Source organism: Aquarana catesbeiana, linkage group LG06 (assembly GCF_042186555.1).
Source record: "Aquarana catesbeiana isolate 2022-GZ linkage group LG06, ASM4218655v1, whole genome shotgun sequence".
In the NCBI taxonomy this organism is placed as follows: Eukaryota; Metazoa; Chordata; class Amphibia; order Anura; family Ranidae; genus Aquarana; species Aquarana catesbeiana.
In genome coordinates, this window is record NC_133329.1 from 21,827,181 (window position 1) to 22,071,287 (window position 244,107).

A 244,107-nucleotide genomic window follows, 5' to 3' on the forward strand; every position below is an offset into this window, starting at 1 on the left:
CCGTGACCAGTGGTTGTGGGGGTCTCCGGGTGGGGGGCTTATCGAAATCTGGAAGCCCCCTTTAACAAGGGGCCCCCAGATCACACCATGTGAATGGGTATGGGTACATCATACCCATACCCATTCACCAAACAAGTGTAAAAAATAAAATAAAAAAAACACAGAGACAGTTTTTGACAAATCCTTTATTAAAGAACAAAAAATAAAAAACTGTGTCCCCCGATGTAGATCCGTCATCAATCACAATGCCTGCTGCACCCGAAGAATAAAAAAAATGTTCTCTTCCGAAACAGAGGCTCTATGCCTAATGTAGGCTCCTCCGTTTGACATTTCTTTTATATGAAATGGGCGGGGCACCTGTCAACACCACCTGGTGGCACCGCCCCCTTCTGACATCACAAACCCAGCATGCACAGATGACGTAGACAGGTGGCCCCGCCCTTCCCTAAAAAGGAAATGTCAAATGGAGGAGCCTGCATTAGACAGAGAGCCTCCGTGTCAGCAAAAGTGATTTAAAAAATTTTTTTTTTTCAGGTGTGGCAGGCGGCGTGATTGACGACTGATCTACTGTTTTTTATTTATTAATAAAGGATTTGTCAAATACAGTTTTTTGTGGGGGTGCGAGATCTGGGGCCCCTTTGTTAAAGAAGGATTCCAGATTCTGATAAGCCCCCTGCCCACGGACCCCGACAACCACAGCCCAGGGTTGCCGGGAAGAAATCCTTGTCCCCATCAACATGGGCACAAGGTGCTTTGAGGCGAGGGGGCAGAGCCCCCATCCCAAAGCACCCACACCCCCATGTTGAGGACATGTGGCCTGGTATGGTTCAGAAAGGGGGTACTCGCTCGTCCCCTCCCTTTCCTGACCTGCCAGCCTGCATGCTCGGATAAGGGTCTGGTATGGACCTTGGGGGGACCCCATGCTGTTTTTTTTTACATTTTTCTATTGCCCGCATTCTTTCCCCAAAGGAAAAACTTCCTGTTGCCACCATCCCAGTATCGTCTGCTCTTTCCGCTGTATATAGCAATTTATGGGATGTGTCCTACAATAGTTGGACTGATACACTCTCTAGGTCATGTGGCACTCTGGATGAGGAGCCCACCTATGAACATGAGCCGATCATTTACTCCAGTTTGCATAACCACTTACTTTTGCCTGTCCCTAAACTCCCTTGGACGCACACCCAGGTTAACTCGTCCACCAGTTCCACAGTCGCTACGCCCTGCGATGCGATTGTGGTAGTCACTGGTGTTGCTATTCAGTCGGCCTCTGCACCAGTTATGCCAGTCCAGCCTATGCCCAGTGAGCTTCCTGCTTCTTCTTATTCTGGACCTTTTGTAACCTGGCCTCACCTTACTACTATTACTTCCATTCAAACCTGTTTAAGAGGCTCAATCCATCCTTTGGATAGACTGCCTCGTTCGGCCAGGTGGGGTTTTCAATCTTTCTTTCTGGGCGCTCTGCATTCTGCTTGTGTTTCAGCTATCCAGCTTGACTCTTGTGACACATCACCTTCTAATCAACCTGGCCTCAGGGATCCACTGACCTCTGCCCAGTCTGATGGTCTGATCAGACTGGGCAGAGCCCCCATCCCAAAGCACCCCCACCCCCATGTTGAGGACATGTGGCCTGGTATGGTTCAGGAGGGTGGCACTTGCTCATCCCCTCCCTTTTCTGACCTGCCAGCCTGCATGCTCGGATAAAGGTCTGGTATGGATCTTGGGGGGGACCCCATGCCGTTTTTTTTTTACATTTTCTATTGTCCGCATACTTTTCTTTACAGCCCTTTTTTGGCTACTCCGAATTCCAATCGTTCTGAAAAGTTGGAATTTGTTAGAAAACGAATAAGTGAAACAAATTTTGTCAGATTATAATGAAATTCATTAACTATTTGTTACTATTTTATTTGGGGATTTGGATGCATCCGAATCTCCGAATAACCAAAAATTTGTTCGAATTTGTATTCGGGCCGAAACAAATTGCACATGTCTAGTATATGCACAGTGACAATATATTAGGAACACCCTTCTGGTACCTGTACTTTATCTGTAACCATACCCAAGCTTGCTGTGATACTTAAGCAACACTCGGATGGTATTGAGGCTTGATGTGCACCAAGAATCCATTCCCTGTGTGTTTATATTGAATTTTGTCTAACATCTGTAAATCTATATAAAATCTACATTTCATTTCATATCTAGAAGACATGCTGAAACATGATTTTTTTGTCATTTTAGCCATTGGTTGTGTAAAATGCATACATCTCCAATCCCATCATCAGCTGCTGTCAAAGACAAAGCAATCTGTGGCAATCATCAACAATTCTGTCCAGCCCTTCCTGCTGTTAACTTAGATGATGGTTGTGGAGAAGAGAGAGACAGAAATCAACGTCCATTCAGCCGTAATGGGTTACTGTAACCGCAACAACTGCTAGCACCCAAAGCAGTTACCCCAACCCCCATCTGGACCATTCCACGGATCTATTCATGACTTTGCTTAAAATATTAGGATAATGTGTAAATTTGCTTACATCAGATGGCTCTATCTCTACTGAGGATGAAAAATCAAAAAATGCAGCCAATGATTGGACAATAGAGGCCTACAGAGGCCAATGGTAAATCAGAAACTGCCACTGGGTGTGGATGACGCCATGATTTGTTGGGGTAAAATGAGACACCAGAAGGAACTTGTATTTGTTGTTATCAGATGGCTACAAGTTCCCCCTTGTGATTCTCTGATTGCTGAACTGTGTGTCCATGTTTAATGCATGAATCTTTTTTTCTTTTCTCATTCTACCTTCTAATATTCAAGATTTCTATATCCTGTAAGAGACTCATTCACAACAAAATTACTTACATATAGAAGCCTAAAGTGTTACTAAACTCAGTAATATGAAAATAGTTCATCCCCCCCCCCACACAGGGCCCACAGCTTATAAAGGTTCTATTTACATTAAAATATTGCCACTGTATACCTTTTAGGCTGATCTGTATACCACGATTACATCATAAACTGCACAGTTTCTCCAGTGCTGAGAGTTCAGGTAGGAGGAGATTTCCCCTTCAGCCTGTATACACGCCCACATGTGTGATGCCAATATCATGTGACCTGGCTATCTCTGAGAACAAATATATGTTCTCTCCAGCATAAAAGACATGACTGAGCATGTGCAGGTCGGCTATTGCCTGCGTGTTAGCTGGCATTCCCAAGATAGACATTACAGGAAGGGGACGATCTGTGCATACAGGATCAAACAGCCTTTTTACACAATGCAGAGGATTAGCCACCTTAAGTTCCACAGTGAGTATAACAACCATGCTATTCTGCATATACAGACTGATTTTACTGTTGTGGGTTTAGTAACACTTTAAACATTCACAACCTGGATACTCAGTCTCAGGGGCCATTGAGCTTCTACCTACTATGTAACTATGTAAAGGAGAGGCAAGTAGTAAACTTGTAATCATTAACTTTGCAGAGCTCAGCAAATGTCCTCATAAATCTGTTTATGTACAGTGCCTTGAAAAAGTATTCATACCCCTTGACATTTTCCACATTTTGTCATGTTACAACCAAAAATGTAAATGTATTTTATGTTAATGGGATTTAATGTGATAGACCAACACAAAGTGGCACAAAATTGTGAAGTGGAAGAAAAAAATGGTTTTCAACATTTTTTACAAATACATATCTGAAAAGTGTGACGTGCATTTGTATTCAACTCCCTTTATCACGCTAGGCGTCTGACAGTTTGTATATCAAGCCTTGGTTAATCTCAGCAAATGTGAATAGATATGATGTTGTTTCCTTTATACCTTCACAAGTTTTTGTATTCAGCTCCCTTTACTCTGATACCCCTAACTAAACTCTAGTGGAACCAACAGTCTTCAGAAGTCACCTAATTAGTAAAAAGAGTCCACCTGTGTCTATTGTAATCTCTGTGTAAATACAGCTGTTCCGTGAAGCCCTCAGAGGTTTGTTAGAGAATCTTAGTGAACAAACAGCATCATGAAGGCCAAGGAACACACCAGACAGGTCAGGGATAACGTTTTGGAGAAGTTTAAAGCAGGGTTAGGTTATAAAAAAATATCCCAAGCTTTGAACATCTCACGGAGCACTGTTCAATCCATCATCTGACAAAAAAAAATCAAAATTATGAACAATGGTCTAGTTATCACCTGACTGAGTTACTTAAGGACTCTCGGGTGTAAGCCATCTGGTCCTGGTGATGTATTTATGTTAAGTTTTTCAAGTCTATTTCTGACCCTGGCTTCTGTTAGCCACTACGGTATATTCTGTGATGTGTCATTAACATTACAGTCTTGGTTACTATATCCCCCCTTTTCCTTTGTGAAAGCTGAGAAGACCTTTTGAAACAAAACTCCCTTCATCATCTCTTATGAGCTCAATAGGCTCTGGACACCCTTTCTTAATGTTGATATATTAAAAACATTTCTTGGGATTTTTTATCTCTCCTCCCCTATTTGTCTTTCGTGGTCTATTTTAGCCTCCCCGATTGCACTCTTACACTTTTTTCCTTTATTGCATTTCTTGTAGTGTTGACAATGACCCCTCAGTCTTATATTTTTTTTAAGGCATTTTCTTTTGCTTTTATATACATTTTTATGTTAGAGTTTAGCCACCCAGTATTAACCTTAGGTCTTTTATATTTATTGGCCATTGGAATGCACTGGCCAAAACCTTTATTTAATTTGCTCTTAAAGCACTCCAATTTTTCCTCAGTGTTTCTTGTTCCTAGGATTTTATTCCATGTAATATCTAGTAGCATAAAGCGCAGTTTAGGGAAGTTGGCTCTTTTGAAATTCAGTGTCCTTGTATTACCCTTGTGGTTCTTATTTCTGGGAGTTATACTGAATGTAATTAACCTGGGATCTCTGTTTCCTAAGTTGCACTTAATTCCACATCCACAATTAGGTCTGTGTTGTTTGTAATGAGTAGGTCTAGTAATGCATTATTTCTTGTTGGTACATTGACAAACTGACCCATGAAATTGTCCTGCAAGATATTTAGGAAATGGCGAGCCTTATGTCGCGTACACACAATCGAACATTCCGACAACAAAATCCTGGATTTATTTCTGACGGATGTTGGCTCAAACTTGTCTTGCATACACGTGTAATGGATGTGATCATGGTGAACTGTCTATTCCAACACATGCTTTATATACCCCACATATATATTTGTTTCAGCTTCTATGCTTATAAGCCTTAAAAACAATATTCATATTTTTCCACAAAGCTCACCCTTTTCCCTCGCTACTGTGGAACTGAAGAGTTAACAAAAAGTTTGTGCCTGCTTCCCAGAATACATTCAGAATATAAGAGGATTACACAGAGAAGCAAGAGAATGCTGCAAAGTGCTGCAAAAACAATTATTCACTTCTGCAAATGTGCACCAGCTTAAAGCCAAAACTTTGTCATGTTCCTTGCACTATATGTGTTTTTGTACTTGTGATTTGTATGTGCTAGTCTATCTGACGTGTCTCAGAACTTTGATGGAATTGTATAAAAATCTTAAGAAACGGAAATATTAAACAGAAGTAACTTTTCCACTGAACTTGTGTCTGTCTCAGTGTGAGCTTACTTGAAGCATGCTTTTACATTCAACAATCTGATCAGGGGTAGATATAATAATATCGGAACTTTTGTTCTGAATCCAAAACATTTTGGCTCTCAATCGTGGGGCTTGAGGCTAGAATCCCAAGGGATAGCCGATCCAGAAGGAACCGGTAAAAGCCAACACGGAGACAAGAGGAGACTGATCACCTCTAAAAACTGTAAGACACTTTTGATATCTTGTATATCTAGTCTACTGTTTATCCTGTACCAGTGGCTGGTCAACTTCTGTGCCCATATCGGCTTCCTGCGGCCCTCAAAGACAGGTATTTATCTTGCCTCGAGTCTGTTGGTCTGTTGATAAATTAAGGAACCTGCAATTATATCTACCGCCTGTTTTGTTCTGTTTTGTTGATCGATCTTGTGTTTTGTGGCAGCTGTTGGGAATGAGGGATTGATTATATAGTCACGGATGAAAATTAGTTGACGTGGTTTAACCACTTCAGCCCCGGAAGGATTTACCACCTTCCCGACCAGAGCACTTTTTACAATTTGGCACTGCGTCGCTTTAACTGCTAATTGCGTGGTCATGCAATGCTGTACCCAAACGAAATTTGCGTCCTTTTATTCCCACAAATAGAGCTTTCTTTTGATGGTAATTGATCACCTCTGCGGTTTTTATTTTTTGCGCTATAAACGGAAAAAGACTGATAATTTTGAAAAAAAAATGATATTTTCTACTTTTTGTTATAAAAAAAAATCCAATATACTCAATTTTAGACATACATTTAGGCCAAAATTTATTCGGCCACATGTCTTTTGTAAAAAAAAAATGTCAATAAGCGTATATTTATTGGTTTGCGCAAAAGTTATAGCGTCTACAAACTAGGGTACATTTTCTGGAATTTACACAGCTTTTAGTTTATGACTGCCTGTCATTTCTTGAGGTGCTAAAATAGCAGGGCAGTAAAACCCCCCCCAAATGACCCCATTTTGGAAAGTAGACACCCCAAGGAAATTGCTGAGAGGCATGTTGAGCCCATTGAATATTAATTTTTTGTCCCAAGTGATTGAATAATGACAAAAAAAAAAAAAAATTACAAAAAGTTGTCACTAAATGATATATTGCTCACACAAGCCATGGGCATATGTGGAATTGCACCCCAAAATACATTCAGCTGCTTCTCCTGAGTACAGGGATACCACATGTGTGGGACTTTTTGGGAGTCTAGCCGCGTACGGGGCCCCGAAAACCAATCACTACCTTCAGGATTTCTAAGGGCGTAAATTTTTGATTTCACTCCTCACTACCTATCACAGTTTCGGAGGCCATGGAATGCCCAGGTGGCACAAACCCCCCTCCCCCAAATGACCCAATTTTGGAAAGTAGACACCCCAAGCTATTTGCTGAGAGGCATGGTGAGTATTTTGCAGTTCTCATTTGTTTCTGAAAATGAAGAAAGACAAGAAAAAAACATTTTTTTTTCTTTTTTCAATTTTCAAAACTTTGTGACAAAAAGTGAGGTCTGCAAAATACTCGTCATACCTCTCAGCAAATAGCTTGGGGTGTCTACTTTCCAAAATAGGGTCATTTTGGGGGGGGGGTTGTGCCACTTGGGCATTCCATGGCCTCCGAAACTGTGATAGGCAGTGGAGAGTGAAATCAAAAATTTAGAAAGCCTGAAGGCGGTGCTTGGGGAGCGCGGCTAGGCTCCCAAAAAGTCTCACACATGTGGTATCCCCATACTCAGGAGAAACAACAGAATGTATTTTGGGGTGTAATTTCACATATTCCCATAGCATGTTTGAGCAATATATCATTTAGTGACAACTTTGTGCAAAAAAAAATTGTCTTTTTCCCCCAACTTGTGTCACAATATAAAATATTCCATAAACTCGACAAGCCTCTCAGCAAATAGCTTGGGGTGTCTACTTTCCAAAATGGGGTCATTTGGGGGGGTTTTGAAAAATTACTTTGAACCCCCAAACATTATATATTTTTTTAAAGCAAATTGCCTACAGATTAAAATGGTGGGTGTTTCATTTTTTTTTTCTCACAGTATTTGCGCAGCGATTTTTCAAACGCATTTTTTTGGGAAAAAACACACTTTTTAAAATTTTAATGCACTAAAACACACTATATTGCCCAAATATTTGATGAAATAAAAAAGATGATCTTAGGCCGAGTATATGGATACCAAACATGACATGCTTTAAAATTGCGCACAAACATGTCGGCAGTGGCGACAAACTAAATACATTTTTAAAAGCCTTTAAAAGCCTTTACAGGTTGCCACTTTAGATTTACAGAGGAGGTCTACTGCTAAAATTACTGCCCTCGATCTGACCTTCGCGGTGATACCTCACACGCATGGTGCAATTGCTGTTTACATTTGACGTCAGACTGACACTTGTGTTCGCCTTAGCGCGAGAGCAGGGGGGGCAGGGGTGCTTTTTTTTTTTTTTTTTTTTTTTAATTTTTTTTTACTTTTTTTTATCTTATTTTTAAACTGTTCCTTTCATTTTTTTTAATCATTTTTATTGTTATCTCAGGGAATGTAAATATCCCCTATGATAGCAATAGGTAGTGACCGGTACTCCTTTTTTGAAAAAATTGGGGTCTATTAGACCCTAGATCTCTCCTCTGCCCTCAAAGCATCTCCCCACACCAAGATCGGTGTGATAAAATGCTTTCCCAATTTCCCAATGGCGCTGTTTACATCCGACGAAATCTAAGTCATGAAATGCTCGTAGCTTCCGGTTTGTTAGGCCATAGAGATGTTTGGAGCCACTCTGGTCTCTGATCAGCTCTATGGTCAGCTGGCTGAATCACCGGCTGCATTCTCAGGTTCCCTGTTGAGACAGGAGAGCCAGAGAAATACACGGAAGACTGTGTGGGGGGGCATTCCCTCCCACTGCTTGTAAAAGCAGTCTAGAGCCTAATTAGCTGCTAGGATTGCTTTTACATGAAAGCCGACCGCTGGCTGAAAAGAATGATACCAAGATGATACCTAAACCTGCAGGCATCATTCTGGTATAACCACTCAAAGTCGTGAATAGTGTACCTAAAGACAAAAAAATGGTTAACAATAAAACACAGTAAACGGTAAAGTATAAAAAATTGCATACCTGAAAAGCAAACATGATAAAATACAATAACAATAAAACATTGCAGAATAGAATACAGTAAAAGTGAAAGTGTGCCTAGTCTGTGCAATGCTGTACCCTATGCTAATACTCAACTAGTGTATGGTAGCGTTCAAAACATACACCAATGCAAAAAACAGGATTGTCAGGACAGGAGGGACAATAATAGCGGGTGTCACGCCTATATCCGCGCTTGCTGCAGACACGACATCTTTTTTGGGGGGGGTGCGTTGGGTAGGGGTACTCGGGAGGACATAAAGAAAATGCCTCTCATGCAGCCGACTGCATTTGGTTGGGGATGTGAATGGGGGAAGTACGGGCGCTGCAGAAGTGGTGGGTTCCCAATTAGGATTGGCGAATGCAGCAGGAAGGGCACTATGGGCACGACGGGCCTGTGTTTGTCTTCTTCTTGGTGGCAGCGGGACACTACTTGTGCTTGCCACCTCACCAGCTTGAACTGCACTTATGGGACTCGCCACGTCACCAAGTGTTACTGCAGTGCTGGTTTGACTACGACCGTGGTGTACTAGGCCGCTGATGATTGCCAGTTCACCAAAACGCTACCAAAAAAACTGTTAGTGATCGCAGGGATCAGGCCTGACTCTGCGAATGCTGCAGTTATGTGTTTAGTGTTTTGTAAGTAACAGTGATCGATCGATACTGCACTTGGGTGGGCTGGGCTGGGCCGGGTGGAGGGGCAAAACGCAGGTGCTAGCAGGTATCTGGGCTGATCCCGCTAACACTGCGTTTTTGGGAACCCTAAACTGCTGGGGACGCTAGTATAGATCTGATCGGATCAGATATTGATCTGTTCAGATACTATACCACTAAGGGAGGTGTATGCTATGTGCATGGGTGTTAGCGCTACTGGCACTAACCTGACGCTGCCTGGGGCGATGCAGACCCTATCTGACCCTAAAACCTAAGTTATATCACTGCCGGGCGATCAGGGGGCTAAACCTTTATTCGGTAATAAACGGCGGGTGCCCTGACACTATAAAAAATGAACTAACTAACCAGCGTCACCCGTAACACTTATACGGTGATCACTGGTGAAAGGGTTAACTAGAGGGCAATCAAGGGGTTAAAACCTTTATTAGGTGGTATATGGGGGTCCATGGCACTATAAAACGCTGACGCTGAACCTATATATTTACCTCCCTAACTAGTGTCACCAGTGACACTAATACAGCGATCAGAAAAATGATGACACTGGCGACGGGGGGTGATCAAGGGGTTAAAACTTTATTAGGGGGGTTAGGGGGGGTACCCTAGACCTAAAGGGGGCTAACACTAACTGCCCTACCACACTAACTGTCACAAACTGACACCAATGCAGTAATCAGAAAAAAAAACTGCTTGGTGTCAGTGTGACGGGGGGGGGTGATTGGGGGGTGATCAGGGGGTAGTCGGGGGGTGATGGGTGGTTACAGTATGCCTGGCGTGTTCTACTGTGTGTGTTGTGTTGTGCAACTTACTCAGATGTCTTCTCTCCTCGGCGCCGGAATGGAAAATACCGATCCGAGGAGAGATGACATAATTTCCTCTGCTGCTGTTTACTATACAGCAGCAGAGAAAGAATCTTTTTGGCTGAGAGCAATCGCGAGGGGGGGCCACGAACGGATGGCCTCCCCCTCACCTCTCATTGCTCCCAGACAGAAGCCGATCGCCTCGGGCACCGGGGGGTGTCCGATCGGACCCCCCATCCGCGGGAGTCAGATCACGTACCAGGTACGTGATTTTGCCTGCCCGTGCCATTCTGCCGCAGTATATCTGCATTAGGCGGTCGGCAAGTGGTTAAACTTCTCCTGTGGAATAGGGACTAGGAGGGGGCTTCAGGACGTGGTTAAACTTCTCCTGGGGTAAATAATTGTGTGGCAAAGCATGGGTGCAAGGAAGTGCACGGGTAGCCTAACCAGGAGGGGGCGTCAGGAATAATACGCCTAGCGGTGGCGTGGGGATCCCGTGAGATCTGAACAATCCTGTATTCCTCTATGGTTGTCACACATTTTTGTTGTTGGTGGTAATGTTGTGTCCTAAGTGTGTTTGTGGTCTGTTATTTGGGATACATGAAGAGGGTTGGGGGTTGATTGAAGTGGTAGAGCCAGGATAAGGTGCCCCTTGCAACCTGAACAACCGGAAGGCTTAGAAGAAAGTGAAAAAGACAGAGTGAGAAGTTTGGGCTTTGAGTTGGAACATGTAAATAACATTTGAAGTGGTACATTATTGAATATTAACTGCTGTACTCCTCTGTTTGATAAGGATCTTGCTGAGAGGTTTCTCTCTCTCTCTTTCTCTGGAACGATGGGGCAAAAGTTAGTGAGGCCCAAAGAGGGCAGTTTGGCCTGTGATTTGGAGTTAGAGCAGGAAGGAGAGGGTGCTGTCAAAAAGGGAAAGAAATTGGCAAAAGTGTGTGGTTGATATGCATGTGGGCGGAGGGCGTACTGTTTTTGAAACTTAAATAAGGTCTGTTGGAAGAAGGGGGTGGACAGAACATGAAATTAATCAAAATAATCAAAATGGTCGTATTGTATTTGTGTATAGAAAACTAGAAAAGAGCAAGCTAACTAGTCAGCCACCGCCCTATAATGGCGTCTGGTCCCCAGGAAGTAGACATTGCCCTTCGTCAACCCCCCCTCTGTTCTAAGTGACACCTCCCCCTGTGGCAACATGCCCTATGCCACCGCCCCCTGAACCGCCCACACCGAAACCCACCCACATGTTTCCAGTGATGGAACATAGTAGCAATCAATGTAATTAAATAAATAATTTATGTATAGGATGTCTTGAATATTTCTTAATATTTCAGTCAGAGTCTGAATTTAGTTGTAATTGCTTACCCTTGCATTATTGAAGATAAAAGGTGTTTCTTTTCTAATAACAGTAAATAAGGGTGGCACAGTGGTGTAGTGGTAGCACTCTCACCTAGCAGTAAGAAGGGTCGCTGGTTCGAATCCCAACCACGACACTACCTGCCTGGAGTTTGCATGTTCTCCCTGTGCCTGCGTGGGTTTCCTCTGGGTACTCCGGTTTCCTCCCACACTCCAAAGACATGCTGGTAGGTTAATTGGATGCTGTCTAAATTGTCACTAGTATGTATGAATGTGAGTTAGGGACCTTAGATTGTGAGCTCCTTGAGGGTAGGGACTGATGTGAATGTACAATGTATATGTAAAGCGCTGCGTAAATTGACAGCGCTATATAAGTACCTGAAATAAATAAATAAAAATAAATGTAGCAAATGTGCTATAATTATACAAATGGTTTTAATTGTGTTTAAGCTGTATTAGCAATAATTGGGGAGTTTAAAATGTTCAATTTCAATATTTAACAGTATTATAAATAAAGAGGAAGTTCATGTATTCTGGGCGTTATAGAGGAAGTGTTTTCCTTGCTTAAATCTATGTGCTAGATTTAGGCCCCATTCACATCTGAGCGTTTTGTATTCTGAAAAAAAAAATATATATATATTATTCTGTATGGAGATGGTTCACATCTCCACTCTAAAATGCCTGAAGCCAATATGTGTACAAGAGGTCACACAAGAAAAGGCGAATCTGTTGAGAAATAGCACAAGAACTTTGGGTTTTAGCATGCTGAACAGAGTGCATAGACACATGTTAGCTGCCGCATTTATTTCAGGTCTTAAAGAGTCAATCCGAAAGGGTCTGAGTATAGAGTAATGGAGCTTGAGACATTGTTATTAGTAGTTATTAGGTCCAGAATCCTCACAGAGCAGTAGAGAGTAGCTCCTCTCATGATGGCTTCTGACACACCCTAACAGCGCCCACCAGTACCAACTCCACGTGTCTGCTACAACTGCGGAAGACCCGGCCACTCCAGAAGGGAATCCTGAAGCCCCCGGAAATTCACCCACAGTCAACAAGGCCCCAACTGTGGTCCACATAAAAAACGCCCAGTACCAGGAACTTGACACCCCACCTCGCCTACCACCTCGCCCACCTCTCCGGATGACATGGACCCCTTCTTCAAGCAAGCCTGTGTCACCTGCCTGCTACACCTGGACTGTTATGCCACAAGGTGCCCAGAACTCCCCCTCCCAATTTGCCAAGGAAATGGCCCTCATTCTGGACACCTGGATGAAGTTACACCCAGACATTGTACTCCTTCAGTATGTAGATGACTTCCTGCTTGTGCAGATACCCTTGGTGATGCCTCAATCTTCTCTGAAAGCCTCCATCACTACCTGGCTGAGCAAGGATGCAAGGCCTTAAAGCAAAAAGTCCAGAGAGATGGTGATTTTCCTAGGCCACTGCATCTCCCAAGGCACCCGACATCTCACTGAAGAAAGAGTTGCTTCAATCAAGGGCATCCCTTTACCTCAAGGTCAAAAGCCCCTTCACGCCTTTCTAGGATTAATCTCCTACTGCCGTTCTTGGATCCCAGTTCCAGAAGCCTCCCTTTCGATGCAATCCCTTCATGATGCCCTGAAATCTGACCCTTTCTTGCTTTCACCAGAAGCTCTGGACAATTTTGAAACTCTGAAGGAGATCCTCTCAACAGCCCTTGGGGCCTCCCAGACTATGAAAAGACTTTCAAACGGTTTGTCTCAGAGAGTACTAAGTACAGCCCAAACACCTGTCCCCAGTAAGACACATCCTCAGACTCCAGTGTGCCTTGCTTCTCCCTGATAACATCACCGTCCTCCCATGTGATACCCTTAACTCATCCACTCTGCATCCTCTTCTCGAGGGGGGAACCTCTTTGGAAAATAATCCTCATCTCACCACTCATGACTGCTTCGAAGTGATGACAGCACTTGAGAATCCTGACTTGAAAATCTTTGTGGAAGGTTCCAGGTATTCACACAGTACTGGACAGTACCACACAGGATATGCAGTCACCACCGAAGATACAGTTCTTCAAGATTCAGCTTTACCCTCCTCCATGTCTGCCCAGGAAGCAGAACTCTAGGCCCTAACTATGGCATGCAAATTGGCAGAAGGAAATTTTGGGATCATCTGGAAAACCAGAGGGTTCCTGACAGCAGCAGGAACACCTGTAAAACACAGTGCAGCTATCAAGGACTTAATGGATGCCCTACTCCTCCCAGCACAAGTGGCTATACTTAAGGTAAAGACGCACGGCAAGCTGGTGTCCCAAGAAGCACAAGACAATCACCTGGCAGATTCCGCTGCGAAACAAACTGCAGATTGTACGCGAGAAGTGATCAGTAGAGTGAATGCACCCTTACTGAATGACCCAATAGACACCCCTGAAGAGACTGTACAAACCACTATGATTCTACAGGAGCAACAGGAGGCAGCTGACAAAGAAGAAAAAGAAGTGTGGACCAAAAAAGGAGCCACAGAAGCTCAAGGAATCATGGAATAAAACAAGAGACCGTGTCTGCCACGTCCCGTCACCAACACGCAAAAACCACAGCTAAAAGACTTTTAACACAAATAGTGTGCAAATATGGTGTCCCAGAGGTCATAGAGAGCTATTAGAGGCCGGCTTTTACGGCCTCAGAGACCAAGGAAATATGGGCAGCTTTGGGGGTCACACTAGCTTTCCACACCCCATACCATCCTCAGAGCAGTGGGAAGGTGGAAAGATTAAATGGCACAATAACACCTAGAATGCTAAAAATGTCTCAGGAAACGGTAATGAGTTGGCCTCAGACAGCCTACCCATTGCCTTATTCAGTGTTAGGTACACTCCAAGGGGAAACCATGGTCTGTCATCCTATGCGATATTGTTTGGTTCAGCCCTCAGACTAGGTTGTTATTTCCCACAACAGTTGCAGCTCCAATCTGATGTATTGACTGATTACAGTATGTGGCTGCTTTATCTCGAGAATTAACCTGTATACATTCGGAAGTGTTTTCTTCCATTCCAGATCCTGAGCTAGATACAGCCACACACAAGCTGGTTCCTAGTGATTGGGTCCTGATAAAGAAGTTTGTGAGAAAACATACTCTTGAACCCAGATATGATGGTCTTTTCCAGGTTCTCCTAACAACTGCCACATCAGTCAAAGTGACCGGGTAGAGGGGGCGCATGCGCGGCGCAGAGGAAGATGGACGCCTGATACAGTAGCTCCGCTACACCCGGGACTCTATAGGCTTCCTGAGGGCCATAAACAGCACAAATTTCATTATTTTCTGTACCCCTCAAGCCACATATGCCTGGTGCATGCCGTCGAAGCGAGGGAAATCTCGGGGCTCCTCTCAGAATACTTTAACCCACTATCTCCTCCGCACGCAGGATCGCTACAGCATGGCCCAAGATGGCGCCGCGGGAAGAGGGAACTCTCCGGCTCCATCCACTCCGCCGCAGCCGGACCTCTCTCCTCACAAACACAGCTCAAGTGAGTACCACCCCACCCTTTCTAAGGCGGACTTGGACAGTAGTCTGGAAGCCATGTACACAAGATTGGCATCCAAATTCCAAACGGAGCTGCATAAAACCTCCCATACTCTGTCCCAAGAGATAGCGGCCCTGGGCTCACGTACTGAGCTGCTCGAAACCAAACACGATGAGCTAGCCCTGACCTCAGTCGCGACCACGAATCTCTATCTCTGGCCCTCAATACAATACAAGCCCAAGTCGAAGATCTCGACAATAGAAATAGACGTAATAACTTGAGGCTCAGAGGCATCCCTGAATCCGAGACAGAACTAATCCCTACGGTGATCCGTTTATTCAAGTCACTTCTCCCTGACCACGAATCCGCAGCCTTCAAGTGCGATCGTATCCATAGGGCTCTCCGTCCTAAACCACCTGATGACAAGCCCCCCAGGGATGTAATCCTCTGTATGAAGGACTTCCTCATCAAAGAAGAAATCCTGAGGGCTGCTCATAACAATCAACGCATCACTCTGGATAATCACACTATTCAGATTTACCCAGATATTTCCCCAGCAACCCTAGACAGACGCAGAGGCCTGAAGGAGATCACTACTGCGCTACAGTCTGCACACATTCGATACAGATGGGGATTCCCGTTCAAACTACTGGTCCCCCATAATGGTACCACGTTCGCCGCTTCCTCTCTCCGTGAGGGCCAAGAAATCCTGGTGAAGCTCGGCCTCCTGGATGCTGCTGTGTTACGTCGCCTTCTATCAACACCCCGTCCGGCTCCCATCTGGCAAACCCCTCCGCCTAGGAGAGACAGAAGGAGGATTCGTTATGAAGCCAGAGAGGGCCTCGCAGAACAACTACGCTAGTGGTTCCCGTGAGATGCTCAGCACCACAATTACTCCTATCCTTAGGATGGTGGCCGTCCCTCGGTGCCGCGATATGTTCTCCCCACCCAGCAAAGTAACTCCTTTTTCTTTTTTTTTATCCTTGTGCCTTGGGCACTGTAAGCCCTGTTGACTACACACTCGGCAACCCCACTTAGGGGAGCTGCAGCCTTGCTGGGTACGAGACCTAGTTGTCTCGCTTGTGAATTATTTGTTTTTTTATCAGGTGAAAAAGGTTTTTTTTTTTTTTTTATAACCTTCACTGATCCGGTTTTGAATGTTTGACTTTATGTCCTTTTATAGTTGCCTGAATCTAGGCCTTTTTTCCTTTCTGATTTTCTATTTTTTTCTAAAATTTTTCCTTTTTCGTTTTTTTGGTCAGTCATTTCAATACCTAATGCTCAGAGTCTCTGTAAATATTGCTGAAGATCCTTATGTATTTAAGATTCACATCTGTATATGCTATGGTTGCAATTTATTGAATATTGAAATGGCGGTACCCCTGCTTGTCTTCTTATACCTTAACTTACAAGCTCAGCTTACCCTCTGTGTAGGCTTTACTACAAACTCTCTCAGCTGTGATAGTTCGACTATGATAAATCATGGTTATCACATGTATTTCCCATAATGTGAAGGGATTCAACTCCCCGATCAAGAGACGCAAAGCTTTTGATCAATATAATCATCTTGGCGCTAAGATTCTCCTAATTCAGGAGACTCATTTCTCACATACCTCACACCCAAAATTCCTTCACAGGAATTTTCCCCAAGCATTTTATTCACTTCATTCAACCAAAAGCAGGGGTGCCGCCATATTATTACATACCTCCTTGCCAATGGAGGTAAAGCATTGTCATAAAGACAAGGATAGCAGGTTCGTCATTATTAAAGGGTTGATCCACAACAAGGAAATAACTATAGCTAGTGTTTACGCCCCTAATGACGCCCCTGCATCTTTTTTCAAATCCTTCTTTGACAGGTTGGTTTCTTTGAACTCACCTCATATGATAATAGGAGGTGACTTCAACTTAGTTGCTAACCCAACACTGGATAGATCCTCCTCCACGATCTCGTCTAAAGCCTTCCCGAGGTCTCTTTCACAAGGTCTGGTTGACCACCAGTTAATAGATACCTGGAGAACGCATAACATGGGACTAAAAGAATACACCTTCTACTCGCATCCACATAATAGTTATGCTAGGTTGGACTATATTTATACTACCCCCATTATCTTAGCCAACTCATCGACTGCCACAATCCATCCTTGTGTCTGGTCAGATCATCATGTCACCTCTTTCTCTACACAATTTATAGGCCTTGCTCCCACCCCACATACCTGGAGATAGAATGAAGCTTTGCTCTCGGATTTAGTGGCTGAATCCAAGACAGCTAAGTCCATTGAGGAGTACTTTTCCTTTAATGATCTCCCAGTCTCTAGTATGGTCTGCCCACAAGGCAGTTATAAGGGGAAAACTTATCAGCATTGCCTCTTCCCATAATAAGATGCATAGACAAAAAATCCTTGACCTCACGACAGAATTGGACCGTTTATATAAAAACACCGCTTTGTTATGCTTGGAATCCACCAGGAAAACTATAGATCAAAAGAGTCTAGAATTAAACTCTCTCCTATCCTCCAAGACTGAGAAAGACTTTAGATGGTCCAAAGCCAAATTTCTGTTGCATAATAATTCCACTACAACTCTTTTCGCTAGGAAACTTAATCAGGCCTCCCGCCCCACACATGTATACAAATTGACCTCTACAGCGGGTCATTCCACCTCTCATCCTAAGGAAGTGCTTCATATTTTTGAACGCTTCTACTCCTCCCTCTTAGCACCAGTTCAAACCCCTCCCACTAATACCGAAGAAACTTGGTTTCAAAATGTCCCCATACCTTCCCTCTCCCCTTCACAAACAGAGAAACTTAACGCCCCCATTACTACTTCAGAAGTGCTTAGAGTAATTAAATCCCTTAAGGTGGGCTCTGCCCCCGGCCCCGATGGCTTTTCGGCCATATACTATAAAAAATTCGCCACACTTCTAACCCCCAGCTTAGTACAGTTATTTAACTGGGTCCTACAAGGGGGTAGTTTCCCAGATGAGATGTTATTGGCAAACATGTCCTTGATCCCCAAACCCAATAAAAATCATTTACTTCCCCAAAATTATAGACCAATTTCGGTCATGAATAATGACTTAAAGATTTTTAGTAGAATTCTAGCGGATAGGTTGGCCTCTATTATTTCCTCCCTTATCTCCCCCTTTCAGTCAGGATTTATACCCCATAGATTTATAACTGATAACATCAGGCTAGCTTCCAACATAATTCAAGATGCAAACCAGACCTCCAGGAGACTCTTCATGCTCAGCCTTGACATACATAAGGCGTTTGATAGCGTCTCCTGGAACTACCTTTCCATCCTTCTGCAGCGTATGGGCTTCTGCAATGAATTTTTGCACGGGTTTCATGCCCTTTATATTAATCCCAAAACTCGTATTAAGATTCCGGGCTGTTACTCTGAATTTTTTTCAGTTGGTCGGGGCACTAGACAGGGGTGTCCACTTTCCCCCCTGATTTTCGCTCTTGCCCTGGAACCCCTAGCCATTGCCATACTCACCAACCAAGATATTTCAGGGTATTCAAAAGGTGCCTCTACATACAAATTTTGTATGTACGCAGATGATGTCCTCATGTTCTTGACCAACCCCCTTATCTCCCTCCCTAATCTCCTTCAGACTCTATCAGATTTTGCTGGAGTCTCTGGTCTTAAGATAAATGTCACAAAATCGGTAGCCCTACCGGTGGGATTTTCTCCAACGGAACTCCAACACCTTAAAGACACCTTTCATTTTATGTGGGCAGATACCCACCTATCCTATCTAGGCATTTGTTTGACAGGAGAGTTCAGCAAACTCTTTGAATTTAACTATCCACCTATGATTTCCAAACTGAAAAAGACTCTGAAAATGTGGTCCCAACTTCACATCTCCTTTATGGGTAGAATTACAGCCCTCAAAATGGTGATCCTCCCCAGGTTACTCTATCTCTTTAGATCCCTCCCAATTAGAGTTTCCAAATCATATCTGCTGAACCTTCAGGCACAACTTAATAAATTTATTTGGCAGGACAAACCCTCCAGATTTGCTAGGGACACCCTCTACTGTTCTGCTGAGAGCAGGGGGATTGGGGGTCCTTCGAATTTGGCTTTATTACCTGGCCAGCAGATATGCTCAGCAAGCCCAATGGAATATTCGCAATTCTAAGGTCCCGTGGGTCAAATTTGAACAAGACTCTATTTTTCCCCTATTTCTCCCTGGGATAATGTGGTCCTCTTTCCCCTCCCTGCCAGATATTTCCACCAAAAATTTGGTAGTGTCTCTGGGGCTAAAACTTTGGAACTCCTACAAACATAGGTTCAGTCTCTCTACCCAGTCCCCTCAGGGAGCCTCCTTTCTCGGTGACCCTAGATTCCCTTCAGCTTACTATCACCCAGAGTCATTCCAAGAATGGACACAACACAACTTAATCACTCTGGGCGATTTCCAGGTTAACTCCAAATTCACCACATTCTCGTCATTAAAAACCAGATTTAATATTCCAGACAAGGAATTTTTTCGCTTCCTTCAAATACGTCACTTTTTTCAACAACACTACCCTGCCCCCTTGGAGGCTGACACGTCCTTATATGAAGATCTGTGCCGTGAGACGCCCCGTCAGCGGGGTCTCATCTCACTGATCTATAAAGTCTTGGTGGCAGCTGTAGATGTCCCGACCCTGAAATATAGGTCTCAATGGGACCAAGAACTAAACCTAGACCAGGACGCTTTGAACTGGGAGAGAGGTTGGTTAAATATACGCAAATGTACCAAATCCCTAGCCGTTAGGGAAACAGCTATAAAACTCACGACAAGATGGTACTATACCCCATCCCGCATTCACAAAATATTCCCACAAACATCCCCTAGATGTTTCAGGGGATGTGCACTTTTAGGTTCATATATGCACATTTTCTGGGATTGTGAAAAACTTCAACCTACTTGGAGAGAGGTCTTTAAACTGGTGGATAGACTGGTGGGTCACCCCATTAGTCTCACTTACCTCCACTGCATCTTTTTCCAAGATATCCCTGAAATTCCAAAACCTCTCCTTAGGTTAATTCACTCAATATGTATAGCTATGATCTGGTGCACAGCTCTTCACTGGAAGTCCACTGCTGTTCCATTTGCGCAAATTATGGCATGTATTGATTGTATGATGATATCCGAGCAAATATTTCACACATTACATGACTCTATTCCTGCATACAATGCCAAATGGAATCCATGGTTCTTATTAAGGCTTCAAGATTGAGCACTACTGACCAAATTATTGTTTCTGGTATGATTTTCCTTTTTTTCTTCTTTCTTTTTAGTTTTATAAGTATTACACACCCAACTCTTAGGGTATAACTTCTTCTTTGTGGTAATTTCTGTAGTTCAGGAGAATATTGAGTTTATTAAATGGTTCTTAATGTGATAGACCACTCTGTACTTTTTTCCTCATGACATATATTGTACCCTGAAAGTATTGAATATCCTCATTCAATGTTTGTGAATGCTTTCTTTTCTTTAATAAAATCTTTTGAAAACAAAAAAGTGACCGGGTAGAACACGTGGACACACGCCTCCCACTGCAAGAAAGTCCCTGTACCTGAGGAAGAGGCCGGGGGGGACCAAATGATTCTGTATATCCTTTTCATAATAATCATTGCCCAGGCGCAAGAGGTAGCCATCAAACAAAAAGATGGTATAACTCATCTAATACACATGTTGCCACTTTTATATGAACAGATAATTCCTATGTACAAGATCCGGTCCTGGGATGAAGCAGTAATACCCATGATTGTGTATGTATGTGTCACTGACACCTATTGGGGTAACAACTGTGATTCCTGGGGAGTAGTGGGTTGGAGCACTGGGGGTACAAACTGGGGTACAAACCTGAAAATGCCCAAAATAGAAAAGACAAAAATGGGAAGTCACTCTTAGATAGAATGACAATCAACAAACACACAGATCAGAATTACACCAGGCTGACCATTGAGAATCCTAGCCCAGAAGGCAGTGGGACCTATGTTCTGGGCCTATGGTGGGGAAGTGGGTATCCCGGTTTTAGAAAGCCTTTCCAACTGAAAGATATGTTCAATAACCCTGAGTGAGGAGTACCCCAATCCACATCTAGCTCAAACCCCCTGAGGCCCCATATACAGACATTGAAGGATATGGTGGCCATAGCAGACCCTACCTTTGAGGATACCATGGCTGCAGAAACCGGATTCTCAGATGTCAACTTGTGGCTCGAGTGGAAGAGGTACAGTGCAGGGAAACACAATAAGACCAATTGCTATGTGTGTGGGGTGGCTAGACCACACTTAGGAATGGTACCCCTAAACATACCAGAACATGAGACATGTTTCCTCAGCCTATTTACCAACACAACCACTGACCACTCCCTGTGTGAACATTGGAAGAAGGAATATCCCATAGTTACCAAGACCCCCAAGCCAGGAGAAGGTATCACCATATATCCTGGCAATTACACATGTTATGGACGTTATCAGGGAGTGGGGAAACCTCTTGGGAATTTCACTAAGGGTTACTGTGGATCTTATAGTGAGGTATCTGCAGATCTAGTGCAAAATCAAGTCCAGTCTTTGGGAGACGTGTACTGGATCTGCAGATGGGTGAAAATTAGAAGCAGATTGACAGGACAGTGGACAGTAGAATGTGCATTGGTCAAAGCCATAATGCCTCTACATATTCTCTCGGAGAACCCAAGGCCAAATACAAACATTACACCCTGACCTAATAGGAGGCGTAGGAGTTCCCCAGCAGGAAGCTTTGCCCCTCATGTATACATATATATCCCAGATAAAACAGGCACAAATGGTAAAGTGACTTTAGCCATCCAGAAACTCGAGGACTTGTCCAAAGAATTAAAGAAGAATTCATGGCTCTCCAACCCCTGGGACCAGTACTTTACCTGGATCAAGGGGGGAGGGCAGGGAGTTTTAACACAGATCGGAATAGCCATTCTTATAGTTCTAGTGACCCTAGCTGTCATGGTCTGCCATGTTCTTCCCTGCTTTAAGAAGTGTGTAGAAAAAGCTGTTGCCCAATCTACTCCCATGTTTGTGAACCAGGAAATACCAGATGAGGATGAGGATTATGTAAGACTTGATGATGATTATGTGTTACACTCCGTTAGAGTCACCTCCTCCCAAGAGGCATAGGATTACAGGGACAGACAGCACCTGATTGCCCCTCCAAGCTGTATCGAGGGGGGTAGTGAGTTAGTAAGTTAGTCACTGCTCTACTCTACATACAGCTGAAAAGAGTTAAAGAGGAGAGGGCCAGAGTAGTGAGTAGGACTTTTAGTATGAGGGACAGTTTGAAATAGACAGCTTCAAGGGGGGACTGTAATGGATGTGATCACGGTGAACTGTCTATTCCAACACATGCTTTATATACCTAACATATATATGTTTCAGCTTCTATGCTTATAAGCCTTAAAAACAATATTCAGATTTTTCTGCAAAGCTCACCCTTTTCCCTCGCTACTCTGGAACTGAAGAGTTAACAAAAAGTTTGTGCCTGCTTCCCAGAATACATTCAGAATATAAGAGCATTACACAGAGAAGCAAGAGAATGCTGCAAAGTGCTGCAAAAAAAATTATTCACTTCTGCAAATGTGCACCAGCTAAAAGCTAAAACGTTGTCATGTTACTTGCACCATATGTATTTTTGTACTTGTGGTTTGTATGTGCTAGTCTATCGTACGTATCTCAGAACTTTGATGGAATTGTATAAAAATCTTAAGAAACGGAAATATTAACCACTTCAGCCCCGGTAGGATTTACCCATTTCCTGACCAGAGCACTTTTTACAATTTGGCACTGCGTCGCTTTAACTGCTAATTGCGCGGTCATGCAATGCTGTACCCAAACGAAATTTGCGTCCTTTTCTTCCCACAAATAGAGCTTTCTTTTGATGGTATTTGATCAGCTCTGCCTTTTTTTTTTTTTTTTGCGCTATAAATGGAAAAAGACCGAAAATTTTGAAAAAAAATAAAGGTTTAGCCCCCTGATCGCCCGGCAGTGATATAACTTAGGTTTTAGGGTCAGATAGGGTCTGCGTTGCCCCAGGCAGCGTCAGGTTAGTGCCAGTAGCGCTAACACCCACGCACGTAGCATACACCTCCCTTAGTGGTATAGTATCTGAACAGATCAATATCTGATCCGATCAGATCTATACTAGCGTCCCCAGCAGTTTAGGGTTCCCAAAAATGCAGTGTTAGCGGGATCAGCCCAGACACCTGCTAGCACCTGCGTTTTGTCCCTCCGCCCGGCCCAGCCCAGCCCAGCCCAGCCTACCCAAGTGCAGTATCGATCGATCACTGTCACTTACAAAACACTAAACACATAACTGCAGCTTTCGCAGAGTCAGGCCTGATCCCTGCGATCGCTAACAGTTTTTTTGGTAGCGTTTTGGTGAACTGGCAAGCACCAGCCCCAGGCAGTGTCAGGTTAGCGCCAGTAGCGCTAACACCCACGCACGCACCGTACACCTCTCTTAGTGGTATAGTATCTGAACGGATCAATATCTAATCCGATCAGATCTATACTAGCGTCCCCAGCAGTTTAGGGTTCCCAAAAACGCAGTGTTAGCAGGATCAGCCCAGATACCTGCTAGCACCTGCGTTTTGCCCCTCCACCCGGCCCAGCCCAGCCCACCCAAGTGCAGTATCGATCGATCACTGTCACTTACAAAACACTAAACACATAACTGAAGCGTTCACAGAGTCAGGCCTGATCCCTGCGATCACTAACAGTTTTTTTGGTAGCGTTTTGGTGAACTGGCAAGCATCAGCGGCCTAGTACACCACGGTCATAGTCAAACCAGCACTGCAGTAACACTTGGTGACGTGGCAAATCCCATAAGTGCAGTTCAAGCTGGTGAGGTGGCAAGCACGAGTAGTGTCCCGCTGCCACCAAGAAGAAGAAAAACATAGGCCCGTTGTGCCCATAGTGCCCTTCCTGCTGCATTTGCCAATCCTAATTGGGAACCCACCACTTCTTCAGCGCCCATACTTCCCTCATTTACATCCCCAACCAAATGCAGTCAGCTGCATGAGAGACATTTTCTTTATGTCCTCCCGAGTACCCCTACCCAGCGAACCCCCCCAAAAAAGATGTTGTGTCTGCAGCAAGCGCGGATATAGGTGTGACACCCGCTATTATTGTCCCTCCTGTCCTGACAATCCTGTTTTTTGCATTGGTGTATGTTTTGAACGCTACCATTCACTAGTTGAGTATTAGCGTAGGGTACAACATTGCACAGACTAGGCACACTTTCACAGGGTCTCCCAAGATGCCATCGCATTTTGAGAGACCCGAACCTGGAACCGGTTACAGTTATAAAAGTTACAGTTACAAAAAAAGTGTAAAAAAAAAAAAAACACAAAAAATATATAAGATAAAAAAATAGTTGTCGTTTTATTGTTCTCTCTCTCTCTCTCTCTCTCTCTCTCTCTATTCTCTCTATTGTTCTGCTCTTTTTTACTGTATTCTATTCTGCAATGTTTTATTGTTATTATACTTTATCATGTTTGCTTTTCAGGTATGCAATTTTTTATACTTTACCGTTTACTGTGTTTTATTGTTAACCATTTTTTTGTCTTTAGGTACACCATTCACGACTTTGAGTGGTTATACCAGAATGATGCCTGCAGGTTTAGGTATCATCTTGGTATCATTCTTTTCAGCCAGCGGTCGGCTTTCATGTAAAAGCAATCCTAGCAGCTAATTAGGCTCTAGACTGCTTTTACAAGCAGTGGGAGGAAATGCCCCCCACACCGTCTTCCGTGTATTTCTCTGGCTCTCCTGTCTCAACAGGGAACCTGAGAATGCAGCCGGTGATTCAGCCAGCTGACCATAGAGCTGATCAGAGACCAGAGTGGCTCCAAACATCTCTATGGCCTAACAAACCGGAAGCTACGAGCATTTCATGACTTAGATTTCGCCGGATGTAAACAGCGCCATTGGGAAACTGGGAAAGCATTTTATCACACCGATCTTGGTGTGGTCAGATGCTTTGAGGGCAGAGGAGAGATCTAGGGTCTAATAGACCCCATTTTTTTCAAAAAAGGAGTACCGGTCACTACCTATTGCTATCATAGGGGATATTTACATTCCCTGAGATAACAATAAAAATGATTAAAAAAAATGAAAGGAACAGTTTAAAAATAAGATAAAAAAAAGCAAAAAAAAAAAAAAAAAAAAAAAAAGCACCCCTGCCCCCCCTGCTCTCGCGCTAAGGCGAACACAAGTGTCGGTCTGGCGTCAAATGTACACAGCAATTGCACCATGCGTGTGAGGTATCACCGCGAAGGTCAGATCGAGGGCATTAATTTTATCAGTAGACCTCCTCTGTAAATCTAAAGTGGCAACCTGTAAAGGCTTTTAAAGGCTTTTAAAAATGTATTTAGTTTGTCGCCACTGCCGACATGTTTGTACGCAATTTTAAAGCATGTCATGTTTGGTATCCATATACTCGGCCTAAGATCATCTTTTTTATTTCATCAAACATTTGGGCAATATAGTGTGTTTTAGTGCATTAAAATTTTAAATAATGTGTTTTTTCCCAAAAAATGCGTTTGAAAAATCGCTGCGCAAATACTGTGAGAAAAAAAAAATGAAACACCCACCATTTTAATCTGTAGGCAATTTGCTTTAAAAAAATATATAATGTTTGGGGGTTCAAAGTAATTTTTCAAAACCCCCCCAAATGAACCCATTTTGGAAAGTAGACACCCCAAACTATTTGCTGAGAGGCTTGTCGAGTTTATGGAATATTTTATATTGTGACACAAGTTGGGGGAAAAAGACAATTTTTTTTTGCACAAAGTTGTCACTAAATGATATATTGCTCAAACATGCTATGGGAATATGTGAAATTACACCCCAAAATACATTCTGTTGTTTCTCCTGAGTATGGGGATACCACATGTGTGAGACTTTTTGGGAGCCTAGCCGCGCTCCCCAAGCACCGCCTTCAGGCTTTCTAAATTTTTGATTTCACTCTCCACTGCCTATCACAGTTTCGGAGGCCATGGAATGCCCAAGTGGCACAACCCCCCCCCAAAATGACCCTATTTTGGAAAGTAGACACCCCAAGCTATTTGCTGAGAGGTATGACGAGTATTTTGCAGACCTCACTTTTTGTCACAAAGTTTTGAAAATTGAAAAAAGAAAAAAAAATGTTTTTTTCTTGTCTTTCTTCATTTTCAGAAACAAATGAGAGCTGCAAAATACTCACCATGCCTCTCAGCAAATAGCTTGGGGTGTCTACTTTCCAAAATTGGGTCATTTGGGGGAGGGGGGTTTGTGCCACCTGGGCATTCCATGGCCTCCGAAACTGTGATAGGTAGTGAGGAGTGAAATCAAAAATTTACGCCCTTAGAAATCCTGAAGGCAGTGATTGGTTTTCGGGGCCCCGTACGCGGCTAGACTCCCAAAAAGTCCCACACATGTGGTATCCCTGTACTCGGGAGAAGCAGCTGAATGTATTTTGGGGTGCAATTCCACATATGCCCATGGCCTGTGTGAGCAATATATCATTTAGTGACAACTTTTTGTAATTTTTTTTTTTTTTTTGTCATTATTCAATCACTTGGGACAAAAAATTAATATTCAATGGGCTCAACATGCCTCTCAGCAATTTCCTTGGGGTGTCTACTTTCCAAAATGGGGTCATTTGGGGGGGGGTTACTGCCCTGCCATTTTAGCACCTCAAGAAATGACATAGGCAGTCATAAACTAAAAGCTGTGTAAATTCCAGAAAATGTACCCTAGTTTGTAGACGCTATAACTTTTGCGCAAACCAATAAATATACACTTATTGACATTTTTTTTTTACAAAAGACATGTGGCCGAATAAATTTTGGCCTAAATGTATGTCTAAAATTGAGTATATTGGATTTTTTTTTATAACAAAAAGTAGAAAATATCATTTTTTTTTCAAAATTATCAGTCTTTTTCCGTTTATAGCGCAAAAAATAAAAACCGCAGAGGTGATCAATTACCATCAAAAGAAAGCTCTATTTGTGGGAATAAAAGGACGCAAATTTCGTTTGGGTACAGCATTGCATGACCACGCAATTAGCAGTTAAAGCGACGCAGTGCCAAATTGTAAAAAGTGCTCTGGTCGGGAAGGTGGTAAATCCTTCCGGGGCTGAAGTGGTTAAACCACGTCAACTAATTTTCATCCGTGACTATATAATCAATCCCTCATTCCCAACAGCTGCCACAAATCACAAGATCGATCAACAAAACAGAACAAAACAGGCGGTAGATATAATTGCAGGTTCCTTAATTTATCAACAGACCAACAGACTCGAGGCAAGATAAATACCTGTCTTTGAGGGCCGCAGGAAGCCGATATGGGCACAGAAGTTGACCAGCCACTGGTACAGGATAAACAGTAGACTAGATATACAAGATATCAAAAGTGTCTTACAGTTTTTAGAGGTGATCAGTCTCCTCTTGTCTCCGTGTTGGCTTTTACCGGTTCCTTCTGGATCGGCTATCCCTTGGGATTCTAGCCTCAAGCCCCACGATTGAGAGCCAAAATGTTTTGGATTCAGAACAAAAGTTCCGATATTATTATATCTACCCCTGATCAGATTGTTGAATGTAAAAGCATGCTTCAAGTAAGCTCACACTGAGACAGACACAAGTTCAGTGGAAAAGTTACTTCTGTTTAATATTTCCGTTTCTTAAGATTTTTATACAATTCCATCAAAGTTCTGAGACACGTCAGATAGACTAGCACATACAAATCACAAGTACAAAAACACATATAGTGCAAGGAACATGACAAAGTTTTGGCTTTAAGCTGGTGCACATTTGCAGAAGTGAATAATTGTTTTTGCAGCACTTTGCAGCATTCTCTTGCTTCTCTGTGTAATCCTCTTATATTCTGAATGTATTCTGGGAAGCAGGCACAAACTTTTTGTTAACTCTTCAGTTCCACAGTAGCGAGGGAAAAGGGTGAGCTTTGTGGAAAAATATGAATATTGTTTTTAAGACTTATAAGCATAGAAGCTGAAACAAATATATATGTGGGGTATATAAAGCATGTGTTGGAATAGACAGATCACCATGATCACATCCATTACACGTGTATGCAAGACAAGTTTGAGCCAACATCCGTCAGAAATAAATCCAGGATTTTGTTGTCGGAATGTTCGATTGTGTGTACGCGACATAAGGCTCGCCATTTCCTAAATATCTTGCAGGACAATTTCATGGGTCAGTTTGTCAATGTACCAACAAGAAATAATGCATTACTAGACCTACTCATTACAAACAACACAGACCTAATTGTGGATGTGGAATTAAGTGCAACTTAGGAAACAGAGATCCCAGGTTAATTACATTCAGTATAACTCCCAGAAATAAGAACCACAAGGGTAATACAAGGACACTGAATTTCAAAAGAGCCAACTTCCCTAAACTGCGCTTTATGCTACTAGATATTACATGGAATAAAATCCTAGGAACAAGAAACACTGAGGAAAAATTGGAGTGCTTTAAGAGCAAATTAAATAAAGGTTTTGGCCAGTGCATTCCAATGGCCAATAAATATAAAAGACCTAAGGTTAATACTGGGTGGCTAAACTCTAACATAAAAATGTATATAAAAGCAAAAGAAAATGCCTTAAAAAAAATATAAGACTGAGGGGTCATTGTCAACACTACAAGAAATGCAATAAAGGAAAAAAGTGTAATGCCGCGTACACACGGTCGGACTTTCCGGCATACTTGGTCCGGCGGACCAGAGTGTGCCGGACAATCCGCCCGTGTGTGGGCGGCGGCGGACTTTTCCGGCGGACTTCTTCCCAAAAGCCCGCCGGACCTAGATTTTAAACATGTTTGAAATCTTTCCGTCGGACTCAGTTTTGGGTGGAAAGTCCGCTCGTGTGTGTGCTGGTCCGACGGAAAGCCCGCTCGTGTGTAGGCTGGTCCGACAGACCAAATACGACACGAGGGGATGGTATTGCATCTCGCGCTCGCTGCAATAGGAAAAACAAATCTTCCTATTGCGGCGAGCGCGGGGCATACCAGGCCCTTAGGTCTGGTATGGATTATAAAGGGGAACCCCGCTACGCCGAAAAAACGGCGTGGGGTCCCCCTAAAATCCATACCAGACCCCGATCCGAGCACGCAGCCTGGCCGGTCAGGAAAGGGGGTGGGGACGAGCGAGCGCCCCCCCCTCCTGAACCGTACCAGGCCGCATGCCCTCAACATGGGGGGTGGGTGCTTTGGGGGAGGGGGGCGCCCTGCGCCCCCCCCCCCAAAGCACCTTGTCCCCATGTTGATGAGGACAAGGGCCTCTTCCCGACAACCCTGGCCGTTGGTTGTCGGGGTCTGCGGGCGGGGGCTTATCGGAATCTGGGAGCCCCCTTTAATAAGGGGGCCCCCAGATCCCGGCCCCCCACCCTATGTAAATGAGTATGGGGTACATGGTACCCCTACCCATTTACCTAGGAAAAAAGTGTAAGTAATAAAACACACTACACAGGTTTTTAAAATATTTTATTAAACAGCTCCGGGGGGGGATCTTCCTCCGGCTTCGGGGGTCTTCTTCCGGCTTCGGGGGTCCCTCCGCTTTATCTTCTCCCGGCGTCCGGTTGGTTCTTCTCCGCTCTCCGGCCTCTTCTCCCGGTGTCGCAGGTCTTCGGCCGGCCCCTCCGCTCTCTTCATGTAGCTCTATTGCGAGCGGAGGTCCGGACTTCTGGGCTTCTGGGCTTCTTGGCTTCTCTTCTCTTCTCTTCCCCCAGATGTTGACACGACGCTCTCTCCGGCTGGACTGGTCTCTGAGGGCTGCGTTGTGACTTATATAGGCGGAGACCCCGCCCCCATATGATGTCACAGTCCTTGGGCATGCTGGGACTGTGACGTTTTAGGGGGCGTGGTCGACCACGCCCCCTAAAACGTCACAGTCCCAGCATGCCCAGGGACTGTGACATCATATGGGGGCGGGGTCTCCGCCTATATAAGTCACAACGCAGCCCTCAGAGACCAGTCCAGCCGGAGAGAGCGTCGTGTCAACATCTGGGGGAAGAGAAGAGAAGAGAAGCCAAGAAGCCAAGAAGCCCAGAAGCCCAGAAGTCCGGACCTCCGCTCGCAATAGAGCTACATGAAGAGAGCGGAGGGGCCGGCCGAAGACCTGCGACACCGGGAGAAGAGGCCGGAGAGCGGAGAAGAACCAACCGGACGCCGGGAGAAGATGAAGCGGAGGGACCCCCGAAGCCGGAAGAAGACCCCCGAAGCCGGAGGAAGATCCCCCCCCGGAGCTGTTTAATAAAATATTTTAAAAACCTGTGTAGTGTGTTTTATTACTTACACTTTTTTCCTAGGTAAATGGGTAGGGGTACCATGTACCCCATACTCATTTACATAGGGTGGGGGGCCGGGATCTGGGGGCCCCCTTATTAAAGGGGGCTCCCAGATTCCGATAAGCCCCCGCCCGCAGACCCCGACAACCAACGGCCAGGGTTGTCGGGAAGAGGCCCTTGTCCTCATCAACATGGGGACAAGGTGCTTTGGGGGGGGGGGGCGCAGGGCGCCCCCCTCCCCCAAAGCACCCACCCCCCATGTTGAGGGCATGCGGCCTGGTACGGTTCAGGAGGGGGGGGGGCGCTCGCTCGTCCCCACCCCCTTTCCTGACCGGCCAGGCTGCGTGCTTGATCGGGGTCTGGTATGGATTTTAGGGGGACCCCACGCCGTTTTTTCGGCGTAGCGGGGTTCCCCTTTATAATCCATACCAGACCTAAGGGCCTGGTATGCCCCGCGACGGGGCTAGCAAGGTGTCAATCTCGCCGATAAAAGCGGCAAGATTGACATCCTTTTCTAGTCCCGTCGCACCTGAGTCACGTTCAAAATGAACGGACTTGTCCGTGTGTGGGCAAGTCCGTTCATTCTGAAAGTCCGCCGGAACTCCGGCGAAAGTCCGTCGGAAAGACGGGCGGACTTAGCCCGCCGGAAAGTCCCGGCGTGTGTGGGCAAGTCCGTCCGTTTTAAAGTCCGGCGCACCTGGCGGACAAAGTCCGTCGGAAAGTGTGCCGGACCAAGTAGGATAGAAAGTCCGCTCGTGTGTACGCGGCATAAGAGTGCAATCGGGGAGGCTAAAATAGACCACGAAAGACAAATAGGGGAGGAGAGATAAAAAATCCCAAGAAATGTTTTTAATATATCAACATTAAGAAAGGGTGTCCAGAGCCTATTGAGCTCATAAGAGATGATGAAGGGAGTTTTGTTTCAAAAGGTCTTCTCAGCTTTCACAAAGGAAAAGGGGGGATATAGTAACCAAGACTGTAATGTTAATGACACATCACAGAATATACCCTAGTGGCTAACAGAAGCCAGGGTCAGAAATAGACTTGAAAAACTTAACATAAATACATCACCAGGACCAGATGGCTTACACCCGAGAGTCCTTAAGTAACTCAGTCAGGTGATAACTAGATCATTGTTCATAATTTTGATTTTTTTTTGTCAGATGATGGATTGAACAGTGCTCCGTGAGATGTTCAAAGCTTGGGATATTTTTTTATAACCTAACCCTGCTTTAAACTTCTCCAAAACGTTATCCCTGACCTGTCTGGTGTGTTCCTTGGCCTTCATGATGCTGTTTGTTCACTAAGATTCTCTAACAAACCTCTGAGGGCTTCACGGAACAGCTGTATTTACACAGAGATTACAATAGACACAGGTGGACTCTTTTTACTAATTAGGTGACTTCTGAAGACTGTTGGTTCCACTAGAGTTTAGTTAGGGGTATCAGAGTAAAGGGAGCTGAATACAAAAACTTGTGAAGGTATAAAGGAAACAACATCATATCTATTCACATTTGCTGAGATTAACCAAGGCTTGATATACAAACTGTCAGACGCCTAGCGTGATAAAGGGAGCTGAATACAAATGCACGTCACACTTTTCAGATATGTATTTGTAAAAAATGTTGAAAACCATTTTTTTCTTCCACTTCACAATTTTGTGCCACTTTGTGTTGGTCTATCACATTAAATCCCAATAACATAAAATACATTTACATTTTTGGTTGGAAAATGACAAAATGTGGAAAATGTCAAGGGGTATGAATACTTTTTCAAGGCACTGTACATAAACAGATTTATGAGGACATTTGCTGAGCTCTGCAAAGTTAATGATTACAAGTTTACTACTTGCCTCTCCTTTACATAGTTACATAGTAGGTAGAAGCTCAATGGCAGTATCCAGGTTGTGAATGTTTAAAGTGTTACTAAACCCACAACAGTAAAATCAGTCTGTATATGCAGAATAGCATGGTTGTTATACTCACTGTGGAACTTAAGGTGGCTAATTCTCTGCATTGTGTAAAAAGGCTGTTTGATCCTGTATGCACAGATCGTCCCCTTCCTGTAATGTCTATCTTGGGAATGCCAGCTAACACGCAGGCAATAGCCGACCTGCACATGCTCAGTCATGTGTTTTATGCTGGAGAGAACATATATTTGTTCTCAGAGATAGCCAGGTCACATGATATTGGCATCACACATGTGGGCGTGTATACAGGCTGAAGGGGAAATCTCCTCCTACCTGAACTCTCAGCACTGGAGAAACTGTGCAGTTTATGATGTAACCGTGGTATACAGATCAGCCTAAAAGGTATACAGTGGCAATATTTTAATGTAAATAGAACCTTTATAAGCTGTGGGCCCTGTGTGGGGGGGGGGGGATGAACTATTTTCATATTACTCAGTTTAGTAACACTTTAGGCTTCTATATGTAAGTAATTTTGTTGTGAATGAGTCTCTTACAGGATATAGAAATCTTGAATATTAGAAGGTAGAATGAGAAAAGAAAAAAAAATTCATGCATTAAACATGGACACACAGTTCAGCAATCAGAGAATCACAAGGGGGAACTTGTAGCCATCTGATAACAACAAATACAAGTTCCTTCTGGTGTCTCATTTTACCCCAACAAATCATGGCGTCATCCACACCCAGTGGCAGTTTCTGATTTACCATTGGTCTCTGTAGGCCTCTATTGTCCAATCATTGGCTGCATTTTTTTGATTTTTCATCCTCAGTAGAGATAGAGCCATCTGATGTAAGCAAATTTACACATTATCCCAATATTTTAAGCAAAGTCATGAATAGATCCGTGGAATGGTCCAGATGGGGGTTGGAGTAACTGCTTTGGGCGCTAGCAGTTGTTGCGGTTACAGTAACCCATTACGGCTGAATGGACGTTGATCTCTGGCTCTCTCTTCTCCACAACCATCATCTAAGTTAACAGCAGGAAGGGCTGGACAGAATTGTTGATGATTGCCACAGATTGCTTTGTCTTTGACAGCAGCTGATGATGCGATTGAAGATGTATGCATTTTACACAACCAATGGCTAAAATGACAAAAAAATCATGTTTCAGCATGTCTTCTAGATATGAAATGAAATGTAGATTTTATATAGACTTACAGATGTTAGACAAAATTCAATATAAACACACAGGGAATGGATTCTTGGTGCACATCAAGCCTCAATACCATCTGAGTGTTGCTTAAGTATCACAGCAAGCTTGGGTATGGTTACAGATAAAGTACAGGTACCAGAAGGGTGTTCCTAATATATTGTCACTGTGCATATACTAGACATGTGCAATTTGTTTCGGCCCGAATACAAATTCGGACACATTTTTGGTTATTCGGAGATTCGGATGCATCCAAATCCCCAAATAAAATAGTAACAAATAGTTAATGAATTTCATTATAATCTGGCAAAATTTGTTTCACTTATTCGTTTTCTAACAAATTCCAACTTTTCAGAACGATTGGAATTCGGAGCAGCCAAAAAAGGGCTGTAAAGAAAAGTATGCGGACAATAGAAAATGTAAAAAAAAACGGCATGGGGTCCCCCCCAAGATCCATACCAGACCTTTATCCGAGCATGCAGGCTGGCAGGTCAGAAAAGGGAGGGGATGAGCAAGTGCCACCCTCCTGAACCATACCAGGCCACATGTCCTCAACATGGGGGTGGGGGTGCTTTGGGATGGGGGCTCTGCCCAGTCTGATCAGACCATCAGACTGGGCAGAGGTCAGTGGATCCCTGAGGCCAGGTTGATTAGAAGGTGACGTGTCACAAGAGTCAAGCTGGATAGCTGAAACACAAGCAGAATGCAGAGCGCCCAGAAAGAAAGATTGAAAACCCCACCTGGCCGAACGAGGCAGTCTATCCAAAGGATGGATTGAGCCTCTTAAACAGGTTTGAATGGAAGTAATAGTAGTAAGGTGAGGCCAGGTTACAAAAGGTCCAGAATAAGAAGAAGCAGGAAGCTCACTGGGCATAGGCTGGACTGGCATAACTGGTGCAGAGGCCGACTGAATAGCATTGCCAGGTGCAGTGACTACCACAATCGCATCGCAGGGCGTAGCGACTGTGGAACTGGTGGATGAGTTAACCTGGGTGTGCGTCCAAGGGAGTTTAGGGACAGGCAAAAGTAAGTGGTAATGCAAACTGGAGTAAATGATCGGCTCATGTTCATAGGTGGGCTCCTCATCCAGAGTGCCACATGACCTAGAGAGTGTATCAGTCCAAATATTGTAGGACACATCCCATAAATTGCTATATACAGCGGAAAGAGCAGACGATACTGGGATGGTGGCAACAGGAAGTTTCTCCTTTGGGGAAAGAATGCGGGCAATAGAAAAATGTAAAAAAAACAGCATGGGGTCCCCCCAAGGTCCATACCAGACCCTTATCCGAGCATGCAGGCTGGCAGGTCAGGAAAGGGAGGGGACGAGCGAGTACCCCCTTTCTGAACCATACCAGGCCACATGTCCTCAACATGGGGGTGTGGGTGCTTTGGGATGGGGGCTCTGCCCCCTCGCCCCAAAGCACCTTGTGCCCATGTTGATGGGGACAAGGATTTCTTCCCGGCAACCCTGGGCTGTGGTTGTCGGGGTCCGTGGGCAGGGGGCTTATCAGAATCTGGAATCCTTCTTTAACAAAGGGGCCCCAGATCTCCCACCCCCAAAAAAACTGTATTTGACAAATCCTTTATTAATAAATAAAAAACAGTAGATCAGTCGTCAATCACGCCGCCTGCCACACCTGAAAAAAAAAAAAAATTTAAATCACTTTTGCTGACACGGAGGCTCTCTGTCTAATGCAGGCTCCTCCATTTGACATTTCCTTTTTAGGGAAGGGCGGGGCCACCTGTCTATGTCATCCGGTGGCACCTGTGCATGCTGGGTTTGTGATGTCAGAAGGGGGCGGTGCCACCAGGTGGTGTTGACAGGTGCCCCGCCCATTTCATATAAAAGAAATGTCAAACGGAGGAGCCTACATTAGGCATAGAGCCTCTGTTTCGGAAGAGAACATTTTTTTTATTCTTCGGGTGCAGCAGGCATTGTGATTGATGACGGATCTACATCGGGGGACACAGTTTTTTATTTTTTGTTCTTTAATAAAGGATTTGTCAAAAACTGTCTCTGTGTTTTTTTTATTTTATTTTTTACACTTGTTTGGTGAATGGGTATGGGTACGATGTACCCATACCCATTCACATGGTGTGATCTGGGGGCCCCTTGTTAAAGGGGGCTTCCAGATTTCGATAAGCCCCCCACCCGGAGACCCCCACAACCACTGGTCACGGTTGTGGGGAAGAGGCCCTTGTTCCCATTTGTTTTTAAATAGCTGGGTGCCAATAACTGCAACCAATTTAAATGTGATTTTACTAATGTTTCTCTTTAGAAATGTTATTTTTGATGCAGCATGTTCTATGTGGTTCAGGTGTGCCACTTTACAAGCAGACTAAGGGGACCCCTATTTTATAAATATATATATATATATATATATATATATATATATATATATATATATATATATATATATATATATATTTAATATACAGTATATATATATATATATACAGTATATAAAAAAAGGAAAAACACGTAGAACGATGAGTGATGCAAAAAGTGTCCTTTTACTGAACATTATTCCATTACATGATTCAAAATACAAGCAAGCCACGGTACAGTTCCGAGCGCAAGTCGCTCTTCGTCAGGCTTTTCTGGCTGTGTGTGAAAAGCCAAACCACACTATGTTCTCTTATCAACACCCAGTCCAGTACACACCTGTGTTCACTTAACTAATTATCCTACACAAACCACCTATACACAATCAGACATTTAACCCTGCTGCATAAATCTAATTCCAGTAAACCATCCTAGATTTCCTAATAAAGAAATATTTACAACAGATTCATCCTATTATGTATCATGTATCATCAGCATATCATTATGAACTGACTAAATTCTCTCATTTAATTAATTAGATCTTTCCAATTATTTATCGCAAATATACATATGTTAATATTCTTGATCATGTCTCAAATTTCTTCATAGACTCCAGCTGATATTCTGCTATCTAGTATTCCCAACGGGAGCTCTTTGTGATCGATCTAAAGAAAATACAATACATTCAAAATATGATCGTAACTTCTTTTCAATCTCGTACCAAAAACTTCTTCACAAATAAGTATAAATCATAATCCTTGTTCATACCATCAGGATGCAAGGACTGTAATTTATTAATCCACCAAACTTCACGTCTTTTCAATTTCAAAATCCTATCACCCCCTCTTTTATCATGAGGAATCTCTTCTAGCACCATAAATCGTCGGTGTCTTTGTGTCCCATTTCTGAAAAATGACGCGATACAGGAAGACCTGATTGGGGATGTCTAATTGTACTGCGATGTTGTGCGATACGGTCTTTAATTTTTTGGGTCGTTTCCCCCACATAAAGGAGATTACAGGGGCATGTGAGAATGTAAATCACATATGATGACTGACAGGTGTAAAAGCCATTAATTATTATCTTATTATTAGTTCTGGGATGACAGAAATTGTTGCCCTTAATCATTAGGTTACATTGGATGCAATTAAGACAGGGATAACAGCCCTTCCTTTTACTACCGAGAAAAGTCATTCTTTTCTCCTCCTGCCTATCAGGTTTAAATTCAGATCGTACCAAAAGATCGCGCAAGGTTTTATTGCGCCGATACGCTTTCACGGGAGTTAATTGAAACTCCTCTATCTGAGGATATGATCGTTTCAGTATCGTCCAATGTTTTCTCAACACATTAAAGATCCTATCACTATAACTATTAAATTGAAAGACAAATGGAATCCTAGGTTTGTCAGATGAATATCTCTTCTTATTGGAGATCTTAATAGGGTTCAAAATTTTATTTAATTCCTGTCTAATTAGACCTTCTGGATAGCCCCGCTCTTTAAATTTACAGCACATTTCGTCTAGTCTCTGATCTCTTATTGTGGCATCACTCACAATCCGCATCACTCTGAGAAGTTGGCTTCTAATGATAGAACTAAAGACGTGGGGGGGATGGTAACTGTCATATCTTAGTAGCTGGTTCCTATCTGTGGGTTTAGTATATATATCAGTTTCAATCCGTCCTTGTTTTGTATATGCCCGTATATCCAGAAAGGGGACAGGCATATACAAAACAAGGGCGGATTGAAACTGATATATATACTAAACCCACAGATAGGAACCAGCTACTAAGATATGACAGTTACCATCCCCCCCATGGCTTTAGTTCTATCATTAGAAGCCAACTTCTCAGAGTGATGCGGATTGTGAGTGATACCACAGTTATGCCCCGTACACACGGTCGGACTTTGTTCGGACATTCCGACAACAAAATCCTAGGATTTTTTCCCACGGATGTTGGCTCAAACTTGTCTTGCATACACACGGTCACACAAAGTTGTCGGAAAATCCGATCGTTTTAAACGCGGTGACGTAAAACATGTACGTCGGGACTATAAACGGGGCAGTGGCCAATAGCTTTCATCTCTTTATTTATTCTGAGCATGCGTGGCACTTTGTCCGTCGGATTTGTGTACACACGATCGGAATTTCCGACAACGGATTTTGTTGTCGGAAAATTTTATCTCCTGCTCTCCAACTTTGTGTGTCGGAAAATCCGATGGAAAATGTCCGATGGAGCCCACACACGGTCGGAATTTCCGACAACACGCTCCGATCGGACATTTTCCATCGGAAAATCCGACCGTGTGTATGGGGCTTAAGAGATCAGAGACTAGACGAAATGTGCTGTAAATTTAAAGAGCGGGGCTATCCAGAAGGTCTAATTAGACAGGAATTAAATAAAATTTTGAACTCTATTAAGATCTCCAATAAGAAGAGATATTCATCTGACAAACCTAGGATTCCATTTGTCTTTCAATTTAATAGTTATAGTGATAGGATCTTTAATGTATTGAGAAAACATTGGACGATACTGAAACGATCATATCCTCAGATAGAGGAGTTTCAATTAACTCCCATGAAAGCGTATCGGCGCAATAAAACCTTGCGCGATCTTTTGGTACGATCTGAATTTAAACCTGATAGGCAGGAGGAGAAAAGAATGACTTTTCTCGGTAGTAAAAGGAAGGGCTGTTATCCCTGTCTTAATTGCATCCAATGTAACCTAATGATTAAGGGCAACAATTTCTGTCATCCCAGAACTAATAATAAGATAATAATTAATGGCTTTTACACCTGTCAGTCATCATATGTGATTTACATTCTCACATGCCCCTGTAATCTCCTTTATGTGGGGGAAACGACCCAAAAAATTAAAGACCGTATCGCACAACATCGCAGTACAATTAGACATCCCCAATCAGGTCTTCCTGTATCGCGTCATTTTTCAGAAATGGGACACAAAGACACCGACTTACGATTTATGGTGCTAGAAGAGATTCCTCATGATAAAAGAGGGGGTGATAGGATTTTGAAATTGAAAAGACGTGAAGTTTGGTGGATTAATAAATTACAGTCGTTGCATCCTGATGGTATGAACAAGGATTATGATTTATACTTATTTGTGAAGAAGTTTTTGGTACGAGATTGAAAAGAAGTTACGATCATATTTTGAATGTATTGTATTTTCTTTAGATCGATCACAAAGAGCTCCCGTTGGGAATACTAGATAGCAGAATATCAGCTGGAGTCTATGAAGAAATTTGAGACATGATCAAGAATATTAACATATGTATATTTGCGATAAATAATTGGAAAGATCTAATTAATTAAATGAGAGAATTTAGTCAGTTCATAATGATATGCTGATGATACATGATACATAATAGGATGAATCTGTTGTAAATATTTCTTTATTAGGAAATCTAGGATGGTTTACTGGAATTAGATTTATGCAGCAGGGTTAAATGTCTGATTGTGTATAGGTGGTTTGTGTAGGATAATTAGTTAAGTGAACACAGGTGTGTACTGGACTGGGTGTTGATAAGAGAACATAGTGTGGTTTGGCTTTTCACACACAGCCAGAAAAGCCTGACGAAGAGCGACTTGCGCTCGGAACTGTACAGTGGCTTGCTTGTATTTTGAATCATGTAATGGAATAATTTTCAGTAAAAGGACACTTTTTGCATCAAGCATCGTTCTACGTGTTTTTCCTATCTTTTATGGTGGAAGTTTGGGAGTCCACCCTGACGGTGCCTTGATTGAACAAGGATATCAAGAGAAGAGGGTAACCCACCTGATGTTTATATATATACAGTATATAGATATATCGATAGATATAGTAATGTATGTACTGCAAATAACATTTTATAATAATTTGTATAAATATTACAATTATTGGATCATTTTTATAGAGATATTTAAAGCACGTTGCATCACGTTGCATCACATGTCACGTGACTTTTTCAAGGGACCCTGGAAAAAGTCACGTGACATGTGACACAACGCGTCGGGAGGAGCCAGTGACGACATCCAGTGCGCATGTCAGTAAGCACTGAAGATGCGGTGAGAGGATATATCACGCTAGGCGTCTGACAGTTTGTATATCAAGCCCTGGTTAATCTCAGCAAATGTGAATAGATACAATGTTGTTTCCTTTATACCTTCACAAGTTTCTGTTCACTGCGCAATGATGTATTTCTCTTGGTTTATGTGAACATCCAATCTCTTGAGGATAAACAAGAGGAGTAGCAGGATAAAGCATCTGATTACCCCTGACGGAATGAAAGCAAGTAGGAGGAGCTGTTTGGGATGAACTGCTAGTGAATCATTGTGGTATCTACACTAAAGTCATTCTCTGGAGTGGTTATCGTCATTTAGACCTATTAGTATTGGTGGTTAATTTTCATTTAATTTTGGGGCTACCAATTGGTCTCCCTAAACTGGTGCTTTTTTTCCGTAAATATTTTTAACACTGGGTTTTCACTGCACCAAGCATTGGTCATTTTGTATTGCACTGAACATTATACATTGAAATTTTAATTTTGTTTTGTGTGCTTATAGAGGGTTGATTGTAGCGCTCCATTATTACACATATTTTGTTACCACGGTGTCAAAGCACTTCAGATTGGTTGCAGCCTAATCATTTAGTTATCATTTATATTTATTTATTCATATTGAATATTCATATCAGCGCTTTAGTATTACATTCATTATCATGTACAGTTATGTCCTCTTTGTTCTGGTCAACTTTTAACCCTCCCTTTGCTTTCTCCTCCATGCATGAGAAATTGGATATCCACCTACTTGACTGTTATAAAGTGAAACCTATCACCAAACTCAGGACCTACCTCGAGATCTGATGCCTATGGACCCATGATGGTAGATCATCTACATCTCATCTCAACTTGATCGTGAGTACGCTACCCATATCACTACACCAACCATACAATGACACTTTAAATTCTCTCACTGAAGGTGAAAGGCCTAAACCACTCCGCAAAACAGGCATCTCTTGGGCAGACGGCACACCAATTGCATTGCGATATTATCTGTGCTCAGGAGACACGAGTTACCGCGTTTAGCCGCATTTAGCTGCGTTTGGCTTCTGAAACGTCGGAAACTTTGACGTCTGAACTCATTTTTTTGTCTTCAAGGAAAAGCCTATAAACGCAACTGCCTTAAAACGTCATTAAACAAACCTGTGTACATGTACACATAAGATAACATTGGATGAGCTCAGGGGCAGTTGAAAAAAGAAGTCAACTGCCTCTGAACGTCCATTTACCAGCAGCACTGTACATGAGGCTTTAAGGTCAATATCATATATGCTTACACATGTTAACTTTTGTACCAAGCATTGTGCTTCTCATAAAACTGTTTGTACCTTATTATTGCACAATAAAAACATTGAAAATAAAAACTTACTGCATCCAATCCTTCTCCGGAACTCTGGTGAGGATGGCGCATGATCTACAGTGTAAAAGGAAGAGTGTTTATTAACAAGACAAACCTTTCAATGGCACTTTCTGTTGTCAGTAAATATATTTAGATGTGTAGAACATGTATGTTGATGCCCAAAACACCAGCACAGATAAAAGGCCTGCTACCATGTCCAGACATATAGTGTATCTAACACATTTCAGCCAACTTCAAGTCAGTTTTCCTGTCTGGATACAGGCTTCTTTCGTCATTGTGATTGTTTGGATACAGAAGGTCCATTGGTCTACCCAAAGCAGTGTTCAAGAGACACTTACAACCTTCCAAGAGCACACTGCCCCACACACCAACGTTCATTCAGCCATTCTCTGCCATGTCAATCAGACATCTAACTAACTCTAATGCCCCAGACACACGGTCAGACATTGATCGGACATTCCGACAACAAAGTCCTAGGATTTTTTCCGATGGATGTTGGCTCAAACTTGTTTTGCATACACACGGTCACACAAAGTTGTCAGAATTTTCGATCGCCAAGAACGCGGTGACGTCAACCACGTACGACGAGACTAGAAAAGGCCATTTCAGAACCAAGCGCGGCACCATTTGGGCTCCTTTTGCTAATCTCGTGTTAGTAAAAGTTTGGTGAGAGACGATTCATGCTTTTTCAGACTCGTGGCTTTCAGAACGTTTTCTGCGGTTCAGTTTGTGCTTGTGGGTTTGTATCTGCTCTTCAGTGCGTGTAATCAAGCTACGCGTGACTTGTCATTGTGTTCTTGTTCGTTCGTTACTGTTTTTCAGGTTGCTCTTCACAGGCCTTGCTGTTCTTCAGTGCGTTCTGTTACTTCGTTCTGAGCAGCCGACCGTTTTCTAGCCATGTTGTGTACACGTACTCCTCGTAGAATTTGTGCTGTGCGGGGGCTTGGTGTTGGGGTCCTGACCTTGACACAAGTCCAGTCCATTAACAGGGTGGGGAGGAGTTCATGGACCAAGAATTGGTTGCTTCAGCGTGACCAGTTCTGTCATATGCCTTTGCTCCGTGAGATCCGTGAGAATAATCCTGATGATTTCAAGAACTTTCCCCGTATTTCACAGTTTGTTGGCTTCGCTGACCCCCTATATCAGCAGGCAGGATACCTGCATGAGGCAAGCCATCACTCCGGAGCAGAGGCTCATCGCCACCCTGCGGTACTTGGCGACGGGGAGAAGTCTGCAGGACTTGAAGTTCTCGACAGGCATCTCCCCCCAGGCTCTGGAGATCATTATCCCAGAGACCTGTTCTGCCATCATCCAGGTCCTGCAGAAGGAGTAAATGAAGGTAAGATTTTATCCTTTAATATCACAGTTTATTGTATATAATCGATAATTGCATAAAGATCTTGTGAGCCACAAATGGATAGATGCCTATAAAGTGAATCCAAATACTTCAATCAGCTGCACACACTATCCACGTTTCATATTGTGTATGTGACAAATTTAAAATAAATAATTGTGTATGCGCTAGGTAAAAATAACGTGATAAAAGTATAGATAACACCTAAAACAATATTGTAGCGAAAAATCTATAAATCACGTTAAAAATAAAACTATTAATATTCAGTGCCATTAATTAATGAAAACCAGTGAATATATATATATAAATTATATATAAATTATCTATAAATCACGTTAAAAGTTTTCAATAATAATCAGTGCCATTCATTTATGAAAAACAGTGAATAAATATATATAAATATAACATGCAACATGCAAAACGTGAAAAAATCCAGGTGATGATGAAAAAATTTTTTTTAAAATGTCCAAAAATTCAATAAAAATAATCAAAAAAATGATGTATAAAGTGCAGGCATTAGTGTCCAAATAAATTATATATAGGCATTCCTCGTGTTCTTCATATATAGTGTGCAAAATACGGCATGCTTTGTTGCCCTCCAGTGACCCCCAATAGCTCATGCGCTCACCTCTGAGCGTGTGACACAGTGATTAAACAGTGTCTATACACGCAGTAGAGCCACTCCTGGGCTCATATGGGATCTGTTGGGAATGATCTGCACCTCTCTCAGATATTCATCAATGGTAACATATGTGGGAAAGAAAGAAACTCCATAGTGTAATACCATCAAAAATTTATTAAAATTAAAACCACTTTCCTCCAGGAGGGTACTCACAAGGTATAGGTGCGTCAGTGCACCATCCTATCCATAGCATAATACACAGGGATACAGGAACAAACGTCTGGTGTGCGGTGTGGTATATAATCCTCTGCTTGTCTGTGTAGCTCCGTCCTGCCCCTCCCCTACGCGTCTTCGGCACAGGGATAGCGTGCCTTCATCTGGGGGATCTATTAGGACGAGCGCTCACTGTATTATATATAGTGTGGCCACCGACACACTATATATAATACAGTGAGCGCTCGTCCTAATAGATCCCCCAGATGAAGGCACGCTATCCCTTTGCCGAAGACGCGTAGGGGAGGGGCAGGACGGAGCTACACAGACAAGCAGAGGATTATATACCACACCGCACGCCAGACGTTTGTTCCTGTATCCCTGTGTATTATGCTATGGATAGGATGGTGCACTGACGCACCTATACCTTGTGAGTACCCTCCTGGAGGGAAGTGGTTTTAATCTTAATACATTTTTGATGGTATTACACTATGGAGTTTCTTTCTTTCCCACATATGTTACCATTGATGATTATCTGAGAGAGGTGCAGATCATTCCCAACAGATCCCATATGAGCCCAGGAGTGGCTCTACTGCGTGTATAGACACTGTTTAATCACTGTGTCACACGCTCAGAGGTGAGCGCATGAGCTATTGGGGGTCACTGGAGGGCACCAAAGCATGCCGTATTTTGCACAACATATATGAAGAACACGAGGAATGCCTATATATAATTTTTTTGGACACTAATGCCTGCACTTTATACATCATTTTTTTGATTATTTTTATTGAATTTTTGGACATTTAAAAAAAAATTGTTTTCATCATCACCTGGATTTTTTCACGTTTTGCATGTTGCATGTTATATTTATATATATTTATTCACTGTTTTTCATAAATGAATGGCACTGATTATTATAGAATATTTTTAACGTGATTTATAGATAATTTATATATAATTTATATATATATATTCACTGGTTTTCATTAATTAATGGCACTGAATATTATTAGTTTTATTTTTAACGTGATTTATAGATTTTTCGCTATGATATTGTTTTAGGTGTTATCTATACTTTTATCACGTTATTTTTACCTAGCGCATACACAATTATTTATTTTATTATTATTATTATTGTATATAATGTTTACTAATATATTGTATTTCTTTCCTCATTCCCTAATTACCATGATTGATGATAATATGCTGTGAATGTCCCCTTTGTTCTCATTCATGCTGGAATTTTATGTAATTTTTTTTTTGTCCTTCATACATATTTGCCTTCACTTACCTCCCCAGCATGCTCTCCTGCCCCTATATTCACCTCATGTAGTCACTTAACAATGAATTTTATCAGCTCCATTGTAGTGCTTTACCCCAAACAACCCCTAAAATGTTTAGAAATGTGATTTGTGCTTTAAATTCAGGCAGAGTGCCAGAGGCTTGTTTTTGTGGTGTCCCCAAATAATTTTTAACCCTCCCTCCCCCCAACTGCTAAGTCAGCTGATACCAATTCTCTATCTATCCTCAATCATCTATCTGCTGACTTTGCCAAACCCATACACACTATACCCATCTCTTTTGTGGTCAGATGTATGGATGAATTCCCCAAAGCATGTAGTGCAAGGGCCTGCCGGTATACTTTCAAATGTTACTGTTTCAAGTTTTTGTATCCTATTATTATCTTGATAGGTAATAGCAGAATGTCCAAATGTGCTCAAATGTGTACAGTGTGTATTTATATCTTTGTATTATGACACTTCTTACCTGTCCAGTGGGCTGCCAATAGTGTAACTAAGGAGGGGCTGTTCCAAGTAATACACATTATTTAGGCATTCATTTCTCAATGAAGTGGAGAGGGTTACCTGTCCAAGAGCTCCCCCCCTATAATGTTAGAAATGGCCCATGAGAGGGGGGGGAGGGGGAACATGATAGGTGTACCTTATACTTTGGTGTTGTAAAATTCCCCTTAATAAATGTTATCTGGATGTTGGCCAAAAATGTTTGTGTCTAATCTGCTTTCCATGTTTATGTGCAAAAATACTATTTTTTTTTCTTTTCCTCAACAGTTTCCTTCCACGCCACAGGAATGGCAGACTGTGGCCTCCCACTTTGCCCAGCAGTGGGACTTTCCTAACTGCGGAGGGGCAATTGATGGGAAACATGTCCACATCATCCCACCACCCAACTCGGGGTCGTACTCTTATAATTACAAGGGGTTCAATAGTATTGTGATGTTGGCGGTGGTGTCGGCTAATTACGAGTTCCTGTATGTGGACGTGGGGAAGAATGGCCGGATGTCCAATGGTGGAGTCATCGCCCAGACGGAGTTTTACAGGCGTCTCCAGAATGGCAGCTTGGACTTGCCACCTCCAGAAGAGAATGTGGAAGGACTCCCATTCATCTTCGTTGCGGATGAAGCATTTGCGCTGGGGGACCATCTTATGCGGCCATTCCCAATGAGGACCCTCACCCCGGAACAGAGGGTTTTTAATTACCGGCTGGCCAGAGCCAGAAGAGTGGTGGAGAACACATTTGGAATCATGGCCAGCCAGTTCTGCCTATTTCTTACACCCATCCATATGGCGGAGTATAAACTGAATCATATAATCCTGGCGTGCTGTGTTCTACATAACTTTTTATGGCAACATTCGGCCAACTATGCTGGCTCAGTTGGGCCTGAGGCCAGAATTATAAATGAAACAACCCTGACGGTGCTTGAAAGTGGCCATCCTGGCTTGCCCTCCCTGAGTGCCCGTGATGTCCGGTTAAGATACCATGAGTTCTTTGCGGGTAGGGGGGCCATCAATATGCCAGACAATTTGTGAAACCTTGATCCAATAAAAAAAATACGCAAATCTTTGGTGACATTTACTGCTTGTGTTTGTTTTAGATGACCCTGACAGAAATGTGGTGAGTCCAGAAAATGGCATGATTGTGTAACCTTATACAAAGCACTGTTGGATGTTATTTACTAAAGGCAAAGACACTTTGCACTACAAGTGCACTTGAAACTGCACTTGTAGTGCAAAGAGGATTTGCCCTTAGGAAATAACCCCCATTTTCACAGAAAGCAGCAATTACATCACCACAAAAGTGTTGTAGCGTTGAGACAATAATGCACACATTCTTGATTAACAATCTTTTTAATACCTGCACAATCACATGTGCATTTAGAAAAGGTTTTTAAAACAAACCAACATGTTTGTTGTATAACAATTTTTGGGGTGGCATTATCAAAAATATAAATGTCCATTTAAGATAAAACAGGCATGTTTCAAACCAACAAGAAAGACACAAATCTTGAACTTACAAAGTTCACATTAGGTAGAACTTGAAGGCAATATCATACATGAGTATTTAGAAACTGTGTTTGATATTGCGTTCAGATGGGGTGACGTCACCCCAGGAAAAGCCAAATTTGGAAGATGCACACCAATTTAAGAAGTTCAACATGTGCGACCTGCCATTACGGGGGATCAAGGGACGTGTTTTGGGGGAGAAACCCCTTCCTTTCAGCTACTTTATTATTGAGGAAGGGGTTGCACCCCCAAAATGCGTCCATTGATCTCCCATGATGGAAGATAGCACATGTTGATACACTGTGTGCATCCTTCAAATTTGGCTTTTCTAAAAATCGCTAAAACATTTTGAACATTGTAGCACACAAAAAAACAAAGTGATTTGGAGGGGTTTTAAACTCTACCCAAAACATCAATGATGTTTTTATTTTTTTGAATAACATCATTGATGTTTTTCTTGAGGTTTTCCAATGCTAAATTACACCCCATGATCTTCCCGATCAGGATCTGTGCACTTTCTGATGTGAAAGGATCTGGATCCACAACATCACGATCACCTAAAAAGAGAGAAACCAAACAAAACCAGGTATTAAAAATATGCCAGCATCCATCTCTTACCTGAGCCTGTGGTCGCAGACACTCACCTGTTGTGGTGACTAGTTCCACCACATCTTCTTCCTCCTGCTCTGCGTTGCTTGGGTGCCTTTCCCCTTCTTCCAGAGGGGGGTGGGGCTCTGGTCTCCTCGGATGAGGGGTGTCCTCCGAGTCTTTTATCCCCTATGTAAAACAAAAATGGTATACTTAGCACACAGATATTTGAGGGAAGAACTATAAAGATGAAACATTGCTTGGAAGTGGGGTACAATTGTCTGTTTTGGCAGAGTTCCAAGATGTAGAATTTTATTGTCCTTTGTCAAGCTGCAATACTTTACCTGTCTTGTACAAGCTTCACAGATGGAGACACCCCTATAGTATACACTGGAGCACCTGTGTGGGCCCCCTAATAAAAATGGTGTTCTTGTGTCCCACACTAGTGCTCCAGTGTCCAGATGTGAAAACAGCTGCTCAGTGTCCTCTCCTTACACAGAATCTAGTTTGCATTTCATTCTAGTTACAAACCCATCTACACAACCAAATTAGTTTCATACAAGTAGTCCCTAAAAAATGTGGGCAAATGCATATGGCCAAAACAATGGTGTTTTATAGGCCGAAAGAAAAATGTTTGATATGAACGAATAATGTGCCCATGAACATGAAAGTTGCCATTTTAAAATGTACAACACTTTTAACAAAAGTACATGGAGCAGCACGAACGTAATAAAGACAAAAAGAATAGGAACACAGCACAACTACTTACTTTTTTGCAGCACTCTCCGAATCTTTTTGTACTGCTCATGTTCTCGTAATTTGAGGTCCGACCACCGCTTCCTGAGCTGATCTTTCTATCGATGTACCCCAAAATTCCGGTGCAGACTCTTGACTACTTTCGCCATGATCTTGGCCTTTCTGACATTGGGGTTGGGGTAAGGTCCATACTTCCCATCATAGTCGGCCTTCTTCAGGATGTCGACCAGCTCCAACATCTCCTCAAAGGACATATTTGAGGCCTTAAATCTTCTCCTTCTGAATCGGGACATTTCCGGATCCGGGCTTTCCTCCCCCTCCTCCTCGTTGCTATAATTAGCACGCACCTGCTGTGTCTCCGCCATGTGCTCTTCCCCCACTGCGGCGAATGAAAAGGGGCGGGGAATAGACTAGAAAGAACGCCAGGGGCGGGCGGAGTTACACGCATGCGCAGTGTGTATAAAGCGTAACACGCGTGCGTATTACATACGATCTGTGAGCAGAGGAAGGAGCATCGGAGGCACCGATCGTAATAACGAAGGTAAGAGACAAACTTGGGCCTATACTGCTTCTAGATTGAGGCCTATATTGTAACAAGATTAGGAGAGTTTTGCCTGACATTAGGATTTGTCTTATGTTGTGTCTTGCAGTGCAAATGAATATCTTTAAAGATACCGACTTTATGGCAATCTTCATTGACATGTTCAGGGAGCTGCCTTGTCTGTGGCAGATAAACCACCCACATTATAAGAACTAAACAAAGAGGAAGGCAGCGCTGGATCAATTGCTGGAAATTGTGAAGCAGGTGATCCCCACGGCAGACATGACCTATTTGAAGATCCTAATTGGTGGCCTGGGGAGCACTTATCTAAGGGAGCGCAAGAAAGTCCAGGATTCGCAGAGATCCGGAGCAGCAGATGACATCTATGTCCCCAGGATGTGGTACTATGACAGGCTGCATTTTCTGGCAGGTCAGACTGAACCCAGGTCATCACTCTCCAGTCTTCCTTCCACGCTTCCTTCCCCCCATCTGAGGCCTAACCTGGGCCTTCCAGGCAGCAACATGTGGAGGAGCCCAGCTTGAGCCAGGTATAGCATTCCTCTAAATATTTCAGGTTGTCCAATCAATGATGTTAACTAGATGTTAGTTTGGAGTACTAATTTATGATTGTGATTGATGATGCAAAAAATTAAACCATGTCCCTTTTTCATACACAGGGAAGTCTCAGCCAGGAGGTGGCCGGGCTGAGCAGGCTGCCTGGTATGCAGGTCCCTCCCCTACACCCGCAAAGAGAAAGTGGCAGGAAGAGGGGTACCCTGGAGGAGGCTGCCATAGGTCTCATTTGGAAGGCTACAGAGGCCCTGAGAGGCCCCCACACTGGGGAGGAGGACTTTGCTGGCATAATTGCCTGTAAAATGTAGCAGATGGAGGAGGGCCAACAACTCATGTGTGAGTCATTACATTTGGAAGCTCTCAATAAGGGGCCAAATAACATCTGCTACCCACATTTGTGACCTCACACATGGTCCTCCTCCTCCTCCTCCTCCAGGTCCTCCTCCTCCTCCTCCAGGTCCTACTACTCCTCCTCCTCCTCCAGGTCCTACTCCTCCTCCTGCCACATCTCCAACAGCAGAGCCACAGCCAGGAAGGAAGCATGGAAGGAAGACCAGAGAGTGATGGCCCTGGGTTCAGTCTGGTCTGGCAAAAGATGCAGCCTCTTGTGGTACCACAGCCTGGGGACACAGATATCATCTGCTGCTTTCTGGACCTCTGGAACTTCTGGACCAGACTGCACTCCCTTACATATGGACTCCTCAGGCCACTAATTTTGATGTTAAAGAATTGATGTCTGCCCTGGGGTTCCAAGGCTTCGCTAATTTCTGCTGTTTCTCCAGCGTTGCCTCCCTCTTTGTTTGGTTCTGAGCCCTTAATAAAGGATTTTTGGTTTCAATTATACTCTCCTATGTGTGTTTTCCTTTAAAAAGGACAGTTTGTTTGTGAGGATTCAGGTACATTTCTAAAGTACAATGTGAAATTAGCAAGGGACACCAACACCAAACAATCTCCTTGAGATTAAATAATATAAGATATCAATGGTGTTGTGGTAACTTGACACACAAAACACACACAAAAATATTCTGGAGTAAAACTAAAAATAAAATAAAACAAAGATCAGCCTTGGAAAAAATACAAACCTAAAAAAAAAATTCTGCCTTTAAAAAAAAACAAAAAAAACCCACAGAGATATTTTTGTCAGATGTGACAAATCAAAATATATTAAGGGAATCCCGATAAATAATAAAGAAAGAAGTTTGTGAGAAGTCTATGTGAATATGAGCAGCAAAACTACTTCATTCTTCTCACATTATAAAGAAGAAGAGAGTGCGCTGTATTAAACCATTTTTAACATTGCACCGTGACAAAAGTGTTGTATCCATTGCGAACGCTAAGTTTACCAGACCGAGCTGTTCCGTCTCGGAATATCTTCTGAGCATGCGTAGCACTTTGTGCGTCGGAACAGGCCACACACTGTCGGAATTGACGCGATCGGATTTTGTTGTCGGAAAATTTTATAGCCTGCTCTCAAACTTTGTGTGTCGGAAAATCCGATGGAAAATGTCCGATGGAGCCCACACACGGTTGGAATTTCCGACAACATGCTCCGATCGGACATTTTCCATCGGAAAATCCGACCGTGTGTACGGGGCATAACAGCTAGAGTAAATAGACAAATGGAGAGTGCTATCAGGTGCATAAAGCTGATGTTAGAAATCAGATTAATGTGTATCAGAGATTATCTGTTGCTAGCTGGCTTGTGTCTTGTCTCTTGGCTCTGCATGTAGAGTAATGACTGGGTGTGGATCTGGGCTCAGTAATGTGTGCATGCCCAGGGTGACACCAAACAACCTATTTAAGGGGCATTTTGACAGTGCTGACTCATCTTCAGCAATTTTTCTGAGCTCTCTTATATGCTTCTTCATTATCAAACTGGCTTTCTCCTGACCATTCTATGGATTTAGCTCTGTACCTCTACTTATCAAGTTTAAGACCTCAGCTTCTGGATATGACTCTGGCTATGATTTGGTACTGCACAACCTGCTGCCATTGGCCTGCTCTGCAACTTAGCTACTGCTTCTGGCTCAATCCCACATCACCCTTCATGTACCTACTTCCAAGACAGTTTCTACTGCCTGCATGCCCTCAGCTCAATTCTTAAATAGGAAGAGACCTGGCCTGCATGAATTGAGCTGAGGCTGCTTTTACCACTTAGGCCAGACAAGGTGTGCGGCAGACGGGCTATCTCTTCCTATTTCCGTAGCATGCTTGGATCTAGACAGAACACTCCTCAGTCTGCACCCTTGTTGGTCAGCGGCATCTAACTCATTGGACCGCAAAAGCCTGAACAGGGACCCTTAAAAATGTATTGTGGGTTGCAACGACTGCTTGCTTGATACTTCTGCCTTCACATCCTGCTTTTTCCTCCCGGTTGGTATCACAGGTCCGAAATTTGGCAAGCAACATCCTCAGGCACCACCTGTCTCACTTTCAGGGACACATGGGCTGGAGATAGATAAGAGATTGCCCTCATCATATCAGTCTCCTGTTAGTTAAGTGACAAGTTGTTTCTGAGTTCCATCTAAATTTGTTTTTAAGTGTATGTGACCTGCATTCAACCTCTCATTGACTTAAAGTCAACTCAGCCTCCCTTTGACCTGTAGTTGACTTCCCTCTGACCACTATTTGACATTCCTCTGACCTGCAGTTGACTTGAGCTGACCCCCATTTGACCTGTAGAATAGTTGACCTCCCTTTGCCCTATATTTAACCTCCAGTTGACCTATTTTGACCTGAAGTTGACCTCTTTGTGACAAACATTTGACCTCTTTCTAAGGTGCTTTTGCATTCCTATTCATAATAACTGGAGAAAAGCTTTTTGTTTCAAACAAAAGTCCATACACGTCCTAACATTAACATCACTTACATATGTGGAAGTGTAATAATAATTAAGATATTTTGAATCTATTCATGAAAAGAATAAGCTATCCTAATATCGCGTGTTAACAGTGTACATATTTTCTTTTTACATGCAGTTTTTAAATATACATAGTATGGGGGGGGGTATCTAGTAATCATAGTCTCCTTATGCCACATGACAGGTCTTCCACAACATCACTTATCTGGATGATATATCTATGACAAAAAAGAATACATATATTTGGGGAAACTCACAGTGTTGTAGACCCAGCGTGCCATAGAGCTCTAAAAAGAGAAAGAGAGAGGTCATGAGAATTCATGGCAAGTAAACCACAGCAGGAAACCACTATGGGGGTCATTTACTATAGAGCTGCGGTGCTAATTATTGCTAATTGCCGCTAATTAGTGCTAATTTGCGGAAATTTAGCGCTAATTATTGCTAAAACTGTATTCACGATAGCGCTGGTGAGAAAATACTGACAAAATCGAATTTACTATAGTTCCCTGAAACCAAATAGCGTCCAAACCCTTACTCTGCTAAAACCTGGAGTAGTGCACATGGAAATAATGTTTAAAGCTTTATATAATTGCCTAAATGGTACTGAAATATGCAGTATATTATTTAAAGATAATCTGCTTTTAACCACTTGCTTACTGGGCACTTAAACCCCCCTCCTGCCCAGACCAATTTTCAGCTTTCAGCGTTGATGCACTTTGAATGACAATTGCGCAGTCATACAACACTGTACCTAAATTAATTTTTATCATTTTTTTCCCCACAATTAGAGCTTTCTTTTGGTGGTATTTAATCACAGCTGGGATTTTTATTTTTTGCTAAACAAACAAAAAAAGATGGAAAAAAAAAATCTTGTTTCATAGTTTGTTATAAAATTTTGCAAACAGGTAATTTTTCTCCTTCATTGATATGCGCTGAATGATAAGACAGCACTAGTGGGCACTGATAGGCGGCACTCATGGGCATGGACAGGCACAGTTAAGGCGGCACTGATAGGCACAGTTAAGGTGGCACTGATAGGCACATTTAAGGCGGCACTGATAGGCACAGATAAGGCAGCACTGATGGGGACAGATAAGGCGGTACTGATGGGCACAGATAAGACAGCACTGATGGCCACTGATGGGCGCTGATGGGTGGCACTGATAGGTGGCACTGATGGGCACTGATAGGTACCACTGATGGGGGCACTGATGGGCAGCACTGATGGGAGGCACTGATGGGCAGTGATGGGTGGCACTGATGGGCACTTATGGGCACTGGTAGGTGGCACTGATGGGCACTAATAGGTGGCACTGATGTGCAGCACTGTTGTTGTGGCACTGATTGTGGGCGCTGATGGGTGGCACTGTGGGCGCTGATGGATGGCACTGTGGGCACTGATGAGTGGTACTATGGGCACTGATGAGTGGCACTGTGGGCACTGATGGGTGGCACTGTGGGCACTGATGGGTGACACTGGTGGGCACTGGTAGGCGGCACTGCTGCCTATTGCTAGGTGTCACTGGCAGGGGGCACAGATGATCACAGTGATCGGGACTGATGTCCCTCTCACGGCCGCCAGTGATCGGCTTTTTTTTTCCTCCTCAGGCTGTCAGCGCGAGGAGAAAAAATAGCTGATTACCGGCTCTGTTTACATCACATGATCAGCTGTCATTGACTGACAGCTGATCATGTGGTAAGGGGTCGGGACCGACCCTTACTCCGATCTGTGATCAGGGGAGTCTCATAAACTCGCTGATCACCAACCCCCCCCCCCCATCAGGGGGTGTGCAGGCCGCTCGTGCACGGAACGACGTCAATAGACGTCGTCCCGGCAATGTAGGTCCGCGCTGTTGCCGTCATTTGGCAATAGCGCGGATCTGAAGAGGTTAAACTGTGTGAAAAAGTGATTTCTACACTGAAATATCTTTAAAAGTCTGAGAAGTGAAAAATTCACCGTTTTGGACAACTAGGTGCCAACACAACTGAGCATGCTCAGACCTGAAAATAGCTCACATTTTAGCTCCATTGTCTTTTTTACCCGGCGCTATAGTAAATACCATAATGAGAGCTAATTAGAGAATTTTTTGGAAGTGAAAATCTGCTCTTTTTCTCTGTCACTTTCACTTGTTACTCTCCATCTTTACCCAAACTCACACAGGTGTCTTTACAATCCACAAACAATACCATTGCTAATGCAAATTTAAAATGAGTCACAGTTTTTTGTGCTTTTAATTATTTCCAATTTTCATAATTTGAGCCCAAAAAATGTGATATGTGTACCAACATCAGAAATCAAAATGTAATTCCCAAAAATTTGAGGGTAATATTCTACTCTCACCCACAAAAAACACCAAATATCACAGAATAAATCAAAAAGAATAACTCTTGAGTAATGTAATTCCATCACCTGTATGTCCAAAGAAATGCAGTATTTATGTGTAGTTATGTGTAGGAGGTTCTCATGTGTGGTAGCTCTGTGGCTTGGAGGTTAGAACTTCTGCTTAGTATCATTGAGGGTTTGGGTTCAAATCCCAAACATGCTGCTTCATGCAGAGAAGTTGTCTTATCTCCCAGGTCCTATAACTATGTCTAAATGTAGTATTTATGTTAGGAGGGTTCTACCACCATTGTAAATCTTTTCCAGATACGCTATTTAGCCAAAATTATTGGGACGCCTGCCTTTACACACACATGAACTTTAATGGCAGCCCAGTCTTAGTCCGTAGGGTTTAAATTTGATTTGGCCCACCCTTTGCAGCTAGAACAGCTTCTGGGAAGGCTGTCCACAAGGTTTAGTGTGTTTATGGGAATGTTTGATCATTCTTTCTGAAGTGCATTTGTGAGGCCAGGCACTGATGTTGGATGAGAAGGCCTGGCTCACAGTCTCTGCTCTAATTCATCCAAAGGGTGTTCTATCAGGTTGAGGCCAGGACTCTGTGCAGGCCAGTCAAGTTTCATCACCCCAAACTTGCTCATCCATATCTTTATGAACCTTGCTTTGTGCACTGGTGTGCAGTCATGTTGGAACAGGAAGGGGCTTCCCCCAAACTGTTCCCACAAAGTTTGGAGCAAAAATGTCCAATGTCCAAAATGTCTTGGTATGCTGATGCCTTACGAGTTCCCTTAACTGGAACTAAGAGGCCAAGCCCAACCCCTGAAAAACAAGCCCACCACCAAATCATTTGGACCAGTGCACAAAGCAAGGTCCATAAAGACATGGATGAGTGATTTTGGGGTGGAGGAACTTGTCTGGCCTGGACAGAGTCCTGACCTCAACACAACAGAACGCCTTGGGGATGAATTAGAGAGGAGACTGTAGGTCAAGCCTTTCTGTCCAACATAAGAGCCTGACCTCACAAATGCACTTGGAAGAATGGTCAAACACTCCCATAGACACACTCCTAAACCTTGTGGACAGCCTTCCCAGAAGAGTTGAAGCTGTTATAGCTGCAAAGGGTGGGCCAAATGAATTTTGAACCCAATACTAATACTGGGATGCCATTACAGTTCATGTGCGTTTAAAGGCAGGCATCCCAATGCTTAGGCCAATATATTGTATATTGCTTGTGACACTGAGCATGGCTATGGACTTAGGGCTGGTTCACACCACAGAGATGCAGAGAACACATGTGATGCTGCCTGGTGATTAAGTGGGTAGCAGTTCTGTCTAGCAGCAACTGGGATGTTGGTTCAATTCACCAACATTCTAATACTTGTGTTGAAGTTTATATGTTCTCCCTGTGTGGGTTTCCCACCACAATCCAAAGAGATGCTGGCATTTTTTTGTCTCCTGTCGAAATAGGTTCTAATGTAAGAAAATTACTTTTGGACTTTAGATTGGAAGCTCATTGCAGCCAGTAGGGATGAGCCGAACACCCCCCCGTTCGGTTCGCACCAGAACATGCGAACAGGAAAAAAGTTCGCTCGAACACGCGAACACCGTTAAAGTCTATGGGACACAAACATGTATAATCAAAAGTGCTAATTTTAAAGGCTTATATGCAAGTTATTGTCATAAAAAGTGTTTGGGGACCCGGGTCCTGCCCCAGGGGACATGGATCAATGCAAAAAAAAGTTTTTTCAGGAGGAGTGATTTTAATAATGCTTAAAGTCAAACAATAAAAGTGTAATATCCCTTTAAATTTTGTACCTGGGGGGTGTCTATAGTATGCCTGTAAAGGGGCGCATGTTTCCCGTGTTTAGAACAGTCTGACAGCAAAATGACATTTCAAAGGAAAAATTCCATTTAAAACTACCCACGGCTATTGCATTGCCGACAATACACATAGAAGTTCATTGATAAAAACGGCATGGGAATTCAACACAGGGAAACCCCGAACCAAAATTAAAAAAAAAAAATGACGTGGGAGTCCCCCTAAATTCCATACCAGGCCCTTTAGGTCTGGTATGGATATTAAGGGGAACCCCGGCCAAAATTTAAAAAAAAAATGACGTGGGGTTCCCCCTAAATTCCATACCAGACCCTTCAGGTCTGGTATGGATTTTAAGGGGGAACCCCGCGCCAAAAAAAAAAAACGGCGTGGGGTCCCCCAAAAATCCATACCAGACCCTTATCCGAGCACGCAACCTGGCAGGCCACAGGAAAAGAGGGGGGACGAGAGTGCGGCCCCCCCTCCTGAACCGTACCAGACCACATGCCCTCAACATTGGGAGGGTGCTTTGGGGTAGCCCCCCAAAACACCTTGTCCCAATGTTGATGAGGACAAGGGCCTCATCCCCAGAACCCTGGCTGGTGGTTGTGGGGGTCTGCGGGCGGGGGACTTATCGGAATCTGGAAGCCCCCTTTAACAAGGGGACCCCCAGATCCCGCCCCCCCTGTGTGAAATGGTAAGGGGGTACTTACCCCTACCATTTCACTAAAAAACTGTCACCCCGTGACCCCGCCCCCCTCTGACGCACGGTGACTTGACAGGACTTTCCTGTGACGTCACTGGGAATGCCACAGGGAAGTCCCGTCATGTCCCGTGCATCAGAGGGGGCGGGGTCACCGGGTGGCCCCGCCCCCCGTTATTTAAGAACCGTCAGACAAGGAGACGCCGTCACACAGCGGGAGCCTCCCTCAATGCCAGCATGGATGCGGAGCGGCCCGGAGAAGAAAATGAAGAAGAGAAGAAGAGAAGAAGGAAGAAAAGAAGAGGATGAAGAAGAAGATGAAGAGAAGACCGGGAGCCTCCCCCCATGCCATGGGTGAGGAGCGGCCCGAGGAGAAGAAGATAGAAGACGCCGTGGAGGAGATGCTGGACGAGAACGCCGAAGGAAGAACCAGAAGAGCCAGAAGAACCAGAAGAAGATGAAGGAAGATAGAAGAAAGAAGAAGCATTTAAATAAAGGAATTGTCAAAAACTGTCTCTTGTGATTTTTAACATTTTTGACAGTTTTTTATTGAAATGGTAGGGGTAAGTACCTCCTTACCATTTCACACAGGGGGGGGGGCAGGATCTGGGGGTTCCCTTGTTAAAGGGGGCTTCCAGATTCCGATAAACCCACCGCCTGCAGACCCCCACAACCACCAGCCAGGGTTGTGGGGATGAGGCCCTTGTCCTCATCAACATGGGGACAAGGTGTTTTTGGGGGCTACCCCAAAGCACCCTCCCAATGTTGAGGGCATGTGGTCTGGTACGGTTCAGGAGGGGGCCACACTCTCGTCTCCCCCTCTTTTCCTGCGGCCTGCCTGGTTGCGTGCTCGGATAAGGGTCTGGTATGGATTTTTGGGAGGACCCCCGCGCCGTTTTTTTTTTTTTTTTTTGGCGCGGGGTTCCCCTTAAAATCCATACCAGACCTGAAGGGTCTGGTATGGAATTTAGGGGGAACCCCACGTCATTTGCTATGTGCATAAATTGCATAAAGATCACCAAAAAAATAAATATATATAAGACCTATATGTCTGACCATTTAGAAAGTATATAATAATACAGGTGCATATTATGTGCTTGTAACCCATATAAATATAAGTGTCCACAAGTGTTACATCCAGTAAGAAAAAAAACACAAAACCAAAATAAAAAATATAGTAAAAATTTAAATAATGTCCAGACTCCAAGCATTTGAATGGAAACGTCTGGAAACGTGGATTAGGACAAGAAAAGTGTACAACCTATTGGTCACGTCCCAGTTACCAGGAACTAAAGGAATATGGCTGGAGATCTACAGAGCACATACCCTAGTGGATGGGTGCTTCAGAACACAACAACCATATGCATTACCCCTGTAGGGCTGATGGGATGCGGCGAGTGGGGACCCTTGAGGGAGGTGCACTTAAGTCACCTGGATACCTTTTCTTTCACTCACGGTTAGTGTTTGGCTGAAGCCATTTATCATCACTCAACTGTGTTTACTCTTTTTATATCATAATGGCAACAGAAACTACTCAAATGACCCTAAACAAAAGTTTACATACCCCAGTTCCTAATACAGTGTATTGCCCCCTTTAACATCAATGACAGCTTGAAGTCTTTTGTGGTATTTGTGTATGAGGCTCTTTATCTTCTCAGATGATAAAGCTGCACATTCCTCTTGGCAATCCTGTAAATTCTTGGGCTGTCTTGCATGAACGGCACGTTTGAGATCTCCCCAGAGTGGCTCAATGATATTGAGATCAGGAGACTGAGATGGCCACTCCAGAACCTTCACTTTATTCTGCAGTAGCCAATGACAGGTCGACTTGGCCTTGTGTTTTGGATCATTGTCATGTTGGAATGTCCAAGTACGTCCCATGCGCAGCTTCCTGGCTGATGAATGAAAATGTTCCTCCGGTATTTTTTGATAATATACTGCATTCATCTTGCCATCCATTTTGACCAAATGTCCAGTGCCTTTGCAGCTCACACATCCCCAAAACATTAGGGGTCCACCTCCGTGTTTCACAGTACCTTTCATTGTTGGCCTTGTTGACTCCTCTCCAAATGTTGTGTTTATGGTTGTGGCCAAAAAGCTCAATTTTGGTCTCATCACTCCAAATGACTTTGTGCCAGAAGGTTTGAGGCTTGTCTCTGTGCTGTTTGGCATATTGTAATCGGGATACTTTGTGGCATTTACGTAGTAATGGTTTTCTTCTGGCGACTCGACCATGCAGCCCATTTTTCTTCAAGTGCCTCCTTTTTGTGCATCTTGGAACAGCCACACCACATGTTTTCAGAGAGTCATGTATGTCACCTGAAGTTATTTGTGGGTTTTTCTTTGCATCCCGAACAATTTTCCTGGCAGTTGTGGCTGAAATTTTAGTTGGTCTACCTGACCGTGGTTTGGTTTCAACAGAACCCCTCATTTTCCACTTCTTGATTAGAGTTTGAACACTGCGGATTGGCATTCTCAATTCCTTGGATATCTTTTTATATCCCTTTCCTGTTTTGTACAGTTCAACTACTTTTTCCCGCAGATCCTTTGACAATTATTTTGCTTTCCCCATGACTCTAAATCCAGAAACATCAGTCCAGCACTGTATGAAAGATGCAAGGGTCTGTCAGGAGTCCAGAAACTCATTGACCTTTTATACACACACACACTAATTACAAGCAAACAGATCACAGGTGAGGATGGTTACCTTTAATAGCCATTCCACCCCCCTTGGTGTCAGCTTGTGTGCATGTTATCAGGCCAAAATCACCAGGGTATGTAAACTTTTGATCAGGGTCATTTGGGTAGTTTCTGTTGTCATTATGATTTAAAATGAGTAAACACAGTTGATTGATAATAAATGGCTTCAGCCAAACTCTAACCATGAGTGAACAAAAAAGTTTTTGTGTTATCATTCATATTCTCTGAAAAATGGCCAAGAAATCATAAATTCTGCAAGGGTATGTAAACTTATGAGCACAACTGTACATGTATTCTTCATGGCTTACTTACCAGATAATCACAGTACTGGGTTTGGTTAATGAATTCTGAAAAAAATAAAATAAAATGTAAAACAGCAAGAAATTTAGGCTGGGATTGAAATTTAAACAGTCCTGTGGTCATTGTGGTCAGTGGAACTCAGGGCTATCCCTACTGCAAAGGAACCACAATGCTCAAAATGCACAGAGAAAATAAAAAGATCTGTAAGAGGGGCTTCATGGTTGGTTGAATTTGGTGCCAAGTCCCTATCCCTGCTGCAGTCCTGTTAGAACACTGTCCCTCCTGCTGACACTGAACCCTCCTCCATCTTGTGCCCTGATCCTTGCCGTAGGCCTCGACAGGACATTCTTGGCCATAGACTATTGTAACCCAAAGGAAGGAATATCCTCATAAAAAGTAGTTTTGCTGCACTTTACTGGTGGAAGACAGGAAAATATATTACAGTCATATCACAAACATTTCAAAGTCACTTGACATTACATAGTCAATCACATTTAGTGGATGGTCCACAGTAGGCACAAGTGAAAGCATGTGCAGTACCTCAGAAGCCTTCTCCCTTACAGTCTCTCCTTTGTCCAGGGTCATTAGTGCTCACAAGACTGTGCTCTCTGCAGTCGCCTCCTTGCTGGGTACATATCTCCTGGGAAACCTCCAGGGAACTCATAGGTGGCACTGATATGCACCACTGATAGGTAGCACTGACTGATGGGCACTGATTTGCAGCACTGATGGCTGGCACTGATATGCTGGCACTGATGGCTGGCACTGACTGATGGGCACTGATATGCTGGCCCTGATAGGTGGCATTTATGGGCACTGATAGGTGGCTTTATGCGCACTGATAGGTGGCACTTGTGGGCACTAATATGCTGGCTCTGATCGGTGGCATTTATGGGCACTGATAGGTGCAACTAATGGGCAGGCAGTGGCAATGAAATGATGAGAGAGACAATCCATAACAGTCAAAGTTCAAACTTTCTTGAGTATACAAGTGCTGAGACGCCCATCTTGGTACACTCTTCACTCGGCCTCAGTAAGCCAGCAGTTAGAAGGCAGCAGCGGACATCTTGTACCAAGATGTCTGCTGCCACCTTGTGACTGCTGGCTTACTGAGGCCGAGTGCAGGGTGTGCCAAGATGGGCATCGTGCTGTTCAATCCCCGACAGAGACCGGGGCTGTCACTTCCGTTAAGGAATGTGACGGCCTGGGTCACCGATTCTGACAACTGCAAGTTCGACCCACACCCCCTGCCCCCGGCCAGCTTACCTTTCGCTGCCACCAGCCCAGGACTCGCTCTCCAATGCCAGGACTCGCTCTCCGCTATGCCCACTGATTTCCGGGATCCACCTCTTTATACAAAAAGTATGGGGTCAGGCATCGGGAGCATTTACCCGAGTACAAGTACTCAGGCAAATACTCAGTATCGGCACCGGTGTAACCCTACCTAAAAGCCTTGTGCAATCTTCCCTAGCCTCCACCTCCATAAGGAGCAGACAGATTACAGCAGGATCCTCCTGAGTACAGGTTTACTTCACCCAGTCTCCTGCCCTGTCCAGGACCTATGTGTGCTGGCTACATCTGTACTGATGTTTACGTGTTTTGGCTCTCATGCCCCATTCCCCAGGGCTCCTCCCAAACTGGCCTGTAACTGGGCACTGGCTCACCCATGGCATCACTGCAAGAGGTTTTTAACTAAAAGGGCCTAGCACCTGATGATCTTAATCATGTAACCAGACACTATTCTGGTAAAGAGCCACCTGGTGGCAATGTGTCTAACTGCACCTGCCTCCAGACCATCATAGAGCATACCTCCCAACTTTCTGAGATGGGAATGAGGGACACCTATCAGCAAAAGTCTGCAGGCATAGGACACACCCATTGTCACACCCCCTTAAAGGAGAATTATAAAAAAAAAATAAGATTGGTTAAACACGCAAGTGTTTTTTTACCACTACTATTCCTTTATATTGGCTTTTGGAATCTACAAATGCAACAATTTAGAAATCAAATGAAAGTTTAGCACTGGGAAACACTTTTTGATAGATAAAAAGTGCATTTTATATTCATCTATATAGATCAGACCAAAATGAGGGACAAATGAGGAGGAAAGAGGGACAGAGGGACATTGCTCCAAATCAGAGACAGTCCCTCAAAATCAGGGACAGTTGGGAGGTATGTCATAGAGGGAATGGTTCCATCCTGTGTGGGCTCCATACAAGCATCATGAGACATGAGATATGGAAGTTTGAGGACTTGAGGTGAGAAATGGAAGATGCTACACATTCTGCAGACAGTTCTGGGCATGCTGAATTTTTGTGCATACAACTTTTTTAGAGATCACAGGATTTCCCCTGAAAATGACTTCATCTTTAGTTTTCTGGGGAGACAGCACCATTTTTGTTCAGGCATCATCCAGGGTCACAATCTACTTTCTGGACTCATATGCAGCCTCAAAGATCAGACACACAGTTCTTGGCTGTGTCTACAAATGTCTGCAGCAGATTAGACCCTGCCACAGCCTCTCACCTTTTGACTTGCTATATATTTACAATGTTGCAGTCTGATTACTGAGGGAAAGGAGACAGAAGATAAGGTTCTGCCTGCTCGCAGCAGACTGATGACATCATGACTGTTTAGAGTAAGTCACTGACAGATACTTATGGAAGGCTTTTTGAAGAGAAATGGTGGAGCTTTTCTGGAAAAATAATACTGACTATTGTGCATAGTTGCCAACTGTCCCGGATTTCCCGTGACATTCCCGGGACTTGGACTCCATTCCCGAATTTGTGGTGTCCCGGGAAATGTCCCGAAAAATCCGGTTCTCGATTTTCGAAAACCGCCGCCGCTAGAGGTCAGGACATTGTCTCCGCCGGCCGACATTTTATTGAAGTTCAGGAAGACAGCTGGGGGGGCTAGACGGAGGTTCTGCGTCGCCGCCCACCCTCCGCCCCACCATGCCTTGCCCCGCTCCGCCTCGCCCCGCCTACCCCCCCGCCCCGCTGCCAGTCTGATATGGAAAAGGGCGGGGGTTCTAGCCATGATGCTGTGGACACACTACTAGGACATCTCTGAGGTAGGGGGGGGGGGCGCGCGCACCGCTGTGGGACTCCTGATGTGAGGGGGGGGCACTGGGGACACCTGATGTGAGGGGGGCACTGGGGACACCTGATGTGAGGGGGGGCACTGGGGACACCTGATGTGAGGGGGGGCACCACTGGGGACACCTAATGTGAGGGGGGCTCCACTGGGGACACCTAATGTGAGGGGGGGCTCCACTGGGGACACCTGATGTGAGGGGGGGCTCCACTGGGGACACCTGATGTGAGGGGGAGCTCCGCTGGGGACACCTGATGTGAGGGGTTCTCCGCTTGGGACACCTGATGTGAGGGGGAGCTCCGCCGGAGACTCCTGATGTGAGGGGGGGCTCCGCCGGGGACCCCTGATGTGAGGGGGGCTCCGCCGGGAACTCCTGGTGTGAGGGGGGCTCCACTGGGGACACCTGATGTGAGGGGGAGCTCCACTTGGGACTCCTGATGTGAGGGGGAGCTCCGCTTGGGACACCTGATGTTAGGGGGGGCTCCACTGGGGACAGCTGATGTGAGGGGAGCTCCGCTGGGGACACCTGATGTGAGGGGGAGCTCCGCTGGGGACACCTGATGTGAGGGGGAGCTCTGCTTGGGACTCCTGATGTGAGGGGGAGCTCCGCTTGGGACACCTGATGTGAGGGAGAGCTCCGCCGGGGACACCTGATGTGAGGGGAGCTCCGCTGGGGACACCTGATGTGAGGGGGAGCTCCGCTGGGGACACCTGATGTGAGGGGGAGCTCTGCTTGGGACTCCTGATGTGAGGGGGATCTCCGCTTGGGACACCTGATGTGAGGGGGGCTCCACCGGGGACTTCTGATGTGAGGGGGAGCTCCACTTGGGACACCTGATGTGAGGGGGGGCTCCACTGGGGACACCTAATGTGAGGGAGAGCTCCGCCGGGACACCTGATGTGAGGGGGAGTTCCGCCGGGGACTCCTGGTGTGGGAGGGGCTCCGCCGGGGACTCCTGGTGTGAGGGGGGGCTCTGCTGGGGACTCCTGGTGTGAGGGGGGCTCCGCTGGGGACATCTGATGTAAGGGGGGGCTCCGCTGGGGGCACCTGATGCAAGGACGGACTCTGCTGGGACATCTGACGCAAGGACGGACGGCTGGTGGCAGGCGACGTGGCTAGTGACACGCTCAGGGATCCCACTGATTCTGCATTATGGTGAGTTGAATGATTTCATTTTATATTACAATGTAATAATAGAAATAATGCACTTCAATCATCCTGACACCATAACAACGATGGTGCCGGGATGGTTGAAGTGCTAACACCAGGTGTTTGGAGTATCTTTATCTGCTGATTGTTAAACTTTCTAGAATGCACATATTTTTATTGTTCTGTAGGATCTGGGGCTGCTGTCCCGTCATTTCCCTCTCCCCCCTCTTATCCCTCTCCCCTTCTAATCCCTCTCTCCCTCTAATCCCTCTCCCCCTCTAATCCCTCTCCCCTCTCTCCCTGTCCATCCCTCATTCATCTCAGACTCTAACCACACCCTCTTGAGCCACGCCCATGTAAGCCACGCCCAGTATGTCGCATAAACCACGCCCATGTTTCGCTGCGGTGCGCTTTGAGCGCCGCACTTGTATATTTTTTGCGAAGCCACACCTACAGACGAATGCCCCTAATTATTGGACGGCTCCGCCTACAGCTACAAAAGTGTCCCACATTTTTTTTTTACAATGTTGGCAACTATGATTGTGACATGGAAGGAATTTATATATGCAGACTTGTAAAGTTACTTAAAGGTGCACTTTAAGCACGTTATTTTCATGCTGTGGCTCCTCGCCGTCTTGTCCTACAGCTCCCCCCACTAGAGCCGTTTTCAGACATTGCTAGTCTTGTGCATTTTCACACAGTAAGTCCTAAAGCCAACTTTAGATGGATTTAAATTTGACCGGTTCAGCAGGGACCGGCCAAATTTCAATTCATCTTTGGGTAAGTTGGTTGTACAGAAGTCGATCTCTTCCGTGTAAGTATAAGAATGCTAAGTGCAACCAAACACCATTGATATTTCCAACTCCAAATCAGCACAGCAGGTCATTTACCATCAGACATAAGATCTCCGATCTGTTGGAGTTTTTTGTTAATTCCTTGTTGAGTCGTTTTGTCTTCGCTACTGACAAGTATCAAATCTCGGGCATATTTGGAAATATCTGGCTGGGTGTCCAGAATAAAACACTTCTCCTCATAGCCACTCTTCTCCATGTCATCAACCACGACAATGACATTCTTCCTACCTGCAGAGTTACAGTAGAAAAAAACAACGCTTCAGTTGGGTTGAAAAAGACAGTGAAATGAAATAAAATACTATTCAAAAAGTAGGTTAACATTGGGTACCCGCTCTGGTATGTGCAGCTACCTGTACAGTATGTCTAGTGGATGCCAACCAGGGTGCAGGCTGGGTTAAAAGTCCATCTAGACTACTGTCAGAGTCACAGAATGAAAATGATGTCCTGTACATCAAGCAACCCATTGCATTAAAGAGTTCTCAGCAGCCTCATGACTAAGGCCCAGGTGTGGGTGAAACTTGTTGATGGTGTAGCCAAGACAGAAATAGACTCAGGGTGTTGACATCTCTTGGATGCATGGGGTTTCTTGGTGTGTGGCTTACGGGGCATAATTTTCATTCAAAAAGTAAGTTTAACAGTTTTCCCAGTGTCAATACCATTGCTGGCTATCCTCTGGCAGCCACCATTCAGGTAAACGTGGTGTGCAATGTTCTGGTACTCAGGAACTTAAAGAGCAATTCCAAGCAGCAAGTGAAAGCATTCAGTAAACTACTTTATTCTGAGTTTTCTATATTATCCTACAGCAGCTTTATAACTTCCTCTAAATGATCTGTTTTTGGCTGATGTGTGTGATAGTGCTGGACCAAGTTAAGCTTGTTTCTGGTGGAGCTACTGTAAAGTGAACTTTCCATCAAAGAAGCAGATCCGTGGTTGAGATATCGTATGTGTAGACAGTGTTCTGTTGCTAGGCTGCTACCTTTCTGACAGTGACAAAGGCAGAACTCACCAGACAGTTAAAGTTGAACTCCATCTTTTGATGGAGTCCTTACATAGTTTGTTTGGGCTAAGCTGGCCTAAATGACGTCCCTTACTAATATGTGAGGCCACTGGATATGTGGTATAAACTGTATGTAGCTGAGGCTTTATACAGCATACTGCACCATGTTCTGGGTTTGAGCCAAGACTTCCAGCCTTATACCCGGAACACAGTAGAATCTATCACAGCGGCACTCAGTCATTCAGAGAAAGCAATGTATTCTAGCAATGAATACAAAGCTTCCTCTGATTGGCTGAGTCAGAGGTTGTGACATCATCATCCTACCTCTCTGTGCATATCATTTGAAGGACCTTTTTGAATCATTTAATGGAAACATTCATACAGCAAGTCGCCATCACGACAGGATGCACTAGGGGACATGTGTTAACTGGTTCCCAACCAGCCGCCGCAGTTATACTGCGGCAGGATGGCTCCCCTGGGCGAGCCCTCATAGCTGTACGTCGGCCCTTTAAGACACTGTAAGAGGCACGCGCGTGCGCCAGCAGCGTGTCCTAGGAGCCGATGCAAGTGCCAGGCGGGCGCGATGACCGTCGGGCACCCACGATCACTCAATCGTGGCTAAACACACGTGGGTGAACACACCAAAAAATTCCCCTCCTAGCACACATCCCTTTCCCTCCTCTACCATATCACCTTCTAGCACAAACTCCCCAAATCCCCCCTACTAGCACAAATCATCCCCCCATCCCCCCTCACAACTCAAATCCCCCTAAATCACCACTCCTAGCACACCTCCCCAAATTTCCCCTCCTAGAACAATTATTACGCCCTCCTGCCCCCCAAAATCCCCCCCCAACACAAATACCATCCCCAATCTCCTTGTGGTTTCCCCCACCTCACATGATGCCACAGTGCCCAACGAAGTCGTCCCCCCTGCCCACCCCTTGTCCCAGGCCTGACTGTCATTGATGAGTACAGCAAATGTCTTCCTCAAATTATTTATTCTTCTGGTTGAATTACTATACTTGCCTATACTGTTAAGCTATTTTCTCTATTGGTTGAATTTTCTTTATCTCTACTAGTCAAATCTTCTTAAGGCTATTTTCTCTTACAATCAAATTGGAATCAGGGAATGTTACATTCGCCCTACTAAAAGCACCAAAAAGAAACTGATATTTCACAAATATCACAAACATTACAGCAACTATTCATGACTTTTGTGCAAATGCTAAAACATTCTCACAAGACTTTTTTTATAAATAGACCCCTTAGTGTTACAATCAGCGACGGCCCATCCATTAGGGGCACCCAGGCGCCGCCCCCTCTATCCATGCCACCCCCTATATGAATAATAGGGTGCTCTATCCATGGCCTCCGCGGCCACCCCCCCTTTCAGGACGCTGGGCGCCTGAATTACAGCGGCGTTGGTGTTTTTCTGAAGCACCTGTTAAGAGCCATAGGCTCTAATAGGCTTCAAAATAGGGTGGGCTCGTGGCGCAGAGCATTGCATCATGAGCTCACCCACGTGTAACAACAGTGAATTAATATTGACTGTTGTAACACTGATCCTGAATCCGGCCAATCAGAAGCAGGCCTGAGACCTGTTTTCCGATTGGCCAAAAAGAGAAAGAGAAAAGAGTTCCAATTAACTGCCGAGGAGGCCAACTGTCCCCCCCCCCCCATAAAAAAATGACCACCGGCCGCCACTGGTTACAATCACCTTAGTTTGGGTTTTTATCTACATACCAAATACCAGGAGGGTAGCTTTACATTTTACCTTTACACAAGGATATGTGTTTGATCTCTTCATCATAAAGGGAGTCTGTCACATTGGTGATGTTAATCCGTCCTCGATTCTTCGTGTGATATAAGATGGCAAAATCACACTTCTCAACAGCTTCTCTGTATTTCGACCTGCTATTAATATTATTTGATATGATTGAGGGTAAGGTTTTCTCTACAAAACCTCTAAACATCGGGGATTCCAGGCCCTGTGTGATCCAGAGGTAATCTTCAGGGGAAGAGTAAGAGAAGATCGCAACGACTCGTCTCTGAACACAAGAGATCTGTTTGAATTAAGACAAGAGCTAATTATTCTTACTAGGCTATATTGTACATGGAACTGGAGACATTTACGTTTTCTAAAGCCGGCCATAGATGGAGCCATTTTATTTCCTGCAACCATGGGTGGGGAGAGCCCTTCCCTGCTTGGAGAATGCAGTGTTTATTGCTTGCAGCTATAATAGCTGCTAGCAATAACAGCATCTAAAACCCAGATAAATAAATTATGTGCTGCGCTATCCCCTTAATGATCTGCTGAACCTGCAGCAAAAACCTAAAAAACAAAATTGTTAACAAAAGTGATGTGCCTATAAATCTAACCTGGGGGTCCTAGTAGATGATAGGCTCAGCAATGGCATGCAATGCCAAGCTGCTGCTAATAAAGCAAACAGAATATTGGCATTAAAAAGGGGATCAACTCCAGAGATAAAACGATAATTCTCCCACTCTACAAGACTCTGGTCCGGCTGCACCTGGAGTATGCTGTCCAGTTCTGGGCACCAGTCCTCAGGAGGGACGTACTGGAAGTGGAGCGAGTACAAAGAAGGGCAACAAAGCTAATAAAGGGTCTGGAGGATATTAGTTATGAGGAAAGGTTGCGAGCACTGAACTTATTCTCTCTGGAGAAGAGACACTTGAGAGGGGAAATGATTTCCATATACAAATACCGGACTGGTGACCCCACAATAGGGAGAAAACTTTTCCACAGAAGGGAGTTTGACACGGGCCATTCATTAAAATTAGAAGAAAAGAGGTTTAACCTTAAACTACGTAGAGGGTTCTTTACTGTAAGAGTGGCAAGGATGTGGAATTCCCTTCCACAGGCGGTGGTCTCAGCGGGGAGCATCGATAGTTTCAAAAAACTTTTAGATAAGCACCTGAATGACTGCAACATACAGGGATATACAATGTAATACTGACATATAATCACACACATAGGTTGGACCTAATGGACTTGTGTCTTTTTTCAACCTCAGCTACTATGTAACTATGTAACTTTGTAATCCAAGAATATAATAAAAATATATAAGCGACTAAAGTAATCATACAGCTTACAACATCATATAGCGTGAATATGCACACATTTCATAAACTATAAATATTGATACAAAAGTGATCCATAAAGTGCTCAAGTACATATAAGTCCATGATACTCTGACCACCCAGGATCAGTTTTCAGCGTCCTTAAAGCGGAGTCCCGGCAAATTTTTTTTGTTTTTTATCCTAGCATTTTTGTTAACGAAATTTAAATAAGACTATACAATGATCTTAATAAATTATTTAAAGATATACAATCCTTACTGTAATATTGCAATCGTCCGTTTGTGGCCGTTTCCAATATTAATGTGGGCATGTGAAGCCCGATCGCTTCCTGGAGTATGCATGGAGAGGTGCATGATGGGTAAACAGCATGCACCTCTCGATCTCACGCATGCGCCATTCAATGGCGACTGTAGCGCCGATTGTTTGTAAGGATTTTAGAGCACGGTGCTACCCACAGACTCCTGGGAAATGATGACACATGTGAGGGAGGAAGTCTCGAGGAGCTCCGCGGACCAGAAAGTGGCAGATTACGAGGACTGCATAGCAACAGGGCGTTTAGGGTAAGTATAAAAAACATTTTTTCCTCCAAATGTTTGTTTATACGTTTAAAGGAATCATTTAAAGGAAAAAAAAAATTTAGGGTGGAACTCCGCTTTAACACAGAGATAATAAACGTGACTTGATAGGTGACTGTGAATATAGCGATCTGCAGCAGTGATTACACTCAGGTGTTCCCCACCCCAAGCTAATGGCCGCTCACCTCAGAGCGTGTCACCTCGCAATTAGGTTTGGGAGGGTTATGGCTGCCAACAACGATATTCCTCTTCAAAGTACCGACGTATAACGATGGTGGGCGGTCCGAAAGTGGTTAAAATCAGTTTCTTTTGCTAGAAAATTACTTAGAACCCCCAAACATTATATATATTTTTTTCATTTACCCTGGAGAATAAAATGTCGGCCATTGCAAAAATCTCCATTGGCGACGTTTAAAAACAGGTTGCCAGTTTTAAGTTACAGAGGAGGTCTAGTGCTAGAATTATTGCTCTCGCTCTAACAATCTCGGCGATACCTCACATGTGTGGTTTGAACACCGTTTTCATATGCGGGCGCGACTTACGTATGCGTTCGCTTCCTGTTTTGACTGTGGGACAGGAGATGAAGAGAAATCTCCTCAATGGGACACAGAAGTCAACAAAAGCTGACAGGGGTTATAACCCTCCCATTCACATTTTTCCCTTTAGTTCTACTTTTGAGTAACATGGAAGTTTTAACTCCACCAGCAGAATTGTAGCATTCAGTTTGTATTTCTTTGGAGTGAATTGGGTTTATACACCTACAGCTGAAACATCAATGTTTTCCTGGCATTAGATTTTACTTACCCGAGTGATTGTACTTACCTGAGAACAGACATATTTTATTGTGAATCCCAAAACAGCAAATAGGAAAAAAGCTGCAAACACCTGAGAAGAGAGAAAGAATGAATGGAGGACCATTGTGATCCTACACACTGTCTGTACAGGTAACATTTCCATTGTGTTGTCACAGTTCTAAGGCAGGCCATAGATGGTGCTTTTTTTTTTCATTCAGCCAAAAAAATAATCTGATTCTCCCATCAACACAAAAAACCCAACAGGCTGGTTGTACAGAAATCAATGAATAGATGGATTGAAATTCTGCCGATCCCTGCTAAACTGGCTGATTTTCAATCCATCTATAGCCAGCTTAAAGTGGTTCTAAGGGCAGAAGGTATTTTATCTTAACCACTTGCTTACCGGGTACTTATATTAATTTCCTACCCAGACCAATTTTCAGCTTTCAGCGCCCTCACACTCATGAGGCGGCACTGATGAGGTGGCACTGATGCGTGGAACTGATGGGCACTGATGGGTGGCACTGATGGGCACTGACAGGTGAAACTGATGGGCACTGATAGGCGGCACGGAGAGGTGGAGCTGATAGGTGGTACACTGATAGGTGGCACTGATGGGCACTGATAGGCACTGGTAAGGGGCACTGATGGGCACTGATATGTGGCACTGGTAAGGGGCACTGATGGGCACTGATATGTGGCACTGGTGGGCACTGATGGGCACTGATATGTGGCACTAGTGGGCACTGATGACACTGATTTTCAGCACAGTTGGGACCTTTCTCCCTCTAACAGCACCTGCGGCTTCTTTTACCTTCATGCTGAAAGCTTTTTATCTTTCAAAAAGCAATTCTCAGTGCTAAATCTTTCATCTAATTTCACCATGTTTTCTCTCTGTGACCCATCTGGAGTGGTGCCTGGGTTGGTGGTGTGCCGCCCCAGGGGGCCCCCTCAGCTCCGGAGCGTGACATCATTGGCCTGACTTGCGGGGCCCCGCTGCCTGTGCACAAGTATATGTGTGTAAGTTTGATGGGTTAGGTGTACTATGTGGGGAACATACTCTACATTTACCCACCATTTTTTTACCAAAGTATTTTTCTCTCTTTAAATACGACTGTTTTCCATATCCCTAGCTTACCCTTGGTTTTTGCTCCTGAAGAGTGGCTATTAAGTCCCGAAACGCGTAGAGCTTACATCTACCCATAGGCGTACCTCACCAATAATTACTTATGAGCGTTCCATTTCCACTCATTGTTTCCTTTTTTGTAACCTGTTTATTTGACACTTGAATGTGTCATATATCCTCTACTTGTGATTTTAGCTATTTAACTGTTCATGCAATGTAAATATAAGTCCTTGTTGGAATGTATACTTTGATGAAATATAGAGTAAGAATAGTAGCTATGTACATTTAAAATCATGTGAATATATGACCATTTTGAATATAATAAAACCTGTTTTATACCTGATTTTTTACCTGCCCCCGTGTGCCTCATCTAAAGTCCCGCCCTTTGCTCTTTTTTCTTTGTTATATATATTGAACCGGGATGGAGGAGGGGATTTGAACGCCCCCTATTCAACCTCATTTAAAGTCCCAAATTTTCTGTTCTGTTTTTAAATTAATTAATTACCAGGTTTTAAGTTAGAGAGGAGGTCTAGTGCTAGAATTATTGCTCTCGCTCTAACAATTGTGGTGATACCTCACATGTGTGGTTTGAACACCGTTTTTATATGCGTTCGATTCCTGTTTTGACTATGGGACAGGAGGTGAAGAGATATCTCCTCAATGGGACACAGAAGTCAACAAAAGCTGGCAGGGGTTCTAACCCTCCCATTCAAATTTTTCCCTTTAGTACTACTTTTGAGTAACATGGAAGTTTTAACTCCACCAGCAGAATTGTAGCATCCAGTTTGTATTTCTTTGGAGTGAATTGGGTTTATACACCTACAGCTGAAACATCAATGATTTCCTGTCATTAGACTTTACTTACCTGAGTGATTGTACATATCCGAGAACAGACACATTTTATTATGCATCCCAAAACAGCAATTATTACAAGAGCTGCAATCACCTGAGAAGAGAGAAAGAATGAATGGAGGACCATTGTGATCCTACACACTGTCTGTACAGGTAACATTTCCATTGTGTTGTCACAGTTCTAAGGCAGGCCATAGATGATGCTTTTTTTTTTTTATTCAACCAAAAAAAAATCTGATTCTCCCATCAACACAAAAAACCCAACAGGCTGGTTGTACACAAATCAATGAATAGATGGATTGAAATTCTGCCAATCCCTGCTAAACTGGCTCATTTTCGATCCATCTATAGCCAGCTTAAAGTGGTTCTAAGGGCAGAAGGTTTTTTATCTTAACCTCTTGCTTACCGGGTACTTAAATTCTCTTCCTACCCAGACCAATTTTCAACTTTCAGCGCTTTCACACTGTTGAGGCGGCACTGATGAGGTGGCACTGATGGGTGGCACTGATGGGCACTGATAGGCGGCACGGAGAGGTGGAGCTGATAGGTGGCACACTGATAGGTGGCACTGATGGGCACTGATAGGCACTGGTTAGGGGCACTGATAGGCCGCACTGATGATGAGGCACTGATTGACAGAACTGGTGGGCACTGATAGGTGGCATTGGTGGGCACTGATATGTGGTACTGGTGGGCACTGATGGGCACTGATATGTGGCACTGGTGAGCAAAGATGGCACTGATTTTCAGCACAGTTGGGACCTTTCTCCCTCTAACAGCACCTGCAACTTCTTTTTCCTTCATGCTGATAGCGTGAAGGAAAAAAAACGTTAACCGGCATTTGATTTCTGTAATCAGCTGTTATTGCCTGACAGCTGATCACATGGTAAAGGGCCTGCTGTGATTGGCCCTTTACCCCATCTATGATCAGCCGAGTCTCACCGACTCAGCTATCACAGAGCGCGCCCCCTGGGAGAACGGGAGGACATACATAGATGCCTCCCAGCAATTTAAGCCAAGTGGTTAATGCGTTCTATTAAACCTTCTGTGTGCAGCAGTCCCCCTCAGCCCCCCTAATATTTACCTGAGCCCCATCTCTCCTTCCTGGTTGACAGAGACACAGCAGCGGGCACCATTGGCTCCAGCTGTTGTCAATCACAGTCAGTGAGCCAATGAGGAGAGAGGAGGGGTGGGGCCGAGCCACAGCTCCATGTCTGAATGGACACACAGAACAGTGGCTCGGCTCGGGCCTCCCCATAGCAAGCTGCTTGCTGTAGGACCAGGAGTCCTGGCGAGGGACCCGAGAAGAGGAAGATTGGGGCTGCTCTGTGCAAAACCATTACACAGGGCAGATAAGTATAACATGTTTGCATAGCTCCCAACTATCCCTGATGTGGAAAAAAGTCCCTCTGCCCCTCTTTTCTCCTCATCTGTTCCTCATTTTGGTCTGATCCATATAGCTGTATATAAAATGCAATTTTTATCTTTCAAAAAGTGTTTCTCAGTGCTAAATATTTCACCTGATTTCTAAATTTGTAAATATCAAAAGCCAATAGAAAAGAATAATAATGGTAAAAAAAGGCACTTGTGGGTTTAACTAATCATTTTTTGTGTGTAATTCTCCTTTAAGGGGGTGCAGCAGAGGGTGTGTCCTATTCCTACATACTTTTGCTAATAGGTGTCCCTCATTCCCATCTCAAAAAGTTGGGAGGTATGGGTTTGTTATTTTTAAACAAAAAAAATAAAAACTGACTTTAATATCACTTTAAGAGTATCTCCTTTATAAAGTAAAATTGTCTTACCACCAAGAGAACATCCAGGATGGAATTTGTGTTCTGCTACAAAACAAAAGGAACACATTGAACATTTACTATTATAATGGCAGTACAAATAATAAAAGTTGAATTCTTATTTTTTTTTACTTTACTATTTATTTTATTTACGGTAAATTTTGTACCTTTAATGTTTTTTTTTGTTTTGTTTTTTTTTGGATCAACTTTATTGTTATTACAAGGGACGAACAACATCCCTTGAGATACCATGGGCCATAACAGGTAGACATGTGCACAACAAAAAATTTAGTTTTGTTTAGTTTCTTTACGTTTCCATTGATTTGTAACGATTAGTAATTTCATAAGACGCAAGTTTTCATATTCCGACTCGTTCGTATTTTCGTAACAGTTATATTTTTGTTGATACGGAATATTCGTAATTCCATTAGTCTCATTTACTGTGATTCAAAATTCGTAATTTTGTTAGATATTAGTTTTCATTTTATTCGGTACACTACTCATAATTTAGTTATTGTTACTTTTGTGAGATTGCCTTTTTCGTTAATTCATACTTTTGTAGGAAATAAAGAATAATAATCCTATGCTTCCTTTTCTAATAAGTCCTGTACTTCCTCCAGTCCACTCCCTCATCACCAAACCTGACTCAGTCTTCTCCTCAACTGAATCTAAAAAGATTCAGGAATGCAGTGTGATTTAGACACAAAAGGGATAAGCTGATTGGCTAAAGATATTAAGTAAGATACATTAACCACTTGCCGACCGCCGCACGACTATATACGTCGACAGAGCGGCACGGGCAGGCAAAAGGACGTATATGTACGTCCTTGCCTGCCCGCGGGTGGGGGGTCCGATCGGACCCCCCCCCGGTGCCTGCGGCGGTCGGCAAATCTCCCCCGGCGATCGGAGGTGAGGGGGAGGCCATCCATTCGTGGCCCCCCCCTCGCGATCGCTCTCAGCCAATGGGATCATTTCCCTGCCTCTGTATTGTACACAGAGGCAGAGGAAATGATGTCATCTCTCCTCGGCTCGGTATTTTCCGTTCCGGGCCGAGGAGAGAAGACTGCAATGTAAGTGCACAACACACACACACACAGTAGAACATGCCAGGCACACAAAACACCCCGATCCCCCCCCCCGATCGCCCCCCGATCCCCCCCCAATCACCCCCCCCCCCCCCCTGTCACAAACTGACACCAGCAGGTTTTTGTTTTTTTTTTTTTTTTTCTGATTACTGTATTGGTGTCAGTTTGTGACAGTTACAGTGTCAGGGCAGTGAGTGTTAGGCCCCCTGTAGGTCTAGGGTACCCCCCTAACCCCCCCTAATAAAGTTTTAACCCCTTGATCACCCCCTGTCACCAGTGTCGCTAAGCGATCATTTTTCTGATCGCTGTATTAGTGTCGCTGGTGATGCTAGTTAGGGACGTAAATATTTAGGTTCGCCGTCAGAGTTTTATAGCGACAGGGACCCCCATATACTATCTAATAAATGTTTTAACCCCTTGATTGCCCCCTAGTTAACCCTTTCACCACTGATCACTGTATAACCGTTACGGGTGACGCTGGTTAGTTTGTTTATTTTTTATAGTGTCAGGGAACCCGCCGTTTATTACCGAATAAAGATTTAGCCCCCTGATCGCCCGGCGGTGATATGCGTCGCCCCAGGCAGGGTCAGATTAGCGCCAGTACCGCTAACACCCACGCACGCAGCATACGCCTCCCTTAGTGGTATAGTATCTGATCGCATCAATATCTGATCCGATCAGATCTATACTAGCGTCCCCAGCAGTTTAGGGTTCCCAAAAACACAGTGTTAGCGGGATCAGCCCAGATACCTGCTAGCACCTGCGTTTTGCCCCTCCGCCCAGCTCGGCCCAGCCCACCCAAGTGCAGTATCGATCGATCACTGTCACTTACAAAACACTAAACGCATAACTGCAGCGTTCGCTGAGTCAGGCCTGATCCCTGCGATCGCTAACAGTTTTTTTGGTAGCATTTTGGTGAAATGGCAAGCACCAGCCCCAGGCAGCGTCAGGTTAGTGCCAGTACCGCTAACACCCACGCACCGTACACCTCCCTTAGTGGTATAGTATCTGAACGCATCAATATCTGATCCGATCAGATCTATACTAGCGTCCCCAGCAGTTTAGGGTTCCCACAAACGCAGTGTTAGCGGGATCAGCCCAGATACCTGCTAGCAACTGCGTTTTACCCCTCCGCCCGGCCCAGCCCAGCCCACCCAAGTGCAGTATCGATCGATCACTGTCACTTACAAAACACTAAACGCATAACTGCAGCGTTCGCAGAGTCAGGCCTGATCCCTGCGATCGCTAACAGTTTTTTTTGTAGCGTTTTGGTGAACTGGCAAGCACCAGCCCCAGGCAGCGTCAGGTTAGTGCCAGTAGCGCTAACACCCACGCACGCACTGTACACCTCCCTTAGTGGTATAGTATCTGAACTGATCAATATCTGATCCGATCAGATCTATACTGGCGTCCCCAGCAGTTTAGGGTTCCCAAAAACGCAGTGTTAGCGGGATCAGCCCAGATACCTGCTAGCACCTGTGTTTTGCCCCTCCGCCCGGCCCAGCCCAGCCCACCCAAGTGCAGTATCGATCGATCACTGTCACTTACAAAACACTAAATGCATAACTGCAGCGTTCGCAGAGTCAGGCCTGATCCCTGCGATCGTTAACAGTTTTTTTGGTAGCGTTTTGGTGAACTGGCAAGCGCCAGCGGCCTAGTACACCCCGGTCGTAGTCAAACCAGCACTGCAGTAACACTTGGTGACGTGGCGAGTCCCATAAGTGCAGTTCAAGCTGGTGAGGTGGCAAGCACAAGTAGTGTCCCGCTGCCACCAAAAAGACAAACACAGGCCCGTCGTGCCCATAATGCCCTTCCTGCTGCATTCGCCAATCCTAATTGGGAACCCACCACTTCTGCAGCGCCCGTACTTCCCCCATTCACATCCCCAACCAAATGCAGTCGGCTGCATGAGAGGCATTTTTATGTCCTCCCAAGTACCCCTACCCAGCGAACCCCCCCAAAAAAGATGTGTCTGCAGTAAGCGCGGATATAGGCGTGACACCCGCTATTATTGTCCCTCCTGTCCTGACAATCCTGGTCTTTGCATTGGTGAATGTTTTGAACGCTACCATTCACTAGCTGAGTATTAGCGTAGGGTACAGCATTGCACAGACTAGGACACACTTTCACAGGGTCTCCCAAGATGCCATCGCATTTTGAGAGACCCGAACCTGGAACCGGTTACAGTTATAAAAGTTACAGTTACAAAAAAAGTGAAAAAAAAAAAAAAAAAACACAAACAAAAATATAAAATAAAAAATAATAGTTGTCGTTTTATTGTTCTCTCTCTATTCTCTCTCTCTCTATTCTCTCTATTGTTCTGCTCTTTTTTACTGTATTCTATTCTGCAATGTTTTATTGTTATTATGTTTTATCATGTTTGCTTTTCAGGTCTGCAATTTTTTATACTTTACCGTTTACTGTGCTTTATTGTTAACCATATTTTTGTCTGAGTACAGCATTCACGACTTTGAGTGGTTATACCAGAATGATGCTTGCAGGTTTAGGTATCATCTTGGTATCATTCTTTTCAGCCAGCGGTCGGCTTTCATGTAGAAGCAATCCTAGCGGCTAATTAGCCTCTAGACTGCTTTTACAAGCAGTGGGAGAGAATGCCCCCCCCCCCCCACCGTCTTCCGTGTTTTTCTCTGGCTCTCCTGTCTCAACAGGGAACCTGAGAATGCAGCCGGTGATTCAGCCAGCTGACCATAGACCTGATCAGAGACCAGAGTGGCTCCAAACATCTCTATGGCCTAAGAAACCGGAAGCTACGAGCATTTTATGACTTAGATTTCGCCGGATGTAAATAGCGCCATTGGGAAATTGGGGAAGCATTTTATCACACCGATCTTGGTGTGGTCAGATGCTTTGAGGGCAGAGGAGAAATCTAGGGTCTAATAGACCCCAATTTTTTCAAAAAAGAGTACCTGTCACTACCTATTGCTATCATAGGGGATATTTACATTCCCTGAGATAACAATAAAAATGATTAAAAAAAAAAAAAAATGAAAGGAACAGTTTTAAAATAAGATAAAAAAGCAAAAAAATAATAAAGAAAAAAAAAAAAAAAAAAAAAGCACCCCTGTCCCCCCTGCTCTCGCGCTAAGGCGAACGCAAGCGTCGGTCTGGCGTCAAATGTAAACAGCAATTGCACCATGCATGTGAGGTATCACCGCGACGGTCAGATCGAGGGCAGTAATTTTAGCAGTAGACCTCCTCTGTAAATCTAAAGTGGTAACCTGTAAAGGCTTTTAAAGGCTTTTAAAAATGTATTTATTTTGTTGTCACTGCACGTTTGTGCACAGTTGTAAAGCATGTCATGTTTGGTATCCATGTACTCGGCCTAAGATCATCTTTTTTATTTCATCAAACATTTGGGCAATATAGTGTGTTTTAGTGCATTAAAATGTAAAAAAGTGTGTTTTTTCCCCAAAAAATGCGTTTGAAAAATCGCTGCGCAAATACTGTGTGAAAAAAAAAAATTAAACACCCACCATTTTAATCTGTAGGGCATTTGCTTTAAAAAAATATATAATGTGTGGGGGTTCAAAGTAATTTTCTTGCAAAAAAAAATAATTTTTTCATGTAATCAAAAAGTGTCAGAAAGGGCTTTGTCTTCAAGTGGTTAGAAGAGTGGGTGATGTGTGACATAAGCTTCTAAATGTTGTGCATAAAATGCCAGGACAGTTCAAACCCCCCCAAATGACCCCATTTTGGAAAGTAGACACCCCAAGCTATTTGCTGAGAGGCATGTCGAGTCCATGGAATATTTTATATTGTGACACAAGTTGCGGGAAAGAGACAAATTATTATTATTTTTTTTTTTTTTTGCACAAAGTTGTCACTAAATGATATATTGCTCAAACATGCCATGGGAATATGTGAAATTACACCCCAAAATACATTCTGTTGCTTCTCCTGAGTACGGGGATACCACATGTGTGAGACTTTTTGGGAGCCTAGCCACGTATGGGACCCCGAAAACCAAGCACCGCCTTCAGGCTTTCTAAGGGCGTAAATTTTTGATTTCACTCTTCACTGCCTATCACAGTCTCGGAGGCCATGGAATGCCCAGGTGGCACAAACCCCCCCCCAAATGACCCCATTTTGGAAAGTAGACACCCCAAGCTATTTGCTGAGAGGTATAGTGAGTATTTTGCAGACCTCACTTTTTGTCACAAAGTTTTGAAAATTAAAAAAAGAAAAAAAAAATTTTTTTTTTTGTCTTTCTTCATTTTCAAAAACAAATGAGAGCTGCAAAATACTCACCATGCCTCTCAGCAAATAGCTTGGGGTGTCTACTTTCCAAAATGGGGTCATTTGGGGGGGGTTTGTGCCACCTGGGCATTCCATGGCCTCCGAAACTGTGATAGGCAGTGAAGAGTGAAATCAAAAATGTACACCCTTAGAAATCCTGAAGGCGGTGATTGGTTTTCGGGGTCCCGTACGCGGCTAGGCTCCCAAAAAGTCCCACACATGTGGTATCCCCATACTCAGGAGAAGCAGCTAAATGTATTTTGGGGTCCAATTCCACATATGCCCATGACCTGTGTGAGCAATATATCATTTAGTGACAACTTTGTGCAAAAAAAAAAAAAAAAAAAAATAAATTGTCACTTTCCCGCAACTTGTGTCAAAATATAAAATATTCCATGGACTCAACATGCCTCTCAGCAAATAGCTTGGGGTGTCTACTTTCCAAAATGGGGTCATTTGGGGGGGGTTTGTGCCATCTGGGCATTTTATGGCCTTCAAAACTGTGATAGGTAGTGAGGAGTAAAATCAAAAATGTACGCCCTTAGAAATCCTGAAGGCAGTGATTGGTTTTCGGGGCCCCGTATGCGGCTAGGCTCCCAAAAAGTCCCACACATGTGGTATCCCCATACTCAGGAGAAGCAGCTAAATGTATTTTGGGGTGCAATTCCACATAGGCCCATGGCCTGTGTGAGCAATATATCATTTAGTGACAACTTTTTGTAATTTTGTTTTTTTTTTTTTTTTTTTTCATTATTCAATCACTTGGGACAAAAAAAATGAATATTCAATGGGCTCAACATGCCTCTCAGCAATTTCCTTGGGGTGTCTACTTTCCAAAATGGGGTCATTTGTGGGGGTTTTGTACTGCCCTGTCATTTTAGCACCTCAAGAAATGACATAGGCAGTCATAAATTAAAGACTGTGTAAATTCCAGAAAATGTACCCTAGTTTGTAGGCGCTATAACTTTTGCGCAAACCAATAAATATACACTTATTGACATTTTTTTTACCAAAGACATGTGGCCAAATACATTTTGGCCTAAATGTATGACTAAAATTGAGTTTATTGGATTTTTTTTAGAACAAAAAGTAGAAAATATCATTTTTTTTCAAAATTTTCGGTCTTTTTCCGTGTATAGCGCAAAAAATAAAAACGGCAGAGGTGATCAAATACCATCAAAAGAAAGCTCTATTTGTGGGAAGAAAAGGACGCAAATTTCGTTTGGTTACAGCATTGCATGACCGCGCAATTAGCAGTTAAAGCGACGCAGTGCCAAATTGTAAAAAGTGCTCTGGTCAGGAAGGGGGTAAATCCTTCCGGGGCTGAAGTGGTTAAGTAAGATACATCATATATCCCCAAAAAAACAAAAGTCATAAATGTGCATGAAATCAATAAAAAAAAAATTTGGAGAAAAATTTTTTTTTTTACTTACCTTTTTTTCCCCGTTGCTATGTGGTACCTCGAAATCTGCCTCCTTCAGTGCCAGGGTTCCTGACGTCACTTCCCTCAGCGCCTCAACTCACTACTGCTCCTGGGAGAAGTGTGTCATCATTTCCCAGGAGGCAGAGGGCAGCGCTGAAGGCTAGAATCGCGGTACTTCAAAACCGGAAGTGACGCGATTCTAGAGGGATTTTGGCGCCATTGTTTGTTTACATCCTCTAACAGCAGAGACAGAGCGACCAGCATAGGAGAAGGACGTGCGGTGAGAGGCTTTGTTCTATCGATTGCACCCTGATTGCTCATCACCAGCAATTTTTCAAAAACAAAAGGTACAGTAAGTGATGGCATATTGTATTTTTTTGTATTTTATTTTATTTTTTTTAACATTTAAAACATTTTTTTATATTTATTTTTTTTATTTATTATTTTTTCTAATTTTTTTTGGATTATTGTTTATTTATTTTTAAATACATTTTTTTTGTTTATTTGAAGTTAATATTCCATCCCAGTTATAAGCCTTTGTATTTTTAAATGGTTTTCTATGCCTTTTTTTTTATTTATTGAAATTTAAATTGACTTTCTATTCCCCTATTTATTTTTATGATTTTTTTTGTATTGTTATTATTTTTATATTCATTTTTAATTTTATATTTTAGATTCATTTTGATTTGTATCCTCAGAACGATTGGTTATTTTTGGTAAAATAACAATTTTCATCAATTGCCAGATATTGTTATTGTATTTTTTTTCTTTTGGTTACAGTATATATTTTAGATCTTCTCTCCTCTATTCCACCATTTCTCATTCCCTCCCACCTCCCTGCTCACTCCCTCCCACCTCCCTGCTCACTCCCTCCCACCAGCTTGCTTACTCCCTCCCACCAGCCTGCTCACTCCCTCCCACCTCCCTGCTCACTCCCTCCCACCTCCCTGCTCACTACCTCCCACCAGCCTGCTCACTACCTCCCACTAGCCTGCTCACTACCTCCCACTAGCCTGCTCACTCCCTCCCACCTCCCTGCTCACTCCCTCCCACCTCCCTGCACATCCCCTCCCACCAGCTTGCTCACTGCCTCTCGCTAGCCTGCTCACTCCCTCCCACCTCTCCGGAAAACTCCCTCCCACCTCCCTGCTCACTCCCTCCCACCAGTCTGCTCATTACCTCCCACCAGCCTACTCACTCCTTCCCACTTCCCCGCTCACCTCCCTGCTCACTCCTTTCCTCCAGCCTAACCCCCCCCACCAGCCTGCTCACTCCCTCCCACCTCCCTGCTCACTCCCTCCCACCAGCCTGCTCACTAACTCCCACCAGCCTGCTCACTACCACCCACTAGCCTGCTCACTCCCTCCCACCTCCCTGCTCACTCCCTCCCACCTCCCTGCACATTCCCTCCCACCAGCTTGCTCAGTACCTCTCACTAGCCTGCTCACTTCCTCCCACCTCCCTGCTCACTCCCTCCCACCTCCCTGCTCACTCCCTCCCACCTCCCTGCTCACTCCTTCCCACCAGCTTGCTCACTACCTCTCACTAGCCTGCTCCCTCCCTCCCACCTCCCTGCTCAATCCCTCCCACCTCCCTGCTCACTCTCTCCCACCAGCCTTCTCAGTACCTCCCACCAGCCTGCTCACTCCCTCCAACCTCCCTGCTCACTCCCTCCCACCTCCCTGCTCACTCCCTCTCACCAGCCTGCTCACTCCCTCCCACCAGCCTGCTCACTACCTCCCACCAGCCTGCTCACTCCCTCTCACCTCCCCGCTCACCTCCCTGCTCACTCCTTCCCACCAGCCTGCTCACTAACACCCACCAGCCTGATCATTCCCTCCCACCAGCCTGCTCACTCCCTCCCACCAGCCTTCTCACTACCTCCCACCAGCCTGCTCACTCCCTCACACCTCCCTGCTCACTCCCTCCCACCTCCCTGCTCACTCCCTCCCACCTCCCTGCTCACTTCCTACCACCAGCCTGCTCACTACCTCCCACTAGCCTGCTCACTCCCTCCCACCTCCCTGCTCACTCCCTCCCACCTCCCTGCACATTCCCTCCTACCAGCTTGCTCACTACCTCTCACTAGCCTGCTCACTCCCTCCCACCTCAATGCTCACTCCCTCCCACCTCCCTGTTCAATCCCCCCACCTCCCTGCTCACCTCTCTGCTCACTCTTTCCCACCAGCCTGCTCACTACCACCCACCAGCCTGATCACTCCCCCCCACCAGCCTGCTCACTCCCTCCTACCTCCCTGCTCACTCCCTCCTACCTTCCTGCTCACTCCTTCCCACCAGCTTGCTCATTACCTCTCACTAGCCTGCTCACTCCCTCCCACCTCCCTGTTCAATCCCTCCCACCTCCCTGTTCAATCCCTCCCACCACCTCCTTGTTCAATCCCTCCCACCAGCCTGCTCACTACCTTCCATCTCCCTGCTCACTACCTCCCAACTCCCTGCTCACTCCCTCCCACCTCCTGCTCATACCTCTCACTAACCTGCTCACTTCCTCCCACCTCCCTGCTCACTCCCTCCCACCAGCCTGCTCAGTCCTTCCCACCAGCCTGCTCACTACCACCCACCAGCCATATCACTACCGCACACCAGCCTGCTCACTACCTCTCACAAGCCTGCTCACTCCCTCCCACCTCCCTGCTCACCTCTCTCCCACCTCTCTGCTCACTACCCCCCACAAGCCTGCTCTCTCACCTCCTGAGCAGGCTGGTGGGAGGGAGTGAGCAGGGGGGTGGGAGGGAGTGAGCAGGCTGGTGGGAGGGAGTGAGCATGCTGGTGGGAGGGAGTGATCAGGCTGGTGGGTGATAGTGAGCAGGCTGTTGGGAAGGAGTTATATTGCTCGCTCTTCTCCCTTTTCTTTTTTTCGCTCACTCTTCTCTCTTTCTCTTTTTTTTCATCGGTTGCTCTTTTCTCTTTCACTTTCTTTCTCTCACTGTTCTCTTGCTCGCTCTTCTCTCTTTCTTTATCTCGCTTGCTCTTCTCACTTTCTTTGTCTTCTCTTTTTCTCTGTCTTCTCTAGCTCACTCTTCTTTTCTAAGTTTGTATATTTTTCCAGCTCACTCACTCTCACACTCACTCGCTCTAGCTTTTCTTTTTTACTTTCTTCATCTTGTTTGCTTTTCTCTCTCTTTCTTTATCAAGCTATCTCTTCTCTCGCTCGCTCATCTATTGCTCGCTATTCTTTCTCTCTTTATTTCTCTAGCTAGCTCTTCTCTCTAGCTTTATTGCACTCGCTCTTCTATCGCTTGTTCTTCTCTCTTTCTATTTATTTCTCTCACTCGCTTTTCTGTTGCTCGCTCTTCTGTTTTTCTCATTCTCTCTCAAATGTTTTTTTTAATTATTATAAACCATGATTATTTTACAAAAAATATTATTTTCTTTATTTATTTTTTTAATTTATTATGTATTTTATGTTCTTTCTCTCTCTCTACATATGCTTATTTTAATATAATAATATGTATTTATATATTTTAATTCTTGAAACTTTTGTTTCCTAGAAATGCCGAGCTGCTTTATACAAAATTGCAGCCACGTGAGTGGGAAAATATCTACTCCAGCAAACATAACATTGTACGGTTTCCCAAAGAATTCTGATCAAATCAAAATTTGGTTGGAGCACGCAGTCATTAGTCATTCTATGATTGATAAATTCACGGCGCTGATAATGGCAGACAAATGAGGAGATTCTTTTTGCATATGTTCTGAACATTTCTCTTCTGATTGTTTTATTTTTGAAGGTACAAGAAGAAAATTAAAAACAGGATCGATACCTACAATTTTTAAAGAAATACCAACAATATCAAAAATTTCAGAAAGCAAATTGGAAAGTAGACTAGCAAAAATTGCTCGTAAAGAGTTCATGATGTCTGCCAGTTCAACGGCAGCTTCAATTCCAAACATAGGCTGCAACTGTGACTGTCATAAAAAAAAAAAGAAAAAACTGTGACAAACATTGATGTTGGTATGCAAACAGGCCTGTTTGATTTTCCATCTTTTGAGTCAGAAGAAACCTACTGTAAACTAGCGGACAAACGATTTGTAAATTTAGATCATTCATATTTTGATAATGAATTAATGAGACCACTTCTGGCCTCGACACCGGACATTCATTCCAAAATTAGAAATAGCAGATCTTCAGAATTTGCCGAGATTTCTAATACCGAAGAGGGGGAGCCATTGCTCCCTCTTTCACCTCCAGTATGTGATTTTCCATCACAACCTGGAAATAAAGATAAGACAATCATTGGTAAAAATATAGAGAGTCCAATCATTGTCAAAAAAAGAAAACTGGCATATTATGAAGACCCGAGTTGTCACGAATCTGATTTTGACACCCCTCAAAAAAGTGACTACACCTTAAGTGAAAGTGTAAATGAGATACAAACTGGTGAACTAATTAATTATCGACTTAATTTGGTCACAGAAAAAAAATTATCGTATTTAAAAGCAGTCTAGATTGCTTTTTCAAATGTGATGCCCCGATCAGACATGCATTTCCAAAATAAAAAAAAATTGAAAAGAAAATTATAGGTGCAATGCTGTCAGTATATTCTACCTGTAATGCATCGCATCAAACTTTGGGAAAGCCAGCCGAAGATAAAAAATTACCCAACAGGGAATATCTTACTTGCTGGCGCTATATGTTTGTCAGGTGGAAGCTTTCAAAAGGTAAAACAAATGTTCGATATATGCAGACTTTTGGAAATCGTCATATAACAGAACAAAAAAACAGTGTATTTTTCCTTCAATTGATTATAGTTGGAATTAAAATTGTAAAAAGGGAAAAGAGGAATTGACAGGAACTCCGTTATTCCTCATAGGGGACGGGCAATGTGACAGCCCTGGGTTTTGTGTGAGAAATATACAACTTATACTTTTATGGATATATATTTCAAAAAAATTGTGGATTTTGAATTGGTGCAGGTGTCCCAAACAACATCCTCTGTTGCTATGGAAAAATTGGGCTTTACCAAAACTAGACAGAATAATGGAAAATGAATTTGATGTTCAATTTGTAGGCACTGATACACACGGGAATTTGTAAACTATTGACTCCACCTGAAAAAATTATTTATCAATTCGATATTTGGCATTATGTAAAAAATTTAAAAAGGAAATTGATGCAAATCTCAAAAAAAAAAAAAGCTTTTCGCCCAATTTTACCGTGGATTGGACCCATATTGAACCATTTGTATTGGTGTAGCAGAAATTGTGACAGAAAAGAGGATGTTTTAAAAAACATACGTGGAAAGTTGGAGAAATACAACATCATTGCTTACGTGATGAACTCAGTATTCAATTTCCAAAAGTTCCATTGCTTATAAAAAACACACCGGCATTCGATTCATTATCTGCAATTATAATGGATGCACAAATAGAAAAAGATTTGAAGCATCTTACTTGTTTCTGCCAAACTCGTAGTATTGAAATGTACCACAGCATGATGCTCAAATATAGACCAAAGAGAATTCATTTCAAATATGATTCAATGGAGGCTAGAACCAGATTGGCTGCATTATCACACAATAACAATGTCGGAAGAAAAATTGCAACAATAACAAAAATTGATGATAGTGGGGAGGTATTTAAAGAAGAGCGTAAGAATTTGGAATTTCCAAGAGAATGTAAAAAAATGGATAGTCAGAAACGTGTATGAAAAAATGTCTTATGAACATGCCAAAACAATTTTATCAAACATGATTGAAATTTTAGAAGGAACAATAATTAGCACATGGAAATCCAAAAATGTACTATTTCCTAAAAACATTGCTACTGAGGAAAGGCCTGAAACCAGTGCTGCAATTTCAAAGAACAGAACACGTTTTCCAGTTGTATAAAACTAAAAATATATATTTTTTTATTATATGTTATGCAATGTACATAAATGGTTTGAATATCTTTGAATTTGCTGCTTCTAGTTTGATATATAGGAAATATATATTTTTTTAACTGTATGCACATTGAACTTTGTTATTCATTAAGTCCTTTTTTCTTTTTTTTTCTTTTTAAAATAAATACAATATAATGTATTTTAATACACAAATAGTTTATTCTTATGCAGCGTACACACGATCGAAAATTCGGCCAGCAAAAGACCGATGAGAGCTTTTGGTCGGAAAATACGACTGTGTGTATGCTCCGTCGGACTTTTGCTGGATGAATTTCCGCCAGCAAAAGATTGAGAGCATGTTCTCAATTTTCCAGACGGAAAAAGTTTCTATCGAAAATTCCGTTCCTGTGTATGTAATTCCGACGCGCAAAAAAACACGCATGCTCAGAATCAAGTACGAGACGGAGTCGCTCAGTCTGGTAAAACGACTGTTTGTAATGGAGATAGCACATTCATCACACTGCAAATTTGTAAATCTTTCAATGCAGCACATTCTCTTCTTCTTTAGAATGCTAGAAGAATGAAGTTGTTTTGCTGCTCATATTCACACAGAGTTCTCACAAACTTATTTCCTTATTATTTCTCGTGATCTCCTGAATAATCTTTTTGGTTTTTAAAGCCAGATCTCCCTAATAATGTTTAGAATTATTTTTTTTAGTCATTTTTTTTTTTCATCAAACAGGGTTTTATTAGACAAAGATGATGCATATAAATACATAGTATTACCAATATGTATATATATATACATAAAAAGCGTATTAAACAAGGACAGTATACATTGTTAATATAATCAACATTAGAGGTAGTATATGTTAATGTAGAAATAAATGTATACCACCATGAACTACTATCATCATAATGTGTAATATTATCTCCCTCCCACACCCACCCCCCCCCCCCCCCCGTTGAACGTAATTTGATTTAATTGTATTTTATTTTATTTTAGTACACGTGCTATGTATGTGCATAATGTGACACTGTTATATACCTTTAAGTCTATAGGGGATATATTGTGTTTAGTATAGACATGACCATTTTGGGGGAACAACATGAACCATGGTATCTTTTGGTTTATACTTTCTCTGTATGTATCTGGAATAGAGTTTTAGGTACAGAGATCCGTATGTTGTATTACTGAGCGAGTTTATGGTTAAGTGCAAGTTTCAGGTTCTTGCAACCATCGATCCCAGATTTTGTTGTATTTTGTCGGACATCCTCTGTTAATGTAAATATGTTTTTTGTATGGCAAGGTATTGTTAACTTCTATTTTCCACTCCGTCACACTGGGAGGGGATGGTCTCATCCACTTTCTTGCAATAATTTTTCTGACGGAGAATAGAGTCTCATGTAGGAATACCTTGGTGAATTTGTCAACTGTGTCTGGAAATATCCCTAGGAGACATTGTTTTGGATCTAATGCTATTGGGGAGCCCATGGTGTCGTGTAAGAAAGTTATGACCTGTTTCCATAGTTGTTGTATCTTGGGGCATGTCCATATTAGATGAAAGAACGTACCTGTTTCTTGGTCACACATCGGGCATAGGGTGGACTGATTACGCTTATATCTGGCTACTCGAATTGGGGTGAGGTATGTTCTATGTGTTATGTAAATCTGGGAGAGTCTGTCCGAGAGTTTTGGTGATACTGCTTTGCATGTCTCGAGGGCTTCCTCCCACTCCTCATTTTCCATCAGGCCCACCTCTCTCTCCCATCGAGGCTTCAAATCAAACGCTATTTTTGACGAGGTGGGAGTTAGAAGCATATTATAAAATGTGGATATTAGTCCACGCGGGTCTGTACTTTTAACAATAGCCATAACAGGATGGAGAGCAGGAGGAGCCTCAGCCTGTAAGAATTGTGTTTGGGTTGCATGTCTTACTTGCAGGTATCTGAAAAACATGAAGTGTGGAAGAGAAAATTCCTCTTTGAGTATATCGTAGGTTTTGAGAGTTCCATTGAACAGCAGATGATGTATATAATAAATTCCCCTAGACTCCCACAGCTCCGAGTCCGGTATGTTAATGAATTCTGACATATCTCTATTGTGCCATATCGGTGTATGATCATGCAGTCTTGGTATTTCTAATTTGGTGGAGGCAAGGTCCCAAATACGTCTATAATGGTATAGTAAGGACTTCTTGTCTCCCCCCACCTCAGTATTCCTGGATCCCGCCGATATTGTATACAGAGAGTCACCTGTGAGTTGCACACTTTTGGAGCAAAGAAGGGTCAGGAAGCGTACGTTGTCTGTCTTGTCTATGTGGAATAGTTGTGATAATTGTGATGCAATATAATAGAGGTTCAGATCCGGTAGGGCCATTCCCCCCATGTCTGTCGGGTTTTTAAGCGCTGACCATGCGATTTTATGTCTGCTAGTCCCCCACACAAAGGGTTTGAGTAAAGCTTCAAGAGATTTAAAGTGTTTTAATGGGAGATAGAGTGGGGTGTGCCACAATATGTAGAGGATTTTTGGGAGAAGGACCATTTTTATCAGATTTATGCGACCCCATACTCCTAGTGGTAGGCGGGCCCAAGTACGTATTTTGGTTTTGACTAGTGAAAAGAGGGGTTCAATGTTAAGGGGAATATAATCAGCCGGATCTCTGGAGATATGGATTCCCAGGTATTTGATTGTGTCTGCTCTTTTTAGTGGGGTATCTGTCCATGATTCAGATGGTGGGAAACTGTCTATAGGTAGTATCTGAGACTTTTCCCAGTTCATCTTTAAACCGGAAAACGTTCCAAAATGCTCGATCAACTGTAGTGCTTTTTGAAGGGATGGGCCTGAGTCAGCGAGGTATAATAGGGTATCGTCCGCATATAAACTAATTTTTTCAGTTAAGGTTCCCATTTGTAAACCCACAATCTCGGGGTCCACACGGATCGACACAGCCAGAGGCTCCGCAGCTAAGGCATAGAGAAGTGGGGAAAGAGGGCAGCCCTGTCTCGTGCCTCGACTGAGGTCAAACTCTTGAGACGGCCATCCGTTCGCCACCACTCTAGCTGTGGGGTTTTGATAAAGCAGTTTGATCCACTTAAGGAATCTGGGACCAAAGCCATATCTTCCCAAGCATTGCCATAAGTATCCCCACTCCACGGAGTCGAATGCCTTGGCCGTGTCAAGCGTCACAATCACCCGGGATCCTACATTTTCATGTGTGGCCTGTAAATTTATGAACAATTTTCGTAGGTTGAACGAAGTGTTACGACCAGGCATGAACCCCGCCTGATCCGTATGTATCAGAGAGAGAATGACCTGATTGAGTCGGAGGGAGAGTACCTTGGCTAATATCTTGATATCTACTTGTAATAGGGAGATTGGGCGGTAGGATTCGGGGTATCCTGGATCTTTTCCCGGTTTGGGTATGAGGACTATTGTTGCCTCTCTCATAGAAGCGGGGAGTGTAAATGTCTCGAATAGGTGATTATATAAAGTTAGAAGTTTTGGGATCAAAAAATCACCGAATTGGGAGTAAAATTCTATAGGTAGGCCGTTCGAGCCCGGGGATTTGGACCTGGCAAATCCAGCAATAGCCAACGCTATTTCTTCCTCAGTGAGTGGTGCCTCAAGGAGGTCAACCTGGTCTTTTGTTAACTGGGGGAATGTCGTCTCCTCCAAAAAGGAGTTCATTGGGCCCTTATCCTCAGGACTTTTTGAGGTGTAGAGGTCAATAAAAAAATCCCTGAACATAGAGGTTACTGTGAGGGGATTAGTGATGGATTCACCGCCAGGACCGTGTAAAGATATTACCACAGGGGGTCTATCTTCACTGTGTACCAGGTATGCTAGGAGCTTACCAGCCTTTTCCCCGTGCTCAAACAGCTTTTGTTTAGCAAAGAACATTTTGTGTCTTTCTTTCCCATATTGGAGTTGGGCTACTACTCTGGCCTGGAGTTTAAGTAAGTCTGCATTTGCGGGAGAGGGATCATCTATATAGTTTTGTTCGGATTGAGATAGTACCGCTATCGCTCTATCAAGCTCTCTAGAGGAATCTGTTTTAATTCTGTTAATGTGGGTTGAGAGTATCATGCGAACATGAGATTTAAAAGACTCCCAAATTGTTGTCAGGGAAGCTGAGCGGTCGTTGTTCCTGAAGAACAACTTCCATTCATTCATAAGTTCATCATCCTCAGGGAGTAGTGAGAGCCAGAACGGGTTTAATCGCCAATTCCGCTTTGGTTTGTCAGTGGGCACGCTTAGTGTAATCCAGTATGGGCTATGGTCAGACAACAGCCTGGGAGAAAAAGCCGTCTCTAGTAGTCGGGGTGTAAGACTTTGTGATAACAGTATCATGTCAATTCTAGACATAGAGCCGTGGGAGGAAGAGAAACAAGAGAATAATTGTTTGTGTGGGTATTTGTATCTCCAAGAATCCACAAGATGAAAGGAGGAAATTAGCTTGGCAAATTTGGTTTCTCTGTTGGTTATTGGTTGTGGATTCGAGGGTTGAAGTCTATCTACCGAGGGGTTTAGTGTGGTGTTAAAATCCCCCAGCCAGACCGCCTGGACTGTGGGGTGTTTGGTCATGAATGTGAAGCCCTCTAAGATTATGGGTATGGAGAATGGGGGGGGTACATAGAAAGCCAAAATAAGGAAAGGTTCCCCATACAGCTTGACAGATAAAAAGACATACCGTCCCTGCGGGTCTGTAGAAACCTCTATAAGTTCAAATTGTACCGATTTGGCCACCAAAACTGATACTCCACGTGCGTGTGATGTGTAGGTTGAATGAAATGTCCATCCGACCCATGGTCGGCGAAGAGCCATTTGCAATCTCCCTTCCACATGAGTCTCCACTAAGACTAAGATGTCAGCGTACCATCTGGTTATGACACATATAAATCTGTTCAACGATTGAACTATCCCCCCCACCACCCCCCACCCCGCCTTGCAACCTCCCCAACCGTTGCAGGCATCATCCCCAAACCAACTGAAAATCCCCAACAAGGAAATACAAAACTTTGCATGTTGAAGCCATAAACATGTGAGTAATTGGGGCCACCGCACAAGAGAGTGCTGACGGGTTACACTCCGTATTGGAGGAGCGGTATATAATTGTTCATTGCAGTGGTCCCCAATCCCACTAGCATATTCTCTGATGTCGAGTGGGGTAAAGTCTCGCTGCACTTTGCAATAGAGGGGCAGGACTGTGCCCTCTCCGGGGCTCCGTCTTCCCAAAAAACATATTGAGCCACATCAGATGTCAGGGGAAAACAAATTAAAGTAAAAAATGTGGGTAAGAGAAAAAAATCAGTTTGTTGACTGTTTGGCTAAACTTGACTCTCGTAGTAAGGATACAACTCACAGTTCCTTGGCGGGTCTTCCATCTGGCTCACTAAGCGAGTAAATGGGCTAGTGCAAAGAATATTTAAATCTAGCAGTTTGATCTGTATATGTCCACTTCAGTGCACAGCGCATATCTGTTAATTTCTAATCAGGTCTGCAATAAGTGTCAGGAGTTGTATGCTGTATTGTTTGTGGTAAGTGGTAGCCAAAAAAAAAAAAAAAAGGAGTACTTACAGCGGTATCAGTCTGCTCTCTCCGGTGCCCCCTGGCGTTCCAGCCAGGTTATCACCTCCTCGGGGTCCTCAAAAAAGTGAACTCTGCCATCTTGCTCTACTCGGAGTCGGGCTGGAAATAGCATGGCATATTTAATTTGCTTTGATCTCAGCCTGCGTTTGGCTTCTGTGAACCCTTGTCTGCGGCGCTGTACTTCTGTTGAGAAGTCAGGGAATATGGCGATTTTGCTGTTCCCTAGTTGAATGTTGCCTTTTTCTCGCGCCATTCTCAGGGCCGCATCCCGATCCTTATAATTAAGGAGCTTGGCTATAAAGGTGCGCGGGGGTGCTCCCTGCGGAGGCGGTCTGGCAGGCATTCGGTGGGCCCTTTCCACAGCTAGCATTGGGGAAAAAGCCTCTCTGCCATAGTGTGTGATGAGTAGCTGCTCCAGGAACGTGGTGGGGTCCTTTCCCTCAGCGCCTTCAGGGAGGCCGATTAATCGCAGGTTGCATCTCCTCAGTCTGTTCTCCATTTCGTCTTGCTTGGAGAACAGTTGCTGGATTTGGCGCTGTATACGTTCTGTCCCCTCTTGCAGGGGTGGGATGGCGTCTTCCACATTGCTGATTCGGTTTTCTGTAGTTTTAACCCGGTCCCGGAGTTTATGTAAATCTTGCCGGATCAAAGATATATCTACCTTTACCTCCTCTATCTGGGCTGTTAGTGAAGTTCTGCAGAATGTGATTGCCTCGAGAAGCCGATCCGTATCTCCCGCCGGGCGTTCCTCCTCAGGCTTTTCCGCTGTATCATTTTCCTCCATCTCCTCTCCTTCCTGCCGGCGGTACTGAGCTAGTTTTGCCGCCGTCGCTGCTTTCTGAGCCTTTGTGGGAGACATCTTGATTGGATTCTTCAGCGGTCACAAAAGGAAAACTACTAGGCTTGTTTAGAGGGGTCTGCGGGTATAGGATGAGATAAAGTCAGCAGTAATGGGCAGCTCTTCTCAGGAATGCGTCCTATTCCTCTGTCAGGCCACGTCCTCAGGATAAACCGCCCTTATAGGGGGATAGCAGGGCTGTAGTCTATGTGTACTGCACAGGTATAGGGGGCAGGTGTGCCAAGATGGCCGCCGGTCAACACATGTAGGCCCAGGCCGCCAGCCAGGCCGTTTGTGGGTGTCAGTTTCTCTGGGCCTCAGATGGGTGAGCAGGCTAGGAGGAGGAGGGATGGGCACAGTGCAGCTCCTTCAGGGAGTTATTTGGCCGCCAGGTACCTGCGTTGTGTGGCTGGATCCAAGCAGGGCCGAGATCAGGGTGTACCAAGATGGCCGCGGCCTCCGGTTGTAGGCCGAAGCCGCGGTCTCAATTAGTTGTCCACCCGCCGAGCGGGAGATCGCCGCTCCGTTCGGGCCGCCGTGCGTCCCCCTCTTTCAGGAGTTAGGGCCAGCTGTCCCAGGTGTCCCAGAGAGGCAGTCCAGCCAGTTGGTCAGTGGAAAGGTCCAGGATTACTGATTTTACAGGAGTAGTGGACGGAGCTCAGGGTCCACACGTCCTACTCCATGCAGTGCTAGGCCACGCCCCCAGTCATTTTTTTTTTTTTTAATCAAGATCTTCTGTTCTTTCGTTTTTTTTTAACTTATTATATAGTGATCTCCATTTGTTTTTGTTTTTTTGTATGTCACGTTTCCACAACACCATTATTATTTATAGTATTTGTAAGGACTTTAATAAGGGGGCCCCCAGATGCCGGCCCCCCACCCTATGTGAATGAGTATGGGGTACATCGTATCCCTACCCATTCACCTGGGGGAAAAAAAAGTCAATAAAAAAACACACTACACAGGTTTTTAAAGTAATTTATTAGGCAGCTCCGGGGGTCTTCTTTCGACTTTGGGTGTCTTCTTCCGACTTCTCTGCTCTCTCTGGCCTCTTCTCCCAGTGTCTGTTTCTTCTCCCGCTCTCCGGCCTCTTCTCCCAGTGTACAGTTCTTCTCCCGCTCTCCGGTTCTTCTGCCGGGCTCCTCCGCTATCTTCTGCTCTTTTGCCGCTCTTTTGCTGCTATTTTGCTAGCGGTGGCCCGGTCTTCTCTGACGTCTTGTTCTCTTTTCTCTTCTTCCAATGTTAACATGGCGCTCTCTCCCGCTGTAATGCCATGTGTGAGGTGCGCAACAACTTATATAGGCATAGGGCCGGGATCTGGGGGCCCCTTATTAAAGGGTGCTCTTGGATTCCGATAACCTTCCGCCCACAGACCCTGACAACCAACGGCCAGGGTTTTTGGGAAGAGGTCCTTGTCCTTATTAACATGGGGACAAAGTGCTGTGGGGTGGGGGGGCCCACAGGGCACTGCCCTGCCCCAAAGCGCACACCCCCCATGTTGAGGGCATGTGTCCTGGTACGGTTCAGGAGGGGAGTGCCCGCTCGTCCCCACCCCCTTTCCTGACCGGCTGGGCTGCGTGCTCGGATAAGGGTCTGGTATGGATTTTGGGGGGACCCCCATGCCATTTTTTTGGCGTATGGGGTTCCTCTTAAAATCCATACTAGACCTAAGGGCCTGGTATGCTCCTGGAGGGGAACCCATGCCGTTTTTTTATTTAAAATTTGGCTTGGAGTTCCTCCTCGTGATTCATACCAATGCTTGTTGCTCATCGCGAAAGGAAAAAACACATTTTTTCTTTCCCGATGAGCGAGCCAGCTCGGCGCTGGCTCCTGCGATGGGGCTCGCAGGTGTCAAATCTCACTGAAGCAGAAGTTGACCAAAGGGTGGCAGTAAAGAGCTGAAAAACCACATGATTTGGTGAAAGTTGGATGAAAAAGTCCTGCCGTGTGTATGCTTTTTTTTTTTTTAATTCTTTTTTATTGAGTTTTTTTCACAAAAAAAAAACATAAAACATAAAATAAAAACAGACCCGGTAGGCAACATGCCTCTTGGGTTGGCCACACATAGCCATCAACCAGAACTAACATAGTTTAACTATCCCTTCCCCAATTCCCCCCTCCCCCCCTCACAACCGACCAGTGACCATAGGTAATATACATAGATAGTTAGTATTATGCATCTTAATACTGTTTCATAATCCATTGTACAGTTCTTTGAATAATTAACAGTTTAATCCAGTGAGAGGACATTTTATCCATATCTCATGAAAAGAGTCTCATCCGTTGAGGATTAAGGACTCGCCCAGACTGTTACATTATCTTAGGTCTCCAATGCAAATAAAATTTTTACACCTACAATTAGTTTTTAGTACATTAGCCTACTGTATTCGAAGAGTCAAGCCAAGCTTGCCACACTTTTTTAAATTTCTTTTCACAACCCCTGGACCTATATGTAGCTTTATATAGAGGGATTACCAAATTGATCAGACCTTTCCAAAACAATATAGAGGGTGCAGCTGTTTTTCCCATTTTAGTAGGATAGCCTTCCTACCATAGAACAGCGCAATGTTTAACAGCGTGCGATGTGCCCTGGAAGGAACCACCTCCTCTACCAACCCTATGAGACAGACTCTTGGAGTCGTAGGAACAGGGATACTAAGTAGCTCTGGAAGACAGTTCGTAATTCCAGACCAGAAACTTTGAATATGTGTGCAACTCCAAAATATATGTTCTGAGGCAGCTGGAGAGTGGGAACATCTCCAGCACTGACCTGGGACTGAAGGATAAATACGTGACAATCTAGCAGGGGTAAAATAGATGCGGTGAAGGAACTTAAAATGGATTAGATGGTCCCTTGTAGATACCAAGTATTGAAAAGGATGATCCCACATATTGTCCCAATCCTCCCCCTGTATACTGGTAATTTCTTTCTCCCACCATTCCCTGCATTTTGATATCCCTGGTGGCATCTTTGTAAAGAGAGACTTGTAGACTGTATATAATGGTTTGAGTAACTCCTCTTCAGTCAGAAGGGTCTCCAGTGAAGATGGCAGTAATTCTATTAATTTTCCATCAAACTGCGCCTGAAACGGATGGCGCAGCTGTAAATAATGGAAAAAGAAGGAATTTGGTAAAGTATGTCTGGCTTTTAGCTGATCAAAGGTACACAGCTCCCCCTCTATGGTGATGTCTCCCAACACCTTAACCCCCCCACACACCCACATCATAGGATCTGGGAGAGAATAAAAATGAGGAAGTGTTGAATTCATCCACAGTGGGGCTGATGGCGTAACTCCTAAATAGCTAGGGGACATCAGAATTGTGGTAGTTTCCCACGCCCTGATGGTCGCTTTCATCAAAGTAGTTAATGGCAGCAAGATTTCGGGCCTCTATAAAGTCCCCGTCATCCGCCATCAGCCATCTCCTAGCGACCACCATCTGGCCAGACACATAGTATTTATGCCAGTCTGGTAGAGCCAAACCCCCCTGACCCCATGGTTCCAGCAGTACTTTAATGCTGATACGAGGCACTTGAGGGGACCAGATTAAGGAGCTGATTATGCTATCTAATGCTTTGCACTAGATAGCACTATAAAATATAGTATGACAGAAAGAAACTTCATTTTTATAAGGCTAACCCTCCCAATCAGGGAGAGAGGCAATTTTACCAAGCTTGGATTTTAAGTTTAAGTCTGTTAACCAGGGGGAGGAGATTCAAAGACATATAATCTTGAATACAGGCTGTAATCTTAACTCCTAAATAAGTAATAGAGGAGACCCATTGTAACGGTAGCGCGTCATCTTTGAACGTATTAGCCTCTAGGCCTAATGGGAGAATTGATGACTTGCCCCAGTTTACTCGCAAGCCCGAAAAGGCGGCGAACCTGTCCAAGATTGACAGGGCCGCCTTCAAGGATTGACCTGGGTCCCGGAGGAACAAAAGCAAATTATCTGCGTACAATGCTACACACTCATGAATGTTACCCACCCGAATCGCACCCACCAGCTCAGATTTCCTAAGTGCCCTTGCTATGGGCTCCATCATCAAGGCAAACAGGAAGGGAGAGAGTGGACACCCTTGCCTAGTACCCCTTCCTATTAGGAAGTACTCAGAAACATTAATTCCCAATCGAATTGCTGTTTTGGGCGTGCCATATAGTAGTTTTACGCATCAACGAAATCCTGGACCCACCCCCATGGCCTCCAACACTGTGTGCATGTACTGCCAGTCCACAGAGTCGAAGGCCTTTTCAATGTCAATAGAGACTACAACCTTGGCCGGGGACTCCGCCGTGTCTAACTGTAAGTGTGTGAATAATCTCTGTAAATTTGTGTCCGCTGATTTGCCAGGAATAAAACCTGTCTGATCAATGTCTACCAGGGTATCAATAACCCTGGCTAACTTTGATGCCAGCACCTTAGCAAGAATCTTCAAATCCATATTTAGTAACGCTATCGGCGATACGATGAGCACTCAAGGTGGTCCTTGCCAGGCTTCAGGAGGAGGACCATATAAGCCTCCATCCTGCAGGCCTGCAAGGCCCCCCGCTCCATACAGTGTTTGAGAAGCACATTCAACCTGGGAGCCATTTGTGACATGTAAAGCTTGTAAAAATCAGCGGGGTTTTGTGTGGAGGTAAAGCAAGTATAGCTGATTCAATTTCTAGGACAGAAATATCATCATCCAAAAGAGCAGCATCAGTTTCTGACAGTCTGGGCAATGAGAGACCCTGCAACAAGTCATCCAACTCTTTGACATCATATGTGGGGATAGGAGAGTATAGGGATTTATAAAATTTTACAAATTCCTACAGTACCATTGCAGGGTCAGACACTAACCTTCCATCCCCCGCCCTTATTACTGGAATACTGACTGGGGCCCGTTGATCTGCCACTAAATTGGCCAAAAGTTTACTGTTTTTATCCCCTTCGGCAAAAAAAATTTCCGACCTGTGTTTTGCCTCTGTGTGTGCTAGATCCGAGAAGTGTAGTGCCACCAGTCGCCTGTGTTCCAGTAGGGACACATAGGAGGCCTCCGTAGGAGAGTCTGCATGTACTTTAGCACTCTCCCGTTCTTTGGCCAAAAGAAGCTCAACTTCCTCATTATGATCCCTTTTAGCTGCCTTTATGGCAGATATGCAAACACCCCTTGATACCGCCTTAAAGGCGTCCCATACCAAAGCCGGATCAGCCGAGTCCACATTGGTAACCCAAAAAGTATCTTTTGCTGTTTGAAGATGGGTTGTCACCTGTTCCTCCTGCAACCAACCCGGAGCCAGCCTCCATCCCCCTTCCTCCCGCCGAAAGGGAAGGCGAGGGTGACCAAGAGTGGGTTGTGATCGGAAAGGCCCCCGGCTAAATACTCTGAACTGTGAAGGTATTTTAACATGGAGGCATTCCCAAACGCCAAGTCAATTCTAGCCAAAGATTTATGAGTTAGAGAAAGATGGGAATATGAAGTGGCTTCTGGGTGCCCCCATCTCCAAACCCGTCACATTAGCCCAAGTGGATAATTCAACTGAAGCAGGCCTAGACACATTAGTAGAGTCTAACTCAGGTTCTAGAATGGCATTATAATCACCGATAAAAAGCACCGGAAGATGCAAGTAAGGCGCCAGTGTCACCAACAGGTCATATAACAATTGAACCTGAAAAGGAGGGGGTAAATATATGCTTACCAATAAAATTGTCTGACTATAAATTTCTAAGACAATAGCCACATATCGTCCCCCCCGATCAGTAACCACCTGTTGTACCGTACACGCAATGGCTTTACTAATTAAAATAGAAACTCCCCTTGCGTATGCAGAGTATGTGGAGTGAAATGCCTTCTGAATCCAAGGCTTACGTAAAGATAGAATTTTGCTACCTTCCAGGTGGGTCTCCTGAAGGAGGAAGACATGCGGCTTTACTTGTTTCAGATTTTGAAAAACTTTCGCTCTCTTAAATTTATTATTTAGTCCCCTCACATTCCAAGAGACTATTTGTAAGTTACTAGCCATCATAGTAATGAAAGAAATACCACTTATATCTGAACATGTACCTTCTATGCGACATTGGCACACTATTATGATAAAACCTATGGTCTTGGTCAATCCCTCCCTCCCCTGCTGTTATACCAGAAACTTTGAAAAGACAAAAAACAAAACCAGTCCGGCATGCAGCTTTAGCCCTGAAGCAAAAAAACCCTAAAGAGTTCAACCTGACTCATCGATAGTCCCGCATTGGGTGATGAAAAGAGAAAAAAAACAACCAGTTTCTTTCTGGTGTTCCCTGTTGGAGCTCCAGGCTTAGTCCAACAGCGGGAAAATACAGCCGATCGGCCATATAGCTGAAAGGGGTAGTTCAGGAAAGGTGCCACTTGAGAAGAAATTTAAAAAAAAGTAACGAGCCAAATCAAAAAAATAACACTCAGTTAGTCATAGCATGTATTCCATTATGGGCGACCCCCCACCATATGCATAAGTAGTAGTCAGAGAACTGCAATGGCACGTGGGGAGACAGTGACATGCGTACATGTGGCGGCTTAGATCAAGGCACAAGGGAAAACAAGAGATGCAAGAATCAAAAGAATGTTTCCCATTCCTTAAGAGGTCGACAGCTATTGTGGATTCTGATCCAACCAATCGCAGGAATCTTGCGGGTTGTCGAAGAACTTCATGGTACCCTTAAACTGCACGCGTAGTCGGCTAGGGTACAGCATACTGAATTTCAGCTCTTTGTCCCTCAGCCTTTTCTTCACATCCATGAAGGACCGGTGTCTTCTTTGCATCTCAGCTGAGAAATCAGGGAACAGCATGATACGTGCATTCTCAAATTTAAGCTCCTTATATTTCCGTGCTTCCGCCAACAGCATGTCACGATCCCTGTAATTAAGGAATCTAACCAAGAAGGGTCTGGCTGGCTCTTTCAACGACATATATAGGAGGGAGATCCCCTAACGCCAACAAGGATTTGAAAAATTGTTCTGCAAAGGTCGTGGCAGCGGTCCCCTCAGCCCCCTCAGGCAGCCCAACCACCCGCACATTATTTCTTCTTTGGCGGTCTTCCGCATCATCTGCTCTATGTTGTAAAGATCGCACCATACCTTTAATTTCTTCAAGCTGCGACCCATGAGCATGTGAGACATCCTCAACCTCTGATATTCGATCTTCCGCTGTGTTCAATCTGCCCCTGACCTTATTAAGGTCATTACGGATGAGATTACATTCAGATGCCAGGAGGTCTATGCATCCCATTAGTTCAGATTTAGATGCCGCTATAGCTTCCAGGATGGGGCCTGTGATGGCTGCGGTGTCCAACTCTATCTCCTGTGAAGGATGAGAGGAATCATCCAGGCTCCCTGATACAGGACTGCTCTGCTGCGCCATCTTCACTGCCGAGTGTTTGGCATGCTGGGATGAGGCGACAGGAATGGAGCTGGAGTGGGCGGAGCTAGCAGCCATGCTTCCCTGAGAGCGGAGAGCTCTCTGTTCCAGCGGCGGGTGAGAACGGCTTGGTTGCTGCTTTTTAAAAGATGAAGAAGGCATTCCACGGCACCCGGGTACCTCCGCCAACAGTATGCCACAAATAGGGGCCGAAAGAGCCATTCGATCGGCTGTAATCAGGATGGTTTACAGAGGATAGCAGGAGCTCCAAGGGAACACGTCCCGCTGCAATCACATACACGCCCCCCCTGCCATGTGTATGCTTAATTAGTTTTAGGCTAACGCCCTTTGTATAAGAATACACGGGAAAGTTTGTACAAAGTCCTATCATGTGTATGAGGCTTTACACCAAACCCCACACAGCACAAACTCTATGACGAGCACATCCCCGCAACATGGCTTCAAAACCGTCAGCTGGTCAGAACGAAATAAACAGAACGCACTGAAACAGCAGAACAGCAAGGCCTGTGAAGAGCAGGAGTCTGAAAAGCACGAATCGTCTCTCACCAAACTTCTACTAACACGAGATAAACACAAAATTAGCAGAAGGAGCCCAAAGGGTGGCGCACTGGCTATTGAACTTCCCTTTTCTAATCCCGTTGTACGTGTTGTACGTCACCGTATTCTGGACAGTCAGACTTTGGTGTGACCGTGTGTATGCAAAACAATCTTGAGCAGAATTCCGTCGGAAAAACCATCATAGCTTTTTCCGACAAGAATTCTGATCGTGTGTACGCGGCATTAAACTTTTATTACCAAATTGAATATGTATTTTATTTATCATATTATAATTTAAAACAATAACAACAAGAATATTAACGTTATCATTAAATATATCACTAAGAAATGTTTTTTTTAATATAATTGTATTAAATTTTAATGAGGAAAAAAAACAATAAAAAATAACTTAGACTTAACAATAACATTATAATTTTTTCTTAATAAAAAGCCATTTCTGAAGCATCGTAATCATTTGAATAAAGAAATCCAACATATGATCCTTTGGGATCAGGAAACACTAGTCACACTGCATTGACTGCACAGGAAGGTATCACCCTTCTGTTTCCCTTTCCTAAAATCCCATAAATCCAAGCTATAAATGTTCTATATGCTGTTTTACGTAATCTCCTGGAATAAATAAAAAAGAGATTTAAAATTTTTACATTAAAATTAAGAATAGTCAGTATGTTACTAAAAAAAAAATATTGCCAGATTACTGATTTAGTAAAAATTAGAATTTATATTTAAATAGTAGATCAAAAAGTGAAATATTTGTAATCACCTGTTGTTGTTGGCATCTACAAGCGGGAGATTGTCCATATGAATCGCCATACACGCTATCCTGATGTGTTGATCGTGGATTATTTGAGAAATGAAGGTATCTGCCTGCGTATTACATTGATGTCCCTCTGGTATACAGGCAGCAACCGTGTCGACTTTATGTCAGCAGATAGACTCCACTTGTGAGGGCATTTTTATGCACCTTTGACAGGAACACCACGTAATATATTGCCAATTCTGTCTGTTTCTGTCATTTCGGATTCTAATGTTGAAGATCCATCACTACTAGAGGGCATGGTGGGATTTTCGGGGAAAGCAGGATCATTTTCATGTGACGGATACCTAGCCTATATTTTCTTTATAAGCATTCTTCGATATGAGTACACACAAAAAATATGTATAGTAGATTATTTTTTAAGTGTTTTTAGGTTTCATTTTTTAATAATTAAATTTTTCAAACAGGTATTTTTTCTGCATCATTGATGTACACTGAAGAGGCTGCACTGATGGACACCAATGAGCTGCACTGATGGGCAATGATAGGGCGGAACTGATGGTCACCGATGGACTGCAACGATGGGCACTGATAAGACAGCACTGGTGGGCACTGTTAGGTGCAACCGGTGGGCACTTTGAGGTGGCACTGATGGGTGGCACTGAAGAAAACAGAAAAGTAACCCAGCGCCAGTGGTGGGCCACCCAGAGAGTTTAAAACAAGACATGTAAAATATTTATTTTAACCATGCCGTCTATTAGGACAATGTGGATATCTACATCGCTTAATACATACACAAAAGTGAAAGAGGAAATCATAAAAAATAAAAAATAATAATAATAATAACCCGTGCTGCCAGACAAACTGTAACTGGTGGAAACAGATCATAACGGGAAAAACACATATATAGTCCAGCGCTCAGGATATTATTAGAAAGCAAACTGCAACAAGCATAAACATATTTTTGGTTGTTTTAAAAAACCAGTAAGGAACCAATAATGGATAATGGTCTAAAATAACAGTAACAGTAATAACTGCTAATGAAACCAGGTACAGTAGCCCTGTTGTAGAAAAAAACACATTGTTGCAAAAAAACACACACAATAACACAGTATTAAAATAGTTGGAAACCAAAGTCTCTTGATAATATTAAAATTCAATTGAACATCAATAAGGGGATTGAAGCATTAAACAGCAGGAGGCTAACACCGGAGATCCATCCAATAATGACCTACAGAGACCACTGGGTGAAGTAATGAAAGCAACACTCCGGCAGGTGACAGTGGGCGAGATGTTGGGGGTAAGCCAAAAGTACTCACAGCCAGGTAGAAGAGCTCAAAGTTGCCTCATAAGATGGGAAGGTTAGCATCATGTGAATGGGCTCACTGGCTCAGGTGGATGGTGAGATGGCCACGGTGTGGAAGTGTAACGCTCCGCCGTGCGGAGAGCAGCCTGGCCGGAGCTGCATGTCTGTGAAGGATGACGTCAGCACGGGGGAGCCGCTGGAACGTCAGAGGAAGTAAACAAGCCGCTGGTCAGCCGGAAGGTGTCTCCACAGGAATGATGTCTTTTCAGTGAGACATGGTGACACTACACTGAGGTCGGAACTGACACTGGGAAGCCATACAAAGGGGAAATGGTGGCGGCAGGCTGATGGAGCTCACATCTGCCTGACCAGCCTAGGAAAATAACCAACAGTCATGTGGAAAAATGGATGATAGAAAAAAAAGGATAAAAAATAAATAAAAATAATAAAAATCAAAATTAAAGGGAAAAACTGGTCAAAAGATGTCAAACCCGGATGGGGTGGTGGAGATGGTAAAGTTGAAGGAAACAATTGCTGGTTGGAGGGGTGACTTCACAGGAAAGGTGGATGAATAGATGAGTGGATGAAAGCTCACAGTGAAAGGCTCAAGCTGAGGCCTCTGCCATATGGGGGGGTTGCCTCGACGACACGTTTCGCGCATGAGCACTTTGTCATAGTCAAGGGTATAGGCAACTCGCAGGGTTTAATTCTATTTCATCTATTTAAACCCTGTGAGTTGCCTATACCCTTAATTTTGATTTTTATTATTTTTTATTTATTTTTTATCCTTTTTTTTTTTCTATCATCCATTTTTCCACATGACTGTTGGTTATTTTCCTAGGCTGGTCAGGCAGATGTGAGCTCCATCAGCCTGCCGCCACCATTTCCCCTTTGTATGGCTTCCCAGTGTCAGTTCCGACCTCAATGTAGTGTCACCATGTCTCACTGAAAAGACATCATTCCTGTGGAGACACCTTCCGGCTGAGCAGCGGCTTGTTTACTTCCTCTGACGTTCCAGCGGCTCCCCCGTGCTGACGTCATCCTTCACAGACACGCAGCTCCGGCCAGGCTGCTCTCCGCACGGCGGAGCGTTACACTTCCACACCGCGGCCATCTCACCATCCACCTGAGCCAGTGAGCCCATCCACATGATGCTAACCTTCCCATCTTATGAGGCAACTTTGAGCTCTTCTACCTGGCTGTGAGTACTTTTGGCTTACCCCCAACATCTCGCCCACTGTCACCTGCCTTGAGCCGGAGTGTTGCTTTCATTATTTCACCCAGTGGTCTCTGTAGGTCATTATTGGATGGATCTCCGGTGTTAGCCTCCTGCTGTTTAATGCTTCAGTCCCCTTATTGATGTTCAATTGAATTTTAATATTATCAAGAGACTTTGGTTTCCAACTATTTTAATACTGTGTTATTGTGTGTGTTTTTTTGCAACAATGTGTTTTTTTCTACAACAGGGCTACTGTACCTGGTTTCATTAGCAGTTATTACTGTTACTGTTATTTTAGACCATTATCCATTATTGGTTCCTTACGGGTGGCACTGAAGGGCAATGATATTTGTCACTGCTGGGCAATGAATGAGGGGCATTGATCGGCACTGGTAGGTGACCCTGATAGGCATATATATATATTATAGATTTTTGTGTGTGTGTATGTATATATGGAAAGATACATCCATATAAAACACACAGACATACATACATACATATGTGTGTATAAACAGCATTAACTATAAATTAAATTTACATTTTCATCCTGAGTCAAGGACATCGGATTTTTAATGGTTGATGTTTCTGTCACAGCAGTATTGCCCTAAACAGGTAATAAATAAAAATTAATATTTGATGACTTGTTTCTTTATAATTTAGAAATTTTATTCAAAAGGCAAATTAAAATAACTGTATTATAAAAATGTTACTTACCATGGCAGTCGATTAAAGGAAAGGAACAACAAATATTGCTTTATAATAATGTATAAGTATATAAACTCTGTAAAAAAAAAAAAAAATTATATTGAAAAAATTTGAAAGAAATTTTGATAAACATATACTTTTTTAATATAGATATATCTATATCCATATCACTATATCTATATCCATATCGCTATATCTATATCCATATCGCTATATAGCTATATATATCTATATCTATATATATCTGATGCTTTTACATACATAACACTATTTAAAATAGTCAAAAATAGTCAACCACCTGTTTTGAGAAAAGTCTTTGTCTGCCACTTTGCTAAGGCAACAGCGATAAGCATTTTTTTTACAATAAAAGGTCAAGATAAAATTCTTTTCACAAAAGACAAAAGAAACAGCTGTTAGAAAAAAAAAATATGATTAGGAAAAAACTCCTCTGCCTGAGTGTGTCTATCACACTGAGAAAAAAAAAAAAAAAAAAAAATATATATATATATATATATATATATATATATATATATATATATATATATATATATATATATATATATATATATATATATATATATATATATATATTAATATGATGGGAATGCCGGAAGCATGCATCAATTATAATCTTGAAAATTTATTAGTATTAAATGTAATAAAGTAATAAATGTTGCCAAAATTGCATGCATATACAATAATAAATATACATTTTATTATACTCAAAAATTAGAACAAAAAAAAGTAAATGTGCCCGAAAGACTGTTTTAAAATTTTTGTAAATTAAATAAATATCTATATATGTATACATCTATATCTATATAGATCAATCAGGCAAGATGAGAACGTTCAGGATGAAAATTTATAAGTTGCTTTTTTATAATAAAACGGACATCATGATTTATGTGAAACAACAAACGTGAGTATTACATTTTGATTACATCAGCTTTGTCATTTAGCCAAAAAAAAGAAAAACATTTTATACATTGGAACTCCACTTCAGGCTGGGTTCACACTGCTGCGGTGCGGGAATGCAGCGAATTTACTGCGGGTTCCCGCATCGCACCAACTCGCACGGCAGTTCACACTGCCATATGCGAACTGCTGGGGAGTGTCATACAATATTAATGACACCCCCAGTTCAGCCCGCATATCGCACTGCGAACTGACAATTCGGACATGTATCGGATCGCATAGGTGTGAACACCCATGCGATCCGATTCTGGTCCGAACAAAAAAAAGGGTCCTGTACGAGTTTGGACCGAATGCGGTGCGATATCAGCCATACTATCTGTATGGCTGATATCGCACAGCACAGACATCGCATGTGATGTGAACAGCAGTGCGCTGCGAATCACATACGATGTCTGCCACCGCAGCAGTGTGAACCCAGCCTTAAGCTGTCCAGTCCAGAGGAGCTCTGCCTTCACCTTGGTCACATCAAAATAAACTCCTGCGTTCCTGTTTAAAGACTTGCTTTGCTGACATCCCTTCTGGCTACAGATCCTGCTTACTGTTCCACTGCATTGCTCCCTGACTTCTGGCTTGGCTGACTATTCGTTCCGGTTACTGAACTCTGGCTATGATTTGACTATGTTTGTTCTTTTTACTTTTATTTTTAAACAAGTGTGATTTAACCACTTCAGCCCCGAAAGGATTTACCCCCTTCCTGACCAGAGCACTTTTTACAATTTGGCACTGTGTCGCTTTAACTGCTAATTGCAATGCTGTACCCAAATGGAATTTGCATCTTTTTCTTCCCACAAATAGAGCTTTCTTTTGATGGTATTTGATCACCTCTGCGGTTTTTATTTTTGTGCTATAAATGGAAAAAGACCGAAAATTTAAAAAAAAATGATATTTTCTACTTTTTGTTATAAAAAAATCCAATAAACTCAATTTTAGTCATACATTTAGCTCAAAATGTATTCGGCCACATGTGTTTGGTAAAAAAATGTCAATAAGCGTATATTTATTGGTTTGCGCAAAAGTTATAGCGTCTACAAACTAGGGTACATTTTCTGGAATTTACACAGCTTTTAGTTTATGACTAGAAAATAGTAAAAACCTTTACGCCAGTGGTGTCGATAGCAGATAATATATATGAATTACATATACTGGTGATACATCTAGTAAGAAAACATTCCCAACAATAAAGAAAATTTGTGGAAATATATAAACAATCAGTGTAAGCTGCTCCCCAATTTTTGAATAATCAAAAAAATAGATAATCAAAAAAAGGAATGTAAGGAAGATAGGGGGCGCTAGATACCATAATTTTCAAGTGCTCTAAATAAATATATCTCCTGCATTACCAAAAAAATGGAAATGTAAGAAAGCTAGGGGGCGCTAGATACCATACTAATCAAGTGCTTTAAATAAATAAATCTCCTGCATTACCAAAAAAATGAAAAACATAATAATGACAAATCATAATTAGATTACACATTGAAGTGCCCACAATAGTGAAAAAAATATATAGTGATTGATTGTCCACATAAAAAAGTGATTTGAAGTGGTTGAAGTGATATCTTTCAATATTATCCCAATCTTGTTGCTGTAAACAAAAGGTTTTCCATCACCAAAGGAAAATAAGAAAAGGAAAACACCTCGAAGTAGTAGATATCTGCTTACCAGATACCAATGACTCCTTTAGTTAAAAAGAGAGTCACTAGCGCTTGTGCAGGGTTGTGCCTGCTCACATGGATGGCCGGACTGTGGTTGGTATTATAGGCATGGATCGTTCCCGTCAAGCTCATTCAAGATAGGATAAGGATACATAGGAAACAAAAACAGTCTCCATAGCGTAAAACCATTTATTAAAAAAGTAAACAAATTAAAAAGCCAAATGGCCGCTTACATTGGTGGGTGCCTACCCGGCACTGGGGCTGCTTCCATGTCAGGGTGACTTCGCAGTCAGAAAAAGCCTTTCATGTCTCCTCCACGCTGGCGTGCGTTCCAGCTTACACAGGGGGGCAGACAAAGGATCCGGATGTTGTTGGGTGATAGGACATGTGACCACGTACCGCTCCGACGTACGTTTCGTAGTGAATGTCTTCAGGGAAGCGTTCACTACGAAACGTACGTCGGAGCGGTACGTGGTCACATGTCCTATCACCCAACAACATCCGGATCCTTTGTCTGCCCCCCTGTGTAAGCTGGAACGCACGCCAGCGTGGAGGAGACATGAAAGGCTTTTTCTGACTGCGAAGTCACCCTGACATGGAAGCAGCCCCAGTGCCGGGTAGGCACCCACCAATGTAAGCGGCCATTTGGCTTTTTAATTTGTTTACTTTTTTAATAAATGGTTTTACGCTATGGAGACTGTTTTTGTTTCCTATGTATCCTTATCCTATCTTGAATGAGCTTGACGGGAACGATCCATGCCTATAATACCAACCACAGTCCGGCCATCCATGTGAGCAGGCACAACCCTGCACAAGCGCTAGTGACTCTCTTTTTAACTAAAGGAGTCATTGGTATCTGGTAAGCAGATATCTACTACTTCGAGGTGTTTTCCTTTTCTTATTTTCCTTTGGTGATGGAAAACCTTTTGTTTACAGCAACAAGATTGGGATAATATTGAAAGATATCACTTCAACCACTTCAAATCACTTTTTTATGTGGACAATCAATCACTATATATTTTTTTCACTATTGTGGGCACTTCAATGTGTAATCTAATTATGATTTGTCATTATTATGTTTTTCATTTTTTTGGCAATGCAGGAGATTTATTTATTTAAAGCACTTGATTAGTATGGTATCTAGCGCCCCCTAGCTTTCTTACATTTCCATTTTTTTGGTAATGCAGGAGATATATTTATTTAGAGCACTTAAAAATTATGGTATCTAGCGCCCCCTATCTTCCTTACATTTAGTTTATGACTGCCTATGTCATTTCTTGAGGTGCTAAAATGGCAGGGCAGTAGAAACCCCCCCAAATGACCCCATTTTGGAAAGTAGACACCACAAGGAAATTGCTGAGAGGCATGTTGAGCCCATTGAATATTATTTTTTTGTCCCAAGTGATTGAATAATGACAAAAAAAAAAAATTACAAAAAGTTGTCACTAAATGATATATTGCTAAAACAGGCCATGGGCATATGTGGAATTGCACCCCAAAATACATTAAGCTGCTTCTCCTGAGTACGGGGATACCACATGTGTGGGACTTTTTGGGAGCCTAGCCACGTACGGGGCCCAGAAACCAAGCACCGCCTTCAGGATTTCTAAGGGCTTAAATTTTTTATTTCACTCCTCACTACCTATCACAGTTTTGAAGGCCATAAAATGCCAAGATGGCACAAAACCCCCCAAATGACACCATTTTGGAAAGTAGACAACCCAAGCTATTTGCTGAGAGGCATGTTGAGTCCATGGAATATTTTATATTTTGCCACAAGTTGCAGGAAAATGACAAACTTTTTTTTTTTGCACAAAGTTTTCACTAAATTATATATTGCTCACACAGGCCATGGGCATATGTGGAATTGCACCCCAAAATACATTCTTCTGATTCTCCTGAGTACGGGGATGCCACATGTGTGGGACTTTTTGGGAGCCTAGCCACGTACCGGGCCCCAAAAACCAAGCACCGCCTTCAGGATTTCTAAGGGCGTAAAGTTTTGATTTTACTCCTCACTACCTATCACAGTTTTGAAGGCCATAAAATTCCCAGATGGCACAAACCCCCCACAAATGACCCCATTTTGGAAAGTAGACACCCCAAGATATTTAAAAACAAAAAAAGGATTGCGCTAGGTGCATGTACAATAAAACTAAGTATGTGTTATAAAAATATACCGTGATGGAAGTCCTGCTGCTAAGCACTATAACCCCGATATGAGGGCAAGGAAGCAATATTTATATATGTATAAAGTGCAGCGCTGGACAAATAAATTTGTTATCAAAATGAATTAATAAAGTGCTATTAAAATAGTGATAGAAAAATCAACACTTCATACAATTAAATATTGTTAAAATGCCAAACTAAATTAGTGAAATGGTTCAAAAAATATTGAAAGTCCAGAGAAAAGTGCAAAGATGATTGCATATATGAAGAACGTGTTAAAAAATCCCCATACGATGCTCCAACTTAGTAGTGCTGCCCGTCACCAAGTGAAAGAAAGATGGAGGCTTACCATAACGCCTGCGACCGCCCTTACTCAGGGGGGTCAATACAGGCTTAGTAGCTTAGTAGATCACCACGGGAATCACGGTAGGGTACTAGCTGATGGTCCTCGAATCTCCTTCCTCCTTCCCAAATGTATCCTTAATGGCAGCCGGAAGTAACGCTCAAGAGGATGTAGTGACAGGATACCTTGAAACAGCGGGCACTTTCCAAGAAACCAGTGGAGCTCTCGGTATCTTCTCATTTGTTTTCCAGGCTAATCTTATTTGATCTGCTTGTATTTATGGACTTTTTCCTTGTATGATTTGTTTTTTAAATAAATACTTTTGCTGGAACATACTGCACCATGAAGCCCTCTTGTATTCCTACATTGTGGAGCATCGTATGGGGATTTTTTTACACGTTCTTCATATATGCAATCATCTTTGGACTTTTTCTCTGGACTTTCACTATTTTTTGAACCATTTCACTATTTTAGTTTGGTATTTCAAGAATATTTAATTGTATGAAGTGTTGATTTTTCTATCACTATTTCACTAGCACTTTATTAATTCATTTTGATAACAAATTTATTTGTCCAGCGCTGCACTTCATTTTTGAAAATGAAGAAAGACAAGAAATTTTTTTTTTTTCTTTTTTCAATTTTCAAAACATTGTGAGGTCTGCAAAATACTCACTATACCTCTCAGCAAATAGCTTGGGGTGTCTACTTTCCAAAATAGGGTCATGGGGGGGGTTTGTGCCACCTGGGCATTCCATGGCCTCCGAAACTGTGATAGGCAGTGAAGAGTGAAATCAAAAATTTATGCTCTTAGAAAGCCTGAAGGCGGTGCCTGGTTTTTGGGGTCCCGTACACGGCTAGGCTCCCAAAAAGTCTCACACATGTGGTATCCCCGTATTCAGGAGAAGCAACAGAATCTATTTTGGGGTGTAATTTCACATATTCCCATGGCATGTTTGAGCAATATATCATTTAGTGACAACTTTGTGCAAAATAAAAATTGTCTTTTTCCCGCAACTTGTGTCACAATATAAAATATTCCATTGGCTCGACATGCCTCTCAGCAAATAGCTTGGGGTGTCTACTTTCCAAAATGGGGTCATTTGGGGGGGTTTTGAACTGTCCTGGCATTTTATGCACAACATTTAGAAGCTTATGTAACACGTCACCCACTCTTCTAACCACTTGAATACAAAGCCCTTTCTGACACTTTTTGTTTATATGAAAAAATTATTTTTTTTTGCAAGAAAATTACTTTGAACCTCTAAACATGATATATTTTTTTTAAAGCAAATGCCCTACAGATTAAAATGGTGGGTGTTTCATTTTTTTCACACAGTATTTGCGCAGCGATTTTTCAAACGCATTTTTTGGGAAAAAACACACTTTTTAAAATTGTAATGCACTAAAACACACTAAATTGCCTAAATGTTTGATGAAATAAAAAAGATGATCTTAGGCCGAGTACATGGATACCAAACATGACATGCTTTAAAATTGCGCACAAACGTGCAGTGGCGACAAACTAAATACATTTTAAAAGCCTTTAAAAGCCTTTACAGGTTACCACTTTAGATTTACAGACGAGGTCTACTGCTAAAATTACTGCCCTTGATCTGACCTTTGCGGTGATACCTCACATGCATGGTGCAATTGCTGTTTACATTTGACGCCAGACCGACGCTTGCATTCGCCTTTGCGCGAGAGCAGGGGGGGACAGAGGGGGGTGCTTTTTTTTTTTTTTATTATTTATTTGCTTTTTTATCCCATTTTTAAACTGTTCTTTTATTTTTTTTAAATAATTTTTATTGTTATCTCAGGGAATGTAAATATCCCATATGATAGCAATAGGTAGTGACAGGTACTCTTTTTTAAAGAAATTGGGGTCTAAAAAGGGCCGTACACACGATCAGACTTTTTGACAACAAACATGCAAATTAGCTGTTTTGGAGCAACATCCGACCATGTGTACGCTCCATCGGACAAACTTTTTCAGTTTCCATCGGACTTTTGTTGGCTGTGCGAACGGACAAACTTTTCAGCAACAAAAGTCCGATGGATCAAAGTCCGATCGTGTGTACACAAAGCCATCTGACTTTTGTACAAACTACAGTACGCAGCTGTGAGAATGTTTCCAGCGCAATCGGATCGCGCTGGTTCTAGGCGGCAGGGTACTGTACATCTCGCGCTAGCTGCAATAGGAAAAACACATTTTCCTACTGCGGCGGGCGTGAGAGGGAATTCCCCTCTGGGGAATAACAAGCCCTTCGGTCTGGTATGGATTTTAAGGGGAATGCCCTACGCCCCCTGTGGGCCCCCCCCACCCCAAAGCACCTTGTTCCCATGTTGATGAGGACAAGGGCCTCTTCCCGACAACCCTGACCGTTGGTTGTCGGGGTCTGCGGGCGGGGGGCTTATCGGAATCCGGGAGCCCCTTTAATAAGGGGGCCCCCAGATCCCGGCCCCCACCCTATGTGAATAAGGTGCCATGTTGAGGGCTTGGGGCCTGGTACGGCTCAGGAGGGGGGGCGCTCGCTCGTCCCCACCCCCTTTCCTGACCGGCCAGGCTGCATGCTCGGATAAGGGTCTGGTATGGATTTTGGGGGGACCCCCACGCCGTTTTTTCGGCGTAGGAGGTTCCCCTTAAAATCCACACCAGATCTATGGGCCTGGTATGCCCCTGGAGGGGAACCCATGCCGGTTTTTTATTTAAAATTTGGCGTGGGGAGGAGGAGGAGCTGACGCCCAAGATGGCTGCTCAGTGAAACAGAGTGGCTGACACGCTGACACACTGACAAGCTGTAGAAAGCGAAGACGCTGATCACGGGTATCTTCAGGAGATTGATTCAAGATACAGCTAGTTAAAGCTAGCTGTATCGCAATACATCTGCCTGGATAACAGAAGGGAGACTGTAAAAAAAGCGAAGCAAAATCCTACCTGTGGAGTGCCGGGGGAAGGAGCGAAGGTGGACCTGAGCAAGAGCGCGTGACCGGACGGGTGCCTGGCGGGTCTGCACACGCAGACGGCAGATTCGACAGAGACAGCTCAATGGCAGAAGCGCGCGGCGCGTGTCGGTCGGAAGGTTCAATCCGGCAGGGATGAGGAGGAAGCAAGAGGACCGAGAGGTCTCCCCTTCATACGGCTCAACGGTAAAACCTGTACCAGGCTAGATAGTCACTATCTGGAATCGGTAAGACAAAAAATATCTGTCTACAATCAGCTGTATATATGGACTTGTAAGAAATATGCAAGGTGGTATACAGAAAGAAGATATTTAAGTCTCCTAAATAACCGGGATTGATGCAAACATTTATGTTACCTCACTGTAATGGCATACTAGAAGATGTGTAGACTTGTGAATCTGACAGGCTGGATTAAAGCATAGTGATCAAAGGAAAAGAAACCAAATATAATTACAAAGGACACTATAGATAGGGCTATAGAGTGGACCAGCTATTTTTTTCTCTTCTAAGAAAACAACACTGTAGTGGGGATAGCTATAGAAAAGAGAGACCACACGGTGCATAATTCTGTTACAACACATAGCAGAGGCTATATGTGGGATGTTAACTTTTTGGCCATATAAAATATTCCGCAAAGAAAGAGGAAAAGAAAGGATAAGATAAAGAACAGAAGAGTATAACAACAGGAAAAGTATCTCCTTTAGGATGGCGCCCAAAAAAGGTAACAAAACACCACAACCTCAGAAAAACAAAAAAGATAAAGAGGAAAGTAAAAGTAAAAACCCCACTGGGACACAAACCACACAGACATCAGATATCAAGGAGATATTTCAACAACTTCAGCTACAAGCTCCTCGAGCTTCACAAGGGATACATTCACCACAAGATATTTCAAACATAGCGGAAACATCGGCTACATCCAGATCATCAGGGGAATTGCAACTACAACACCCTAGAAACAGTTCATTATTAGATACAACAGACTCAGCTAGCGATCCAAAAGATATGGAAAAAGAAAACTGGGATATGAGAAAATATATCCAATCCCTCCCAACCAGGGAGGATATGGACCAATATGTGCATCGATTGGAAAATTCATACCAAGTGGAAATACAAGAGCTCAAAGAATCCATTACAACCACACAGGAAAAAACCTCTAGACTAGATACAAAAATCTTGAAAGTAGAACAAGAATCAAAGAAGTTAAAGGTAAGCGTGCATAAACAATAGACAACCTCGACGAGCAAGAGAATAGAAGTAGGAGATCTAATATTAGAATCAGAGGATTAAAGGAAGAGGTGGGCGGTAAAGAGTTAATAACCGCACTACAAAAGATCTTTCAAGACCTGACTCAGGAGATAGAAATGAAAGACTTATTAATAGATCGGGCCCATAGAACAGCAGGAAGTAGAAGACTGGATCCCAATAGGCCGAGAGACATTATCTGTAGGATGCATTATGCCCATATAAAGGACAAGATCATGCAAGCTGCACATCAAAATAATGGTATTCAGTATGAAGGGCCTCCATTACAACTGTTCCAAGACTTATCCAAATTTACACTGGACCGCAGAAGAGCGCTAAAACCCCTAGTGGAGCAGCTGAGGAAAAATAATCTACAGTATAGATGGAAGTTTCCATTCCAATTACAGACACAAAAAGAGGGACTCAATATAGTTTTCAGGGAGCTGGAAGATTTACCGCAGTTTGTGTCAGCTCTTAATCTACCAGAAATAGAACTACCGAACTGGCCCGTTTCATTTATGCAGATGTTTAAATAATCCTACTGGGTTAGACACAATAAATGGGAGTAGGGGATAGAGGGCTCTGGGTATGATGGGGAGGAGGGGGGAGGGTATTGTTGATGAATTTTTTTTTTTTTTTTTCGTAGCAACATGTATGCATTTAATAGATGATGAGACACAAAGGGGGGGGGGTTGAAGAGGGGAATAGATGTTATTGGGCATGTGGGCACACCTATAATTAGGGGCAATTGGGTATATTTTATATCATATAGTTAAAACGCATAGAACTAGATAGGGGGCGGAGTTTTTTCTCCCCCCCCCCCTTTTTTTTTTTTCATACATACACATACACTGGATGCGAATAGGATGTCTGGTTCAGTATATTACACTTTTTCCTTTTATCACCATAGCGGGTTTTGTGCATAAATTCTACAACTATTGTACACATTTTCAATACACTAATTATTGCATATAAGATATTCTTCCCCTCCCGGATCCCCTCTGGATCTGGGGCTTGGTGGGGTTTGGTTTTTTTTTTTTTTCTCTTCATTTTTTCTTTTTCACAGATAATGGTACTTTACACATATAGTGGACACTTAAATGGAGTTTTCTATGGATTTTCTGTATAATTTTTTGTATTATGGCAGTTTGTGAATATATAGAAATGTTGTTATATCCTCTGAGTTGTGAGAGACACAAGACTCTGGTCTGGAACAATGGATGTTTATTTCAGTACACACTGTACACTGCAACATGCATCTCAGGACAGGTACATCTTATATGCTTCCTTACATGTGCTCTAAGATGGCTACTATACCCCTTGACCCTTGTCATCACTCCTGGGTGGAGCCAGCCTTAAAGTAACAGTACATGTGGAACCTTTCAGGTATAACACCTTCCATCCATCCCTAAAAAAAAAAAAAAAAATTACAACAAAACGAGAAAAGGCACAAAACATTAACTAATAACTGTCCAATAACAGTCCTCCAAACACAGGAGATGCGCCAGATATTTCCTGCATCCAGATGTGAGACCAAGCTTCCAGGGACAGTTGCGGGGATACAATGTCATCGGATCACTTTCGGCGGCCCCGTCGAAAGTCTCGTAACCGGTCTGGAAGCTGAAACCGATCAGGAGGGCGACAGTGTCGTTGATGTCGGGCACCCAGCGACTCGGGACTGGAGGAAACAGGGCTGGCCGGAATGGGCACCGGCGGGGCCAAGAAGGGATCCACCAGCTCAGCGGTTGAACAGACCTCCGGACCAGGGTTGGAGGGCTCTGTTGGAGCTGAGTTCAAAAGTTCAGAGTCCCCCCAATCATCAGTCCCCATGCATTCTGATCCGCTGGGAGCAGATCCTTGCGACACTGGTGGTTCAGCTGGCGTCAGGGATTCGGGCAATTGAAAACGAGGTCTGCATGCCGTCTGCAAATGGAACCATCTTCCAGGCAGACCCTATACATCTTGGGTCCCAAAGTCTCTGCAATGACAGCAGGAAGCCACCGGGCGTTGGAAGCCCCATAAGATCGGGCCCATGCCTTTTGTTGGGCTGTGAATCGAGGGAGCTCACCATGTTTGACCATCTTGTCTTGCGACTGCAGTACATGTTCCTGGACTGTTTGAGGACGGAGCATGTCCAAAACAGTCCATGGCTGCCGACCCAGAAGGAGTTCTGCTGGAGTTTTCCCGGTGGTTGCATGTGGTGTGTTTCTGTAAGCAGAAAGGAAGGAGTCCAGCTGCTGGGGTGACAGGGACTGTTGTTTACTTGCAGCCACTGTAGCTTTGAAATAGCGTTTAAAAGTCTGCACAAACCGTTCTGCTTGACCATTAGTAGCCGGGTGGTAAGGTGCAGTCAACTTGTGCTTGATGTTGTGGGCAGTCAGGAAACGCTGAAACTCCTGACTGGTGAATTGTGCACCATTGTCAGTGACGATCTCTCTGGGGTATCCAAACATAGCAGCGAGATGTAACAGTATGGAAACCGTTGCCTTAGTCGTTGGCTGAGTAACAGGAATTACCTCAGGCCACTTTGAATGGGCGTCCACTATGATCAAGAAGGTGTGTCCTCTGATCGGGCCTGCAAAGTCCAAGTGTAGGCGAAACCAAGGAACCGTGGGCCAAGTCCAGGGCTGGACACACCCTCGAGGAGGGTCTATTGCAGTTTGTGCACATCCAGCACAAGCATTTACATATGTTGTGATATCTGAGTCTAGGTTTGGCCACCACACATAGCCTCTGGCTTTTTGTTTCATACGTGTTCCCCCGGGATGACCAGTATGTAGCAAGCCCAGAATGTGTCTCCGGAGGGTCTGTGGAATGATCACTCGGTCTCCCCATAAAACACAGTTGCCAGCCACAGTTAATTCCATACGCCTACGAAAATAAGGTTCATAATCCTGTGTGACGGTTGCAGGCCAACCGGACCGTACCCAGGAGAGTATTGTTTTCAGAAAGGTATCCTTGGCTGTATGGGCTGCTATCTCCCCAGAAGACAAGAAGGACAGGCTGGTGTAACGACAACTCTTGACCGGTGGAGAAGAGTCCATCGACTTCCCTGTCAGTCGGGACATTGCGTCCGCATTCGCATTGGCATCATGACCGCGATACTGGATTTTGTAGCTGTATGCACCCAAGAATAGGGCATAGCGTTGGAGGCGGGCCGCAGTAGTCTGAGAGATGCCTTTGTCAGGGCTAAAGATCTGAAGGAGTGGTTTATGGTCTGTCAGTATGGTGAATTCCCTACCATACAGGTAAAGATGAAACTTCTTAATTGCCCATATCAGCGCTAGAGCCTCTTTGTCAATGTGTGAGTAATTGTTTTCTGCTTTTGTCAAAGACCTGGAGGCAAATGCCACTGGTTTTTCTGACCCATCTGGTAAGATGTGAGATAGTACAGCACCCAGACCATAGGGTGAGGCATCACAAGCCAAGGTGAGAGGCTTCTGGAGGTCATAGTGCACGAGCATGCGTGACGCCAACAGCTTCCGCTTAGAGACTTCAAAAGCCCGTTGGCATGAAGCTGACCAGTCCCATCTTGAATGTTTTTCCAAAAGCTTGTTCAGCGGAAACAAGGTGTGTGCCAGATCTGGCAGGAATTTGTGGTAATAGTTCAGCAAGCCAAGGTATGATCGCAACTGCTGGACGTTGGTTGGGGCTGGAGCTTTGACTAAAGCATCAACCTTGCCTTCCGTGGTGTGTATACCCTCTGCATCCACAAGGTGGCCACAAAACTCCAATTTAGGCACCATGAATTGGCATTTTGCTATGTTCACTTTTAGACCCTGTTCTTGGAGTCTCGCCAACACAAGCTCCACGTTCCGCTTGTGTTCCTGCTCTGTCCGTCCTGTGATGAGCATGTCATCTAGAAGGCACTGTGTGAAAGGAATGCCCGCCAAAATCTCGTCCATTTTTTGTTGCCAAATGGCTGGGGCGGAGGCTACACCAAACACCATCCGATTGTATTCATACAGTCCCTTGTGGGTGTTGATGGTTAGAAACTTGCGGGAAGAAGGATGGACCTCAAACTGTAAATATGCTTGTCTGAGATCAAGCTTGGTGAACTTTTGGCCCCCTGCAAGAGAGGCAAAAATGTCATCTACTCTGGGTAGAGGATACTGGTCTATCTCCAGTTGGGAGTTCAGTGCCATGCGGAAATCGCCACAAATGCGTAAGTCCCCATTCGCTTTCTTTACTGGTACAACTGGTGATGCCCACTCGCTGTGCTCTACCTTGGAGATGACACCTTGTTCCTCCAGCCGACTTAGTTCTGCTTCCACTCCTGCTCGCAGTGCGAAAGGTACTGTCCGAGCTTTGAAGAACTTAGGCTGAGCGTTGGGTTTCAGCTTGAGTCTTACACAGTCGTGCTTTCCCCAACTGGTCATCAAAGACCTTTGGGAAACGCTGCTTCAGGGACACCACCCATCCCTCATTATCTCCTAATGGAATTGTAACAGTGTTACAGGGATTTATGGTGATGTCTGGCATACCAAAGTGAGCAATCCAGTCCCTCCCAAAGAGAGGGGGTCCCCCATTTTCTAGGATGTATAATGGCAGTCTCTTTGTCTGACCCTTGTACAATACCTGTACTTTCGCATAACCCAGTGGGTGGAGTATCTGCTTTGAATATGTCTGCAGTTTGATTGGTGTTGGGCAGACAGTTGTTTGGGTCCGAAGTTGTCTCAATTGTTTCTGGGTGATAACTGAAACTGCTGCTCCTGTGTCTACATCCATCTTGAGTTTCTTTCCCTCCACAGTTACCTCTACAGTCATTGCAGAGGGTGCTGAAAGCATATGATGTATGTCTAATCTGTGGAGCACTTCCTCATCCTCTGACTCAGATAATGTATATCTTCCCACCATATATGTCTTTGTCTTGGGGTTCAGAGGTTGTTTATCTCGCACCTTCTTGCTACGGCAAACTCGTTTAAGATGGCCTGTCCTACCACAATTATGACAGGTCTGATCCTTAAACCGGCAGACTTTGTGGTCATGGTCTGTATTTCCACAACGGTAGCAGGCTGACTCCCGGCTTGGTGGGGGTCTGTATTTCCAGTTTGCGGCAGTTGGCTTGACTGCTGTTCTGAAAACTTCCTGTTTCACCTCTTCTTTTCTGCCCTGGGGGTTCAATTCCTCTGTATCTTTCACAGCCATTTCCATCATTGAAGCTATTTCAATTGGAGGGAGGGATACAGATGATATTTATAGTTATTGTTTGTATGTTTATCAGTACTGCACCAAAGATCACACATACAAATTCAGAGATGGGGATGGTATTTTTTTTTTTTTTCCCCTATTCCATTCACCCCCTCTACGGTAGGGAGGGGGAGGAGGTTTTTTTTTTTTTTTTTTTGGATACACAGCCTTATATAGACTATTAAGTAAGCATTATTATTATGGTAGGGTGTGTCACATATTTTACAGATACTGTAGGATGGTTATAATGTAGAGATGGGGGGTGGGGTGCGTTTTTTTTTTCTCTCCTCCTCCCTCCCATGCCTCGAGGTCCTCTTTCTCCCCCTCTCCTCCCCTCTCCTTTCTGCCTGCCTCTTCGCCTGGTGTTTGGCGTCGGGTTTGGGGGATGGGGTGGGGGGGGAGGGGGGCTATAAGACAGAAGCTCCCTTTAGTTGGAGCGGTTCCCCCTAGATCCCAATACTCAGAGGGATGGTGTATAATATAAAGCAATACATAAGATTGTAATGTATAATGTCAGCGTGTGGCCACCGACTGGGCGGCAGTAATTGGACGTTAGGCTCCAATCTCCCTAAGTTGAGGGAACTTACGTAAAAGTAAGATAGACTGTTTTTTAGTCAATAGAGTACGAATCGGGGTGTGTGTGTGAGTGGATTGTATTGAATTTTTTTCTTGTCCCCCCCCCCCTTTTCCTTTTTTTTTTTTTCTTTTTTTTTTTTTTTTTGGTGTAGTTGTTGTTTTGTCACCTTGGAAATATAATGAATATATGCTCATATAATATTAGGGGTCTCAACTCGGCATCAAAAAGATCTTAGGTTTTATATTCTCTCCATAAACAGAAGGTTGGGATAGTTCTCTTTCAGGAGACTCATTTCCGGACAGACCACATGCCTAACCTACGAAACAAATACTATACTACGTGGTTCCATGATTCCTATGGATACTCGAAGGCGAGAGGGGTATCTATTGCAATTCATAGAACAATCCCTTATCAAATACTGGAAGAATGGCGTAACAGGGATGGCAGAGCAATTTTACTTAAGCTCAATATATATGGTAAAAAGTATACGCTTATAAATCTATATTTACCCAATCAAAATCAGATTAAAACAGGATTACAACTGATTAGTCAACTTATGGAAAAAGCGGAAGGTATAATCATAATTGGGGGTGACTTCAATTTTGTTATGGATAAAAATATAGATACTACAGCACCAAAGACAGTACAGGTTAGTAAGGATAAGAAGAAATTTAAAGAAATTATGCTAAAGTGCCAGCTGGTGGATATTTGGCGTCTTTTGCATCCATCAGAGAAAAATTTTACTTTCTATTCTAAAGTCCATGGATCATATCATCGATTAGATTTTTTTTTAATAAATCAGAGAGGGGTAAATGCTATATTGGCCGCGGAGATTAGTACAATATGGTCTGATCATACGCCCGTTTTTGTGAAAATAGATACATATATGTGCGAGAATAATAGGGGAAATTGGAGACTTAATGATAATTTATTGTATGATAATAAGAAATAAGAAATAAGAAAAGCAATAACGGATTTTGTAAATGATCACATTGGAGACAATACATCCCTGCCAATACAGTGGGAAGCATTAAAGTGTGTGATTCGAGGCCTATTTATAAAGCACGGGGCTAGGCTGAAAAAAATGAAAAATAGTAGAATAACTCAATTATTCAAAGAAATATCCTCTGGGGAAGCCCAACATAAATTAAATCTAACACGAGAAATATTAATAGAAGTAACGAAATTAAAAGCAGAATTACAAACACCGCTAAATGAAAAAACACTTAATATCAGGGATAATAATCGTTCCCTATATTACCAACAACGGATTAAACCAGGCAAATTGTTAGCCAGAACCCTAAAAAATAGAGGTAAAACAACACCTATCATAAAGATAAAAACAGAGTCGGGCGAGGTGAAATATAACCCAAAAGGGATCTTAAATGAGTTCCAGGTATTCTATACGAAATTATATAACATACCTAATTATAGGGCTGACAAAAATCCTGATAAATTTCAACAAGATATACGGCAATATATAAAGGAAACTGCAATACCGGCCTTAACTTCCATAGGAACAACGCAGTTAGAGCAAGATTTCTCTATAGTAGAAATACAAAGAGTGATCGACTCACTAATACTCGGGAAAAGTCCAGGCCCAGATGGGTATACCCCACGTTTTTACAAAACATTTAAAACAGAGCTTATGCCTATAATGAAACAAACCTTTAATGCAGTATCCATAACAATGCCTTTTGGATCACAAAGTATGCAGGCTTACATTACGCTCGTACCTAAACCAGATAAGGATCATACCTTATGTGGAAATTACAGACCAATATCTTTAACGAACATCGATCTCAGAATATACTCAAAAGTTATCGCCAATAGACTTACCCCTATAATACCTGACCATATACACCTGGACCAGGTGGGTTTTGTAAAAGGTAGAGAGGCTAGAGATAATACCTGAAAACTCTTACATTAATGGAATATGCAAGGGAGGGCTCCATCCCATCCTGTCTGCTTTCAATAGATGCTGAAAAGGCATTTGACAGGGTGGGATGGAGCTTCCTTAAAGAGACACTTATACAATGGGGAATAGGACCTGTATTAATAGATAAAATAATGGCCTTATACCATCACCCTACCGCAAAGATCCAGGCGAACAGCGGATTGTCGGGAGAAATACATATAGCAAATGGAACTAGACAAGGCTGTCCATTATCCCCAATATTATACATACTCGTCATGGAGCATCTATTAGGGGGGTTCGGGCGAATAAAGATATACAAGGGGTAAAAGTGGGAGATATAGAGTACAAAATGTCCGTATATGCAGATGATATTTTGCTCTATGTTACAAACCCACTAATAACATTACCAAACCTGATAGCTGAATTTGATCGATTTGGCACCTTAATAACTTCAAAGTCAACTTTAATAAATCTGAGGCATTGAACATCAATATGACAAGAACTATGATAGAATTGCTTAAAAAGGATTTTTCCTTTAGATGGCAAGAAAAGTCTTTCAAATACCTTGGTACATATATCCCCACAGATCTGAAAAAATTGGAGGAATATAATTATGTCCCAATGGTGCAAAAAATAACGAAAACACTCCAGCAATATGAAAAGGGCATTTTCTCATGGATAGGTAGGATAAATATTGTAAAAATTGACATATTGCCCAAAGTATTATATATCCTACAAACGATCCCTATATATCCTGCTACGGGCATTGTGAAAAAACTGACCAGAGCAATTGGACACCTAGAATAAATAGAAAGATACTAAATAAGTCTAAAAAAGACGGCGGCCTTGCCCTCCCGGACATAGCAACTTATCTAAGTGCAATAATGATTACCAGAATCGTGGACTGGTTCCAAAATAGGAACAATAAACAGTGGGTGAAATTGGAGGAGGAGATCACAGGATTAAAACTGAAATCCCTACCTTGGATTCAAAGAGAACAAAGATCGACAGATGGCGTTATACCCTCTTTAGTAGTTTCAACAATGAAAGCTTGGGATAATATGATCAAAAAGGGGATGGGTTCTACTTTTAGAGGGCCTATGACCCCATTATTTGATAACCCTGAATTTCCACTTGCACTAAGAGCAAAGACTTTTCTTAAATGGAAAAGACATGAAGATACAAGGATAATAGAAACCTTGGTGGGGAACAATGTGCTCCCATTGGCGATGATGGGAGAGGATCATAAAAATGAATGGATGCAACATGGTCTACTCCAAAGATATGTGGCATCCCTGGTAAAAGAAGTAGCAATGGATAGGCCCTTAAGAGCCTTAGAAAAAATTTTTACTCAAGAAGAGAGACCTTTACATGTACTATCTAAGGTATATAAAATCTTGAATGACGAAAGCCAAAGCCAGGTGATATCATATATTAAGAAATGGGAGGAGGAACTGGGGATAGAGATCCCTAGGAAAAAATGGGAAAAAGCTATTGCAGTAACCCATAAACTTTCCGTATCTATTAAGCATCAGGAAAGAAATTATAAGATATTAGCTAGATGGTATAAGTGCCCGAAAGATCTTCATAGGATGAACCCAAAAATAAAGAAGAATGTTGGAGATGTCAAGAAACATCAGGTACCATGTCTCATATGTGGTATTATTGTCCCAAAATCCTACCATTTTGGCAAAAGATATTTGAAATCTACAGGGCTATGACAGGGAACGAAATATACCCAGATATACTAACAACAGTACTATCTATGATACCTGGTTCAATAAAAAATATAAAAAGAGACCCATTAAAATATTTCTTAACTGCTGCACGTACTTGTATAGCGAGAAAATGGAAAAATGGAAATACGCCCTCCATGATGGAATGGGAATGTGAAATGGCAGAAATGCGGACCCTAGAGGAGAGAAAAGTGCTAGAGGAGGGTTCAAATAAACAGATAAAACAAATACAAGCCCAATGGGCTAGATGGGTAGATTATAGTGCCTCCTCACAACTGCTATGTGATGGATAGAAACATGTGGATTTTTGGTGACAGGAGATTTTGTGTTTCCGGGTGGATTTTTTTTTTTTTCCTTCCCCTGTATGATTGGAAGGCCAGAGTGAATGGGTGAATGGGGGGTGCTACAGGTGTTTTTATGTGTTTAATTTAAATTAGTTAGTTAGTAAGGGAGTGGATGTAGACTTGAATCACACTGAAGATATACTACTTTTGATGTGAATGTGTTTGGAATGTTATGTCATAAAATGTAAAATGTTTTGGATAAATAAAGATATTTAAAAAAAAAATTGGCGTGGAGTTCCCCCTCAAGATTCATACCAAACGCAGTGCCTGGTATTGGCGGCGATCCAAGTCGGATCCCCGCACCAGTGTGAACCCGGCTCGCAAGGTGTCAATCTCACCAATAAAAGTGGCGAGATTGACACAATATCAGACAACAATAAAGAAGTTGACCAAAGAGTTGTGGTAAAGAGCTGAAAAACCTGTCGTCTGTATGCAAGACAAACTTTTGGGCAACGCCCTTTGTACAAAAATCCAAGGGAAAGTTTGTACAAAGTCCTATCATGTGTATGGGGCTTTAGACCCTAGATCTCTCCTCTGCCCTCAAAGCATCTGACCACACCAAGATAGGTGTGATAAAATGCTTTCCCAATTTCCCAATGGCACTGTTTACTTCCGGCGAAATCTAAGTCATGAAATGCTCAGAGCTTCCGGTTTCTTAGGCCATAGAGATGTTTGGAGCCATTCTGTTCTCTGATCAGCTCTATGGTCATCTGGCTGAATCACCAGCTGCATTTTCAGGTTCCCTGTTGGGACAGGAAAGCCAGAGAAAAACATGGAAGATGGTGGGGGGGGGGCATTCCCTCTAACTGCTTGTAAAAGCAGTCTAGAGGCTAGTTAGCTGCTAGGATTGCTTTTACATGAAAGCCGACCGCTGGCTGAAAAGAATGATACCAAGATGATACCTAAACCTGCAGGCATGATTCTAATATAACCACTCAAAGTCCAGCAACATACCAGTACGTTGCTGGTCCTTGTTGGGCATATATTGTAAACTTTTTTTTCATGCAGCCTGTGGGCTGAATGAAAAAAGATATTGATCGGTGGGTATGCCCACCATTAGAATACCTCCCTTCATCCACCCACTTCTAATGATGGGCATACATGCACCGTTTATATATGCTGAAGCATGGGGCCATCCTCCCGCAAAAGGTAGGAGCAAATCGCTCCTCCACCCACTGCTACCCCCGCGCTTTGGCATATATGCTGAAGTATGTAACTGTGGTGGTGAAATCACCTCCGACAGCGCTGGAGTCACGGCTTTATATATCGTGGGAGCAAACGCTGCTGCTGTCAAGATGAATAAATCCGCGCTGCAACTGAATGGCGTACCTGCTAAGCAAATGATGGTTAACAATAAAACAAAGTAACATTACAGTATATCAGTAATGCCCCGTACACACGGTCGGATTTTCCGATGGAAAATGTGTGATAGGACCTTGTTGTCGGAAATTCCGACCGTGTGTAGGCTCCATCACACATTTTCCATCAGATTTTCCGACACACAAAGTTTGAGAGCAGGATATAAAATTTTCTGACAACAAAATCCGTTGTTGGAAATTCCGATCGTGTGTACACAAATCCGACGGACAAAGTGCCACGCATGCTCAGAATAAATAAAGAGATGAAAGCTATTGGCCACTGCCCCGTTTATAGTCCTGACGTACGTGTTTTACGTCACCGCGTTCAGAATGATCGGATTTTCCGACAACTTTGTGTGATCGTGTGTATGCAAGACAAGTTTGAGCCAACATTCATAGGAAAAAATCCTAGGATTTTGTTGTCGGAATGTCCGAACAAAGTCCGACCGTGTGTACGGGGCATAAGATTTACCATACCTGCAAAGCAAATACAAAAAAAATTAGTAAAAAATAAAACATTTAACGCAACCTGTGCCTAAAATATATATATATGCCGAAGCATGGGGGCATCCTCCCGCAAAAGGTAGGAGCAAATCGCTCCTCCACCCACTGCTGCCCCCACGCTTCGGCATATATGCTGAAGTATGTAACTGTGGTGGTGAAATCACCTCTGACAGAGCTGGAGTCACGGCTTTATGTATCGTGGGAGCAAACGCTGTTGCTGTCAAGATAAATAAATCCGCTCTGCAGCTGAATGGCGTACCTGAAAACAAAAAAAATGGTTACCAATAAAACACAGTAAACAGTAAAGTATAAAAAAATTGCATACCTATAAAGCAAACATGATAAAAACATAATAACAATAAAAAATTGCAGAATAGAATACAGTAAAAAAGAGCAGAACAATAGAGAGAGAATAGAGAGAAAACAATAAAACTACAACTATTTTTTTTTTTTTTTTATATATTTTTTTTATTTTTTTTACACTTTTTTTTGTAACTTTTGTAACTGGTACCAGTGTTGGGTCTCTCAAAATGCGATGGCATCTTGGGAGACCCTGTGAAAATGTGTGCTAGTCTGTGCAGTGCTGTACCCTACGCTAATACTCAACTAGTGTATGGTAGCGTTCAAAACATTCACCAATGCAAAGACCAGCATTGTCAGGACAGGAGGGACAATAATACCGGGTGTCACGCCTATATCTGCGCTTGCTGCAGACATGACATCTTTTTTGGTGGGCTTGTTGGGTAGGGGTACTCGGGAGGACATAAGGAAAATGCCTCTTATGCAGCCAGCTTACTGCATTTGGTTGGGGAAGGTGAGGTGGAGCACCGTCTGGATACAGAAGGGCTCTGACGATCTCTTCCTGGAATTTAAGGAAGGATCCAGTCTGTCCTGAAGCTCTGTATAGCACATAAGCATTCAGCAAAGCCAATTGAAATACAGTACCTGACCGCGAGATTGTGTTTCCAGCGCGATACCATCGCGCTGGTTCTCGGCGACAGGGTACTGTGAATGTCGCGCTGGCTCGCTCATCGGGAAAGGAAAACTTTGTTTTCCTTCCGCGATGAGTGACAGGCAGCGCTGACAGCTGTCTGGTATGAATCCTGAGGCGGGAACACCGCGCCAAATTTTCAATGAAAAAACCGGCGTGGGTTCCCCCCTCGGAGGCATACCAGGCCCTTAGGTCTGGCATGGATTGTAAGGGGAACCCCCTATGCCGAAAAATCGGCGTGGGGGTCCCCCCCAAATCCATACCAGACCCTTATCCGAGCATGCAGCCCGGCCGGCCAGGAAAGGGGGTGGGGACGGGCGAGCGGCCCCCCCCCTCCTGAGCCGTACCAGGCCGCATGCCCTCAACATGGGGGGGTGGGTGCCTTGGGGGAGGGGGGCGCCCTGCGGCCCCCCCACCCCAAAGCACCTTGTCCCCATGTTGATGAGGACAAGGGCCTCTTCCCGACAACCCTGGCCGTTGGTTGTCGGGGTCTGCGGGCGGGGGGCTTATCGGAATCCGGGAGCCCCCCTTAATAAGGGGGCCCCCAGATCCCGGCCCCCCACCCTGTGTGAATGAGTTTGGGGTACATGGTACCCCTACCCATTCACCTAGGGAAAAGTGTCAATGTAAAAAAAAACACACTACACAGGTTTTAAGAATAATTTATTAGTCAGCTCCGGGGGTCTTCTTCCGACTTCGGGGGGTCCCCTTCCGACTTCTCCCGGTGTTCGGCCTCTTCTCCCGGTGTTCGGCCTCTTCTCCCGGGCCCCACCGCTATCTTCTTCCAGCTCTATTGCCAGCGAGAGGCCCGGTCTGCTGCCGCTGTCTTGTCGCCGCTGTCTCGCCGCCGCTGTCTCGCCGCCGCTGTCTTGCCGCTTCTTCTCTTCTTTTCTTCTTCCCCGATGTTGACACGACGCTCTCTCCGACTCGAATGCTGTGTGCGAGCTGCGGAGCCATTTATATAGGCGGTAACCCCGCCCCCTTACGACGTCATGGTCCCAGCATGCGCAGGGACTCTGGCGTCATAAGGGGGCGTGACCCCAGAGTCCCTGCGCATGCTGGGACCATGACGTCGTAAGGGGGCGGGGTTACCGCCTATATAAATGGCTCCGCAGCTCGCACACAGCATTCGAGTCGGAGAGAGCGTCGTGTCAACATCAGGGAAGAAGAAAAGAAGAGAAGAAGCGGCAAGACAGCGGCGGCGAGACAGCGGCGGCGAGACAGCGGCGACAAGACAGCGGCAGCAGACCGGGCCCCTCGCTGGCAATAGAGCTGGAAGAAGATAGCGGTGGGGCCCGGGAGAAGAGGCCGAACACCGGGAGAAGAGGCCGAACACCGGGAGAAGTCGGAAGGGGACCCCCCGAAGTCGGAAGAAGACCCCCGGAGCTGACTAATAAATTATTCTTAAAACCTGTGTAGTGTGTTTTTTTTTACATTGACACTTTTCCCTAGGTGAATGGGTAGGGGTACCATGTACCCCAAACTCATTCACACAGGGTGGGGGGCCGGGATCTGGGGGCCCCCTTATTAAGGGGGGCTCCCGGATTCCGATAAGCCCCCCGCCCGCAGACCCCGACAACCAACGGCCAGGGTTGTCGGGAAGAGGCCCTTGTCCTCATCAACATGGGGACAAGGTGCTTTGGGGTGGGGGGGCCGCAGGGCGCCCCCCTCCCCCAAGGCACCCACCCCCCCATGTTGAGGGCATGCGGCCTGGTACGGCTCAGGAGGGGGGGGGCCGCTCGCTCGTCCCCACCCCCTTTCCTGGCCGGCCGGGCTGCATGCTCGGATAAGGGTCTGGTATGGATTTGGGGGGGACCCCCACGCCGATTTTTCGGCATAGGGGGTTCCCCTTACAATCCATGCCAGACCTAAGGGCCTGGTATGCCTCCGAGGGGGGAACCCACGCCGGTTTTTTCATTGAAAATTTGGCGCGGTGTTCCCGCCTCAGGATTCATACCAGACAGCTGTCAGCACTGCCTGTCACTCATCGCGGAAGGAAAACAAAGTTTTCCTTTCCCGATGAGTGAGCCATCTCGGCGCTGGCCCCTGCGACGGGGCTCGTAGGTGTCAAATCTCGCCGAGAAGTGCAGCGAGATTGACACAATATCGCGGTCACCTACTGTAAATAAACACACTCTTTTTTGGACCAGCGTCTGGCCTTACGGGCAACTAGGTATGGCGCCAACAACTGGTCGTTGAGGTCCACCCCTCCCATATTTTGGTTATATTCGTGGACACAGAGGGGTTTCTCCACAACAGCAGTCGCCGTAGTAATTTGGACCGTCGTATCTGCATGAAGGGAGGTAAGAACGAAAACATTCTTATTATCCCTCCACTTTATAGCGAGCAAATTATTACACTGCAAGCAGGCTCTCTCCCCCAGCCTAAGACGGGAATCTACAAGCCGCTGGGGAAAGCCCCAGGGATTAGGTCGCACAGTGCCACATGCTCCAATCTGATGATCAAAAAGGTGACTAAAAAGAGGCACGCTCATGTAATAATTGTCCACGTACAAGTGGTACCCCTTTTCCGAATAAGGGTGACACCAAGTCCCACACTATCTTGCCAGCGCTTCCTATGTAGTCAGGGCAATTTGTCGGCTCTTCGTGACTATCATTGCCCTCGTAAACCATAAAACTACATGTATAGCCTGTGGCCCTGTCACAGAGCTTATACATCTTGACCCAGTATCTGGCACGCTTGCTGGGAAGGTACTTTTTGAATGACAAGCAGCTAGAAAACGTAATCAGGGACTCATCAATGCAGACAACTTGATGGGGAGTAAACAAGTCTGCAAAACGTTGGTTGAAGTGGTTTACGAGGGGCCAAATTTTGTAGAACCGATCGTATTCAGGGTCTCCACGAGGACGACAGAGTTCATTGTTGTTGAAGTGCATGAACCGCAAAATCTGCTCGTATCGTGCCCTGGCCATGGAGGCAGAGAACACGGGCATATGGTAAATTGGGTCAGTGGACCAATATGACCGCAACTCACTCTTTTTATTTATGCCCATGTTGAGGAAAAGGCCCAGAAAGATCTTAAATTCGGAAACCGTAATTGGTTTCCAATCTCTGGCAAGGGAGGACTGGGGATTAGTGGCGATGTGTTGACCAGCATACAAATTGCTTTGGTCCACAATAGATCTATAGAGAATATCGGTGAAAAACAGCGAATAAAAATCCAGTGACATAAAATCAACAGTATGGGTGCTGCAGAAGTGGTGGTTTCCCAATTCTGATTGGTGAATGCAGCAGGAAGGGCACTATAGGCAAGACGGGCCTGTGTTCGTCTTCTTGGTGGCAGCGGGACACTACTTGTGCTTGCCACCTCACCAGCTTGAACTGCACTTATGGGATTTGCCACGTCACCACGTGTTACTGCAGTGCTGGATGCACGACCAGGGTGTACTAGGTCGGTGTACTAGGCGGCTGGTGCTTGCCAGTTCACCAGAAGGAATAGCGGCACTAGTACTTTTCTGCTCCATATGAGGGGCCTGCGGTTCTTGCACATCAAGGACAGAAGAAGAACTTCGGGGTCTGGTACGCCTGACCTTGGCAGGGACCACAACTCCATCGTCAGAGCTATCTGTCATGGAGCCGCTGTCCTCTACAGGACCGTATTCTGAGCCTGAATCTGACAGATGAGTGACTTCCTCTTCACTATCTGTCATGCTCAGAAACGTGTAGGCCTCTTCACTAGTGTATCTTCGATTTGCCATTTTGGGCTCTAAATTTAGTGGTACACTAGTGAGACTCACAGGCAAAAAAGCTCCTGACTGTTAGCGACTGTATCAAAATGCTACCAACAAAAACTTTAGCGATGGCAGGGATCAGGCCTGATGCTGCAGTTATGTGTGCTTAGTGTTTTGTAAGTGACAGTGATCAATCGATACTCCACTTGGGTGGGCTGGGCTGGGCTGGGCCGAGGGGCAAAACGCAGGTGCTAGCAGGTATCTGGGCTGATCCCGCTAACACTGCATTTTTGGGAACCCTAAACTGCTGGGGACGCCAGTATAGATCTGATCGGATCAGATATTGATCTGTTCAGATACTATAGCACTAAGGGAGGTGTATGCTGCGTGCGTGGGTGTTAGCGGTATTGGCGCTAACCTGACGCTGCCTGGGGTGACGCAGACCCTATCTGACCCTAAAACTTAACTTATATCACCTCCGGGCGATTAGGGGGTTAAACTTTTATAAGGTAATAAACAACGGGTGCCCTCAAACTATAATAAACAAACTAACTAACCAGCGTCACCCATAACAGTTATATGGTGATCACTGGTGAAAGGATTAACTAGGGTCAATCAGGGGGTTAAAACCTTTATTAGGTGGTATATGGGGGTCCCTGTCGCTATAAAACGGTGACGGCGAACCTATATACTTACCTCCCTAACTAGCGTCACCTGTGTCACTAATACAGCGATCAGAAAAACGATTGCTTAGTGACACTGGCAACAGGGGGTGATCAAGGGGTTAAAACTTTATTGGGGGGGTTAGGGGGTACCCTAGACCTAAAGGGGGGTACCCCAGACCTAAAGGGGGCTAACCCTAACTGCCCTACCACTTATAACTGTCACAAACTGACACCAATGCAAAAAAAAAACTGCTATTGGTGCCCCTGTGACAGGGGGTACAGGGGGGTGATCGGGAGGTGATCGGGGGGTGATGGGGGTTGAAAAGTGTGCCTGCGTGTTCTACTGTAAGTGTAGTGTTGGTGCAACTCACATTTATGTCTTCTCTCCTCGGCGCCGGAACGAAAAGACCGGCTCGAGGAGAGATGACATCACTTCCTCTGCCACTATTTACATTACAGCAGCAGAGGAAGATTTTAATTCGTGGGGAGCGATCGCGAGGGGGTGGCCATGAATGAGTGGCCTCCCCCTCAGCCTGTATCGCTTCCCTAACGAAGCCGACCTCCTCGGGCATGGGGGCGGGCGCAATGTGCCCCCCGCCCGCAGAAGACAGATCACGTACCAGGTATGTGATTTTGCCTGCCCGTGCCATTCTGCCACAGTATATCTGCGTTAGGCGGTCGGCAAGTGGTTAACTGTACTTCTGCCTTGGTCTGATTTCATGGTTTCTGACACTATCCAGAGGTCCATTACAAGGATCACCCCTCATTTCCTGTATTGCTGAAAACAGTTTCACCAAACAGGAGGTGAGGGGATCTCTCCAACAGCAACACAGACAGAAATAAAAATTAAAAATTAAAAAAGTAAAAATTGAGTACGAGTGCATATGCTGCTGAATTTATCTTGGACACTTTAATCACACCAATTTCATATCAATTTAATTAACTTGATTGGGTCCTTTCAAATATACAATTAACATCCAAGCCCTAATAAAGGGAGATTGTTCAAACCCCAGAAACACATTGATTATTGTATATTTTTTTGAACCATTTTGGGCTGACGATCTTTGTGCAACTTCTTATTTTCTGGATTATCACTCTAGGGACACCAGGGTCACCAGTCAGGGCCTCACCAAGGCCACTGTGCATTAAGAAATTGAATGGGATTAACCATTGAGAATTAAAAAATAACAGATATTGATATTTTTACATACATTGCTCCAGATTGGATGATTATAACTACACTATATTATCAAAAGTATAGGGATGCCTGTCTTTATACACACATGGCATCTCAGTCTTAGTCTGTAGGGTTCAATATTTAGTTGGCCCACCCTTTGCAGCTATAGCAGCTTCACCTCTTCTGGGAAGGTTGTCCACAAGGTTTAGGAGTGTGTTTGTGAGGTCAGGTACTGATGTTGGATGAGAAGGCTCACCCTTGCCTTTATGGACCTTGCTTTGTGCACTGGTGCTCAGTCATGTTGGAACAGGAAGGGGCCATCCCCAAACTGCTCCCACAAAGTTGGGAAAGTTGCCAAAGGTGTTCTAATAGGTTGGGGTCAGGACTCTGTTCAGGCCAGTCAAGTTCCTCCTCCCCAAACGTGCTCATCCATGTCTTTATGGACCTTGCTTTGTGCACTGGTCCAAATCATTTGGTGGAGGGGGGATTATGGTGTGGGGTTGTTTTTCAGGGGTTGGGCTTGGCCCCTTAGTTCCAGTAAAGGGAACTCTTAGGGCGTCAGTATACCAAAACATTTTGGACAATTTCATGCTCCCAAATTTGTGGGATCAGTTTGGGGACGGCCCCTTCCTGTTCCAAAATGACTGCACACCAGTGCACAAAGCAAGGTCAAATACTTTTGACAATATAGTGTATTTATGTACCATACTTATTTAATCCCTCTAAAACACGTGTCAAACACAAGGCCTGCGGGGCAAATCCGACTCTCCAGACCATTTCATGTGACCCTCACATCTCTCCTGCAACACCCCCCACGTCTCCACCCCTACCTTGTCTCAGCAGTCTTGACAAGGTCAGAACTCCTCCACCAGATCCTGGGCTTCTTCCTGCAGCCATGGAGAGGCTCGTCTTGGCCCCCTCCCCTTCTCAGCAGTCAGCAGCAGAGAGGAGGGCAGAACTCCTCCTACAGATCCTGGGCCTCTCTGTGCAGCCGAAGCACACTCTCGTCTCTACCACCCCTAATCTCCGCATTCAGCATACTCCGGAAGCTGACTCCAGCCCTCCTCTGGTCCTCCTCCAGACCCTCCACTTTCTGCTTCCCAGCATTGCAGTAGCACAATGTAAGTGGGGTGCACTGTGATGTAAGGGAGGGTGGGGGACTCTTGACTTTTCTGATGGTCGGGGGTTCTTGACATCTTAAGTGGGGGGTGGGGTGCTCTGCAAATCTAGTTCTACAGATATAACTGGACCCTTGAGGGCAACCATAATGCTAATAGGGCCCGTGATGAAATTGAGTTTGACACCCCTGCTCTAAAATAAAGAAATCACTGTAATAGGCACCACTACAATCTCCACTAGCTTATGGGTTCCATGCTGAGTGGTTGCCCTGCTGCATTGTGAACATACAAGTTTGGATGCTCAGCATGGGCGCCAATTAGAGAATATCACAATGAATGCAAAGTGCTCTGATTGGAGGAGGTGGGGATTGTGATGTCATCGCCCCTCCTTTCCCCCTTTGCAATCAAAGAACAGGATAATAAGCAACATATTCAGTAGCCACTTCATCAGGAAAGGTGAACAGTATACTTTAGTGAACAGGATCTGTTCTCATTTCCTTTGCCCTGGGTATACGGGGCAGATCCCCCCCGTTAAAGTGTACACTTTTCCCTGACACTAAAGAGCCAAAAATGTATTGTTGGTTTGTTTTACATGTTCTAATGATGACTAAATATTCACCTTCCTAAAGAACCTATTTGAGGGCACCTTTTTATTTAATGGCATCTTTGTTGACACATTGGTTCCATTCAGGGGCCTCATTTCTTCTACCATTATTCTCCGGAACCTGATCACAGCCTTGCTCAGCGCAGGATTCTCCTGAAAACCCGAAGTAGCATCAAGTATGCCCTCCTCTTGTTCTGAGTGGGGACAGATACTCTTCACTGGGCATGAGCTTCAAGTTCAAGTCGAACATGAGTTAGACTCTAACATCGGCTTTTCGATCGTTCAACGAAGATCAAACATTATAGGGGGCGTTCGCGCAAAATTGAGCGGCGCATCATGCCCCATGATGCACTGCGTCATCACAGTGCATTGCTGGCTGATGATTGGCCAAGCATGCGCTATGACCCGCATGCTTTGGCCAATCACAGCACCGTAAGCAAAGAGAGCCATAATTGGCCAAAGGCAGGGTGCCTTTGGCCAATTATGGCTCAGGGGGTTAAGCCCACGCCCCACAATATATAAGGCTGTTTGCACGTCACCCTTGTGTAGTGTGTTGCTGGCGGAGAGAGAGAGAGAGAGTGTAATCTCATTTACTTTGAGCAGGCAGTTTATTCAGTTAGCTAGATCTCACTGCAGACCGTTCCTGCTGCACTGTTTCTAACTTACTTCAGGAAGGCAGTTAATTCCGTTAGCTGCAGTGTATTTTGTATATATGTACATCCCGGCTTTGTATATATATATATATATATATATATATATATATATATATATATATATATATATATATATATACACTGTATCCAGTTTAGCTAGATCTCACTGCAGACTGTTCCTGCTGTACTGTTTCTAATCTACTTCAGACAGGCAGTTGATTCAGTTAGCTGCAGTGTATTTTGTATATATATATATATATATATATATATATATATATATATATATATATATATCACTAACTCACGGTGGAGCTGCTGGTTTAAGCGGGTCTGTTACCTTCACTTTGCTTCCCTCTGTTTCACCGGCACCGGGTCTATGGTTCCGTTGAGTTTACTTCTGGACGACACACGCACCAACACTGGAGTATGTTTTCAATGCTTTATTAAACAGACAAACTTTAGGAAGTAGCAGGAAAGAGGCGGAAAAGGAAACTTTCAGGAGAAACTCAAATATTTTCTTGTAGAATCTTAGCAGCAAATATCCTGGTAGAATTCAGATAATTATGTGGAATGCGCTCCCCTTGTGGGACACACTCCTTGCTCATCTGGATAGGCCTCTCTCACCGGTCTAGCAGCCAGCACGCAGAACGAATCAAAAGTCTCTGCCCCAGACTTGTTTGGGGGGTAAATCCGTATGATCCTCTGCCACAGGATGTATCAGATTTCTCTGCAGTGAAAGTCAGTCACAGTGCCTGAACCTTTAAGCCAACCCGGCAACACTATGTTGTATACTTTCGGATACGTCCTTCAACCGAGTCACCAGGCCCCTCTATAGACCAGCTCACCGCGTGATCTCTCCAAGACGGGTCCTCCCCTGGGATCTCCTCGGCTGTCCAGCTTCGTCACACAGGACCGACAGCTTAGGACCATTCCTCGGCCCCGGTGGTAGGCCCCAGACAAGCCTCTGGACCCACCCCTGCGCCATTGTATCGTGGGCCTCCCGATTGGAGGACCACGAGGTAGCTCCTTAACGCATACCTGTCGGCCAGGAGGGCCAGCAGGTGGCTGTAAAATGAACCCTAGAACATGGTGTCTGTCCCATAAATACCCTCTTCCCAGAATGCAACTCGGAGGACCACCTCCACCAAGCTTGTCTCCGAAAGAGGAGCATCTATACACTTCGACACGCTGCCTTTCCAACACTGACCAGTGGCAACAGCGACACCCACCATAACAAAGGCGAACCTTCCTAACACACAATTTACTAAATTTAACTTGGGTAGATTGTAAATCTACCAGCGCTACATACTACCCCCACTACAATAGACGTTGTCCCCAACGTCTGTCCCAACACAGTAACAGTAAATTTCAAGCCTGAGAGTAAGCATTTGAGTTTCTTATAACTTTAGATAGGCAAAGAGAGTGAGAAAGGACAGTTTAAAGACATTATGAGACTTATATCTTTTAAAACATTATGTGCACAGCCGCGAACAAAACCACAATATAATTGTACACAACCTCACTAACTAACTAGCTGAAAAGCCTCCCAGCTATACATATGATCCGATGATCCCTGAAAAGGAAACATAGTTACGCACACATATATACATATCCTATACAACAGTAGGAGCAAAGCCTCATTAAAAAATGAAACTCTCTTCCCACAATCTATACTACAAAACTTTTGTAGTCCATCCCTGCATAAGAACTCTTCTTTTTTTTTATAAAAGAAATCCAGAACACAGAACAAGATCCATAGATCTTGACCACACAGATCTCCTCACCCTGTCGCTATCTAACTAGGTAACTTCAAAGTGGTAGTGTCCATAATTACCAGTAAAACCGAGGATCTGGCAAAGTCACATATTTTCCTTCTTTATTCACAGTGGTAATAAAATATACAGCATTGTCCTTTCCCGGTCTGCAGATTACCACCTTATCAGCATAGATGTGCCGACCATAGTTCCAATGTACAAAGCATCCGTTGAAACGTTCATCCATCCGGACAGAACATTCAGTCTTTCTAAAGGGCTTAGGCACAGACAAGTAGTCCCAAATAGCTTCACTGTACCAAAGCTCCCAATTAGCTTCAATCTCCCGCATGACATCCTTCGGCACATAGGGAAACTCCAAACCATACTCTGTGGCCACATGCTTGTTTAACATCCTTTGCAAGCGAGCAAGTTTTGGCAAAGATCTGTCTCTCCCCATACCAGGCGGTACACAGGAATCTAATGACTTTTTCACCATAGACCCAGCCGGTGTCTGTAGCGAACCAATAACTTTTAACAAAGTCCCAGCAACAGCACTGTGCGTCTCCACACAGGGTGATGTCTTCCTAGAACTCATGGCAGTCCATTCAGGAAGGGTCATTGTGGAGGCAACATCCTCGCCTTGTGACCACAATAGCTCTTGCGACATGGTTTCAAATAAGTCATCATCCCCGGAAAGATCCGACATGGATTCTATTTCCGAGTCTCTCTATTCTTCCGCTGGCAAATACTTATTTACAGTCCCCAACAGTGGCTTACCCGTCCCAGGCGTAGACTCTGGTAGTTCTGGCTCAGGTAACCTCTGGGTTAGGCCTCGACCACGGCCATGGGAAGCCTTCACATAGCCCACCTTCTTCTGAGTAGGCACCATAGGAGTAGGTGTAGTGGACTCAGAAACCAAAGTAATGTCTCCTGATGAGACAGCAGCAGCAGCGTCTCTTTCTGAAACATTGTCAGTATCAACAGGCAAAGTGGCGGCCCATCGCTCTCTCTCTGTAGCGGTAGCAGCTTCCACTGTAGCGATACCTGTCACCCAATCCATCCGATAGGCACAGGGCGGCATGGTAGGTGGCTCCACCACAAACAAGTACTCTCTACACTGCGGACATCGGCCGAATGGACGAAGATGTACGGCCAATCCTCCACATCGATGACAGGTCATGCCCAGTCCCTCAACATCTCCCGAGGTATACAGGACAAACCTCCCCTGCAGCTTCATTCGATCTCCAGTATCCATGAGCAGAGTTCCAGATTGCACAGTATTCATCACGGTGCTTGCAGGGAACACTCTGGGTCCCACAACCGATTGCAACGCCGAAAAAAACATGGCCACACTCTGATCTTTTCAGCATGATCACGAGGCCTCTCCTCTCCTCTGGCGTCAAGCACGCTACATGAGTCCCACGCGGTAGCAAGTAGGGTAACTCCTCCCACTTGTTCTTTCAGTCACGTAGCTCCTGGGCCTTTTCTGGCACCCAGCGTGTACGCACTCAAAAGCAAAGTCCTGCAGTTTAAACTTTCCTCTTCCTGAAAATTTTTTTCTCTCAAAGTTCAGCTCTCTCTGTAAACTCCCGGTAAAACACTCCACTGTGTTGCAATAATTGAGGGTCAACAAATCCTGGATGACGCACCCACATTTAGCACTAACTCACGGTGGAGCTGCTGGTTTAAGCGGGTCTGTTACCTTCACTTTGCTTCCCTCTGTTTCACGGGCACTGGGTCTAGGGTTCCGTTGAGTTTACTTCTGGACGACACACGCACCAACACTGGAGTACATTTTCAATGCTTTATTAAACAGACAAACTTTAGGAAGTAGCAGGAAAGAGGCGGAAAAGGAAACTTTCAGGAGAAACTCAAATATTTTCTTGTAGAATCTTAGCAGCAAATATCCTGGTAGAATTCAGATAATTATGTGGAATGCGCTCCCCTTGTGGGACACACTCCTTGCTTGTCTGGATAGGCCTCTCTCACCGGTCTAGCAGCCAGCACGCAGCACAAATCAAAAGTCTCTGCCCCAGACTTGTTTGGGGGGTAAATCCGTACGATCCTCTGCCACAGGATGTATCAGATTTCTCTGCAGTGAAAGTCAGTCACAGTGCCTGAACCTTTAAGCCGAACCGGCAACACTATGCTGTAAAGTTACTTCTTTTAGATACGTCCTTCAACCGAGTCACCAGGCCCCTCTATAGACCAGCTCACCGCGTGATTTCTCCAAGACGGGTCCTTCCCTGGGATCTCCTCGGCTGTCCAGCTTCGTCACACAGGACTGACAGCTTAGGACCATTCCTCGGCCCCGGTGGTAGGCCCCAGACAAGCCTCTGGACCCACCCCTGTGCCATTGTATCATGGGCCTCCCGATCGGAGGACCATGAGGTAGCTCCTCAACGCATACCTGTCGGCCAGGAGGGCCAGCAGGTGGCTGTAAAACGAACCCTAAAACATGGCGTCTGTCCTATAAATACCCTCTTCCCAGAATGCAACTCTGAGGACCACCTCCACCGAGCTTGTCTCAGAGACAGAGGAGCATCTATACACTTTAACACGTTTCCTTTCCAACACTGACCAGTGGCAAAAGCGACACCCACCGGTCAGCACAGAAACACACACAACGTCAGCCAAGCTGGAATACAGGCGAACCTTTAACCTTCCTAACACACAATTTACTAAATTTACCTAACCTGCGGTAGATTGTGAATCTACCAGCGCTACATTTTTTTCCTCATTAATGTACACACAGCACCCCATATTGACAGAAAAACACAGAATTGTTGACATTTTTGCAGATTTATTAAAAAAGAAAAACTGAAATATCACATGGTCCTAAGTATTCAGACCCTTTGCTGTGACACTCATATATTTAACTCAGGTACTGTCCATTTCTTCTGATCATCCTTGAGATGGTTCTACACCTTAATTTTAGTCCAGCTGTGTTTGATTATACTGATTGGACTTGATTAGGAAAGCCGCACACCTGTGTATATAAGACCTTACAGCTCACAGTGCATGTCAGAGCAAATGAGAATCATGAGGTCAAAGGAACTGCCTGAAGAGCTCAGAGACAGAATTGTGGCAAGGCACAGATCTGGCTAACGTTACAAAAAAATTTCTGCTGCACTTAAGGTTCCTAAGAGCACAGTGGCCTCCATAATCCTTAAATGGAAGACGTTTGGGATGACCAGAACCCTTCCGATAGCTGGCCGTCCGGCCAAACTGAGCTATCGGGGGAGAAGAGCCTTGATGAGAGAGGTAAAGAAGAACCCAAAGATCACTGTGGCTGAGCTCCAGAGATGCAGTCGGGAGATGGGAGAAAGTTGTAGAAAGTCAACCATCACTGCAACCCTCCACCAGTCGGGTCTTTATGGCAGAGTGGCCCGACGGAAGCCTCTCCTCAGCTGAAGGTTTACCTTTCAACAAGACAATGACCCTAAAATAATAACTAATAATAAGCTAAAATAAGCTAAAATAACGAAGAAGTGGCTTCACAACAACTCCGTGACTGTTCTTGAATGTCCCAGCCAGAGCCCTGACTTAAACCCAATTGAGCATCTCTGGAGAGACCTAAAAATGGCTGTTCACCAACGTTTACCATCCAACCTGACAGAACTGGAGAGGATCTGCAAGGAGGAATGGCAGAGGATCCCCAAATCCAGGTGTGAAAAACTTGTTGCATCTTTCCCAAAAAGACTCATGGCTGTATTACATCAAAAGGAGCTTCTACTAAATACTGAGCAAAGGGTCTGAATACTTAGGACCATGTGATATTTCAGTTTTTCTTTTTTAATAAATCTGCAAAAATGTCAACAATTCTGTGTTTTTCTGTCAATATGGGGTGCTGTATTTACATTAACCCCTTCCCGACCGGCGCACGCCGATGCACGTTGGCAGAATGGCACGGCTGGGCAAATGGACTTACAGGTACGTCCATTTGAATTCCCCACCGTGCCATTGCGTGCGCGTGGGAGCTCCGTGAGTCCGGTCATGGGTCCCACAAACTCTATCGCCGCGGGGATACCCGCGATCTCCCCCTTCTGCCTAGTGACAAGTGTCACTGATCACAGCTCCCTGGCAGTGATCAGCGTAGTGACACACAAAGCCCATCCACAATACAGTTAGAATCACTCCCCTAGGACATACTTAACCCCTCCCCGCCCCCTAGTGGTTAACCCCTTCACTGCCAGTGTCATTTACACAGTAATCAATGCATTTTTAATCGCACTGATCGCTGTATAAATGACAATGGTCCCAAAAATGTGTCAAAAGTGTCCGCCATGTCCGCCATAATGTTGCAGTCACAATAAAAATCGCTGATTGCCGCCATTACTAGTAAAAAAAAAAACTATTAATAAAAATGCCATAAAACTATCCCCTATTTTGTAAACGCTATAACTTTTGCGCAAACCAATCAATAAACGCTTATTGTGATTTTTTTTTACCAAAAATATGTAGAAGAATACATATCGGCCTAAACTGAGTGAAAAAAAATATGTTTTTTTATATGTTTTTGGGGATATTTATTATAGCAAAATGTAAAAAATAATGCGTTTTTTTCAAAATGGTCGCTCTTATTTTGTTTATAGCGCAAAAAATAAAAATCGCAGAGGTGATCAAATACCACCAAAAGAAAGCTCTATTTGTGGGAAAAAAAGGACGTCAATTTTGTTTGAGAGCCACGTCGCACGACCGCGCAATTGTCAGTTAAAGGGATGCAGTGCCGAATCGCAAAAAGTGGTCTGGTCAAGAAGGGGGTAAAATCTTCCGGAGCTGAAGCGGTTAATGAGGAAAAAAATTAACTTAAATGAATTTAGCAAATGGCTGCAATATAACAAAGAGTGAAAAATTTAAGGGGGTCTGAATACTTTCCGTCCCCACTGTATATATATATATATATATATATATATATATATATATATATATATACTGTATCCAGTTTAGCTAGATCTCACTGCAGACCGTTCCTGGTGTACTGTTTTTAATATACGTCAGGCAGGCAGTCGATTCAGACTGTATCCTGGGTAGCTAGGTCTTACTGCAGGCCATTCCTGGTGTACGTATTCAAATACACTTTCAGGCAGGCAGGCCGGGCAGGTTATTCAGTGATCTGCGGTGCTTAAAATATATATACTGTCTCCTACGTATATATTCACTGCATTCTAGTCTAGCCAAGCCTATATCTGATTGCAGGCCATGGCTGGTGTACATTCTCAAATACACTTTCAGGCAGGCAAGAGATTCAGTGATCTGGAGTGCATTAAATATATATACAGTCTCCAACATATATATATGCACTGTATTCTAATCTAGCTAAGCCTATTTTTGACTGCAGGTAGTTCCTGGTGTACGTTTTCAAATACACTTTTAGGCAGGCAGGCAGGTGATTCAGTGATCTGCAGTGCATAAAATATATATACAGTTTCCTAAATATATATCCACTGAATTCTAGTCTAGCCAAGCCTATACCTGACTACAGGCCATTGCTGGTGTACATTTTCAAATACACTTTCAGGCAGGCAGGCAGGCAGGCCAGGCAGGTGATTAAGTGATCTGCAGTGCATAAATTATATATACTGTCTCCTACATATATATCCAATGCATCCTAGTCTAGCCAAGCCTATATCTGACTGCAGATAGTTCCTGGTGTATGTTTTCAATTACACTTTCAGGCAGGCAGGCAGGTGATTCAGTGATCTGCAGTGCATAAAATATATATACAGTCTCCTACAGATATATATATATATATATATATATATATATATATATATATATATATCCACTGCATTCTAGTCTAGCCAAGCCTATATCTGACTGCAGGTAGTTCCTGGTGTATGTTTTCAAATACACTTTCAGGAAGGCAGGTGATTCAGTGATCTGCAGTGCATAAAATATATATATATACAGTCTCCTACATATATATCCACTGCATTCTAGTCTAGCCAAGCCTATACCTGACTACAGGCCATTCCTGGTGTGCGTTTTCAACGACACTTTCAGGCAGGCAGGCCAGGCAGGCCAGGCAGGTGATTAAGTGATCTGCAGTGCATAAATTATATATACTGTCTCCTACATATATATCCAATGCATCCTAGTCTAGCCAAGCCTATACCTGACTACAGGCCATTCCTGGTGTGCGTTTTCAACAACACATTCAGTCAGGCAGGCAAGGCAGGTGACTAAGTGATCTGCAGTGCATAAAATATATATACTGTCTCCTACACATATATCCAATGCATCCTAGTCTAGCCAAGCCTATACCTGACTACAGGCCATTCCTGGTGTACGTTTTCAATGACACTTTCAGGCAGGCAGGCAGGTGATTAAGTGATCTGCAGTGCATAAAATATATATACTGTCTCCTACATATATATCCAATGCATCCTAGTCTAGCCAAGCCTATACCTGACTACAGGCCATTCCTGGTGTGCGTTTTCAACGACACTTTCAGGCAGGCAGGCCAGGCAGGTGATTAAGTGATCTGCAGTGCATAAAATATATATACTGTCTCCTACATATATATCCAATGCATCCTAGTCTAGCCAAGCCTATACCTGACTACAGGCCATTCCTGGTGTACGTTTTCAATGACACTTTCAGGCAGGCAGGCCAGGCAGGTGATTAAGTGATCTGCAGTGCATAAAATATATATACTGTCTCCTAAATATATATCCACTGCATTCTGGTCTAGCCAAGCCAATACCTGACTGCAGGCCATTCCTGGTGTAATTTTTCTAGTAAACTTCAGGCAGTATTTTACTAATCCAATTTTACAGCATGTCTGGAAGGCCACCAAGGAAAGGCAGATGCTCACAGGCCACTAAAAGAGGGCAAGCAGGCTCTGTGTCTACAGCCAATAGTGCTGGTCATGGACCCGGTGCATCCTCAGCACGTGGCCGTGGGGCACGCTTGTCCTTTTTTTCGGCACCTGGCCGCGTTGAGCCACAACATGCAGAGTTAGTAGAGTGGATGACAAAGCCATCCTCATCCTCCTCATCCTCTCTCACCCAGGCTAAGACAAGTTTGGCTGCCAACACAGCTGCCAAAGCGGCCTATTCCATCGGCTCAATGGCATCAGTCACTCCTTCCCTAGCCCCACCATCATGTCCTGAGGAGTCCCCCGAACTGTTCGAACTCAGTGTTGGGTACATACTGCAGGAGGATGCACAGCATTTTGAAGGCTCTGATGATGGTACCCAGGTTGAGGATGAAGGCAGTAACATGAGCCGAGAGAGAGGGGGTGCCCAAGAAGGACAAGAAACTGGCAGTCATGTTCCCCCAGCTGCAGCATACTGCCAGGTTTGCTCCAGTGGCGAGGAGGGAGGGGATGATAAGGTCACTGACTACGTGGGTGCCTGATAGAAGAGAGGAGGAGGAGAAGGCACATCTCCAACGAGGTAGGATGCCCACAAGGGGCCAGCTTAAGGACAGCCAACCGACTGCATCACACTGCAGAGCTACGCATGTGCAGGGCGCTGCTGACGTTTTTTCAAAAGTTCTTTGTTGTGGGCCTTTTTTGAGATGTGCGCAGCAGATCGCACCATTGCTGTTTGCAAAATATGTCTGTAGTGTATCAAGCATGGCCAAAACAGCAGCTGCTTGGGCACCACCTGCTTGACCAGACATTTGTCAAGCTCCCATGCAGTCCATTGGCAACAGTACTTAAAAGACCCACACTAAAGAACAAGGCGTACCTCTCCTTGCTCCTCATCAGCTGGGATCTCCAACCCCACTATACCTTCAGTCCTCTCAGAGACCTGCACTGAGAGGAATGAAGGTGTAAAATTAGGTGTCCCAAGCACTTGCGGGCAATCTGCTAGCGGTACACCTAAATCTCATTGTAGCAGGCAAATTTCCCTACCCCAGTTGCTAAACAGGCGAAAGAAATTCGGTCCCAGCCATCCACATGCTCAGCGGCTGAATGCTAGTTTGGGTAAATTGCTAGCACTCCAACTGCTGCCTTTTCAGCTGGTAGACTCTGCCCCCTTTTGAGAATTTGTGGAATGTGCTGTACCTCAGTGGCAGGTTCCCAAACGCCATTTTTTTCTGGGAAGGCCATTCCGGCTCTCCACCGGCATGTGGAAGGCAATGTCTTGGCCTCGTTGGACAGGGCGGTCAGCGGTAAGGTGCATATTACCGCTGACTCATGGTCCAGCAGGCATGGACAGGGACGTTTCCTTTCTTTCACCGCGCACTGGGTAATCCTGCTGGCAGCTGGGAAGGATGCAGGACAGGGTGCAGTAATGTTGGACCTCTCTCCTCCACCCCCTGCTCTTCTTCTTCCTCTATGGCCTCTTCCTGTGCAGATTTATCCTCGGAACCAGCGGTGCTCCATAGGCGTTCTAGGGGCTATGCAAGCACTCAGGCAAAAAGATGACATGCTGTGCTTGAGTTGGTCTGCTTAGGGGACAGGAGCCACACTGGGGCAAAGATTCTGGCAGCTCTGCAGCGGCAGGCTCAGAGATGGTTGAGCAATGCCAGCTTCAGCCAGGAATGGTGGTTTGCGACACTGACACCAACCTCCTCTCCGCCCTCCGACAAGGACACTTGAACCATGTTCCTTAACTAGGTGTTGAAGCGGTTCTTGTGCAGGTAGCCAGGCTTACAGAATCTCCTGGGGCAGGCCAGGAAAGTCTGTGGGCATTTTCGCTAGGCATATAATGCCAGTGCTCGGCTCGCTGACCTTCAAAAGGAATGCAACCTGCCCAAGAACTGCCTCATCTGTGACATGCCCACCAGGTGGAACTCAACGTTGGTAATGCTGCAGCGGCTGCACACACAGCAGAAGGCCATCAATAAGTACCTGTGCGAGTATGGCACCAGGACAGGGTCAGGGGAGCTTGGCTTTTTTTCCCCACGCCAGTGGCTAATGATCAAGGATGCATGCACTGTCCTGTCACCATTTGAGGAGGCCACGAGGATGGTAAGCAGTGACAGTGCATGCATCAGTGATACTGTCCCTCTTGTCTCCCTGTTGGAGTACACGCTGCATGGAGTAATGGACAGGGCACTTGAGGCAGAACACAGGAAGGAAGAGGAGGACTTCTTTACCTCTCAAGGCTCCCTTTATCCAGACAGTATTCCTGCAGGCCTGCCTATCACACAGGAAGAGGAGGAGAAGGAGGATTGTGTCAGCATGGAGGTGGAGCCTGGCACTCAGCATCAGCAGCAGTCTTCAAGGGATCGTTTTCAGTCCCCAAAAACCCATGGACTTGTATGTGGCTGGGAGGAGGTGGCTGTGGATCATGTCATCCTTAGTGACCCAGAGGACTCCAGACTGAATGCCTCAGCAAACCTACGCTGCATGGCCTCCCTTATCCTTATCAGATTTGTGGTATCAAGGAGAGGGATCAGTGCTGGCTGGCAAACCCTTCTTGATCCATGTTACAAGGGTAAGGTTGCGGAACTTATCCAGCCTTCGCAGAGGGAGCAGAGGATGAAACATCTTCTGGGAGGCCTTGCAGAAAGGTTTGTGCAATGTGTTTCCACAGTCTGGAAGGTTACAATTTCCTGGTCCTCATGGACAACGTGTTGCTGAGGCTTCTGTCAGTCACAGAAGGAGCGGTGGAGAAAATGAATCAGTCTTGGATCACCAGCTAACAAGCACCTGATGCTGATGTAACCGAATAATTTTTTTATAAATGTGAGATCCCTTGAAGACTGCCTATGCTGATGCTGTGTGAGGATCCTGTTATGCTGAGTGACTATCCTCTTCCTCCTCAATGTTCATGTTGATAGCTTCTAAGAACATTTTTGGTTCCCTGGCACCAGCACCAGTGCCTAAAGCCCAATTTTACGGACCCTGTTTAACAGAGGCGTGTAATTACAATTTTTGCTGTAATATTTTGCAGCAGGGCTTGTTTCTGCGCTCAACTAGAGTATCTGTGAGGGGTTGCAGTGTTGTGGCACCAGCAACAGTGCCTAAAGCCCAATTTTTCTGCCCCTGTTTAACAGGGGCCTGTAATTACAATTTTTGATCTAATATTCCACAGCAGGGCCCATTCCTGCGCCCACCAAGAGTAACTGTGAGGGCTTACAGTGTTGTAGCAACACCACCACACCAATTTCAAAGGCCCAATTTTTCTGACCCTGTTCAACAGGGACATGTAATTTCAATTCTTGATATAATATTTCACAGCAGGGCCTGTTCTAGCGCTCCAACAAGAGTAACTGTGAAGGGCTTACAGTGTTGTGCTACCACCAACACCTAAGGCCCAAATTTCTGCAGAGTATATAGGGCAGGCTGTATAGTATATACAGGCGGTCCCCTGCTTTCAAACATCTGACTTACAAGCGACTCCTACTTACAAATGGAGGGAGACAACAGGAAGTGAGAGGAAATCTACCCCTAGGAAGGGAAATTCTCTCCTGTAAGAGTAAATATGGGAAAAAGGGGTCTCCACTGATGCTTTATCACCAATCCTTGTTTCCCTAAAAACCCCAAATTTTCAAAATCCAATTGTCATTGGGACAGAAAGTGAGGTGAAATATTCTGAACAGGGGTACAGACAGCAAAACTAATGTTACAGGGGTGATGATAACCCTTCCCTATGTTATCCAAAAAGCTTAAAAATAGATTTTTTGGCTGAAGCCACACTTAAAAAATGTACCTGTTCCAAATTATAAACAGATTCAACTTAAGAACAAACCTACAGTCCCTATCTTGTTTGTAACCCGGGGACCGCCTGTATACTGCTGTTCAGAGTATATAGGGCCTGGGGGCCCCACGCCTTTTCTTTTTTCAATTTGCCCTTTGGCCTTTACCAGGCCAAAGGGCCTGGTAATGGGCTGGGGGGTTACCCATGCTGTTTTTCTCAATAATTTTCATCCATATTGCCGGGACCTGACAATACATTACAGCCGCAAGCAGTTTTAATTGACTTTTATTCCTTTAGAAATGTCATTTTGTGCAGGGACTGTTCTAAACATGGGAAACACACGCCACTTTAAAGGCATACCCTAGACACCCCCCATGTAATATTTAAAGAAATATTTCACTTTTATTTTTTCACTTTAAGCATCATTAAAAGCACTGCTCCCGAAAAAAACAACGTTTTTAAAACTTTTTTTTGCATTGATACATGTCCCCTGGGGCAGGACCCGAGTCCCCAAACCCTTTTTAGGACAAAAACTTTCATATTAGCCTTTAAAATTCGCACTTTTGATTTCTCGTGTTTGAGTCCCATAGCCTTTAACGGTGTTTAAATGTTCACGCAAACTTTCGGTCCGTTCACATGTTCTGGATGCGAACCGAATCGGGGCGTGTTCGGCTCATCCCTACTCTTCACATGTGCTGAATTGGGTTGCTTGACCCAGGAATGGGTATCCAGCAAACTGCTTACCACACTTTGTTGCTATACTTTCTATGTATGTAATACTGAACATCATTCTTAGGGCTTGTTCACATGAGTGGCCAGATGGGCAGTAAAACTATGGCTCTGACTGCATGCCTTAACAATGAGTGGCCACTCAGGACTGTACACCAATGCTGTGGCCAAAGAAGAAGACAGTGTCACAACCAGCAAAAAAATTAAACAGCACAATGCATTTTGAGGGCATAACCGCCACCATACACAACCCATGCAAGTCTATAGGGCCACCCCACAACCTTGTGCAATGCACACAATTGCAGTGCAGTGGGGCAGCATTTACTCCCTCCCAGCCCCCCTTATGCTTACTTGAGTTCCGATCTCGATCCATCCATGTGCCCGAGAGCATTGGCTCTCTCTGCAATCTCTCCCTCCCCATTGGCTCCTGCTGCTGTCAATTACAGCCAACAAGGTGGGAGTGGGGGTGGGTCCAAGCCATGCCCTGTCTATAGACACACAGAGCCCAATCTCCATCCATCCATGTGTACAAGAGTAGTGGCTCTCTTTGCTCTCTCCCTCCTCATTGACTCAAAAACAGCAGGGGGAGCCTTTGGCTCATGCTGCTGTCAATCACAACCAATGAGGTGGGAGCGGAGGGTGGGGATGAGCCATAGTCTGTGCGTCTATGGATACACAGATCCTCCTTGAGAGCACGCCCATTCAAGTGCCCCCATTGCAGGCAGCTTGCTACGGTGGTCACTTAGTGGGTGGGAGGATCTAGGAGCACAGATGGGAACCCAAAAATGAGTATCAGGGCTGCTCTTTGCAAAACAATTAAGAGGTGAGTATAACATGTTTGTTATTTTTATGACAAAAAAAAATGTGTATACAATCCTAATGCCCCGTACACACGGTCGGATTTTCCAACGGAAAATGTGTGATAGGACCTTGTTGTCGGAAATTTAGACCGTGTGTAGGCTCCATCACACATTTTCCATCAGATTTTCCAACACACGAAGTTTGAGAGCAGGATATAAAATTTTCCGACAACAAAATCCGTTGTCGGAAATTTCAATCGTGTGTACACAAATCCGACTGACAAAGTGCCACGCATGCTCAGAATAAATAAAGAGATGAAAGCTATTGACCACTGCCCTGTTTATAGTCCCGACGTACGTGTTTTACGTCACCGCGTTCAGAATGATCGGATTTTCCGACAACTTTGTGTGACCGTGTGTATGCAAGACAAGTTTGAGCCAACATCCGTCGGAAAAAATCCATGGATTTTGTTGTCGGAATGTCCGATCAATGTCCGACCGTGTGTACGGGGCATTACAGCCTTTAACATGCCTTTGAAAAGTGATCCACTGCAGATCATTTTTAAGAGGGGAGGCTATGCCTATTGCACATGTTAATGAGCCCTTCAAAGGACCTCTCCTGTGACTTTTTTATCTCTCGTTCTCTCCTTGTTCATCTGGAGCACCACTGACTCACCCCTTTATTTGGATCATCTACATACCAGTTTGTATTTATGTGATATGTCAACAATGTACAATTCAACAACTCATAGGAAACACCAAATGTCTGACACCTCATTACTGATACAATGTTCTTCAGCAGTAACACATTGTGCACCCCCAGCAACTGTCTAGTCATTTGTAGCATTATCCTAGAAAGATGTACCATAAAAAGTAACACAATGTCCTACCAGTCCGTTGGATCAGGATAAACCCACAAGTAGTACACAGAGTAGCATCAGTACATCAGTTTCTACCGTGTCTGCTCCTTCTTGAATTTGTCTTCACGTTTGTTAAACAGGAAATAAGTGAAAATGAAAGTAGAGATACCGATGTGTGTTAGATAAACAAAGAACACAAAGTCATATTGGAGCTTTGCCAGCAGTAGGGTGGGGAGGGAACAGAGTCCATCTGCATCTGATAATAAAAGAATTATAATATTAGAAACGCACATTCTTGCAGGGGTCTCCAAACTACGGTCTTCCAGCTGTTGTAGAACTACACGTCCCATGATGAGGCATTGTAAAACTCTGACTAGGCATGATGGGAATTGCAGTTCCTGAACAACTGGAGGGCCAAAGTTTGGAGACCCCTGATAGAGCATAGGACTTTGAAGAAGCTAATAGTTGAAGATACATTTACAAGAATATTTTTTAACTACTTTCCCGGTATTCTACGTCAGTACTTTTCATAGAATACCAGGGTTATGGCAGCAGATAGCTGCCATAAAGTAGTCAAAGACTTCTTGCGAGCTACCATATATATATAAGAGTTAATATTCTGGACAGCTGCTAGCACTGATCACGTCCCATATGCTCGTGCTAACCAAGTAAACTATCAAATAAAGTGCCATGCTATCTAGATAATACCATGTGACCACCACATAGGCTAGTGCTACTGTTACCTTCAATAAATAAAAACTCATCAAAAATATATACTGCAATCATTTACAAGTATACCTCATGACAGCATGTGCAAAATAGTATATATATCTATACAGTGGGGACGGAAAGTATTCAGACCCCCTTAAATTTTTCACTCTTTGTTAAATTGCAGCCATTTGCTAAAGTCATTCAAGTTCATTTTTTTTTCTTCATTAATGTACACACAGCACCCCATATTGACAGAAAAACACAGAATTGTTGACATTTTTGCAGATTTATTAAAAAAGAAAAACTGAAATATCACATGGTCCTAAGTATTCAGACCCTTTGCTCAGTATTTAGTAGAAGCTCCTTTTGATCTAATACAGCCATGAGTCTTTTTGGGAAAGATACAACAAGTTTTTCACACCTGGATTTTGGGATCCTCTTCCATTCCTGCTTGCAGATCCTCTCCAGTTCTGTCAGGTTGGATGGTAAACGTTGGTGGACGGCCATTTTTAGGTCTCTCCAGAGAGAGATGGGTTTAAGTCAGGGCTCTGGCTGGGCTATTCAAGAACAGTCACGGAGTTGTTGTGAAGCCACTCCTTCATTATTTTAGCTGTGTGCTTAGGGTCATTGTCTTGTTGGAAGGTAAACCTTCATCCCAGTCTGAGGTTCTGAGCACTCTGGAGAAGGTTTTCATCCAGGATATCCCTGTACTTGGCCACATTCATCTTTCCCTCGATTGCATACAGTCGTCCTGTCCCTGCAGCAGAAAAACACCCCCACAGCATGATGCTGCCACCACCATGCTTCACTGTTGGGACTGTATTTGACAGGTGATGAGCAGTGCCTGGTTTTCTCCACACATACCTCTTAGAATTAAGGCCAAAAAGTTATACCCGCAAAATGCCAATTCTGTCCCTCTACCATTTTGCAACCAAGCTCTCCCTATGTTGAACCATAGTCTTTCTTTACAGTGTTAAAATCCAAGGGCTCCTCCCCCTATCTCTAATACATACCTCTGAAGACCAGAGGACTTTACTTACCAACTTATTTGTTTCATACCGGCACCTTTCGCTTCTCCACACGACGGAAACCTATTCATTCCCGTTGACCCCTACAGGAACACGTGACATCTCATAAGGAAGGTCTCTGCACCCTTCCTTACTTCCGGAACACTTCCTTTCCTTCTCCCCCACCTTCGGTAATACTCCCTTTCTTTTTCTCCTCACCCTTTCTAACCCCCTTCTACCACACCTCCATCTATCTCTCTTCCTCATCCACCCTTTCTATCCTCTTCACTTCGGACACTTCAACATCACGTCCACAACCCTACCCCCCAGATAACCAATATTTCCATAACCCACCCCTAACCACACTTAAGTGAGAAAACAGACAGAAACCCCAGATTCTCTCACTTACCCAAAGCCACACCCCCCACACAATATGTCACATACGAGACCTACCACTAAACATACCACGCTGAAAATATCATCCCTGAATGCAAAAGGGCTCAAAATCCCAGAGAAACGCAGCCAGGTTCTCTCTCAGATGCACAAACTTTTTAGCTTTTAACATCTCAGAACACTGGCAGACTCCTTCCATAAGAAAGGTTACAAAGACAAAACCATCAACAACAGCATAAACACAGCCTTGAAAACCCGAAGAGAAAATCTCCTCCAATACACAGAGAAAAAAACAAATAACCGAGTACCTCTAGTCACACATACAACCCAGCACTTGAAGGGATCAAAAAGATAATCAAAGATTTACAACCCATTATAACAGAGGATGAAACTCTGAAAGGAATATTCCAACAACCCCCATTATTGGCCTTCAGACAACCACCCAACCTCAGACACAAACTAATCAGCAGGAAACTTCACTCTGATTATGAAGTCACAAATAATGGAAGCAAACCCTGCAATAAAAAAAAAACGCTGCAAACTGTGCAACCAGATCAATCTATCCAAAAGTGTCCCACACACAAATGGGACCTTCAATATCATGGGATCTTACAGCCGTACCTCCAGTAATGTTGTGTACCTCATCCAATGCAAAAGGTGCAGCAAAGGATCTTATGTTGGTGAAACAGGACAGAAGCTGCAAGCGAGGATGAATTTGCACAGACATACCATCAAAGAACATAAAGAAGACAGTTTATGCACACCTGTGGGACATCATTTCTCACATCCGGACCACACTATAGAAGACCTCAATGATTTAGTTCTTAAAGGGAATTTCAGAACTATCCAGGAAAGGAAAAAGTTTGAACTAAGAATGATACTTCTTTTTGACACGAAAAATAACGGCCTGAATTTAGATATTGGTTTCCTTACCCATTATACTAAAGTTTTACGACCCCTCTGTGACTAGTATCCCCCCTCCATTCTATAGCTCTCCCTCTGTCTTATCTCACTAACTCTGCTGCTATCTTTATTACCATTGACTTGTATGTGTTTGGTTTTCTCTTTTTTTTTTCTTCTTCTTCTTTAACATGCTGCTTAATAATTTGTGAATCACTACTGCTTGGACCTTGAAGAAGGGGACATACCCCGAAAGCTTGTCCTGATAAATTGTATATTAGTGCAAATAAAAAAAGTATCACGGACAGTACTCAATTTTCTCTGTCACAATTCCACTAATACGGCTACAATCAAATCAAGTAAGATGCACAAACTAAAAGCCAACATCGTCTTCCTACAGGAAACACATTTCCACACAGATAAAATTCCTAAGCTCACAAACCACTTGTTTCCAACTTCTTATCATTCTACTAACTCACATGCAAAAACTAAAGGGGTTTCAATTCTTTCTGAATTCTGAACTGGGAACATACTGAATCGCTTATTGACAAGGAAGGCAGATACAGTCAGGTCCATAAATATTGGGACATCGACACAATTCTAATCTTTTTGGCTCTATACACCACCACAATGGATTTGAAATGAAACAAAGAAGATGTGCTTTAACTGCAGACTTTCAGTTTTAATTTGAGGGTATTTACATCCAAATCAGGTGAAAAGTGTAGGAATTACAACAGTTTGTATATGTGCCTCCCACTTTTTAAGGGACACAATTCTAATCTTTTTGGCTCTGGGTATGACAGTGGGCGGTATGTACAGGAGAGGAGTGTAGAGGGGATGACAGTGGGCGGTATGTACAGGAGAGGAGTGTGGAGGGGATGACAGTGGGCAATATGTACAGGAGAGGAGTATGGAGGGTATGACAGTGGGCGGTATGTACAGGAGAGGAGTATGGAGGGTATGACAGTGGGCGGTATGTACAGGAGAGGAGTATGGAGGGGATGACAGTGGGCGGTATGTACAGGAGAGGAGTATGGAGGGGATGACAGTGGGCAGTATGTACAGGAGAGGAGTATGGAGGGGATGACAGTGGGCGGTATGTACAGGAGAGGAGTGTGGAGGGGATGACAGTGTGCAGTATGTACAGGAGAAGAATGTGAAGGTATGACAGTGGGCGGTATGTACAGGAGAGGAGTGTGGAGGGGATGACAGTGTGCAGTATGTACAGGAGAGGAGTGTAGAGGGGAAGACAGTGGGCGGTATGTACAGGAGAGAAGTGTAGAGGGGATGACAGTGGGCAGTATGTACAGGAGAGGAGTATGGAGGGGATGACAGTGGGCAGTATGTACAGGAGAGGAGTATGGAGGGGATGACAGTGGGCGGTATGTACAGGAGAGGAGTGTAGAGGGGATGACAGTGGGCAGTATGTACAGGAGAGGAGTATGGAGGGGATGACAGTGGGTGGTATGTACAGGAGAGGAGTGTAGAGGGGATGACAGTGGGCAGTATGTACAGGAGAGGAGTGTTGAGGGTATGACAGTGGGCAGTATGTACAGGAGAGGAGTATGGAGAGTATGACAGTGGGCAGTATGTACAGGAGAGGAGTATGGAGGGGATGACAGTGGGCAGTATGTACAGGAGAGGAGTGTTGAGGGTATGACAGTGGGCAGTATGTACAGGAGAGAAGTATGGAGGGTATGACAGCAGGCAGTATGTACAGTTCAGCTCTGACCTCTGCATGCAACCCCTCCCTCCACTACCCCCATCTTCTCCCCCCTCCTTAAAAACTCCACCATCTTCCTTGTGTCTTACTTGTGTTACTGTATTAAGCTGAAGCACCCAGCCGGCTCTAGTACCTCCCTACATACTGCAGTTGGTGCTGCATCTCTCACTCACAAGGAGATCATCCAGTGGGGCTTTCGGCATCTGCACTGCGCCCCAGACACCTGCATCTCTCTTGTCCCCATCCTGCACTCAGTGGGAGCCACTCAGGAGATCAGATCTGTGGGAGCCGTTGGGAGACAAGCTGTCACTTGTAAACACAGAAGCAAGACTTCTGTATTTACAAGTGATTGTAATGAGCAGGGAGCAGAGGCCCTGAGCCAGAGATGGTGGAACTGAGTTATACCAAGTTCCAGCCCTGTATATATATATTGTATTTATAGAAGCGTAATGAATTTTAAACTTCTGCACAGAACTGTGCAGAACACACCTGCTCCCCATTCACACCTGAGACCTTCTGAGACCTTGTAACACTAACGAGTCACATGACACCGAGGAGGGAAAATGGCTAATTGGGCCCAATTCAGACATTTTCACTCAGGGGTGTACTCACTTTTGCCAGCAGTTTAGACATTAATGGCTGTGTGTTGAGTTATTTTGAGGGGACAGCAAATTTACACTGTTATACAAGCTGTACACTCACTATTTTACATTGTAGCAAAGTGTCATTTCTTCAGTGTTGTCACATGAAAAGATAGAAGAAAATATTTACAAAAATGTGAGGGGTGAACTCACTTTTGTGAGATACTACAGTATATATATATATATACTGTAGTATCTCACAAAAGTGAGTTCACCCCTCACATTTTTGTAAATATTTTCTTCTATCTTTTCATGTGACAACACTGAAGAAATGACACTTTGCTACAATGTAAAGTAGTGAGTGTACAGCTTGTATAACAGTGTAAATTTGCTGTCCCCTCAAAATAACTCAACACACAGCCATTAATGTCTAAACTGCTGGCAAAAGTGAGTACACCCCTGAGTGAAAATGTCTGAATTGGGCCCAATTAGCCATTTTCCCTCCTCGGTGTCATGTGACTCGTTAGTGTTACAAGGTCTCAGGTGTGAATGGGGAGCAGGTGTGTTAAATTTGGTGTTATCGCTCTCACGCTCTCATACTGGTCACTGGAAGTTCAACATGGCACATCATGGCAAAGAACTCTCTAAGGATCTGAAAAAAAGAATTATTGCTTTACATAAAGATGGCCTAGGCTATAGGAAGTTTGCCAAGACCCTGAAACTGAGCTGCAGCACGGTGGCCAAGACCATACAGCGGTTTAACAGGACAGGTTCCACTCAGAACAGGCCTCGCCATGGTCCATCAAAGAAGTTGAGTGCAGAGGCCCTGAGCCAGAGATGGTGGAACTGAGTTATACCAAGTTCCAGCCCTGTATATATATATTGTATTTATAGAAGCGTAATGAATTTTAAACTTCTGCACAGAACTGTGCAGAACACACCTGCTCCCCATTCACACCTGAGACCTTCTGAGACCTTGTAACACTAACGAGTCACATGACACCGAGGAGGGAAAATGGCTAATTGGGCCCAATTCAGACATTTTCACTCAGGGGTGTACTCACTTTTGCCAGCAGTTTAGACATTAATGGCTGTGTGTTGAGTTATTTTGAGGGGACAGCAAATTTACACTGTTATACAAGCTGTACACTCACTATTTTACATTGTAGCAAAGTGTCATTTCTTCAGTGTTGTCACATGAAAAGATAGAAGAAAATATTTACAAAAATGTGAGGGGTGAACTCACTTTTGTGAGATACTACAGTATATATATATATATACTGTAGTATCTCACAAAAGTGAGTTCACCCCTCACATTTTTGTAAATATTTTCTTCTATCTTTTCATGTGACAACACTGAAGAAATGACACTTTGCTACAATGTAAAGTAGTGAGTGTACAGCTTGTATAACAGTGTAAATTTGCTGTCCCCTCAAAATAACTCAACACACAGCCATTAATGTCTAAACTGCTGGCAAAAGTGAGTACACCCCTGAGTGAAAATGTCTGAATTGGGCCCAATTAGCCATTTTCCCTCCTCGGTGTCATGTGACTCGTTAGTGTTACAAGGTCTCAGGTGTGAATGGGGAGCAGGTGTGTTAAATTTGGTGTTATCGCTCTCACGCTCTCATACTGGTCACTGGAAGTTCAACATGGCACATCATGGCAAAGAACTCTCTAAGGATCTGAAAAAAAGAATTATTGCTTTACATAAAGATGGCCTAGGCTATAGGAAGTTTGCCAAGACCCTGAAACTGAGCTGCAGCACGGTGGCCAAGACCATACAGCGGTTTAACAGGACAGGTTCCACTCAGAACAGGCCTCGCCATGGTCCATCAAAGAAGTTGAGTGCACGTGCTCAGCGTCATATCCAGAGGTTGTCTTTGGGAAATAGATGTATGAGTGCTGCCAGCATTGCTGCAGATGTTGAAGGGGTGGGGGGTCAGCCTGTCAGTGCTCAGACCATACGCCGCACACTGCATCAAATTGGTCTGCATGGCTGTCATCCCTATCATCCCAGAAGGAAGACTCTTCTAAAGATAATGCACAAGAAAGCCCACAAACAGTTTGCTGAAGACAAGCAGACTAAGGGCATGGATTACTGGAACCATGTCCTGTGGTCTGATGAGACCAAGATAAACTTATTTGGTTCTGATGGTGACAAGCGTGTGTGGCGGCAACCAGGTGAGGAGTACAAAGACAAGTGTGTCTTGTCTACAGTCAAGCACAGTGGTGGGAGTGTCATGGTCTGGGGCTACATGAGTGCTGCCGGCACTGGGGAGCTACAGATCATTGAGGGAACCATGAATGCCAACATGTATTGTGGCACACTGAAGCAGAGCATAATCCTCTTCAGAGATTGGGCCGCAGGGCAGTATTCCAACATGATAACTACCCCAAACACACCTCCAAGGCGACAACTGCCTTGCTAAAAAAGCTGAGGATAAAGGTGATGGATTAGCAAAGCATGTCTCCAGACCTAAACCCTATAGATCTGTGGGGCATCCTCAAATGGAAGGTGGAGGAGCACAAGGTCTCTAACATCCACCAGCTCCGTGATGTCGTATTGGAGGAGTGGAAGAGGACTCCAGTGACAACCTGTGAAGCTCTGGTGATCTCCACACCCAAGAGGGTTAAGGCAGTGCTGGAAAATAATGTTGGCCACACAAAATATTGACACTTTGGGCCCAATTTGGACATTTTCACTTAGGGGTGTACTCACTTTTGTTGCCAGTGGTTCCTTTATCTAGATGGCAACTCACCTCCTCATAGAAGGGTAATAGATTGGTTTGGCAAGAACGATTCTTCATGAATTCATGCTGATTACTGCTAATGATACCGTTCGTATTACTAAAATCCTGTATATAGTCCCTTATCATCCCCTCCAAGAGTTTACATACTATTGATGTTAGGCTAACTGGTCTGTAATTCCCAGGGATGTATTTTGGGCCCTTTTTAAATATAGGTGCTACATTGGCTTTTCTCCAATCAGCTGGTACCATTCCAGTCAGTAGACTGTCTGTAAAAATTAGGAACAACGGTTTGGCAATCACTTGACTGAGTTCCCTAAGTACCCTCGGATGCAAACCATCTGGTCCCGGTGATTTATTAATGTTAAGTTTCTCAAGTCTAATTTTAATTCCATCCTCTATTAACCATGGAGGTGCTTCCTGTGTTGTGTCATAAGGATAAACACTGCAGTTTTGGTTACTGAAGCCCCCCGATTCACACGTGAAGACTGAGGAGAAATAAATAAATTATAAATAAATTTATAAATTCAATACCTTCGCCATCTCCCCATCCTTTGTAACCAGATGTCCTTCCTCAATGTTCATGTTGATAGCTTCTAAGAACATTTTTGGTTCTGGGCACCAGCACCAGTGCCTAAAGCCCAATTTTTCTGCCCCTGTTTAACAGGGGCATGTAATTACAATTTTTGCTGTAATATTTTGCAGCAGGGCTCGTTTCTGCATTCAACTAGAGTATCTGTGAGGGTTTTTTGTCTGTGCGTCTATGGATACACAGATCCTCCTTGAGAGCACACCCATTCAAGTGCCCCCATTGCAGGCAGCTTGCTACGGTGGTCACTTAGTGGGTGGGAGGAGCTAGGAGCACAAATGGGAACCCAAAAATGAGTATCAGGGCTGCTCTGTGCAAAACAATTAACAGGTGAGTATAACATGTTTCTTATTTTTATGACAAAAAAAATGTGTATACAATCAATTTAATAAGGTGCGAAGAAGGCTAAACCTCCTTACAGCCTTTAAAATGCCTTTGAAAAGTGATCCACTGCAGATCACATTTTAGAGGGGAGGCTATGCCTATTGCACATGTGAATGAGGACTTCAAAGGACCTCTCTTGTGACTTTTTTATCTTTCTTTCTCTCCTTGTTCACCTGGAGCACCACTGACTCAACCCCTTTATTTGGATCATCTACATACCAGTTTGTATTTATGTGATATGTCAACAATGTACAATTCAACAACTCATAGGAAACACCAAATGTCTGACACCTCATTACTGATACAATGTTCTTCAGCAGTAACACATTGTGCAACCCCAGCAACCAGAGCTGTGTTTTGGCCTAGGCCGACAAGGCCTAGGCCTAGGGCAGCACTTTGCGGGGGGCGGCAAAAAGGGCCACCCCCCACATGAGAGAAAGCCCCCCCACCCGTCTTGCTGATTGCCGGCTCCCGCTGCCGCCTCCCACACACATGCAGCCCACGGCGGCCGGCTTTCTGTAGCGGCGCCACTGTGTATGGGCGTGCTTGGCAGAGGATGGGGGCGTGTATCTCATGCCCCCCTGCTCTCTGACAAGCACGCCCATACACCTCGGCCGCCGTGGGCTGCATGTGTGCGGGAGGCGGCAGCGGGAGCCAGGAATCAGCAAGACGGATGGGGGGGGCTTTCTCTCATGCGGGGGGGGCGGCGTGTGTCACTCGCGCCCCCATAGGTGACAGGTGGAGCTTTAAGCTCCGCCTACCCTCCCCTGCACTGCTTTCCTGCAGTGAATCTGCAGGAAACCCCCAGGACAGCAGGTTCAATGATTTAATAAAGTATATCAGTGTTATGGGCACTGGCAGCATTTGATGGGCACTGGCAGAATTTGATGGGCACAGTGGCAGCATTTGATGGCACAGTGGCTGCATTTGATGACACAGTGGCTACGTTTGAGGGCACAATCGCTGCTTTTGATGGCACAGTGGCTGCATTTCATGGCACAGTGGCTGCATTTGATGGGCATGGTGGCTGCATTTGATGGGCACAGTGGCTGCGTTTGATGGGCACAGTGGCTGCGTTTGAGGGCACAGTGGCTACGTTTGATGGCACAATGGCTACGTTTGATGGCACAGTGGCTGCGTTTGATGGGGCACAGTGGCTGCATTTGATGGGGCACAGTGGCTGCAATTGATGGGCACAGTGGCTGTGTTTGATAGCACAGTGGCAGCGTTTGATGGGCACAGTGGCTGCATTTGAGGGCACAGTGGCTACGTTTGATGGCACAATGGCTACGTTTGATGGCACAGTGGCTGCGTTTGATGAGGCACAGTGGCTGCGTTTGATGGGGCACAGTGGCTGCATTTGATGGGCACAGTGGCTGCAATTGATGGGCACAGTGGCTGCGTTTGATAGCACAGTGGCTGCAATTGATGGGCACAGTGGCTGCAATTGATGGGCACAGTGGCTGCCTTTGAGGGCACAGTGGCTGCGTTTGATGGGCACAGTGGCTGCGTTTGATGGGCACAGTGGCTGCGTTTGATGGGCACAGTGGCTGCGTTTGATGGGCACAGTAGCAGCATTTGCTGGGCACAGTGGCAGCATTTGACGGGCACATTGACTGCGTTTGATGGGGCACAGTGAGGCTGCAATTGATGGGCACAGTGAGACCCCCCCCCCGTGATAGCATTAAAACTCCGCAGCTAAAAATACTGTAGCTGCTGACTTTTAATATTAGGACACTTACCTGTCCAGGGATCCAGCGATGTCGACACCTCAGCCGATTTTCGGATTGGCTCTCGGGTTTTGCCACTATCATTCATGGTAAGGGAAACCGACCGGTTCCCTACTGCACATGTGCGAAGCGCATTACACTTTCTGAATGGCCCAGTGGAGGAAGGAGGAGGGGGGGCAAACTTCAGAGGGGACAGCGCAGTCTTCCGGAAGTGGGGAAGGATACCTGTCAGAAACAGGTACCTGTTCCCCCCTGAAAGGTGCCAAATGAGCCTAAAGAGGAAGGGGTGTTGTTTATAGATGATAGGATGGGTCTTAAACAGGGGTCGTATTTAAATTAGGGGAGTGCATGCGTTTAGTCAGGCCTAGGGCAGCACAAAACCTAAATACACCACTGCCAGCAACTGTCTAGTCATTTGTAGCATTATCCTAGAAAGATGTACCATAAAAAGTAACACAATGGGCTACCAATTCCATTGGATCAGGATAAACCCATAAGTAGTACACAGAGTAGCGTCAATGCATCAGTTTCTACCGTGTCTGCTCCTTCGTGAATTTATCTTCACGCTTGAGAAATAGGAAATAAGTGAAAATGAAAGTAGAGATACCGATGTGTGTTAGATAAACAAAGAACACAAAGTCATATTGGAGCTCTGCCAGCAGAAGGGTGGGGAGGGAACAGAGTCCATCTGCATCTGATAATAAAGAATTATAATATTAGAAACATACCATCTTGTAGGGATCTCCAAACTACGGTCTTCCAGCTGTTGTAGAACTACACGTTCCATGATGAGGCATTGTAAAACTCTGACTAGGCATGATGGGAATTGCAGTTCCTGAAAAACTGGAGGGCCAAAGTTTGGAGACCCCTGATAGAGCATAGGACTTTGAAGGAGATAATAATTGAAGATACATTTACAATAATACTTTTTAACTACTTTCCCGGTATTCTATGTCGGTACTTTGACATAGAATACCAGGGTTATGGCAGCAGATAGCTGCCATAAAATAGTCAAAGACTTCTTGAGAGCTACCATATATATATAAGAGTTAATATTCTGGACAGCTGCTAGCACTGATCACGTCTCATATGCTCATGCTAACCAAGTAAAAAGTGCCATGCTATCTAGATAATACCATGTGACCACCACATAGGCTAGTGCTACTGTTACCTTCAATAAATAAAAACTCATTAAAAATATATACTGCAATCATTTACAAGTATACCTCATGACAGCATGTGCAAAATAGTATTTATATATATATATACAGTGGGGACAGAAAGTATTCAGACCCCCTTAAATTTTTCACTCTTTGTTATATTGCAGCCATTTGCTAAAATCATTCAAGTTCTTTTTTTTCTTCATTAATATACACACTGCACCCCATAGTGACAGAAAAACACAGAATTGTTGACATTTATGCAGATTTATTAAGAAAGAAAAACTGACATATCACATGGTCCTAAGTATTCAGACCCTTTGCTCAGTATTTAGTAGAAGCTCCTTTTGATCTAATACAGTTATGAGTCTTTTTGAGAAAGATGCAGCAAGTTTTTCACACCTGGATTTGGGGATCCACTGCCATTCCTCCTTGCAGATCCTCTCTAGTTCTGTCAGGTTGGATGGTAAACGTTGGTGGACAGCCATTTTTAGGTCTCTCCAGAGATGCTCAATTGGGTTTAAGTCAGGGCTCTGGTTGGGCCATTCAAGAACAGTCGCTAAGCTGTTGTGAAGCCACTCCTTCATTATTTTAGCTGTGTGCTTATGGTCATTGTCTTGTTGGAAGGTAAACCTTCAGCCCAGTCTGAGGTCCTGAGCACTCTAGAGAAGGTTTTCGTCCAGGATATCCCTGTACTTGGCCGCATTCATCTTTCCCTCGATTGCAACCAGTCGTCCTGTCCCTGCAGCTGAAAAACACCCCCGCAGCATGATGCTGCCACCACCATGCTTCACTGTTGGGACTGTATTGGACAGGTGATGAGCAGTGCCTGGTTTTATCCACACACACCTCTTAGAATTAAGGCCAAAAAGTTCTATCCTCAAAATGCCAATTCTGTCCCTCTACCATTTTGCAACCAAGCTCTCCCTATATTGAACCATAGTCTTTCTTTACAGTGTTAAAATCCAAGGGCTCCTCCACCTATCTCTAATACATACCTCTGAAGACCAGAGGACTTTACTTACCAACTTATTTGTTTCATACCGGCACCTTTCGCTTCTCCACACGACGGAAACCTACTCATTCCCGTTGACCCCTACAGGAACACGTGACATCTCATAAGGAAGGTCTCTGCACCCTTCCTTACTTCTGGAATACTTCCTTTCCTTCTCCCCCACCTTCGGTAATACTCCCTTTCTTTTTCTCCTCACCCTCTCTAACCCCCTCCTACCACACCTCCTTCTCTCTTCCTCATCCACCCTTTCTATCCTCTTCACTTCCGCCACTTCAACATCACGTTCACAACCCTACCCCCCGGATAACCAATATTTCCATAACCCACCCCTAACCACACTTAAGTGAGAAAACAGACGGAAACCCCAGATTCTCTCACTTACCCAAAGCCACACCCCCCACACAATATGTCACCTACGAGACCTACCACTAAACATACCACGCTGAAAATATCATCCCTGAATGCAAAAGAGCTCAAAATCCCAGAGAAACGCAGCCAGGTTCTCTCTCAGATTCACAAACTTTTTAGCTTTTAACATCTCAGAACACTGGCAGACTCCTTCCATAAGAAAGGTTACAAAGACAAAAACCATCAACAGCAGCATAAACACAGCCTTGAAAACCCGAAGAGAAAATCTCCTCCAATACACAGAGAAAAAAACAAATAACCGAGTACCTCTAGTCACCACATACAACCCAGCACTTGAAGGGATCAAAAAGATAATCAAAGATTTACAACCCATTATAACAGAGGATGGAACTCTGAAAGGAATATTCCAACAACCCCCATTATTGGCTTTCAGACAACCACCCAACCTCAGACACAAACTAATCAGCAGGAAACTTCACTCTTATTATGAAGTCACAAATAATGGAAGCAAACCATGCAATAAAAAACGCTGTAAACTGTGCAACCAGATCAATCTATCCAAAAGTGTTACACACACAAATGGGACCTTCAATATCATGGGATCTTACAGCTGTACCTCCAGTAATGTTGTGTACCTCATCCAATGCAAAAGGTGCAGCAAAGGATCTTATGTTGGTGAAACAGGACAGAAGTTGCAAGCGAGGATGAATTTGCACAGACATACCATCAAAGAACATAAAGAAGACAGTTTATGCACACCTGTGGGACATCATTTCTCACAATCGGACCACACTATAGAAGACATCAATGTTTTAGTTCTTAAAGGGAATTTCAGAACTATCCAGGAAAGGAAAACGTTTGAACTAAGAATGATACTTCTTTTTGACACGAAAAATAACGGCCTGAATTTAGATATTGGTTTCCTTACACATTATACTAAAGTTTTACGACCCCCTCTGTGACTAGTATCCCCCCCTGCATTCTATAGCTCTCCCTCTGTCTTATCTCACTAACTCTGCTGCTATCTTTATTACCATTGACTTGTATGTGTTTGGTTTTCTCTTTTTTTTTTTTCTTCTTCTTTAACATGCTGCTTAATAATTTGTGAATCGGTACTGCTTGGACCTTGAAGAAGGGGACATACCCCGAAAGCTTGTCCTGAAAAATTGTATGTTAGTGCAAATAAAAAAAGTATCACGGACAATACTCAATTTCCTCTGTCACAATTCCACTAATATGGCTACAATCAAATCAAGTAAGATGCACAAACTAAAATCCAACATCGTCTTCCTACAGGAAACACATTTCCGCACAGATAAGATTCCTAAGCTCACAAACCACTTGTTTCCAACTTCCTATCATTCTACTAACTCACATGCAAAAACTAAAGGAGTTTCAATTCTTTCTGAATTCTGAACTGGGAACATACTGAATCGCTTATTGACAAGGAAGGCGGATACAGTCAGGTCCATAAATATTGGGACATCAACACAATTCTAATATTTTTGGCTATATACACCACCACAATGGATTTGAAATGAAACAAACAAGATGTGCTTTAACTGCAGAATTTCAGTTTTAATTTGAGGGTATTTACATCCAAATCAGGTGAACGGTGTAGGAATTACAACAGTTTGTATATGTGCCTCCCACTTTTTAAGGGACACAATTCTAATCTTTTTGGCTCTGGGTATAACAGTGGGCAGTATGTACAGGAGAGGAGTGTAGAGGGGATGACAGTGGGCAGTATGTACAGGAGAGGAGTGTGGAGGGGATGACAGTGGGCGGTATGTACAGGAGAGGAGTGTGGAGGGGATGACAGTGGGCGGTATGTACAGGAGAGGAGTGTAGAGGGGATGACAGTGGGCAGTATGTACAGGAGAGGAATGTGGAGGGTATGACAGTGAGCAGTATGTACAGGAGAGGAGTATGGAGGGTATGACAGTTGGCAGTATGTACAGGAGAGGAGTATGGAGGGTATGACAGTTGGCAGTATGTACAGGAGAGGAGTGTGGAGGGTATGACAGCAGGCAGTATCTACAGTTCAGCTCTGACCTCTGCATGCAACCCCTCCCTCCACTACCCCCATCTTCTCCCCCCTCCTTAAAAACTCCACCATCTTCCTTGTGTCTTACTTGTGTTACTGTATTAAGCTGAAGCACCCAGCCGGCTCTACTACCTCCCTGCATACTGCAGTTGGTGCTGCATCTCTCACTCACAAGAAGATCATCCAGTGGGGCTTTCGGCATCTGCACTGCATCCCAGACACCTGCATCTCCCTTGTCCCCATCCTACACTCAGCGGGAGCCACTCAGGAGATCAGATCTGTGGGAGCCGTTGGGAGACGAGCTGTCACTTGTAAACACAGAAGCAAGACTTCTGTATCTACAAGTGATTGTGACGAGCAGGGAGCAGAGGCCCTGAGCCAGAGATGGTGGAACTGAGTTATACCAAGTTCCAGCTGAAAAAAAAGCCCTGTATATATAAATTGTATTTTTAGAAGCATAATGAATTTAAACTTCTGCACAGAACTGAAAAAAAAAAACAGTATAAGAGAGTGAGAGCGATAACACCAAATTTAACATACCTGCTCCCCATTCACACCTGAGACCTTGTAACACCAACAAGTCACATGACACCGGGGAGGGAAAATGGCTAATTGGGCCCAATTCAGACATTTTCACTCAGGGGTGTACTCACTTTTGCCAGCGGTTTAGACATTAATGGCTGTGTGTTGAGTTATTTTGAGGGGACAGTAAATTTACACTGTTATACAAGCTGTACACTCACTACTTTACATTGTAGCAAAGTGTCATTTCTTCAGTGTTGTCACATGAAAAGATAGAATACAATATTTACAAAAATGTGAGGGGTGTACTCACTTTTGTGAGATACTGTATATACAATATATATATATATATGTATATATATATATTTATATCAGACATATTTTGAACACTAAGCTGGCCATACCAGTCTCTGTAACAGAGGAGCTTGCACTCTAATGTCCCTCCACGGTCATATCAGTCTCTGATTACTGAAATTTAATAATAAAGAAGCTGACAACAAAAATAAAAATGTATTCATTCATTTATTCATTGACTTATTTATTGGTAAATAAATTGATAATCACTGAACTTAGTTCAGGTAATAGAGACAACGTACTGGTAAAGACACAGCAATGAACAATACAGAGACGAGAATTATTTATATATTTTTTTTATTTTATTTATTTCAGGTACTTATATAGCGCCGTCAATGTACGCAGCACTTTACATATACATTGCACATTCACATCAGTCCCTACTCTCAAGGAGCTTACAATCAAAGGTCCCTAACTCACATTCATACATACTAGGGACAATTTAGACAGGATCCAACTAACCTACCGGCATGTCTTTGGAGTGTGGGAGGAAACCGGAGTACCCGGAGGAAACCCACGCAGGCACAGGGAGAACATGCAAACTGCAGGCAGGTAGTGTCGTGGTTGGGATTCGAACCAGTGACCCTTCTTACTGCTAGGTGAGAGTGCTACCCACTACACCACTGTGCAGCCCGAATCGTTGTGTGATATAAATTCCCCCATAAATTATTATAATATGTCAGGTTTAGTAGCTGTGTACAAAGTCTGTGAATTGGAGTTTGTGAATTCTGTGAACTCCTTAAGAAATGAATGCAGAATTGTCCCATCTGTACACTGATAAGAAGGAATAGCAGCAATTATCGGGGGGGGCAGTGTAAATTTGGGTGTTATTGCTTTTATGACTTGTATAGTAATAATTGAACTCCAGAACATCCCATCATTACAGGGCCCCTTTTCTGAGAAATACACAGACTGAGTTCATCAGATTTTTGGAATTCTCTTTCACCATCTGAAACTGATGTGAGAGTAGAACAGAATACAGTATCTCCCAGAGAGATCTCCAGCCATATCCCTCCTGTGTCCCATTACACTGCTGAGATCTCACTTGTACCTCATGACACAAGACAGTCACAAAATATCTTTGTGTGTCTTTCTTCTCTTTAGAAAGATATTTTTCTTTACAGTTATTGATAACTGAATATTGTAAAACTGACTTGACTGGGCATGGAGCAAATCAGGGTTTGCATCCATCTTAATTATAAATAAATCTTCTCTACCACTGTCATGAGAGAAGTATAGAGGAAGTGTTTAGCAAGGTTGAGGTCAGGGCTCTGTGCAGGGCAAATGAGTTCCTCTACACCAAACGGGTCAAACCATTTCTTTAAGGAGCTGACTTTACACACAGGGGCACAGTCATGCTGGAACAGAAAAAGGTCTTGCCCATACTTTTACCACAATGCTGGAGGAGCACAGTTACCTAAAATTAAAATATTTGTAGCACCTTGGTAGTAGGCAGGGTTGCTAACAAATTTAGCTTGCTAGGTGGTAACTAGCCTAGCTGATTGATAAGGGATTCACTGGCTTTTCCCTAACTCTGGATTTGATGCACCTCTCTCTTCTATCACTAGGTGGCATTGTTGTCTGTGGCATTAGAATGACAAGGGCATAGTGAATTCAGACTAGGGATGAATGGGTTGTCTCAGCCAATTGGCAGTGGTTTCTTTAGTCCCTTGGCTTGCTGGGAGAGCCTATTTATTCGGGAGACTGCTGGCTGGGTGGACGTGTGTCACAAGGCTCCAGGCTGCTAGGCCAGAAGCCTGAGGCCTATCCTGGGAGGAACTGGCTGCTAGGCTGTCTGGGGCCTATCTAGGTTTGAGATAAGCAGCAAGGGGTAGGGGATTTTGGCCAGAAGCCCAACCAAGTTGCAGAGGTTCCACCAGATGGGGATTCGAATCGTTGCCAGCGGTGAGGGAGAAGCAGTTTCCACTTGGGAGGACCACTCTTGTTACCAGAGGCAAGTGAGAATCAAGGTCAGAGCTAAAGGAGACACAGTTGCCATTAAGGGACAACCACTCCGGTTATCAGAGGCCAGTTATGGAAGTCTGAAGAAGTACCAGAGCAGCCTTATCCACTAGCCAGGGATGGTGAACAAGTGAGAAGGCTTCAGCAGAGTGCCAAGCCAGGGACGCAGTGGGTTAGCAGAGTGACGCTTGAGGAGTATACAGCGGGTTAGCTGTGGAAGAGCTCAAGGGATCCAGTGACAACTGGGATATTGAAGTTTAGTGAGAGACCGGGAGCTCAGTGAGTGAAGATCTACAGTAAGATACTGTGAGATGTAAGAAAAGATCGAGTTACTGTGAGTTACGTGTATGGATCTCTATTGAATGTTCAAAGTTCAGTTGTCATAGGAAACAGCAGTTCTACAAATACAGTTGTTGCATCCAGCTTAAAGGCCCTCTACCTGTATAGCTGTCTGCCTATCTTTGTCTTGGAGTCTGCCAATTGCTATTGCATCTACCTAGGGCAGGGCCGGATTAACATAGGGGCTGGTGGAGCTGCAGCTCCAGGCCCCTCCCTCAATATAGGCCCATGGCAGTGGCTTGTCAATTCCTGTGTGCCTTCCTGAAGGAAGAGGAGCCCTCTGTGCACACATGGAGGAGACAAGTCAGTGCAGTCAAGTCCTGTCTCTGTCGATGCCTGACCCCTATCACAGGATCTGTTCATTCACACAGATCCTCAGTGTCTGGGGGAGGAGCGCTGATGTCCTATCCAGCAGGAGCCCGGGAGGAAGGATATCTCCCATGCTGTTATGATAATGTCTGTACATTTGTTAGGGGGATGTTGTGTAATTATTGTGCTAGGGGACAGACTGCTGCTTCCCCCCATGTAATGTGCTCTCTTGTGCCCCCCATGTCATGTGACTTGCAGTGCCCCCCATGTAATGTGCTGTGCCCACCATGTCCTGTCATGTGCATTGCAGTGCCCACTATGTAAAGTTCTGTGCCCACCATGTCATGTGCATTGCAGTGCCCCCATGTAAAGTTCTGTGCCCACCATGTCATGTGCCTTGCAGTGTCCCCATGTAATGTGCTGTGCCCACCATGTCCTGTCATGTGCATTGCAGTGCCCCTATGTAAAGTGCTGTGCCCACCATGTCATGTGCTTTGCAGTGCCCCGCATGTCATGTGCCTTGCAGTGCCCCCATGTAATGTTCTGTGCCCACCATGTCCTGTCATGTGCATTGCAGTGCCCACTATGTAAAGTTCTGTGCCCACCATGTCATGTGCCTTGCAGTGCCCCCCCATGTAATGTGCTGTGCCCACCATGTCATGTGCCTTGCAGTGCCCCCCCCATGTAATGTGCTGTGCCCACCATGTCATGTCATGTGCCTTGCAGTGCCCCCATGTAATGTGCTGTGCCCACCATGTCATGTGCTCTCTTGTGCCCAGTGCCCACCATGTCATGTGCCTTGCAGTGCCCCCCATGTAATGTGCTGTGCCCACCATGTCCTGTCATGTGCATTGCAGTGCCCCTATGTAATGTGCTGTGCCCACCATGTCATGTGCTTTGCAGTGCCCCCATGTAATGTGCTGTGCCCACCATGTCATGTCATGTGCCTTGCAGTGCCCCCATGTAATGTGCTGTGCCCACCATGTCATGTCATGTGCCTTGCAGTGCCCCCCATGTAATGTGCTGTGCCCACCATGTCATGTGCCTTGCAGTGCCCCCCATGTAATGTGCTGTGCCCACCATGTCATGTGCCTTGCAGTGCCCCCCATGTAATGTGCTGTGCCCACCATGTCATGTGCCTTGCAGTGCCCCCCATGTAATGTGCTGTGCCCACCATGTCATGTGCCTTGCAGTGCCCCCCATGTAATGTGCTGTGCCCACCATGTCATGTGCATTGCAGTGCCCCTATGTAATGTGCTGTGCCCACCATGTCATGTGCATTGCAGTGCCCACTATGTAAAGTGCTGTGCCCACCATGTCATGTGCATTGCAGTGCCCCGCATGTCATGTCATGTGCCTTGCAGTGCCCCCATGTAATGTGCTGTGCCCACCATGTCATGTCATGTGCCTTGCAGTGCCCCCCATGTAATGTTCTGTGCCCACCATGTCCTGTCATGTGCATTGCAATGCCCCCCATGTAATGTTCTGTGCCCACCATGTCCTGTCATGTGCATTGCAGTGCCCACTATGTAAAGTTCTGTGCCCACCATGTCATGTGCATTGCAGTGCCCCCCATGTAATGTGCTGTGCCCACCATGTCATGTCATGTGCCTTGCAGTGCCCCCCATGTAATGTTCTGTGCCCACCATGTCCTGTCATGTGCCTTGCAGTGCCCCCCATGTAATGTGCTGTGGCCACCATGTCATGTGCCTTGCAGTGCCCCCCATGTAATGTGCTGTGTCCAGTATGTCATTTGCTGTACGTTGCAGTGCCCACCATGTAATGCGCTGTGCTGAACAATGTCATGTGCTGTGCATTGCATTGCCCTTCATGTGATGTGCAGTGCCCACTATGTCATGCTGTGCCTTGCAGTGCCCACCATGTCATGTGCAGTTCCTAACATGTAATGTGCAGTTGCATTTCCCACCATGAAATGTGCTATGCCATGCAGTGCCCACCATGTAATGTGTTGTGCCCACCATGTCATGTCATGTGCCTTGCAGTGCCCCCCATGTAATGTGCTGTGCCCACCATGTCATGTCATGTGCCTTGCAGTGCCCCCCATGTAATGTGCTGTGTCCAGTATGTCATTTGCTGTACATTGCAGTGCCCACCATGTAATGCGCTGTGCTGACCATGTCATGTGCTGTGCATTGCATTGCCCTTCATGTGATGTGCAGTGCCCACTATGTCATTCTGTGCCTTGCAGTGCCCACCATGTAATGTGCAGTGCCCACCATGTCATGTGCTGTGCCTTGCATTGCCCACCATGTAATGTGCAGTGCCCACCATGTCATGTGATGTGCCATCCAGTGCCAACCATGTCATGTGCAATGCCCACCATGTCATGGCTGTGCCTTGCAATGCCCGCTATGTAATTTGCAGTGTCCACCATGTCATGTGCTGTGCCATACAGTGATCCCACCATGTAATGTGCAGTGCCCACCGTGTAATGTGCAGCGCCCACCATGTCATGTGCACTTCCCACCATGTCATGTGCTATGCTGTGCCCACCCTGCCATGTGCTGTGCCCAGCATGTAGTGTGTTGTGCCCACTGTGTAATGTGCTGTGCTGTTCAACAGTGCCCACCATGTCATGTGCAGTTCCTAACATGTAATGTGCAGTTGCATTTCCCACCATGAAACGTGCTATGCCATGCAGTGCCCACCATGTAATGTGTTGTGCCCACCATGTAATGTTATGTGCCATTCAGTGCCCACCATGTAATGCGCTGTGCCCACCACGTCATGTGCTGTGCCATGCAGTGCCCACCATGTAATGCGCTGTACCCACCATGTAATGTGCTGTGTCATGCAGTGCCCACCATGTCATGTGCAGTGCCCATCATGTAAATTGCTGTGCAGTGCCCACCATGTCATGTGCTGTGTTGTGCCCACCATGTCATGTGCTGCACCATGCAGTGCCTACCATGTAATATGCTGTACTCACCATGTTGTAATGTGCTGTACATTGTCCACCATGGCATGTGCCGTGCAGTACCCACAATGGAATGTGGTGTGCAGGGCTCATCATGTCATGTGTGGTGTCCACCATTTAATGTGCTGTGCTCACAATGTAATGTGCTGTGCTGTGTCATGCAGTGCCCACCTTGTCATGTGCTGTGCAGTGCCCACCATGCTATGTGCAGTACCCACTATATAATGTGTTGTGCCCACCATATAATGTTCTGTGCAGTGCCCACTTGTAATGTCCAGTGCCCACCATGTAATGTGCTCAGCTGTGCCTGCCATGTCATGTGCTGTGCCCACCATATAAGGTCCTGTGCCCACTGTGTGCATGAGCTGTGCCCACCATGAAATGTGTTGTGTTGTGCAGTACCAACCATGTCATGTGCTGTGCCCACCATATAATGTACTGTGCCTACCTTGTAATGTGCTGTATTGGGCAGTGCCAACCGCGTAATGTGCTGTGCCCGCCATTAAATGTGCTGTATCCACCATGTAATGTGTTGTGCCAACCATGTGATGTACTGTGCTATACCTCCCCCCCCCTCCCGTGTAATGTACTATGCTGTGCCCCCCACAGACTCACCCCCTCACTCCCACCCCCCTCTCTCTCTCATCCCCTCTCTCTCACCCCCTTCACCCCCTACCACTCTCTCTCTCCCTCTCCCTCTCCCTCCCTCTTTAATTTAAATTTCACAAAAAATTGTTTGCGTTTTCATTTTATTTATTTTCATAAAAAAGGCCCACCAACATCCTTAGCACCAGGCCCATGATGCTCTTAATCTGGGCCTGCCTAGGGGTGTCCTGGCCCTAAATCTGCTCTCCCTCAGTTCTTGGTAAGAGACAATAAATCTCTTTTGTTTGCATCCAAAAAGTGACTTGCACCCATGTTTTATGCTGGCAGTGGGGAGGAAAAAAAGGATCAGGCTTCGGGTGTGTGTGTGGGGGGGGGGGGGGATTTGTACCCCTCTCAAACCCCAGGAGTTGCATGTGGGAGGGGTAAGATTAAAGGGACTTTGAGTAATTTGTAGGTCTTTTATTCTCAAATGCTTGTGCCAGGAGTCATAAAAGAGAGGGGTCACTCTTTGATCTCCACACTGATAGATCTCTGATTCAAAGGTAGAATGGCCAATCTAATACCTCCATGATATGCCCACTCACAGAAGTGAGGACTCCATGGGCTATTTGGTTTCCAGACTGGATACACTGGCTAGATTTCTATAGTGCCTGCTGAAGCTTGTGGCTTACCTTGCTGTGTGCTGTCTGAGAGTGCCAACCTGGAGCTGCAAAAGTATAGATTACAAGTTTGTCAGTCTGAGCCCCACTTTGTTCAAGATTTTTATATTGCAATCCCTCCCCTGTGTAATCTAATGGAAATTTCCAGACCTGGGTCACCTACTAGTGGCAGAATTACATTTACATTTTTTTTCCTTATGTTATTTATTGATTGATTTTACTTTTATTCTATGTATTTTATGTAACTATGGGTTTGATTTTTATATTGTTCTGTATTGTGGTATGGATGTGGTGGTCAGGCAGCATACAGCATAGTCCAGGTATGTCTCCAGCTTTTCTGTTTTGACAGCTTGAACTTCCTCCTCCCAGGCACTCTGCAACCAGATCTGTTCTATTTTTTATGATTTATTTCATTTTATTAAGGACACTGGAGGCATAGCTGCATGAGGAAAATGTATGGTCATAGGCTGCCCACCCTACCACAACTCATGTGGAAGGACAGTCAGCAGCAAATGCAGACAAGACATTCTATAGTGGAAGAGGAGGGCAGGCAGCAGCAAAAAATTATATAGACTGCCCTCCCTTTCCCAAATCATGACTTTCCAAAAAAAAAGAATAAATTACAAGCAAGCCTATAATTGAAAATAAAGTTGTAGAGGTAGTAGGTGGTGAGCCATGTGACCTCTTCCATCTTCACCTCTTCCTTCTTCTCCTCTTCCTCCTCCACCTTCTCCTCCAATGAATGTGATTATGGCACAAGGAGAAACTTAGGATAGCTGAGGTTATAATGGGAGAATAGTGCCCACTGAATCATACATTTTTCTACTTACCACATTTTTGTTTATATATTTTCATATTTTTAATTTTTTTTTTTTTTTACAGATTTACTATGTTCTTAATTGTTATTATTTTACTTCATTTCCTCTTCCACCCGTAATGTCTTACCTGCACTGGTCAAGAAAACACATGCATGGATGCCAATGAAAACTGAATAAGAATAAAGGCAGCTTGGAAGGTAGACACAATTTACATTTGTAGACCTGCCACATTTGGTGAGGGACTCATTTCAATCCTTCTTGCTCCTTGTTGACTATTTCTTTGAATTTTTCTCCAGTGACAAGGGGGGAAGGGCAGCAGTAAAAATAAAGCATATACCCCAATTCAATATGCTCACATTGACTTTTTAAGCTCTATATTCTGTTGACACCATGTCCTTTTCAGAGATCTATAAGTTGCTTGTTATTTTCTATATCACACAGCTCCATTCAGCAGAAGTAAGATCTTTGCATAATAGATATATACAGTGTTTTTTTTATGTAATGACTTTTTTATTAAATTCTTTGCAAAATAGACATTCAAGTACAAATGGCAAAAAAGACTGTATTCGTAAGTAAGAAAGTCCCAACAAGATATTGTAATGCAGATGGACCATCTGTCCAAAGAGCAGTAAAACAATGCTTAAACAAGGGACAGCCATGAAGGTGCACCTTGGATTTTGGGCAATTTTTGCCATACGTTTGCCATACATTTGCCACACGCCCCTCTGTGATACTAGGCTGCGAAAAAGTCTCACACATGTGGTATCCGTATACTCAGGAGGAGTAGAATAATGTGTTTTGGGATTTAAATCTAAGTATGCTCATTGTGTGTGTGTTAGAAATATCTAACTATTTGACAAATGTGTGTAAAAATACATTTTCATTTTCTTTCCTGCATTTTTCAAAAACGTATGGCAAAAATTACTTTTTCAAAAGACTTGTGCCGTTCAGAAAATACCCTGGATTGTGCTTGTTTTCCAAAATGAGGTCATTGTGTGGGTGTTTTCACCATCCTAGTGCTTCAGGGCCTCCAAAAATGTGATAGGTAGTCAGGAAATTAGATGTGTAATTTATGCTCCTTGAAAGCCTAATGCTGCGTACACACAGTCGGACTTTCTGTCCTACTTGGTCCGGCACACTTTTTGCCAGACTTTGCCAGGTGCGCCGGACTTTAAAACGGACAGACTTGCCCACACACGCCCGGACTATTGCGGCGGGCTAAGTCCGCCCGTCTTTCCGACGGACTTTCGCTGGAGTTACGGCGGACTTTCAGAATGAACGGACTTGCCCACACACGGACAAGTCCATTCATTTTGAACGTGACTCAGGTGCGATGGGAGTAGAAAAGGATGTCAATCTTGCTGCTTTTATCGGCGAGATTGACACCTTGCGAGTACCGTCGCGGGTCATACCAGGCCCTTAGGTCTGGTATGAATTATAAGGGGAACCCCCTACGCCGAAAAAACGGTGTGGGGTCCCCCCTAAAATCCATACCAGACCCCAATCCGAGCACGCAGCCTGGCCAGTCAGGAAAGGGGGTGGGGACGAGCGAGCGCCCCCCTCCTGAACCGTACCAGGCCGCATGCCCTCAACATGGGGGGTGGGTGCTTTGGGGGAGGGGGCACCCTGCGGGGCCCCCCCCCAAAGCACCTTGTCCCCATGTTGATGAGGACAAAGGCCTCTTCCCGACAACCCTGGCCGTTGGTTGTCGGGGTCTGCGGGTGGGGGGCTTATCGGAATCCGGGAGCCCCCTATAATAAGAGGGCCCCCAGATCCCGGCCTCTCCACCCTATGTGAATGAGTATGGGGTACATGGTACCCCTACCCATTCACCCAGGGAAAAAGTGTAAATAATAAAACACTACACAGGTTTTTAAAATATTTTATTAAACAGCTCCGGGGGGGGATCTTCCTCCGGCTTCGGGGGTCTTCTTCCGGCTTCGGGGGTCCCTCCGGTTCATCTTCTCCCGGCGTCCGGTTGGTTCTTCTCCGCTCTCTTCTCCCGGTGTTCCAGTTCTTCGGCCAGCTCCTCCACTGTCTTCAGGTAGCTCTCTTGCCAGCGGAGGTCCGGACTTCTTGTCTTCTGGGCTTCTGGGCTTCTTGTCTTCTCTTCTCTTCTCCAGATGTTGACACGACGCTCTCTCCGGCTGGACTGCTCTCTGAGGGCTGCGTTGTGACTTATATAGGCAGAGACCCCGCCCCCTTTTGATGTCACAGTCCCTGGGCATGCTGGGACTGTGACGTTTTAGGGGGCGTGGTCAACATCACCCAGTGACCACGCCCCATAAAACGTCAGTCCCAGCATGCCCAGGGACTGTGACATCAAAAGGGGGCGGGGTCTCCGCCTATATAAGTCACAACGCAGCCCTCAGAGAGCAGTCCAGCCGGAGAGAGCGTCGTGTCAACATCTGGAGAAGAGAAGTGAAGACAAGAAGCCCAGAAGCCCAGAAGCCCAGAAGACAAGAAGTCCGGACCTCCGCTGGCAAGAGAGCTACCTGAAGACAGTGGAGGAGCCGGCCGAAGAACTGGAACACCAGGAGAAGAGAGCGGAGAAGAACCAACCGGACGCCGGGAGAAAATGAAGCAGAGGGACCCCCGAAGCCGGAAGAAGACCCCCGAAGCCGGAGGAAGATCCCCCCCTGGAGCTGTTTAATAAAATATTTTAAAAACCTGTGTAGAGTTTTATTATTTACACTTTTTCCCTGGGTGAATGGGTAGGGGTACCATGTACCTCATACTCATTCACATAGGGTGGGGGGGCCAGGATCTGGGGGCCCTCTTATTATAGGGGGCTCCCGGATTCCGATAAGCCCCCCGCGTGCAGACCCCGACAACCAACGGCCAGGGTTGTCGGGAAGAGGCCCTTGTCCTCATCAACATGGGGACAAGGTGCTTTGGGGTGGGGGGGCCCCGCAGGGCGCCCCCTCCCCCAAAGCACCCACCCCCCATGTTGAGGGCATGCGGCCTGGTACGGTTCAGGAGGGGGGGCGCTCGCTCGTCCCCACCCCCTTTCCTGACCGGCCAGGCTGCGTGCTCGGATCGGGGTCTGGTCTGGATTTTAGGGGGGACCCCATGCCGTTTTTTCAGCGTAGGGGGGTTCCCCTTATAATCCATACCAGACCTAAGGGCCTGGTATGCCCCACGCTCGCCGCAATAGGAAATTTTGTTTTTCCTATTGCAGCGAGCGCGAAATGCAATACCCTGCCCTCGCGTTGTATCTGGTCCGTTGGACCAGCATACACACGAGCGGGCTTTCCATTGGACCAGCACACAGACGAGTGGACTTTCCGCCCGAAACTGAGTCCGACGGAAAGATTTAAAACTTGTTTCAAATCTAGGTCCGGCGGGCTTTTGGGAAAAAGTCCGCCGGAAAAGTCCGCCGGAGCCTACACACGGGCGGATTGTCCAGCACACTCTGGTCCGCCAGACCAAGTATGCCGGAAAGTCCGACCGTGTGTACGTGGCATAAAGGTGCTCATTGGATGTTGGGCCTCTCTATGCATTTAGGCTGTGAAAAGCCTCATACATAAGGTATCTCCATACTCGGGAAGCATAGCATAGAATTTGTTTTGGGGTGTAATTATAAGTATGCCAATGCTTTGTGTAAGACATAACTTGTTAAACAGACAACTTTGTGAGAAAAACTCACAATCCATCTTACTGAATACCCTTGGCTATCCACTTTCCAAAAAGGGGTCATTTGGGGGGTATTTGTACAGTTCTGACATTTTAGGGCCTCAAGAAGTCAGATAAGCAGTCAGTGCATCAGGACTGATCAATTTTTAAATATATATATATATATATATATATATACACAGGGCTTTTTTTTCTCGAAAATAGGTGCAGGAACTCCCCCTTTACAAATCGCCCCTTGTCTCCACCCCCTACCCACCTCCTGCATCATTCCTTGGTTCCACCCCTTAGCCACCTCCCAGTACTGCCCCTTTTATAGAATACAGAACTAAGTAACAATTAAGGTACTAAGTCATTTGTATGGAATGTGTTAATGATAACAAGAAAAGCAGTAAAATAGGCCCCATGCAGCCAGCAATGATAGATCTCCCAGCAACAATGGACAACCTAAAACAAAATACCCCCGACCCCAGCAATAAAAGATCCCCAGCGGCAATAACAGATCTTCCTGCAGCAAGCACCAATAGACTCCCCAGCAGCCAACAACAATGGATTTTCTGCAACAAAATAAGCCCCTCCCCCTGCAACAATAGACTTGTAGCAGCAACAACAGATTTTTAGCAACAGTAGACCCCCCCGCCCCGCAAATATAGATTTAATAGACCCTAAATTACATTCAGTGCTGGAGGTGCCGGAACTGCTTTCCCCCGCGTTTCCGCTGAAAAAAGCTATATATATATATATATATATATATATATATATATATATATATCTATCTTAGTTTGTAGACTCTATTATTTTTACACAGACTAAATAATACACTCTGCACTCTGATTTTGGTTATTTTACCAAAGAAAAGTAACAGAATACATTTTGGCCTACATTTATGAAGAAAGATTTTACAAATTTTTGGTATTTTTTCATTTATGTGACAAAAAATAAGTTGTGAATATATATCGCCAAAAAAGCACTATCTGTCTCAAAATAAATGATAAAATTGCATTTGAGTTTAGTGTTGCATGGCTGAGTAATTGTCATTCAAAGTGTGACAGTGCTGCAATCTGGAAAATGGCCTGGGGAGGAAGGGGGTGAAAGTATCTGATTTTGAGGTGGTTAAAAATTGAGTTTTGGTGTTTTAGGATTGGTGTTTTTTTTAATTCCTTTAGATCTTTTATTGTGTTTGATTTGTTAGGGTCTTTTATTTTTTTTTTGTTTGTTTGTTTTCAGGGTCAGCAGCAGCAGTAGCAGTTTGAAGTTGTTGGTGATACAGCAAAAGCTACCCTTTGTTTGAAGTGGAGTCCCACATACTATTGAAGTCCAGCTTAGTCCTATAGAGCACCACAGTGTCAAGGGTTCCAAAGCACCACATGTCCTATACAGCTCTTCACATAGCTGTAAATAAAACCAGGGAAAACCCCTAAAATCTTATCCATTTTTCTCTTGGTGTCAGGAAAACTGACAACAAAGGCACAAGCTCAGTTGAAGAGTCAGCACCACATCCTCATTTAACAGACATGCAAAAATAGAAAAGAGCTGGGACTTTATAGGTGCTGAAATCTTCTCTTAGAATAATTATCCATACACAATCATGGGTTAAAGTGGTTGTAAACTCACTTTGAAAAAAAAAAAAAACTAACACCTGCAAAACAAAGGCATAATAAGCTAGTATGCATAGCATACTAGCTCATTATGTGATACTCACCTGAGATCGAAGCCCTCGCTGCAGTGCCCGTACACAGCACCGGCCGGCGACATCACTCCCGGGGGGCTACTTCCGGGTATCACGGCTCCAGCACTGTCATTGGCCGGAGCGGCAATGACGTCATTCCCGCACATGTGCGTGGGAGCCACTGGTAACGGCACACTCACTGAAGCAAAAGGCACATACGTGTCATTGCTTCAGTGCGGATGTGCCGATGACGTCGGCACATGCAATTACAGGGGATATCTCCTAAACCGTGCAGGTTTAGGAGATATCCTGGGTAGCTACAGGTAAGCCTTATTCTAGGCTTAACTGTAGCAAAAAGTGGTCTGTGAGGTTTACAAGCACTTTAAAAAGAATCATAAAAGTGTGTCTAATGTTCATGATAGATACCAAAACTTGTTAGAACTTGATGTGATTCACGCTGATAGCAGAGGAAGGAGATGGTAGACAGAAATGACACTCAGTGCTCTTAATTGAGACAAGTACACACTATAGAGGGGTATGCTTTGTTCATATGTCATGACTGAGGTTTACAACCACTTTAAATATCTACCTTTATTTAAAAGTCAGGTTCATATCCTTGTCTACTTTCTTTATTTTTTTTTTTTATAACATTTTATAATTAACAGTGGACATTACACAGGGGTGACATCAGGCAAATACATCAGGCAAATATAGAGAAAACAAAAATCAAGGAAACTTGAAGAACACTGTGTTTCAATGTCAACAAACTTGCAGTTAAGCAGGGCACAACTGTGCTAGGACATTCGACATTATTGGTAGGTCGACCTAACAATAAAAACAACAGCAGGTATATCCACCCCCTATGAACTTCTAGTAAGCGGACATCAATCGTTCTGGAGTTCAGACCATCTATTTGCAAAAATCCCTGGAAAGCATCCACAAACAAAGATAGTAAGAAAAGGGACAAGAAAATAGGAAATCAGATCAGAAGAGTGATCGATCCTGGGCTCTCCACTCCCAGTGGCAGACGATACTTCTTTAAGTGGCTGGAAGAAGGTAGAGGAACCATCAAGGGGGGTCCTCCAGTAAATGTCAACACTTCCATACCACCTTATGACTTTCTGCCCTGTCAGAAAGACATGCTGTGAGAGACTCCGTAAGTTCCACATTCATAATCATTGCATATAGTTCCACAGAGGTAGGTGGGGTTTGTTTTTTCCAGTGAAGCGCCACCAATCTAGTTTACCATAAGAATATGGCAGGCTAGCTTCTTAGTAAGTTTAGGCAGCCTGGGTGGGAGTCTTCCTAATAGAAGGGTTTTGGGGTAGAAAGGGAAGTCCAAGTTAAATAGGCATTGGAGAAGGTCCTGAACTATCCACCAACATGGTTCTAGAAGGGAACAGTGCCAGTAAATATGTAGCAGAGTGCCTCGACTCCTACGGCACTTCCAACAATGATCCGAGGCAGTAGGATATATGACTCGGGGGTGCGAAGGAGTTACCAAAAATAAAGTATTTTATAAGTATTCTACTCATAAGAGTATATATTAAGCTTTTAGCCGCTTGGGACCATATCACCCCCTCTTGGGACCTCCCCCTCGATTGCTTGTTCCCGCTTATGCATATAACTATGTTTTCCCTAAGGATACTCCTTAGCTACTTTCAAAGGAAAAACCCATTAAAGTGTGTATTAGGATTACAAATATCAAATATCTAAAATAAAGACCCAGCAAATCAGTTAAAATACAAGCAGCCCCGAGACTAACAATATTGTTGTGTAGTTCTCCTTCAGTGATAGTTCATGGCATGGAGGCAATTCTGGAGAGTTTTCTGCAGAGCGCCTTTTAGGTCCCTGTTTCTCAGGCTGTATATAATTGGGTTTAGGAGGGGGGTGACAACTGTGTAAAATAAAGAGACCAATCTACCTGCCAGAGAATCCTTAGTTTTGGGGTGAAAGTAGTTGAAAAAACCAGTCCCATAAAAGATGAAGACCACCATGAGGTGGGAACTGCAGGTGGAGTAAGCTTTCCGTCTTCCTTCCTTCATTTTAATTTTCAGGATGGTTTTGAAAATGTAGCCATAGGAGAGGAAAGTAACGAAAGAGCTAGTGACTCCAACACCTACAGTGTCAACATATAAAAGTAAATAATTGAGGTAAGTGTCAGAACATGATAGTCGAAGAAGCTGAAATAATTCACAGAACAAGCCAGGAATGATGGTTGTGTGATCCGGGAAAGCCAGTCTCAGTGTCATAAACGTGTGTACAAAACAACAGACAAATCTGAAGAGCCAAGAAAAGAACGCTATCTGAACACACGACCGAATGCTCATCATGGTCATATAACACAAAGGATGACAGATGGCAACATAGCGGTCATAGGACATCAAATTAAGTATTAAGAACTCGATGCTGCCAAACCAGGTGAAGAAGAAGACCTGGGAGATACAAGTTGGGTATGAAATCAGTCTGTTTCCAGTAAAGATGTCAAAAGACAAATGAGATGTGGAAATGGAGGAAGTGAAGATGTCTAAAACTGAGAGGTTTCCCAGAGAAAAGTACATGGGGGTGTGCAGGTGGAAGTCTGAGACCACCAGGAAAACGATGAGAAGATTCCCAACCAGTGTTGCCACATAGATGAGGAGGATCAGCAGGAATGCCAGGATCTGAGAATCCTTGAGTTCTGACAGGCCAAGCAAAATTAATTCAGACTGAGAAGTTTGATTTCCCATCAGAACCAAATAATTCACTAAGAGAGGGAAAGATAATGTGAGGATTTAGGAAGGCATTATACTGAAGACTACACCTTTCACGAGACTGTAAATGATCATTCACACCAATAGAGTGCCAGCAAACTAGAGCCTTGCCTTCCAGGCTCAATATTTAGCAGAAAGTCCAAAAGTGGGGCTGCAGCTTATAAAGAGTTTATGTAATTTTAAAAATAGCAATACATACTGGTGTCAGATCAAACAATTAACCCTTCATTGGGCCAAAAATCAGATCCACTATAACAAGCAAACAGTGAATATGTTTGTTTCAATCCATTCAATCATTCAATAATTAAGTCAGGAGAAACAAACCAACAATGAGCAGAAAGCAGAATGTAAAAGCTGCAATATTCCCACCTTCATTGCAAAAATACCTCCAGTGATTGTATATACTGTATAAATCTGCAAAAAAAAAAAACATGAAGAATCCAAAATAAATCATCCAAATAAATATCAAATTCATGATTCAAACCAAATGGATATCGGAGATTTCATATGTGGATCCAGAAGACCTCTTTTCTCAATAGAACATGATTCGGTAATCATTGTTGTAGTCACTGTTGTCACTAACAGTGGGAGGGGCTTAAAGGAGCATTAAATACCAGGAGTGCATTACATACAGATTGCAGAGTTGGGGGGGGTGTTGCATCCAAAGTTGTTTGGACGTGTGCACTGCATACAGAATGCAGAGTTCGGGGGTGCGCTGCATACAGAGCACAAAGTTCACTGGTGCGCTACACACTGCTGCTTACCTCTGCATCACCCATCCACATCTCACTTTCACCCCCTCTCATCAGCTCTGACCTCTGAATGCAACCCCTCCCTCCACTACACCCATCTTCTCCCCCCCTCCTTAAAAGCTCCACCATTTTCCTTGTGTCTTACTTTTGTTACTATATTAAGCTGAAGCACCCAGCCAGCTCTAGTACCTCCCTACATACTGCAGTTGGTGATGCATCTCTCACTCACAAGGAGATCCTCCAGTGGGGCTGTCGGCATCTGCACTGCACCCCAGACACCTGCATCTCCCTTGTCCCCCATCCTGCACTCAGTGGGAGCCACTCAGGAGATCAGATCTGTGGGAGCCTTTGGGAGACAAGTTGTCACTTGTAAACACAGAAGCAAGACTTAAGTATTTACAAGTGATTGTAATGAGCAGGGAGCAGAGGCCCTGAGCCAGAGGTGGTGCAACTGAGTTCTACCAAGTTTCAGCTGAAAAAAAAGCCCTGTATATACAGTATCTGACAAAAGTTAGTACACCTCACATTTTTGTAAATATTTTCTTCTATCTCTTCAAGTGACGACGCTGAAGAAATGACACTTTGCTACAATGTAAAGTAGTGAGTGTACAGCTTGTATAACAGTGTACATTTTCTGTCCCCTCAAATTAACTCAACACGCAGCCATTAATGTCTAAACCGCTGGCAACAAAAGTGAGTACACCCCTAAGTGTAAATGTCCAAAATGGGCCCAATTAGCCATTTTCCCTCCCCGGTGTCATGTGACCCGTTACAAAGTCTCAGGTGTGAATGGGGAGCAGGTGTGTTAAATTTGGTGTTACCACTCTCACTCTCTCATACTGGTCACTGGAAGTTCAACATGGCACCTCATGGAAAAGAACTCTCTGAGGATCTGAACAAAAGAATTTTTGATCTACATAAAGATGGCCTAGGCTATAAGAAGTTTGCCAAGACCCTGAAACTGAACTGCAGCACAGTGGCCAAGACCATACAGCGGTTTAACAGGACAGGTTCCACTCAGAACAGGCCTCGCCATGGTCCACCAAAGAAGTTGAGGTCACGTGCTCAGCGTCATATCCAGAGGTTGTTTTTGGGAAATAGACGTATGAGTGCTGCCAGCATTGCTGCAGAGGTTGAAGGAGTGGGGGGTCAGCCTGTCAGTGCTCAGACCATACGCCGCACACTGCATCAAATTGGTCTGCATGGCTGTCGTCCCAGAAGGAAGCCTCTTCTAAAGATGACGCACAAGAAAGCCCGCAAACAGTTTGCTGAAGACAAGCAGACTAAGGACATGGATTACTGGAACCATGTCCTGTGGTCTGATGAGACCAAGATAAACTTATTTGGCTTAGATAGTCTCAAGCGTGTGTGGCGGCAACCAGTTGAGGAGCACAAAGACAAGTGTGTCTTGCCTACAGCCAAGCATGGGGGTGGGAGTGTCATGGTCTGGGGAGCTACAGTTCATTGAGGGAACCATGAATGCCAACATGTACTGTGACATACTGAAGCAGAGCATGATCCCCTCCCTTCAGAGACTGGGCCACAGGGCAGTATTCCAACATGATAACGACCCCAAATACACCTCCAAGACAACCACTGCCTTGCTAAAGAAGCTGAGACTAAAGGTGATGGACTGGCCAAGCATGTCTCCAGACCTAAACCCTATTGAACAATTGTAGGGCATCCTCAAACGGAAGGTGGAGGAGCACAAGGTCTCTAACATCCACCAGCTCCATGATGACTCCAGTGACAACCTGTGAAGCTCTGGTGAAATCCATACCCAAGAGGGTTAGGGCAGTGCTGGAAAATAATGCTGACCACACAAAATATTGACACTTTGGGCCCAATTTGGACATTTTCGCTTAGGGGTGTACTCACTTTTGTTGCCAGCGGTTTAGACATTAATGGCTGTGTGTTGTTATTTTGAGGGGACAGCAAATTTACACTGTTATACAAGCTGTACACTCACTACTTTACATTGTAGCAAAGTGTCATTTCTTCAGTGTTGTCACATGAAAAGATAGAAGAAAATATTTACAAAAATGTGAGGGGTGTACTCACTTTTGTGAGAAACTATATATATATATATATATATATATATATATATATATATATATATATAGTATTTATAGAAACATAATGAATTTTAAAGTTCTACACAGTACTGATTAAAAAAAAATATATATATATATATATATATATATATATAGATATCTATATCTATATAGATATAGATATCTATATCTATATAGATATAGATATCTATATATATATATACTAGTAGAGGTGCATCTCATGAAATTTAGTTTATTTATTTCAGTAATTCAATTCAAAAAGTGAAACTCGTATATTATATAGATAAGTTACACACATAGTGATATATTTTAAGCATTTATTTCTTTTAATTTTGATGATAATGGCTTACAGCTAGTGAAAACCCAAAATGCAGTATATCTCAAAATTTGAATATTACATAAGATCAATTAAAAAAGGGGATTTTTAATGCAGAAATGTTGACTTATTGAAAAGTCTGTCCATGTACAGTAAAGTATGCACTCAATACTTGGTCGGGGCTCCTTTTGCATGAATTACGGCATCAATGCGGCGTGGCATGGAGGTGATCAGCCTGTGGCACTGCTGAGGTGTCATGGAAGCCCAGGTTGGTTTGATAGTGGCCTTCAGTTTGTCTGCATTGTTGGGTCTGGTGCCAGTCAGTCAGTGATGATTTGGGGAGCCATGTCATCTTCTGGTGTTGGTCCATTGTGTTTTATCAAATCCAAAGTCAGCGCAGCCCTCTACCAGGAAATTCTAGAGCACTTCATGCTTCCCTCTGCTGACCAGCTTTTATGGGGATGCCGATTTCATTTTCCAGCAGGACTTGGCACCTCCCCACACTTCCAAAACTACCAATACCTGGTCACATGATCATGGTATCACTGTGCTTGATTGGCCAGCAAATTCACCTGACCTAAATGCCATAGAGAATATGTGGGGTACTGTCAAGAGGAAGTTGAGACACCAGACCCAACAATGCAGACAAGCTGAAGGCTGCTATCAAAGCAACCTGGGCTTCCATAACACCTCAGCAGTGCCACAGGCTGATCACCTCCATACCACGCCGCATTGATGCCGTAATTCATGTAAAAGGAGCCCCAACCAAGTATTGAGTGCATACTATACTGTACATGGACAGACTTTTCAGTAAGCCAACATTTCTGTATTACAAATAGTTTTTTTCTATTGGTCCTATGAAATATTCTAGTTTTCAGAGATACTGAATTTTAGGTTTTCTCTAGCTGTAAGCCATAATCATAAAAATTAAAAGAAAGAAATGCATGAAATATATCACTCTGTGTGCAATGCATCTATATAATATATGAGTTTCAGTTTTTAAATTTAATTTTGAAACCCTTCACAAGTTTTACCACAACCACAACTGCAGCTTGAAGATTGTTTTCATAATCTAAGAAATGTATTTTAAACAAATCCAGTAATCAATAATGAGAAAATATTTGTAAACATTCCCTATACAGGGTTAAGGCAGTTCTGGAAAACAATTGTGGCCACACAGAATGTGGACACTTTGGGCCCAATTTGGACATTTTCACTTATGTCGCGTACACACGGTCGGACTTTTCGGCTACAAAAGTCCGACAGCCTGTCCGACAGACTTTCGACGGACTTTTGTCAGACTTTTGGCGGACTTTTGGCGGACTTGCGGCAGACTTTCTTACGAACGGACTTGCCTACATACGATCACACAAAAGTCCGACGGATTCGTACGTGATGACGTACACCGGACTAAAATCAGGAAGTTGATAGCCAGTAGCCAATAGCTGCCCTAGCGTGGCTTTTTGTCCGTCGGACTAGCACACAGACGAGCGGATCTCTGGGTCCGGCGTAGTTACGACATAAAGATTTGAAGCATGTTTCAATTCTAAAGTCCGTCAGATTTGCGGCTGGAAAAGTCCGCTGAAAGTCCGGGGAAGCCCACACACGATCGGATTGTCAGCCAGCTTTAGTCCGTCGGACTTTTGAAGACGAAAAGTCCGACCGTGTGTACGCGGCATTAGGGGTGTACTCACTTTTGTTGCCAGCGGTTTAGACATTAATGGCTGTGTGTTGAGTTATTTTGAGGGGGCAGCAAATTTACACTGTTATACAAGCTGTACACTCACTACTTTACATTGTAGCAAAGTGTCATTTCTTCAGTGTTGTCACATGAAAAGATAGAAGAAAAGATTTACAAAAATGTGAGGGGTGTATATACGGTATATATATATATATATATATATATATATATATATATATATATATATATATATATATACATATTTTTATTTTGCAGAACACTAAGCTGGCCATACCAGTTTCTGAACCAGAGGAGCTTGCACTCTAATGTCCCTCCACAGTCATATCAGTCTCTGATTACTGATATTGAGTAATAAAGAAGCTGACAACAAAAATAAAAATGTATTCATTCATGTATTCATTGACTTATTTATTGGTAAATAAATTGATAATCACTGAACATAGTTCAGGTAATAGAGACAACATACTGGTAAAGACACAGCAATGAAGAATACAGAGACGAGAATCATTGTGTGATATAAATTCCCCCATAAATTATAATATGTCAGGTTTAGTAGCTGTGTACAAAGTTTGTGAATTGCAGTTTGTGAATTCTGTGAACTCCTTAAGAAATGAATGCAGAATTGTCTCATCTGTACACTGATAAGAAGGAATAGCAGCAATTATCAGGGGAGTGTCAGTGTAAAGTTGGGCGTGATTGCTTTTATGACTCGTATAGTAAAAATTGAACTCCAGAACATCTCATCATTACAGGGCCCCTTTTCTGAGAAATACACAGACTGGGGTCATCAGATTTTTGGAATTCTCTTTCACCATCCCAAACTGATGTGAGAGTAGAACAGAATATACCAGGGAAGTGTGATAAGACACATTGTAACCACTCACCTGTATATTCAGAATCAATTATTAATAATTTATGGGGTCTCCGCACAGACATACAGGGGATTGATAGGAGAAATATTCAGCATTACAACATTGTATATTTGTCTGGAATGATTGATCACCTTGAAGAAGAATATTTCATGTATAAAACAGCCAACACCTTCCAGTTCTAAACAGATAAAATGTATCCTATAGATGTCAGATCTTGTGTTGGTCGGGTTCCTTCAGCCAGTTCTATACAGGAGATCGGAGTGTCGGGTAGAGAGGACACACAGATTGTCCCCCCACCCTGCACGTCTCAACATCTCACCGTATATAAAAGCATTCAGCATCTCCCTGAGATCTCCAGCCATATCCCTCCTGTGTCCCATTACACTGCTGAGATCTCACTGGGGCCTCATGACACAAGACAGTCCAAAAATATCTTTGTGTTTCTTTGTTTTCTTTAGAAAGGTCTTTTTTCTTTGCTGGTATTGATAACTGAATATTGTAAAATTTACTTGACTGGGCATGGAGCAAATCAGGGTTTGCATCTATCTTAATTATAAATAAATCTTCTCTACCACTGTCATGAGAGAAGTATGGAGAAGGTGTTTAGCAAGGTTGAGGTCAGGGCTCTGTGCAGGGCAACTGAGTTCCTCTACACCAAACGGGTTAAACCATTTCTTTACGGAGCTGACTTTACACACAGGGGCACAGTCATGCTGGAACAGAAAAAGGTCTTGCTCATAGTTTTACCACAATGCTGGAGGAGCACAGTTACCTAAAATTAAAACATTTGTAGCACCTTGGTAGTAGGAAGGGTTACTAACAAATTTAGCTTGCTAGTAGGGATGAGCTTCGTGTTCGAGTCGAACCCATGTTCGACTCGAACATCGTGTGTTCGGTCGTTCGCCGAATTACGAACGATATGGACCGTTCGCGCCAAATTCGAGTGGCGCGTCACGGCCCATAATTCACTGCAGCATCGCAGTGCATTGCTGGCTGATGATTGGCCAAGCATGCATTATGACCCGCATGCTTGGCCAATCGCAGCGCTGTGGGTACAGAGAGCCGTAATTGGCCAAAGCCAAGAAGGCTTTGGCCAATTATGGCTCGGGGGGTTTAGTACACGCCCCACACTATATAAGGCCACCTGCACATCGGCCCTGTGTAGTGTGTTCTGGCTTGAGAGAGAGATAGACAGAGGGAGAAAGAGAGACAGTGTCATTTGATTTAAGTTAGATAGAGTAGGCAGGCTGAGTCAGTTAGCTGCATCCCAGGTGTTGTGTGTGTGTGTATATATATATATATATATATATACACTGTATTCAGTTTAGCTAGATCCTGTTCTTCTCTTCCTAATATACTGACAGGCAGGCAGGTGTTTTTACAGTATTTCCAGTTACTGTACTGTGTACCCTGCACAGTTGCACCTACAGTATAGCTACCTGCAGCCAGGTGCTTGTGTAGGCTCTTTGAAGTATTTCCAGTTACTGTACTGTGTACCCCGCACAGTTGCACCTACAGTATAGCTACCAGCAGCCAGGTGGTTGTGTAGGCTCTTTGAAGTATTTCCAGTTACTGTACTGTGTACCCTGCACAGTTGCAACTACAGTATAGCTACCTGAAGACATGTGCAGGTGTTAACATACTAATAATACTACAGGCCGGCAGTTGATTCTGATATATATATCTCTATCCCAGTTTTGTGCAGCTCACCGCAGGTCAATAGTATGTCTGGAAGACCAACAAGGAGAGGCAGATAGTCACAAGCCAATAAAAGAGGGCAAGCAGGCTCTGTGTCTGGAGGCAACAGTGCTGGTCATAGAAACGGTGCATCCTCATCAGCACGTGGCTGTAGGACACGCTTGGCCTTTTTTTCGGCAGCTGGCCGTGTTGAGCTGCAACATGCGGAAGACTTGGTCGAGTGGATGACCAAGCCGTCCTCATTTTCCTCATCCTCTCTCACCCAGACTCAGGGTACTTTGTCTGGCAAAGCAGCTGCCAACGCGGCCTCTTCCCTTGGCTCAATGGCATCAGCGACTCCTTCCCTAGCCCCACCATGTCCTCCTGAGGAGTCCCTCGAACTGTTTGACCACAGTGTTGGGTACATGCTCCAGGAGGATGCCCAGCGTTTTGAAGGCTCCGATGATGGTACTCAGCTAGAAGAAGGCAGTAACGTGAGCCCAGACAGAGGGTGTGCCCAAGAAATACAGCAATTTGGCAGTCATGTTCCCCCTGCTGCAGCATACTGCCAGGTTTGCTCCAGTGATGAGGAGGGAGTGGATGATGAGGTCACTGACTCCACGTGGGTGTCTGATAGGAGAGAGGAGGAGGTGGAGGCACATCACCAATGAGGCAGCCTATGGGCAGCACACTGACTGCATCACACTGCAGAGCTCTGCATGTGCAGGGCGCTGCTGTCTCTGCATGTTATTCCAAAAGTTCTTGTGGGCCATTTTTGGAGATAAGTGCATCAGATCCCACCACTGCTATTTGCAACATATGTCTCAAGCGTATCTCACGTGGCTAAAACATTTCCCGCTTGAGCACCACATGCATAACCAGACATATGTTGACCTGCCATGCAGTTCGTTGGCAAGCGTACCTAAAAGACCCACACCAAAGAACAAAGAGGACCTCTCCTTGCTCCTCATCAGCTGGGATCTCCAACCCCACTATACCTTCAGTCCTCTCTGAGACCTGCACTGAGAGGAATGAAGGTGTAGAATTAGGTGTGTCATATGCAAGTACTTGCGGGCAATCTACTATCGGTACACCGACGTCAGATTGTACCAGGCAAATTTCCCTGCCTCAGCTGCTGCACCGCAGAAAGAAGTTCACTCCCAGCCATCCACATGCCCAGCGGTTGAATGCTAGCTTGGCAAAATTGCTAGCACTTCAACTGCTACCTTTTAAGTTGGTAGACTCTACCCCCTTCCGTGAGTTTGTAGAATGCGCGGTTCCTCAGTGGCAGGTTCCCAAATGCCACTTTTTCTCATGGAATGCGATTCCGGCTCTCTACTGGCATGTGGAAGGCAATGTCTTGGCCTCGCTGGACAGGGCGGTCAGCGGTAAGGTGCATATTACCGCTGACTCATGGTCCAGTAGGCATGTCTGTTTTACATGGTGCAGGAATACCTGGGGCAAGGTCTGACTTGACACCTTTGCCACGGAAAATCCTCTGGGTTACTGGGTCTTGAGAATGGATCACTGACCAGAGCTTGCACAGTATGCAATTGAGCTACTGGCCTGTCCTGCATCCAGTGTTCTTTTAGAACGCACATTCAGTGCTGCTGGAGGCTTTGTAACCGATCACAGGGTGCGTCTGTCCACCGACTCGGTCAATCGACTGACCTTCATAAAAATGAATCAGTCTTGGATCACCACCAGCTACCAAGTACCTGATGCTGATGTAACCAAATAATTTTTTTTGAAATGTCAGATCCCTTCAAGACTGCCTATGCTGATGCTGAGTGACTATCCTGTTATGCTGAGTGATTATCCTCTTCCTCCTCAATGATCATGCTGATAGCTTGTAAGAATATTTTTTGGTTCTGGGCGCCGCCACCAGTGGCTAAGGCCCAATTTTTCTGCCCCTGTTTAACAGGTGCATGTAATTACAATTCTTGATCTAATATTTCACAGCAGGGCCCATTCCAGCGCCCACCAAGAGTAACTGTGAGGACTTACAGTGTTGTGGCACCAGCACCACCACCATCGCCAAAGGCCCAATTTTTCTGCCCCTGTTCAACAGGGGCATGTACCGTATTTATCGGATCGTTTATAACACGCACTGGCGTATAACACGCACCCCAATTTAGGAGGGAATTTTAAGGAAAAAAAACTTTTAGGAGGGAAGTTGAAGGGAAAAAAAACTTACATTTAAATGCCCATCATTGCAGCCTTCTCAGTGCAGCCTTGCCCCAGTGCAGCCATGTCAGTGCAGCCTTCCCCAGTGCAGCCTTGTCAGTGCAGCCTTCCCCAGTGCAGCCTTGTCAGTGCAGCCTTCCCCAGTGCAGCCTTGTCAGTGCAGGCTTGTCAGTGCAGCCTTGTCAGTGCAGCCTTGTCAGTGCAGCCTTCCCCAGTGCAGTCTTCCCCAGTGCAGCCTTCCCCAGTGCAGCCTTCCCCAGTGCAGCCTTCCCCAGTGCAGCCTTGCCCCAGTGCAGCCTTGTCAGTGCAGCCTTCCCCAGTGCAGCCTTGCCCCAGTGCAGCCTTCGATCCCCTGTCCCTGCTTCCTGGGCTTCAAAATCGCTGACTGCGATTTGAAAATGGCGCCGCCAGCGCCGAAATACACAGAGCCGGTCCTCGGCTCTTTCCGGTGGCTCTCGTTCACTTTCGGCTCCACTCGTAGTCCCGAGCGGAGCTATCCGAGTAGGTTCGGATAGCTCCGCTCGGGACTACAAGTGAAGCCGAAAGTAAACGAGAGCCGCCGGAAAGAGCCGAGGACCGGCTCTGTGTATTTCGGCGCCGGCGTCGCCATTTTCAAATCGCGGTCGGCAATTTTGAAATTTTGACAGCTCGGGATCGCAGGGGATCGGTGTATAACACGCACCTGAGACTTTCCCCTGATTTTAAGGGGAAAAAAGTGCGTGTTATACGCCGATAAATACGGTAATTACAATTCTTGATCTAATATTTCACAGCAGGGCCCTGTGAGGGCTTACAGTGTTGTGGCAACACCAACACCTAAGGCCACAATTTCTGCAGAGTATATAGGGCAGGCCCCTACTTTTAAACATCCAACTTTCAAACGACTCCTACTTGCAAATGGAAGGAGACAACAGGAAGTGAGATGAAATCTACCCTTAGGAAGGGAAATTCTATCCTGTAAGAGTTAATATGGAAAAAAAGGTTTCTCCTTTCCACTGATGCTTTATCACCAATCCTTGTTTCACTAAAAACCCCAAATTTTCTAAAAACATTTGTCATTGGGACAGAAAGTGAGGTGAAATCTTCTGAAGAGGAGCACAGAAAGCAAAACAAATGTCACAGGGGTGATAACCCTTGCCTATGTTTTCCAAAAAGCTTAAAATAGATGTTTTGGCTGGAGCTAAACACGTTAAAAATTACCAGTTCAAAAATACAAACAGATTCTACTTAACAACAAACCTACAGTCCCTGTCTTGTTTGCACCACCTGTATACTGTTGTTCAGAGTATATAGGGCCTGGGGGCCCCATGCCTTTCCTTTTTTTAATTTGGGTGCGCAGTTCCGCTTATTATCCATACAAGACCCAATGGACCGGGGGGGTACCCATGCCGTTTGTCTCACTGATTTTCATCCATATTGCTAGGACCCGACATTACATTAAAGCCGCAAGCAGTTTTAAATGACTTTTATTCCTTTAAAAATGTCATTTTGTGCAGGGACTGTTCTAAGCATGGGAAACATACTATAGACAGCCCCCAGTTACGATATTTAAAGGAATATTATACTTTTTTTTTTTTTTACTTTAAGCATCATTAAAATCACTGCTCCTGAAAAAACGGCCGTTTTTAAAACTTTTTTTTGCATTGATACATGTCCCCTGGGGCAGGGCCCGGGTCCCCAAACCCTTTTTAGGAGAATACCATGAAAATTAGCCTTTAAAATTAGCACTTTTGTTTTCAAACGTTCGAGTCCAATAGACGTCAATTGGGTTCTAACGTTCGTGCAAATTTTCGGTCCATTCGCAGGTTCTGGTGCGAACCGAACCAGGGGGGTGTTCGGCTCATCCCTACTTGCTAGGTGGTAACTAGCCTGGCTGATTGATAAGGGGATTCACTGGCTTTTCCCTAACTCTTGATTTGATGCACTTCTCTTTTCTGTCACTAGGTGGCATTGTTGTCTGGCATTAGAATGACAAGGGCATAGTGAATTCAGACTAGGAATGGATGGGTTGTCTCAGCCAATTGGCAGGGGTTTCTTTAGTCACTTGGCTGGCTGGGACAGTCTATTTATTCGGGAGACTGCTGTCTGGGTGGACGTGTGTCACAAGGCTCTGGGTTGCTAGGCCAGAAGCCTGAGGACTATCCTGGGAGGAACTGGCTGCTAGGCTGTCTGGGGCCTATCCAAGTTTGAGATAAGCAGCACGGGGTAGGGGCTTTTGGCCAGAGGCCCAACCAAGTTGCAGAGGTTCCACCAGATGGGGAACTGAATCATTGCTAGCGGTGAGGTAGAAGCATTTGCCACTTGGGACGACCACTCCTGTTACCAGAGGCAAGTGAAGATCAAGGTCAGAGGATACACAGTTGCCATTGAGGGACAACCACTCCGGTTATCAGAGGCCAGGTATGGAAGTCTGAAGAAGTACCAGAGCAGCCTTATTCACTAGCCGGGGATGGTGAACAAGTGGGAAAACTTCAGCATAGTGCCAAGCCAGGGACCCAGCGGGTTAGCAGAGTGACACTTGAGGAGTATACAGTGGGTTAGCTGTGGAAGAGCTGAGGGGATCCAGTGACAACTGGAATCTTGAAGTCTAGTGAAAGACCGGGAGCTCAGTGAGTGAAGATCTACAGTAAGATACTGTGAGATGTAAGAAAAGATCAGGTTACTGTGAGTTACGTGTATGGATCTCTATTGACTGTTCAAAGTTCAGTTGTCATAGGAGACAGCAGTTCTACAAATACAGTTGTTGCATCCAGCTTAAAGGCCCTCTACCTGTATAGCTGTCTGCCTATTTTTGTCTCGGAGTCTGCCAATTGCTATTGCATCTACCTAAGGGTGTCCTGGCCCTAAACCCTCTCTCCCTCAGTTCTTGGTAAGAGACAATAAATCTCTTTTGTTTGCATCCAAAAAATGATTGGTGGCCATGTTTTCAACTTGCATTACACCCACCTTGGGCAAATATAATAAAAGTGTACACTGCGCTAAATTGAAAAAATATATGGTGCGGAGCAGCTACTTACAAGGTGACAACAACCAAAGAAACATGTGAAAATGAAATAAAAAGTAGCGCATAAATGGTGCCAAAAGTCTTCAATCAAAAAAACAACTGAAAAAAACAAATGTCCACAAATAATAAACATAACAGTGAAAAAACTTGTAAGTCTCTCAATATAAGTGAATAAAATCCTGTCGGTGAGTGGGAAACAAATGACATGGAATGTCCCACTGAAAACCATGCGTGGATGCAGGGAGACAGAAGTTAAAACGCAGGTGAATCAACAAATCATCCCCAAGTTGTATCTCTCAACAACATGCGACTTGGTAAAGGTGGTGTGTAAGAAACTCTTACCAGATATGATGGACTCCCTTGTCAGCGACAGGGAGTCACTCGAGCGGGTTGCCTCTCAGGGCCAGTGAACAGACATCACAGCTCTGCGAACCTTCTGGGTCAAACTCTGCGCGGATCTCCCGGGGTCGCCAGGTGGGTCCTCCCAAAGGATGGCCAAGGTGCGGATCAGAGGGAACAATGTGTCACGTACAAAGGCTGGAGTGAAGGCTGGTTGAATCTCTCAGTAAGTATGTGGAGAAAAAATAAACAAGCTCCACATAGTGTAGATGAGCAAAAATAGGATTTTTATTGCTAAAAACGCCAGATAACAATAAAATGTGATCACAGAGTATAAAATCAAAAATGGGCAACAAGGAGGATGCTGGAAGCGCCCGAAGCTTTTCGATCAATAGATCGTCTACTGGGGCATGCAGCATCCCCTCCAGGTTGCCTAATATTTATAAAAAACATTCCAAAAGAGCAAATGGTGTGTGCTGTCAAACAACCTTCCCCATTGGATGAATGGGGTCACATGATCACACCTGGGTGGACCTGACAGGTGTGAAACATCATGCATTAGTATACATAGTGTGTGATTAACCTGTTGTATGTCACCAAACAGACCTCGCATAGAAAAATAATTGAATAATACAACCTCAGACTGTTCAAAAATGAAATAAACAGGGAACGGAATTTGACCTGTTATATATCACCTAAAAAGACCTTACATAGATAAATAGTAGCATGATATCACATCAGAATGTTCAAACATTTTGTAATGACGTGGAATGAACAAGAAACAGACTTATATGCACAATACTCCCATTGCTGACACTTCTGTGTCAGCTCTAAAGCAACAGGGAGTCAGTGCCAATCAGGGACTATGTTTCTGGGGGCGGGCGGAGCCAACCACCAATCGCTGTGAAGACAGGAAGTCACTGGCGGAGCCGCCCAACCTCCATGAGACAGACATGAGGAAGTGACGTCGGAGCGCAGGACCAGCTCCACGTACATCCCCTGTCATGTGATACCTCTCTTTGGAAGTCAGGGAGAGGAAGAGGGAGGGGGGACGAGTGTCAGATAGAACGTTCTCAACGCCGGTGCCCAGGCTCCTCCCCCGTGTCTCCGGACGTAACAAAAAACGTGAATAGCAGCCAGAAATCCCACCTCAATGATGGAAAACTGGCAAAAAGTTACCTAAGAAATGGGGAAGGGGACGCACCACTCAACAGACGGCAAGGCGCAAGGGCCATACAGTTGGGTGGCGCGCCTGAAAGGAAGGGTAGTGCTCGGCTGACTTCTAACAGTTGAAAATCGAGGGACCAAAAACCAGCACTAAATACATCAATGCCGGCGAGAGCCCCCAAAGTGTAATAATAATCCTTTCCTATCAAAACAACAGACAAGATAAATGAATAAAATGCAATGTCTTCTAAAGACATGATATAAAATGGGTTCATGAACATTGCATCTACAAAGTAAGAGCCATCCTCATAATGTTAACCTTGCACAAGCCAGTGTGAAAAGCCAACATGCGGAAGGTGTAGCTCACCTCTGAATATAATGTAAGTGCACCCCCAAAAAATTGCGCCAACACAGGGGAAAATAGAATAATGTGGAAATAAACATAGGTGGTAGTATTAAAGGGGAGCACCTGAAAATATATGCAGATGTGATGAAATGAATACAAAAAAGGGGGTGTTAAGATGAATTGATAAACGAGTTGAGGTCCCACTCCACGTTCATCCCAAACGGGAAGAAGGACCTCAACTCGTGAATCCAGTATGTCTCGAGACGTGAAACCCCACGCAGACGAGACTCACCCCTCCAGTGCGGGACAAACTTGTCAATAACTTGGAACAGAGTGCCTGTGGGATCCCTGTCATGGTGTTCCAGGTAGTGACGTGGCACAGTGTGCTTGTACCTACCTTTTTTGATTGCAGCCACGTGTTCATTAACACGAACAGAAAAAGTTCTGATCGTGCGACCCACATAATGTTTGTGGCAAGGACAGGTTATCAGATAAACGATGTATTGTGAGGAACACGTGGTGAAATGCTTCATGGAGTAGGTGCGGGAAGTGACAGTGGACTAAAAGTGACACTCTTGCGTCTTCCCCCAATATTATGTAGGCAGACCTGGCACTTACGACAGGGGTAGTAACCTTTACACTCCTGAAAGAACAACACTTTTTTGGGGGGGTCTATTATATTTGGGGCGATCTGTCCCTGAATGGACCTAGCGCCTCTAAAGACTACCGAGGCCTGCTTGGGTAAAACAGGACCAAGTAGTCTATCGTTCTGTAATATTCCCCAATGTTTTTTAATAATACGTTTAATCTGTTTAGATTGAATAGAATGGGTGGTAAAAAAGGATAGCTTAGCATTAAATGTAGTGTTGTCTTTAGAGCGTTCTATAAGCGTAGCCTGCCTTTCAGTGAGTAGTGCTCTATTAATTTCGCTGTCTAGCAGGTGAGGGTCGTAACCCTTATCCAAGAATCTGCTTCTGAGGACTTGAGATTGGGATAAAAAATCTGAAGTCTGGGTACAGTTGCGCCTCAATCTTAAAAACTGGCTGCGGGGGACTGACCGAAGCCATTCTTCGCGATGGCAGCTGTCGATCGGAATGTACCCATTCCGATCTGTGGGTTTGAAGTAGGTACGGAACTCTAGGTGTTGGTGCACAACTGAAATTTCCAGATTGAGGAAATGCACCTTGGTTGTGCTGGCTTTAAAACTCAACGAAATCCCCCTGTCGTTGGCGTTGAGAGTATTCATGAAGCCCTCGAGTGATGGCCGATCTCCTTCCCAAAGGAGGAGGATGTCGTCTATGTACCTGGCCCAAAGAACCAATTCGGGTCTCCGGGCAGCATAGACGACATCCTCCTCCCACTGGGCCATGAAGAGGTTAGCGAGACTGGGGGCAAATTTGGCCCCCATGGCCACGCCCCTCTGTTGTAAAAAGAATTTGTCCTGAAACCAGAAATAATTATGCCTGGTTGCAAATTTTAACAGCTGCATAATGAAGTTTCGTTGTAGTGTGGGGAGTCTTCCATCTTTGGAGAGATGGTTTTCGACTGCTTCAAAACCCAAATGGTGTGGTATGCACGTATATAACGCTGCAACATCAGCTGTAACCAGGAAAGTATCTTTCTTAATTACAACAGACTCCAATAGTTTAATTGTGTCTCGGGTGTCCTTCAGATAGGAGGGGGTGGCCTGGACAAGTGGTTGTAAGTAGAAGTCCACGTATTTGCCAATCCTCGCCGTAACCGAATCTATCCCGCTGACAATGGGTCGGCCGGGAGGATTGGTTGGGTTCTTAAGAACCTTGGGAAGATAGTATATGGCCGGAATACGTGGTACTTGGGTGACCAAAAAGCATTTTTCCTTTTTGTTGAGAATTCCCAAGGAAAATCCATCCTCTACCAATTCAACCAAAGCTTTTTTGAAGGAAATTGTGGGATCCCTAGGGATGCACTAGTCCCCTAAAATCCTATTCATCTCTTGAAGATAATCAGCTTTATCAAGAACAACGATGCCTCCGCCCTTATCCGCCGGGCGGATGACCAGGTTCTTATTTTCACACAGTGATTTTAAACCCGTCTTGATGTCAGGTTTGACATAAAAGCGTTTCTGACATTTAGCCAGTCTATCCAGGTCCTCCAAGACCAAACTCTTGAAGACCTGGATAGAAGGGGCCAAGGTGCCAGGGGGATTGAATAGGGACGAGTTGGACAATCCCGAATGGATTACCTGAGGCTGCAAACACGTTCCCTCGGTAAAAGGTACGGTTCTATTGTGAGTAGATGTCACTGCTGGAGTGGTGACTGGAACAGTGGTGTGGTGTGTAGGGGGAGTGATTTTGGTGAGAAAATGCCTCTGTACACTCAACTTACGGGTGAATTTAAGAACATCAATAAATGTTGAAAAGTGGTTAAGTGACTAAACAGACTAAACTGTCCCTCATTGATATTGAAATTAAGGATTTGAAGGAAAAATTAACTCCACATAAACCAACCGCAGAATATATCTCACTATCCACTAGTTTGAGAAATACGTTAGAAAAAGAGGAGAAAGAACAAAGGAATAAAAAACAAAAAAAGTACAACAGAGATTATACTGATTATACCACACTTTCGGTCTTCAATTGGCAGAGAAAGCTCAATTCTCTCCCGGTTGCCAACGGTGATCCTCCTTCTATGGAGACCACCATGGCAGCAACTACCAATTCAGACCGAACTCTGATATACCAACCCGCATACAAACCAGAATCCAGAGAACCCCCACCTCCCAAAAGAAGTGCAGAACAAGGACCACCCAGACCACCCGGGGGTCCCCCCCCACCGGGAGGCCGGGGTGGGAGGGGCGCCCCGAGGACAAGAGGTCGGTCTAGAGGACACCCGGTAGATCCTCACAATAAGGTTAACTCGCGGGTTCCCCCTTCTAATTATGTAGACCCCCGTAATTATCACACCCCACCACGGCGGAGTTTGAATCATAGCTATCACTCTCCGATTCGTGTGAACAACAGATTCAGCCCTCTTAGGGACAATGTCCCCTATGAGAGATACGGAGGTACATACTCTCATTATGAAAGAGAGGATGATTATTACCATCGTTCCCCTTACATTTACAATCAAAGTAGGCCAGGCCCCCACCATCCTCAGGGTTTTCAGAGGACAACAGACTATCATCCAGGAAATTTAGACAGAAAAGAGGGACTAGAGGGGGGAGGAGGGTCCAACGCCAAAAATAAAAGAGTGTAAGAGGAATGGGTATTTTCAATTTGAGTTCTACTGTACTAACAGAAGCTGAGAAATCAGTCCTGGACAGAGGACTCAAATTTGTACCCCCCAAACCACTTAACCACTTTGCAACATTTATTGATGTTCTTAAATTCACCCGTAAGTTGAGTGTACAGAGGCATTTTCTCACCAAAATCACTCCCCCTACACACCACACCACTGTTCCAGTCACCACTCCAGCAGTGACATCTACTCACAATAGAACCGTACCTTTTACTGAGGGAACGTGTTTGCAGCCTCAGGTAATCCATTCGGGATTGTCCAACTCGTCCCTATTTAATCCCCCTGGCACCTTGGCCCCTTCTATCCAGGTCTTCAAGAGTTTGGTCTTGGAGGACCTGGATAGACTGGCTAAATGTCGGAAACGCTTTTATGTCAAACCTGACATCAAGACGGGTTTAAAATCACTGTGTGAAAATAAGAACCTGGTCATCCGCCCGGCGGATAAGGGCGGAGGCATCGTTGTTCTTGATAAAGCTCATTATCTTCAAGAGATGAATAGGATTTTAGGGGACTCTGATACTTATCAGTGCATCCCTAGGGATCCCACAATTTCCTTCAAAAAAGCGTTGGTTGAATTGGTAGAGGAAGGCTTTTCCTTGGGAATTCTCAACAAAAAGGAAAAATGCTTTTTGGTCCCCCAAGTACCACGTATTCCGGCCATATACTATCTTCCCAAGGTTCATAAGAACCCAACCAATCCTCCCGGCCGACCCATTGTCAGCGGGATAGATTCGGTTACGGCGAGGATTGGCAAATCGGACTTCTACTTACAACCACTTGTCCAGGCCACCCCCTCCTATCTGAAGGACACCCGAGACACAATTAAACTATTGGAGTCTGTTGTAATTAAGAAAGATACTTTCCTGGTTACAGCTGATGTTGCAGCGTTATATACGTGCATACCACACCATCTGGGTTTTGAAGCAGTCGAAAACCATCTCTCCAAAGATGGAAGACTCCCCACACTACAACGAAACTTCATTATGCAGCTGTTAAAATTTGCAACCGGGCATAATTATTTCTGGTTTCAGGACAAATTCTTTTTACAACAGAGGGGCGTGGCCATGGGGGCCAAATTTGCCCCCAGTCTCGCTAACCTCTTCATGGCCCAGTGGGAGGAGGATGTCGTCTATGCTGCCCGGAGACCCGAATTGGTTCTTTGGGCCAGGTACATAGACGACATCCTCCTCCTTTGGGAAGGAGATCGGCCATCACTCGAGGGCTTCATGAATACTCTCAACGCCAACGACAGGGGGATTTCGTTGAGTTTTGAAGCCAGCACAACCAAGGTGCATTTCCTCGATCTGGAAATTTCAGTTGTGCACCAACACCTAGAGTTCCGTACCTACTTCAAACCCACAGATCGGAATGGGTACATTCCGATCGACAGCTGCCATCGCGAAGAATGGCTTCGGTCAGTCCCCCGCAGCCAGTTTTTAAGATTGAGGCGCAACTGTACCCAGACTTCAGATTTTTTATCCCAATCTCAAGTCCTCAGAAGCAGATTCCTGGATAAAGGTTACGACCCTCACCTGCTAGACCTGCTATTAAATTAATAGAGCACTACTCACTGAAAGGCAGGCTACGCTTATAGAACGCTCTAAAGACAACACTACATTTAATGCTAAGCTATCCTTTTTTACCACCCATTCTATTCAATCTAAACAGATTAAACGTATTATTAAAAAACATTGGGGAATATTACAGAACGGTAGTCTTTAGAGGCGCTAGGTCCATTCAGGGACAGATCGCCCCAAATATAATAGACCCCCCCAAAAAAGTGTCGTTCTTTCAGGAGTGTAAAGGTTACTACCCCTGTCGTAAGTGCCAGGTCTGCCTACATAATATTGGGGAAAGACGCAAGAGTGTCACTTTTAGTCCACCGCACCTACTCCATGAAGCATTTCACCACGTGTTCCTCACAATACATCGTTTATCTGATAACCTGTCCTTGCCACAAACAATATGTGGGTCGCACGATGAGAACTTTTTCTGTTCGTGTTAATGAACACGTGGCTGCAATCAAAAAAGGTAGGGACAAGCACACTGTGCCACGTCACTACCTGGAACACCATGACAGGGATCCCACAGGCACTCTGTTCCAGGTTATTGACAAGTTTGTCCCGCACTGGAGGGGTGAGTCTCGTCTGCGTGGGGTTTCACGTCTCGAGACATACTGGATTCACGAGTTGAGGTCCTTCTTCCCGTTTGGGATGAACGTGGAGTGGGACCTCAACTCGTTTATCAATTCATCTTAACACCCCCTTTTTTGTATTCATTTCATCACATCTGCATATATTTTCTTTTTTTTTTTTTTTTTTTTTTTTTATGATTTTAAAACTCAGTTTAATAATAGATTTTTGAAAGTATAAAAATATATTCACTTCGTTTTGAACATATTTAACTGCATATTTTTTTTTTTTTTTTTTTTTTTTTTTTTTTTTTTAATTTCAATATTTCTTTATTATTTTCATTAAAGTGAACAAGATATACCTTTGTTACAATAAGTCGGATGTTCCGACTGGAGCAAGTAATACTAAAGCATACAAATTAGAGTCAAGTAAAGCTGAGATAAGCACACAAGTCGGACTAAACAGTGGTGGGTAATGCGTAGCGTTGTAACAGAAGAACAAAACAACTTGATAACTCCAGACGGGGGGAGGGTGTATGGAAAGGAGCACCAGTTAAGTAGGCGACTAGTTACATCGTAGAAAAGGAGTAGATAGGAGAATAAGAGAAAATAGAAGAATGAGAGAGATTCGTAACAGGAAAAGTACATCAGGTGGTAACAGTACATTTTGGGTGTGTAAGCCAGACATGCCAGTTATACAAAAACTTTTCTATATGTAAGTTTTTCCTAGCAACTAGTCTCTCCATTGCACATTGAAGGTTCAAATCTGAAATTGTGTTGGCAATGGATGGAGACTCATTGGTTTTCCAAAGTTTAGTGATGTTCAGTTTTGCCGCGAGTAGCAGGTGGACTATTACTACTCGCGATCTGGGCGGGAATTTGTCTATTCCAAGGTGTAGTAATGCTAGTGAGGGATTAGGGGCTGTTGAAACCTGTGATATGACGGAGATTAAGGCAAATATTTGTTTCCAGAATGAGCTTAGAGATTTGCAAAACCACAGTATGTGTGCTATGGTACCAGAACTTCCACAGGACCTCCAGCAGGTAAGAGGATGTCCAGGGAAGATTTTGGAGAGACGGTAGGGTGTGAGATACCATCTATGAATTGTTTTTTGGTATGTTTCCCAGTGGTTGGAGCAATGGGAGGCAGTAAAGGTGTGCTTAAAGGCGCGTGTCCACATGTTGGGGGTGGCATCAATGTTTAGTTCTTCTGTCCATTTTGAGAGAGAAGGTATTTGGGAGTATGGCCGGTTGTCGCTAAGTATAGAGTAGAATGTAGAGATACCATGTTTTGGGTATGTTGTGTGTGTGTAGAAGTTGTGTATTGGTTCAGGAATTTTGGCCTCAGTAGAGATTTTAGATTTTTGAAGGAAGTGGGAGATCCTCATATATGTAAAGGCTTCAGTATGGGGGAGGTTGTATTCGTGTTGAAGATTTGTAAAGGTTTTTTGAGTGTTATTGGTGTTGTAGAGATCTGAGATAGTAGTTATCTTTTGTGTCTGCCAGATTTGTAAGTGTAGATTTGGTATTTGTGACATCAATGTTCTGAGAGGGGTCTGTATTATATGAGACGGGTGGTCTGAAGTTAACGTCTGGGTGAATTTCTTCCAGACTGTTAGAGAGGCCGTGATTGATGGAGGAGTAGACATTGTGTTAGGAGAGAGACCCGCTGACGTTGCAAGGAGTATGTCGCGCAAAGTATTTGGTTTGAAGGATGACGATTCTATGATTGACCAGGCCTTATTGGGGCTTGGATGCCACCAGTAGTATAGCTGGTCCAGGATGGAAGCATAATAGTAGCTTTGAATGTGAGGAAGGCTTACTCCACCTTTTTTGTGATGTCTAGTTAGTATGTATTGAGCGCATCTAGGTGGTTTAGTGTCCCATATAAACCTGGAAAGTTGTTTTTGTATGGAGGTGAAAAAGGAGTGGGGTGCAGGTAAGATTACTGTGCGAAATAGGTATAGTAGCTTGGGGAGGATTAGCATTTTAAAGGATGCAACTCGTCCAAGTTTAGAAAGGCCTGTTGTGCGCAGTTGATTTAATAGTTGAGGAAGTAGTTTTTGGAAGGCACGATAATTAAGGTCATAGAGTAGAGGCAGCGAGGGGGCTAGTTTTATCCCCAAGTATGGGATAGACTGTTTCGTCCATGAATAAGGGAGAGTACTCTCCAGGAGGGACTGTTGTCTATGTGTTAGATTAAGCGGTAGTATTAGAGACTTGGAAGAATTAATTTTGTAGAAGGAGGCAGAGCTAAATTGAGTGAGGATGTCTTGGATTACAGGCATGGAGTGGGCTGGGTTTGTGATCATAAGAATGACATCATCGGCAAATAGGCTGATTTTATGTTCTATGTCATTGTGTTTGATGCCTGAAATGAGCTTGTCCCCTCTAATCTTTGCTGCAAGAGGTTCCATTATTAGAGCAAAAATAAGAGGGGAGAGCGGACAGCCTTGGCGTGTGCCATTGGAAATCCCAAATGGTGTAGACAGGGTTCCGTCAGTTAACACTCTAGCTGAGGGGTTCGAGTAAAGTGAGAGAATGGCCGTTTGGAACCAGCCTGTGATTCCAAATTTGGATAGTACTGCTCTCAGGAATCCCCAGTGCACCCTGTCGAACGCCTTCTCTGCGTCTAGGGATAGCAGCAGAGAAGGCGTTCGTGTTTGGGTGACCTGATGAATCAAATCAATGACTCTTCTAGTTGCGTCTGGGGCTTGTCTGTTCGGCATAAAGCCGACTTGGTCTGGGTGCACTAGAGAGGGAAGACATTTCAACAACCTAGAAGCAATGACCTTAGCAAATATTTTCACGTCTGTGTTAAGAAGCGAAATGGGTCTGTAGTTGGATGTGGAAGTAGGGTCTTTCTCTGGTTTGGGAATAGTGGTGATGATTGATCGTAGCATATCAAGCGGTAGAGAACCAGAGGTGGCAGCAGAGTTGAAGAGGTCAGTAAGGTGGGGGGTGATAAGTTTAGCGAATGTTTTGTAAAATTCGTTGGTGTAACCATCTTCCCCAGGTGATTTGTGGAGAGGAAGGGTGTTGATGGCTTTTAAGACTTCATCATTTGAGAATGGTTGGGAGAGAGCCTCTAGTTGTGTGTGGCTTATATTCGGGAGATCAATAGTGGATAGGAAGTTTTGTATGGATTGATCAGTTGGTTGAGGAGTAGCTGTGTCGTGTGAGAGGTTGTAGAGAGAAGAGTAGTAATCGCTAAAGGCATTAGCTATGTCCTGTGGGTTTGTCAGGAGTTGTTTGGTGGTAGGGTGTTGAAGGGATATTATTTTACTTTTAATGCGTTGGGCTTTGACTTGCCGAGCTAGTAAAGCGCCAGCTTTATTACCTAAAGCATAGTATTTGGCTTTGGTCAATTTAAGGTTGTTCTCGAATTGAAAAAGCAAAAGTGAGCGGAGTTTTTGTCGCTGTTCTAAGAGCTCACTGGTTAGTTTATGAGAGGGGGTCATTTTATTCTGGTTTTCTAATAGAGTAATTTGGGAGAGGACCTCGTCAACTCGCTTAGACCTCTGGTTTTTAACATTACTGTGAAGTTTAATTAAAATGCCACGCATGTAAGCTTTATATGCTGACCAAAGTACAAACCTATCAGTGTCTGGTTGGTTGTTCATTTGAAAATAAGAGTGGTGCTCAGTATTAAGTTTCTGAACAATGTTTGGGTCGGAGATGAGGGAGGCGTCAAGTCTCCATAATCTGGTTGCCTTAGGTCTGCAATTTCCCACCGTAAGGGAGACAGGTGCATGGTCCGACCAGGAGATGGTTCCATTTTCGGATTTCGTCACGTCCTGGAGGGTGATTTTGTCAACAATAAAGAAGTCGATTCGGGAGTATGAGAGTTGAGAAGAGGAAAAATATGAAAAGTCCCGCTCGTTGCTATGGTGGCATCTCCACGGATCGTAAAGGTCATTGGCTTGAAGAAAGGGGTTTAGAACAGTTCGGCGGTTTCTAGTCTCGGACGTTGTGTCAAGTGTGGAGTCTCCAATAATGTTGAAGTCTCCTCCCATAAGAAGCCTCCCCTTCCGAAGTCGTGTAATTTTCTTGTAGAGTCGGTGGTGGAATCGTAGTTGCTGTTTGTTTGGGCCATAGACGTTGATCAGGGTGTAGGTGACTTGATTAATGTCACATAGAAGAATCAGGAAACGGCCATGGGGGTCTGCAATGGATTGATGTAGTTTAAAATGTATTGTGTTCCGTATGGCAATGAGGACTCCATTTTTCTTCTTTTGTCCTGAAGCTGAAAAAACCTGGTCGTAATTTTTTAGGGCAAATCTGGGAGTTTTAGCAGAGGCAAAATGAGTCTCTTGGACGAAGAGGATATCGGCTTTTTGGGTGTTAGCCTCTCTGAGAAGCGCAGATCTTTTCTGCGGGGAGTTTAAGCCCCTTGCGTTAATAGAGACTATTTTGAAAGCCATTCCGGGAGATTAAAGGTAGTGTGGGTAGACCTGAGGTGAAGGTGGTGAGCAGTAGGCGTGGAACAATCTGCTAGTCCGGCTTTAAATGGTAAGGATAGAGGGAGTTGTCGCTTATGTAAAAGAAAAGGGATCCGGATGTAGCTTGACGGAGAGGTGGTTTGTGATTGGCTGGTGCTGGGTTTGGGTAAAGGGTGATTGTTTAAAAAGGGAGAGCCCAGAAACAAAGAGGAGAAAAAAAAAAAAAACAGAAGGGGTCTGGGCTCAATGTGCAGATACTACTGCAAACAGGCAGTGGGGGCAAGAGATCTTACGTCCACAACGTGGGACAGGGATCTCTGAAGAGGCAGGCAGGTACTGAATAAAGGCGCTGCAGTTTCCCAGCCATTAGGTGTGTTTAGAGAAGGATATAGGATGTGGCTGTCAGGAGTTTGGAGGGTCTCCTCCGGTTTCCATGAGGATTGGAGGTTGATCTGAAGGGAGCGGTGTTTCTTCTGGGATGATATGCCAGTTTCTCAGGAGTGTGAGTCCCATAGGTAAAGTGCGCACTGCGTGAGTTTTATTTTGATGCGTAATGAGCAGTTTAGTAGGGAAGCCCCATTTATAGGGAATTTTATGGTTCTGGAGCGCTTTTGTTATAGTCGCCAGCTGTCTGCGATTTTCCATTGTAGTTTTGGACAAGTCAGCATACAGTGCGATATTAGTGAAAGGGTCAGGGAGTCTTGTTGCTCGTTTGGCAGCGTACATTACTTTTTCTTTTACAGTGAAAAAATGGATGCGGGCCAAAACATCTCTGGGGGTGGAAGCAGGGAGGTGAGATGGCTTGGGGAGTCTGTGTGCCCTGTCTATTTCCATGTCACGAGTTGTCAGGTCAGGCAAAAGGGTCTGCATCAGGGATTGCAGAAATTGTGTTAGATCAGATGGTTGGATTGACTCTGGGATATTGCGAAATTTGATATTGTTCCGTCTGGAACGGTCTTCCAAATCTGCGAGTTTCAGATTGATTAGTTGTAATTCATCTTCATGATCCGCAAAGCCATCCACCAGCTCATTGTGGGCATAAAGCATGTCTCCCATTTTAGCCTCCATTTGTGTAATAGCTTGGTCATGCTTGTTTACTGATATGGATAAAGAGGAGACAGCAGTAGATAAATCATTGTACAGTGTTTGCCTCAGGGAGAGTAACATATTCTTCATAGTATTCTCAGACAATGGCTGGTCTGAGGCAGGAAAGGCATCTAATACTGATGATTGCTGCGGAGGGGGGAGAGAGAACAGGCAGGGAGTTGTGACAGGCAGGGACTGCTGAGGCTCAGCCGTTCTGAGCCTAGTCTTGGCAGGGCTGGATGTCGTGGGTGAATTAGGGGGAGAACACTCACCCTGTAAGACAGAGGGTTGGGGAGGCTCCTGAGACAGCGCGGGGCTCTGGCTGAGATGTGAGGAGAGCCGCGCTGTTGTTTCCCGGCCGCTGCCGGCGCCATTTTGACCGCTCGTCAGGCAGGGTGAGGGGTAGTAATCCGTCAGTTTCCTGGGGAGTGTGGATGTTTTCCTCCTCTTCAGCATGGTCGCTTGCTGTGTAGGGACAATTAGGCAGCTTGTGGAGTGGTTTCTCCTTCTCTGTAGCCGCTATTTCTGTCGCTGTGGCTGGGTATACTGCGGAGCTGTGGATCTAGGCAGCCATCCGTACGAGCCGTCAAGCCACGCCCCCCTCATCTGCATATATTTTCAGGTGTTCCCCTTTAATACTACCACCTATGTTTATTTCCACATTATTCTATTTTCCCCTGTGTTGGCGCAATTTTTTGGGGTTGCGCTTACATTATATTCAGAGGTGAGCTACACCTTCCGCATGTTGGCTTTTCACACTGGCTTGTGCACGGTTAACATTATGAGGATGGCTCTTACTTTTTAGATGCAATGTTCATGAACCCATTTTATATCATGTCTTTAGAAGACATTGCATTTTATTCATTTATCTTGTCTGTTGTTTTGATAGGAAGGGATTATTATTACACTTTGGAGGCTCTCGCCAGCATTGATGTATTTAGTGCTGGTTTTTGGTCCCTCGATTTTCAACTGTTAGAAGTCAGCCGAGCATTACCCTTCCTTTCAGGCGCGCCACCCAACTGTATGGCCCTTGCGCCTTGCCGTCTGTTGTTCTTAGGTAACTTTTTGCCAGTTTTCCATCATTGAGGTGGGATTTCTGGCTGCTATTCACGTTTTTTGTTACTTCTGGAGACACGGGGGAGGAGCCTGGGCACCGGCGTTGGGAACGTTCTATCTGACACTCGTCTCCCCTCCCTCTTCCTCTCCCTGACTTCCAAAGAGAGGTATCACATGACAGGGGATGGACGTGGAGCTGGTCCTGTGCTCCGACGTCACTTCCTCATGTCTGTCTCATGGAGGTTGGGCGGCGCCGCCAGTGACTTCCTGTCTTCACAGCGATTGGTGGTTGGCTCCGCCCGCCCCCAGAAACATAGTCCCTGATTGGCACTGACTCCCTGTTGCTTTAGAGCTGACACAGAAGTGTCAGCAATGGGAGTATTGTGCATATAAGTCTGTTTCTTGTTCATTCCACGTCATTACAAAATGTTTGAACATTCTGATGTGATATCATGCTACTATTTATCTATGTAAGGTCTTTTTAGGTGATATATAACAGGTCAAATTCCGTTCCCTGTTTATTTCATTTTTGAACAGTCTGAGGTTGTATTATTCAATTATTTTTCTATGTGAGGTCTGTTTGGTGACATACAACAGGTTAATCACACACTATGTATACTAATGCATGATGTTTCACACCTGTCAGGTCCACCCAGGTGTGATCATGTGACCCCATTCATCCAATGGGGAAGGTTGTTTGACAGCACACACCATTTGCTCTTTTGGAATGTTTTTTATAAATATTAGGCAACCTGGAGGGAATGCTGCATGCCCCAGTAGACGATCTATTGATCGAAAAGCTTCGGGCGCTTCCAGCATCCTCCTTGTTGCCCATTTTTGATTTTATACTCTGTGATCACATTTTATTGTTATCTGGCGTTTTTAGCAATAAAAATCCTATTTTTGCTCATCTACACTATGTGGAGCTTGTTTATTTTTTCTCCACATACTTACTGAGAGATTCAACCAGCCTTCACTCCAGCCTTTGTACGTGACACATTGTTCCCTCTGATCCGCACCTTGGCCATCCTTTGGGAGGACCCACCTGGCGACCCCGGGAGATCCGCGCAGAGTTTGACCCAGAAGGTTCGCAGAGCTGTGATGTCTGTTCACTGGCCCTGAGAGGCAACCCGCTCGAGTGACTCCCTGTCGCTGACAAGGGAGTCCATCATATCTGGTAAGAGTTTCTTACACACCACCTTTACCAAGTCACATGTTGTTGAGAGATACAACTTGGGGATGATTTGTTGATTCACCTGCGTTTTAACTTCTGTCTCCCTGCATCCACGCATGGTTTTCAGTGGGACATTCCATGTCATTTGTTTCCCACTCACCGACAGGATTTTATTCACTTATATTGAGAGACTTGCAAGTTTTATCACTGTTATGTTTATTATTTGTGGACATTTGTTTTTTTCAGTTGTTTTTTTGATTGAAGACTTTTGGCACCATTTATGCGCTACTTTTTATTTCAATTACACCCACCTTGCATAGTAACCCATATGCCGCGTACACACGACCGGACTTTCTGGGAAACTAGGTCCAACGTTCTTCCCGCCGGACTTCCGGAGGTCGACTTTCTGAACGAACGGACTTGCCTACACATGACCGGACTTTCCAGCAGGGAAACTAGGTCCAACGTTCTTCCCGCCGGACTTCCGGCGGTCGACTTTCTGAATGAACGGACTTGCCTACACACGACCGGACTTTCCAGCAGACTAGGTCCGCCGGTCTTCCCAACGGACTTTAGCCAGAGTTACGGCGGACATTCAAAATGAACAGACTTGCCCACACACGGCCAAGTCATTTTTCATTTTTAACGTGATGTTGGTATGATGGGACTAGAAAAGGATGTCAATCTCGCCGCTTTTATCGGCGAGATTGACACCTTGCAGGCCCCATCGCAGGGCATACCAGGCCCTTAGGTCTGGTATGAATTTTAAGGGGAACCCCCTACGCCGAAAATATGGCGTGGGGACCCCCAAAAATCCATACCAGACCCCGATCCGAGCACGCAGCCCGGCCGGTCAGGAAAGGGGGTGGGGATGAGCGAGCGCCCCCCCTCCTGAACCATACCAGGCTGCATGCCTTCAACATGGGGGGGGTGCTTTGCGGGAGCACCTTGTTCCCATGTTGATGAGGACAAGGGCCTCTTCCCGACAACCCTGGCCATTGGTTGTCGGGGTCTGTGGGCGGGGGGCTTATCAGAATCCGGGAGCCCCCTTTAATAAGGGGGACCCCAGATCCCGGCCCCCCACCCTATGAGTATGGGGTACATGGTACCCCTACTCATTCATCTAGGGAAAAAGTGTCAATAAAAAAACACTCTGCACAGGTTTTTAAAGTAATTTATTAGACAGCTCTTTTGCTGCTCTTTTGCTAGCAGGGGCCCGGATTTCTGCCTTCTGCCTTCTTCTCTTCTTGCAATGTTGACAAGACATCTCTCCGGCTGGTATGCTCTCTAAACGCTCCGATGTGACTTATATAGGCGGTGACCCCGCCCCCTTATGCTGTCAGTCTCTGGGCATGCTGGAACTGTGATGTTTAGGGGGCGTGGTCAACATCACCCAGTGACCCCGCCCCCTTATGCCGTCACAGTCCCAGCATGCCCAGGGACTGTGACGGCATAAGGGGGCGGAGTCACTGCCTATATAAGTCACATCGGAGAGCATTCCAGCCAGAGAGAGCGCCGTATCAACATCACAAGAAGAGAAGAAGGCAAAAGGCAGAAGTGGGGGCCCCTGCTAGCAAAAGATGGCAAAAGAGCAGAAGATAGCGGAGGAGCCCGGCAGAAGACCCGGAGAGTGCAGAGAAGAACCGGAGAGACCCCCGAAGCCAGAAGAAGACCCCCAAAGCTGGAAGAAGACACCCAGAGCTGTCTAATAAATTACTTTAAAAACCTGTGCAGTGTGTTTTTTTTTTTTTTCCTATTGCAGCGAGTGCGAGATGCAGTACCCTGCCCTTGCATCGTATCTGGTCCATCGGACCAGCATACAGACGAACGGGCTTTCTATCAGGACTTACGACGAAAAGATTTGAAACATGTTTCATTTCTAGGTCCGGCGGACTTTTGGGAAAAAAAATCCACGGGAGCCTACACACAATCGGATTGTGCGGTGGACTCCGGTCCGCCAAACCAAGTATGCCGTAAAGTCCGGTCGTGTGTATGCGGCAATACTGTGAAGAAGGATGTCAGCTCTCTCTAACTCTGGAGGTCACCATTAGGCCTTTGGAGGTCGGGGATGCCACTACATATTCATAATATCAGTGTTGTTAGAAGTACCAACTTTTTTGGTACCATATGTATGAGGGGAAACACATGACTCTGCTCCATACAAACCCGGTGAGAGCAGCACCTCAATGAGACAAGCCTTCAGCCAAGGGTTGTATTCCTCCTCCTTCTCATTCCTAACTTTTTGCTTCTCATCTCCACAAGCTTCCCCTGCGGCATCAAATGCAAATTCTGTGTCATCTAGTGACAGAGAAGGATTTCAGAGGCAAAGGATATGCCATGTCAAGCGAGGAAGCAGGTATTGGGCCATGCTGAAAAAGGACAAGTGAGGGCTTGAAACCCAGAAAAATTCCCCTACACCCACCTGTCTTCTCCATCAGCATCCTTACTAAGGAAGGTGTCTTCCACAGCTTCTAAAATGAAAGAAAAATGTTCTCATATCACCTCCATGCCCAGCCTCATAGTGCCAGCTTGGAAAGAATGTCTGGCTTTGCAGTTGCCCTATTACTTATTGAATCACCCCTTTATGACCTGTGCTACACCACAGTGGAAGGTACTGAGCTGCCATTATTTTGCCCAGAAAGGCCATCTGTGCCCTCAAACTAGCATATGGAATGCAATGCAGCAGCAGACAGTGGAGAAGTGGGGAGGAAAAAAAGGAGCAGGCTTCGGGGTGGGGGGGATCTGTACCCCTCTCAAAAGCCAGGGTTTGCATGTGGGTGGGGTAAGATTAAAGGGACTTTGAGTAAATTGTAGTACACAAGGTCTTTTATTCTCAAACGCTTGTGCCAGGATTCGAGTCTTTAAAGAGAGGGGTCATTCTTTGGTCTTCCACACTGATAGATCTCTGATTCAAAGATAGAATGGCCAATCTACTGCCTCCATGATATGGCCACTCACAGAAGTGAGGACTCCATGGGCTATTTGGTTTCCAGGCTGGATACACTGGCTAGATTTCTATAGTGCCTGCTGAAGCTTGTGGCTTACCTTGCTGTGTGCTGTCTGAGAGTGCCCACCCGGAGCTGCAAAAGTATATATTACAAGTTTGTCAGTCTGAGCCCCACTTTGTTCAAGATGTTTATATTGCAATCCCTCCCTTGTGTAATCTAATGGAAATTTCCGGACCTGGGTCACCTAAGAGTGGTAGATTCACATTTAATTTATTTTTCCTTATGTTATTTTTTTTATTGATTTATTTTACTTTTATTCTCACATGTAACTATGGGTATGATTTTTATTTTGAATAGAAACCTCAAGAGATTGGGATTTTTGGGGCAACAGAAAACCAAAATATATTAAAAAATTACAATAAATTTTATTTATACAAAAAATTATTAAAAAATGAATTAAACATATAACCATATATATTTGAAAAAGAAAAACAATGTGATATACTATAGACGTGGCACAAAATCTTATAATCCGACGCATTTCGAAATCGTAAAATTTCTTCTTCAGGGATAAATTTTTGCCATTATCTGAAAGGCACAAAATTGGCATAAGTATACATACATATATGTTTACAATACCAAAGGAGAAATAATATATAAAGAAAGCTTACAGTAATCATGATTGACCCAACGAGTTCTCAGCGTGACACTCCAAAGATTCCCCCTTCCAATTAGTAAACGGTCTTTTATCGTGCAAAAGAGCCCCCAGAAATTGAGATCCAAGGAGAGACGCCAAATTACCCCAGGTGAAAGGAAAACGCTAGGGGAGAGGGGGGATGTGAAATCTGAAAAAAACATATATATGTATATTTGTATATCATCTGTATGGGAGACATGACATCTGTAGAAGTCAAAACCAACCTTGTATAGAAGATATGACTAGAATATGTCTTCAATAAGCCATAGAGAAGGAAATTTTTCCTTCCTATAAAGAAAAAAATGCAAAAATATGAGACATAAAGAACGAAAAAAATAAAAGTAAATGTGAAATTAAAATATGTAAGTAGAAATATGAGAGCTGAAAAAAGCAAATAGCCAAACAGTGTATGGGCATAGAAGCCTAGGGATACAGTGAAGAGGTGAAAAGATTGCCCCCAAAAGGGGAGATAATCATCTTACTCTTCAATGGTTTAAATACTTTAAATTCTGTATAAATGATTGAAAACCCCCTATTGGTCATTCATTTGCGGCCATGTAGAAAAAATCCCCCCAAAAAAACAAGGGGAGGAAAAAGGTATCTCACTTCCCAGATGGTGTCCACCATATGGGGAAAGAAGAAATCCGGAAAAGAGAGGTAGTTGAAAATGGGGTGTATTATTCAATTAAAAAAAAAAAAAAAAAAAAAAAAAAACAATTAATGATTGGGACTTACCACAGTTTTATTGCATGTCTCCAATGGATGAACACAAATTCCAAGAGAAGTCCAGGGGGGGACAAAAAACCGTCCCGAGCCTCAACACAAGCCCCAAAAGATGTTCAATCTCATCAGTGGGTGACAGAGAAATGGCGCTGGCGGCTCAGGGGCTCCCGGCGTTCTCCTTATGAGCCTGTACTGCCAATTAGCTGAGGGAGCGTGGGGCGGTGACGCCGCTCCGATATGCGGAAGTGACGTCATTCCCCCGCTCACCTTGCTGGTCGAACAGGCGCCCATATGACCGGAGCGTGGGGAAGGACAGACCGGAAACCCGCCTCCTCCCCCACGTCAATCGCCGGAAGCGCACTGTAAGAAAAAGCATCGATTCGACTCCGACTCCAACTGTGTAGAGGAGAGGCTGAATATTATCAATTTATCCTCACATATACTGACTGAGGCTGAGAGAGAGGTTCTTTCTCTGGGACTCTCTTTTTGTCCCAGTAGAAGTCTTGACAATTTTGAGGCAGTTAAGGATATTTTTATGTTTGCAAGAAAATTACTCTTCAAAAGTATGTACACCAAAACTAAGAAAGGCGAAGAAACAATTGCACCAAATCTTAAAGCAGCGGATTTTAGGGCCCTTCGGGACCTAAATCTACTGTTACAGGAAAATGAGGGAATTGAGTTGAGTTGGCTAGATGCCTGGGAAAGTGATGATAGCGAAGAAGAAAAAACTGATGATTCAAAACATCATAAACGTTTTAAGAAAAAATCACATAGATTTCCTGCACTCAGTCAGAATCCAGCCTTGGCACTATTTGTTAAACAAACTGCCAAGGAAATTGAATCGCTGAACAAAGACAAATCTATCAGAAACTTGACTCAGGAACAACAAAGGGCCCTACACTCCCTTAAAAATAATTTGGACATAACCATTAAGGGATCGGACAAGGGCGGCAACATCGTATTGATGGACAATTCCAAATATGAGGAGATGTGTTTAAAGATCCTCAATAATCGAAAATGTTATCGAAAAATTTCAGCATCCCTGGTTGATGGATTCAATCAAGAATTCTATCGACTAGTGGATGAAGCTTTTGTAATGGGAGCCATCACTGGTGAGCTATTGGAGTTCATACGCACCAAACACCCTCGGACCCCCACTATGTATGCACTTCCCAAAGTGCACAAAAATTTATACAATCCTCCGGGGCGTCCTATTATATCTGGCAATGGCAGCATATCAGAAAGTATCAGTCAAGTCATTGACCAACATCTGAGACCTCATGTTTTAGAACTGGCGTCCTATACCAAAGATACCATTCATTTATTACAGATATTGGAGGACCTTGTAATCCCAGAGTCATCCTTTTTAGTGACTATAGATGTCGAATCACTATACAACAGTATACCACACGACCTAGGGATAGCTGTGGTTGGTCGCGTTCTAGGTCAAAAGGCAACCACGGAATGGAAATTCAACAAATTCATTCTGGAAATGCTTGACTTCATTCTTCGACACAATGTGTTTCTATTTGGGGGTTCCCACTACCTCCAGGTACAGGGTGTTGCTATGGGGACGTGTTGCGCCCCCTCTTATGCAAACCTGTACCTGGGGGAGTGGGAAAAGGACTTTCTGACCAACGATGAGTCAACTATGTATACAGAACATGTCGTCTTATGGCAAAGATATATAGACGACATTTTTCTGGTATGGAATGGACCAGAGGATAGTTTGAAAAGCTGCCTCAAGGCAATGAATCAGAATACCATGAACCTATTTTTCACCATGTCTTATGACCTCCAAAAAATCAATTTCTTAGATGTTACCATCTACAAGAACAAAAATGGTCGAGTTGCTAGTACTTTGTTCAGGAAGGAGACTGCCGGCAATACCCTCCTGCATGCTGACAGTTTCCATCCAGAACCTTTGAAAAAATCCATACCCTTCAGTCAGTTTTTAAGATTAAAACGTAACTGCACCACTATAGAAACTTTTCAGTGTGAGGCGGATAAGCTTAGCAAAAGACTACTTTCAAGGGGATACACCAAGTCCTCCTTGAAAAAAGCATTTAATCGCGTCAAAAACCAAGATAGACACGCTTTAATCTTTGGGACTAAAACCCAAAAATCTGATGATACTACAAGGATCATCCTACGCTATTCTAATGAACACAACACTATAAGGAAAATCCTTACGAAATACTGGTCAATTCTGACTGATGACCCAGTTTTGGGAAGTCTGTTAACTCCAAAACCACAAATCACCTTTCGGAAGGCAGGCTCTTTAGCCGATCTACTCACCCAAAGCGAATACAAGGGGAACCAAAGAGGGGACCCATGCAAAACATGGGGGACCTTTCCCTGTGGCAATTGTTCTTTCTGCAATGTGATTGGGAAAAGGACTTCATTTTTATTACCCAATGGGGAGCGTTTTCAACTGAAACATTTCGCCAATTGCCAAACCCGAGGGGTTGTCTATATGGTACAATGCCAATGCGGGGCATTTTACATTGGCAAAACCCGCCAAGAATTCAGACAGCGCGTCAGCAAACACCTGCTGAGTATGCAGATTGGCAACCTATATCTCCCCCTCGACAGACATGTAGCCAGGGGACATGGATATAGGATGCCATCTGTAAACTTTACAGTGATTGATCGTGTCCATGTCCCCCTACGTGGGGGTGACTGGAATAAGACTCTCCTGCAACGCGAAATGCGTTGGATTAGACATCTTGATGCCACTACCCCACCAGGCTTAAATGAAGCAGAAAGTTTTAGACCTTTTCTTGAAGGTTTTAGTTCTGGCAAAACAGACTAAATGTGATCTTTCCTGCCTCTCTCTTGCTTTGATGGCTTGAACCTCCTCTCCCCTTCTTTCTCTCCCTTCTTTTCTCTCTCTTTTGCATTTCCCATCCATTCTTTTCTACATCTATATAGCCTATGGATTAACATGTGGAATGATAATGTCTATAGGGGTATTTTTCTGCTTATATGTTGGATTTATGAAAAAATTGTTTATTTCCTTTTCTATAGAATGACATCTCATGGGCTGGTTGGGAGAATTCTAGGCTCTGATCCTTTTCTCCCTTTCCCGTCCATGATAGTGTCCTTCAGGATCTATTTATCTATTCAATTGTATGTATATAATTTGTAGCTTCAGTTTTCATGATATGACGGTTTTTCTCGGATGGCGCTCCAATTTCCCCCCCTTTTTGGATTTGTGGTCATATCGTGCACCCGGCACAGGGGGGGGCCCAAACTTCAGTTTAGGGGCCCCTTTTCTCCATTGCCACTCGATGGTGCCCTTTGTTGCCATCTTCTGGCATATAATGGATCTCTCTGTGTCGGGGGCTTTTGTTCTCTACTGGAGGATTTATTCCCTTCTTTGGGATTATTCTCCTATAAATGAGTCTCTGCTTTAATACTAGACACAGGATAATTTTTCTCCCAGTTGTCTAGTTATATATGATAATTTTTGACTTTTTGCATTCATTTGAGATTATGCTGTACACTTTACTAAATAAATTCTTTTTTCGATCAACAACGGGTTGGAAACTGTCTTTTTGACATGTCCCCCTGCATGTGTAGATCTGGTAGAGGACGTTTCTGCCCCTTCCAGGATCTGCTGTGAATGTTCTCTCAGCAATACCGGCAATTTTCTGTTTTGACACGCATCCTTTGATCTTGGAGATTGAAGGGTAGGTGGAGCGGAATGCCTGGCCTGTCCTCACTTCCGGACAGGCGGGCGCTCGCTTTAGTGTCAGCAATGGATGCTTTTTCTTACAGTGCGCTTCCGGCGATTGACGTGGGGGAGGAGGCGGGTTTCCGGTCTGTCCTTCCCCACGCTACGGTCATATGGGCGCCTGTTCGACCAGCAAGGTGAGCGGGGGAATGACGTCACTTCCGCATATCGGAGCGGCGTCACCGCCCCACGCTCCCTCAGCTAATTGGCAGTACAGGCTCATAAGGAGAACGCCGGGAGCCCCTGAGCCGCCAGCGCCATTTCTCTGTCACCCACTGATGAGATTGAACATCTTTTGGGGCTTGTGTTGAGGCTCGGGACGGTTTTTTGTCCCCCCCTGGACTTCTCTTGGAATTTGTGTTCATCCATTGGAGACATGCAATAAAACTGTGGTAAGTCCCAATCATTAATTGTTTTTTTTTTTTTTTTTTTTTTTTTTTTTTATTGAATAATACACCCCATTTTCAACTACCTCTCTTTTCCGGATTTCTTCTTTCCCCATATGGTGGACACCATCTGGGAAGTGAGATACCTTTTTCCTCCCCTTGTTTTTTTGGGGGGATTTTTTCTACATGGCCGCAAATGAATGACCAATAGGGGGTTTTCAATCATTTATACAGAATTTAAAGTATTTAAACCATTGAAGAGTAAGATGATTATCTCCCCTTTTGGGGGCAATCTTTTCACCTCTTCACTGTATCCCTAGGCTTCTATGCCCATACACTGTTTGGCTATTTGCTTTTTTCAGCTCTCATATTCCTACTTACATATTTTAATTTCACATTTACTTTTATTTTTTTCGTTCTTTATGTCTCATATTTTTGCATTTTTTTCTTTATAGGAAGGAAAAATTTCCTTCTCTATGGCTTATTGAAGACATATTCTATTCATATCTTCTATACAAGGTTGGTTTTGACTTCCACAGATGTCATGTCTCCCATACAGATGATATACAAATATACATATATATGTTTTTTTCAGATTTCACATCCCCCCTCTCCCCTAGCGTTTTCCTTTCGCCTGGGGTAATTTGGCGTCTCTCCTTGGATCTCAATTTCTGGGGGCTCTTTTGCACGATAAAAGACCGTTTACTAATTGGAAGGGGGAATCTTTGGAGTGTCACGCTGAGAACTCGTTGGGTCAATCATGATTACTGTAAGCTTTCTTTATATATTATTTCTCCTTTGGTATTGTAAACATATATGTATGTATACTTATGCCAATTTTGTGCCTTTCAGATAATGGCAAAAATTTATCCCTGAAGAAGAAATTTTACGATTTCGAAACGCGTCGGATTATAAGATTTTGTGCCACGTCTATAGTATATCACATTGTTTTTCTTTTTAAAATATATATGGTTATATGTTTAATTCATTTTTTAATATTTTTTTGTATAAATAAAATTTATTGTAATTTTTTAATATATTTTGGTTTTCTGTTGCCCCAAAAATCCCAATCTCTTGAGGTTTCTATTCTATATTGTTAAGGGATGATGGCAACTTCTTCACACTATATTTCTGAGAAGTCTATACGCTTTCCTGATTTTTATTTTGTTCTGTATTGTGGTATGGATGTGGTGGTCAGGCAGCATACAGCATAGTCCAAGTATGTCTCCGGTTTTCCTGTTTTGACAGCTTGAACTTCCTCCTCCCAGGCACTCTGCAACCAGATCTGTTCGATTCTTTTATTTTTTCATTATATATTTCATTTTATTAAGGACACTGGAGGCATAGCTGCATGAGGAAAATGTATGGTCATAGGCTGCACACCCGACCACAACTCATGTGGAAGGACAGGCAGCAGCAAACGCAGACAAGACATTCTATAGTGGAGGAGGAGGGCAGGCAGCAACAAAAAATTATATAGACTGCCCTCCCTTTCCCAAATCATGACTTTCCAAAAAAAAGAATAAATTACAAGCAAGCCTTTAACTGAAAATAAAGTTGTGGAGGTAGTAGGTGGTGAGCCATGTGACCTCTTCCATCTTCATCTCTTCCTTCTTATCCTCTTCCTCCTCCACCTTCTCCTCCAATGAATGTGATTATGGCACAAGGAGAAACTTAGGATAGCTGAGGTTATAATGGGAGAATATTGCCCACTGAATCATAAATTTTTCTACTCACCACATTTTTGTTCATATATTTTCATTTTTTGTTTAACCTTTTTTAGAGATTTATTATGTTCTTAATTGTTATTATTTTACTTTGTTTCCTCTTCCACTCGTAATGTCTTACCTGCACTGGTCAAGAAAACACATACATGGGTGCCAACTGAATAAAAATAAAGGCAGCTTGGAAGGTAGATACAATTTACATTTGTGGACCTGCCACATTAGGTGAGGGACTCATTTCAATCCTTCTCCTTGTTGACTATTTCTTTGAGTTTTTCTCCAAAGTGGGGAGGAGCAGCAGTAAAAATAAAGCATATACCCCAATTCAATATGCTCACATTGACTTTAAGCTCTATATTCTGGTGACTCCATGTTCTCTTAAGAGATCTATAAGTTGGTTGTTATTTTCTATATCACACAGCTCCATTTAGTAGAAGTAAGATCTTCACATAATAGATATATACAGTGTTTTTTTTTTATGTAATTACTTTTTATTACATTTTTTTGCAAAATAGACATTCAAGTACAAAAGACAAAAAAAACTGATTAGTAAGTAGGAAAGTCCCAACAAGATATTGTAATGCAGATGGATCCACCTGTCCAACGAGCAGTATAACAATGCTTATACAAGGGACAGCCCTGAAGGTGCACTTTGGAATTTGGGCTCCTCTGTGAGACTAGGCTGCGAAAAAGTCTCACACATGTGGTATCCCTATACTCAGAAGGAGTAGAAGAATGCGTTTTTGGATTTAATTCTAAGTATGCTCATTGTGTGTGTGTGTTAGAAGTATCTAACTATTTGACAAATGTGTGTAAAAATAAATTTTCATTTTCTTTCCTGCAAGACTTGTGCCTTTCAGAAAATACCCTGGATTGTGTTTGTTTTCCAAAATGAGGTCATTGTGTGGGTGTTTTCGCCATCCTAGTGGTGCTCCTTGAAAGCCTAAAGGTACTCATTAGATGTTGGGCCCCTCTATGCATCTAGGCTGTAAAAAAGCCTCATACATGAGTTATCTCCATACTCGGTAGGCATAGCATAGAATGTGTTTTGGGGTGTAATTGTAAGTATGCCAATGCTGTGTGCAAGACATAACTTGTTAAATAGACAACTTTGGGAAAAAAAAAACACATTTTATTTAATGTCTTCCTTCTTTATTAATTTCAAAACTCACAATGCCTCTTAGTGAATACTTTTGGCTGTCCACTTATATATATATCTATATCTACCTTTCTATCTCTCTCATATATATATATATCTATATATCTCTCTCTATATCTCTCTCTATATCTATCTATCTATCTATCTATCTATCTATCTATCTATCTATCTATCTATCTATCTATCTATCTATCTATCTATCTATCTATCTATCTATCTATCTATCTATCTATACCTTAGGTTGTAGACTCTATTACTTTCACACAGATTAAATAATACACACTGATTTGGGTTTGGGTTATTTTACCAAAGAAAAGAAAGATTACTTATTTGCAAAATTTTACAACAGAAACTGAGAAAAAATGTTTAGGTATTTTTTTCTTTTCTGTAACAAAAAAAGTTGTGATTATATACCACCAAAAATGCACTATCTGTCTCAAAATAAATGATAAAATTGCATTTGAGTTTAGTGTTGCATTGCTGAGTACTTGTCATTCAAAGTGTGACAGTGCTACAATCTGGAAAATGGCCTGGGGAGGAAAGGGTGAAAGCATCTGATTTTGAAGTGGTTAAAAATTGAGTTTTGGTGTTTTAGGGTTGGTGGTTTTTTTTTTTTTTTTTTCATTCCTTTAGATCTTTTATTGTGTTTGATTTGTTAGGGTCTTTTCATTTTTTTTATTTGTTTGTTTCCAGGGTCAGCAGCAGCAGTAGCCATTTGAAGTTGTTGGTGATACAGCAAAAGCTACCCTTTGTTTGAAGTGGAGTCCCACAAACTATTGTAGTCCAGCTTAATCCTATAGAGCACCACAGTGTCAAGTGTTCCAAAGCACCACATGTCCTATACAGCTCTTCCCATAGCTGTAAATAAAACTAGGGAAAACCCCTATCATCTTATCCATTTTTCTCTTGGTGTCAGGAAAACTGGCAACAAAGGCACAAGCTCAGTTGAAGAGTCAGCACCACATCCTCATTTAACAGACATGCAAAAATAGAAAAGAGCTGGGACTTTATAGGTGCTGAAATCTCCTCTCAGAATAATTATCCATACACAATCATGGGTTAAAGTGGGTGTAAACCCACTTTGAAAAAAAAAAAAAACTAACACCTGCAAGACAAAGGCATAATGAGCTAGTATACATGGCATACTAGCTCATTATGTAATACTCACCTGAGATCGAAGCCCTTGCTGCGGTGCCCGTACACAGCACCGGCCGGCAACATCACTCCTGGGGGTTGCTTCCGGGTATCGTGGGCTCCGGCGCTGTGATTGTCTAGAGCCGCGATGACGTCACTCCCGCGCATGCACACGGGAGCCACCGGTAATGGCACACTCACTGAAGCAAATAGGACATACGCGCCATTGCTTCAGTACGCATGTGCTGATGACACCAGCACATGCAAATACAGGGGATATCTCCTAAACCGCGCAGGTTTAGGAGATATCCAGGGTAGCTACAGGTAAGCCTTATTCTAGGCTTACCTGTAGCAAAAAGTGGTCTGTAATGCCGCGTACACACGAGCGGACTTTACGGCAGACTTTGCCCGGCTGACTTTTCAACGTACTTTACAACGGACTTTCTGAATGAACGGACTTGCCTACACACAATCCACCAAAGTCTGTCGAATTTGTACGTGATGACGTATGACCGGACTAAAACGAGGAAGTTCATAGCCAGTAGCCAATAGCTGCCCTAGCGTGGCTTTTTGTCCGTCGAACTAGCATACAGACGAGTGGACTTTTCGACCGGACTCGATTTCGATGAATTGATTTAAAACATGTTTCAAATCTAAGTCCGTCCAACTTTTGAGAAAACAAAGTCCGCTGGAGCCCACACACGATCGAATTGTCTGGCGAAATCCCGTCCGCCGGGCAAAGTCTGCCGTAAAGTCCGCTCGTGTGTACGCGGCATAAGGGTTTACAACCACTTTAAAAAGAATCATAAAAGTGTGTCTAATGTTCATGATAGAAACCAAAACTTGATAGAATTTGAAGTGATTCATGCTGATAGCAGAGGAAGGAGGCAGCAGACAAAAATTACACTCAGTGCTCTTAATTGAGACACGTACACACTATAGAGGGATATGCTTTGTTCATATTTCATGTCTGAGGTTTACAACCACTTTAAATATCTACCTTTATTTAAAAGTCCGGTTCCTATCCTTGTCTACTTTCTTTTTCTTTTTTATTTATATCTTATTATAATTAACACTTTTTTTTTTTTTCCAAAAGAAATCAAACATTACACAGGGGTGACATCAGGCAAATACATCAGGCAAGTATAGAGAAAACAGAAATTAAGGAATCTTGAAGAATACTGTGTTTTAATGTCAACAAACTTGCAGTTAAGCAGGGCACAACTGTGCTAGGACATTGGTCAACCTAACAATAAAAACAACAGCAGGTATATCCACCCCGTATGAACTTTTAGTAAGAATAACAAGCGGACATCAATTGTTCTGGAGTTCAGACTATCTATTTGCAGAAATCCCTGGAAAGCATCCACAAAAAGATAGTAAGAAAAAGGGACAGGAAAATAGAAAATCAGATCAGAAGAGTGAATGATCCTGGGCTCTCCACTCCCAGTGGCAGACAATACTTGGTTAAGTGGCTGAAAGAAGGTAGAGGAACCATCAAGGGGGGTCCTCCAGTTAATGTCAACACTCCCATACCACCTTATGACTTTCTGGCCTGTCAGAAAGACATGCTGTGAGAGACTCCGTAAGTTCCACATTCATAATCCTTGCATATAGTTCCACAGAGGTAGGTGGGGTTTGTTTTTTTCCAGTGAAGCACCACCAGGCATCTAGTTCACCATAAGTATATGGCAGGCTAGCTTCTTAGTAAGTTTAGGCAGCCTGGGTGGGAGTCTTCCTAATAGAAGGGTTTTGAGGGAGAAAGGGAAGTCCAAGTTAAATTGGAGAAGGTCCTGAACTGTCCACCAACATGGTTCTAGAACGAACAGTGCCAGTAAATGTGTAGCAGAGTGCCTCGACTCCTACGGCACTTCCAACAATGATTCAAGGCAGTAGGATATATGACTCGGGGGTGCGAAGGAGTAAGATACCAAAAATAAAGTATTTTATTAGTATTCTCCTTATAAGTGAGTACATATTAGGCTTTTAGCCACTTGGGACCATATCATCCCCTCTTGGGACCTCCTCTCCGAGTGCTTGTTCCTGCTTATGCAAATAACTATGTTTTCCCTAAGGATACTCCTTAGCTACTTTTAAAGGAAAACCCATTAGTGTGTATTAGGATTACAAATATCAAATATCTAAAATAAAGACCCAGCAAATCAGTTAAAATACAAGCAGCCCTGAGACTAACAATATTGTTGTGTAGTTCTCCTTCAGTGATAGTTCATGACATGGAGGCAATTCTGGAGAGTTTTCTGCAGAGCGCCTTTTAGGTCCCTGTTTCTCAGGCTGTATATAATCGGGTTTAGGAGGGGGGTGACAACTGTGTAAAATAAAGAGACCAATCTACCTGCCAGAGAATCCTTAGTTTTGGGGTGAAAGTAGTTGAAAAAACCAGTCCCATAAAAGATGAAGACCACCATGAGATGGGAACTGCAGGTGGAGTAAGCTTTCCGTCTTCCTTCCTTCATTTTAATTTTCAGGATGGTTTTGAAAATGTAGACATAGGAGAGGAAAGTAACGAAAGAGCTAGTGACTCCAAAACTTGCAGCGTCAACATATAAAAGTACATAATTGAGGTAAGTGTCAGAACATGATAGTTGAAGAAGCTGAAATAATTCACAGAACAAGCCAGGAATGATGGTGGTGTGATCCGGGAAAGCCAGTCTCAGTGCCATCAACGTGTGTACAAAACAACAGACAAATCTGAAGAGCCAGGAAAAGAACGCTATCTGAACACACAACCGAATGCTCATCATGGTTGTATAATGTAAAGGATGACAGATGGCAACATAGCGGTCATAGGACATTAAATTAAGTATAAAGAACTCAGTGCTGGAAAACCAAGTGAAGAGGAGGACCTGGATGATACAAGTTGGGTATGAAATCTGCCTATTTCCAGTAAATGCGTAAAAAAACAAATGAGATGTTGCAATGGAGGAATTGAAGATGTCTAAAACTGAGATGTTTCCTAGAGAAAAATACATGGGGGTTTGCAGGTGAGAGTCTGAGACCACCAAAAAAATTATGAGAAGATTCCCAACCAGTGTTGCCACATAGATGAGGAGGATCAGCAGAAATACTGGGATCTGAGAATCTGCGAAGTCTGAGAGGCCAAGCAAAATTAATTCGGACTGAGAAGTTTGATTTCCCATCAGAACCAAATAATTCACGAAGAGAGGGAAAGATAATGTGAGGATTCAGGAAGACATTGTTCACCAGACTGTAAAGGATCATTCCCACCAAAACATTGAAAATAAATAAAATACAGTTCACAGATTTTCAATTTTAGATCAATTTTAGTGTTTTGTACTGAATTAAAAAAAAAATTGAGTATCAAAATTTGTTTTACATGTGCTTCACTGAAAAAAAGAATCAAAAGAACATGAATATATCAATATGTCAATGTTGGAGCATTTTGCATATTATACCACAGCCAAGCTACAGCTTAAACATTTTTCACACTGGTGTCCAGGGGGGGGGGGGGTAAAGCTTTTGGCTAAGCTGCAGTTTTGCCATGCTCATGTCACCCACCTTGACCGTCCCAATTCAACAGCTGTACAGGTGCCCCAGCCATGATGCTTTGCTTCACATTTAACTCAGGGGCAGAATTTACCAGGAAATACTGCCTTCCAAACTCACGTATTGCGTTTAATGGGGCAGTGCTGCATCCGCATGCATGCAATGGCAGCATGGTAGTACAGCATTAACCACTTCAGCCCTGGAAGAATTTGCCCCCTTCATGACTTGCCCATTTTTTGCGATACGGCACTGCGTCGCTTTAACTGACAATTGCGCGGTCGTGCGACGCTTGCACCCAAACAAAATTTATGTCCTTTTTTTCCCACAAATAGAGCTTTCTTTTGGTGGTATTTGATCACCTCTGCGGTTTTTATTTTGTGCGCTATAAACAAAAAAAGGCGGCCAATTTTGAAAAAAAAGCAATAATTTTTTACTTTTTGCTATAATAAATATCCCAAATTAAAAAAAAATAAATAAATAATTTCTTCATCAGTTTAGGCCAATATGTATTCTTCTACATTAAATGTAGAAGAATAAATATGCATTAAATGGCTGCCTCTGGCTAGGCTTCCCATGGCTCCGTCACTCTTGTTTGGACATCTGGCTCGGCTAGGCACCAACCACACAGGTAACTCCTACACTATCTGTCACTCAGATTCACCTATCACAGATATGGCTTCTATCTGTACACCCATCCCATCCTTCCTTTCACCTTCACACCCGTTTTTCCCCAGTTTCCCTTCACATACACAGGGTAACCCCATAGTGTTTTCACTTTTCACCATTCCCACACCTATCTCCACCCTCATCCCCTCTTTTTTCCTCAGCTCACTTCCACTCATTGGCCCCGCCAGACGTCCCTGACTGCCGGTCTCTATGGGTGCCTTGGTCAATTTGGCTGCCGTGCCGGCGTTTTATTGGGGTGCGCTCTCTGCCTCAACCCCGGGTGAGACTCTATGGACCCAGACCTACATCGCACTGCAACACACCATGATTATTTATCAATACACAATTTGTGAGTACATGGAAAATCACACTTTTTGTGTTCCTTCCTTACAAACATCTGTTCATATATTAATAGGTACTTCATTGTTTTTGATACAGTTACATGGCATCGGACTCCTGACGATTGGTTTCAAGCCAAGAAACGCGTTGATTTTAGATCTATTGATGCACTTATCTACTATACTATGTATATGTGTTGTTGCTACTGTATAATCAATTTATGAACTTTTGCCTGTATGTACATTGTCGTTAATATGGTTTTTATTATGGTCTTAAATGTGATCCCCTTTGACTGTATTTGGCTCAAATCTTCATGCCATTAAAACTTTTATACCTCCATTATGCTATATTCCCATTTATGCAACCCACACTGATCCTATTATTCACATCATAAACTTTTATCATTTAGCTCAACACACCCACCCACATGCCTCATACAAAGTCCCGTTTCTCTTCCCCTTATTTTTTCGCATATATTGGGATGGAGGCAGGTTGGTGCTCGTTTGCTAAAATAGTGTGGATTGGTCACAACCCCCCTTTACATATGAGAATCAGGGTGGCAAACACCTGACTTCTGTGACCAAATTATTCCACCTACTCATGTTTACACATACTTACTATAACCGACCTTCTTATTATGCTGTATTAGTCTGTTTTTCTTTCTTTTCCATTTCATCATTTACTATACACTTGCCTATTTTTATCCTTCCTATCTTTTTCTTTTTTCCTCTTCTCTTATCTTATACATTTTATATCATCTTATTGAGACCTATGGTCCCGCTCTTGTTCATTGACTAATTGCAATGCAAGAGCCGTACGTATAATTCACTGCTTATATTCATTCTATTCTTTATTATATTCATAACTGACCCCCTAAAGTACAAACATCTGTTCTTTATATATACATCTCATGTTCCATATAGTACAATATCATTTTTGGTCCCGTTTCCCACTGCATATTACCATCTTCATTAGTTTTACACATTTATTAACTATCTCCTCCCTTCCCCATCTTGTCCTTTTCCCTTTCCCCTCCAGCTTAGCAAATACTGAATACACTTAGGGCTAAAATCATTTATTTTTTCTTATTATCTCCAATTTACTCTTTTATTATTTTTTGTTCCCCTTTAGTCAAATTACCACTGATTTAATTCAGGGCTAAAGTTCTATTCTATCCTATTTTTTGTTTATTTCTTTAGCTAGACAAATAACTGATTTAATTCAGGGCTAAAGCCTTCTTACCTTTTTTATTTTATTTTTCAACAATCATTATTATTTCTTGTTTTGCCTTATTTATTTTATTTTTTACTTTGCTTTAGTTAGATAAATACTGATTGAATTCAGGGCTATAGCTCTCTACATCTTATACTTCCCTGCACAGAGAATGTTTCCTATGCAGGGATTTAATATGTTTTGTTTTCTTTGCTACATTGATTGTTATCAAGGCAAAGATATGCTTGTAATTGCTACTAACTATTTATTTATTTTTTTGTGAGCTTTTTAAGCTCCATTTTCCTCTTTTGTAGTCCATATTTTTATTACCCACTGGTCTTCCATATACTGCAAGCGCTGAGTTCCATCCTGTCTATTCCCCAGGGTTGCGACACGCCCAGCCTAGGACCCATCACTCTCCCGTCTTTGACGTGGGCGGGCCCTGGCCTTGGCGCATCGGCGTCATGCTCCCTACATCCCGTCTGCGGCGTCCTTGCCGCTGCAGACGGGACGTTTCAGTGGTTGTCCATCTCTGGGCTTAGACGCTGCAGGGCATGATGGGCGGCCGCACATATCGGCCCTCCCTCTCTGCTCCTCACCGCGTCATTACGCCCGCGCATGACGTTGGCGGGCGCGCGCCTCATGCCTCCGGCATTAAATGGCTGCCTCTGGCTAGGCTTCCCATGGCTCCGTCACTCTTGTTTGGACATCTGGCTCGGCTAGGCACCAACCACACAGGTAACTCCTACACTATCTGTCACTCAGATTCACCTATCACAGATATGGCTTCTATCTGTACACCCATCCCATCCTTCCTTTCACCTTCACACCCGTTTTTCCCCAGTTTCCCTTCACATACACAGGGTAACCCCATAGTGCTTTCACTTTTCACCATTCCCACACCTATCTCCACCCTCATCCCCTCTTTTTTCCTCAGCTCACTTCCACTCATTGGCCCCGCCAGACGTCCCTGACTGCCGGTCTCTATGGGTGCCTTGGTCAATTTGGCTGCCGTGCCGGCGTTTTATTGGGGTGCGCTCTCTGCCTCAACCCCGGGTGAGACTCTATGGACCCAGACCTACATCGCACTGCAACACACCATGATTATTTATCAATACACAATTTGTGAGTACATGGAAAATCACACTTTTTGTGTTCCTTCCTTACAAACATCTGTTCATATATTAATAGGTACTTCATTGTTTTTGATACAGTTACATGGCATCGGACTCCTGACGATTGGTTTCAAGCCAAGAAACGCGTTGAGTTTAGATCTATTGATGCCCTTATCTACTATACTATGTATATGTGTTGTTGCTACTGTATAATCAATTTATGAACTTTTGCCTGTATGTACATTGTCATTAATATGGTTTTTATTATGGTCTTAAATGTGATCCCCTTTGACTGTATTTGGCTCAAATCTTCATGCCATTAAAACTTTTATACCTCCATTATGCTATATTCCCATTTATGCAACCCACACTGATCCTATTATTCACATCATAAACTTTTATCATTTAGCTCAACACACCCACCCACATGCCTCATACAAAGTCCCGTTTCTCTTCCCCTTATTTTTTCGCATATATTGGGATGGAGGCAGGTTGGTGCTCGTTTGCTAAAATAGTGTGGATTGGTCACAACCCCCCTTTACGTATTCTTCTACATATTTTTGGTAAAAAAAGATAGCAATAAGCGTATATTTATTGGTTTGCGCAAAAGTTAAAAGGTCTACAAAATAGGGGATAGATTTATGGCATTTTTATTTATTTTTTTTCACTAGTAATTAGAGATGGGTCAAACACCCCCCCGGTTTGGTTCGCATCCAGAAGATGCGAACGGACCGAAAGTTTGCGCGAATATTCAAACACCGTTAAAGTCTATGGGACTCGAACGTTAGAAATCAAAAGTGCGAATTTTAAAGGCTTATATACAAGTTATTGTCAAAAAAGGGTTTGAGGACCCGGATCCTGCCCCAAGGGACATGTATCAATGCAAAAAAAAGTTTTAAAAATGGACGTTTTTCCGGGAGCAATGATTTTAATGATGCTTAATGTGAAAAAGAAAAGTGAAATATTACTTTAAATATCGTACCTGGGGGGTGTCTATAGTATGCCTGTAAAGTGGCACATTTTCCCCGTGCTTAGAACAGTCCCTGCACAAAATTACATTTTTAAAGGAATAAAAGTCATTTAAAACTGCTTGCGGCTTTAAGGTAATGTCGGGTCCTGGCAATATGGATGAAAATCAGTGAGACAAACGGCATGGGTATCCCCCACCAGTCCATTACCAGGCCCTTTGGGTCTTGTATGGATATTAAGGGGAACCCCGCACCCAGATTGAAAAAAAGAAAAGGTGTTGGGCCCCCAGGCCCTATATACTCTGAACAGCAGTATACAGGCGGTGCAAACAAGAAGGGACTGTAGGTTTGTTCTTATGTAGAATCTGTTTGTAATTTGTAACAAGTACATTTTGTTAGTGTAACTCCAGCCAAAAAATCTATTTTAAAGCTTTTTGGAAAACATAGGGAAGGGTTATTACCCCTGTAACATTTTGTTTGCTGTCTGTGCCCCTGTTCAGAAGATTTCACCTCACTTTCTGTTCCAATGACAATTGGATTTTCAAACTTTGGGGTTTTTAAGGGAAACAAGGATTGGTGATAAATCAGTGGAGGAGACACCTTTTTCCCATATTAACTCTTACAGAAGAGAATTTCCCTTCCTAGAAGTAGATTTACTCTCACTTCCTGTTGTCTCCCTCCGTTTGTAAGTAGGAGTCCTTTGCAAGTAGGAGTCGTTTGTAAGTCGGATGTTTGAAAGTAGGGGCCTGCCCTATATACTCTGCAGAAAATTGGGCCTTAGGTGTTGGTGGTACCAGAACACTGTAAGCCCTCACAGTTACTCTTGCTGGGCGCTGGAACTGGCCCTGCTGTGAAATATTATATCAAGAATTGTAATTACATGACATTGTTGAACAGGTTCAGAAAAATTGGGCCATTGGTGGTGGTGGTGGTGGTGTTGCCACAACACTGTAAGCCCTCACAGTTACTCTTGGTGGGCGCTGGAACGGGCCCTGCTGTGAAATATTATATCAAGAATTGTAATTACATGCCCCTGTTAAACAGGAGCAGAAAAATTGGACTTTAGGCACTGGTGCTGGTGCCCAGAACCAAAAATGTTCTTAGAAGCTATCAACATGAAGATTGAGGAGGAAGAGGATAGTCACTCGGCATAACAGGATAGTCAGTCAGCATCAGCATAGGCAGTCTTCAAGGGATCTCATGTTCATAAAAAAATTATTCGGTTACATCGGCATCAGGTGCTTGATAGCTGGTGATCCAAGACTGATTCATTTTTATGAAGGTGAGCCGATAAACCGAGTCGGTGGACAGGCGCACTCTGTGATCGGTTACAAAGCCTCCAGTGGCACTGAATGTGCGTTCCGAAAGAACGCTGGATGCAGGACAGGCCAGTAGCTCAATTGCAAATTGTGCAAGCCCTGGCCAGTGATCCATCCTCAAGACCCAGTAACCCAGTGGATTTTCGGTTGGAAAGGTCTCCAAGTCTGATCTTGCCCCTACGTATTCCTGCACCATGTACAACAGACGCTGGCGATGGTTGCTGGAACTGATCATACTTAAGGGCTGCGGACTAAATAATTGTCAGCAACATCCTCAGTAACACGTTCTCCAGGACCAGAAATTTGTACCCTCCCAGGCTCTGGAAACACATTGCACAAATCTTTCATCCTCTGCTCCCTCTGCGACGGCTGGATGAGTTCCAAAACCTTACCCTTGTGACATGGATCAAGAAGGGTTGCCAGCCAGTAGTGATCCCTCTCCTTGATCACACAAATCCGAGGGTCCTTTCGCAGGCTTTGCAGGATCAGGGAGGCAATGCAGCTTAGGTTTGCTGAGGCATTCGATCCTGAGTCCTCTGGGTCACTAAGGATGACCTGATCCGCAGCCACCTCCTCCCAGCCACGTACAAGTCCATGGTTTTCTGTAAACAATGCCTTGAAGACTGCTGCTGATGCTGAGTGCTGGGCTTCACCTCCATGCTGACACAATCCTCATCCTCCTCCTCCTCTTCCTGTGAGATCAGCGGGCCAGCAGGAATACTGTCTGGATAAAGGGGGCCTTGAGAGGTAAGGAAGTCCTCCTCTTCCTCCCTCTCAAGTGCCCTTTCCATTATTCCACACAGCGTGTACTCCAACAGGTAGACAAGAGGGACAGTATCACTGATGCATGAACTGTCACTGCTCACCATCCTCGTGGCCTCCTTAAATGGTGACAGGACAGTGCATGCATCCTTGATAATGAGCCACTGGCGTGGCAAAAAAAAGCCAAGCTCCCCTGACCCTGTCCTGGTGCCATACTCGCACAGGTACTCGTGATGGCCCTATGCTGAATGTGCAGCCACTGCAGCATTGCCAATGTTGAGTTTCACCTGGTGGGCATGTCACAGATGAGGCGGTCCTTGGGCAGGTTTCATTCCTTTTGAAGGTCAGCCAGCCAAGCACTGGCATTATATGACTGGTGGATATGCCCACAGACTTTCCTGGCCTGCCTCAGGATATCGTGTAAGCCCAGGTACCTGCACAAGAACCGCTGCACCACCAAATTAAGGACATGAGCCAAACAGGGCACATGGGTGAAGTGTCCCTTTCGGAGGGCGGAGAGGAGATTGGTGCCATTGTCGCAAACCACCATCCTTGGCTGAAGCTGGCATGGCGTCAACCACCTCTGAGCCTGCCCCTATAGAGCTGACAGAATCTCTGCCCCAGTATGGCTCCTGTCCCCTAAGCAGACCAACTCAAGCACCGTATGGCATCTTTTTGCCTGAGTGCTTGCGTAGCCTCTAGAATGGCTACGGAGCACCGCTGGTTCTGAGGACAAATCTGCACAGGAAGAGGCCATAGAGGAAGAAGAAGAGGAGGGGGTGGAGGAGAGAGGTGTGGCAGAATCACCACTACCAGCATTTTGGAGGCGTTGTTGTAGCGGATTAAGCTCCAACAATACTGCACCCTGTCCTGCATCCTTCCCAGCTGCCAGCAGGGTTACCCAGTGTGCCATGAAAGAAAGGTAATGTCCCTGTCCATGCCTGCTGGACCATGAATCAGTGGTAATATGCACCTTACCACTGACCGCCCTGTTCAATGAGGCCAAGACATTGCCTTCCACATGTCGGCAGAGAGATGGAATTGCCTTAGGAGAAAAAAATTGGCGTTTGGGAACCTGCCACTGAGGTACCACACATTCCACAAATTCTCGAAAGGGGGCTGAGTCTACCAGCTGAAAAGGCAGCAGTTGGAGTGCTAGCAATTTAGCCAAACTAGCATTCAGCCACTGAGCATGTGTATCACTGGGACCTAATTTCTTTCACCGGTTTAGCAACTCGGGTAGGGAAATTTGCCTGGTACAATCGGACGTTGGTGTAGCGATAGCAGATTGCCTGCAAGTACTTGGCACACCTAATTCTACACCTTCATTCCTGTCAGTGCTGGTTTCTGAGAGGACTGAAGGTATAGTGGTGTTGGAGATCCCAGCTGATGAGTACACCAGGGATGGCCTACAGTAAGGTATAGGCTTGGCTGGACTACAATGCAGTGGATATATATTTTATGAACTGCAGCTCAGTGAGTCACCTGCCTGGCTGAAAGTGTCTTTGAACACACACTCAGGCAATGGCCTAGTCAGGTATAGGCTTGGCTGGAATACAATGCAGTGGATATATATTTTCTGAAATGCAGCTCAGTGAGTCACCTGTCTGGCTGAAAATGACTTTGAACATGCACTCAGGCAATGGCCTACAGTCAGGTATAGGCTTGGCTAGACTATATATATATATATATATATATATATATATATATATATATATATATATATATATATATATATACATACATACACAAGCCTGTGTGTGTATATATACCCTGTTTCCCCGAAAATAAGACCTAGCGTGATTGTCGGTGATGGCTGCAATATAAGCCCTACCCCACAAATAAGCCCTAGTTAAAGTCCTTGTAGGTCTTATTTTCAGGGTTGGGCTTAATTTTTGAGAAACAGGGTAGGGCTTATTTGGAGGGTAGGGCTTATATTGCAGCCATCACCGACAAATATATATATATATTAAATGTACTGCAGCTTAGTGAGTCACCTGCCTTGCTGAAAGTGTCTTTGAAAACGCACTTAGGTAATGGCCTAGTCATGTATAGGCTTGGCTAGACTATATACATACAAGCCTGTGTATATATGTATTAAATGTTAAATGAATTGCAGCTCAGTGAGTCACCTGCCTGGCTGAAAGTGTCTTTGAACATGCACTCAAGGAATGGCCTACAGTCAGTCTTGGTTGGAATACAATGCAGTGGATATATATTTTATGAACTTATGAACTGCAGCTCTGTGAGTCACCTGCCTGGCTGAGAGTGTCTTTGAACACGCACTCAGGTAATGGCCTAGTCAGGTATAGGCTTGGCTAGACTATATATATATATATATATATATATATATATATACAAGCCTGTATATATATATATATATACTGTATATTAAATGAACTGCAGCTCAGTGAGTCACCTGCCTGGCTGAAAGTGTCTTTGAACACGCACTCAAGGAATGGCCTACAGTCAGGTATAGGCTTGGCTGGAATGCAATGCAGTGGATATATATTTTATGAACTGCAGCTCAGTGAGTCACCTGCCTGGCTGAAAGTGTCTTTGAACACGCACTCAGGCAATGGCCTAGTCAGGTATAGGCTTGGCTAGATTATATATATACAAGCCTGTATATATATATATATTAGCCCATCCCTACTAGTAATGGTGGTGATCTGCAATTTTCTTTCAGGACTGCAACATTGCGGTGGGCAGATCAGACACTTTTGACCCTTTTTTTGGGACCATTGACAGTTATACAACGATCAGAGCTAAAAATAGCCACTGATTACTGTATAAATGTCACTGGCAGGGAAGGGGTTAACACTAGGGGCAATCAAGGGGTTAAATGTGTTCCCTTAGTGTTTTCTAACTGTAGGGGAGATGGAACTGCCTGGGGGAGGAGACCGATCGTTGTTCCTATATACTAGGAACACACGTTCTGTCTTCTCTCCCCTGCCAGAAAGGGTGTTTACACACACACATCCCCATTCTGGCTCTTTCGCGGGTGCCCGGCGGACATTGCGACCGCTGGGCACGCACATTGGCTCCTTAGTGACGCAGCACGCGCGCCCCCTATACGCCTTAACCACTTCAATACAGGGCATTTTCACCCCCTTCCTGCCCAAGCCAATTTTCATCTTTCAGCGCTGTCGCATTTTGAATAACAATTGCGCAGTCATGCAACACTGTACCTAAATGAAATTTTTATCATTTTTTTCCCACTAATAGAGCTTTCTTTTGGTGGTATTTGATCACCCCTGTGGTTTTAAGAAAACTTAAATATGTGGGTGGAACCCCACTTTAAGCAGGAGACAGCATGGATTCATGAAAGACAGAAGTTGTCAGACAAATCGGATTTCTTTTTATGAGGAGGTAAATAAAACCTCGGACAGAGGGGTGGCTGTGGACGTGCTATACTTGGACAGAGGGGTGGCTGTGGACATGGTATACTTGGACAGAGGGGTGGCTGTGGACATGGTATACTTGGACCGAGGGGTGGCTGTGGACGTGGTATACTTGGACAGAGGGGTGGCTGTGGACGTGGTATCAAAAAAGGTAGAGAGTAGTCCTGCGCTATCGTAAAACAGGGGAAGGAGAAAAGGAAAGAAGAGAAACAAAAATATATGTAAAATAAGGAAAAGCAGCCTACATCGGGTAGGGTACAGCCTGCCCCTGGCTACAGTATAAATGGGTAAGAATGTGGTGCTACGCTAATCCTTTCAATAAAGTGGAAAAAATGACTCTGTATGTGATACCACAGTGATGGTGGGTATCTCTAAAATACAAGCGTATTACAATAAAACATAACTGCCTAAGTGTGGCTCTGTAATACAAATAACGTGATGGTATGACTTCTAGCAAAGAATATAGCTGTATACATATCATAAAAAGTAATTCGCTAGATATGATAGTCAAACAGACAAATATATGAAAAGTGACTGGTGCTCATAAACAAATCCTTATACATAAACATATGAAAATAGCAACCAACTCTAAAATTACTAGTCTCTGACTGGACTGATATGCACCTGGTGTAACTCAACACACAACCAGGTGTATATGTGCAACGTGAATAGTGCTCATGGTGCATAACATAAAGTGACAGTCTCAATAGAACTGAGTGATATGAAGTCCATTAATAAACATGCAAACAAATGCAAAACGACAGTGCTCCACTTGGAAATAATCGTCTATTCAAAGTCCAAAAATTATATATGCAAGTGATCCACTTGGTGCCAAATATACGTGACAATGGTGATTATTCTTCATGCAACACAGCACACACTGGTGGGCAGTGGCCCCTTACCTGAGGGTAATGGGGTACTCGCATTTAGCCACTTTTAGGCATGGCCACCTTTCGTTGTAAAAACCATGGAATCAACCAGCAGTGGGGGATGGTAGTGATGCAATCCTATCCTGGTTTATCTCCTTTAAGGGCATACGTCTCTTCAAGTAGTGTCCCGGGGTCACCCAGATAAATCAGAAAGGAAGATCCCACAATGGTATAATATTGTTTGGCAAACGTACAAATTTTTATTAAAACTCACATGTACTCACATTAAAATCAACAGTACTGGGCGGAGATCCGACGAGCAGCGAGCTTGTGATGCAAAACAAACATAGAGTGCCTGTCCCGTCCCTACGCGTGACGTCTTCATCCCCTGAAGAAGTCATGTGACCGTGACGTCAGGCGTAGGGACAGGACAGGCACTCTATGTTTGTTTTGCAACACGAACTCGCTGCTCGTCGGATCTCTGCCCAGTACTGTTGATTTTAATGTGATTTTTAATAAAAATTTGTACGTTTTTCCAAACAATATTATACAATTGTGGGATCTTCCTTTCTGATTTATCTGGGTGACCCCGGGACACTACTTGAAGAGACGTATGCCCTTAAAGGAGATAAACCAGGATAGGATTGCATCACTACCATCCCCCACTGCTGGTTGATTCCATGGTTTTTACAATGAAAGGTTGCCATGCCTAAAAGTGACTAAATGCGAGTACCCCATTACCCTCGGGTAAGGGGCCACTGTGGCTGTGGACGTGGTATACTTGGACAGAGGGGTGGCTGTGGACGTGGTATACATGGACAGAAGGATGGTTGTGGTTGTGGTATACTTGGACAGAGGGGTGGCTGTGGTCATGGTATACTTGGACAGAGTGGTGGCTGTGGATGTGGTATACTTGGACAGAGGGATGGCTGTGGACGTGGTATACTTGGACAGAGGGATGGCTGTGGATGTGGTATACTTGGACAGAGGGGTGGCTGTGGACATGGTATACTTGGACAGAGGGGTGGGTGTGGACATGGTATACTTGGATTTTGCAAAAGTGTTTGACACAGTTCCCCACACACGGCTCATGTGTAAGGTAAAGTCTACAGGCTTGGAAAGACCAATTTGTAAATGGATAGAAAACTGGCTAAAAGACAGAATTCAGAGAGTAGTGGTAAATGATTCTTACTCTGAATGGTCTAAGGTTAGTGGTGAACCCCAAGGTTCAGTGCTGGGACCCTTACTTTTTAAATCCCTGTTTTAAATGATATAGGGTCTGGGATTAAAAGTACCGTTTTAGTCTTTGCAGATGACACCAAACTATGCAGTGGAAAAACTTCCTTACAAGATGTCTCCAAGCTGAACTCAATGCTCTGTCTAATTGGGCAACTATAGTATGTGGCAGATGAGATTTTGTAAGGAAGTGCCCTGTGGAAGAAACAATGCTACTGGCTGAGCTGATGCACATCTGTGTGCGCCGGTGCATGTGCAGGAGTGCGTGTGCGTGCAATTTACGATGCCAAACGGCCTATTTAAGCAGGATGTGCAGAAAGGACCAGTGCTGTCTGATCTGCAGCTTCCGGTGAACCTTGCTCCTTGTAAATCTGCTTCTGTGATCAACTTCCTGAATTACCCGGCCTGCCTTTGGACTCTCCCTGCTTTCTGCCTGCACCTGACCCCGGCTCCTCTTTGATCTTGAGTCTGCCTGCTCCTTTAAGTACTACGCCGCCCGCCAGTTAGCAACCTAGCCTGTGACCCGACCTGTTTGGTTTATTGCACCTGCTCCAGCATCTTCTGTCTGTGTGATCCAGTCTGCCTGCACCTGCTTGTGATCCATATCCCTCTGGGCTGGTCCACTGTCTGTCAGCCCCAGCATATGGGAGTGTGTGTGTCCAGATATCAGTTGTTCCAGTTTCCAGCCTGCCTGCTGTTTTGATCCTTCACCTTGCTGGTCCTCATCCGTGCAGCATCAGGAACCCCAGAGCGGCCATTCTGACAGCTGATCCGCCAGGCGCTCATACCATTCTGCACTCCAGAGCAGCCTGTCTGCTCTATCAAGGGCCCCAAGTCAGATACGTAAGGGAGGACTTCCTCTGCATCGGGCTCATCCGTCAGGTACGTAGGAACGTGACAGATTTAATATTGATAAATGTAAAGATATGCACTTGGGGGCTAAAAATATGCATGCATCATACATACTAGGGGGGGTACAATGGGGGGGGGTCCATAGTGGAGAAGGATCTGGGGGTTTTGGTAGATCATAAGCTCAATAATAGCATGCAATGCCAAGCTGCGGTTTCCAAAGTGAGCAAAGTCTTTTCTTTTATTAGGAGAGGTATGGACTCCAGAGAGAGAGATAATTTTTCCCCTGTACAAATCCATAGTAAGACCTCATCTGGAATATGCAGTTCAGTTTTGGGCACCAGTTCTCAAAAAGGATATCGGGGAACTGGAGAAAGTGCAGAGAAGAGCAATCAAACTGATAAGAGGCATGGAGGAGCTCAGCTATGAGGAAAGATTAGAGCAACTGAATTTATTCTCTCTTGAGAAGAGGAGATTAAGGGGGGATATGATCACCATGTATAAATACATAGGGGGTCCATATAGTGAACTTGGTGTTGAGTTATTCACTTTACGGTCAATACAGAGGACAAGGGGGCACTCTTTACGTCTGAAGGAAAAAAAGATTTCATCTCCAAATACGGAAAAGTTTCTTCACAGTGAGCTGTGAAAATGTGGAATAGACACCCTCCAGAGGTGGTTCTGGCCAGCTCAGTAGATTGCTTTAAAAAAGTCCTGGATTCTTTCCTAAATGTACATGATATAACTGGTTACTGACATTTATAGGTAAAGTTGATCCAGGAAATATCCGATTGGCTCTCGGGGGATTAGGAAGGAATTTTTTCCCCTGCTGTAGCAAATTGGATCATGCTTTGCTGGGGTTTTTCGCCTTCCTCTGGATCAACTGTGGGTAAAGGATTGAGTGGGATTGTACGATATATTTTTTTTTTTTTTTATTGGTTGAACTAGATGGACTTGTGTCTTTTTTCAACCTGTCAGTAAAAAACACGCTGTCAGTAAATTTTATGTTCTCTCAGTAAAAAAAGTTGTGTTAGCTTGGTAACCCTGGAGCAGATAGTTATCAGAGCCTAATACAAGTCTATGCTTCTTCGTCAGTTCCCAGATGTATCATGTTAACTTTACACAGTAAGATCATTCTGTAATAGGTGGAAGGATTTATACTGTATATTGGAATTATATATGATAAATATAACTGGAAGGTCCTTAAATATATTTATTTTACTTACAGTAAACATAGCTTTCACATATACCTCAGTGCTGTTTAAAGTACATGAAGCCAATCACATCAGTCTCTGTATCAAAGGAGCTTACACTCTAATGCTCAACCCCCCCCAGTCATACACTAGTATTATACATTTATATAGCTCTGACATATACCGCAGTGCTGTTCACTGAGCCAGTCACATTAGTCTGTGTACCAGAGGAGCTTACACTCTAATGTCCCCCACAGTTACACACTATTATTATTATACATTTATATAGCTCTGACATATACCGCAGTGCTGTTCAGAGAACATTGAGCCGGTCACATCAGTCTCTCTATACTCTACACTGAATTATTAGTTGACTGAGATAATAAGAATGTTTTCTATGATTTCATAAAGTATTTTATTGGTAACTACATTGATTATCATTGGACGTAGTTTGGATACAAAAGCATATCATTCTGGTAAAGACAAAGCAATGAACAATAAAGAGAGAGATGAAGTTCGTTGTGTGATAGAAATCTCCCTGTGTATTAATGGAATCCAATATTGGGATGAGTTTGAGTGTGAAAGCAATTATTATTATTATTATACGAGATTTATATAGCGCCAACAGTTTACGCAGCGCTTTACAATGTATAAGGAGGACAACACAATTACAGTACAGTTCAATACAAAAGGTACAGGAGGGCCCTGCTCGTAGAGCTTACATTCTGAAGGGAGGGGGTGGTGGTACAAAAGGTAATAGCTGCAAAGAATGATTTGATGGGGATGGCTCGGGGACAGTTGTTATGTGGGTGTGGGATAGGCTTGAATAAATTAGTTTTCAGGGATCTCCTAAAGGTGGACAGGGTAGGGGCTGATCAGACATACTGGGGCAGGGAATTCCAGAGGATGGGAGAGGCTCTGGAGAAGTCCTGAAGGCGAGCTATTAGTTAATAATTAGTTATTTATTAGTGATTAATTAGTTCAATGACATTGGACCGCCAACAAAACTTTGTATCAATTCTGTATTCTTTGACTTTTCCATTTCTATCATGAAATCTTTCCATCATATAAAGTGTTAGTATGTAATGATCTGTAAAATGACAACTAGGAATAGCAGCAATTCTCAGCGTGTTAATGTAAATCTGGGTGTGATTGCTTTTATGACTTGTATAGTAAAAATGAAACTTGAGAACATCTCATCATTACAGGGCCCCTTTTCTGAGAAATTCACAGACTGGATTCATCAGATTTTTGGAATTCTCTTTTACCAACCAGCCCAAACTGATGTGGGAGCAGAGCAGAATATACCAGGAAAGTGAGATAAGACACATTGTAACCACTCACCTGTATATTCAGAATCCCTTACTGATGATGTATGGGGTCTGTGTACAGGAATACTGGGGATGGAGAGGAGGAAATACAGCCAACGCCTTCTTGTTCTAGACAGATAAAATGTGTCCTTTCTAGGTCTTGTTATCAGATCCTTTGTTGGTCGGGTCTCTTCAGTAAGTTCTATACAGGAGATCGGAGTGTCAGGTACAGAGGACACACAGGTTCACACAGGTTCTCCCCCCAACGTGTATAAAAGCATTCAGAAGCCTCCTGAGATCTCCATCCATATCTCTCCAGGGTCTCATTACACTGCTGAGATCTTACTGCTGCCTCATGACACAGGACAATTAAAAAAACATTTTTTTTTGTTTTTTTGCTTAGTGGAAAACTTTTCAGAAAGTTTTTTTTTTTTTTTACATGTATTGTATTGATAAGTGAATAATGTATAATAATAATAATAATTACATTATTTAATAATTAATAATAAATGAAGCACAGGGAAATTTAGGGTCTTGATCCATTTTGTGGTAAATAAATCTGAAGTAGTGTGCACCTACTTGGAAGATGTGTTTAGTAGAGTTGAGGTCAGGGCTCTCTGCAGGATACTCCAGTTCCTCCAAACCAAACTGGTCAAACCATGTCTTTATGGAGCTGGCTTTGTACACAGGGGACCAGTCATGCTGGAATAGAAAAAAGGTCTTCTCCAATCGGTTATCACAAGGTTGGAAGAGCAATTGTCCAAAATATCTTCGTAGGATTTAGTACTAACAGGACTCTTTAGTTAGTGGAACCACCTTTTAGGGGTGTGCTCACATATTGCCCAAATGTTGTCCAGGATGCAAGAATTGTTCTGCCATAACTGCATACAGTGGCTTAAAATGTATTCATACCCCTTGGAATTTTCCACATTTTGTCATGTTACAACCAAAAACGTAAATATATTTTTTGAGGATTTTATGTGATAGACCAACACAAAGTGGCACATAATTGTGAAGTGGAAGGAGAACGATTAATGGTTTTTAAAATGTTTTACAAATAAATATGTGAAAAGTGTGTGTGTGGGGGGGGGGCATTTTATGGCGCCCCCTGAGTCAATACTTTGTAGAACCCCCTTTCTCTGCAATTACAGCTGCAAGTCTTTTTGGGGATGTCTCTACCAGCTTTGCACATCTAGAGAGGGACATTTTTGCCCATTCTTCTTTGCAAAATATCTCAGGCTCTGTCAGATTGGAAGGAGAGTGTCTGTGAACAGTAATTTTCAAATCTTGCCACAGATTCTCAAATGGATTTAGCTCTGGACTGTGACTGGGCCATTCTAACACATGAATATGCTTTGATCTAAACCATTCCATTGTAGCTCTGGCTGTATGTTTAGGGTCGTTGTCCTGCTGGAAGGTGAACCTCCACCCCAGTCTCAAGTCTTTTGCAGACTTTAATGCCCCCTACACACGGTCGAATTTTCTGACGTAAAATGTGCGATCAGAGCTTGTTGTCGGAAATTCCGGCCCTGTGTAGGCTCCATCGGACAGTTTCCATCGGAATTTCTGTCGCACAAAATTTGAGATCTGGTTCTCAAATTTTCCAACAACAAAATCCGTTTGCGCAAATTTCGATCGTGTGTACACAATTCCGACGCACAAAGTGCCATGCATGCTCGGAATCAAGCAGAAGAGCAGCACTGGCTATTGAACTTCATTTTTCTTGGCTCATCATACGTGTTGTACGTCACCGTGTTCTTGAGGTTCGGAAATTCCGACCAACTTTGTGTGACCGTGTGTATGCAAGACAAGTTTGAGCCAACACCCGTCGGAAAAAATCCATGGATTTTGTTGTCAGAATGTCCGATCGTGTGTATGGGGCATTACAGTTTTTCTTCTAAGATTGCCCTGTATTTGGCTCCATCCATCTTCCCATTGACTCTGACAAGCTTCCACCACAATGTTTCACGGTGGGGATGGTGTGTTCAGGGTGATGTGCAGTGTTAGTTTTCTGCCACACATATCATTTTGCTTTTATGCCAATTTTGGTCTCATCTGACCAGAGCACCTTCTTCCACACTTTTGCTGTGTCCCCCACATGGCTTCTTGCAAACTGCAAATGGGACTTCTTATGGCTTTCTTTCAACATTGTCTTTCTTCTTGTCACTCTTCCATTAAGGCCAGATTTGTGGAGTGCATGACTAATAGTTGTCCTGTGGAAAGATTCTCCCACCTTAGCTGTGGATCTCTGCAGCTCCTATAGAGTTACCATGGGCCTCTTGGCTGCTTCTCTGATTAATGCTCTCCTTGTCAGTTTAGGTGGACGGCCATGTCTTGGTAGGTTTGCAGTTGTGCCATACTCTTTGTATTTTTGGATGAAGGATTGAACAGTGCTCTGTGAGATGTTCAAAGCTTTGGATATTTTTGTATAACCTAACCCTGCTTTAAACTTCACAACTTTATTCCTGATCTGTCTGGTGTGTTCCTTGGCCTTCATGATGCTGTTTGTTCACTAAGGTTCTCTAACAAACCTCTGAGGGCTTCACAGAACAGCTGTATTTATACTGAGATTAAATTACACACAGATGGACTCTATTTATTAATTGGGTGACTTCTGAAGGTAATTAGCTCCACTAGATTTTAGTTAGAGCTATCAGAGTAAAGGGGGCTGAATACAAATGCATGCCTCCCTTCTCACATATTTATTTGGTGAAAATTGTTTAAAAACCATTTATCATTTTCCTTCCACTTCACAATTATCTACCACTTTGTGTTGGTCTATCACATAAAATCACAATAAAATACATTTATGTTTTTGTTTGTAACATAACAAAATGTGGAAAATTTCAAGGGGTATGAATACTTTTTCAAGGCACTGTATCTGTTTTATTAAGAAGGAGAACTTCAAGATTCATGGTCCTGCAGTTCTAACATTTTCCCACACATGCACAATCACTTTCCCAGATTGAATTAGTTTAGTTTAGTTTAGACTGGTGGGCAGAGATGAACCACTTGAAAACTGGAATGTTAAACCGGCTTCATGTCACGCTGTCACACTTTGAATGACAAGTAGATATGATGAATGTGCTATCATGTGATAACACATTCACATGTGATGTAATGTGATATCATATGTAGAATGATAGAGTCTACAAACTATAGTATATATATTTGAAAATGGATCAGTCCTGATGTACTGACAGCCTATCTCAATTCTTGAGGCCCTAAAATTGTAAGTCTATCCAAATTGCGGGACGTTTTCATCAACTCTTCTTTGACAGCATAGAAATTGGGTTTGACTATAATGTCCCATGGTAGGCCAACTGTGCATGGTGGTTGCAGAGCCCTATGGGCCCTATCTAATGCCAAATTGTGCTCTGCGATGTCAGGGATTAGTTCTTTAATAAAAGAGCATACTGCTGGGTAGACATCTTTTACCAACTCAGGAAGGCCCTGGATTCTA

General features: G+C 44.0%; 3 protein-coding genes and 1 long non-coding RNA gene across 5 annotated transcripts in view; 1 reads left to right on the top strand and 3 right to left on the bottom strand.

Annotated features, from left to right (window-relative positions):
• LOC141148218 (uncharacterized) overlaps positions 1 to 5,578 on the top strand; it is a 7,685-nt gene extending 2,107 nt beyond the window's left edge. Inside the window, exon 2 of the long non-coding RNA XR_012245185.1 lies at positions 2,239 to 5,578. This is a non-coding gene — a long non-coding RNA (uncharacterized lncRNA). The remainder of the gene's footprint in view (positions 1 to 2,238) is intronic.
• A 26,395-nt stretch (positions 5,579 to 31,973) lies between these two features.
• Positions 31,974 to 150,010, bottom strand: LOC141148220 (uncharacterized). 2 transcript variants are annotated; one of them, XM_073635462.1, is made up of 12 exons: positions 149,872 to 150,010; positions 105,232 to 105,298; positions 105,056 to 105,121; positions 74,261 to 74,296; positions 72,472 to 72,552; positions 70,509 to 70,571; positions 67,784 to 68,072; positions 65,046 to 65,237; positions 59,922 to 59,956; positions 52,310 to 52,339; positions 41,253 to 41,297; positions 31,974 to 33,429 (listed from the first exon to the last, which is right to left on the bottom strand). In XM_073635462.1, exons 2-12 carry the CDS (start codon positions 105,232 to 105,234, stop codon positions 33,415 to 33,417), a joined length of 855 nt encoding a protein of 284 aa, XP_073491563.1. In that variant the 5' UTR covers positions 105,235 to 105,298; positions 149,872 to 150,010; the 3' UTR covers positions 31,974 to 33,414. The 2 variants fall into 2 exon arrangements, with proteins under 2 accessions (XP_073491563.1, XP_073491564.1); XM_073635463.1 differs by lacking the exon at positions 105,056 to 105,121.
• A 30,786-nt stretch (positions 150,011 to 180,796) lies between these two features.
• On the bottom strand, positions 180,797 to 181,738 carry LOC141147884 (olfactory receptor 1J2-like). Its single transcript, XM_073635047.1, has one exon. The coding sequence runs from the start codon at positions 181,736 to 181,738 to the stop codon at positions 180,797 to 180,799; it is 942 nt and encodes a 313-aa protein (XP_073491148.1).
• Positions 181,739 to 224,093: 42,355 nt separating this feature from the next.
• Positions 224,094 to 225,035, bottom strand: LOC141147885 (olfactory receptor 5B12-like). Its single transcript, XM_073635048.1, has one exon. It carries the CDS (start codon positions 225,033 to 225,035, stop codon positions 224,094 to 224,096), a length of 942 nt encoding a protein of 313 aa, XP_073491149.1.
• Between the last annotated feature and the right edge of the window lie 19,072 nt (positions 225,036 to 244,107).

Bases quoted from the DNA above. Each gene is read 5' to 3' on its own strand.
- LOC141148220 (XM_073635462.1), bottom strand. The intron at 72,553-74,260 runs GTAAGACAATTT...CTCTCTTCTCAG, and splicing joins TCCTGGATGTTCTCTTGGTG to GTGATTGCAGCTCTTGTAAT. The intron at 70,572-72,471 runs GTAAGTAAAGTC...CTCTCTTCTCAG, and splicing joins GGATATGTACAATCACTCAG to GTGTTTGCAGCTTTTTTCCT.
- LOC141147884 (XM_073635047.1), bottom strand. From the start codon at position 181,738: ATGGGAAATCAAACTTCTCAGTCTGAATTAATTTTGCTTGGCCTGTCA.
- LOC141147885 (XM_073635048.1), bottom strand. From the start codon at position 225,035: ATGGGAAATCAAACTTCTCAGTCCGAATTAATTTTGCTTGGCCTCTCA.